This window comes from Glycine soja, chromosome 15, assembly GCF_004193775.1.
Source record: "Glycine soja cultivar W05 chromosome 15, ASM419377v2, whole genome shotgun sequence".
In the NCBI taxonomy this organism is placed as follows: domain Eukaryota; kingdom Viridiplantae; phylum Streptophyta; class Magnoliopsida; order Fabales; family Fabaceae; genus Glycine; species Glycine soja.
Window position 1 is genome coordinate 1,517,595 of NC_041016.1, and position 237,107 is coordinate 1,754,701.

A 237,107-nucleotide genomic window follows, 5' to 3' on the forward strand; every position below is an offset into this window, starting at 1 on the left:
CAAGTTTATTTGAAAATTTCCGGCCTTTCTGTCATGAGGGAAACTAGACTCGAGAGTTTGATGCTTGAGTCAAATTGCCGTTTTGTCCTAAAACCAGTTTAAGTACTATTGTGTATATTGTTGTTGAATACTTGTTCATCTTTTTGTAAGTGTAGCTAAAATTACTTACTATGTATTAATCATGAACAGCTTGAAACTTGAGTACCGAGTTGCTGCTGCAATTAATTATTGTGTTTGGCTTTAAGACAGACATAATCATGATGACTTTTGATTATTATCCCCTTTGAAAGGGGTGATACTTGAATGCATTATTATTTTACTAGAAAAATTATACAGGGCTAAATGCCTAAGATATTTTCAAATGCAAACTTACAATCAAATGATGAATGTTTATTTTATTTTTTAATATGTTTCTTTCTTCTGAAATTGTTGATTTCATGTTTTACCTGCAAGACTGCATCATTTCTTTCATAATAATTGTTGTAATTGCATTAAATTTTACGACAATGTGTTTTTCCTAGTGATGGAATTCGTTGGCAAATATTTATTTAGATTTTCTGCCCAATTTGAAGCCATCAAATTGTTGATTATTTGCTATACATCCTAAGGCGGTGGTAAATAGCAATTTTTGGCTGAGCCATGTGTATTAGTTTTTTGATATTCTGTACTCTGTAAAACATAGTTTGTTTAATTTGGTACCATTTCTAGGGAAATTTTCAGTTACATGAAATCTTTGACTCTGGTTGGATTACATTATTCAGTATGTACTTTTGTTTAGGTGTGCCATGGACTGAAGAAGAACATCGGCTGTTCTTAATTGGTCTCCAGAAGCTGGGCAAAGGAGACTGGCGTGGGATAGCACGTAATTTTGTTGTATCAAGAACCCCTACTCAAGTAGCAAGTCATGCCCAAAAGTATTTTATCCGGCAGAGTCATGCTACCAGGAGAAAGAGACGTTCCAGCCTTTTTGACATGGTTCCAGATATGGTTGGTCTTTATTCATCATATCTAATTGGGCAATCATGCTCACATCCTTATGTCTACATGTTGTCTAGTAATATAAAAAGGGAAATTAGTGTCATCCTTGCTTGTACATGAGCACCAATCTATAAGCAATTTAAAGTTTTTTGTTGTGTAAACGTAATATTATTTTTTTTTCTCGGCTTTTCTCTTTAGCTAACTGTTTTTTCGATCATATGTCAGTCTTCAGATCAACCTTCTGTGCCAGAAGAACAAGTGCTGCTTCCACCTCCCGAGAACTCACAACCTTGCAATGAAAAATCACAGCCCTCATTAAATCTCTCCCTCAAATCAGAATTTGAACCTATGGAGACTACTTCTCAAGAAAATGTGCAACAGACCAATGAACCTATGATGGGATCAAACAGATTGACACCAATGGCTCCTCATGGATGCTTTCCCGCATATTTACCTGTTCCTTTTCCCATGTGGCCATCAACTTGGGTTCACCCCTTTGAAGAAGTTAAGGGAGGAGAGACATGCCACCATCAGATCCACAAGCCAATCCCAGTCATTCCAAAGGAACCTGTTAATGTTGACGAACTTGTGGGAATGTCTCATCTAAGCATTGGGGAAGCACAGGTACGTGATAGAGAGCCTTCCCCTCTTTCCATAAAGTTGTTAGGAGAGCCCTCAAGGCAGTCAGCATTCCATGCAAATGTCCCGGTTGGTAGTTCGGATTTAAACAATGGCAAGGACAACGCAATTCAAGCTGTCTGAGCTTGTAAGGTCTGGTGAAGACAGCAGCAGTAATTAAGCCTTCTTTTGCTCATCTTTTCATTTGTACCATTATATATCATTTTTTTTATTCCTGATCCCTAGCATTTAATCTTCCAATTAGTAGCAAGTTATATGGTGGTATGTAGATCAGGTTAGATCAATTCTTGGAAAATATTTATTCTTTCTAACTGTAAACAAATGAAGCTTAAATAATCAAATAGCACCAAGAGGTTCTGTTCTGTTCCTCTTGGTTTGGCTATTTTTAGAGTCATTTTGGATAATTTTTTTGATAAATACGTACCGCTGTTAAAATTTATTTACACACCTTGATTTTTATTTTATTAACTTTCTCTTTTAAATTCTTTATAAATACTTTGTAAATTTATTTTTTGAAGTCATGAATTAAATATTTATTTTAAATAAGAAGCTCTTTACGGGTTAAAAGTTAATCCAATTTAAGTCATAATAGTTTGTCTCATAATAATTGTTAGATGAGATCATAATTTCGGTCCTATAAGGAGGTTGCAACAGAAACAGAAGTAAGGACACACGACAATTATCTTTCTTGGTCAACTAGAGACAAGTAACTAAAGGAGAAATAACTTGAAGTTGTTATTGTTCGTAATTTTAGATTATCTATTTTTCATTTGTTTAGTGATTTTTAATTTTTTAAATAAAAAAGATGATGATTTTTAACTGTTATTATGTTAACTTAATTATTTTAAAATTTAAAACATAATATATCAAAAGTGATATTAAATCATTTTAAAAGTTAAAAGTTAAAAGTTAATAAAATACTAATATTTTTAATGAAAAAATTATAAAAAAGATCAAAGTGATACATTTTCAAAACATAAAGAAATAAAATAAAATATTTAAAATTTAAAGTATGAAAGTAAAATAACTTTTTGAAACATAATAAACTAAAAATGATATTAAGGCTGGAAATTACTATTTGAGACTTGTCAAAGACCGGACAAAAATTGATGTTGTTTTTTCATAAAAAAGTTAATATATTTTCAATGGTTTGCATTTGATTTAATTAATTTTTACATTTTTAATTAATCAAAATACTATTTATAAACTATAAATATTATAAAATCATTATTTTATTTTCAATATAGTTATAAAATAATTGAATTAATTTATCATTTCAATTTCAAAATTACAAAATATTTAAATTTAGACTAAGTTAATTTTTAAACATAAATTTCTTATACAATTTTATGAACAATAAAAATAAAATAAAAAATATATATGAAAATATTTTTCTAAAAATTAATAATCCTTGTACATCTTTAACAATTTTTTTTATAGCAATACATATATGAATTTCTTATATATTCATATTTCTTTAATTTATTATTATAATAACCTAACAATAACATTTTTTTGCTTATTATATTCTGACTTAGCATATTTATTGAATATTTTATTTTATCTAACAAAAAAATATGAGTAAAATTAATGTCTAAAATTAACTTCGGACAAATATTTTTTAATTCTTATTTATTAACTTTTCTCTTATGTAAATTATTTAAAATTTTCCTTTGCTTGTGTAAATTTAAATATTGTACATATATTGATATCTATGTAAATTTATTAATATAGAAATTAAATATAAAATAAAAATATGAAAATGAATACTTTTATTAGTGAAAGAAAGTAGAGATGTTTTGCAACTCATGGGATGAATGATTTATTTGAAACATATTAACATCTAAATTATTAGGGAGAAAATTAATTTTCTTTGATAAATTGTTATGATAATAATTTTAATATATAATTTTTTTATATGAATGCAATTAATGTCTAAAATAAAAAAATTTAGGCTGATCATTATTTATTTCTTATTCATTATAGTCACTTGTAAATTATTCAAGATTTATTTTTACCTTCATAAATTTAAATTTTCTCTTATATATTGATCTTACATGTAAATTTATTAATATCAAAATATATAAATCATATTATATGTAAAATAAAACCCGTGGGATAAACTTTTTTTTATGAAATAAAATAGAGAAATATTTTATAAAACATAGACTTGATGCATGTATATGAAAATGTAATAAATATCAGACAAAATTTGGCAGCAAAATGAATATGATCACATGTAGAATAACAACATTGCAAATTACATACCTGTAACGTGATGAAGTTGGGCTATCTATATTCATGAAGCAGGGATAGGAATTAGAGACCAACTTTCAATATAGAAGGTTCAACAGTTGTTTGTTAAACATGACAAAAGAAATGAAAAAAAAACAAAAACAAATTGCACGGACCGAAAGTTAAATAGAGGAATGAAGTTTAGGGAAGATCAAAAGTGATGAGAATCATGAAACTGGCCAAATACAGGCTAAAGGCCCAAGTGGAGAAGGACGAAGGCCTAAGTGGAGAAGGACAAAGCCCCCGAGTGGAGAAGGATGAAGGCCCAAGTGGAGAAAGATGAAGGCCCAGAGGCAGAGGCACTATCAAGACAATTAATGTTGCTGAAGGCCCAAACTAATTTGAAGGCCCAAGTTAAATATGTTTTTAGTTATAATTTTTATTTATTGTAGTCTTGGCCCAACCTATTTAGAAGGCCCATGTCTATTTTTATCTTTTAGTTCAGATACACTATAAGTATTGGTTTTTGTTTTGAATAAAAAAAAAACTTTTGGCATTTTGATCAAATTTGGTGAGAGTTTCTCTCCAGGTTCCTGGTTGAACCAATTATCAGACTTATCAAGGTAATCCTTGTGGCGTCTACCCAGACTTATCTTCCTTCACCGGAAGTGGCGTCTACCCTGACTTATCTTCCTTAACCGGAAGTGGCGTCTACCCAGACTTATCTTCCTTCACTGGAAGTGGCGTCTACCCAGACTTATCTTCCTTAACCGGAAGTGGCGTCTACCCAGACTTATCTTCCTTCACCGGAAGTGGCGTCTAACCTGACTTATCTTCCTTAACCGGAAGTGGCGTCTACCCAGACTTATCTTCCGTCACTGGAAGTGGCGTCTACCCTGACTTATCTTCCTTCACTGGAAGTGGCGTCATCCAAACCTTCGTAGCCTGTATCAAACGATCCGCTCCTACTCAGGTTCACATCATCTGGTATCAGAGCTTCGGCTCTTGATACAGGTTCTATCCTATCCTATCCTATTTTTTTTTCTTTGTAATTTGTCTAGGTTCGTGTTTTTGTCCTTGTTCTGTTATTTGCGTTCTTGTTTACATCTTGTTTCGTTTTTGTTTGCGTCTTGTGTTCTGTTATTTGCGTTCTTGTTCTTGTCACATCCTTGTTCTTGTTTCTTGTGTCTTTCACACTGTGTCAAAAAAAAAAATTGCAAAAAAAAAAATTTGAAAAAAAAAAAGTGGGTGTTTGATCTTTGAACACGAAATTGAGGCATTTAGAGGTGTTTTTTTTTTGAAAGAAAATCGTGGAACAAATCCCCTTATCTAGATTCTCCTCTGAATTCTGAGCGTTTTGATATATAGTGGGCCTCAAACAGACAATCGTAGCAAAAGTTATGAGCATTTGAATTTTAGTTGTCATATCTGTTATCTTATCTGTTATCCTATCTGTTATCTTATTTGTTATCATATCTGTTATCCAAATTAAATCTAATTTGTTATCCCAAATCTGATCTATTATCCAAATCAAATCAAATCAAAAAAAATTATCCAAATCAGATTTGTTATCCAAATCTAATCTGTTATCCAAATCAAATCCAATCTGCTATCCAAATCAAGTCCAAGTTGTTATCCCAAATCAAATCTGTTACTCTGATAATTCTATTGTCTTTCCTTTTATTTTATATTACCTTGTGTGTCTAATTTGGTCTATCCAGGAACTTAAGAGGGAGTGAGTGGTAAAAGGCAAGAGTGAAAACATCACACAAAAGCCTATATTGAGAGCATCAAACACGAGTGAACTACCATTAAAGAGAGAAACACGTGAGTAGAGTGTGGTGAGGTCCTGAATTTTTTTTTAATTTACTGCAAAATTCTTTGTTCCTTAATCATGGCAAGAGCTGGTGACAATGGTGGTGTATATCATCAACTGGATGAATCTCAACGCTTATTTCTGGACGCGTGGACTACACAAATGCAACGTTTGTTGACCAAATCTTCCTTGTTTACTCTTAAACCTCTATCCCCTAGAGAAGTGTGTGATGACCAAATCAGAATGAGAGAAAAAAGAGAACAAGAGAAAGAAAATAGTGAGGCTCCACAAAGGAATATGAAAAAGAAGAGTGATACACCCGAGGAAAAGAGTGATACACAAAAGAGAGAGAGTGATAATTCTAATCAGTTAACTATTTATGTTTCTCCTAGTGTTCAACCCTTATTGCAGGAATTTAAAGATGTCTTTTCCAAGGAGATTCCTCATGGACTGCCACCTTCAAGAAGCATAGAACATCAAGTTGATCTCCTTCTAGAAGCTTCATTGCCTAACAGGCCAACTTACAACAGCAAGCCCCAAGAGACTCAGCATAAGGATGCACAGACCAAAGTTGCGTATGTAAAAAAATTGTATGACCAAGTGAAGGTGCAAATTGCAAAGAAGAATGAAAGCTATGCCAAGCAAGCCCACAAGGAAAGGAAGGAAGTGGTACTTGAACACGGTGATGATCCTGAACATTTGAGGACAAATGTTTTCCAAGAAGGAGGGAATGATGAGAATCATGAAACTGGCCAAATACAGGCTAAAGGCCCAAGTGGAGAAGGACGAAGGCCTAAGTGGAGAAGGACAAAGCCCCCGAGTGGAGAAGGATGAAGGCCCAAGTGAAGAAAGATGAAGGCCCAGAGGCAGAGGCACTATCAAGACAATTAATGTTGCTGAAGGCCCAAACTAATTTGAAGGCCCAAGTTAAATATGTTTTTAGTTATAATTTTTATTTATTGTAGTCTTGGCCCAACCTATTTAGAAGGCCCATGTCTATTTTTATCTTTTAGTTCAGATACACTATAAGTATTGGTTTTTGTTTTGAATAAAAAAAAAACTTTTGGCATTTTGATCAAATTTGGTGAGAGTTTCTCTCCAGGTTCCTGGTTGAACCAATTATCAGACTTATCAAGGTAATCCTTGTGGCGTCTATCCTGACTTATCTTCCTTCACCGGAAGTGGCGTCTACCCAGACTTATCTTCCTTCACTGGAAGTGGCGTCTACCCAGACTTATCTTCCTTCACCGGAAGTGGCGTCTACCCTGACTTATCTTCCTTCACTGGAAGTGGCGTCATCCAACCTCTGTAGCCTGTATCAAACGATCCGCCCCGTAAGGTTCACATCAAAAAGTCATCAAACTCCTATTGGGATTGAACTGATAGGTAGCTAGTATCGTCCTGGGAGTAGTATGCAGAAAGAGAAGGAGAAAATGTGTAAGCGAAAAAAATTGGGAATCAATTGGCAATAAGAAAAAGTCTGGAGAAACAAAGAACATGTGAACTCTGAAGAAAAAAATGATAGGTTAAAAGTTAGATGACGTGTGAAGAGAAAAAAAAGAAAAAAATTGTTGCAAAATTAGTAATCCTTTTTAATTTTTAAATATTTTATAAAAGTTAGTAGTTCTTCTATATTTTAGAAAATTAATCTCAAAAAATTTATTATAACAATTCTTATATATATTTACACTAAAGACAATTCTAATCTTTACATTTTAGAAATGTTAATATTTTTTTCGTGTTGTCCTTAATCTTTACCTGATCTAAAAACATAATTATCAATGATCTGAAATAGTTTCCATAATTTATTTGTAGTAAAAATTACTATCTCCCATCCTATATATAAGAACAAATAAAAACATTCTTTTATCCTAAATATTAGAAACATATGAATCATATTCATTGGTTAAAAAAATTATATCAAATTATAAGTAATAATATAATAAAATACAACTACCACTTAAATTATTTAATTCTATGGGTACTTCTGAAACAAAATTTAAAACTATAATATTATTAATTGAAATTAATCAACTTAACTACTTTTCCAACTGTTGTTTTCAATAATTAGTATAGTACGTACTATTAGAAAGTCAATGAATAATATGAAGGGATAAAAAATACTAAAGATATTTTTCGTCGGAAACTTTGAATTTACTTTCCCTAAATCTGCCTTTGTAGTGACAAACGTTGCATTGAATTCAATATTCATCAATGAGTCATCATATGTTGTTCCAGTAGAAAATCTAATCAAAACAAGAAAATTCTAAATATTGTTATGGCTGCATACCAATTGCAATTTGATACGATTCTTTTTGTTTATATCAGTGCAGTTTTTGAAACTAATATGGTATGATCTTTTAACATTGTTGGCATGCTTTCATAATTTTGCTTAAATGAAGACAAAAAAGAAATGTTTGAAACTTTCTCATCCTATCACTTTTTAAACTACTACTATTGTTTTTACTATAAATAAATGAGAAAAATTGACTATACACTTATAAAATAATTTTATACATTCATCTCATCTTATTTCACACACATTTTTATTATATATAATAAATTTATTGATTTTTACAATAATTATCTTAAAAATCATACAAACCATAAATTTACGATTTGGTGTTAGTTTTATACTCACAGTACATCAAACTTTAAATAAATTATGACAACTATTTCAAATCATTGCTGGTGAAGCCCATAATTTTTTTAAAAAATCTCCACTGCATTTTGTGGCAACCAAACTGGAAAAATTCGTACACTCTCCCTGATTTCCTTGCACTTCCTTTTATTTCTTAGTGTTTTAGTGACAATCAAACACAATGTTTAAGTGGGGTTTCACCAAGGGAATACAGGAGGAATGTAGATAAGGCAGATTATTGCTAACAGTGGAGATATGATTTCGAATGTGTACAAGTCTTTATAATCCTCTGATGAGCACAAATTCTCAAAGCTTGATTATCCTAGGGTGCTTCATTTCAATTTATGATAATATTAGAATTTAGCCAAGCACCGGATTATGTATATGCAGACAATATAGGAACATATTGTATGGAACAATCTCGTATTTTATGAAAATGCAAACAACTGCATGCATTTGTTGGTAATAGGTACCTCACTTCTCGACAACAGAGTAGAGTCAGCATTATGCGGTATATATCATATCCTTTATGGAAAGGTTGATATTCACAAGGCCTTACTTTTCTTGATTTGGCCATCTCTTTGCTGGTGGACCAATCATCATTATTTGGTCCTTTCATTTTCCATGTTTGCTACAAGGATCTTGTCTCATGCATTCGGATAAAATTTTGGCGGACAGAGGAAAAGTTTCCTATAGTGGCCATGCTAGCTGCTGCTTTCAATAGTGTGTTCCACACAGTTCCAGTGGATTCTGAAGATGATTAGTAGAATTGATGCTTCCAGACAAGAATAAGTGAATAACCCCTTAAAAGCCACTGAGAAGTGAGAAAGCAACCTCAGCTAACCTAACCTCTCCATGATTGCATCAATTCCCACAGGCTTGGATTATTCTGTCAGCGCATTTCTTGATGAGAGAAAAATGATACAATCAATTGCTATGCTTTTTTCAGGTCCTGTGAGTGTCATTAGCAGCTAATTCTTTGACGTGCAATCCATCTGAGACACTATGTGCTCCAATCACGTCCTTTTCAACGTAATAGGAGATGCAGACAAAGTTTTCTGGTGGTATGAAATTGAACATGAAAGCACTGAAACATTTTAAGGTTCTAACCTTGTGTTATGCTTACTAATTAAAGGTTCTTTCGTTTTGGCGACTATTACCTTGTTTAGTTAACTGTATCTGAAATAATTTTTGAGTAAAATGGCATCTAAAGGCTAATTCAAAGACTAGTTTTGAAGTCATCATATATTTGTCATGTGCAGTACTTAATTTGTAAATTCGTCGGTTCTCATTTCTTTTAGTTATTTATGTTGGTAACAATGAATATGACTCTGCATGGTTGTTGGTTGAAATGGTACATACCCTGAGATGGCTTATACGGGACTACTAGTCTTGCTGATGCAATTTTTTATATGGACCCGCTAGGTTATCAGTTTTTCACATACAGAGATTGATGATTGTCCATGGACATGATGTGTTCTTATCAACATAGGAGATAGTGATAAGAGAAAGGGGGAAAAAAGTGCCGGACTAGAAAAATGATACAGAGACACCAGATTCTGATCCTCTTCCACCCACCTAAAACATTCGACTTTTTGGCTCTTTACAAAGGAGCAGACGTGACCACAATACATACAATACAATACAAATAAAAAAGAGCAAATTAGACTGAGATTCTTTATGATTTCTTGATATTGCATACTTACATCTGTCTTTTTAACCTCTATATTGAAATATGTTATACTTAACTTCAACTTTCTCCTAAAAACACATTACACACTGTAAGGACTAAAGGATTATTATAAACATTTAAAAGACAAGGGTATCACGAGCAATATCAAGAAATGACGGGAAGTGTCCATGTAATTTGTTCTATAAAAACTATATCATTGAAGAAAAGGGAGGTGGTTAAATTGTGGTGTAGATCAAATAAGCACTTGTCTTTTCACTTCACTGTGGCACAGGAATTCGGAATAAAGAGAGAATGGAAAGAGAATCTCTTCTGCAACACTTTTTTCTCCTTTAAGACATTTTGCTTTGCTGAAATTGCAGAGAAAGAAATGAGGAGGACCACTGAGATGACCACTGAGATGCAATGCAAAATTTTTATGTCAATCATTGAAATTTTTCCTTGTTAATTTCCCCCCACTTTTGGTTACAGTGATTCCCCTCTCTGGTATTCTCTGCGCACCATATCTCGCCACAGTGAAATCTGACGTGGTTTTTCTGTTCTGTTGTACAAGTTTGCTAATTCTACTTCAACTAGTCTAAAAAAATGCTAATTATTCAAGAAGAGAGCAACTGGAGTAGTTCAAGTTCTGCATATTATCAGGTTAACACATTCAAATTTTGCTTCTTGCTTCTATTTAAAGGCGTATTTTCTGAAAATCAAACTCAAATAATTTTTCCAAAAGTTAACGTGTGTTGTCCATTGCCCTTCAACCTTTTCCTTTTTCTATGATCCACTAAATAAGGGAAACACTTGTAAATATATGGATAAGTAAGAACAAGCAGCTAGTCTATTTAAACAGAGAATACAAAACAAGTTGATTGAAAAGGTCAGTGAAACTCAAGATTGGCTTCACCGTTGCCATCATTGCATTAGTGTTTCATTCCATTTCCATCTGAATCAATTCACTGATATAGACAATAGAAAATTTTATGTCCTGTAAAAGCAGTGGAAAGTTAAATCGGTTTGTCTTTGTTTACAAAATCAGTTGTTATATAAGATCACCACTTCCTTTCCCTTCCCTCCTTATGCTATACATTCCTTACTTCACTTCATACTCGATCTTCCTTATCCTTCCTGTTTTATATTCTTCAAAGAAACTTGCTCAAAAGACATTTTTTATGATATGACTTTTTTATTTAATAAATAAAGTAATCTACCTTATGCTATAATATGATTTTATTTATATTAGTTAGGTTAGCAGGTATATATTGTAGGTGATTTAAGTAAGTATTTATAATATGATTTTTTTATTTAATAAATAAATATGTAGCATATATTTTAAGAATATAATTGAAATACATTTGTTATCGAAAAAAAATAATTGAAATACATTTAAATTATATTGTTATCTAATTGCCATATAATTGAAAAAAATGGTTACTATTTTCATGTAAAATCAACGTTCTTAAGTAATTTGCATGATGGAAACATCCCAGTTTAGCTGTCCAGAAAAAAAAATCCAAGTTGATAATTGGAAGTCTATAAACTTCATAAAACTATTTATTTAAAATGGACACCGAGTGTTTGGTTCAATAGAATTGATGAATTTTATACACAATTTGAGTTGCTCGTTATAAATTAAAAATATAATTTATATATTGAAATATTTATTTATTATTAATTTTAGTTATATAAAATTGCATATTTATCTTGTGTAATGTATATAATGAATGTCAAGAAGAATCAAACTCATATTTCACTAGAGAATGAGTTTAATTTTAATGTAAAAAAATTGTTGGTGAATAACTTATAAGTAGGTTGATAAGTGCTCATAAATTTTCGGGATCCAACTTACCTAATTTTTTTAATTCAACAAACAAAAAATAACAAAATACTGGTTGAAGAAAAAAAAATGAAGATAGTAATAAATGTTTGACGACTTAATTTGGTTTTGGTTATAATATTTTTTTTTACAGCTAACAAAATTAATTGGGTTATAATATTTTTATTGACATCATAACAACTCCTAACATTAGGTCATCTTTATTGCTTTTATTTCAAATATCGTGTGAGAATTTGGATAAAGATCATATAAATTAAGGATAGATAAATCGTAATGATTCAATAGTGAATTAAAAAAATGTCTTTTTTAAAAGAAAAAAACACAATGGAGAATACGTACAATTACATTATGATATATTAATTTAAATACGGAATCGTTAGATTTGCAGGTGAATATAATCTTACATTTGTCGTGAAGTAAATCTAAACTGTAGAAAGAAAATTTTAAAGTTGTGTTCAATTATTGTTATAGATATACAGTATTTTAGTCTGTATAGTGTATAAGATAAATATTTATATAAATAAATTTATTATAAATAAATATTCTAATATATAAATTATAACAATTAAAATTTGTAATAAAATATTTTTGAATATATAAATTATATTTTATATTTATAATAAACATGGAATTTATATACTAGTATAAGATTATTTTTTATTATTGGCAAAAGAAAGATGAAAGGAGTGGAATGAAAGAGGAGAGTGATTAAGGAAATCAAGTACAAGGATAAAGATAGGAGGAAAACGGTTTGAAATGGTTGAGAAATAATTTTTTTTTAGTAAACTAAATATAAAATTAAAATGAAAATATATTTGAAAGAAATTAAAAAAATTTAAAAATTAAATATTTAATATGTCAGTTTAGGATAAGGCATGTGATTTAATGAAAATGAGAATAACTCTTAATATCATCCAAGAATAACTCCTAAAAACATTCTTATTCAAAATCAATAGCTCATAAAAAATGCTTTCACCCAAAAAAGAGGATTCAAATTTGTAATATAGAAATAAATTTTTTAAAAATAAATCAAACATTTAAGTAATTAATGAAATATCAACAATCACACTAAAAGATAAAGATTGTTAATAAAAAATAAGATATTTTTTTTTAAGTTCGAAGGCAATGACACAAATTCATATATATATATGAAATAAGAAGTTTAAAAAGGTGTTCAGATAGACACCAAAAACCATAAAGAAATTTAAAAGAATACTTAGTAAAATCATTTTAGAGAGATGTGAAGACATTGGTTTATACTGATTCACTCAAATAAAATTATGTTTAGTTTTTCTTTACACAACAATAAAAAATTTCACTAATTAAACTTTTGATTACAAAACAAGTTTTATGTTCAGTCACTCCTCGCTATACAAATATCATGCTAATCACTTTTGACACTTCCTTAGACTTCCCTTGAATTTAAGAATATCCAAGTATTATTTAACATTAAGTCACTCCTAACTCTCTCAAACAAAAGTTTGAAGAAATATAATGATTAAAAAAAAACTCAACTTGAGTGGGTAAACAATAAAGCTCAAATATAAAATAATTTTGCTTAACAAAGAATAAGCAAGGTAAGATCAAATGTATCGTCCAATGATTTTGTAGAGTTTCGCTTCAGAGTTTTTCTTGTTGCTCTTTATGATAATGTTCCTCCCTACTTTTGGGCAGAGACTACTTTTTACAAACTTTAGTGAAGACTCTGTTATGGGATTAACGCTGAGTTTTGAAATGACTGTTGTCTCACATTATGAGGCAAGATGACATGACTCGCTTTGATAGGAGAGGAAATGAATAAAAGTACAGACAACGATATGTGTTTCTTATCCGCCTTGAAAGAATGACAAATGAGGACTACTCTATAAAAATCTTTTATTTTCTTTTTTTTTTTTGTCCTTACCTTCAATTCGAAATGTTAGTAATTCAAATAAAGAGAAGTAAAACTGAATTTTAAAAAAAAATGGTGCACTTCCCTTCATACATGATTGAACGTCACATATAAGAGTATAAGATGAGTATGTAAGTGATTTCTACCAACTAAATGAGACTTATAAAAACACTTAGTGTATAAACACTGATTTTCATAAAGAGTGGACACAATTGATTTTAGAGTGTATTGGACACTTGAAATAGAAAAAATGTTTTCCACTTTAAGCATAGATGTGACTTGTAGATAACAATTAGGTCCTTAGGAAGTTTTTTCCTGTCCAATTAACATTAAATTATCAACCATTTATACTTTTTGTAAATATCAAAATCTAATGTGTGATAGGTCGTCTAATTTAATGGATCATCAAGATCTAACAATTAATAAAGATGTTAGTTTTTAATTTATTAGTTTAAGTATAATTAAATTCTGAATAAATCAAATTTTAGAATATGTTAAACAAAGGAACATCTTATTCTAAGTGTAAGTCATACTTAATTTATTTTACTTAATATTTTTTTATAAACATAGAATTTCATTAATCTAATTATTGGTTCAAAAGTTCGCATTATGTAAATTAAGTATACAAAATTTCATAAAATATGAAAACAATTTATTACTTCACCCATCAATTTTATTTTAATGCATATTGCATATATAAGTAAACTTTTACTATAACATATGAATATTCATTTATCTAAAATTTTATATACATAATTGTCAGGACGTTATCACATGATTCAATAGTTAGATTTATAAATTTTTGATTTTATAAAAGTTATTAAGGAAAATAAATGTAAACAAATTATTCTTGAAATAACTTAATTTCTCTCTTATTATATATTTTTTGAGTTCAATTACTACAATTAGGATATTTGACTTCATGATTGAACCTCGAGTTATTTCCATGAGTTTCAATCTTTTTGTCAATTATGAGATTAATCTTTCATCTGAGACTTAATCACACTTAAAATTCATTATTATTCCTCCCTAAAAATGTATTGTAAGAATCAAACACAATCCTTCTCCCATACTCTATTTGTGTTGTCAAATAAATTACATCCATCAGATTTCTATCTCCTTGTATGATATACGCAACATAAATTTATTAAAAAAAAGTTAGACAAAAATTAATTAGCATAAAATAATTATATTTTATCTATTGTAAAATTAAAAAAAAATTGAAAATAAAATGTTATATAATAATTATTCTTGAGTAAATTTCATATGTAGACCTTTATTAAGTCTGTATTTAATTAGAAAAATACTTTTAATTGAATGGCTAAATTTTAAAAAGGCACAAATATACTTTTAATTTTTATTAGCAAGTTTTGATTTTAGTTCATGTAATTTTTTTTATTTCTTATTTCTCTAAAATTATAAATCATTATTTTTTGTCCTTGTAATATGAGCGAATTCGGTCTTGATACCTGTAAAAAATTTAACTTTGATTTTTATCCCTCAAAATCTAAAATCACTATTTCTGATCCTAAATAATCATTTTAAAGTAAACAAATAATATTTATTTTATGCATGCAGATTTTCTTTTAGAAATATCCCATGCTAACATGATACTTGCATATATTTGTAGGTGTCGCTTTGGATAGTCATATTTGACCTTTGATTATACACATAAGTAAGGACTAAACACTTAACAAATGAGAGTAAGGTTTAATGATTTTAAATTTTTTAGGCATAAAAATCAAAGAAAAAATTATAAGTACTAAAATCAAATTTTTCTCATTTTATAAAGACTTAAAAATATATTTAACCTTTTTAAAAAATATTCAAACTGGTTCTTCGTTGCCAAATTTGAAACTATTCTATCAATTCTTAACCGAATCTTGTAGATTTTAAATTCATTTTATTATTTATGGCTAAATAAACTATGATAAATTCATAACCAATTTATGTAAATCATTGTTTAACATTTTTGTACCAGAAAAATCAATTTATTGTAAAGCAGTTATATCAAAGTTTGAGTTGAATCGACTCATTCATTTTTTTATAAGCACTCAAATTTATTTCTTAAACTATGATTACAATTCTGTACACTGTTATCAATAGTCTATAGTTTTATTAAAACTATCCGGTCTCGATTTTTAGCAACGTGTCCACACATAATTTATTTTATTATTTTATTATTTCTCTCTCTCTCTCTCTAATCCATGAAAAGTATATTATATCATATAAATATCTAAGTTAAATATTGACAAATGTCTTTTCATCGAATCAACAACATTCTCCATCTTTCCTTACTGGCAACTCTCCACGCTATGAACCTTACTCCTTAAAACATATAATTCCTATATAATGAATGAAAGAAATTATAGCAACAAATGGAAATGATTTTCTATTGTAAGATGGTGTAATTTATATGCTTTATGGCCGTAAGCAATCTTTTGGGGTCCCTTTTGAGGATAAATTCTTTGTCTCATGCGATGCCCAATAATATTGTTTTAGGAATTTATTTAGATTAATTTTTCTGTTGCTTCAATCAACTAACTTGAGTTGAGAGCGCAGGACATATGCTAATTTGGTATATGTCTCCTATTAAAAAGGGAAAGAATTTCTCCCTTAACTATTCTTCTTTTCTTTTATGCATCCGTAGAGCATAGAAAGGAATATGTCAATGCATCTTCATCTTCCCTCCATAACCTTTCTTTATCTCATTTTTGGAGAATTTGCATTTGGGTGGTGCCATACAGTGATCACATGATAGTGGATGGTTGAGTATAATGATGAAGTTTACTATATATATTCATATCTTAGGGGGTCTATTAGTTGTTTTTAAATATAAAAAAATTGAATAAACAAGATTGCTTTTATCGTAAGTCATTAAAGTAACTTCTCAAAAAAGTCATGCCATTATTTTCTTATAAAATGCCCTTGATTTGTTAATTTTTTAAAGTTAAATAACAGATATCTTCTTCCATAGAAATATTCTTGTTTAAGTTGAGAATATCCCTGTAAAATTAAATTAAAAATTACAAGTAAGAAAAATTATACGCAAAAAATTGAATTTAAAGTTTTAAAAATAATTAAATATATACAACTTAAATTACTTATTGGCTTAATATCCTTAATTTTATTTAACTAATTATAAGCTAGCGGGAACTTATTAGCTACTTGAAGTTTATAAACTAAATGGTTTAATTAAACATATTTGACAAGATTAATCAATAAGCTAGTTAACTATATAAAAAAAAGTAAACTAATAAATGTTAAATGACACATTGTTTTAAGTTACATACATCTTACGCTATAAGTTATATGATTTAATTAAAAATATTTGACAAAATAAACCAATAAGCTAGTTAACTGTATAAAAAATTAATTGATAAATATTAAATGACCTAAAATAACATTAATTGCTTTAAACTACACAAAACTTACATTGTTTATTAACTTTTATTAGATAATTTTATCTCAAATTTACTGTTGGACTAAATTTTTTTATTGTATAAACTGTATTTACAAAATCTTATATTAATTTGAAATAATTCAACACTTCATTGATATACATTAAAATGGACATAATATAACTTTTAAAGTATTTGGTTTTTTAGTTATATAATTATAATTATTCAATTGTACACAAATAATCAAAGAAATATATAATTATAATTTAGCAGTTAGATATCATTAAAAAAATATTGTATATAAATTTATTGATAATATATGAGCTAGTTTTATTTATAGCTGTATAATTTAATGTTTCCTCTCTATGTATGTATATATTGTTTGATAGTTTGATATCATCTTAAATTGAGTACTAATTTAAAATATTGATGGATTAATTTTTTCATCTCAAATGCTGAATGATACGTGTTTGGATTAATAAATGATTAAATGAGTCGAACTTCTTTTTTTGACAAAAAATGAGTCGAACTTCCTTACCAGTATCTTGTAAATATTCAATCTTCGGTATGCTCTTTTTATGTATAAATAAACAAATCTCAAATGATGCCTCGCAGTGTTCCGTACAAGCACTATATCTGTTGTTAATTGTGCTAATTAAAGTATTGAACCTGTTTTCTGTTTAATTACTTGCGTAAGGTTATATTTTTAGGTACTTTGGTGGAATAATTAGGATGCGTATGATTAAATAACGTAATTAAATATTTTTAGGTACTTTGTATAATTTCATGTTTAATCCATGGGTTTTTCTAAAAGTTTTTGTTTGAATAAGTAAAATATGTATGTAACCCATCAATTTGTGCATATATTTTCCAACAAAATATATTAGCTAATGAAAACTTGCTTAATTATTAGGTTTGGACGTGTATTACATTAGAATAGACTCATGCAGAGTTAATTTAGGTGAGTTTGTTTAAACTTTAAATAAATTTTTTTATATAATTTTTTTTAAAAAAAGTAGAAATGATTTATTTATTAAAATAAACAAAAAAAATTATTTTTTTAAGAAAAAACAATTTAAAGAAATACACTAAAAGAATAAATAGTTACTTTTATTAAAATAAACGTATATTTTAACAAATAATTTTAAATAAAGTGATACTTTATTAGTAAATAATCAATCTTTATGGATTGTTAGTTTAAAAAGTTATATACTAGCAATTAATTAAAAAAAATGATTATAGATAAGTTTTATAAGATAATTATAATTATAATAAAAATCAGCAACTTACACAGATAAATTTTGAGTTTAATTGCAATTCATAACAAGTGTGATTTTTAATATAATTAGAATCAAACTTAAACTTTTTAAAGAAGTTACATTTTGTGATTAATGGAAGGTGTAAAATTTTTTTACCGTATCAATATATACCTATTAATAACATTTTGAGACTCCTTTGGGAAATTATGTATGAAACAAAAGTAATATTACCAACAAATCAAAATTATTGAATTTGTGTTCATTTTAATATTTCTAAATCGAAAACAAATCATACACTAAATATAAAATTTTATTATTAGATGACAGTGTTAGACAATAAGTGCATGCACGTTATTTCTTTTGTAACAAGCGTGGATACAAATCAACCATCCACGAGCATGACACTCCCTCCTCATCCACATAAGACAAGTTTCAGGTGCTATAAAAACCCCTGGCTATCCTCACTTCCATTTCATTCCACTCCCACCTCAACTTTTAACTACAATACAATTATACATTAGTGTGTCCCTCTCTCTCTCTCTCTCTCTCTCTCTCTGTCTGACATATTTTCTTATAATGGACAAAATCCCTTCCCGCAGGCAGGTTGCTGCCATGAAACAGTCCCTCTTTGATCAGGTATGTATGTATGTATGGCATTGTTATCCAAAGAGAATGAATGGCATAAATAATATTATAGTATAGATTACAAAAACACTACATATTCTTTTGTTCCTTTTTAGTTGTTACACTTACACAGGACTGACTATGTTCATTAATTAATTGATTACTGCAGGGATATCTGGATGAGCAGTTTATCCAACTGGAAGAATTGCAGGATGATGCTAATCCTAACTTCGTTGAAGAAATTGTCACTCTTTACTACCGTGATTCCTCCAGGCTTATCTCTAGCTTGGACCACACTCTGTAAGTAACTTCATACTTTGAGTCTTTGAGAATATTTTTATCTTGTCATTCCCATTCCTGATCTCCTCTGTGTGCTTATGGCAGGGAAAGTAACCCACTGGATTTCAACAAGCTGGACACAATTATGCATCAGTTTAAAGGAAGCAGCTCAAGGTAAACAAACCTAATAAGTTCAAGTTGCATTGAGTGAATTATTATTATTATTATATCAGCAGGCACATGCATAGTACTCTGTTGGCTTTATTTGATACAGCACAAACAACAACGAATCCCTAATTATTTGATGAGTTTTCTTTTTGTTATGGTTTGCATTGCAGCATCGGAGCCAAAAAGGTGAAAGCAGAGTGCACTCTGTTCAGGGAATATTGCAGGGCAAGAAATGGAGAAGGGTAAATCCAGCTTTAACTTTATTTTCATTCACCAACAATCACAAGGGAATAACTAACATTTCATTGAATGCCCTTCACCAGGTGTAGAATTTGGAAACATAAAATTCCAGACACCAGATTTGTTAGAGTGTCCTTAGTAGTGATAGTTGTGTTGTTGTGTGTGAACATGCAGATGCAGGAGGAGCTTCCAACAAATGAAGAGAGAATATGCAACACTGAGAAAGAAACTTGAAACATATTTTCAGGTGAGTGGGAATTTCGTATGCATATTTGTTGTCTTCGGGAGTGTGGTAAAAGAACTAAGTGTTCCTTTTTGTTTGTGCAGCTGGCTAGGCAAGTTGGGCCCGTGGAGACAGCATTTAGGCCCAAGTAAAAGAGCTTAGGGATATGCATTTGATGATGGCTAGATGTAATTGGTGAATTTTGTAACTAAGAAAAATACATGTTCACTAGATGATTAGGAAAAGGCAATATCACCCATTTGGGGGTACCATGCCTGTGCTTCCAAATATCAGTTTTGTCTTCAAATGTAACCAAAGGGACCTTGCTCTAAATTAATGTCATTGCAATTTTCTCTCACTCTCCCTTTCTTCTTTGGCCTCAACCATCAAAACTCCATTTTTTTCTTTTTTCTTTTGGGGGGTCTAAGTGTCTAACATATCTGAAAATTGAAAAAGAGAAGGCCTCACCCCTACCCAAGGCAAACAACACAGCTAGGCAAAAGACACAGCACTACCAGAAACACAAACATGCATGCATGTTCGTATGCTAAAACCGTGTCTAAACCAAACTAAATGCATCTTGACAACCTCGTTGAACTCTATGTAGCACTTAAACTCGTCCTTTCTTCATGCCATGCAAGTAATACATGGTACGTTCGGATATTATGTTTTAAATAAAAATATTCTTAGAGTTTTGTTTTTCTTTTTCATTAACTATTATTTTATAAGTAAATAGTTTTTTTAAAAAAATTAATTTTCATAACTATTATTTTAGTTTATAAAAAGTGCTGATTTTTTATTTCAAAAGTATCTTATTATATATATATATATATATATAAAATTCTAAACATGTTTTCATTTTAAAAAATAATTCATTCTTATTAAAAATACTGTTCCTTTACAACTTGTTCATATAATCAAATTGATACTAAATGAGTCTAATACGTGTATACAAGTTATAAATATTCTCATAGTTTAGTTTCATTTTTACGAATAAAAAAAATATAATCAAAATTTTTTATCCATTCAGTGTGACACTACTCATGCACACTGTTAGACTCCCTTGGTCCAATCTAAGGAATTTTATCCGTAAATATGTTATTTCATATTTAATTTTTAAAATTTACATGTATAAAAAAAGAATTATTAAAAATTGTCTTTGTTTTAACACTTGATTGTATTTATAAAATTAATTTCACTTGTCTGATGAGGTGGCATTCTAAGTGTACAATTGCTTGAATTTTTTTTTGATACAATAATTATTTTTTATATATTTTGAGGAAAACTTTATAAAATAAGTTAGTATTTTTTATGCTGAACGAATCTGAATTATTTTCTCGTTTAACAGTTTTCCCAGTATCAAGCCATTTTTTTAATCCATAAGAATAATAAACTAAGTACCAGAAAATTTATAATATTCAGAGTCTACTTTACTAGCTAAGTCACCTCTTTCTCTTCAACACAGAATTGTTGCAAAATAACGAAGACGTTACTCCTATAAAAAAGATGGCATAAAATGAAAACAACCTACTGAAGATGAAGTGAATGTAAGAAATATATCAAGCCCTATTATTCACTGACAGTTGGAAAATACGACTAAAAGTATTTTTATTGGACCGTAAAAGATAAGTTTACTGCACCGTCTATACAGTTGAAGTTTTGAGTTTTCATCACTGATTAGTTCTGCTTCAATGTTAAGAATTGTCCACCACCTATGCTAAACGGCCTTTTACCTTTCTCCTTAGTCATTAAGTTCTAATATTTGTTAAGATTATAAATTTTATTGTAAAATCTGCCTATAAAAATCACACCATGTACAGAGCATTGAGTATAAAAATTCCAATCAGTGGGCGAATTCAAAATCAAATTCTCATTAATGCAGCTATAAGAGTAGACAATAAGATTGATAGACTTTAATATTTACAAGTTATTTTACATTTCAAAAATTCAGATTTTCCTTTCGGTGAAAGAATCACTGTTAATTAGAAAACAAAGGTCAAAAGCTTTCCCAGTACCTTGGGAAGTTGGTTTTGAACTTCAGAAATGGAGACTCCTAGATTACATTGATGCCCTATAAAAAAGTCGAGGAAAAATAAGAAAAAATAAGCAAGCATGAGAGTTATCGGACCAAATGATATTGTACATAATTTCAAAAAAAGGTACCCACCATGTTTGCCGACATTTGACAGCTTCATGGCGAACAGCTCTCTTTGAATCGTCAAGACACTTTGATATTGCTCGTAGAACCTAATATAATCAAATATGAAATAGTAACGAAAATACATTTAACACCCAGGTTTCAAAAAAATGAAAATATAAAAAAAGATATCAACACCACACAATTCTATGAACAAGTAGATTCAAACATTGAACACAACTTGGAATGTGAATCAAGTACAAGAGCATTCTATTCAAGTCATGATAGGAAGATCAATAAGAATATCTATCAAAAGCTGATATTCATCCTTTCAAGCTAAAAGCATGACAAACCTGTGTCCTCATAGGATAGATACGGGCGTGGGGCAACTCAGACAAGGCAACAAGACATTGAATAGCTGTCTCTCGAACAAGCTGCAAAAGTAGGTGAGGAGAAATCAACCATTAACATTATTGTGGACTTTGATTGGTCTTGTTAAAGGAGAAAGAACAGAGGCTTATTGCACTTATTGCAAATAAATGGAGGATATTTGATTTCCTCTAAATCAGTGATTATGTGCCTATAAACTATATTTATTACAATGAATGCAGAATATCAATACTGATTCTCTACATTCCCCCTCAAGCTGGAGCATATGCGTCAAGCTTGTTATAAATATAACCAATTCTTGGGCCCCTTAGAGACTAAGTGAAGATATCTGCCAACTGATCACTATAGTTAACAAATTTTGTTGTAATGTCTCCCGATTCAATCTTTTATCTGATAAAATGGCAATCCACCTCAATATGTTTGGTCCTCTAATGAAAGATTGGATTGGAGGCAATATGTAAAGCTGCTTGATTGTCACATATTAGTGTCATTTGTGTATCCTCTTCAAACTTGAGCTCTCAAAGAAGTTGTTTCAGCCATATGAGCTCACAAGTTACCAAAGCCATGGCCCTGTATTCTGCTTCAGCACTTGATTTGGCTACAACACTTTGCTTCTTACTTTTCCAAGATATCAAGTTTCCTCCAATCAATACACAATATCCTGATGTCTATCACTAGGTGACCCCACTCAATCTGCATCTGAATAGCCAATAATTTGAGAATGTCCCTTATCTTCGTAAATGAGACCTTTTCCAGGAGCACTCTTAGTTTATTTCAGGATTCAACTGACTGCATTCCAACGATCCTGGCAGGGAGAGTTCAGGAACTGACTCACCACGCTCACTGCAAAGGCAATATCAGGAAGAGTGACTGCGAGGTAGTTCAGTTTCCCAACCAATCTTCTATATCTTCCAGGGTCTGAGAATGGTTCCACCTGATCTGGTGACAGTTTTACACTAGGATCCATAGGAGTGTCTACTGGCTTGGAATTTAACAGGCCTGTTTCTTCCAGGATGTCAAGGGCATATTTCCTCTGTGAGATCACCACACCATCCTTGGATTGAGCAACTTTGATACCAAGAAAATACCGAAGCTTACCAAGGTCTTTAGTCTGGAATTGGCGACAGAGGTACTGCTTCAATTTTGTAATGCCATGTTGATCACTACCTGTTATTACAATATCATCTACATAGACAATGAGGTAGATGCATCCCTGAGGTGAGTGGCGGTAGAAGACAGAGTGGTTGGCTTCACTGCGAATCATATCAAATTGCTGCACCTCAGTACGAAAACAGCCAAACCAGGCTCAATGGGACTGTTTAAGTCTGTATAAAGACCTGTGAAGCCAACACACCATGTTCCATTATTCCCCCAGAGCAACAAAACCTGGTGGTTACTCCATATAAACCTTTTTCTCAAGATCGCCATGTAAGAAAGCATTCTTTATGTCAAGTTGAAAGAGAGGCCAATGCCAGATGGCAGCCATAGACAAAAGAAGACGAATAGAAGCCATTTTGGCTATTGGAGAGAAATTATTTGTGTAGTCCTATACCCTTGAGTGTAACCTTTTGCCACCAAATGTGCCTTGAAACGATCAATGGTTCCATCAGGACCACCAAACAACGAATTTCCAAGGCGGAAGAGAGACTAGTTCCCATGTGCCACTACACTGAAGTGCACACATCTCATCAATCATTGCTTGCCGCCACTCCAGGTGAGACAATGCTTCACTTGGAGAATTAGGGATAGATACAAAAGACAAACAAGTATAATGCATGTGGTGGCAGCGGCGGCGATTGCCGAAAAATGAATGAACAGAGTGCCCCGATGAAGGACGCTTAAGGAGGTCGAACCGTATGCAAGTGGTTTGCCAAAAAGAAAAATAAAATTATTACTAGGGACAGTGGGTCCACGAGATAGCACAATTATCGAGGCGCCTCTGTCAGACTCTAGATACCATGTTAAAGTAGAAAGAGGCATATTGAAACTGAAACCGTGTGTCTAAATACAGCACGGTTCTGAGTTTATATAGGCTTATTGCACTTATTACAAATAAATGGAGGATATTTGATTTCCTCTAAATCAGTGATTATGTGCCTATAACCTATATTTATTACAATGAATGCAGAATATCAACACTGATTCTCAACAGGTCTAAAAGACAATAAGATGGAAACAAAGTGGTGAAAGGGGTCTAAAGGTTTCGGCCGGCATTGTTGAGCATAAACTTTGCTAAGTAAAATTAGTGTAAGTAATGTAAGTTTTACTGATGCACCTTGTCTTTGGACTAGGGCAAAACCCAACAATAAATATGTGCCAAGAGTTCAGGCCCCTCCAGCTGGCCCTAATGTAGCTCAAAACTGCAAACATGTTTAGACTATTTAAACTGGAATGTTGTCCCTGTAGTTCAAGTGCTAGCTAGCGGGACAGCAAGCTAAATGGGCAGGGGTTCCAAACTTGCCATCCCCAATACCCCACCCCCTAGTTCAATAAAAGAAAAAACAAAACTGGCAAGTCTAAAAGGCAATAAAAGTAACTTCATAAACAAATTAAGTCATCAAATTTCAGCAGTAAATAACTAGTACAGGGAAATCCTCATACCATCTTATGAGGGTAACCCACAAGCTTAATCAGACAATTGATGATAATGTGTGCATTCTCAACGACAGCTTCTTGTCCTGCATACATGAACATAGTTTACACAAGACAGCATATTTATAGGTCACTCATTCTTCTTGCCAAAAATTACATTATCATCACCACCTTCATCCCCAACACAATTGTGAATAGCATGTCAATGCTTTCTTTGTGAAAACAAGAAGCTATAGAAAGACAAGTGCAAATACCAGACATTACCCCAGAATTTTGCATCAGGTATATAATGACTGATGATCAAGGTCATCATGAAAATATTGATTCACAAGTAATCCTTATAAAGAACCAATTTCTTTCCCACAAAGGAATCATAAAAAGAAACCAAAAAGGAAAACAAACTGAATCACAGTATGAGAACTTGAAATATACACTAAGCCATACACCAATATCTTAACCCTGAACATTCAATTAAAACAACATTAAATAATACTATAAGCATGATAATTACCATTTTTCTCCATCAATATCCCAGATAAGACTAGCAGCAGACCATATAACATATCTTTATCTTGGATTTCTGTCAACATGGACAAGCAATCCAGTAGAACTGGTATAAGCTGCAAAATTTGCCAGGGAACTTAGTTTCGTAAAAGTAGAATAACTGGAATCTGACAAATATAACACATGTAATTACTGGAAAGTTGAAATTTCTCAAACTAACCTTTTTAGCTTCACTCACTATAGCAACCATTGGAGTATCAGACATGATATGTGCAAAAGCTCGATACAAAAAGGATCTGAGATTGTATAAAACAGCAATTTAGACATTTGTAGAGGGAAGGGAAATGGTACAAGACAAAATTCCCAGTCAAAACAGCTCATTGGAAATTCCACAATACTGCAGCTTTGAATGCATATGGGGGACCTTGCACACAATTTTAGTCAACTAGGCATCAAAATAATAAAAATAAGCTACTAACAAATGTCACTGGGAGGAAAAATAGTTTTCTTTACGAGTGTGTTTATGTGTGTGAGAGAGAGAACAATACATCTACCTGGACAATGAGGAGTGAGATTTTGTAATAATCTGCTGCAAGATAGGCATCACAGAAGAGAAAAACCGCTGCTTATATAGAGGTCGTATTGTGGCATGAAATTTTCTGTTCAAACAAACTTCTGAATCACTCATAAGAACATGAAAAGCATCAGTAGCACATTTAATCACTAACAGGTCCTGAATCTGCTCTTCAGTATTTTCAAGTGAATCTTTGATCAAAGGCGAGGCACTTTTTGTGCCTGATATTAAGCACTCCATAAAAATCATAGTGATGTCTTTAATCTTTTCATGACCACGTAGAAGTAAACCTTTTCCCATCCACGAGAGTCCACAAATGGCATTGATTTGAAGCCTTCTATCATTTGCAATGCCCAGGCATATATCAGTAAAAACCATTTCATTCCCATTACTTGTTCCATTACATCTCTGCAACATATCAGTACTAGAAAACGATATTTTTGTATTGAATATAGCATCCAGAGCTTCTTCCAAGGTAAGATCACTAGAGTTCTCTGCAGTGCTTGATGTTGAAACTAATTTGTTAAGTATGGAACCCAAGGCCTGTGCAACTGGAACAACACCTCTGAGGAGGGTTATTATAAATAGATGCACAAGTACTCTTATATTTGGAATGTATGTTTTAGGGCAAACTGCAATAACTACTGATGCAAATAATGAAATTATCCCTTCATCTCTAAGGGAAATGTCATATTTTCCAGGAGTTAGTGGTAATCTTTCAACTTCTTTAAGCTGAAAGTTAGTGTGTGAAGACAGTACACTGTAAGCTTTGCGAATTATAAGGTTTTGGCTCTCCACAGAACAACTCCCTACAGAAAGTCTCATCGCTTTCATCATTGCGTCAAGAAGACCCTGAAGTACAAACAGAAAAAAAAATCACCATTACTACTTGGATTGTCTATTTAGTTGCATGTAAATAATAAAAAGTACAGGATTTTAACTATACTCATAAAATAATTAAGGAATACATGTGGGTCACAGCTATATAAACCTTTCCCTCGAATGGGGTACTCAAATCCATGCAATTTCCAGCTTGACTCCAAATGTCCACAGCAAATTGCATCACAAAGTCCTCTGAACCTCCATTTTCATGGATCCTACACAGATTCAATTATATTGGTAACAATTGATAAGCTGAAAGAGCTATTAGGCTGTCCTTCCTCATTTCTAATACAATATATCAGGTATTTTCATATCTTAATGAAGACAATTCAAATAGTCACAGCATAAGCAAAGTGAATATAAGTCCTGAAGAGCTGAATACCATGGGAGCAACTGGCAAGAATAGCATTCCAAAAGCTGAACAGCAATTTCAGAAGATCTTAAATTTCTATGGACCTAGTTGAAAAAATGCCAGAAAGTTACAATCACATCCAAAAAAGTAAACCCACAATATTACAAGGATAAAAGGTAAGTAAAAATGTTTAAATAGCCAATGACAAAATAAACCTGAGGAGGGAGTATATAGGGAAATAACATTTTATAATGCCTTGAAAGAAGCAGATAGAGGATTGGAGTTATATACATACATAAACCTTAGATAGATTGGCAAATACTGCTCTTCCCAACCCTTGAAGAATTGTTAGCATATTTTTCATTCCCGTCTTGCCTATATTCAACAATGCTTCCACTTTAAGTGAAAAAGACAGAGTAATATCGTCAAGTGACAGAATTTCCACAATTTTTTCTACAACTAAATTCCTGTAGCTCATAGCTTTTTCAGACTCACAAAACTTCTGAAAAAATGAGCCGACATGATGTAATGCTTTCAATGCTGCTTCCCACAATATTGTTTTGTTGAAATCTTCTATGATAATTGACATGAATTTCTTCAAAATATTCTCAAATATTGACTTTTGTATTGGAAAAACATCTGAATGAAACATGGCAAGTATCTGTAAACCCTTCACTGCAAATCAGTACCAAGAACCAAAAAGAAATCAGTAATGTGAAGATATAATAATAAACTCACAAGGTCATGAACTCATGATTCAAATAAGTGGGCGTCAGGGAAAAAAAATACATGGACTAAAAATAATGACTTCAAATTTTAGAGGGATGAAAAACAGAAAAATTGTTTAGAGACAACCGAAATTCATTCATTTTATAGGGACAAAACACATTCAACCCATAAATACATAATATTCAAGATGCATTCTCATAGATAGCCTCTTGGCAGGAGTACCATTGAACAAAAAATGATTAAAATTCAGGAAATAAACCTAAGTATTTTAAAAATGTTATACTCAAATAAAAAGAGCATGCACCTCCAATGTATGTATCTGGATCAAGAGGGCCTCTGTCAGCACTTACTGCCAAGACTGAACCAAAGGCATTAAATAATGGGGTTGAAAAACTATGAAGCATAGTGCAACAAGTCTCATGCTCAAAAACATATTGCAGAGCTGGTTCCTCAGACCCAACAATTAACTCCCTGCATCCTGCAAGTAGTTCAATGCAGAGATAAAGGAATCCAAACTTGAGTCTCTGAGAGGGGGAAATATCACCATTTGGAAACCTAACAGAAAATCCCAAATTATCCATCATTCTGGTGAAAAGACTTTCAAACATGGCATTACAAGAAGAAATGGTAGTCTTGGAAGTAATATACAGAATACGACCAATAGCATGTAGTTTCTTCTTTTCTTGCACAGGAATAGCATCATAAGTCTCATAAGAGGTAATGGTGCTGAAAATAGTGTTGACATCCTCGTCATCAATTATCAAGCTAACCAACAAACTACTATTTTGCGCAATAAGCTGCTGAAGGAGGGACAGAGCTTCTATCACAAATTCATTCTCTGGGAAGCCAATACCATCTACAGGTGCTATAGTAAAAGAAAAATCTGGCTCCCCCAAATAAGTAGATAGGGTGTCTTTTAATGAAGACCAAATAGCCCCGGCATATTTTGCAATTCTCTCTGCCCCATACTTGGAAGAGCACACTCTAAGATATTTTAAGGAATCGATCTGAATGCATAGAAAACCAACACAGAAAATATGAATGATTAAGTTAAAAAATAATAAAGGTGATTACACAGATATTTAGCATCAAAGATATAATGATAATCTATTAATACCAACCTTTGCAGAATGCAGTGAAGAAGAAAGTTTCTCAAGAAGCAGAGGAATGACAAACGGCTCAAAGAGAGGTGTAGAAGAGAATGCAGACTGCAGAAAAGTAAAATAATTAGCTTACATTATAAAACATGGATGAAATAACATATATTCACCAGTTTTTATATGCAATATATACAATAATGTCACAGATTTCAATTGCATCTGAGAAATATCAGAGGTGCTCCTTTGTTTAAGGACAAGGGTAAGCCTGAATTGCATCCTTATGTGTATATGTTTGTGCAATTTTGTATTTCGTTTATTTTATTAGGTAAAGGAAACAGAATAGGAATTCAAGGGATATACCTAAAAAGGACAACAATAAAAACTAGAGTTATTTGACCAAGCCGGGTGATCTAATATATGTCACTCCACAATCTAATGTATAACACCACTAATAAGTTCATGCAGCAATTCAGAGCATTAAAAGCGGTTGAAAGGTATAAGTTGTTACATGCCTTAAACAATAAATATAGTTTTCAAGTAAGGAAAATTCCATAGTTACTGATTTCTGAAATTTCCCAGATTGCACAGTATGAAATATGTAACCTCTATAGAGGGAAAACCTAAATATAAAACCTTGGCTTGAATAATGGATATTAGTGGTACTGGGCATTTCCGATTTCAGTTGATACTTGATGCAGAAAGCATTTATATGCTACCCAATACATTAAGGATTTGCATGGTTCTCCCCCATGGAAAATCAATTTAAAAGAGAAGGAAGGAATGGAAATCTACTGATCTAGATGTAAAAATCAGTCCTTTAAGAAAGCAACATAACTGTATGTGGACTTTGATAATCATTGATAAGTCTTTTAAGGCCACTAACTCTTAATTAGGGATATTTGCCTCCAAAAATTAAATAAAATAAGCATTTAACTTGAAACCCTGGAATTTCAGGTGGTTATCTGCAGAGCCTTGTGAGGTTTTTGCAAAATTGCTATCTATCTTCAAAAAGAAAGCACAAGCAAAGAAAACCATAAACCTGTTCTACTATAACCTTCAATTTTATAATCCTGAATTCTTGGTATAAAATCCAGACATTTTGGAGATTTTTTTTAATTAAAAAATGAAAGAGGCGAGAGGGGAGAATGAAATATGGAGGAACAAATTTAAAAGTTCCAGAGGTTCACAACAAAGAGTAAATGACTAATTGTAAGAAAATGCAGCCAATAAAAGTAAATCACCACATACCATCAGAGAGGTTGACAGGTCATCTCTTTGCACATGAGTATCTCCACTACTTGGCTGGGAAAGGAACAAAGATTACAGATAAATAAAGCAATGTGAGAATAGATATATTAAGATGTTCCACAATCCACATTGATTAGAAATATAGCCAAAAAATTCCTTATTAGACTTGGGCAACCCTTCCCCCTTAAGCTAGCCTTTGAGAGAGAGTTGAGCTAGGTCCATTATTGAATCAAAGCCTATCCAGTTTTAATATTGGACCACCCATAGATATCCAGTCCTAAAAATTTCATGCTTTAGAAGTCTAGTCTTGAACATTAGAGGGACATTAGAGGGGTGTTAAGCTGTCTCACATTGACTAGGGAATAGGGATATGGCCAGAATACTCATGAGACCTGGGAAATTCTCCCCCATAGAGCTAGTTTTTGGGAATGAGTTAAGCCAGTCCATTTCTGACAGGATATTTACACAGAACATGCCCATCTTGTCAGTCTTTCAACACCAATATAATATGAAGTCCAAATAGGTGTGAAACAGGTCTGCATGCACTCATACCTACCAAATTCTTAGTGTCTCACTCATACATGCTTAAGTGTTGTACCGCAAATTAGCAATCGGTATATAGAAACAAAAGATGTTCAATAGAGAAATATATGTGAAAGATTAAGCTTACATGTGTAAAGTGAATGGGAAAGTAAGGTTCTAAAATATCAAAAACATCCTTTGCATAGCTTGCAAGTAGACTAGATGAATCTGGATTTAATTGTGCCAAAGATGCAACAATATGAAAAGCAAGCTTTAAACAATCTGGATCCTTTTCTGCATCTATGGCTTCACAAATTCCATAAATAAGGTCCTCCCCCTGCAAGAGAGTCAAGAAACGAGTTATAGAGATAAAAGTCAGGGGGGGAGGGGACATCAATATCGTAAAAAGAGGTATCAGCAACAAATTTAATTGATAAAATATTTTATATAATTATGAGTAAAAACTGGCTTACATATATTACATCTTTAGGATCATAAAATGTAAGTCAGATCTTGACCATCATATTTTTGTTCCTTTTATTAGTTGGATATCTTATCCTCTGCTCTTGTACTTCATCATTTTATACCCCCCAATGATACACTGCTATTTTCAAATACTGCAGTCACATGCCCACATTTGAGAGCTAAATGCTTCTGTAAATATTTTTTTAAGTTCTCAAGATATTAAAAAAACACAATTTATTTTCCCAAAATAAGCTAATCCAAACACGCTCCACTCACATAAAAGTTAATTAACAGTACAAGAATTCACATTTTTCAAACATATGACTTTATATTCAATCATGAAAAACAGTTATTGTATAACAAAATGGGATTGCAATGAAACAGTTATTGTATAACAAAAGAAGACTAAAGATCTACTAAGCATAGAGAATTCATATGATGTTTAATTATGTATTCATGGTGATAAAATGAGACACCAATCACCACGATAGTTGTTGTATAGACTTGTCCAACTTATATTTGCTTCACAGCTATGATGTCTTCAGCTAAAGCTATACCTGAGAAACTCACTGGTTATATTTTGTATATACAGGGAAGTGGTGGCAGAAGGAAAGGAGACTGGTTGTATCAAAAACATAAATCTAAAGTCTTAACATACATTTGAAGCTGAGAAATAACATTAATATCATCAAACAGAATAATAAATATTCAGGAGTTTCATTTTCTTTTAGTTTTATCCATTGACATTCTTATATAGAAGTTTAGGGAAGTTAGGACTACCAGTGTAGTAACTGCATCAAAGTAGCGTTCTAGCAGGCAATCAAGCAGTTCAAAGCACAGCTGCAGTATTGAAACAAAGAAAGCAAAGGTGAGATGATTAGCATGCGATCAAAAGGGGGAAGAATTACAAAAGAACTCTACAAAAATATTTAACATAACCGGAACAATAAACACTGAGTCAGATTAATTGTTAAGAAAATTGAAGCCAATATATAATATAATAGATCCAGGTGGTTATTTTTATTCTTAACAGGGTTCTTTTTCTTAAATTCTCTTTCTCATGATCAAAATTTAATGTCGTTTCTGATTTTGGAAAATTCTACTTTGTGCAGCAGAAGCTTTAAATGCCATAAAATAATTTACCTTCCTGTCATACTGCCCTAAAGATTGAACTTGCATGTATTGTAAAAAAGACTGAGCAATGGTTGTGGCATCACTATCCGTTACCATACCCACAACACTTTTTCTCCTTATCAGTGCCAAGCAACCGACAAGTGCACCTTGTACTGCTCGCCAATCTGCCTGATTATAAATAACATTATATTGTTCATGCTATTAGAAAATATCGGGACAAAGTTAGCTATGGTTAAAGAGATCATGATCACCAATCAACAGTTATGTAAAGTAAGAATTGCAAAAGGATCCTGTTCAATCAGCAATGCTCAAGGCTCAAGAAGCACAAGAATTTCATAAAATATCAAAAGCCAAAACAAAACTTGAGGCACTTAAGAAAACTATCAGGCTTGATGAAATGCATCACAAACTCTTAATTTTTTTCAAATTAATAAAGGATACAAATACATACAGTCTCAGGATGTTATCTGTGAGGAAGAGTTTTAATAATTTAAAGCTTATAAACAAAGCATCAAATCTCTCAATCTCCACCATGAAATCAGCCCAATCCAATCAAAATTTGGACCATAAATGCTATCCCCGAGATATGAAAATATGAATGGAAAAGGACTTGAAGCAATAAACAGCGGGAATAACAAAGCCATTGACAGATACTAACTAGAACAGAAATTTAGGAATTTTTCAGATCATAAGCTTTAAAAAAAAGTGATGTAGTAAAAGAAACATTCATACTGACCAGTCTGTCCTTGAAGAATCCAACCAAGCTATGTATAGTTGCACTGTTAAGAGGTTTTGATTCAATACGAGTCATTACCTCTGCTAGAAGAAGAATTCCTGGAGAAGATTTTCCAAGAGACATTCGATAATAAAATAGTCCATAGTCGTTTAATGACATACAATTTAAATTACATCCATGATCCATACGTTAGCACGTGCAGAGAGCATGTCTTTGTGCTCGCAAGAGAACACAATATGTGCGTGTTAATATGTACAAAATTTCAGCAGCATAAAATTTAAGGTGGAGAGAAAGAGAATTCAATCGAATATGCGATGGAACTAAAATAGCCTCCTGCCGACATCTAATTCATCACAAATTTAGATTGGTTCACTTCCCTCATTAGTGATTTGCCCGTGACTATAATATATACAGAACTATGCTGCTAGCTTTAAAAAAAAAAAAAAAAAAGCGCACCTCTTGCACGAACAACGTTATCTGTTGTGGTCAAATACATCTCCAACTCTCTAACCTAGATATTGAAACAGGAAAAATAAATTAGGCCAGAAAGAATACATGAAAAAATTCTACTACTTTTTCGTGTTTGAAAAAAAAAACGACGAAGAGAGAAAGCGAAGTGAAAGGTACCAGTGCTTCTAGAGGTAAGGCATCAGTGTTCACGAGAGATGCAACTGCGTTCAAACTTGAAGCCTGTAATGGAAAAGCAACCACGTAGATTGTTAAAATAGGAGAGAAATAGGAATGAATTAGAAGTAGGGAGAAAGGAATGGACCTGCTGAGCGGGAGTAGAAGAAGAGTCGACATAGGACTCAATGTGGCGAGTTAATTGAGTGGTTTCCGCCATCGCAGAGAATTGAGGGTTTTAGAATTGCAGTGAGATAATGTACTGTAGGGTTTAAGAAGGATGTTTCATAGCTGATTGACTACAGATAAGGAAAACCGTTGGATCTGGGCTGTGACATCCGTGTGCTTGCTAATAAAAAAGAATATTTGTAGTTAAATTTGTCCAGGCTAGACTAGAGTCTACAAGTACTCTTTTTATTTAGGTCGGCCTGGAAATTTAACTTGTCTAATATAAAAAAAGTCTCCAAAATTCTATACACAAAATAAATAATTATATTTATATAGCTAAAATTTATAGTAAGTAAATATTTTAAATTTATTATAAATAATTTATATTATGATGAAAAGTTATTTTTATTTATTTGTAACTTATTTTAAAAGAACCATTTAAATTAATTTAAAAATTGAGATGGAAAAAGATATATATATATATATATATATATATATATAGAGAGAGAGAGAGAGAGAGAGAGAAGTTGTCGTTTTTTTGAAGCAGAAAGAAACAGATAAGTTGTTAAACAAATTAAGTATTGTTTTAAAAATTTAAGTAAAATATAAAGATTACAAATTGAAAATATTGAAGAGAATAATATATCTAAAATTATACTAAAGACATGCTAAATTAATTTAAATAAATGTAAAAGTATTTAATTTTATAAAAAAAATATATACATAATTAAATTAAAGGAGTTTAAATTTAAATTTAAAAAAGTAAAAATAATATGTACCATTCTTACAAAACTAAAAAATAGTCACTCCAAATATAATATAGTCTAACTAGTTTTGTGTGTGTGTGTGTGAAATATGAAGTTAAAAGACAAAACAAAGAAAGCTAAGAAGCTAACAAAGAATCTGACAAAAGCAACACTAAACAAAAGTCAAGAGGTGACTTCCACGTTTGCTCCAAATCTCTGGTTTTCATCCCACCTGCCAAGCAATCTGCAACCCCATATAATTTAGAGTAAATTATAATAGCATATTTTATCGGACACCCCTCTTCTTTTTTTCACCTTAAAAAAATTCATTAATTGTTTAACTCACATTTCACATAGATTTCCTCCCTCCTAAAAACCGTTAAAATAGACACATATTAGTTATATGACTTTTAATGAAAATTTATGTTTAAAATGTATTTATCTTCTTCTTCTTAACTCCATAAAAGACATAACATTATTTTCAACTCAAAAATATTTTAATACTATTCCTTTATTTTTTTTCCTCTAATTGGACGTGAACTCAACTTTTTGTTAAACGTGAACTCACCTTGTTGGCACGCATGTGTTAACACCCTTCATTCTTCTTTCTTTTCTTTTTAGTTCAATTTTTTATGTGTGTGTGTTGGGTCGTTTGGTTGCTGCATCTTTGTTGAACATGTTCCTAACCATGCCTATTGATTGAATATGATCATTTGGTTCAAATTTTAATGTTTTCTCTTGCATTTGTGTTTTTAACTCTTTTCTCTGAAATATATTTTTGTGATGGCTAGGTGTTTGATATAATATCTCAATCAAGAGTTGCATGTTCTTCAAGTATTAGCAACAATGAAGTAAGAGTCAAATATTAAAGGAAAAATTGTTATTGTCTTAAGAAATGTCCATTAAGAGGGTCAATTGTTAATTTGTTATTGAGTATTTAACAAAAATGTTAGGACAATTTCGTTTGTTCACATATTTCAACTTACGTTAGTTAACGATGTTAACAAAAAAGGGTAAAAGTAATGTAAAAAATTGAGGGATATCAGGTGCAATTTGAAAAAAATACAGAAGGTGTGAGTATAACAAAAATGTTAAGGCAATTTCGTCTGCTCATGTATTTTAATTGATGTTAGTTAACTATGTTAACAAAAAGAATATAAAATTAATGTAAAAAAATGAAAAAATATCATATATAATTTAAGAAAAAAATACAGGAGGTGTATGTGTAATTTACTCTATAATTTAACTAATTTAATACATAGTGGTGATTTTTCACCACATGTTTAAGTAAAAATACTAGTAGACGTGTTTGTTTTAAAATTGACAAACACCTTGAAGGGCACTAGAAGACTTACAAGTATCATTTTATAGAAATATTTTGATATATAGTTTTTTATAGCATGAAACTCGTTGAAAATGTGTATAATAAAATATAAGATGGTTAATGGGGTAATACTAAGAAAAAGTGTTGCAAATAGAAGAGCCCTTGCATGAGTTGAATGGGCCATAGAATAGCCCATATGACACTGGTTGCAGTCACAGTCCAGATGGTTAGGTTATCCTTTTCTTCGTGGCGGGTGATCGTGGGAGAAAGAACAAAGAAATGGGAAGTTCATTGGTGGAAATCCAAGTTCCCGGGCAGAAGTTTGTGAACGGAGTTCCGTTCCCCGCTGTGGTGTCTCCTCCACCTGCAACTGCAAGTGCGGTTCCTCTTACGGACTCCGTCAAAACCCAGAAAGCTTTCCTTGAATCATTGCTACTCCAATCGGGTGCTGTCCTTTTCAGGGGATTCCCACTCTCCACCGCTTCTCACTTCAACGACGTCGTCGAAGCATTCGGCTACGACGAGCTTCCCTACGTGGGCGGCGCCGCTCCCCGCACCAACGTGGTGGGTCGCGTCTTCACCGCCAATGAGTCCCCACCCGATCAGAAGATCCCTTTCCACCACGAAATGGCTCAGGTTCCTCAATTTCCTTCGAAACTGTTATTCTTCTGCGAAGTGGAACCCAGGAGTGGGGGTGAAACCCCCATTGTTCTTAGCCACGTGGTGTATCAAAGGATGAAGGACAAGTACCCTGAGTTTGTGGAGAGACTAGAGAAGCATGGTTTGCTTTACACCAGGGTTTTAGGGGAAGATGACAACCCTAACTCTCCAATTGGCCGTGGCTGGAAATCTACCTTCTTGACCACTGACAAGACCCTTGCTCAACAAAGGTTTCTACTTTTCTTTTTTCTTTTTTTATTCATTTATACTCTATTCTTTTTTGGTTGTGAAAGTAGTTGATTAGGGAAAGACATGCCCCTTACCATGGAGGAGAAAGTAGTAGGTAGTCGTGAATGTGAATCATCATGGTCCCTGTTGATATTCACACGACACATAATTAAGTGTTATCAATTCTCTCTCTCGCAAACAAGGTCCAACACAATTGGTAGATAATTAGGTTTTTTAAGCAATCGATTCCCTGGCCGTGTATATCGTTATATGGTGAAAACTTTGTTGGAAAAAACAAAACTTCAGAGGAATTTACATATCACCCACCATTATCAAATGAAATCTGAAAATCAAACCCAAATCACACTTAGAATGAGTGAAATACTCTTATTTTAATTATTCATTTACAGACTCTTATTTTTTGGTAGTGAAATGTTTAGATTAGGGAAGGAACACTCACTTGCAAGGTCACAAAAGACTACCAATCACAACATTTTACAGTGAAATATTAGTAGTCACACTGACAGCTGAACTGAAGACTTGACTAGGTGTGTCAACCCATAATTAGTTTTATACTGTGTGTATGTTGTTTGGATGAGCATTAACAAAATTAATTTTGTTTAAAATTAATTTTGAAGTGATGTGATTTATGTTTGAATGCTTTTATTATAAAATTTAATATATATATTTTTTATCCAATGTAAAAGCTACCCAAAATTATTTTAACTTAAATTAATTCTGGATCCAGAATCAAGTTTGGAGAAGACTCCAATGTGATGAAACTAAACATGTGTATCAATAATTAATTTTCTAACTTGAAACTAAACATGCACACACCTTTATTTGATTTATGGAAAAGAAGAATAAAATAAAATATCGGGTATTGGAATGTTTGCATTGCAGGGCGGCTAAACTGGGTATGAAGTTGGAATGGTTGGAAGATGGGGTGAAGACAGTCATGGGTCCAATTCCGGGCGTTAAATATGATGAGAGGAGACAACGAAAGATATGGTTTAACAGCATGGTGGCTGCTTACACTGGTTGGGAAGATGAACGCAACGATCCTGTTAAGGCTGTGACCTTTGGGGATGGTCTACCATTACCCTCTCACATTGTCTATGATTGTCTCCACATTCTGGAGGACGAATCTGTTGCCATTCCTTGGCAAAAAGGAGACATTCTCTTAATTGATAATTGGGCTGTCCTCCATTCCCGAAGATCTTTTGATCCACCTCGCAGGGTCCTAGCTTCCCTTGTCAAGTGAGCCTTGTACCAATTTCAATTACCTTAAATTAGATTATGTTTGTACTATACCAACTTATTAGAAACAATAACTGCTTCAGCAGTAATAGCATAACCATGAATTGTTAATCATTTAGAAACAAGAGATGGAAATAAATAAAGACGTGTCTTATTAGATTTAGTTCTCAATTTAACATCTACTGTATTGTATGTAACTATGTATCCATTCTCTTTTGGCGATCATAATAAACAGGCAAGTCAAATTTGAAATTCTGTTATAATTATCTCGAGACAAAGCAGCATGTCAAATTGGCAGAATGTCCTAGCATGGATCCAAAGCAACACTTTGCGATCAAAGTTACAACCACAAAATGTGGAAATTTCGTCACGCCTTACCATATCTGTCCACCATGAAAGGGTAGAAACATTGCAAGTAATCAAATAGTACAAACGTGCTTACATTAATGCCAAATTACAAATTATGTCGGTACCAATCAGAGAGCAGCGAAATCCTTCTTCAATTCCACCACCACATATTCTAATTTTAAAAAAACTTCTATAAAATAAAATGCAATTGACGCATCGTTTCCATGACAAGTCTAACTTCCTATTTTATTATATATATTGAAAAAAGGGAGGGGTATATAAAAAAGGGATGGGAAAAAGATGATGGAGTATCGGGCGAAAATGATGGTGTTGGTGTGTAAACTATCTTCCCTGAACAAGGCCACTGAATACCTGGCTGTTCCCAGCAAGAGTCGCTTCCCACTCAACAGAAGACAACAGGATTTGTGATAGGAAAATCACAACTTGTTTCATATCAGGGCGTAATACAGGATCCTCATCCACACATTGCTTTGCCAGCATGGCCATCTATGCACGAACAAAAACACAACAAAACACCAAGTACAATGAGTCATTGCAGTAAAAGTGTATAACATGATGCCAAATGTTATTATACCTTCATATGCCACTTGAAAGTTGATGGAGTTGATTTTTTTTTTTAATCATTTCCTTTTCATTAGAATACAAGAAATTATGAAAAAGAAATTTAACATCTCCTTAATTAGGTTCTGAGCTGGACAATCTTCTTGGGTGAAAAGCAAAATACCCTCAAACAAAAAACATTACAGCAGAAAATGGAGAAATCAACGTACCTTATACACACAATCATGGGGATATAGATCCATCATAATAGGATCAACGAGGTTTCTCGTGCTTGACATGCTCACGGTATCAGGTGAGTTCCTAAGAACTGCCAACATCTGCAATTTAACAAATATCAAGCCTTTGCCTCAGAGAAAAGTTTCAATTTGCAACGGTAATCCTCAATAACATTCCATAATAAATGAAACAAGAGATGTAGAGGTGTAATATGTAATACATCAAAAGTCAAAGCAAAGAAATTATTAAATTCTCATCGCATTTGATTTAAGATTTACTTGTAATAAATTTAGTATATAACTTTTATGGATCATTAAATTTAGTATATTAGTCACTTCACGGCGATGATCAGTTAACTACATTTCAATAGATGCAAGCGATCGTTTTTAAACAATCATGTCTCATAAGCATAACTTACAATAGATGCCAATGATCGTTTTTCAGGGCCTTGTGTTTGAATTATGGCCTCCTTCCCCGATATAATCTCAAAAAGAACAACACCAAATGCATAGACATCACTTTTGGTCGTTGCAAGACCATTGCTCAAGTATCTACAAAATATTATAAAAAAAAATCATTCATTTTTCTCTCCTTCCATATAAGAGGAATAATTTTGTACAAGTAGACATACTCTGGAGCAAGATATCCATATGCATTTACAACTTTGGTTGCTGCGATTTCTCCCTCATTTGTTTCACCTACAAGTTTTGCTAACCCAAAATCTGATATCTGGAAAAATAGTGGGAGAGATCTGTCAATCTACAAATCTGGAAAACATCTAGAAATAATTTAATGTTGTCTAAATTTGTTATTACCTTGGCTCTAAAGGAAGCATCAAGGAAAATGTTGCTTGTCTTGATATCTTGATGGACGTAACGAGTTTTTGTATGCTCATGTATGTATTCAAGGCCCCTAGCAGCATCAAGTGCAATCTGGACCCTTGTGATCCAAGAAAGAGGTGAATAACCTATCAACAAGACAAGAAAAAAGGTATTTAATCATATATGCATAAGAAAATGTAGGAAACTTCTCTATCAGTACTTACTTCCACAAAATTTTTTTATCCAAGTGTCTCTATATTAAAAAATAAAAAGCTTTACAGTAAAGTAGCAACTGGCGTGATCTTACCCTTACTTTGAGGATCATGCAAATGGCTGCTGAGTGAACCTCTCTGAGCAAATTCATAAATTAGGAAAAACTCATCATGACTAACCGCATAGCCGATCAATTCTACCTTGACAAAATTAATAAGAAATGGGACTCAAACTCTTGAAATGTTTCAAGGAATTTGTTGTGAAATCCAAGAATGTAATTTATTTCGAACAACAAAGACATACCAGATTAGCATGATGAACCTTGCACAGAACTTTTATCTCTGACATAAATTCTTTAGTTTTAGTAGTTGTCAGTCTTTTAATAGCAACTTCCTAGAAGATTTAAATACATACCAAAATAGTATGAGAATAATACTTATCTCGTAATTTCCTTCTGGTGAAGCACTTGCCTTGTTCTATAACAGAATTAAAAGTATTCGGCCACAAACCTGGTCACGGAGGAGCCCATGGTAAACAGAGCCATATGTTCTGCGCCCAAGTAGATTTGAATCAGAGAAACCATCAGTTGAAGAAAAAGTTTCTTCATATGAAAAAACTACAGGCTTATCCATGTCCAACATGTCAGGCATTAGAGCTGCAATAACAAATAAATTAGGTTATGCATGGCTTCTAATTTTAAATTACAAATCATAGTATTGGTGGAATCAAATCAGCAGCCATCCATCCAATTAACAAATAACACTTCAGTAAAAAAAGTTAACAGCTAAAGGAGAAAGAGAATTTTTTTAACGTGGTGCCATTTTTCAATTGGAGATGCAAGGAAGGGCACAAGTGATTTTAGTCCAAAAATATTGGTGCAGAGAGACGTGTGTATGTTAGTTCAAAGATTTGCATACAAATCTGAGGTCATACTAATACGTCTTCACAAATGATATTCAAAAATTAAACATAAAATATAAAAGTTATTTATAAGTTAGATAATAAAACATCTAGCGTTAGGATCTGCAACATAATAAAACTAAAATGGTAAGATGCAATTCAAGTGCATACATAATGACAGACAAAGAAAAGAATGCAAATCATACAATACTCAAATAGCTGAATACCGACAAGCTTTTTCATACAATACTCAAATATCTGCACTTTTTAAAGAATGCAAATCATACAATACTCAAATGGTAAGCTTTTTCAATACGCTTTAAAAAGTGCAGATATTCCCTTAACAGAAATATAGTGTGCAAATCCGTGCACACTCAATATAATGTACAGAAATATAGAACTAATGCAATATCCATCATTTATTAATTATATACCATGATAAAAACCCAACATTAACATGAGGAGAACCCTTTCTCGAATATCCAATTAATCAAATTTGGAAAGGAATTTTAAAATCAACAAGTTATAAAAATTAATTTGACCATTAATGTGTCACTGAATGCTCTATCCCAACACAGTTACTTACATTGCATACAACTGCTTCCAAGCTGCAGAACCTAGATCCAAAAATTTTGATCTCACCCAAAAATATTAGAAAAAAAAGTTTAATTTTTAATAATGTGGTAGCATTCAGCATGTCTCTCTTTTTTCCCCTTTTTGATATGTTTATTCTTGCTTGTATGGACAATGCATATTCTTGCTCAATACAGTACATGCAGAGATGACTACTTAGGCTGAAATATCATGTGTATACTCAAGAGTTCAATAAGTAGGCTGATTACTTGATGCTTTGGTAACGGTAATTTGGTGACTACTGGATTCACCATAAGTTTGATGTTGGTCCACAGGTTTGCCACATCCACAAAACAAACTTGGATTCCCAAAAACATAGAACTTCTTAGAGATCTTCCCAGCAGAATCTTTTGCATTATTTCTGGCTTCAACCAAACAATTGGGTGATCTCAGGGCCACCCACACAATAATGGTTAATATTATCAGAGCAAGACCAATCCCTAAACCTCCTACGATCCACTCATGGGGTACATGAGCCTTCTGGGTCACATGGTCAGCTGCAGAAAAAACTAGTACAGTACATACTCAGTGAGTGAAATCAAAGAGAAACAAATTACTTTTAGTTCAGCATCTCAATGCGTTGAGTTTAAACAAAAGGGAAATAATTTTCACTCACAAATTTTTTACACCTTGTCGAACAATCTTGTCTGGGAAAAAGAGAGAAAATAAATGTGCATTGGGAAGTATGTTTGTCTTGTTTCATGAATTAAAAAGGAAGGGGGCCTAAGACTTTGTAATTTTTTTAAAAAAAAGGTAAATAAATGCAGAGTTTTCCGAAAATGCTCTTTAATCATTAATTTTCTATACAATATTTTTTGGGTTAAATCATTTTTCCTTTGGAGTTTCAGAGCTCAATGGCACGGGTAGAAAATAATTGAAAGAACAAGATAGTAACATAATACTACATGCTTGTAAACAAAACTTTAACCTCTACCAATTTGTACATACTGATTTTTCCTTTCTGGATGAAAATTAAAATGATTTCTCCTTTTCTTTCATTAAATGCTGATCCATACCTGAAAAATTATCAACAGATGGCGAAGGGATTGGAGCTGATGGAGTATCATTCTTCAAGTGGTAAAGCTCACCGGGAACTGCAATGCAGTTAAATACATTGCAGTCAGGACTCAAAAATTTAGCCAAGTACATTTGCTTAGGTGAGCAAAGGAACGTCTTTCAATTTCAATGCTAATAAAGTACTGCATTCTCTCACTTATTTCCAAATCCCAACTGTTGAACATTAATTACTAGAAGCAGCCCAATTTCCCAAGTCATAAAAATGAAAACAGTATATATATATATATATATATATGCACTTGCATAAAAACAATAGTGTTCATAGAACTAAAGCATCAATAAAACTAAATAGAACCAAACGTCCCTTTCAAACAAATACTACACACATAATGCACCTCACAATAAAAGGAAATTGATTTAGTGCAGTAATATTTCTATGCATTCACACATTATAACAGTTGAATGAAGATCAAACCACTGAGATCTTGAATGTGTGTTTTTAAGCAATTGATGGAGATAAAATATGAGTTGACTGATCCACAATAAAAGTGTTGAAGAGGTTGCAAAAGCTAACCCGAATTCAAAGGTATATAATAGAGAGAACCAACAGTGAGGCTATCAGGATTGTCAATGGCATTCACTGTCTCAATGTTATCCATACTAACCCCAAACCGGCTTGCTAGTGATTCAACACTGTCCCCATCTCTGATGACATAGCTCATTAGATAGTTCCATAGTCCACTGGAACAACTACAGAACAAGCTCAGAGATATGACACCGCCTTCTCTTGCCCAACGCGTCGTCGTGTTTGGCAAGAGAGCAAGCCCATCATAGGCATCCATCACCAAATCATGCTCAAAACCTCCATTGGATTTCACAGTGAGAGTGGTGTTAGACACATACTTCTTCATACCAGCAGCACAAGAACAGTTTTTCCTGATGAATATGTAATCCCAGCCATTGCCTTCAACGGTGATCTCACCGGGCAACACGTCAAACATGCTTTGTATCACAGCCAAGGTTTGGTTTGGTTGAGGCTTAAAAGCCAAGAAAGAAGTGCAAACACGAGTTGTGTCGGTGCAGTTCATGGGTGTGGGATAAGAACTTGTACAATAAAGATGAAGCAGAAAGATGTACAAGTGTGGTAGCAACCTTAAAGGGAGATTTTGTATAAGATTCATTTCTTAACTTCAAACAAGCCAGGATCAGAATGTGTACAGTGAATGAGTCTGTGATAAATACTAAGAAAATTTGAGCTGAGGGTCAGAGAAAATAGTGGAACTTGTTTCAGAGAAAGTGATTTATAATGGAAGAATAAGGACAATAAAGGAGGAACGTTTATGTATCCAAGTTTGAAGGCTAATGGAACATTTAAGTACAGATTCCGTTGTGGAAAATCACTAACATCAAAATAGTACAAACTTGAAAACAAGATAAAAACATTTAATGAAGGGTTGCAGTTCAAACTTAAAGAACCTGTTTTGTTCTTATTCTTCAACAATTTGATGTAATTCAGACAGTGTCAAAAGAAATATCATCAGAAGACATGTGACAATGATGGATGTAATGGGAAATGGGCATGTGCTAAATTTGACGAGCAACCAATGGAAACGTATACTGCATTGTTAAAGGAAGAAGAAAGTAATGAAGAGACGGTAAGCACAACATTTATTTTGAACTGAAAACAATGAAACATAAAAACTTTTGAGAACCTACTATCTCGATAGGGACATTTTGTCGCTGATATTTTCTTGTAACTAAAACACTTATATATAAAAAAATAAGGATATTGTTTTCATATAAAGTTATTGAAAATAAAATGTTGGTTTTGCTTAGTTTTACAATTGCATAAGATTCAAAGCAAGTTGCATGAGTTTCAAAGCAATAGGCAAATCATTAAGTTATTATGTTAGAAACTTTCTAATTACGGCAAAATAGTATTAAAACAATAAAAAATAGTAATACAATAATGTTTTTTTCTTGGACAGAGAGGGAAAACATATTTTTGGGGTCTAAAATGATCAGAGACTTGCGTCGGTAACAAGGTCATAATTGGTTGACTCGCTGCAACCGACACAAAAAGAGAATTTGCTGCTTCAGAGTTATGGTGGACTTTCAGCTTAAGAAGTAGCAATTGGCAAAGTGTGATGATTAGAGTGAAGGATTGGATGTTAAGATGGGAGTATCATAGTGACGGGTGTAGAGAATTGAAATTCTGGGAGTGGGAGGGACATCAAATCGAGTCTGGGACAGGGCTGCACATGGATTGAAGACAAAGTGTTTGCAGCTATAAATGTAATAATTAGTTAAATACTATTGGAGAAATTTAATGGAAGCCTTACAATTTGTAGGATTTTAGAATCCTCAATACCTGGTCCAATAACATTAGAGACTTATGCCATGTCAGCGTTTTTCAGGAAAGTTTTTAAAATTGTAATTAAATCCTGAGAAATTATAACTAAATAACTCTCCTTTTTTATTATTATTATATAGAATTGAAATGCAAGAGTGCAAAAATTGCCAAGCTGTTAGTTACAGTTTTCTGCCATGATCAAGCCAGTTTATGAAATGAATAGCCATTCCTTTTATTTAATTTATTTTTATTAAATCGGTGGACTAGTGTCAACGAAATAGTTGGATATATTTTCCGAAATCCTTGTTATATGCATTAAAAATTAAAATAGAAAAATACTAGTAATTATTTTCTCTCAAGTCACAAGTTAGACACGGCTATAATTCAATTATACTCTTGGTCTTAGGAAATAATAAAAGAGAAATGATACTTATACAATTATTCGTAAAACAAAATATACAAATAAAAAAGAAAAAGAGATTAAAGGGAAAAAATTGAATTTAAATTATAGTAAATAATAGGATTAAGACTTCAAATAATTTTAAAGAATTTGTTTTATAATTTTTTGAATGATACCATCAGACACTCAATTGGAATGTGTTTTCTATTTTTAACCATTTTCTTTTATTATCAAATTTTATTTTATTTTGTTGTCGGATTATTTTAATTAACATTTTATCTTTTTATGATAGGGAATTTGTTTTTATTTATTTATTAAAATTTGAGTTTTTTGCCGACATGACTATTATTGTAAAACTTATAAATATATTATTGTATGAGTATCATTACCCTTAAAAGTTAAAATTATAGCCATTCGTCTACATGCTTGTATTTACAATTATCATGTTTATTCTACATATAACTGAGACATTTGATTACAAAATTAATGAGATAAATTATCCGTTCATCTGCAACCTAACAACTAAATAGGGGGGGGATTATTCATTAGATACGTGGGATATGGAAGACAACAGTGCAACTTCGGTAAAATCAATTGCTAAGTTGAAGATTCGCTTTCCAATCCAAATTCTATTGCGTTGTACCATGTTTTAAAGCAAAACATAAATTGTCCTAATTCACAACATTTTTGCCTACTTTAAGCGAGAATAGATAAAACGATACTGTGTCTAACTTTTGTTCTATCAAAAACTATATTCTCATACTTCACCTTATTTTACACTAGCTTTCACTTAAACTAGGCATGTTTGAAACCTCAATCAACCGAGATCAAGAGTTACCCATCACAACCTGATTAATTGTGCGCGGAACTGTATGTGAACCTGATTAGTTATAGTAGCAATAGTGCAAGGAAAACATAACACGCCAAGGTATTTCAACCAATCCTGCATCCAGATTACAGTGAAACCCCTCAACTAAAAGAACCAGAACTGCATAATGCAATATCCTGACATCATGAGGGAACTAGCATTGATGAATGATCCTGTAAAAGGGTCGTCTCTTTTGAATTGAACATTGTGATTTTTCTGGAGTTCTCAAACTTTCTTGAAAAAAGAAAGTATACTGCTCTGTTTGGGATCGCTTTGAGTTTCCTGCTTTCTTGTTTGCTCCTTTTCCACTTGAACTGGCCGGTCGCTTCGTAGTTGCTGGAGCACTGAATTGCAATGGATAAAGTTAGTCATGATTATCAAGCTTAAACCTCGTAATAGTAACCTTTAGTTTTAAAAAATAGAAATTTGCTTTTAAAAAATAAAACCAGATTAAAAGGGGAGAGTCTATAAAGTTCGGATATCAAAACTCCAAGGAAACATGTTGGTACAGAACAACGTTAAGTACAAATGAAAAATAAGAATCATCAGATGACTGTAAAGTTGTCCAATAGCCATGTTGCCTGCCACCAAATGTACAACCTGGTCCAGAAGATATACATAAAAATGGCATTCAAAACTTCGTACCCCATTGCCCGGAGGCTCTTCGCTATGTGAAGGTATGGGGGAGGGATGTTGTACGCAGCCTTACCCTTGCATATGCAAAGAGGCTGTTTCCGGATTCGAACCCATGACCAATAAGTCACCAAGGCACAACTTTACCGCTGCACCAGGGCTCGCCCTCATACATAAAAATGGCATTCAAATTCACAAAATGCCTGAAATATGCTTGGGCAGACAAAAGAGACCTGAGTGAAGAAAAGGAAAATGAAGACAACACAAACTTGTTGGAGTAACAATTTTAACAAACAAAAAGAAAGAAAATCCCTAGGCTGATCCTTTCATGTAAATGAAGGTTGTTCAAACAAGAATCATATTTTCACAAAGTGCATCTGGTCACTGGCTGACCAGAACATGCAAGTTGCAACACCATACGCAAGTGTCACAGACATACATTATATCTTCCATGAACTTTTGAAAAAGAACCATATAAATTTAACAGCAGAAGATTTAGTAAAAGTTTCCAATAAATAAGTGTGATAAATCCCATAAAAGTGGGCATCAAGCTACCCATGAGTGTAAAGTTCAGTTAACCAAAATCAGTCTAGCCTAATCTATTCATGCCAAGATGGAAGATAATTTTAATGACAAGCAGGCTTTCCAGAAGAATACCAGTATTATAAACCATCATTAGCATCGCACAACATAAACATGAATACAAAGGAGAGCAAGTCAATTGCAAACTCCTCTCCTCCAATGCACAGTGAAACTGGAAAATTCACAAGACTACACTAAAAAATTGAAAAAAGGAAGTGAATAATAAAATGTTTATTTTCAGGCTTTCAGCTAATCATGGACTCATGGTAAATGCATCCAAGTAAGTTCTTCCAAGAGGGGAGAAAAATTTAAGAGTTATTCAGCCAATCATGCTCATGGTAAATAAATCCACATAAATTCGGCAAAGAGGGGAGAAAATTTTAAAAGAGCTATTCTGCCAACAGTGGACATCTGATCATTAACTGGTAAATGCTAAAAGGAAAAGTATAGTGCACGACAGAGCTATTCTGACAGTTGCTGTTTCAATCAAGCAAGAAAAATAGAATTTCAGATTCAGAATTCAATTTCAGTTTGTATTTCTCTCCTTTTCTTAATCTCACAGATTCTAATGGTAAGAATTATTTTTACCAGTAAGTATAGATACCTCAGAGAAAAAGCAGATCCTCTAATGAACTGACCAGTAAAAAAGATCATTTAATTTCCACTCAATTGATTTGCTTGACCAAATTCTTGCCAGAAATCAGACTCCTCTGAGATTACTACATATTTTAAGTCAAGCTTCACTGATGAAAATTATAATTTCTGACGGCCTCCACCCCATTGGCGTTGTCTCGCCCTCCTCTTCCTCCCATCCTTTTTTTCCTTTGCCTTTTCTTTCAGGTCCCTCTCTCCTCTCCGTTTATACATCTTGAAAGTGATCTGCCTATCAGCTGCCATTTTCCTTACCTTCTCCGTGATCTCTGCTGCAAACTGCCTGTTATATAATTTCTTCAGACCATGCATAAGCTTTGCAAAAGTATCTGGATTTGGCATTAAATCCTTATCCATCATGTCTATACAGAATGAACAAGCCTCCTTCACATGTCCTTTTGAAAAGAGTGCATGAATCCAGATTGTCCATGCACTCACATTTAGCTGACATCCTTTAGAAGCTGTGATACAATTCCAAGCATCTTTGGCCATTTCAAGCTTCTCAGCTCTTAAAAGAGAATTCATCAGCTCCTTCAGGGTACCATATTGAGGAGCAGTAAAAAGCCCTCTCCCAACCATCTCTTTGAAATACTCACAAGCTTCAACTAGACAGCCTTGCTCAAGAAACCCATTAATCATGATGACAAAGGTGTCCATGCCCGGACTGAGCCCACTTGATTCCATTTCATTCCAAAGCTGAATACCTTCCTTGACCTCACCCAACTTGCAAGCCAACCTAATGACTGTATTATAGATGCTAAGATCTGGAGCACAACCAATCTTCTGCATCTCATTCACCAGTTCCTTACATTCTTCCAGTTCTTCCTTCTTCTCATGAGCCAACATGATATGCTGATAAATAACCTGATTCGGGAAATGCCCTTGCTGTATCATCTCATCCAAAAGCTCATAACCCCTTTTGATTTTTCCCCACTTGCAAAATCCACTTATCAATGTGGAATACGTGACAACATCTGCCTGACAACCATTTGTCTGCATCTCAACAAATAAACGTGTTGCCTCCTCCAACCTTTCATGTTTACATAGTGACTGGATCAAAACCGTGTAAGATGTAGCATTCGGCTCACACCTCTTCCTCCTCATCTCTTTCAAAAGATCATAAGCATCCCCCATTTTGCCAGCTTGAGCATACCCACCAAGCAAGTTGTTGTAAACCACAATATCCGGCTCAATGCCCATGTCCTTCATCTGAACCAACACATGTTTGGCCTCCATAAGCTTCCCTTCCTTACACCAACCATACAACAATGAAGTAAAATGCTTCACACTCGGTTTCCACCGATACCTCATGTCCTCAAACAGCGAAGCAGCCTCCTTAACACTTCCATTCTTGCACAAAGCATCCAACAAACACCCAAAAACATATTCATCCGGCTCACAGCCGTACTTGGGCATCTCATCCAACACTTCAACCGCCTTGTGAACCATCCTCGCGGAGGCAAACCTCCTCATCAAAATAACAAACACTTGGGGCGTAATCAAGTGAGGATTCTCCTGCCTCATTTCCTCAATCAGTGCCCAAACAGCACCGAACTGCCGCATCCTACTCAAAACCTTAATCATTGCCTTGTACGCGTCGTGATCGAGTCGATGACCGGATTGCTTGGAGGCCCAGGAATAGAATCTATACGCCAAATTCCCGGCATCACCACACCGACTCAACACACGCTCTGTTAATCCAGGCCTCACAACAACTCCAGATTCTCTGAGAGCAAGTTCCAATTTGGGAACCCTAGAATGGTACTTTCTTAATATTCTATATACCTTCTCCACATCAGAAGCAAACTCGTCATGGGTATGGTCGTCTGTGTGATTTATTGAAATCTCTTGGAGACGAATGAGGCCAAATTGGTTTGTTAAGCAGCCATGGTTGTCAAATGTTGAATTGCAATGTGGTGGTGGTGGTAATAGTGAAGAGGTTCGAGAAGAACTTACCTCAGAGGTAGTACAGAAGAAATGGCATACGGTGGTTTCGTGTCTGATTACCAATGATAGAAGGGAGGAAATAGCACGTTTTCTGAAGAAAAGCGCCGAAAATCTATGCATGTTTCTTTCTGCGTATGCTCAATTAAATTTCAAAATCTACTATCAGCATTCACTACAGCACAACCCCTTATTTTGCTGCATTTTCCAGCAACTCTAGGTTAGATGCTGACCTTCCTAAATCACCAAAAATGTCCTGCCATTTGCAACTATTATTGGGGATCAAGACCAACATCGTCAATTTCCCTTTTTTTTCTTACCAATTTGTTTCCTCAAAAACTCATTAAAAACTATAAACGCACACAACATAAATATTTTATTTTCCACACAATTTACTTCGTGGATCAATTAGAAATGAAACTCTAAACCACTTTATTAAAAAACACAAATCCCTATCACTTTACTTCGTGGATCAATTTCCTTTGTGATCTGTAGACAATATTCAGAGATAAAATAATCAAGTTTAAAAACAAAGATTTTTGTAGTGGGTTATTATGTATAATATTTTTTTGTTAAATAGAGAGAAATATTTATAGTATTTGTTTATTTTTAAAAATATCAAATATTTTTTAGGACAAAAATTCAATGGACAATTTATATTTAAAAATTAATGTAATAAAAAGATTAATTTATTTCACTATATCCTCAAATTTGACTAAATTATATATTTCTTGTTAAAAAAATACATTTGTATTGGTCACAATGAAAACTGCAATTTCTTGTTGGTTTTAAAATCAAGTAACACATCTGATAATAAAAAAAAATCGACTAACACAAATTCAAAACTACTTGTTTATTTAAAAAAGAAGTATATTTCATTTATTTGAAGAGAAAAAATTACATAAGATAGTTCGAATAAAAGATTGGCTTGGATTGCATTTACCCTGGCCCTAACAATATTTCATTTTGTGCTTTTTTATTTTCCCATACGAACAAATTTAAAAGACAAACATGTGGAAGTTGCAAAGAAATAGATAAACTTGAACACTAATATGGAGCCCTCTTTTGCGTTATTGAGCAACTAGGGTTCTAGACATTTATCCCTAGCATAATTTTTCTGCACCTCCATAACTTTAGCCTTTTATGCTTCATATGTTATAGTGGTGCATAATGCCTCATCGCAATCATTCCGAAAGACACCATAGGATAGATGCCTTCATATCACAAAATACAAAACATAAAAACCTTACACTCGCTTTTTTTTTTGTTACGAAAACATAATCATAGCCTTTCATTCATGATAGATTGGAAGATAGACGAGGATATCTAATGAAAAAACTTGAGATTTTTGCATGGAAAGTTGTCACTCTAGCTAGTGAGTGAGTAATAACATTGGCTTGTCTCCTCACAAACAAACTGAACTCTATAATTTGGATGGAATACAAGTTTTTACATTGAAAAATAATATCCCTCAAGTCTGATCTGTCGAAAAAAAACGTGTTGAGCTTATCTACAACCACTTTTCACTCGGTTTAAGAGAAAACTTATTGTAAAAATATACGTTCCGTTTGGATAGTCTCATTTTTGTAATCACATCACAAAGTTATTATTAATGATTAAAATAGTTCGTAGAATGGGTCTATATATCTATATCTATTTAGAATTTTGTTAACTTGTACTCATTTTTTTAGAATGAATACTTTAACAACTTACAACCAAATGTATTTTAATAACAATCATAGTTATAAAATAAAGTAATCCGGCAACGACGCATCCGACGGCGAAGACGGCGGATCCGGCAGCCGGGAAGAACATAATCACGCCGAGAAACAGCAGCAGACGGAGCAAGAGCCAGAACACGATGTTCCTCGGAGCACCGAATCATCCGAGAATATTGCCACGATCAATGAAGAATAATCGAGGCAGGTCCCGTTTCGAAATTAAGGGTTTTGTTTTTAGGTCTTTCTGATTGTTGCAGTATTTTTTTTGGCAGTTACGTTTTTTTTTTTACGTTATGTAATCAATTTAATTGGAATGTCATTAAAGATTTTTTTGCCATGAATAATTACTTCAAAAGTAATTTGTAGACTAGTTTCTAGTTAGTTGCTGAAATTTATTGAGAAACCAGAATCACAAAATTGTGTAGGAATGATTTTCAATAAATTTTAATCATTAGTAGAGACTGTGGTGTGAGTTGTTAGAGAATGTTAACTAGCACTTGGGGGATTCCCTGCAAATGGAAAATTTCTGCATTCATGCATTCAGCTTATGGCAACAGTTAAATATAAATCAGACCACTCATAATTTATCTTGATAAATTTAATTCAAAGGTTCAAATTCACGAATGCGTGAATTAAAGAATCCATTTCCCATTCGGCACTCCTCTTGTACTATACTTGGCTCATGTGGTCAATTGTCTGACTAATTGCCTATTATGGATAAAATATTGGAGCATCATGGTTATGTGCGGAGAGAAATCTTGTGTTTTGAGACTCGAGACACTGGAATTCGCCAAACTATGAAATTTGTGTGTACTAATCACCTTGTGCATGAAAAGAGAGTATTGAGTGAATGCTATTGGTTTATGTGACAGAAAGCATTGGATCAAGCAAATGATGCAAAGGTAAAAGGGAACAAGCTTTTTGGAGATGGGAAGTATGAAGAGGTGTTATCGCAATATGAACTTGCTTTACAAGTAGCACCAGACATGCCTTCATCTGTCGAAATACGTTCAATATGCCATTCAAACAGTGGTGGGTGCTTTCTTAAACTGGTATGGTCTTCTTTATCCTGTTGATGAGATTAGCATTTGTCATTACATTCCTGTGGTATGCTCTTCCACACAGTCTACCAGATGAACTATTAATCTCAAAATGATTTTGCTTGATGGCTTATGAATAGTGATCTAGCTTGGTCCTTGACCTTTCTATGTTTTTGCTTTCACTTCAGAGTTCAGATTTATAGGTTGAAATTCAAAGTTGGTTTTGTTTTCTGTTACATGCTGTTCTTGAAGAATAAAAAACTAAAAATTAATTATTCTGTGTTTTGTTTATAAACTATTATTTGCTCAATATAAAGTACTACTAATTTTAAATTAAATAAATGATAGAGAAAGGAGAGGGAAAGTACAACTCGGGGGAGGGTAAGACATCCTAAAAACCATAAAAGTTGAGGTGTAACAAAGACCATGAAAAAGTAAAGCATGCTGCAAAGCTACCTGCATACCAGAAATTGATAGTCCCAAGAAACAGCCATGAGCAGCAGCAGAAGCTTAAACTTAATACTCATGATAAGTTTAAGGGAAATGAGACACCCTTAGAAATGTAAGCATTATGATGACCCAATCATAAGCAATTTCACATGTTTTAAAAACAGTTAAATATTTGTCGATGAGCATCAACCAAGTTTCTTGTAGAGTTCAAATTTAATTTGCCAAAATTTGCATGGGTATGTTATGTGCATATTTATTATTCCCTAATGTAATAAATCCGAGCAAAACCTGATCCTGCTTCAATCAAGAGGGACTCTGTTATAGCAAACTGCTAGAGACAATAAGAATTGAAGCTAGATACTTTATCTTGTATTATTACCATTGTTTCTATTTTTTAATAATGTATGCTGACATCTTGACCATTTTTATCCCATATAAAGCTACTATGGGATTTCGCATTTTTTTATGCTGACATCATTTTTGTGCCCCATTTGTTATGTTTACTTGCTTTTCTTTAACACGTGTTAAGTATGCCACAGGGAAAATATGATAACACAATTAAAGAATGCACAGAAGCATTAGAACTGAATCCTGTTTGCGTTAAAGCTTTGGTAAGAAGAGGAGAAGCTCATGAAAAGCTTGAGCATTTTGAAGAGGCCATTGCTGGTGAGTTCAAATTTTATAATAGGGTGGAGGGTAATTATACCAACCTTCTCTGAGGGTTGCACTTTCACATTTGGCACTGTTCGTCCCTTACCTTATGTCCCTACTTTAGGATTCCTACTATATTGCTATTTGTAATTAACAAAGTAAGGGAGGCGTAATTTCTCAAATAAGAAATGTGTCAAGTGTAATGAGTACTCACCTAAGGGAGCTTCTTGTAATTATCCCTTTATTTTGGTCCTTAATGTACAATTGGACGACTGTGTATTTACCACACTAATAGCTTTCTGATTCTTACAGACTTCCATCTTCATTCATTCGTAAGCCATTCAGCGACTAGAGCCCCTTGCTGCAGAAAAACGAGAAAAGATGAAGGAGGAAATGATTGGTTAGTCTGTTTTTTTATCTTTCTCTTGTATTTTTAATATTTATAAAAAAAGTTGTAGGGTGGTGCATAGGCTTGCTTTCATTGCATTCCCTGTATCATCATCATTATTTCTTCTTCTTCTTCTTCTTTTATTTTGTGACTAGTGATATTGACTATTGAGTATATTTTCTTCTTCTTCTTTTATTTTGTGACTAGTGATATTGACTATTGAGTATATTTTGATGCAGCAAAACTGAAAGAAATGGGCAATTCTGTCCTGGGCCGCTTTGGGATGAGTGTAGACAACTTTAAATCAGTCAAAGATCCAAACACTGGTTCCTTTTCTGTCTCATTCCAATGCTAATTTATGTAGAGCAAAGTCATAGCAGCAGTAAGCAAGAAAGAGGCGGTCTAAAGTGATACAGGAGGTTTGAGACTTCATTGTGCATGCAAGTTATTAGAAAAATTTGAATGTTAGTTATGTATGAGAACTAGGGCATGTAATTTTTTATTTCCTTCAAAAGGACATTTGTTAATTGATTCATCATGTGAAGGGGATTGATAATGAGTTGGTCATTATAACAATCTCTTTTTAACACTATTGTTAAATGAAATTCTAGCTAGGCTCAGTAATAAAGAGTGGGTCCAGGTTATCTAGTGACACCAGTGTGAGATTTAACTTGATAATGGATGAAGCGTTGGAGCATTTATAATTATTTTTGTTTTTCTGTTTGTGTTGTTATCGTATTTGGAATTGGTCTTAGCAAACTAAAGTAGTACAAATTAGAAAAACTAGTGCTTTACACTGGTTATTCACTGAAGTAGAGTAGCAGAGTTGTGAGCTTAAAGTTGCTGTACCTCCCCTCCATTAATTCAGAAGAATCTGATTGTCTAATTTTATGCTGTGGGCCCGGTGAAGGTGTGTTTACTGGTTTAGACTCAAAGCAACCTGTATATTTGTTAGACATATGGATGTACATGTTCAGCTTTAGAAATAGAAAGTGAAAAATAATATGTATGTATTCATCTCAATCATCATTTGTTTTAATTTTTAAAGTTCACTTTTTATTCATTATTTCATGCAATAGGAAGGCTTTTGCTTTGGAAGTGAGGTACAAATATGAGTCCGAAAAATCAAAACCATTATTCCATACCAAGACTAACACCATCAGTTGGCACCAAAAAAAAATTAGCTCCTATTTTTATATATATATATATATATATATATATATATATATATATATAAAATCTGCTAAGCTATTTTTGTGTTTATACAATGCATCTGTATCATATGATGCTTGAATTACAGCGTCTATGCAATTGCTTACTCCCAGAGTATTTTATATCAAATTTTATTTTACTAAACTTCCAAAAGGGTATCAAACTTCAAAGGAAAGCATGATTGTATCTCAAGAGAGTATCTTATTCTTCCTCAGTTTTGATTCTTTGGCCGAAAGCACGACATTTATCGGGTATCATATCACATACTCAATAAAATACTGCAAAGAGCTAAAGATTAAAATAATGTAAGAAATCTGTAATCTTTTTGCATGTCTTTCTTTTTTAAATGGTTCGTAGGCACAAATCTACTTGGCGAATTTCATCAAAATCATAAGAACTATAATTTATATGTGGCTTTGAGGTTTGGTTTCTAAAAGAGGAAAGTTATGTATAATTATCCATTGTTGTACTAATTACAACCTTCGTCTTTCGTCTCTAAATATAAGTTTTTTTAAAAAAATTATTTATTTCTTTTTATAAGATTTTTTATAAATTCTCTTTTACATTAATTGTTTTTTACTAAAATATCCTTAATTAAATAAATGTTATGAATTAAAAAGATAAATATATTCTCTCCCTTATTAGGATTAGATGAGAAAACTAACACGTTATTTAATTAGGTAGAAAGTAATTAAATGGAAAGAAAAAGATGATGAATTTCAATAATTCTAAGGGTGATTTTAAAAAACTAATACAAATTACTAACAAATCTAATGTTAATTAAATAAATCAATTTTCTTAAAGGATATGAATTGATTAAAAGAGTCATATATATAGTTATTTATCCAACAAATAATAATACCTGGAGGAGGGAAAAGAAAATCCAAAGGTTAGGTTTTGATGAGTCTACATATGTTTGGTTTCGATAAATTTGAAAGAAAGGAAAATAATATATTGTGTGCCAAAACAGTAGTGTTCTTGTGCCTTCATTGATCATTGTCGTTGGTGTTATTTGCCTTCCCTTTGCTTTATAAGGAGCCTTTCTTTTTCTTTTAATTGAGACAAACCATTTCGTTTTTCTTTGTCTTAAACCTTGTTTATTTATCCATATTCACTCAACTTCCCTTTTATGACATGTTGATCCCAATTCCCAATCATAGCCTTAACAAAGTTGTCACATCAAACTAAGGCCAGCAACAGTTCCTTACTAACTTAAACCACCAAATTTTAACTATTGGAGGCGACAACAAATCTTATTGATGATATTTGATAGTAAGAGGTTTCTTCTTATCATAATAAAAGTCAATAGCACAAAACTAAAGGTGTTAGCATGGAAAATTGGTGCCTCAAAATTAAGTCGTATTTGTTTGAAAACAAAACCCTCCAATGACACATTAGGATCATTGCCTACAAGAAAAACAAAAAAATTAGAAGCACATATGTAAAGTAATTAAATAAAATATAAAAAGTTCTCTGATTATTTAAGTGGGCTGCAAAACTACTGCTAATTGAAGAAAAGGCACTAAAAAAATCTAAGTTCAAATGAAATAGTACATTAAACAAACATATTTTTGCATAACAGAAATAGAAGACTAAGTGGCTAATCACATATTCTAGAATGTTTTGATTGGAGACAATTTGTAACAATGGAAATTAAATATCATATTTTGTTATGGACAGTTAATGAATATTTGCATGGATATTTTGCTAAATATGATGTAATCAATTCAATATGAGGTGTAGGATAATTGAAACAATAATTTGTGTTGGTCATCTTTTATATCCTTTTTATTAATATTTTTTTATCTTTGCGGATTTTAAAAAAAAAATATTTTTGAAGTTAGAATGTATTAAGCCTTGTTTGTTGTTTGGATTCGTAAAAAAGGATGACATGAAGCAAAATGAAAAAATATTAATACATTTAATATTCTTATTCATTTGACAGTGAAAGAGTTTTCTTTTTCACTTTTAAAAAATGGCTAAAATAGGTTTGTGTTTCATGATATATATATATATATATATATATAATAGTTTTGTATTTGTTTTTTTTAATTTTTTTTCTTTATTTTAACTTCCTTATATTTGAAAAATTCTATCATAGATTCTTGTTGTTAGCTCTGTCAATTTAGTATTAACATGTTAGCATATAACATATATTGACACATGTGCTCCAAGGATAAGTTAGTATTTTTTATTTATTCCTTATAGCTTTAGAATTTTTGTATTTGTTCCCTATAATTTTAACAAATTTTATATTTTCTCTTATGACAAAAAAATTCAAATATCAAGAAACAAAAAAAAATACAAAAATAAAGTATATATTAGAGAGCATGACCATATTTAGCTTTAGAAAATTAGTACAAAACCTCTTCCAAACCCTCCGCTCTTACCACAAATCTCACTTGTTTTTTTCTTTTAAATTTTGATTTCCAGCGTATTGGGTTGAGTTAGAATGATCGGGACGATGCATGAACAAAATTCAAGACATCTCACCATCATCTGATTTCATTTCACTTTAATCCTTATTGAAGTATCTAAACATGCATATTGATAAGGTATTAGAACAAAATCGAGGATACTGTGCTGTGGTGATCCGATACTTATAGGGATTAATTAATTTGACAAATTAGATTGAGTCTAATTCAAATTTAATTTTTTCACGTTTGCACCACTTTTGAACTCGAAAGTATTGGTTAAGTGGAATAAAATAAAATCTCGCGAGTTTTGTATAAAGATTGAGTTTAAATTATTACTCGTATCTTTAAGGAGAGATATATATAAATACCTCTGTACATAATATATGCTCTTGAAGTTTGATGATTTTTCCTGCTTTAAAAAAAAAACTACGAGTTTTGATTTCGCGAGAGGCACAGTAAATTTATGAAGCATTGTATTTTGTTAGAAAAGTGTTATCGATAGTGAGTCGTTATCAATTTCTTGATTTGTTTCTTGATACTTAATTTCTTTTTCATTTTTAGTATTAAATTTCACTACTATTGGGAAGAAATAACTAATAATATCTCTCGCATGCAAAAGGGAAAAAGCATACAGTTGTCTTCCATGAATGTGTTAGCTTGCTTTAGATAATATTAGAAATCATGGAATAACGACCTAATTAACTAGAACTAGAAATAAGCGTGGAGAGAGAAGAACAATGCGTACACAGTATATATGTAGGCGCAAATAATTCTGATCCTCGCAAAGTCGCAGCGTAAAGGAGATCTTTGGGATCTTGAGTCGATTTTATTACATGTAAAAATTATGATGAGAAGATTAATCCAAAGTGACACAATCAAAATCAGGACATGACCATTCTAAGATATTTTTTTCTTTTAATAAAATGTTAAGAATATGTGTGTACATTCAAGAGAGAATCTTTGTTTTCTTGATCTAGAATTGACTTAATTTAGAACAAAACACAATTAGCTAGACATATCATCAAATTCAAAGCAGGCCAACTCTTAAAAAGCAATCATACATGGTAAAAAAAAGTAATTGATTTAGGTCAAGACCAATTTTTGGTCTTCCATTGTGGAAGATCGATCTTTTGGGGACGGAAAGCAATTCAAGCCACGAACCTTGACTCACAAAAGACTCATACATGTACATATATGGAAATATTTTTTTTTTCAACCACAATAATTAATTAGGATTTTTAGTTTCTTGATAAGATCATGAGGAAATCAATTCTTAATTTAGAGTTTAATCATACTTAAAAAAATTTCTCTCACTAAAAATATATTCGACAAGGATCAACTCGAGTTCTTTCCAATAAACTCATATTGTATTGACAATTAACCGAATTACAGCCAATGAGGATATATGAATAATCTTTAACTAGTTCCTAATCAAAATAACTTAGTCATTAAATTGCCTTTGTCTTTTAGTCAGTAATTTCATTTTGAAAAATGTTTCTTGTGCAATCTTAAATTGTGTACAACTTAAAAGAGAAAGAAAAAGACGAAAGATAAACTATTGATGATTTAGTGTGATGTAAAGATATAGATGAAAAAAAAGAATTATTGATTATGTGTTTGAAGTTTTTTGTTGTTAGAATATAATCATTCCTTATTTTTATGTCATCCTATCGTCATTAAATTTATGAATTAAACCTATAATATTTACTAAATATTTCAAAGGGAAGAAAAAAAATTGTTAAAAATATCTATTTCCATTGTTTAAGGTCACATACTCGCATTGTAGTTTTGTTTAGCTCAAGTTTTGACAGAAACAAATAAGTTTACATAATTGTTTTCTCTTTTGTGTACTTAAACAACATATGTACAAATAAGATTATCAAAATAATAAACTCAATATAAAATAAATCCGAATATAAGCAGTTAATAATTTCGAATTTTAACGTGGTCATGCAACGTTAACACGTGTTCTGAAACTACACATGCATTACCATATCCAAGGATGAGAGCACTAGTCGTTTATTGTCCCTGAGAGAGAGCCTCTTTTTCTTCCAAGCAACAAATTAAGACACCATAGTCTAAATGTGGATCCCATTAATTATCATGCACACACACATACACTCTTGGTACTATAGCGGCGCATGAGTCAATTATTCACATAAAAGCAAACAAAAAAGGTCACTACACTAAGAACAATCAAAAAGACAGGGTGATGGGTGCAATCAATGAAAGGAAGAATAAAAACTAGCAATAGTAGTGGGGATCGCAAGTGATCTTATCAATGATGGTAATATAATACTAGATAAAAGGAATGGGTGGGGTGGGGTCTCCCACAAACCCAAAGTTAAATGGTTTCAAGTTGTTGGATTGGAGTAGTCATCTTTGGTGCCAGTGTAAGCTAAGACGATCGATTTTATTGTTAGAAAACGTGCCAGAAAATAACACATTATTATGCTCATCACTCACACAGATGTCATTTTTTACATTTTTTTAATGTTTTTTTTAAAACTTAATTTATTTTATGTAACATATTTGAAAAATCACTAAGAATGAGTCGATTGTGTTTATAAAGTAAAAAATTATATTTAAAATATAATATGTCTATTCTTGCTCAAACATGATTCTTTACTTCTCTAGCTCGTGCTCATGTTCATGCTCACCTAGTAGCAAATTAAAGTGCCAAAGGTAATGAAAGCGAGATTGAAAGCCGCGTTGTGTGGACAACTACAAGACATGAGAGGTCCAAAAGACGGTTTTGATGTATGAGCTAGGTCACTCTCTGCTAGCTTTTCTCACCCTTTTTCTTCAATCAAACACTTCTTGTCAGATTCCTTCCCCTTTTTTTTCTAAATAAAGATGCCATGTTTTCCAAATAAAACCTCAATTCTTCTCAAGATTTTTTAGTCGCTGCAGGTGATCAGTAATAGTGCAACAACATGTGTTACACGCACTGTAAATAAATAATTCAAATTCATCCCTCGATCCATTCATTTCATATATTGTATTGATCCGAATTTAAGTCGATGGATAGTTTTTATTCGGACCAATAATTTAACTTTTTAAGATCAGCTAATTCGAGTTTCTACTTTTCCTTTCTCTTTTGCAGTACACATGGAACTAGAATAGATACCTTGTCTAATGGACACAATTAATGGTTGCCATTCAATTGAATTGACTCCACAGCACTACGGTTTAGGACGAATTTACAACATGTACCATGTGATGCATGCAAATGAAGCATTCTCCTCTTGACACTTATTTTTCTTTTTATGTTGCCTTGAAAGGTTAAGTACGTTGTTGCTGTCCGATGATCACACTTGAGTAGTGGGCCACGGTCACCAATTTATTCTTAATCAATTCAGGAATAATGCATTCTTAACCCATATCTTTGCATGGATCTGGTTCTTTAAATTAATAAAATTAAAGAACTTTCAAGGACGGAAAAAGATCATCTATAAAAAGTACTCGAAAAAGAAACAAGCAAAAAACAAGAGAAAGGATGAAAACGCGACCCTTGCTATCATCTCAAGGAGTTGCTTTTTATAAAAGGACTGAACTCAGCATAACCTTCTTAAGTCTTAACAACGTATCCAGATATGAATAAAAAAATATAAAATCATTTTTACAATGATGCCTTTTGTATACATTAATCCTGTGTGGTTTTCTTCTTCTTCTTTGAAGCGTTCTTCATTTGAATGGCAACCATTAATTGTGTACAACGACGACTCCTGCTTCCAGGGATTGTGACATTTAATCCTGTGGTCCGCGCAACACCAGATTGAGCCGCAATGCGTCATAAAGATTCCAGATTCCCCTTTCACGCCACCTCTCTGTATACATCATCGATCGATGCTTCACTGTGTAAAGTTGGAAAAAGAATTATGAAAGTCTAAATAAATAAATAAATAATATAATAGAAATTAAGTAAAATTGTTTCATTGAAATGAAATATAGAAACATTTAAATTAGAATCAGTTAATAGTTAAACGAAAAATGAAAAAAAGAAATACATTCATAAACTAAATTCTCATCTTACCCCTTATTAAATGCATGTTTTTATCCCTTATTTTTCATAAATATTTTTTATTGCATAATGTATAATGATTATATGCCTTTGACATTCATTTTAATGCATAATCGATTATATATAACTCAAGACATTCCTTTTAAATTGGTGGTATAGGATTATGCCACTTGCAACCTTTTTTTTTTTTACCATGGGCATATAATCATGGTTGTGGGTGTGTATTAGGAAGAGTGATTGTGTTCATGACAATTGTTTTACAAAATTATATGCTTAACATAATCCATAATATGTTATATGAGATATAAGATTGACGAAGGAAGGGATTTATAAATTATAATATTTAACAAATAAAATATGTTTTTTTATGAGGAAACAATAAATATATTATAAAGAGTTTGATTCTTAATTATATAGAAAGAGCTAGAACATTTTGTTTAAAGGGACAATTTATTCTAATGATCTCTATACTTAGACAATACCTTTCATTATATATGATATTACTCCTAAATTATATATATTTTTAATATATAACTTTTTCTAAGAAAAAAAAATCAACTTACACTAGTGTAGCTATAAAAAAAACTTACACCAATGTAAATTATCTCATTATTACATAATTTAATCATTGTTATATTTTTAGGAAGATGTCTTACATGATAATTATACCAATTTTTTATATTATGTAATATATAAAAAAAAGTTGACTTTTTTCTCGCAAATTAGACAAAAATAACGTGATATCAGTTTTGAAAATTACAAGTTAAAATTTTAATAATAAAGATACTAAGCTAGTAATTTAACCTAATTTTAATTTACTTTGTGATACAGTTATAAATGTTCAATTCTTCAACAACAACAAAAAAAAAAAAAGACAAATACTCAAACGCTCTGGCATACACACATATTGAAGTATTGCAAATAATGTTTTTATCTTTTAAAAAGTAAATTTAAAATTAACAATGATAGATCCTGTATTATTGTAATCCTAAATTAAAACGCATAGAGATTAGAGACAGGGAGCAGAGCAGGTAACAATAATATGATGCGTTTCCTAGTGACCAACCGGACCTGACTACAGCAGAAACACAAAACGCGAGGCATACCATCACACTCATTTAATTTAATAATAATACATATAACTATTACCTTAAGCCAAAGGCTAACAAGTGCATTAAGGGTATTAATTAAAGAATACTGATTAATAAGATTCCTTAAATTTTACTTTTCTAGACAAATAATACTTATACAATCACCACTTTAAAATGAAAATATTTTTTAGCAAATAATAGTTTAGACTTAAAATGGTGTGATTATTTTTGTGTTTACACAAACATAAAATAAAACTCATATTGCTGTATAAAATTTCATTATATTTATAGCCACTTCAACAACAATATAATTTTTTTTAATTTTTGAAAAATCTTCATTTTGTGAATTGAGAGAAGATTGTGAGAGTAGTACATTTTTATTTATTTATTTATGTAATAAACAACTTAACAATTGTACCAAAAACAACAACAATTTAATCTTATAATCTATGTATTTTTAGTATTATATACTTTCTCCAATTTTATTTATAAGATTCAAATTAGAAATAATACTTATCTTATTTATTTTTTTATAATAATATTTATCTTTTTTATAAAACTCAATTCATAATAATAATTGTATTAAATATTTCTGGACTAACATATTCCTAATTAAAAGAGAAATTATTATTACCAAATGACAAACAATTATAGTAGAGAAAGAGTCATACTAATGACAATGGTAGTTTAAAAACAAATATAATTTAAGGCATATTTATTGTTATAAATTAGGTTAATTATTTTTCTTCATCTTGATAAATTAGGTAATTGGATCAGACAAGTAAGACGAGAGAAAATATTATTTATCAAAGGCTTCATAATTTTATTAAGGAGACTATAAAAATAAACCTTTTAGTTTGAGAAATTAAAATTAAAATTATTTTTTTGTCTTTTTTATAATAATATTTCAAGTTATTTTTACATTAATTATTTTTTTTATCAAAATACTCTTAATTAATTTTCAATAAATGTTACAAATTAATAAGAAAAATTATTCTCTCTTATAAGATTAGAGAAAGAGTCTAAAACACATTAATTTATTAGATAGAAAATAATTAAGTGAAAAGTATAAAATTACAGAGTTTCAATAATAATTTTAAAAAATAATACAAATTAAAAAAATTAATTTTTAACTAAATTAACTACTTTTCTTAAAAAATTAAATTAGGTAAAATATTCTTATACTCCAAAATCTTATCAATTCTTTTTTTAGAATAAAATATTGTCAATTGTGAAGATTATCAAATCATAATTTTACACATGCAATTAAGTAATAGCATTGGCCCAAGACAGGATGATGGTGGAAGAACGAGGAAAGTGGAATAAAATTTGGCCTAATTATAGGTTATTTTAACTTCAATAGTGGCTAATATATGACCACCTAATTAAAGTACAAACAAGCCAAATAATTGAGGAGGTACAGCATCCTTATCAAATAATGGAACCATTTTGTATTTTTCGTAGCTTAAATTATTGTTTAATCTTCTCTTGTGATATCCATTTGTACTAAAGAAACTTTGTGTTATCTGAAAAATAGTTAGTGAGAATATTATCAAGTGTATTAAGTTCAAAATGATAAAGGATAATTTTAAATTCTCTCACTTGGGGAGAAAAATACAACAATTGTGTTAGCTTTTTATATACTAACTAGTCTAATAAAAACCGTATCCAAAATTTTATGTATTATATATTTAGTTTATTTTTCTATTGGTTTTATTTTATAAAATTAAGTTGGTAATATATATATATATATATATATGAGATATTCGGATTTACGATTTTTTATTTATTCTTTCAACTCTTAAATTCATCTTTCTAAGAATTAAATCAACCTTATAACTTCTTTGATTAAAATGTTATTCATTGTTATACCAAGTAAACTGAATTGCAAAATCTAAAAAAACAGGTATTAATCTATATTTTAAAATCAGATGTATATTTTGAAGACTGGTATACGTTCCTGCTTTCATTATTATTTTCTTAAAACTAGTTTTACATAATTATTTCACACAAATGTTCACACGTTTGATAATTGTACACATCAATTGAATTTAGTTTCAAATTCAGCAATTTTAGTACGTAAAGTTATATAGTTTGTTTTTAGTCAATTTCTGAGACTATTCGTTTGAAATATGTATAACTCTGTTAAAATCCCTAACATTCTTCTATACATAGCTTATGAATGATCAGTTTTCTTTCTTCTTTTTTTTCAATATTTTAGCCCATGAATAAAAGCCGAAGTTCTAACCGTAGGAATGTATTCTCTATCATAAAAGCAGTGTATTTGAATGAATTTTTCTGGTGACCAAGTTGTTTTAGGGCTAGCTAGCTCGTCTAATTAATAATTGGTTGAAATGGATCATTGAACTATTGAATGTACTCAAATTACTGAATATAATTAGACGTGTATAAAAATTAATTAATATAAATTACATATTTTATATTAAAACGTAAGTTTGTTATTGAAGAATATTAGAATTGGTTATATAATTTTAAAACAAGGACTTATAAAATCATCATCATTTTCCAGTCTTAGAAATTGTACAAGATTTGCACCGAAAACATTGTTGTTACATGAAAGTCGCCCACGGAATTAAAATGGGAAGAAGACAAGTATGGTTGGTTCTGGCTGGTACAGTAGTTGTAGAAGCACACACGTGAATTCTTCAATGATTAACGCCTTGACAAATGTCTCAACCTCAACTGGAAAAGGAAAACAACACATCCACGTACACCAACGCGACTCGCCACGTACTTGGATTGAAGAAAAAAAAATGAAAAAATTTAAAATTTGAATTGAGAAAAAATAAGAGGATTTTTTTTTATTTAGTTTAGTTTGGTTTCATAGTTTTTTTTTAATTTATTATCCTAATTTAAATCTATCCACCAAACTTTTATTAAGTTTTATTAACATATTTTAGTTAAAAATTATTATCTTTACTTTTATTTATTATTAACATAAAATAATATTATTAACTTTTTTTATAACATAATAATAATTTGTGTATCACTTAATATTTAATATTATCTTTTTAAAATATTAATATATCTTTTTAACATATGAAAATAAATTATACATCTTAATTATAAAACAAATGAAAAGTAATAAAATATTTAATACTTATTATTAATTATCATAATAAAAATTAATATAATTATAATTAGGTAAAATTGTAAATTTGGTTTCTCAGTTTATCTCCAGTTTTAAATTTGGTCCTTCAATAATTTAATTCATGAATTTGGTCCCTCTATCTTGTAAAATCATGTAATGTTGGTCCCCAGGCCATAATTAGACGTTGACCCGTTAACAAATGATATTGACTGCCACGTGTTATATTTTGATTGAATGTCAACTCCATGAAAGATGTATTGTTGTTTTTGATCCCCAGGCCACAATTGGACGTTGATTGTTAACAAGTGATGTTGACAGTCACGTGTGATGTTTATACTAGATGATGTCACGTGTCATGTTCTGATTGAATGTCAACTCCATACATCTAGTGTTTTACCTGTCATATTGCTATTTCAATTACTTGTAGTATGACTCTGGTGTATCCATTAATTTTTTGAAAAATAAATATCTTAATCTTAATATACAAACACAAATAAGTAAAACTCGGATAAATGTTTAAGGATACATTATAGATTTTTTTAACTTAAATAATTACTTTATGCATAATTAGTAGAAAAGAGAAACTCCGTGCATCTGTTTAATTTTTTTAACATAAAAAAAGAAAAAGGTAATAGAACTACAGAAGTACGTTAATAGCGGTGGAGCACTGGGATGTTTGTAGGATGTAACTTTTATTATGAGTAGTTTCAAAAGTATAGTTAAAGGGGTAAAAAAGATAATTATGTAGAAAGTTATAAAGGTAAAATGGGATAAAAATGTGTATAGCAATACTTGGTATGTTTTTTATATAATAATTATATATTATATATTTTCAAATAAGTAAAATCCATTAAAATATTACTATATTTTTGTTAAAAATTTATTATTGAGTTATACGTAATATTTAAATGTTAGTCGATTTAAGCGTAAACAGGAAATAGAGATAGAAAGAGAGAGAGAGAGAGCGCAAGGACAATACCATATCAGATGAGGCTTGAAGTCAACTACGTCAATATTACAATTTATAACCCAAAACGCTTTAAAAAAAAACAGCTTACAAACTTCTTTCTAAACTGTATTGGGAGACATTAATATTTTATGTATAAAAGGCTTCACGCATTGGCGCATTGCAAAAAATATGTTTTTCCATAATAAAAAAATGAACGATGATGTAATTTGCAAAACATTTGAATAATTTACTAGAAATTATTTGCAGGGTAGGGGAGTGATAATACAACACAGCTTCATTTTCAATCTATATTTTTGACGTAACAGTGTACGGAGGGGATTAGATTACGTTCTACGTTGCCGCTGTACTGCTTGCTAGGACTTCTTATTATTATATCTGTCATATTTACTGTACAGGAATTTGACTAATTTAACTAACTACTTTAGTATGATTTTTTCTTTAAATTATTTTTTTTCATTTTTCATTCACAAAATTAAAATTAAAAATTTTATTTAAAGAATTCAAATTCATTAAACCAATGACTTATTGATTGTTGCTGCTTGCCCGGATTGAATAGCAATGAGGGATTTGTTTCAAGTTATTTATTCGAAGTGAGTTGAAAATGATTCATTTATATTTGTTTTTTATAGAGAGGTTTGTTTTGCTTATACAAATAAATAGATTGTCTTTTTTAACATTTCAAAGATAATTTACTTTACTAATCTAACAAAATAATATTTTTCTTCACAATAAAAATATTTTTTAACTTACTTTAATATCATATTCAAACTCATTTTTTTTTTTTAAAAATTCTGACAAATTTAAAAGCAAATAAAACCTAAATAATTCCTTTATCATTAAACAAAAAGGAAAAAACAGCAAAAGTAGTTCTCCTTTGAGGTGTGAAGTGCAGACTTCAGACAGAGTTTTCTTTCTTTCATTTTTTTACGATGAAAAATTAAAATAAAAACACAAACTCAACTTTTTGTCAGATTTAGAATAGACAAAACAAATCCCAACGCTAATAGACTGAAATCAAACGGTAAGGAGAGCGCGATGTGTAGCACACACGATTGAATAGCGGCACAGGGAATCCCATTTCATTCACACAATTCTCAAATATGGGGATATGTGGACGGAGAGAGAGAGAGGGAGAGTGCAGAACAGAACAGAACAGAGGAGACAAGATCATGGGATCTGCATGTTTTTATTGCAGAAGCCCTGCAAATATGGATCATGCAAATCCTCTCCCTCCAAAATAAAAACAAAAAAGCAACCTTTGCTATCCCATCCATCAATTTCCTCACATCTCAAAAGCATCCACCCCTTTCAAATTTTATTTTAATTTATTTTTACTTTAATCCTCAAATTATGTTTCTAATTTTTTATCTTACAAATCTTATCCAACCCAAAGGAAAATCTTTAATTAACCTATTATGTTTTAAAACGTGGATAATAATTTATTTAATCACAGAATTTGTGTTTGATTTTGACTGGGTGTAAAAATTTCCGAGTTATCAATATTCACGTGTCGCAAGCAGATCAGTCATGCAAAAATTATATTGTTTTCTAATTTTTATCTCACTAATTTTATCCAACCCAATGAAAATCTTTAACTGACCAATTATGTTCTAAAATTAACATTGGCTAACATTCCCATCATTACTAAAAGGGTAGTAAAACTTTGTCCCTTTATGCCACCATGGACTTTGAGTGTGCCAGCGTCCCTCTCTTTGGACCTTCAAGTGCTTAAGTAAACTAATTCGTCTCGACTCAGATCCAAAAGGAAAAAAAATGGCGCAAAATGATCATATTTGATTAGGGAGAAAATCTCAAATTACATTTAGGCTAATGTTAATTAATATATTGATTAATAAACTTAAAATAAAAATATTTTTATTAAAAAATGAAAATTACATTATTTATGAATTTTTTACACTCTTCAATTATTTATATAATAAATATATTTTTTTAATTCCTTAAAAAATACTCTAAAGACACCAATTATCCATACTCATTACCTTTAAGTAAATTTCTAGCACAGGATTAATAAAGGGGAGGGAGTACTTGGGGGTGTGTGCTAATAAGGCAAAGGCAAAGGAATAGGAATAAGAGCTATAAGGGTATAGGGGGGATAGTGTGAGTATCTTTAGGGGAGGTCAGCACTCAGCACAACACAAGCACAAGCTTGTGTTTAAATTGTATAATGCATTGGAAACTTTAAATTTCTTTAAACTATACAGAGAGAGAAGTAACCGAAGGTCGTTCATTCATTCAGCACGAAGCGAGAGAAGCGGAATCCAAAGTAGAGGCAACATAGTCGCGAACGTTGCTCCTCTTCCGCTTCGGCACCATTTTCGTTGGTTTCAGGTCTTTCCTAAAAGCTTCAGGGATTAGGTTACGGGTTTCGTCGATCCTGTTCTCTTTCTGGGCCTGCGACAGCGAGTGGTTCACGACGCGGAGGCTCTGATCGGAGCAAGCAGCAGGGAACACGCTCTGGCCGTCGGAGAAGCTGATCTTCTCGACGGAGATCACGCAGCACTCCTGCCAGCTGAGCTCACCGAGATCCGCAACCACATCCTCCAGCACCACCGCCGCGAACGCCGATACGCTCTCGCTCACCGTTGACCGCGGCAGATCCACCAGTTCCAGCGACTCCACCGCTTGCACCAGCACTTTCTGCGCACTAAATCGACTTAGGTTTTTGCAATTTCTCGAAACGGAAAACCTATTCGAGAACATTCTCTTGTTCTTCGAAGATTCGCCGAGCGAAAAACACAGATCCTAGACTATTACCGCAATCTATATCTTCTAATTTTACTTAATTAGCGTTGAATAAAAAGAAAAAAAACTAAGCGAAAAACAGTGAGAATAGGCGTGAGTGAGAACAAAACCTTAGGAGCGTGGTGGATTTTCTTGAAGCCGTGAATGCGGATGACCTGTGGTAGAAGGAAGAAGGGAAACGAATCGCAAGTGTTAGAGAGAACAATCGGAATTTTTTTAAGAACGAGAACTGAAAATCGTATAGAACGAATCGAATTAAGGAACCTGATTGAGTTGATTTATGGTGAGGTGAAGCGTTTGGCGAGAGTGAACGAGGTGAAGGTAGTCCTCGAGGCACAGCTTTTCGTTCTTTGAAGCGCGTTTCTTCGTGGTGCTTGCTTGCGATTGCGGAATCGCTAGTGATAATTCTTCCGCCATGGTAAGTCAAAACGGAAAGAGCGAGAGAGAAACCGGAATTGCCACCTTTTATACTGTCATTAGGCGCACGTTAGTTCAGTAGTTCGTTAAGGGATCACTCAGCACTACTACGTGCACTTGTTAATCATATTAAAATTTAAATATTAATTAAACGAATACGAGTACATAAAGTATGCACCTCCACAAAATCATTAGAAGTTAAGCTGTTCACTTTATAAAACGGAAATCAAACTGGTGATACGTGTGTATCTTAAAGTTATAACTCATAAGACTCATAACCATGACTAATTTTTAGTTTCATAATAAGTGATAGGTACAGTGATTCATGTGAGGATACACTGTTATACACAAGTGATAGTGGAAAATGAGACTTAGAAGATTGTAAAACTGTATATAGTTTAGGAATAGTGGTGTCCAAATTTGATAATTATGCAGTAGGGTAAGATGCAATCATAGCTATGTCACAGAGTCCTTCCTCAGATTTTACAGCTGCTTTACTTCCTGTTCTAAACAACCTAACGTTATTTTTATGAGACTTGAGGTTGCGTGCATTGTGCTCTAATTCCGTTCCTGTTTTGTGTTCTTGGGTTGGTTGGCCAAGGGGAATCTCTCTGGTTTTTATCACACCTCTGTCTCTTTTTTTTTTAACCTCTCTCCTTAAAAAGAGGAAAGACATAGATAGAGAGAGATAGAGAGAGAAAGAGAGCAGGAGAACCCACTAAGCGTGCAAATAAAAGACTTAAAGCAAAGCTAAGATTACAATCCCATGCTATTATAGCTCCCTCCACCTTTGCTTTGCTTTTCGGGTGTGTTTTTATTTTTTATTTTCTCTTCCTTTCTCTCTTGGTGGGGTTTCCATTGAGCTGTGATAATACTTGTGTGTTCCTCCTTCTGCTACCTCAGTCTATCCAACGTTTTGCAGTGGCCAAAACCTTAAAACCCTTTTATTTTTAAGGTTTCCTCTGTAGGTCCTTCTTGCTGTTCGCTCAGACTCTCGCACTTGTTGCAAGGAAGCCCTTGTTTCTCACAACTACAAGATGTGGTATTTATCGGATTTAAGCTGCGGTTAGACTTGTAAGATTCCCACTTCTCTAACACCATGCCTATATCATTTAATGTCCATTTTTCTTATGTAATGTTTTTTGAAACAAGACCCTTGTTTTCAAACTTTTTATCTCTTACTAACTAGTGTTTTTTTTTTTTTTTTTGCATGAAGCAGTGGGGGATTCTAGAGTTTGTTTATGTTTCTTGCATACATATATTTGGTGAGTGATATTTCAGCAAGGAGGAATCTTCCTTTGGAGCGTGGTGTGAACAGAAGATGGATGAAAGGTCAAGAAACGAGGCATCTCCTCAGCTGTTAGATTTGATCTCAAACGAGAGAGAGTGGCAGATGAACAAGAGAAACGAAGGAAAATCCTCAGAAGAAAGAAAGCTTGAACTGAGGCTTGGTCCACCTGGTGAAGACTGGTCTCTGGGCGGTAAAATGAAGAACACAGAAAGAGAAGAATCTCTTCTCTCTCTTGGTTGCTTCTCTCCTAACAATGGGTTCCAGAGCAAGGCTTCTCCATGGCCAAACTACCACCACCACCACCAGGGTAACAACAACAAAGCCTCTTCTTCATCATTTCTTCAGTGCCCTAAGGTTGTGGTAGAGTTGCAGAATGGTGGTGATGGCAAAGTATTCTCTCCCTCTTCTGCAAATACAGCTGTGTCCCAGCCCAACACCTCTCAGAAAAGGTACTCCAGTTTTTCTTTCTTGTATCCATGTTTTGTTACTTTTCGACAGAGGATATTCATTCCCAGAGTCACGTTGTTTCACTTTTTTTTTTTTAATTTTCTGTTGTGTTTGTGGTCCATGCAAACTAATCTCTACTTGTTACCGTATGATAGATCTAGTGTTTCACAACCCCTTGTTGCACTTGAGTGTAAGAAAAATAACTAAAGAGTTTTCCATTATTAATTATTCACTTGTATGGTTATCCTCTTTTCCAGAGAGAAAGAAAGAAGGAAGGGACAATTTTTAAGCTTTGATATCCCTGTACGCTGTACTGGCCGTTTTTGTTCTGCTATACTTCCTTGCCATGTTCTCTCAGATATGTCCACATCGGTTTTTTGATGCTATCTGTCATTTATTATGTGCCTTCCTTATCTTGAGGTTTGACATTGGCTGGCATGCGAATATCGGACCCTTTCTCTATTTCCCTCTCTCTCTTCTCCCTTTGTCTCTCCGTTTTTAATTTCTTTGGTCCCTCGTGGGGAAAGCCTACTTTTGCTTGATTTAAATTAAAAATAATGTACAAAGACATAAGTAATAGTACTATATATGTGAACTTGATGAGTGATGGCAGGGTTGTGCTAGTGCCCAGTGAGCTCTTTAGCCCCACCTCATCTTTTGTATTTTTAACTTTTAGCCTGGTTCTTACCAGTTTCACTGTTCACTTTCATGCCTAACTTAACATTTTCTCCTTGTGGACCCATTAACAAACAGAACTGCTCCTGCTCCAGTGGTGGGGTGGCCCCCAATTCGTTCCTTCAGGAAGAACCTTGCAAGCAGCAGCAGTGCTTCTAAGCCACCTCCTGAGTCTCAGGCTGAGCAGCACAACAAGGTTGCTGGTAAAAAACCTGTTGACAACTATGCTAATAATAAAGGTTTGTTTGTCAAGATCAACATGGATGGTGTTCCTATAGGGAGAAAAGTGGACCTCAATGCCTATGACAGCTATGAAAATCTCTCTTCCGCCGTGGACGAGCTATTCAGAGGTCTTCTTGCTGGTAATTTTTGTGACACTCTAATTCAATGATGGTTTATTCTATAGTATAAATCATCCTTGCGTGGACCATTTTTTTGTATATTACTTTTGATTGATAGCTACCCAACCTGTAAGCAAAAACTTGAGTTTTTATTTTTTATTTATGACTAGCTATGATGTACTTGGGGGTTGGCTACATTAATTCAACATTTAATGCTTACGGTCAATCTCTTTCACCAAACATGTTTTTTTAATACAATTTGCATTTGGCCCTTTAGACCATTTTGCTTTCAAATTTTGTTTTTCCACGCTTTAGTTCTAGTTCTCTTCGTGATTGTCAAGAAGGAAACTTTGTCTTAACTCACTGCTGTTCAGCTCAAAGAGATTCCTCTGCTGGTGGAGTTCACAACAAGCAGGAGGAAGAGAAAGCAATTACGGGGTTATTGGATGGAAGTGGAGAGTATACTCTTGTTTATGAGGATAATGAAGGAGACAGGATGCTTGTTGGGGATGTGCCATGGCAGTAAGCATCTTATCACTATCAATCTTATGTACTATTATTTTATTTTATTCAATATTATATTATACTATATTGTACCTCACCACTTGATGTGTGAGGACCAATGTCGAATTAACATTTTGATCTCAAAACTGTATTCGATATTAGTTAGATTCCTTGTGCTTAACAATTACTGTATATTTAATATCAAACAACTTTTTTGTTTGCCAATTGTTGTGGATAAATCCGAAGCAGTACATGCCATGGCATGTCTGTTCTTTCACATGATAACACCTGTACGACTGTCCCCTCTCAGAAATACAGATAAACTATAAATAACTCGCGCAATTGGCTTTTCCCTTTGGTATTTTTTAAATGATTTAGTTATTGCTAGAAACTATGATTGACTGCAAAGATAGTTATATCATATGGTTTTTTAATGTCTACATATGCTTGGCAGCATGTTTGTATCAACAGTGAAGAGGCTACGAGTGTTGAAGAGTTCTGAGCTTTCTGCTTTTACCCGTGAGTTGGAATCTTATTTGATTTACTTGAAGAGTTGGAATGTTGTTTCTTCTTCCCTCGTTTTGTTTTAACTTGTGATTGAAAATTGAAGAAATGTTCCTATTTTCAGTTGGGAGTAAGCAAGACAAGATACCCCTTGACTCAGCAATGAAATGAACAGCGGTTTGAGGTTTTGATCACCTGCTGAAAACTTGAAGACTCTTCCTAATTTGACGTTTTGGTTCTATTGTCTGATGAAAAGAACATGGAATGAAGCTAGTTGCGTACATTACAACTAAGTAATGTGATGAATGTGTCTTTTTTTTTTTTTTTTTCTAAATGAAGATTTGAAATGTTTATGGGTTTTGTATAAATAGGGAAGGGAAACTTCACGGATGTGTGTACTTATGATTTACTGTTGAGTAGCCATTAACTTGTTTTGGTTTGTATTTTGAAGTCCCTTTTGTAGGTGGGGTTTTTCAGGGTCTTAATAATTTTCACATCGTCATGGCAAAGAGCGAAATTTGGGACCTGTAAAAATATGGCTTTACTTGCTGGAATATTTTTCTCCCAAAATCTTGTGATTTTAAACTTTTTAACAAGATTTATGATGCAAATCTCTCAACTTAAGAGAACATAGACAGTCATAATGCCACGTGAACGAAGTACTATTTGCTTCTCCTTGCCCACACGTGTCATGGTCCTCGTGGAGTTTAGCCTAGGTTTAACTTGATTTAATACTTGCTAAATTTTATAAACTAATTTCATTGTCTAATGCAATTCAGAGCCAGGCAACTGATAAGCACATTTTGACATTTTGAACAATTGGTCCATTCCTTTTATCATATTTTTAGTTAACACCCCCATTTTAAAAATTATTCAAATATTAAAATTAACCCTATGAAAAAAAAAAAAACAGAAGTCCTATTTCTTGTTCCTGATCCCCTTTACATCCCATGGCCTGAATGTTGTTTTCTTTATTAATGTTAAATACAAATAGACTGGTTGGGTTCAGTTTAATCAAATAAGTTTTCTCAAAGTGAGAAGTTCTTAATAATTCTCGGAAGAAGTGTCATTAACAAATAATTTTATAATTTATAACTTGGAAATTGTCATCCATTTTACGGAATACACGGATTAGTTTAGGGACATTGCACTTTTTATTAATTTTAAAATGATGCTCCCGGAGTTTAAGTAGTAGAATGATGCATTTGGCCATATCAGTTGTTCAAGGAAAATTACGTTGTTTGGCTATAGCAATTACAGTTTATTGTATCTGGTTGTTTAAAAACAAGTTGATTTTTGAAGACTATCAATTTTCTGTAATATAGGTTATTAGCAAGATTAAGTTTCTTATGTATAGATAAGTGCACCTGTTGTATTTGTTTTAGCATCTTGATATAGACCTTATTGTATTAAGGAGGTTTTTGATTTTCTCAAACTGCGAAGTATGCCCCATTTATTATTATATCATTTTGGGTTTAATATAATTTATATTTTTTCGAAGAATGATGCATTTGATTTGTTTACGAATTATATCTATTATGCAGCGTTAGTAGTAAAACTTTCATTCCATCATATGGGTAGGTGGGTATGTTGGGTTCAGATTATTGTTGTTGGATGTATGTGAACAGCTGTATATTTGCATGGATTAATCAAAGACTCACTAGCAAATAGTAATAGCATAAAGAGAGGGTCAAGGAACATTGTATTTATGAGTATGGTTAATAGAAAGGGATTCTAGGGGAGGGAGGAATCGATGGTCGTTGTCATTGGGAGGTGCCTAACTTGGATGGTTGCCAAAAACGAGTTTTACTATGTGATTTGCACCATTTCCTTCGTACCCGAGCAGTTATGCTTATTGCGCATTCCAAAACACTAGAAATTGACTTGCGTGTTGGGCAGGTTTATAAAATTTGAAGACATTATAAATACTTTGAAAAAATATTACGTCAAATTAAATTAAATAATTTTGAAATAGGAAAACCATATAATTTATATGTAATAAAAACATATTTATTTTTTAAAAATTAGGAGACAAAAAATTGTTAGAATATTGTGAATTAGTAGATAGTAACCGCTATTAATGCATATCCTAGAAATTAAATTAGAACCTAGAAATTAATGATAGGTAAGTCGATATTCACAAAAATGAAATATCTAATTTTTTTTTCACGTGATTTATATTTATTATTGCCCTTATAAAATATTAGATTGTGTTATAATATTTAAATTTAATTCTAAATTTACAAATAATTTACCATCAAATAATAATAATAATAATTATAAAATTTTGCCTTTTTTAAAGGAGGAAAGATATGCTAGAGAGACATGTAAAAAAAAATAATTTTCTGACAATTCTGTGAAAATAATTTTACTAAAAAGTATGGTATTAAAAATAACACTTTTTAAAAAAAATGATATTTATCTTAAATATTTATATTGAGAATTAATATAGAAATTAACTATGAGTATAATTATTTGTTTTATAAAATTATTAAAAATAATTATAAGTTTATAGTAAAAGATTCAGTAAACTGATAATTTGAAATTTTAATAAAACATGATAATTAATGATGATACAATTTGTAATCAATACCTAATAATTATAAATTATATTTACTTGGCAATTGTATCCATCTTCTAATTTCGCTCAAAGTGTGAACTGGTCCTGAGTCTTAAATTACCAGAAAATATTCTTCATTTTCTTTGGCTCACTTTCCATGGGAGCCTTGCTACTAACATGTTTCGAGTTTTTAGACACTTGTCTACAAATTCTTTTTGCAACAGGTGCCGCAATGGTGAGGAGTCCATTTTACATGTGCTGCGTGATGGTCACTTTGTTGTTCGTTTATGGAGTTTTTTGAAGCTGGATACCAATGTTGCTTTCTACTCGATCAAGGTGGATCTTCACCATTGGCTCACGGATAACATAAAATTATCAAATGGAGTTCTATTCACTGCAACTTGCTGGACTAAATGGAGCAATGTGAATCATACTCAGAACCTTCATATGGACATTATTAAGGCTTGGAATCACACTCCTCAACACCAGCATGTTCGTTTTGTTCGCTGGGTCCAGCCATAAAATTGAACATCGATGGCAGTTCCTTTGGGAAAGCTGATTTTGGAGGTATTTTTCGAGATCATATGGGCGACTGGGTATTGGGTTTTTCAGGTCATTGCAGCATTTCTACTAGTCTCAAAGCGGAGCTATTTGTGAATTGTGAATTCTCTTGAAATTCATAAAACAATGCCTTTATTTAATTTATTACTAGACTAGATTTTCATGCTGCAGAATTTTCTATTTTTTTATACGTTTATATATTTATTTGCTAGTAGGATCACTTTGCAAAACGTCAAAAAATGGCTATAAATCTGAAGTACATAGCTGAACTCTCTCTCTCTCTCTCTCTAATTTTTTGATCAATTTTTAAAGCCAATAACAACAAGTGTTTAAAACTTTATTTCATCTGTTGAAGTTTTAAAATCTACTACTATTTTAGTCTCTCTTTTTCTTTTTTGCCGAAGATATTTTAGGGGAGTGTATTTAAGTTGGACTTTAAAAGATTTTTTTTATAAAAAAAACATTGACCTATTCAATCAAAATTTTTAAATAATAAAAATAAGTGTTGTGTATTCAATCAAAATTATTAAAAAAATTTAAGAAATTCAATAAAATTTGTTAGTATTCAATTGAATTTTTTTACAATTTTAAAAAAATGTTATGGTATTAAAAAAATATATAAATTTCGATGGATTATTTTTTAACATGAATTTTAATAAATTTTAGAGATTTTTTTATGAAAAAATACACATTAAACAATCTTAATAAAATTCTTAAGATTTCATGAGATTTTCTCTCTTTTCCTGCAAATTGACATGCTTTTCTTTTCCTATTACATATAATCTCTTGTCTCTTTGTTGAAAGAGGTAGATATTCATAATTTTTTTTATTCTTTTGACAAATGGTCAACATGTTCTTATAAATATAAATGAACATGTGATATAGTGAGAAAATTTTCCAATTCTTTGAATTTGGTGAACATCTTGATACGTGTTTATACATATAAATAAACATAAATATATATGATATATTAACATGAGACATATATAGTTTTAATAAATCTAAAAAGTTGATTCATATATACGTGAATAAATATATAAATTAGGTTTGGAACAATTTGTGTGCATAATTTTTGTTTGGCGAGATCGTTATTCTGAGAAGAACTACAAGTATTCATCTATCGACAAACATTGTGGTATATAATTTTTATACAATTAACATAATTGATGATGGAAAGAGAATGAACCTATTATGTTTGTTAATATGTTAGGGGAAATTAATTTGTTAAGTAACAATTTTATGATTTTTGTATAAGATGAATTTTATTTAAAGTGTTAGGTAGACAAATTTCATGAATTTTTATCAATAATTTTAAATATTTTTAAAAAACTCATGAAATTCTTTATAATCTTAAAAATCCATAATGTCATTTGAAATCTTATGAATTCATATTTTTTAAATCAATTAAAATCTAAACTACAAAATCATAATTATAGAAGTCTTTTAAAAAAATATCTTAAAAATCATTATATTCTTACAAAATCTTTTAAAATCCATAAGATTTTTTAATGTTAAAATAAAATATTTTCTTAAAAGCCTAATCCAATACACTCCCTTAATCTATCATTCCACAAGATAAATGTTTATATATATATATATATATATATATATATATATATATATATATATAATAAATATTTTCAAATATATAAATAATATTGTAATTAAATTATAATAAATAAATATCCTGATTTAAATATATAAATAATATTTTTAAATTACCATGTATTACTTAAGTTTTGATTTAATTTAAAATATTTTTTAGGCCTATATAAAAGAGTATAAATTGAAAGAGACGGAAATCAAATATAAAGAAAAAAGAAATATAGGTTGGAACTCGAGAGAATTTTTTTTTTCACTAGTTATAGAGATAATGTAAAATTGAGAATTAATAGAGTACCCCAAAAAAAGAAAGTGGAGAAGGTAAAAACTCCACTCTCAAAAACATATGCATTTAATTATTTTACAATATATAATATGAGTAAGTTGTGATGAAAACTAACTGCTGGTGATATTAAATTAAAGGGAAACATATAAATATGTTTGGAAGACTCGTCCATTATCCTTTACCACCGCTATAATTAGGTTATATATATATATATATATATATATATAATTTTCATAAAATAATAGTAATAAGAAATATTTTAAATTAATGTTTTTTTAGAATTTCTTTAATATGGTATGAATTGGAACAAACATCAATTTGAATGTTTAAATTGTAAAAATCATATAATTATTATAATTTGATGGGTCTTAGGTGTCAATATTATTGAGATGTCAAGATACCTATTGTGATGACTGTGCTCTCTAAGTCTTTATATAAAAAAGTTTAATTTGCTTCTTTGAATTAAGGGTTTCTTTCATAAATAACCTTCTTTTTTGTGAAAATAAAAGAATGCTTCTTATGTGGAGGTTATTTTTGTAATTAAAATCATGTGTTCAGCTTGGAACCAATTCTGTTTTGGCTATGCTATAAAAAAAACACTTTTGTTGTAGTGTGATACACAATAATTTAATTAACGTGGGAAATCTTCAAGGAAAAGGGAAAAAATAACAAACATGAGAGAATATTTTTATTAAATAGAAGAAAACTATAACTCCTCTATAGTTCTAAAGAGAGAATAATTACACACTGTCTCTCCTATAATAGGAAAATACACTTAAAAAAACTCCTAAGTATTTCACTCTATCTCTCACAATGAGATGCTACTATTGAGATGGAATGCAAAAATGATGAAAGGAAGGGGCTATTTATATATAGCCAAAGGATGAACCTTGGTCTTTAAATGCATTGTAGAATTTTTCTACTCCCGGACCAATTCACATTCTGCTATGTAGAAATTTTACGGCCGTGCTTGTTGAAATTTTATGCCACCAAAGAGGCTTTACTTACTTTCACGGTTTCACAGCTCCTAGCATTTTACAGCATTTATCCATTATGCAGTAGTAGTGATCTATTACTAGTACAATAAAAGGAAAGATTTGATCGATCGCCAAGAAAGTTTGAATATGAAGGAAACCTTGGTAATCCTTGAGCTACCGAGATACTATCCATTCTGATCATTATTAGCGAAAATGCTAATTAAAGTTATGAAGATCTCATCATCCGTGTGGAAATTTAAGCGTTCCAAAACTCTAAGCATGCATGTTACAAACAAAAAAAGCACCTAGGATGAAATCATTCTTATCGCAACCAACAGAGTAGGGTTCTAAGGAATGCGATACATTTTCAATTAATTAATCTCTCTCACATGACTCAAATCCTTACATTTTAAGACAAAATAAGCAAGAAATTGGTTAAAACATGTAGGAGCTAGCATCTTACTAGATCCCTTCACAAGAATCACTCAAACAAAGATTCCATAATAAAGAAAGAAATATTTTCTTTATGATCTCTACGGAATTATTTAACAGTCCGCGACAGATAAAAATAAAACCCAAATTTCATAAAAGGTCAAACATATCATGCACCCTGAGAAGGGGCAAAACATGAACAGAAAAATAAAAAAATTATACATCTGATTCCATCCCTAATTAATAGCTAGCTAGCCTCTACCCTATTGAAAAGTGAACTCAGCATAGACTTTAACATCCTTCTAGTTGTATATATGTTATCTATGTAACATGTTTTTTGAAGATAAATAATACATACTAGCCAAGGAAAGAAACAACAACCACATCTAGTTCCTTGATGTTTCCAAAAAGGGGGAACAAAAATAGGTACTAATTAAGTATATAATAGGCTTCATCAATAACTTGCCTGGCTTGAGCCTGTGTGCCGCATGTGTAGACTAGACGACAGTATGAACAAGAGAAATCATGGAGTCATCACCTTCATCTTGTGTTCAGCCATCTCTGCAGTTAGATCCATCCTATTAGGTGGATAGTTTCAGCTAGAACAGGTTCTGAAGCCATGGGATATAGTATATATAGTGAGAATAGGCTGTTAGATCAGTGAGGGAAAAAAAGCCAAGTTAATGGGGTTTGGCAAAATAAGGGTGATGATATATATTGTAGTTGTAGTTGTATATATGAATAATGATAATGGATCACCCATTAGTAACTTTTGTTCTTTGACCCAACCCTTCCTGTATTCTTAGCCAAAGATGTAATCATACAGGTCTGAGTGGGAATCCTTTCATTTTTTTTGGTTTTATTTTTATCCTTTTGGCTTTATATATATATATATATATATATATATATATGTTTTTGCTTTTGTTGTGCTCTATCAGAGTTCAGACAATTATGGTGGCACACTCGAGCAGGATCCTTTAAAGGGTACAGAACATGATCGATCATGCTCTGGACACTGCGCAAAAATATTCAGTTATATATGTTTATTCACGTTCTTTTTATATATATACTGATGATGATTGGCGAAGTTACGGAATTATGATATTATGAAACGTTCACACATGGGAGTCCCATTTTTATTTTTTTTTTAATTTCACGAACATTCTATTAGAGTATATTACACTTCTTAAAATTATTATTGATCCATGTGTATTTTTCCCATTTTCTACAAGTGGGTCAAGGTTGTGAAACTCGTCAACTAGGGTTTGATTTCTTTATGGACAAATAAAAAACAAAGCAGTACTCGAGGAGACGGCAACAATTTGGTTTGGGGCACCTTCGCCAATATATATAAGTAACTCTATTGGCCAATTGGACGCCCTTCGAATTCTTAGTCAAAATATAATGACTATGTCAAGCGGCTATTCTTTTTTATGCATTCTTTTGTCTGTATGATACGAATTTAACAACGAAAAAGAAAAAGAAAATGTATACACCACCGACTCTATCTATTACTATAATTATTATATATTAATATGCTATCTCACATTCGTAAAACTTTACTGATTTTATTTTTGAAAAAAAACGCAAACTAGCATTTTCTTCCTTTTGTAATTTGTACTTTAAGAAACTCGTGTGTGTATTAATATGTATTTGAAAATTTGTTTAGAAAGCACTGAAAGCAGAAAGCATGCAAAGAACATGTAACAAAACAACAGGCCTGCCTAGGCACACACGCATGGGGATTATGGAGTACTGATTATTTAAATTTAGCGGGTTTCAAATGATTAAACTATGAGCTTCAAGAACATATGCTTTAACTTCCGCACAGCAATATAATAAAGTTTTTAAAGCCATCAATTATTTCAATAACATAATTATTGACACCTATCTACATCTTAATGTTAACTTCTATTCCATTGTGAAATTATACATATATGTATATTAAAGGCCAAAATATAAGATGATGTGAATTATTTCAGTGTTATTTGTTTTTCAAAAGGAAATGATTTCATTGTTGTTTCCCATGCAATTTTTGTCGTACTAACCACTACCACTCATCACTACTTGTGTCCATAGCATCTTCGTCTTCTTTAACGCAATTCGTGTCGTACTAACCACTGCCATTCATCACTACTTGTGTCCATGCCACCATCTTTAAGAAACGTATCCATCATAAGTTATCTAAGATGCAAGAAATGAAAGAGCATAACCATTATCGAAATAATGGGATGTTAAACAGAAGCCACGATAAACAAAAGATGTGGGGAATAAAAACAGAGGAAAAAAATAATTAAAGACCAAGTGGTAGTTTTCACTTTCAACGATAGTGGACCACTTTAAGCAAAAACCACCTCACAATCTCTGCAATTGCCTTGAGGAGGATACATCAGAAGTGGTTAATTCCTAATGGCACCTGAAGCCCAAAATGGGACATCTAGTATACCTCAAGAAAAAGCACTGAGAGGTTAAGTTGGTATATCAGATATTTTTTTTGTCCTATGAAATGGCATGGTGTTGCTCTCTAGCAATTAACATTCATATCAACACTGGTCAATATTTTTAATTATAAGCACTTGGAAGAAGTTTTAATTGAAATGTTTGCGTTAATGATTACAAAAACAACATTCTATTATTAAGATTTTATAAAAATATAATCGCCATGGAATCTAAAATTAGTCATTTTTGTCCACAAAATCATAAAAAAAGAAAGAATTAAATAAAAATAACGAGGCAATCTAGTATGTATTAATTAAAACAGATTAATTGAAAATAAAAAATTAAACAAACTCTAGTTTGTTAATCAAGGCAATGGATGACATAATGTGATATGTTTAATTAATAGATAAAGAGGTCTTTTAAATATGTATTCAGAGTTCAATCTTTGAGTCCATGTGTAGAGGTGACAAAATAGGTCATCCTGCCAACCAATATGTTAGTCTAACTTGTTCTAGCTGGTCCATTTTTCTATTGTCTAAATTTACATAAATTTTGTTTATAAGGAAAAAATTATGGACTAAATAGGCTTGATAGATTTCGGGCCTACATGTCATCAGTTTGACCTAGTCTGAAGCCCATCGACCAAGTCAATTTAACTTGATTCTTTTGAGTCTAAAATTTAAGACTCTAACCTAACCTTATCTGTGAGTTATTTGGGTTGGACCAAATATATTGCTTTCTCCACATGTATACGAAGAATATCTACTAAGAAAGATCAAACTCTAAAATGAATTTTAGTATCTCCAATGACTAGGTAATGCTCGGGTAAAAGATACCTGACTTTGTAAAAAAAAATTCAACAAGGATAACGCATTTTATTTTCAGGGAAAGAAAATAATTATAGTATTATTTATGATAAACAAAACAGACACAATAGAAATTAGGTAGTGTTACATGGTTGCTTTGGGGTCTCACAATACCACCTTTTTTCGGTTGTGGAGCAGAGTCACAGCAGAACCGGCAAGTGGAAGCAAACAAACACAAAAATCCATGAGGAAACTTGCGGATATAGCAAGTTTTGGATTAGATTACCCAGATGAGATTCTAACCAATTCTCCAAATCCCAATCAAGAAACTCACTAGTCTCAGATACATGTCATATGTCGTAAAGTCCAGCTAATAAGAAATTAAAGAGCACAGTAAACTTGAAAGAATTGGTCAAGTAAAAGTGTAAAACAAGGTAAGATTTCACATCTCATGAGCTCTTGTTTCAAATGTCTACCCGTCCTCCAATTTCAAGTACAGTATCTAAGTGTTTTTTCGAGTTTGGAACTTTTTCTACCTTAAATTGACTGTTATTTTCTTACACTATTTTTTTTTTTAAAGCATAGTGGAGAGCAGCTACTCCACTTATGTGTAATCTCATTGGTATGAAGTGTACTGTAGGCAACTTGCCACAAAGCAAACAATAAGTTTGGGCCCTTTTCAGTTCTAAACGAGAAGCCACTTCTTGTTTCACTTTCTCGTGATTCGAATCTAACGGAAATATCACCTTTAGTCCCCACTCTTGCTCATCATGCACACACACGCTTGCTTACACCCAAGAATTTACTCTTAAAGTGTGTTTGGTTATATATCAGAGAAGATTGACGCGTGTTTTACTGAAACAAATCATACCACATCATTTTTATGGATTGAACATGGAAATTTGTTAAGAACTAATTAAACTGGGATTACCTAAAACTTCTTAAGAACTAAGTTGTCATTTGAATTTACTTTTTTGATAGGTTAAAATTAATCTATAACTAGACATAAACCCGGCGATGTACGGGTTTATAAATAATTTAAAAAATATTTAAATAAATAATTTGATTGATAAATAAAAATTAAAAATATAATTATTAATGATATTTTTTATCATTGATGGTTAAATGAGTTAAAAAAATTGTATAAATTAAAATAATTTATAGTTATTCATATATTTATAAAAAAATATTTTAAAATTTGAATATGACCACTTAATTAAAGTTGAGTAATGTGAAAGTAAAAATAAGTGTTATGCATAAATATTATAAGAGTAATATAAAAATAAAATAAAATTGACATATTAAAACACATGATCTAATGTTATGATAGCATTAATACTAATTATAAACAAAGTGACTGCTACACACTTTCCTTACACACTAATCAATTATAGTGTGTGTTTGAGTCCAAATTAAATTATAGATAAAGTTACAAAATAATCATAAATTCACCTTTGATATAGCATATATTCCTAAAGTTATAAAATAATCATAAATTCATGTTTGACATAGGGTAGTGGAAGACCAATAGGCCAAACCACTCATGAAGTATCATATGCCAAAATATTAAAATTAGATCATATTAGCAAGCACACCCATGATATTGTATATTCATTTAAAAGTAACATTTATGCAAGTTTTGTGTCATGCTAATCATGGTTAGGTTGTCATGGTAAAATATAATATAATGCACATTACCTTGCAATGAAAATAAGGGATAAAAAATTGACACTTAGCTGCTCACTATAGTTAAATAATATTTAAATAATTTATTTGTATTATTATAAAAAAAAACAATTTAAACTATATCAAATAGCTACAAGATGAGAGGAGATTAATTACTTGAAACAAGTGTCCTATCAAATTATTCTCACAACTACTCTCCCTCTTTATGCTTTTGTCGTTGGCTAACCAAATGGTCAAACATCTCCAAGACCTCTGTCACGTTGGTCAATTATCTTAATATTGTGAAAAAATTGTGATATTCATAACCAATTCCCTGAAGTCTTTTTTTACCCGTAGGTAATGAACAATTAAACATATCTTATTTAAGTTAAAATTTATTCATAAATTGTGAAAAACATTGTTTACCTATAAAATTGAGTTAGAAAAAAACTTCCTTATAAATTGTAGTTGTAAGTATATATTAAGAGCATTCTTTCCTAAGAAAGGAAGACGAGTTAAGTAACCATGATTGATAATGTCCTTAGAAGAGATAAAGTTGTGTTGCTACATTTGGACCTATTATTAGAATTTATGAAACCTCTGTCACATTGGTCAATTATCTTAATATTAAGAATAAATTGTGATATTCATAACAAACTCTTTGAACTCTTGGAGGTGAAATAAAATTTCATGAAGCAACATATATAATAAGCATGTCTATACATTAACAAATATAGAGATAAATAAATTAACAAAAATATATAATGACTTTATTTGTTAAAATTAATGTATTTTAAGTTTCTGGGTGATACACGTTTAAATGTTGATCTGATGCCTTTGAGTTATACCTCTAACTCTTATGCTTATTTTAAAATGTCTACATGTATCCCTAAAGTGAGGCAATGTGATTATTTAAATAAAGGAACATTCTAAAGACACAAATTCATCAACCTTATTAATTAAGTCTAACAAAAGTTCACATTCACTTAAAATTATATAAAACAATAATAGTTCAACTTTCACATAAGTGTGTGTACATGTCTTTGCATTTGGTTTCTGGCTTATAAAATGTTAATATTAAAGAAGAGGACATAAATCAAACACTTATGTCTATTAGATTTGAATTTAAATTCCAATGACTAATTTGAATTTAATACAAAAAATAATTTGCATATGAAAAAATATAAATTGTTTACATATCATCAGTTGGATGCACCTCTCTCCTAATCTCCTTCTTCTTTCCAAGTTATATCTTGCTTTTGTAGTGTCTACCCTGTTTTCATATTTTTACATCTATCTATTGAATATTTTTAGCAGAATTATTTTTTATAACGGGAGAATCTACGCATTGGAAAAATAAATATATGACAAAAGTGAAAATAAAAATCAACAAAACTCAGTATCAAAAGTCTTGCTTGTGTGTAGGACCAAAACTTTGAAATATGCGATTGTGGAGAGACTCTCACTATACAATGCAGTATGCGATTGGGGGAGTGTCCTGCGATTCGGTTTTTCATGTGAAGATGCTTGCACATCCCCAAATTTGTTTGACCGAGTTTTCATCGAGTGTCATGCAATTCAGAGGGTCTGACCGAGGTTTTTATGGAGTGTCTGCGATTGAGAGAGTGTCGTGCGATTTGGTCTTTCATGTGAAGATGCTTGCACATCTCCAAATTCATTTGACCGAGTTTTCATTGAGTGTCGCGCGATTCGTAGGGTCTGACCGAGGTTGCATTAAGTGTCGTGCGATTCGGGGTTTGATGCGAAGAGGCTCGCACAACCCAAAATTCGTCTGATTGAGGTTATCGTTGGTTGCCATATGTGATTGGAGGTCTTGCGATTCGGTCTTTAATGTGAATATGGTTCATGAAATACTATTGTTATAACATAATCATCATAATCGCGAACGTAGAATCTCTAATATTAATGCAAATTTGAAGAAAGCAAAACGTGAATGAATGAAGCGATCGAATTTCAAAAGATTCTTCTGCGCCGAAGATCTGGGAGAGGATGAAGTTGTATGTGAAAAACCTTGAGATGAAGAGCAGGTACGTAGAAGGGAATGCATAAGACTGAGCCATTTGGAGGTGAGTATTACTCAATTGAAATGTATTGTGTATGATTTTGGAAAATTGTGAGTATCACTCAATAGAAGAATGTTTTTCTTCTTTCACATCATCATTTTCGCTGACGTGACACCGTAATATGGAATAATTCAGCTTTTATATATTATAAATGGATTTTTTTTAAAATTAAAGTATATAAATTGATTTTAATTGATTAAAAGATTCATTTTTTTTATTTTCTTCTCTGCTTATTAAAAAATATATTAAAAAATTATCTTTTTAATTTATAGAAAGATTTGAGTCTTGAAGAAGTACAACATCAATTCCTGAAGCATCATTATAGAGTATTCAGTGACAATATATTTAGATACACATCCACCAAGCAATGAGCTTCTATAAGAACTCTCTATACTCAATCCACCATCCATGGCTATCATGTGCTTCTGACTGTCACCGTTGTCTTTTCCCAATTTTTCAGGATACCCAGAGATGGCAGCAGCACGTGTAATATGGCAGACCTACCAGCGAGGTATCATATATCCATCCCCAATAAGTAGAGAGAGTAGTAAGTTTATGCAAGAGCTATTAAAAGGAACTCCAGGTCTTGAACAATATAAATAGTACTTAAAAACTTCATTATGCAAGAGCTATTAAAAGGCCTTGGAGATCCCACGTTTTACTAGTGATAGCTAATTAAGATAGACTATATAAGAGCGAACAACCTTTACGTGAGAGCAAGTGTTCGAAGTTGAGTCTCAGACTCATCTAAATTCTAAGATTTGAAAAACTAAACATAGAGAATGGTGATCAACGAACACGCCTTCAAATTTTTTTAAGTTTGCTTCCAACCAAAGGTCATGATCGATGTAAAAGATTGGTTTACACTACCAGTAATTGTGTGATCAATTCTCTACTACAGAGTAGCCAATCAAAAGCCTAATGGTATACCTTAATGTGAATGGAACTTACAATTTTGGAGGAACAGTCTCGCGGAAGAAACAAACTTCATTAGCCATTTTGCATAGTACTCTTGGAAAAATCAGTCCCAATTATTTCTAAGAAAATCTGGGAGTATTGTTGAAAATAAGATTTCAAGTAAGAAGTTTTCTAAACTCATCTCTTAACTCCAATGGAACTTTGAAGCAATATGAAATCACCTGTTTCCCCACTCTATGATGACAACTTGCGGTCATGTATTTATTATATTACAAAATTGTAGCCTTTGTTTAAGACCATTCACACAATTTAAGGGAATTAAGATAAGAAATACTTACCGTTTCCGCTGGAAACAGAAATAGGAAAATGACCATGCCATTTTGGTAGTGCTTGAACGGCAAATCTTAACTGGAAAATTTTTTTGGAATAATGATATTTGGATTTTGGACACTTTAATTTTTTTTATATAAAAAAATCCCTTATTTTACTTTTTTTTTAAATATTTCCTTCTATTTTTTACATAATAATAATAATAATAATAAAAAATTGTTTATCTTTTTCCTTTTGTTTTTTTTTCTTATCAGACTACTTTTTGGTTTTTTTTATTTTCTTTTCTCCATTTTCATTTTTTTTCCCCTAAATCCTACAAATCATTAGAATTCAAAAGAGCAGATGGCAACATCAAAAAATAATCGGTTGCAGAAGTACAAAAGCAAAAATGTACACCTCTAATTTCAATCTCACAGAACTAAAATCAATAAGAAGGGAAACAGGCAGAAAAGCAATCAGGATTCAGAATTCACCGCATCACCACTGGAGAAGTCTTTATGTACATTGGATAACTAAGGCTCCCTGAAGCCATTGCCATTTACATACAAGGAAATGAAATAGGTAAAACCTGATTCCCTGTTTGTGCGCGTTTGGTTCATTAACAATTGCACATTTTTAGGCAAAACTTCAGTAAAATGTTTAATAAAAAACGCAGAAATTCCTTCACCGAGCTTTAAAATCATGGGTGTCGAATTGTTTACTAGGATTAACTTAAAAATTTAGGTGGGTGTTTGGTTTTATTTCAAATAATTTTAAATTAAAACAACTTTGACTATTTATCTAATTTTTACATCACATTACCAATTTTATATTAAATTTTACTCATCACTTATTTTAATAATAAAAATATCTCAACATAAACGAGATCAGTTCAAAATTAATTTTATTTAAAATTAATTTTATCATATTAATAAAAAAACGGACTTGACCTTGGGCAGCAAATGCAAGTTTACTATTTAGTAATATTATAGTCAAAGAGTGCTTGAATAATTTTTTTTCTAGATTGGTCATGGTACTTCTCGTACAATTTATATAAATCAATTAATAGTTGCCAAGGGAAAAAAATAATTGTTGTTAGTCAAATGAGCAAATTATAGTTGTCAGGCAAAAATAACTTAATTTGATGTCCCAACCATAAAAATGGGTCGAATTGACACCTCAGTTAATTCTTGCCTAACCATATATACAACTATCCCAGTGGCAACACAAAGAAGTTGGTTCCTCAGTTAAAGGGAGGGATGCTTAAGAAAAACCAAATAAATAAGATTATATTCTCAAAAACAGACATGAGAAAAGAAAAGTCTATTAATTAATTACTTCTGAAAACTTTAGCTGTTGTAGTATGAAAAATAGCACGGCATTTTTTATGCAAAACGAAATCATATAATGGGAACCCTAGATTGTTAACAGGACAAGTTCAAATGACTGGATAATTGATTAGTAGGAGACTAATAATTTAATTAATGAAAAGAAAATATACCAGTAAATTTGATATAAAATAATACATTTAAGTTTAACTTTGAAAATATCAGGTGTAAGTGTAACGAAAGATTATATGATGAATTAAGAGCAAGATTTGAATGCTAAAACTGTTTCAAAAGGGTATGGCCAATGCATTCGGCTTTTCGACTTATATATGCATGCAGCACGCCAAATAAAAAACAACTGAGTCTGTGATCGAACATGAATTGTCTACGCAGTACTGCGCTTAAATACACGTAAGGCAAGTTAAATACAATAAATTGTTTGACAAATTTCTCAATTGTCAAAAAGCTTAACCGTTATATCTTGTAATCAATGTTTTTAAATATAATTTATCTTGTAAAATACACTCTCTCCTTTAGAATAGTAAAATCCTATTTAAATAAATACATTTCTCAATAAAAATTACTTTTAACAGTTTAACTGCTTAAATTAAGCTTAACATGTGTACCAGACATACGATTTTTTCTCTCCCTAATTTGTGTCCAACTTCACTCAGCAAGAAAACAAAGCACACTAGTTAATAAAATAAATTTAATCTTTTCTAAAGCAAAAATGTTTTAGATACAGTGTTAAGTATATTTTTTTTGGTTCATAGAAATCGAAGACAGATCCTAAAGATTTAGAATAATTCATACACTCTCTTAAACCAATTGAGTTAAACTCTTTCAATATGATTAAGTATATTATAGTTATTTATTAAAAAAACAATTAAAATTATGCTAAAATAAAAATATTTGTATAATATTTAAAGTTATTAAAATTTAATTGTTTATTTTTTCATTAATAGTATTACTTCATTTTCAAAGTATATGAAGCTTCATTTTAAAACCTGCCATAGATTAAAAAAAATCCCATAAATTACTAGATTGTTTCAGTGCATCTGAGCAATGGACAAGATCGGACTTTAAGTTACGTCTGCCTACCTTTTGGGCCTAATCTGTGTTTTTGGAATTAATTTTTTACCACATTATTTAACTACATAATATATTAAACTTGTTTTAGAAATTAAATTTGAAAGTAAACACTTCCATAATTAAATTTTTGGAAGTGATTTATAAATCATTTTCTATAATTAAAATTTGAAAAACTATTTACTATATTTCTGAATTAAAATTTCAAAAGGTCTTTAAAATGCTTCTCAAATTAATTTTTTATATGTAATGCAAAAAAGAATAGTATAAAATTTAAAAAAAAAAGAGTAAATAGCGTAATTTCTTAACTGAGCCCAACTACAAGGTACCTTCACTTCGACAAAAACCCAACTAACCCGAACTAATAACACATGTTGGGACCGTTAGGACACTGTGGACTGTGGAGTGTGAATAATGAATATAGAGTCAAATAATATTTAAAAGGTCATCTTAATTGGTATTATTACTTAGGGTTAAGAATATGCTGGGCTTTGAAAGGTCTGAGTTTAGTCTACGATCAATATTTGAGGTCTGAATCTGACTTATAATCTATCAAAGACTTTTAATTTTGCTCGGTCTGACTTTTTTAAAAAGCTGGCCTGGCCAGCCCAAGCCTTCTTCACAACAAAGGAAAGTCAATCAAAATAATGAGAAATATAAAAGGACACATGATTCATATCTACATTGTAATTAAAGTCTTTGATTATAGGAATAGAAGTTATGGAACAGTAATGTGTAATCAAATAGTTTAAAAAAAAATTAATTGTATCCAAAAAATAATATTATATATTGGTACCCAAATAATAATATATATATATATATATATATATATATAGGCCGGCCTATCAGGCTTATAAATTTTTTTAATAAGCCTAAGTCTGGTCTATTTAATTTAATAGGCTTTTAAAAAAGTCTGAACCTAATCCTTTAATTAAATAGGCCAGTTCAGGTCAAACTTTATGTAGGTCAGGTCGTAGGTCCAGTAGGCCGGTCTGGCCTATTTCCACCCCTACTAGTACGATAAAATAATTTCGGTATACGCCTGTGCTTGATTAGCTTATTTAAAAAAATGATTATTTTTTACAAAAAAAACGATTATTTTCTTCATAAACTGAACCATATTTGTTGTTGCCCATCTTCTCCGAGCATTAGTTTTAGAGTTTAATGGATATCTGTTAACCAAGTGAAAACCAGTTTTAGCGTGATTTTAATAGTTATTATTAAAGTAACAATCTTATTATACATAAAGTTTTTATTAGATAACAGTCTAAAAATACTTTATACTTTGAATACATATCCTTTTTTTTTCTTTTAGTTTTATTTCCACCTTTGAAATCTATCTTTAAAAGAATCTCAATTAAAACCACACAATAAATATGTATAAATAAAAATCACACAATGATATCAAAACCCCCCAAGATATTATTCAAAATTTCAAATACATAACAGAATAAATTGTAATCAAAATTTGAATAAAAATCCAACAACCCAGATCAAACAAACATGATTAATAACGTGCTATTAATTTTGTTTACCCCAAGAGAGTCAAAACTCAAAAGCTTTGGAAATCCGAAGGAGGAAAAAAAGAATCTAGAATTGATTGCATTGGTGATGAAAATTCCGTTGACAACTCCATTTCTCACTACTTTTAGAAAGGCCGGTTTCACCCAAGTGTAGTTTCAGGTTTTGTGGCAGAAAGAAGAAACTTCAACAGAGAAGGTAAGGATGTATCATGTATGTAAGTTGAATGGTCTGCAGCAAGAAAAGAAAGTTTTTCTGCAATCACTGTTGAAAGATACTGCATGGAACTGAAAGATCTTTTATCCATTCCAAGAAAGAAACTGAGATCACAAACCCATTTTGACCCATTACATGGGACCAAAAAGATGATATAAAAAGTTCCATTTTAATGGCTATGCTGATGTTTAGTAGTACAGCAGAAGAGGTTAACCCAGCGTTGAAGGGTTTGAACCAGAAAACCATCATGGTTTTGTCAGTTGGTATTTTTTATTTGTAGCAGTACACGTTGGTGCAGTAAGAGAGAGGAAAAAAGCTAGAAAACTTTTCAGTGGTAGTAGGAAAATACAAGCAACTGGGAACTTAATTGGCAGTGTCTATTGTTGTAGGTTAATAGTGACCATTATTGGAGTGAGTGACTGGAAGAGATAATTATACGCTCTTTCTTTCTTTTGAATTTATGACTTTGTTAGGCTTTTCCCAGTGATTATTATTATTACTTTTTCGTATACAATTTAACATTTCCTTCTTTGTCTCTAATTCTTGTCTCTCATCTTCATGTGTGTCAGAGGTTTGTCCTAAAAAAATACACATCTCTATCCTCTTTCATTTAATTTTTTTAAAAAGGTTTGATGCTTGTTATTATGATATAGTATTATTAATCTATTCCTCCAAAACTTACTCTCATCACTTCTTTGTTTGCAACCTGTAGCGTACATTCTGCTAGTATATGTTTTGGATGCTTTCTTGCATTGAATTTCACCCTTTTGCACTTCACTATTTTTATCTCAAAATTTCATCAGTTCCGGTTGTCACATTGCATTGAGCACCACTTGTATTCATTCCGTTACTACACTTGTTCACCTACATTACATGCTCCTTCTCTCCACACCCAGAGGGAAATTAACTTGACTTTGTTCACATTTGAGTTGAAATTTGACATTTTTTTTTCCCACTCCAGATCGTTAGTGAGGGAAGCTATGGGCAAAGCTACAAGGTGGTTGAAGGGTTTGTTGGGAAAGAAGAAAGAGAAGGACTACCGTGGCTTTTCGGGCTCATTGGATCTTGACAAGAGGGAAAAAAAACGATCGGAGAAGGATGAAGTGAGTCACATTACTCCAACCAATGTTACCACCTTTGATCGAACTAGGTTCAGATCCTATGCTGCCCCAAAAGAGAAGAACAAGCACTCCATTGATGTGGCTGTTGTGAGATCAAAAAGCTGTGACAGAGGCACCTTACTTATTGGAAGCAGGGAGGGCTGGGCTGCTGTGTTGATTCAATCCTTTTTCAGAGGTTATTTGGTATGTCACCATTTAGTCTCCTAAGGAGGTTCAAATCTAGTAATTGGTTTTAGTACTGCTTTTTTTCCCCTTATATGATGATGATGTCTGTTTTCTCTGTTTACACCAATGCCATTTGCTGAATTGCATTGTTTTGGTACAAGATGTGCTTTGCTTGATTCTTACTCCAAAGCACTTTTTTTTTTACATTATTAATGAAACAGTGCCTTTTTCATTTATGGACCGAACTCAATTCCTTCCTCATTTTCACCTAATGTTTTTAACAACTTAAATTTCTAACTCATTTGTTTAAGGCTAATAATTTCAACACCTACCTCTCCAGTGTTTTAATGTATGATGCAAAATGTTTTGTTATGCTGTAGTTTTTAGTATGTTCTATCAGCAATTCAATTCAATCTTTATTATAATTTGTTGCATTCAGGCGCGAAAGGCTCTTAGAGCACTCAAAGGATTGGTTAAGATACAAGCTCTTGTTAGAGGGTATCTGGTTCGAAAAAGGGTTGCTGCAACTCTTCACAGTGTTCAAGCTATGTTAAGAGCTCAAGCTGTTGCTCGATCTGTGCGAGCTCGTCGTTCCATGGACAAGGAGAATAGATTTCATCCACAAACTCCTTCCAGAAAATATATGGTAGAAACTTGTTCTTCTTCGATCCTTCATATTGCAACTTAACTCCTCCTTCCATCAACATTAGTCATATTTTTTTATGTTAATCTTTTTTCTCTTGTAGCAACGGTTTGATGAAGCAAGAAATTATCAATTACACAATAGAAGAGTACCTATATACTGTAAGGCACCCTTTAATGGATTTGATGAGAGTCAAAAAGTTGTTGAGGTTGACACTCACATGCCACATTCAAGTAGTAGGAGCATTAACACTGCAATGTCAGAATGTGGAGAAGACTTGCACTATCAAGCAATGTCATCCTCTCTTGGTTGTCCAATTCAAGGTCGAATCTCACTTCATGAGAGGCAACACCCTCAAGAGTTTGAATGGCTTTTCAATGTTGATGAAGGTAATAACAAGTTCTCCACAGCACACAACACGCCTCGTTTACCAAAATGCATGCCACCAGGTACTCCAGTGAAGAGTATTTGTGGAAAAACCTTCTTTAGGCCTTGCTCCAATTTCCCTAACTACATGGCCAACACTCACTCTTCTAAGGCCAAACTAAGGTCTCACAGTGCTCCAAAGCAAAGGCCTGAACTCAAGAAAAGGCTTTCAATCAATGAAATGATAGCAGCAAGAAATAGTTTTAGTGGTGTTAGAATGCAGTGGTCGTCATCCAACCCGAAAACTCAAGAAGATTGCTGCTTTTTTGAAAGGGTTATTTAGACATGCAGTGTCAGTTGGAGAATCTAAGATGGAAATGATAATATTGGACAATGAAGTGAAGTGGCTACTTTAAAATTTCTTTTTCTGATGTTCTTAATATAATAGAGTGAGTTTTCTTTCGCACATTTGCAACAAACGATTACTCCTGTTAAAGATCATAGAACCTGATTTAGTTTTATTTTTTCACATACGGAAAAGAGTCTAAAGACTTTGCATACGTATTAGCATCATGACCTGTGATATTTATAAATGGATTTTTTTAAAAATTTTAATCATTTAATTTTCATATTTATTTATTTATTTTTGGTATAAAAAAATGAATTACATCTTATAATAAACATCAACAACCAAGAAGATAAGATGTTAACTTTTTTGTTAAGAGAAATATGTTAACTTATGCGCTTAGAAATAAAGGATAAAAAGTTTTTATAAGAAATTATAATAAAATTGATATTAAGTCAAATTCATGAATTATAGATTACTCAAATTGAATTCGTTTGTTTAATAAATTTAAATCTTAGTAATTCATGAATCAAGTTGAAGAAATTATTTTTCAACTAATATCCTTAAAATATTAGTCAAGATTCTCTCACCAAATATGTTTTTATCTCTGATAAATTAATGAATTTTGTTTTGATCCTTAATAAATTATTAATTTCTTTTCAAAAGAACTATTATTAATGGACAAAATTTATTAGGGATTAAAAAAAATTATTAATTTATCAATTATGAAAGACTAAAAATAAAATTATTATTTTAATAGAAACTCAACAAAAAAATTATATATTTATTAAAAATTAAAAATATATTTCAGTCAAAATAAATATTTAAAAGTTATCAATATAAATAATCTCCACCTTTAAATATATAATTAAGAATTCAGTCTCATGCTCACGCATTTAGAGAAATATCCATTACAAAATATTAATTCCTTAAATAAATTTTAATATCGTGAGATATTAATCTTTAATTCTTAGATAGCAAGATATCCAAGTTAAAAAAAATATATTTAAAAATTAACTTCATGATTCTGAGTTTAGTGAGCATGTGGTGTTGAAGTCAAAAGTCAGTTGTATATTATATTTTGATTAAATGTAAAGGAAATGAGTAAGAAAGAGATTTTTACTTTTTTTTTAGGAGTAGTAAGAAACTTAAAACCTTAAAGCTATGTTTGAGAATTTGCTTGTGGAGGAACCAGCGTATGTTGACGAATGAGTTTTTATCTTTACTTTTTTGTTCATATGTTAGATGTACGTTGGAATACATGTTGTAACATTTCCAGTGTAAAACAAATATGTTCAAAATTTGCTTTAAAACTCATTTTTAGCATATGTTTCAATGTAAATACAGAAGCTACGCTTTATAACTTTTGTCTTGACTCAAACGTGTTTTTTTGTGAGAGGGATGAACATTGGACAATGATTATATTCCATTTGTTTTTATTAATTTTATCAAATAATAAAATAATATAAGATGGATAAATAGCCTATTCCCACTTTTGCATTCAACATTGGGTATTAATGCACTATATAACAAATATAATAAATATATTGATGAATTCGAACATATGGCCTATTAGCTCAGTTGGTTAGAGCGTCGTGCTAATAACGCGAAGGTCGCAGGTTCGAGACCTGCATGGGCCAAAAGGTTAGTGTTTTTCTCGATTTTTTAAGTTTACTTTGAATTTTGCAGAGTTCTTGAGCCTAACACCGGGAGCCAATATACACCTTATTATTAGGCTCCAAAAAGAGCAACAACAAATTCCCAGAAACAATTTTGTATAACACACAATTTTACTATCAGTTAAAATCTATTATTCATTCAATAAATAAAAAAATAAGACTTTAACAATCGGTCAAAAACCTTAGATGAGATACTCTTTTAATCAGTACACAAACTATTAATGCTGTCATTTGATTCCTCTCTTTCTTTGCCTGTGTACCTTGTTATAGTCTTTGTTAAAATTTTCTTGTATTAACACTTAATTTTTTTATTAATTTTAATATTATTCTTTTTTTTACATATATATACAAACTAATTAAGTTAATAGATCAATTATATTAAAAAATAATTAATATTATTATATATAATTAAATTTTTTAATGTATATTTAATACATATAAATTTATTTAATGAATTTTATAATAATTAATGTTAATTTAATAATGTATTTTTTATATAATAAAAATTTATATATGATCAAAATTAATTAATATAAAACTTATGTATGTGTTAATAATTGATTTATTAGTTTATTCGATTAAAATAGCATGCTAATAACAGGAATGTTATACTTATTTCACATATATGTAAAAAATGATAATGTTAAAATTAATAAAAAAAATTCAATGATATATGTGAAATTTGAATAGTGTATGAAGAAAAACACTAAAACTTCAACTTTTTCAAGTTGCGCTATTGGGCTATTCAAGGCGCATGAAATCGCCGCACAAAGAAGATTGGTCATTCAGGGGCGAAATGAAATTCCATGAACATACTTTATTTCACATTCAGTGGTGCACTTCTTTCACTGCCATACTGGAGAATCAGTGAGATCTAAAATAAGTTTGAATAAAATTTCTTTTATTGTTAATGAAAAATTATATACTGAATCATTTTATCAGCATGTGACTTTTTTGTCAACATATAATCCTATATACTTTATAAAAGTTATGAGCAAAGACTACAATCTCCCATCGACGCTGCATGCCCAGTTTTAAAGGTCCACAACTAAATATATATGTGTGAGCAAGTTGAAAACATGTGGGAGGGGATTTTGAAAAAACAATAACATAAGAACTATTTAGTGATATATTTTCTTGATTTAAAGGATGGGAAAGCCCAAACACGAAGCAATTACATGTTACAATGAGTGAAATATTAACAATTAAAAAGTGCAAAATTGCTCTAGTTGCGCTGACATTGGTTAATTTCATTTTGAAAATAAAACATCCACAAAATGGCAACAGTACAGGACTATATCGTAAGTTACCAGAATTAATGCGAGTTTTTTTATTTTTATTTTTAAAAAAAAGTAAAATGAAAGAGAGGGAGAGGGATTAAAAAGACAGAGATGTAGGGAAAATGATTGTTGTGATTTTCAACAAAAGATGAAACACAACTGCCCACTTTCTCAAAATAATATTGCAGGGAAGTCTTTCGGAAGAGTGCATTGATTGCAGCACAACACCGATACACACAATCCCCGCTCTTCAAATATACAAAACCAAAACCACTAAGTTCTAAAATAAGGGCTACAGAAAGACACACATATGCCATTCATGGATGAAGTACGACAGCTCTGTGTTTCTGTATATATAGGGAAACAATCAAACCCTAGAGTGGCTGAGAAGATCAACCTTTACTGGACTTCGGTCCTTGGGCCTCCAGTAAATATATAATGGTCCATCTCAAAAAAGTAAGGCCCATGTTATTCTCGCCCCCATTATTTCTCTTCTTACTCCCCAGTTTTTTTTCTTATTTCTGGAAATTCCTATCCTACTCCTTTCTTTACGTTTCTCTCCCTCTTTTAACCAATTTCTCTTCCTAGTAAAAAAAATGAAACCCATTTTATCTTTCCTTTTCCTCAACCAACGGAGGCACATTATAATATTTATTTAATGAGCTTCATTTTTAATTTAAGTTCACTTCATTTAGTTTATGAACTAATTTCAACAAATCAATTATAAATTAAGTCCTAAATTTATATTTTAGTTGATTCAGTTTATTATCAGTCTTAAGTTCAAATTCCTTTTTTTTTCCAATGCATTTTCAATTTTTTTCATACTTCAATCGGGATCTCATCTTACCGTACTCTTCTTTGCTACATTTGTAACGTGCTCAGTGTAGTGTATCAGATTTTTCACCGAACATGGAAACCTGTCGCAAACAACATTACTCTAAGAAACATCTAAGGTTGTGCCCCCATGATAGGATGGGCATAAAATGTCCAAATAGATGATTTAAATACTAAGTGATTTAGATATTGTCTTTTAAATTATTTAGTTGACTTAATTATATTGAATGTCTATGATAAATGATTAAATTTTGCTATTAAATACCCAAAACAAAATTAGATTATTTAGTAAAAACCTTAAACATATTTAAATCTATTTAGTTTTATTTACTTACAATCATTATATTATATATTAAAGCTCTCATTTGACTATCATCAACCAATGAAGAAATTAAGCATGACAATGAAACCCGTATCCATGGGTATCCGCTCAAATTCATCTCAATTTTAACGAGAAATACCCGAGTTGATCAGGTACAAGTTCAGGTTCGGAGATTACCCGAATTTTTTAATTGGGAATGAGGATGTCACTACCCGTCTCATATCCATTCCCATACTCGCTCCGATGATGAAATTATTAAAATTTTATTAATTACTTGTTAATTTTTTTTTTATAATTTTTACATAATTTAAGATTATTTTCTTAATGATTTTTGTAGACAAATGTACTGCAAATACAAGTAGTTAAAAATAAATTTATAACAATCATTTTTTTAAAATCAGATTTTCAATATAATTCTTTAAAAAAAAATTACAAATCTAACTTAAGAACAAGATAGAGTAAATAGAGTAAAAAATCTTAACCCGTCGGGTAACGGAGACGGGTATGAATATATGTTGGGGAGTTGGACTAGGGAGGCAATACTCGTCTCCACCCCATTGTCATGTCTATAAGAAATATGAATTTTATTTTATTCTCTTTAGTTTTTATCTGTAGATTTCGGAAGTAGGATAGATAGAATAGAGCCCTCTTTTAAGCCTATCAAGTATCACCCCACTCCCTAAAAAAAAAAATTAAGAGAATCTAATGCACCATTAGATGCTTTAGTGAAAACGCTCGCCTAAACAAGTCCTTGATCTCCTCTGGATCGTAATCATCTTTGACCAAGGACCTACACATTTTGCAATTTCACTATCCATTATAAACTTTAATTTTACTCTGCTAATTTATAACGTGATTTCATACGCATCAACTGCTCTGACCACATTGTTGTTGCCTTTCAAGATGAGAATGTCATATTATGTAACTATGATGCCTTGCTGAGTTTGCCCATCATATTTTACATGCAGTTTTCATATTTTCTAGGAGCCAAGACACCGTGAATTGTTTTAACTCCAAATGGGAATGGGAAGGGAAAAATACCATTTGACAGCAATAAGAATTCAGAAAATGGTAACACAGTATTTAACTAATAAAAAGAATGAACTTATTAAAACACCAATACATTATACAAGAAATATAAGCTTTTTGGTTCTTCGTCACACGACTATTTCAGCAATATCCAACTTGAGTACGTTTGGTAGGCATGGAAAAGAAGATGCAAGGATGAATTGAAGAGGTTGATAGAAAAGATCTAGAGCCCCAGCTCAACCAAATAATCTCCCAACCTCTCAACGATCATGTTGCACTGTCCTGGGGTCAGAGGTTCCTCATAGATACCAATTACCAGAGCTTGATTAGTTTTTTTAACAGTGGCCCCACCAGCACCCTGCACAATATAATGTGCAAATTAATGCAACCCAGTAAATTAAATCGCACCGATATACTACCTGTACATGTAACATTAACTAGAAATAACTAATAAAACTCAATTATATCTCTGAAAATGAATTAATTGGAACCATAGACATATAGTAGTCCTTCAAGAGACCCACCACAACCAGTGTTGATACTAACTGATATTAGATCGAACTGGTTGTTGTGTATCAGAAAGGTTGAGTAAAGCATGGTAGAGTGTCCATTACCGGAAGGTTGAATCTTAAGAGCAGTGCTATAATAGACACTTGGGTATTATGAACTAAATATTACGGGACCATAGACACATGTTAGTCCAACATACTATATAATAATTTATTGTTTATCTTAACCTATCCTATGCAAAAGTATAGTGTGTACTATGTATTATAGAATATAAATGGATAGAAAAGAAGAACCTTCTTGCCGCGAATAACAGCTCCAGGTTCACCTTGGATGACCATGTACTTGGTATCACCGAGGTGCAAGCCCGTTGGAGCAAGGCTGCCAGGTTCGTCAAAATCTTTCATGATGGCTACAATTTCTTCACCCTTAAACTGCACCAAAATTATATAATACTCATTTCAAATTTAAATAGGAAGCACAACACAACACTACAGAAAATAACTAATAAACTGACCTGAGGAAATTTGGAGCTTTGTGCCCAGACAGTGCCGTCCTGGCCGATGATGGCGGCTGCCGTGAGGGCATGGCCATCGAAATCGCACATGAGGTGGTCATCCACGTAGCTTTGCCAAGACATCTTGAACTCAACTCAACCTATGCTAATTCTCTGATTGATTGTAATGTATAAATAAATAAAAGAAGAGCAGAGGCAGAGTGAGTTATGTACATATGAATAGAAGAATGATTCATATTATAGACATGGTCGGTGTTCACTGATTTTTTTCCTTATGCATATGATGATGAATGGTATGTTGGAATGTAAGTGGCCTTCACGTCTCCTTCATGATTATGTGCACGCACGCACTAAACACAAGTCACCACCACTTTTGGATTTGCAGGCCATCCTTCTCTTTTTAATCACCCTCGCTCCGTACCTTCGTTAAGATTCATTTACATTGATGGAACAAAACTGGTTTTTTAAGATGAGTTTAATTAATATGTACTCTAAAGTAATTTAAATGCACTTTGGCTTGGTTCTTTTCATAAGAATCAATGTATACTGCCTTTTATATTAATTAAACCTAATTATTTAAAGTAATATATAATTAATTTTAGTAATATATAATATATTTTATTGAATTTAATAATTGTAATGCCGATACATGTATATTAAACATATAACTTCTTAAATGAATCTCATCCCCTTCTTTCTCTCTCTCTATATACTATTTAGTTTTTCATTTTAAAATATATTTTGAAATAAATGTTTTTAAAATAACAAAACAACACTATTTAAAAAGCGTGGGGGAACATAATAATAATAATTTATCTCATAATTTCTATTCTTAATTATTATTTTAATAGATATTTTAAATTTAACTATATATTTCTTTCTTAAAAGATGACAGATACAGCAATTTTCTGAGCACCAACAACAGATAAAGCTATTTTCTTGCAGAAGTAGAAACCAAATCAATTATTCATGAAAAGAATTAATAAAAGAAATACAGAAAATTAATTACTTGGCAAAGGACAAAGGAAGGAAAATGCCGTGAGATCATACACTTATATTTCAAAGGGAATGACTACTCAAAACAAAACTGAAAAGGTTCATCTCAAATCCGCAATAAAAATTCTCCGCGATTTATTTTGGCTTGGTGAGAATGATAAAGCAATTTCATTTTGCATGGAACTTCCTGCTAACGGATTCGTAACTGGGGACATTGAATACTGCAAGGTGAAGACATGGCAATAGCATTATGTATGAGTAACCAAACCAAGTTCTTGCATTAAATTACTACTTATTAATTGATTATTACCATCCCCATAGGATGCCATAGTGAGAGGTGAGGAAATAATCTTCTGAGAAATTTTAGTGATATCATTCAAAGTGATTCCATCTACTGCCTTAAAGAACTGCTCCAGTGGCTTCCTGAAATGGGTCACCTCACAAATTCTCAAATTACAATTTAGGTCCATGATTTAAGTGATGCTTCTTGAATTGAAGTAGCACCAGGAGGATTTAAGGGGAAAAAAATTAAATTGTGATTGATGAATGAGAAAAAAAAAATAGAAAGGCCTCTGATTGATTAAATACCTTTCTCCATAAGTCAATATCTGCCTTCCTATATCCTCTGATGCAATCATCTGCAAAAGCAATTTGTTTTTAAACACATGACAAACTATATGAAATCAATTCCCCTTTCTACACGTGACAAAGCGTGTAGAGAAATCCAAAATAGATAATATAGAAAGAAGCAAAGATGCAAGAGAGACACATTATTTTTAATTCAGGTGGGGAGGGAAGAATAAATGAAAGAAATTCCATATTATTCAAACTACCAGTTTAAGTGGAGAGGGTGAGAGTTAGAGAGAGCATACTCTGGACTCCAAATTCATTAGAACTGCAGACTTCGTGGATACCTTAGCACGGTCAAGCTGTACCTGTGAAACTGCCATTGCAGGAAGCCTATATTTAATTTGGCACATATCAGGATTCACAGCAAGAGACAAAAAGCAATGCAGATTAAACCTTGTCCTGGTGATGCAATTGCAATTAATTCTCTGGCTGCTAAATCCACAGCTTTTGCCACAAAATCAGAGCCCTATATTGACACACAAGAGAAAGCGCTCAAAATTGATACATAAAGCAGTAACTACTAAAGTACATTGTCAAAAATTCCAAAGAGCTTTAAAGGAGGAGGAAAAGAAAGACAGAGTAGTAGATAGGAAAACTAGTTTGTGTAAATTATGACAAATTATATGAACAAGAGATTGAAGGGTCATTGACACCATGCAAAATTCTACAATTAAATTTACAGTTGGATCAATGTTCAAGGCAACCTCAACTCAGAAATACGTTTTAAGTATCTTGTGTTGCGTTAGCAATAGATCATATAAGGAAACTGATTTTTCTAGACACACTAATCCAGCCTTTCAATGAAACAAAAAACTCAAAAAACAGTAAAAAAAAGAGGCATCACATCAATGTTCAGCAGAGATTGCGCCTTACCGTGCTTGCATAGATGCCAAATAACCCTGTATTGTTGAAGAGACTGTTGAATGCAGAAAAAGAATGAATCTGTTGATGTTCATTCAAGACACGAAGAACTGGATTCCATTGCATATAAGCACAAGTCATCAGAGATGATACAATAATATATATGAACAGAAAATAGTGAAATTGACTTCATATAACCAAGAAAAGAGTAAACTCTTCTCAAATGGGAAAAGTTTATAAATACATAAATATAATGGCAAAGGTAAATCAAATCATTGATGCCTAGCAAAAAAGAAGATCAAATCATTGACCAAAGTCAGCTGTAAAGTAGAAGATATAGGTCAAACTTACACAGCCTTGAGTGCATCCCTTTCCCAGGCCCTCCGGCTGAGAATGACCCACCTCCTCCCATAAGCATCTGCACACTCAGAAATACTACTTCTATTCAATTGTTTCTTTCCTCCTTTTCTTGTGCACGAATGCCAACAAAAGAAAAATATGCAAATCCATAGACATGATATCTCTTGAAATCAGAATGGCTCACACAAAGTGAGTACCTGTAGAACAGTCAAAACAATAGCTTCTTTCTCTTTTTTCCAGCCACCAGGCACTTCAAAAGCAATAGCTACATGTGCAACCTGCCCTTGTGACAGTTCTTAGTAGATAAGTAAGTATACACATCATTTGGAAGGGGACAAACAAAAAAGGAGAAATATAAGTAAATGCAAGTAGCCTTTTATCAAATTAATACACACCCCTGGTTCACCTTGACGACGGAAATCTCCACCAACATATTCAGATTTTGGTTCTTCAGGACAGGGAACACTTGGTAGATCAGAGAGAAGTGGTTCAGCGACAGATAAAAGTTCTTCATGCTCAACCCCAGATGCTGCAAGTACCATTCTAGATGCAGTATAATTCTCCTGATTTTCCACATCCAACAACATTCAGATAATCAAATCGATTGTCAGAATTTTTATTTTTTTTGAAAGGTGAAAAACAAACTCTTATTAATATGAGTTCAGTTGCAACTCAAGACAGTTAAACAACTGCTGATTGTCAGAAATTTAGTTTTGAACAATTAATAACAATAGCTTTCATGCATTATCAAAAAGGATAGCAAATCATACAGCAACAAATTCCTCTAAAAGGGAGCTATTTAATGTGTTCAGTGCTGATTCAGAAGCCAAAAGTGGATTAGCCAATGCTCCAGAATAACCAGCAGAGTGAACTGCCTCCAAAAGTAAGCCTTGGGGATTGTTTGATAGTTCTCCAAGTTCTGATTTCACCTTCCGAAGCTGTACCAATAGAGATGGTTTAACAAGATCAGAAAGAACTGCTATATATACGGCAGAAAACATCACTTTAGTGCATATATACCTCTTCATTGACCTCCCAATCTAAGAAGGCCGGGTTCCTTACGCAGTCAACCAGCAACTCAATCATTTGTGGAACATAAGTTTTTAGAGCATCAAAAGTGTAGCCCATTTGCTCCCGAGAGGCCGAGGCTCCTACATTGCCACCAACTGCTTCCACTTCCCTTACAACACGAAAGTGACTTCGGTTTGCCGTGCTCTTGAAAGACATTTTCTCTAACAGGTGTGACGCCCCGCTTGACAATGGCGTCTCATAGAGGGAACCACAGTCAACATATAACCCAATTGAGGCAGCAGGGTTCTGATAGACAACCAACCAAAACACACACCTCATTTATACTATTAATAAAAGTAACAACACCTTGATTAAACATGCCAAGGTAGAGAAAACTATAAGCAAACACATACTGGTGAGGTTTCTGATGCAATTTTTAGACCATTGGGGAGAGTTGTGATCTTGGTCTTGCTTGGTTCAACATAATCTGGCAATGAAGGTGGCAGGGAAACCCCTCTAAGTGGGGTGTCAAGGGGAGGAAGAGGATTTGAAGATTCCCCAGTAAGCCAGTTGAATAAACCTCTGGAGGCTCCCAAGGTTCTCCCATTTCCCTACTCACATGTTTTAATCACACAAACTGAATTTCAACAAATAGAGTCTCGCTAGAAAAGAACCATAAATGCTGATTGAAACACGAAACAAAAAAACTTAACATGCAATGAAATGTGTCATCTATGAACAGCGTAGGAGTCATCAAAACCGGTTACGCTGGATTCACGTGCATCATTAAAAGAAGAAAACAAACATTTCTCACAACGTACAAATAAACCAAAAACAGCCTTCATGTAATAATATGTTTTACCCCACAAAACCAATCAAAACGGAAATTTTGAAAAATAAATAAAAATGGGGTTGGGATCTTGAGAGAAAAGAGAAAGAGAGGCAATATAGGGACCTTGGGAAGGGTGAGACGTGAAGCTACTGCTCTGTACATGAGGAAAAGAATGAAACCCGGAGATACCAAAGGTGGCTGCTATGCTAAAGCTAATGAAGAGAACCCAAAAATAGGCTTTTGATTCATTCAGAAACCTACGCTGAAATTGTTGCAATTATTATAAAAAACTAGTAATGCTAGTGCCCATGCACAAGTTTGTTATAGAAGGTGTAAGTCACTACCCAATCCAACTTCATTTTGGTTTGAATTGGGTCATCAGTTCGGGTTTATTTTGTTTTGGTTAACCTGATTACAACACTCAAATATTGAGTTGATGAATTCCATAATCAATTAACTCAAGCAGCATCTAATATTAAATTTTCCTTTATGCAAATCTATATTAACTTATTTATTCGTAATCACACACACTCAATGTGTTTGTTTCTCGCCCCCATCGCCTTCATTTTAAATTGAATTGAACTAGTTAGTTTCTTTTTCCTTTTTTTTGTGATTGTGATGAAATGCTATAGGTAGGTACTTGTTTCGCATTATATTTTAATTAGTTTCTTTTAACATTTCAAATATAATAATATTTTAATTAGTTGATGTGATTATTCGATTCAAACCATTAATCGGATTGTTTTGATTTGAAATTTTTATATTAAAATAAGGAACCCAAACTTATTACTTTTTCATCAATTTGGGTTTTAAAATAGACTAAAGTCTCGACCCAATTATACTTCTATAGATGAAAAGAAGAGAACGAAATTTAAAAGAAAAGAAATTTGTTTTTTACTGTATAAATTATTGTTTACGAATAATTATTGTGGTTGTCCGGCCATATTCTGTGTATATTATAAATAATTATGTTTTTCCTTAATATTATTAAGTCAATTGTAACCTTCAATTGCATATTGCACCCATAAATAGGTTAGGTCTATTCTCTTGTAAAAAAAAAAAGGTTAAGTCTATTATAGAAATGATTAGTCCTTCCATTCTTTCTTGTTCTCTTTTTCTTATATTCTCTACTCCCATTTTTCATAACATTACATTTTATAATCTTTTTATTGTGTGGTGAGATTAAAATATGAAGAGAAAAAAAATTGCGAGACTCGCACCAAAAAGTATATTTTCCCAAGAATGAAATAGTAAAAAAAAACTATTAGTTTTTATAGAAGCAGAACAAATATTCTTATTTTTTTATTGACTTAAATAACCTTTTGTTCTTTATAAATTATAATTTTTTTTAGCTCATTAATGATTTTTTTAGTGTTTTGAATATTTAATTTTTTTATTGTAATCTTTATTATCAAGTAATAATATTAACCGATGACGTAGTAATGATGTTGATATATCATTAACTTGTTATATCATCAAAGGTAGAGATGATAAGATGGGTCGGATTCATTGACATATGAGATTATACCTGAACTAAAAAATATTGATTCAAGTAGAATCACTCCAATTTTGGCTAGTCTGATGACTCGTCAGGTCAGATTAAACTCAAGAAATATAAGTCTAATTTCTACTTGGGCTATTTTGATATGATATTTGTATAATTTTATTTATTTTCTTTTGAATTTATATAAAGTTAGACTAAAAAAGTAAAATATGTCAATTTGACTCGATCTCACGGGCCACCAAGCCTGGTTGGACCCAAAAAAATAAGATTTGTATAGATTATAAGTTACTCCTAATTCCTATCAATCAAAGGCAATTACTAAACTATCCTTCCTAACCTCTCCTATCTTCATTCTCCTCTCCCTCTTCCATTCATTCTCCCTCTTTTCTTTTTCCCTCTCTTCACTTTTTACACTCATTATATGGTAGACTTTTCTAAGGATTGAAATATGTATTATTAATATGTAGTAGACCTTTTTTGAAATATGTAATAGACATTTAGTTCATGATGAACATTAAAATGTATATTTTATTATTTTTATGGATTTGAACCTCAATATGTAATTGATATTTCTATAAAATTGTATGTAATACATGTCATTTACGTAGACTTTAAAATTATGAAAAAAAATATATAATGAAAATATGATTTCGTTATAAATAATATACAACCGAATCAAATTTCCCTTGTACATTTTTTTCTTAGAAAAATTACTAAAGAGAAGTGTGATTCTATTATACATTGCATATAATCGAATCACACATTCATTGCACATTTTTTTTCAGAAAAAAAATGTACAATAAAAATGTAATTTTGTTATATATTATAATAAAATTATCCTTGTACAAGAAAAAGATATGCAACAAAAATATGATTTTATTATATATTATACGATAAAATTATCCTTGTACAACATGTTTTAACCCCCTTACACAAGACAATCATAATTTCATTTTGTATCTTTTCTTACACCCCAAAAAATATTACAAAATCATAATTCTATTTTACAATACATACAATAAAATGATGATTTCATTTTGCAAAATTTTTGCATCCCCTCTTATGCAAGATAATCACGATTTCATAATGCTTTTAAAGAAGGGGAGTTGCTAGGTGCACCCAGCAATATTGCTGGTGCACCCAGCAATTTTAGTGAATGGCCATTTTACCCTTTAAGTTAAAAATTTAAAAACGCGCTCCTCTTCTCGGAAGACCACTGCTACTTCTTTTCTTCTTCCATTCCTGTTGATCCTCCGTGACACCGCGAGCCAAGCTTTCGTCTTCTTCCGGACACCACGAGCCAAGCTTCTTCTTCTTCTCCGTCTTCTCCGCGAACAGCCTTCGAGGTTAGTCTCCCTAACTCTCCATTGCTTTTACTATCCAGTATTGATTCAGCGTGGAACCTTAGGATAGTAACCTTAGGGTAGTAACCTTAGGGTAGAAGACGAGCGGGGAGAAGACGAGAGTACGCCGGAAAAAATGGCGGAAAAGGATGACGGAGAAGTCTTCCGGAAGACCCGTTAGGGGTTCTTCCGGAAGTTCCGGAAGAACCTTTTCCGGAAAGTTTCCGGAAGAAGTGTTCTTCCGGAAGTAACCAAACGTCTTCCGGAAGAACACTTCTTCCGGAAGACTTCCGGAAAACGTCTTCCGGGAACTTTCCGGAAGAAGTGGTTCTTCCGGAAGAATTCCGGAAGACGCGCACTTCCGGAAGATCTTCCAAAATTCCGGAAGACCTTTCCGGAAGAACCCTTCTTCCGGAATGTTTCCGGAAGAACCACTTCTTCCGGAAGTGGTTTTTTTGTTTTTTTTTTGTGTTTTTTTTTAAAAATTTTTTTAAACAGAAATTGTTTTTTTTTTTAAATGAATTATTTTATTTATTTTGGTTATTTTGTTTTTTAGATTTTATGAAAAATGAAGTTTGGGTTTTTGATGTCATATTTTTTTTATAATTTAAATTGTGTATTTTTACTAAATATTAATTTGTAAATTAATTTTTTTTTATAAAAGTAGTTGTGTTTGTTTTTGTTTATTGTTTTTTTTTTAAATTAGTGTTTTTTCTTTAAAAATAAAGTTGTCTATTTTTATAATTAAAGTTGTGTGTTTTGGAAGTTTTATAAAAATACTAATTTTTTATAATTAATTAGTTTATTTTATTATAAATGAAGTATTTTATTTACTAAAAAAATTGTGGATGTTTACTAAATAATTTTTTTTTTACATTAGTTGTTTAATTTTTTTTAAAAATTAAGTTGTGGATGTTTAGTAATGAATTATTTTTATATTAGTTGTGTTTTGTTTTTATAAATGAAGTTGTTTATTTTTTTTAAAAAAAAATTAACTTGTTGATGTTTACTAAGTAATTTAGTTGTGTTTTTTTTTATAAATGAAGTTGTTTATTTTTTTTTTAAAATTAAGTTGTGGATGTTTAGTAATGAATTATTTTTATATTAGTTGTGTTTTTTTTTTTTATAAATGAAGTTGTTTAATTTTTTTTTAAAAAAATTAAGTTGTGCATGTTTATTAATAATTTTATTTTACATTAGTTGTTTTTTTTTATATAAATGAAGTTGTTTAATTTTTTTTTAAAAAAATTAAGTTGTGCATGTTTATTAATAATTTTATTTTACATTAGTTGTTTTTTTTATATAAATGAAGTTGTTTAATTTTTTTTTTTAAAATTAGGTCGTGTATGTGTGAAAATGATTTGATTTAAGTTAGTCTTATTTGTTTATAAATAAAGTTGATTTTTTATAAAGAAAATTGTGTATATTTTGACCGAAAAAAAAACGTGTTCGACATGATTTATAGATCATGGCTAGAACACGAGGTTTAGGTCGTGCCATAGGTAGATTTGTAGGCAGAGATAGAGCTGCTGACGAGGATGCTGGCGATGTTCCCAAGAGGCGTAGGCCTACTGCCTCAGCCCGTAGGCTACGCGTTCATCAGATGACTACGGAGGGACGTGATATGGCTGAGGACGTCGCTGACATGACTGATGATGTCCCTGAGCAGCCTACGGAGGCACCTGAGATGCGTGCGGACGCACAGGGTGCTGATAGTGGTGAGGGGTCAGATGGTGATGATGCTGCAGAGGGATTCCCTGGTGGTCCACGTGACCCGTCAGTGCTCACATCATTTGCCGAGCATGTTGCACATGCCGTGTGGAGTGGACAAGTATTTTAATTTGTTAATTATTTGTCATTGTTTATTTATTTGTTTATGATTAATTTTTTTTTAATAATTGTATAATTTGTACTTCAAATCAGAAACGTCCTGATTTGAAGTTAGTGTCACATGGGAGGAAGCTGACACTGATTGGGAGGCCAGTGCCTGAGATTGAAGGCCTGGTGGCTGCCACAGGATTAAGTCCACTGATAGATTGTTCAGTTATTACTGGCGATCCTGGACTTATATCCGCATTTGTGGAGAGGTGGCACAGTGAGACTAGCACCTTCCACCTTCCAGTAGGAGAGCTGACGATCACATTGGATGATGTGTCGTCCATTCTACATTTGCCCATCACTGGCGCCTTGCACAGTTTCCACGCTCTTTCTACGGAGGAGGCCAGATTCTTGCTCACGGAGTTGCTGGAAGTGTCTGCGGAGGAGGCCAGAGCCGAGACAGCGCTCACACGTGGAGCATATGTACGATTAGGATGGGTTCGTGACATTTATGAGACCAGATGTCAGGCCCGGCGGTGGATTGTCGCAGCTCGCGCTTATTTGCTGCACCTTGTCGGTTGCACTCTTTTTGCTAATAAGAGTGCAACATACGTGCATGTGGTCCACCTTGACGCTTTCCGGGACCTCGCTCATAGTGGTGGTTACGCTTGGGGGGTTGCCGCGCTGGTTCATATGTACGACCAGTTAGATGAGGCTTGTAGGACCACCACCCGACAGCTTGTGGGGTACTTGACGCTATTTCAGGTAAATTTTGTGTTTATTAATATGTTAGGTTCGATTATGATTTAAACATGTTTTTATGTTATGTTAACCTCAATTATTGTGTAGTGCTGGATCTATGAGCACTTCCCTAGTGTGCATCAGTGCGTGACTGACGACACATACCAGGAGACGTCCCCACGTGCTTCCCGGTGGTTGACGTCGAATTCATGATTATGAATCCCACAGATCAGCAATAATTTTCTTTTCTTCCTTAGTCAATCGCCCAGCGTATGGATGTCCAACTAAGGACTTCGCCAATTCATGATTATGAATCCCACAGATCAACTTCACCATCCAACCTTCCCCTCCACGCACTGGTTTCCCACGAAGCCTGAAGGGACAACCACATTTCCTACTCCCGGTGTCTTTTCTAACGAATTCTTTATTTCTACACTTGTACGTACCACTCCTTTCACACCCAATTAACACAAATGAACTTCTTCCTCTGCTACCGGTCTCTGTGTCAGATCTCATAATCACTGCAACAAATCCATTTTCATGGGCAACTGTTCGAGCCCATTGCAAAACATCATCTCGAGTAGCGAATACCTACAACGCAACCGTAACACATTAATTTTCATACAAACCATCAATTCAACCAATGACTCAAATTATCTATGATTACCTGAGATGTATTAAAAGCATTTGAACAATCGACATGTGGTTCATTCACTCCACATTCTTCTTGATTATCATAATCATAATCCATATGAACTTCTTGTGACATCGCAAAGTCATACCTCCATTGATCTTCGTCCATCTTAAGGACATATGCATCATACACAAGTACATTCAAATTATCATATAACCACATCCAAAAATTTACTACACCTTAAATAACAAACATATTAATAGGACATATGCATCATACACGACTATATTAAAATTATCACTATATTCTAAATTTATAACTACATTATTTACTTAAACTAAACTTATCACTATAATAAACAACTAATAAAACATTTTTGTACCATTATACATTTAAGTTACCTAAATCATTTAATATTATACCATTATACCTAATTAAATTATCCACAACATATATAAAACAGAAATACAAAAAATTATAAAACAGAAATATATATATATATATATATATATCATTATAAAACAAAAAAATTATTAAATGAATTTTATTGTTATAAATTTTAATGTCCACAATATATACCATTATACCTAATTAAACAAATAATCCATTATTAAACAAATATATATATATATAAATTATAAAACATAAATAAAAAAAAATCTAATAATTTAACACTTCCGGAAGACCTTCTTCCGGATGTGTTTTCCGGCAACACTTCATCCGGAAAAGGCGTCAGTGCCTAAAATTTCTTCCGCATACACATTTTTTTTACTACTTTTCTTCCGGAAAAGAAAAAAAATACCCATAAAAGCGTACCTCCGACAAAATAGGAAGAACAGCCACTAACAAAACTTCAAATACCGAACACGGGACCACCGAATCTCTAAATACTTCACGGGACCACCACCAAAATAGCGAAAGCGCAACCGGAAGAACACCAAAATAGCGAAAATGCAACCGGAAGAAACAAAGCAACCGGAAGAAACAAAGCAGAAGAAAGCGAAAGGCAGTAAAAAGAAGCGAAGAAAGCGAAAGCGCAGTAGAAAGAAGCGTTTACGCGTTAATTTAAAGAAAATTACACAAGGGAAAAATCGTCATTACATACGCATTAAATATTATTTAATTTTTTTTTTAAAAAAAGTTCAGTTCCGGAAGAAGGTTCTTCCGAAAACTTCCGGATGAAGGTCTTCCGGACGAAGTTTGTGAGTACTTCCGGAATTCCCAAATTCTTTTTCCGGAAGAAGTCTTTTTCCGGAAACTTTCCGGAAAAACTTGTTCCGAAAAGTTTACGGAAATACTTCTTCCGGAAGAAGAATTATTGAAGGGCAATTTTGCCACTTCACTGTTTGCTGGGTGCACCAGCAATAATGCTGGGTGCACGTAGCAACTCCCTAAAGAAGAGGTAGTTTTGAAACTTTGAGGGATTGTAGGGCCCGTTAAGAAAATCTACTGAGGCCAATAACAACTCCCAATAATGAAAGATGCGCATGAAAGTCTTGAAGAAGGTGAAGCAGAGTGGGGGAGAATCTAAGATGGTCCAAATTGAATTCTTTCAATTAACCCACGTCACTCGAATAAAATTCAATCTTTACATTTGACTCTTAGAACTACTTTTTCTCTTACATGATGTGTATGTAAACGAATATTTCCAATTGGCTGCCGCCTACGCAGTTGACAAAAACTGGGGGAAAATAAATAAGCTTCTTTTTCATGGAAGAGCCATTTAACTTTGGTTGAGAAAAAGAAAAGAAAGAGCCACGACAGCTGCTAACTTTAATTTGTGGTTAAGAAATTAGCAGCCAACACTTCGTTAAGTTTATTACATAAATTATTGATCCATGATCATTGGTGGCCCTTCGTCTCAAATAAAGGTGAAAACTCTCTGGTTGGTGGTTCATGTAAATTGGAGAATAAGTTAACAAATAAGTATAAAGTATTTTCCGGAAAAAGAAAAACCAAATTGGTGGTCCTAAACAAAAAAAAATTACATAGAAATCAAATACTGTACTATGATCTCACTCAGACAATAATTTAGCTCTGGAGACTCGGGTGGTTCTAACGTAATATCCGTCCAGCCCTGCTAGCTAGTTTCAATTTCTTTTGTTCTATTTCTGTCTATAGAAAAGATATCACCCACTTGCTACTTTATATTTTACTGCAAATTAAATACTCTCGTGAATAACTAACTACTATTTAATTCCTTGCGCCATTACCAATGTTTTTATCCTGCAAAACATACATAGTAGTAGTATTTGATATTTGCTAGGATTTCAGGTGTGCAGCTGAAACCTCCGTGTCCCACGAAAACCTTACAAAATTGAATTGTGGTATTACAGTATCCAACAGCACCATGCTGGATTCTGCCACTCCCCATGACAAAATCACCACAGCAGCTTCTGGCTTCGTACTTGAGGATGTTCCTCATCTATCTGCTTACATCCCTCACCTCCAAGTAAGGCCCTTACTCCCCCTCTATTGTTCAGCAATCAAATGAACTCATGTTCTGGTTTAAGTGGATGTTTTATATTACCAGTTTACTTTTTATGTAAGTTCTATGCATTGACAGTGTAAACACTTATATTATCAATCAATCAAAGATCATGCTAGGTATGATTTTTAAGGTAGTCATTATAATAAATTTTATGTGGTCGATCAATAAGATCACTTTGTAAAAATCAACAAATTTATTGTTATATTATTTCTTTGATTTTCAACATGTGATAATTCCTTTTTTAATCATGCAGACATATCCTGACCCGTTGCAAGACAATCCTTCCTATTCTGTTGTTGCGTAAGTCAATCTGTTGGTTTACTCTATGCAGTATAGTCCCTGTTGGAATTGTTCTAGTAATTCAATTGGGAATTAAGTTGGTTAATTTTTGCTTGCACAGGCAATATTACGTGAATGTGGATGATACAATTGCACAACAGGTTAGTAATGTTTCACCTTTTTGTAGATACATAGGTTTCTATTTCTATTTATACCATTCTTGCAGTTTTCAGAATTATTTATACGAATTGGTTTCCTTTCCTTTGTGCAGATAGTTGTACACAAAAATAGTCCAAGAGGGACCCATTTTCGTCGTGCTGGGCCTGCTCAGAAGGTTTTACATTTTTTGTGTCAAAACTAAGACCTTGATTTCACCAATGTAATTTATGGGAAAACAACAGTGATTTGAATGTCTGGCAGGTATATTTTGATTCAGAGGAAGTACACGCTTGTATTGTCACGTGCGGTGGACTTTGTCCTGGTCTAAATACAGTGATAAGAGAAATAGTATGCGGCTTATATCATATGTATGGGGTGCACAAAGTTTTGGGAATACAGGTATCATTTATGTACCAATTAACATCACTTATTATGTATGTGTCTGTAATGTATTTATAACCGTGACATATTAGTAGCTTTATTTGCAATGGGTATTGGATAGTTTATGGTGAGGGTGTATCATTAAAGTGTAAATGGTTAAATGTAGGGAGGATATCCAGGTTTTTATTCTCGAAATACAGTTCCTTTGACACCAAAGGTTGTGAATGATATCCACAAACGTGGTGGAAGCATCCTTGGGACATCATATGGAGGCCATGACACCTCAAAGATTGTTGATAGCATTCAGGACCGGGGAATTAATCAGGTTTATATACTTGGAGGATATGGAACTCAGTATGAAGCAGCTATGATTTTTGAGGTAATTAATAAATAGACTAGGTTTGAGTGCTGATATTCAGTTTGCTATAACTTTGTATTTGTTTTAATGATCTACTGACAAACTAACTTGATGATAACATATGCTCTAAAAGTTTGGTAGATATAATAATTTTCACTATTTAAATTTGTACTCACAAGATTAAGTTATTTATGCAGGAAGTTAGAAGGCGTGGCTTGAAAGTTGCAGTGGTCGGAATTCCAAAAACTATTGACAATGATATCCCAGTAATGATGCTTTAGTTGTAAAATTGTATATGTGGAAATTGCTATACTTTTATGCCATCGTACTCGAAAGGAAAAAAAGAATTTGAGTTTAAAGTGTCACCTATTTAATGTCATTCTGTATTTGATTTAGGTTATTGACAAATCAATTGGTTTCGACACTGCTGTTGAAGAGGCACAACGAGCAATCAATTCTGCTCATGTGGAAGCAGAAAGCGCGGAGAATGGAATTGGTGTTGTAAAATTAATGGGGCGTTACAGTGGTAAGCTTCATTCATTCCTCTGATAATTTACAACTTTAGAGTTCCATACTTTTTCTTTCATGACATCTTCCTCCTTAGAGTTTCCCATAGGAGACCTGTCATATTGAATTGTTCATTATTTATCATTAATCATGACAGTTGTTGCTGAGCAAAACAAGAAGAAATCTTGCTATCTTGAATTAGTTGTTACAGTGACCAAATATTGACATTTCATGCAGGATTTATCGCCATGTATGCAACTCTTGCCAGCCGTGATGTTGATTGTTGCTTGATTCCAGAATCACCCTTTTACCTGGAGGGTCCAGGAGGACTGTTGGAGTTCATTGAGAAAAGACTCAAAGAGCAAGGTCACATGGTTATAGTCATAGCTGAAGGTGCAGGTCAGGAGCTTCTTTCTGGCAACCCCTCCATTGTTAATAAGCCAGATGCTTCTGCAGACAAATTATTTCCAGATGTTGGCCTGTGGTTGTCCCAGAAAATTAAGGTAAAAACTATGCAAGTTTAGCTTATTTAGCGTGTTATTTTTCTTGTATAACCTTAAACTTATTTAAGTGGACAGTTTTGAAGTTGTGATTAAATGTTGAATTCATTGAAAAATTTCAAGGTTGCAGCATAGATAAATGAAGTTATTTCAATTGTAGAAATGTTGCAGGCATAAAGAATCACGATCATAAATGATCTCATTTGCTTAGGCAACATTTGGAATTGTGAATTCTATCGAAATTCATAGAACAATGCCTTTATTTAATTTACTAGATTTTCATGCTGCAGAATTTTCTATTTTTGTTTTTACATTTAAATATTTATTTGCTGTAGGATCACTTTGAAAAACGTCAAAAAATGGCTATAAATCTGAAGTACATAGGTGAGCTCTCTTTTTTAAACTGTATATTTTTATTAAAGAACAAAAAATTGATACCGATAAAAAAAATTGTCTCGCAGATCCTACTTACATGATCCGTGCTATCCCAAGTAATGCATCTGATAATGTATACTGCACCCTCCTTGCCCAAAGTGCTGTTCATGGTGCAATGGCAGGATACACAGGCTTCACCGTGGGCCCAGTTAATGGCAGAAATTGTTACATTCCATTCCATGTAAGTTCTTGCACTCTGGACATATCTATTTGCTATGCAACAATAGTATGTTTCAATTCACGTGTCACAAAAAAATTACTTGGCAGTTTGGTTGTTAGTCCTATCCGAAATTCCCCCTTTATCTTGATTGGACCTGTAAATATTGAACATTTTTTCTGTATTCTTTAATTTTTCATTTTTGTAAAGATGCTATTCTTGCACTATATTACTAGTTCACCCTAAAGAGGAATACTGTTTTTGAACGTGCAGCTGATAAACGAGGGAGAGAAGAGGGTTGTGATAACTGATCGGATGTGGGCAAGGTTGCTATCTTCAACCCATCAGCCTTGCTTCTTGAACCCAAAAGAAATCACAGGAGAAAGAGAGGAAAGAACGGAAAACCAAACCACAGATGGGCAGAACCATTCAGAAATAGCAGACTAAACAGGGCATATACAGAGCACAAATATAACACCAAGTTAAAATGCCTTTAAAATGTGGTGATCAAGTTAAATGATCAAATTTAATTAACGTAAGATCAACTGATTGATCATTGACGTTGGACAAAACCAAATCTAGTACATCTTTTGCAGTATTTAAGCCACAATGAGTAACATCTATATTTACAAACTTTTGAATTACATCTTAAATATCAAAAGTGAGATCTGCTTAATATCACTAGCATCTCTTAATTATTTCTACTGAATACAGCGTTAATAACCTCTTTCAGATCCTTGCAACCTACAACTTTCATCTTTCCTAGACCTTCGGTTTCTAAAAGTTTTTCAGCCTGCTTTGGTACTACACACATTCTGTAACCCAACTTCACCAATGTGTTAACCCTTTTTTCAATTCTAGGAACCTGTATCATAAAATAAACAAACCATCAGGTTAAGGCTACAAAACAATCCATTTAACTTTGACTTAATGAATACAAAAGCAAGAGGTTTTTCTTAAAAAACAACAAAAAGGTGTTTTTTGAATTATCATATTTTTATCAAATGCAAAGTATTAAAGCTTAAGATCCCATGAAACAAATAGATATGATGTCTTAGAATTTACTCTAGGTTGCATGGTTTCAATCAAACCCATTGATCTAATCAACCGAAAGGAGCCAATTCCCATCTAACAAAGGGAGATTGTGGAAAACTCAGAATACAGAATTGCAAGAGCAATGCTCCCAGCCGAAGAAAATTCTTTGGCCCAAGGCTTGAAGACTGAAAGAAACCACATAACCCCTGGCATTGCAAATTCCCCTTTCTAGACAGATCCAATTACATCTGTTTTCCCTCTCCTTTCCTTTTTTTAAATAAGCCAAAATAATTTATAAATAACGATGAAACCTAGACCTAAGCACAAGAAGTGTTGTTTTCTCTCTTCTTACTAGATTTCATTCCTTAGATGCTTCATACAAGTTATTTCCTCCTAATTTAGCTTTCTGCCAGCGAGAGTACACTTGTGGTGCCTTTTTGGGTCAACATTAGCAATTAATAGCAAATTAAATCCATAGCCTTTCACAACCCCGAATACATAGTGTGAAGATGATGCAGTAAAATACTTGAACTAGCCATACCATGTTATAGCTTATCAGAACTATAAACCAACCAGTTAATTTAAGTCTACACTCCACAACAAAGATCAACAATACAATCATTTGCACCATTTTCGTAACTAAGAAATTTGAAAATGCCAATGAAGTCAGAACACATGAAATCTCACAGGCAATTGATCTGAAAATTTCACAAACAAAAGGCTTTCATAGATTTTTTTCTTTTTTAAAGAAAAGAGGAAGGATCAAGGAGAGATGAAGGTTGACATCCCAACTATGTTGGCACCCCAACCCCTAACCTCCCAAAAAGATCCTCCTCCAAATATATTCATTAGAAGCGAAAATGCAAAACAAAAGGCTTTCATAGATTGATGCAGAGCAAATTTGAAATCTTTAAACCCTTCAATATAATAATAAGCAAATCGCTATGCTATTGAAAACTTTTAATTGATTGCCAAACATCTTAGTAATGAGTAGCAAGTAGCAACATTTAACATTAAAAAGAATATGCTTACCATGCGAAGCTCTCCACCAAGGCCAATTTCACCAATGAATGCAGTCCCCTCTGGAATTGGGAACTCCAAGAAACTGGAAACAAGAAAAAAGACGAGATAATGAATAAATGCTACCAAAAAATAATAAATCTAGAATATTGTATTGGAATAAAAGAAAGCATTCATGTTACCAGTCCCAGTTAACTTGTTGAACATTGGTATTATTAAGAATCATTTCTCCAAACAAGAAGCATAAAATGGTTAATAACTTAATCCCCATATTACATTGGGCATTTTCAGACCAACAAGAATGAACATCATTTCATATAAATCAGAACATGAACCTGCTGCAAATTGCAGCTGCTATTGCAAGATCTCCAGCAGTCTCTGTCACTGTCATTCCACTAACAACATTCAAAAACACGGCCTGTTTACAACGGCAAGATGAGGAAATACATATTAGAGATGTACTCATTATAATTTTCATTTGCATTATAATTTCATTTAACATTCATATGTGACAGTTTTAGTTTCTATTGGGCTTTCTGTTATGACTCAGTTATCTACTCATTCAGCAACGAGTTATACGGGATACAGCTATGTTATATAAACTCCAATATTGCTGTACATATAATGGAACTCTGTCAGAATCTCAAATCTCTCTTTTTGTTTGACTCTCTGATCTCTCATTTTGTTTCTCTAATATGGTATCATGAGCTTGTAGTCAACCCAAGCCACGTCTTCTAGACAAGATTCAGTTTTCCATCAGGAAAATCGTGCATCCAACCTTTTTCTCACATCATGATCACCCAGAAGCAATTTTTGAAGACCTCCTTGAGGAATACAAAGCTCTTGCAGCTATTATTAAGTGTAGATCTGAACCTTGTGATATTCTTGAGGTTGAATAAGAATGAAAAGAGCAAGAAAGCTGACCACTCACAGAACCCCCTCAATAAACATCTCTCAGGCACCAACCCTGCAGGAATTACCTGTGCAAACAAAGTCTCTGGATTCGACACTCGGACTTCTGAGTACTTTACTACTTGTTGGCAAGTTTTTACTACTTGTGACAAATTTGGTACACTTGCCAACAAGTTAACAGCACTGTTCTGTTTATTCTCACTTTTTTATTTTCATTATTTATTTTTATTTAGTCGGTTATGCGTAAACATCAATATTTATGTGATGTGTATATGATGAAACAGAACACACAAAACCTGCTCAGAAGCATTTCATAGAGATAGAAGAACAAGTCAAAAGGATATACCATCGTTATTTATAAATCAGCTTACATTATCTTGAAGATGGAGGCCTGTTTGCTTTATAAGTACCTACAGTTCAATAAATAGTGCAACAATCAATGCACAATTTAACAAATTTTATTGTGGCAGATTTTATTTGAAATAAGAGAATCCATATCCCCATCAAGGATTCCTTTCATTCATTCATTTTCTCATTAAGATAAATAAGAAATAAATCACTATATGGGGTGACTATGAAAGCAAGGATAATGTTAAAGAATCATTAAGAATGGCTTACACATTTAATAATATTAGCTTTGTTGGCATTGATCCCATTAGATAGTGAACTCGAAACTGGGCAATGTGTAAGGCAAAGTGCCTGTAAAATAAAATTAAAAATCAATAAAAATAATTTTCTTAAAAGGATATTGGAATATAAATAATAAAGATGAGCACAATACAGAATGATGAAAATTCAGGTGTATTCTTAGATCTATATCATAGATACATGAACACAATGATGTGATCAGAGCTTTTGAGGATTCAACACAATAACTTCCAATAGAAAGTCTCCAGATGATAAGTAAAGATCGTTAGGTTTCATCACCATTCAAAATCTAGAATCTGCTGTTTATCAGCTAATAATGAAGCCAAGCTCATTTTATGCATCACTACTTGCAATTGCTTTAAATATCCACAATTAATGACAAGGGCAATGGTGATGTTTCTCAAGACATAGGTTATACAAGAAAATCCACAATGGACTTAGAGCTTTTGATACAATGATACAAAAAAATTACCTGAATTTCAATTAAAAAAGTTCTTGAACCATCCATTATTACAGCAATAGCAAGCCCAGCTAAAACATTTGAATCGGAGTGTTGTTGAGTGAGAAACATTTCACTGGCATTTGAAACAACCTGGAGTCCTGACTGCGACATCTCAAGAACTGCAAGCTGATCACGTAAATCAAAGACAATGCAGATCAAACATCAATTTTCTCAGATAATCCTAATTATAGAAGGTAAAAGTACAGAACATCAAATACCATTATGAAATATACACGAATAAGGAGCTTCAATATTTAGTTAGAAGGAGCGATAATAAAAAGAAAACATGTTAAATCCTTTAGAGAATATATAGTTTCAGTCCTTCACCCAGCAGTGCATATGTCATACATCCTCATGCCTCAGTACTAAAATGATTTAAACTTGTTGCCAGATATATCAGATTAGGCGCATATATATATATATATATATATACACACACACACACACATAGACACACATTCTCAAAAATTAAAGCATCACAAAAAGATACTAACAGTAACAGAGATAGACCAGAAGAAAAGAGCAAGAAATCAATGCTCGTATACTTTTTATATATAAGAGTACCACAAACACAGTTCTTCTAAAGTATTAATAGAAACAAGATAGCAACAACCAAGGAAGACATAGTGGATCTTAAATGTAATAGGCAATAGTCACAGCATACCTCATCAGTGGATCCAAACCGATTTTTCACAGCTCGAAGCATTCGATATGGAGAGTACTTCTCGCCCTGAGCATTATTTTGAAGTATGAACAATTAGTATGGAGAAAATTGAAATGAAATCTGGTGATTCCAACAACCCAAAAACAAGTACTACGCAGAAAAACAAATGTTACAGATAAAATTACACGTTTAGTTGATATGTAATATTGTAAAAACAATTAGCAATTATTCAGGCAAAAAGGAATAGGAAGAAATGTGTGCTGTGACCATAACAGATTTCAGAAAGGAATAAAAAAACTATTGTCAATGTTAATATTATTCTCTTTTTACTCATGATTAAACATTAACTCTTTAAATAAAAGAAATCTAACAAATAAACTCTTTATATAAACATTGACTAGAGATATGAACAATGTAATCCTTACAAGGCTTGGGAAGCCCTCACCTTACAAGCCACTTTTTTAGGGTCAAGTTATGCCCCAAGCCCAAATTCTAAGATGCAGTGAACAATATATTATCAAGTTTCCTTCATAATTCCCAAGTTAAATGCATTGGATTTGGCTCCTCTCAAGTGAGGGGGTGGCACTTTAGAGGATAAAGTGGAGTCACAAATCACGACTGTTAATTTTCTAATCGACAGTGGCGATTGAAATTAAATACAAGTACATGCATAAAAAACTCTGAAGTTGTTAAAATTTCAATCATTGATTTTCTAATCCATGGTTGTGACAGCACTTCATCTTCTAAAGTGTGTCCCTTCGCATTAGATGAGTCAAATCCAAATACATTAACATTGCTCCCTGAAAATAAGGTACAATTTGAAATGAATGTTCACAACAGCATGATATCAAGAGATCATTCTCCCACCCTTTTAAAAAATTTATTTTGATTTAGCAGAATGCAAATCTAGAAATAAATACTCCTCGGCAAAATGTCCATATTGTGCCATGCCATGATACAATGCTTTACAGACAAGATACTATATTTACTAAAATTCTAAAAAAAAAGGGTAAAAGAAGCCCAAAGAAGATTAAATGCCAAGTAGTTGAAACTTGAAACTAGACAATGGGCACACATCAGCTTTTACCAAGTAACAGCTATCCAAAGAAAGAAGGGTGTAACAAGGTACCAACTTCCATATATAAAACAACATCAACAATATGCTCCAAGACACGAGGTCCTGCTATGTCTCCAGACTTAGTCACATGTCCAATCTGAAATATGAAACAAAAAAAACACTAATGCCAACAATTCGAAGGCCACAATAAGAAACCTGCCCACAGATAAATTACAAATGAAATCCACACAAGCAACAGTAATCATGTGATCTGCCTTTTCAGGGCAATCATATGATAGTGCTTTAATAGATCAATCTGCCATTTAAATATAATTCACAAAATAGATAGAGGTGTGCTCACCAAAAAAACTGAGATGTTAGTTGTTTTTGCAAATCGCATCAAAGCTGCAGTACATTCCTTCACCTGTCACAGACCAATAAAAAGTCATGTATGATGTACCACAGAATCAGTACATGACTACGGCAACTTTTGATAAAGGAGCACACAAAAGAAAGAAGGCATGACAGAAAAAGTACACCATGCATCTTAATGACCAAAAAGTCCTCTATTTGACAATGAATAAATACTATGAAGATGAAGTTAGTATGGAAAAGGGAAGAAGTTAATTAAATACCAAAAAGAAATTCCAAACAACATCACATGACATATCATTTTAATAGAATATAATTGGATGTGCATAGTGCAACATTAAATAATTCTAAGAATCAGAGAAATTGAGAGAAAAACTGATAATCTGAAATTCCATATTAAAGTTCTGATTCTCTAAAACTGAGAACAGTATTTATAGGGTACAACGAATGTGATGCAGTTACTATCTGCCTACAACAGAAAATACAACTGGCAGTAACTAAACCAGCACAGCTGGCAAACAGCTGACAGCTAATACAACTACAATATACTGTACACAGAAGAGAAATAAACCATAAACATATATGTACTCTGTAAAACTTAGTTAAAACATCCAAGAAAAATGTAAAGTCTCTTGAGGGTAACATAGATTCAAAACCTGCATAATCCCTCCAGCACTTCCTATTATAGTTTTCAGGTAAACAGTTTGTATTGAATCAACCACCAGAGCACGAGGGGATAGACCATGAGTCTTCGTCAATATGTCCTAACACCATGGAGAACAAGTAAAACATAGTTATCAGTCTCAGATAGCAAAGTGTAGCAGTCAAACCCAAAAAGGCTTTAGTGGTATAGCACATGATGGGATGATTTCTATGCTGAATTATTTATACATAGATTAAATAATTATATTTGTATTCATATTATATACATATTATATACATATAAATGCTCAATTTTTTTTAAAAAAAGTGAAAATTCACAGCATATTCATAATTAACAATCAAAGGTCATAGCTTTTAAGCAAAACATACAAGTAAATAACAAGTCAAAACAAAATCCAAAAAGACATTATTATTTCAAATACAAGACATCCTAAACATTCAATAATGAGTGTGGGTGTTGCTCAGAGAAAAGAACAGAAGAGGTTGAGGGTTCAAAGTTCAAAACAGAGGTGATTCAGACTTCAGAGCAGAAGAGAAAATAATGGAGGGTGGGTGTCACCAGAAATACTGCATGACGTTGCATGCTGGTCGGAGTCAAACAATGTGGGCGCCGCACAATAAGTAAAAAGCGTGGGAAACTACATCCAATTAGGGGTTTTGAATATTCTAAAAAAGAGGGGGGATAACAGCTTTGCCCCTACCCACCCCACCCCCAACCCCCAAAAAAATCACAAAAAACTTCACTATTTTGAGGGAAAAAAGATGAGTTTTTGATCGCTCTGTCACTGCAGCTACAGCAACCACTATTAAAAAATGCACTGTTATTATCACTTTGGAGCAGCCTATGGCCTCTCTGCATAGATATAGTGCACTATTGATAACTATGAAGTAAAATAAAAGAGGACTATTATTGAGATTTGATCACACATTGTTCCAATATAGCCAATTAAGAATAACGTTAAGCGATGTTGCTTGATAGTGTTGAGACAATAGCTTCACGATCAAAACTAACATATAAAAAATGATAGAAGCAAAACTAATCAGCATAATTCAAGACAATGTACCTCTATATCAGTACTTGAATATAAATAAATATTGGACTTAATCCCAAGGCGATCTGCTCTAATACCAATTTGCTGAAGGCTCTGCCACATAACAGAGAACAAATGGACAATAAATCAAAAAAGTGTCAGAGACCCTAAAGAACACTTGTAAATCAAAAGCAAGAATATGAGGACATTATTTTTAGTTTACGAAATTCTCCTTAGGCCCTTATGCATTAGTCAAGTTCAGAACAGTATTTAGATTTCTAACTTATTCTGTTATAAGGGAGTTATCAGATCAATGTGAAGATGATCAGACAGTATAAAAGAAAGCATCTCCTTTTGGTTATGGAAATAGAGACTACACATGGCACATTTCCATAAATGATAGACCAAAAGAAAATGCTTATTTTTTGAGGGACTAACAATGAGCATTACCCTATTTGCAGGGACTAAAAACATATTTAATCCTTAAAACTATTAAGAGGCTCACTAAAAGCAAACCTCTTCACCAGAGACATATACAACTGGAGGTCCTTCATAGTCACTGCATTCATTTGCTATCATTGCTGCAATCTTCCAATTCAACATCACAAACAAATCAGGCATTAATGACAGTTGACCAGACCATCATAGAAAGTTGGCCATCAAACTTTTATATCCAGTTTTACCATCCAAAATTAATCTGTACCTGCAACAGCAGTGTACTTTTCCCAATACCAGGATCACCACCAACTAAAGTTAAAGAACCTTCAAAACCACAATTGAAGATAAAGTTAGCCATGGATAACCAAATTTAATTTTTGCTGAAGCATCAAGAAAACTTGAATTAAGAAAGATATCATTATCAGACAATCAACTAGAAGCATTTTTATGAAAATTCAATATTCAAGATCATAAGGGAGGGAAACAGAAATAAGGTTTCAATAGTGATTCATTCACCAAGATCAATCACCAAAAGCAGTAACTCTTTTGAACTAATCTGACCCACAAAACAAACAAGCATAGTTAAGGGGAAAAAAATCTCAATGCATGACCCTTCAACAATATTAGTTGTAATTAATTCACACAATCATAGCAGGTGAACTAAAATTGAGAAGTAATTGATATGGTTTTAGCAGCTAATGCATAACTAAATTTTATGATTTGAAGCACACGCATAATGTCAAACAATGCATTGATATCTTTGACCAGGCAAACATGAGAAGCAAAATACAAATCAGTAGTTTCAATAGTTGCAGTCTCACAGGCATATCAATGTCAATAATGAAACTGGACTGAACCTGGTACAAGACCTCCACCAAGCACTGTAGAAACTTCATTTCCAAAAGAACCAGACCTGACATAAAAGCAAACTGCACAGTATAAAATTTGGGAAAAGCATCACAGCACATCTTTTGTAGAAGCCTAGAAGAGAAAGTGCTCTCTCACACACACCAAGGCATGGTATAAAAAAGTCCTCCTAATTAACTCCTTTACGAGGATGACAAATTTTGTTACAAACATAAGATTGAAAAATACAGACAAATCCTCGCATTATTTTTTGACCCTTGCTCCTAACTACTCCCCCAAAATTTAAATCAACCACACCACTCTCTGTTACTTACTCCAGAGAAAAGCCTTACCAGCAATTACAATTTACCACATGATCCAAAACATACAAAACCCAAATGACAAATTTTGACTTTGAAAAAAGTAAAAAGAAAGGAACTTACAAAGGTATTCTCCATTGCTGGTAATTGAATCCACGGTTCACCTCTTCCAATTTGACGGGGCGCAAGTCTTCGGGTCGTTGCGGGAGCCACAAGCCCACTGCATCCTCGGAAACTTCTAACCCACCTCTGGACTTGCTGTCAGTCAATTTGCTCTCATGAAACTCGTTCATTGTGCCAACCATTTCGCATTCGGGGCATTGCCCCCACCATTTTCCTGTTGAGTGGCCGCAACTGCAGCACACCCACTGAGTTTTCACCTTCCCCTTTCCCTTTATCTTCGTCACTACTGCTACACTCTTTGCTGCTCTCCCGCTGCTAGGGTTTTCGTCTCCGTCGCTGTGGTCGTTTAGCTCGCGCTGCGCAATTGGGCGGTCGTAGACGTTTCCGTACATGCTCCAACTGGTGGTGGTGGTGGTGGTGGTGGTTTCCTTTGCTGGTTCGCGGGCCTCGGAGGAATTTGTGGCCGTGGAGGAGTGGCGGGAAAGGAGAGGTGGGAAAATACATTTGGGGTTGCGGAGGTGGAGCTTGTGGGCGATGAAGATCGTTCTAAGGAGCCTCGTCGTCATGGCGTTGGACAGTGAGAAAAGAATCTTGCTTTTGCATAAACCCTCCTCGTTTGTTTATGGGGTTTATGCGAAGCGGGAAGAGGACTTTTATTCGCTCCAAAAAATGTAAGAGGTGTGATTGTCTGAATGGGGTAGGGTAGAAGCGTATAACACCCGCGCCCAAAAAAAGCCTACAACTAAGTGTGGACTTTTTTTTTATTAATCATGTTATTATCGATTTTGTCTATGCATGGACATTTCATATAGTGTGAACACTTTTTGCACTTTTTGATTTTATTTTTTTATATCATTATTTATTATACATTTTTTTCTTTTTTTAGGGTCTATTAGTTCATGTGTACAAAAATTGGATTAAGTCAATTTTTTTACATCATCAAAATATTTCAGCTTATGTTGGGTAAAATTTTGTATCTTTTCTCTTTCAAACTTAAGGATAAAAATATGTCAAATAGCTTATTAGAGCATTTTCTTTTTGAGTGTTGTTTGGTTTATGTACATCGTTTTTATCCAAAATTTAGAATAGGTAGGATAAAAAATTGGTCAAATATCGTATTAATAGTACATGAATTGAAACGCACCGTTTCACTTAAAAAGGGGAAAGAAAAAAAAAAAAGAATTATCCCTCCATAAGTTTATGACTACCCGAGATCCCTCTTCCATTTCCCAAATTTCCTTTTCTTTTTCAATAACCCACCCCATCTCTCAAACCCTATCTCTTCTTTCCAAATTTTTATCTCTCAATCTTTCACTCATCTTCTTCCATTGCTTCAAAAATTATCAAGTTTATTGTATCATTGTGTCATTCCCAAATATAAGAAGGTGATTGGAGAAAAAGAGAACACTACTCATTTCCTTAAATTTTTCTATTTGATCTCTTTAAGGTAAAAATTTATAACCCATTGTGTTAGATGAGTATTTTATAACATTGTTTAGTTATGGGTTGTGTGAAGAGGGTTAGAAACTAAGTGTTAGGGATTATTGTGGTTTCCTCAAAACACTAGGTTTGCTAAAAGTGGGAATTTTGTCTATTCTCTTGTTCTCTTATTTTAAATGCTTAAATCCTGTGAAAGATAGGGTGGTTGATCCTCCCAACAACATTGGAAGACATTGATTGCGTTCTTTTAAGTGAGTAGCTAATCTACTTAACAACATTTTTTAAGTTCTTTTAGGAGAAGTAAGTAAACTTCAAAATATATATATTCTCTTGTGATCTTTGAAATTTTAGGAGTACTTGAGAATAAAAGAAAAATATTTATTTTTTATTGTTTGAAATTTATTTTGAGATTTTGATAAGATATATAAGAATTAGTGTTGAATTATTTGTTCATTTTATTTATTGTAACTTCATGATTGATTGTCGTTTGTTACAACGAAAAGATAATGTAGCTTATAAGTCAATTTCTCATAATATATTTATATTTGTCGTTTGTTACAACGAAGAGATAATACAGTCTATGAGTCAATTTCTCATAATATATTTATATCTTTCGTTTGCTATAACGAAGAGATAATGTAGCCTATGAGTCAATTACTCATAGTATATTCATATTTTCCGTTTGTTGCATGCAACGAAGAGATAATGCAACCTTCGAGCTAAATGTCATAGTTATGTAATTATGGTTCACCACAACGAAGAGATAATGTAGCCTACGTGCACATAGTGGAATGAAAGTTCAATTATAAAGTTATTATTATTGGATAACAATTTTATGAGTAGTTTTGAAAAAAAAAATTAGTATACAATGATTTCTAAAAGCAAGTTGCATTTTATTTATTTAAGGTTATTTAAATTTCTTTGGATGTAAAGACTCGTGTTATGTTGTGCTCCCCTTTTTATTCGTTTTGTATTTTATGCTCTGACTAAGTCTTTGTGACTTATCCCCTTATTTTATTTTCTCAAATACACAAATAGTGGAGTAACTGACTTCTTGGGATTTGTTAACTTACATAGGATTTTAGTAGGCCTCCATTACGTCTGATGGATGTTAAATCATTGAAATGCGATATATATATATATATATGTGTGTGTGTGTGTGTGTGTGTGTGTCTATATATATTATATGTTCTGTTACATGTTATTTAGTGAAGGGTAGACGAGTCAGACTAAGAAAATCATAGTATGTGCGCTGATCATGATCCAAGAATGAGTCATGACATGAATGGTAATTGGAGTCAATAGTTTTCCTAAGGTTTCCATAGTGGCATAATGAGAAAAAAGATCAAATTAATCTTTGTGAATAACTCGATATATTATCTCTTTTAACTCTTTGAGCGAAATGTGACAAAATAAAAAAAGAATTCATGGATTAACTTCATCATCTCATCCTATAGGAATCAGGAGATCATCCCAAGGATATCTTCAATAGACCATTTTTTACTCTTTTAATTTAAACATTCAATTTTTTCAACCCAATGTCTTTTTTTATTCTTTAAATATCTTAAATGCATCTCATCATTATATATTATTTATTTATTTTTATCTCATAAATACATTTTAGTTTTATTTTTTTTACTTTCCAAGTGATAATCTAACCTAGTATTTACTATCTTCAGATATATCATTTTATTTTTATTTTACTTTCGTAGATGAAATTGTTGTTTTCCATCTACGTAAATAAAAACACAACTGGTTGGAATTAAAAAGAAAAATAAATAGCAACGACGACCTCTATTACTAAAATTAAAGTGCTGTGACAAAAACATGCCTTTATTTGTGTTATCTTGCCGTTTCTCATTCTAATTGATAATGGTTTCGCTGTTAACTCCGTGGAACCAGAATCGAATCGAATCTTATCTTAATTTTTATTCCTTTCTTAGCTTCTTTCTCTTCATAATTCCAACTTATTTAATTTCAATTCTGTTTCTCTCTCTGACATGACCCTCCTCCCACGTTGCCATCACCATTACTACACACGACAAGAATCAGTGGCCAACGTTTGTTGGTATAGACTATAAAGACATAATTTTTCAAAGAATTCGTTTATGCCCAATTGTTATTTTGGCCATGAGAGGGACAACCTGACACGCAACCCAAGCTACTTGCCAAAAGACAACGTCAATCCTATTTAAGTAAAGCTCCAAATTCAGATTTTTCTGTACTCCACACCTGAGTTGTTGCCTTCTCATGTTAATTTGTGTTGGGTTGTGAGTATTTATCTTCCTTTACAGCTTATTTTTAATGTCTTGCTTATTCATGTTCCCTTTGAGACATTTAGTTTTGACTTTTGATAGTTATGCATTAGTTTTGCTTATTTATTTATTTTGACTTTAGCTTATGTGTAGAATCAATCAAACTAACCAGCTAGGTACAAGTAGGTCTCGCATGATTTGATTTTCATGTGATTCGTATGAATGAATGGTTTCTGGTAAAATTGTAAGACTTTCTTAATAAATATGTGGACTTTGACTCTCTTTGCTTATTTATGACTTTGTTGTGTTTCTAGGCATAAAACATAAATGAATCTTGTGCTTTTTCCGTGGGTTTGAGATGGATGAGGATGATGATGAAGGAAAACTATGTGATCTTTCTCTCTCTTCAAGGATCAAAGGGAAATTAGATTAATTGTGATGATGATGATCAGAGAGGAAAAGGGTGTGAAGCCTGTTCTACTAAAATTTGGTTTGGCTTTGGCTCTTTCATTTGCTGGATTTATCTACTCACGCCTCAGAACCAGAAGAATCAAGCCCTCCAAGTCACGCAAGGGGTGTTCTTTCGGTTTGTTTTTGCCTCTTAGCAATATTTTATCTCTCCTTTTGCCCCTTTGTTTCCTTGATGGTGAACCTAATGTCTTTTTCATTTTTGGGGGAGGTATAGGGGCAGCATTAAGTACTTGCAACGCCATTTCAGAGGGAAATTTTCTATGTTCTGTAAGTTTCTTTTGTGGCACAAGTATTTTTCTGATTTTTTTAAATCTGTCATTTTAATTAGTATTTAATGTTGATTCATTATTATCAACGTAAAACTTGACTATCTAGGAAGTGTAATTATTTTAGTAATGGAAAAAAAAAGGTGCTAAGAGAGCCTTGTCCCTCTCAAATGGGTCCACCAAGCTTTATTCTATAAGTTGGAATTTATGTAACTTCTAGACATCAAGGGTTTCGGACAAAAAGAAAAGCAAACATCTAGGAAGTGTAATTCTTTTAGTGAATTAGTAGTGTGTTAGATAGTAGGTACCCATAGCCATTAGTTAGTTAGGTTAATGGACTAAACTAGTTTGAATAAGGCTTGTTGTCTATAAATAAGAGGGAGAGGTTGAGAGAGACATCTCTGTCAATTTGAGAAAGGATTCTACAAAAGAGAAATAAGAAATTTGTAATAGGAAAATAAGAAAAATAAACTAAAGTAAGGAGTTCAGAAAATATTTGCTCGGCCAATTGAGTTCAAACATTTAAACCTTCTCTGTTATAGTCGTTGTGTCTAAGATACTTTTGAGTAAACAGATAATTGTATAGCTTTTCTCCTTTTTTTAGAAAAATAAAAACTAAGATAGGGTTATTAAATTCCTTTTAATGCAGGAAGAAACATGCATCAACAAGGTGATAAGTGATAAATCTCCCATTTCTCTCTCTCCTGACAGTACACAAAATGGAGATGAAGATGAGTTCCTCCTACCTGAATTTAATGATCTTGTTAAGGACGTAGACTTTGAAGCCACTGTTGTCAGAAATTCTTTTAAAGAAGATATGGGAGCAGCATGGTTAAAAGTAGGATCTTCTATAGCATATTCTGGTCCCGAGAAGGATGACTATGAGCAAGAGGTACGTCAACTCAGGAACATGATTAGAATGCTTCAAGACAGGGAACAAAGTCTTGAGGTTCAACTGCTTGAGTTCTGTGGTCTTAGAGAGCAAGAAACAGCAGTGATGGAGCTCCAAAATAGATTGAAAGCAAGTACCATGGAGGTAAAGATCTTCAATCTAAAGGTTAAGACCTTACAGTCTGAGAATTGGAGATTAAAGGAACAGGTTGCTGATCATGAAAAAGTGCTGACTGAGCTTGAGAATGCAAAAGCGCAAGTCGAATTGCTCAATAAGAAAATTAGGCATGAAACTGAACAGAATAGGGAGAAGATCATAACTCTTAAACAGAAAGTTTCAAGGTTGCAAGACCAAGAATGCAAAGATGCTGCTTATGATCAAGATATTCAAATAAAGATGCAAAAGCTAAAGTATCTTGAGTCTGAAGCAGAAGAGTTGAGGAAATCTAATTTAAGATTGCAGATAGAAAATTCTGACTTAGCTCGAAGATTGGATTCTACCCAGATCCTTGCAAATGCATTTCTGGAAGACCCAGAGGTAGGAAGATTATAGTCACGTACTCTTTTCCTTTAGTTTAGTCACTGCTTGTTAACAGTAAATTTTTATCTTATGCTTTTGGGGTGCAGGCAGGTGCTGTGAAGCAAGAAAGTGAGTGTCTTAAACAAGAAAATGTGCGCTTGATGAAGGAAATTGAGCAATTTCAGTCTGATCGATGTTCAGATCTTGAAGAATTGGTATATCTGCGGTGGATAAATGCTTGCTTGCGATATGAACTAAGAAATTATCAAGCCCCACCTGGTAAAACAGTTGCAAAGGACTTAAGCAGAAGCTTAAGCCCTATGTCTGAGAAGAAAGCCAAGCAGCTTATACTTGAATATGCAAATGCTAATGGACCAGGGAACATTGTGGACTTTGATATAGACCAATGGTCCTCCTCACAGGCTTCTTCTATCACTGACTTTGGAGAGTGTGATGATTTTTCTTCTGCTGATAATTCATCTGCTGCCAGAACTAACACAAACCCGACCAAACTTTTTGGCAAGCTCAGGCAACTGATACAAGGTAAAGGTAGTAGTCATCACCATAGTCATGCTTCATCACAAGAAAAATCTGGATATCAAGATAGCAATCCTCTTTGTTTGAGCACATCAACCAGAAGTGAGGGTCTTAGGAGTGAGTTTGCAACCCCCATTGCCACCTCTAGAACTTCCCTTGATTTCTCTAGTTTGACGAGTGTGAAGGAAGGTGATAGGAGAAATTCAGATAGTTGTGTCATGGGAAGCTCAAATAAATTCAGTACACGAAAAAAAGGTTCCTTTTCAGATTCCTTAGGCTTGGAGAAAAATAATTTGGAGAAATATGCAGAAGCTTTAAAAGATTCTAGCGTGAGTGCTACACATCAAAGACGTAGAAGATCAGCATCATGTAGTTAGTTTATTGTAACTTATTATCAATATGCAAAGATCTTATCCTTTTGAACTGTGAATATCATGCATTAGAAATATAGGTGGTACAGTAGACAACGTAAATTAGCCGTTAGGTTAGTTCAGACACCATCCATGTATTAAATAAGAATGCATTTTCAGTCATAGGCTTACTTCAAATAAGAATGCATTTTCAATCATTGTCATACTTCAATATTATCTTAGTTCATATTACCACTGTACAACATTTTTTATCTTGGAAAATGATAGTTGTCACAATTTTTTTTCCGCAATTGGTTTACGAAGTGGGACGTGGCATAATGTCAGGCCTTATATGGGCGACATGATTAACCAGCAAACACGTTTTAAGATTTGGTGAATTTGCAATGAGAGAACCATGAGCCACATCATTTTTTATGACTTTCGTAACTCTGTTTTGGTATAATATATCATTGCTCACAAATTGTTAATATTTGCCTAATGTGTGCTTAGTATTGAATAACATCACAACTAATTGTTAGGATCAATAGCCTATATGTTGACGTCAATTCGTAGCTAATCGATGATATCATTGTAATAAGAAAATATTAAAATCTCATTTTAGTGTTTATGTCTATTCTGTTCTTCTGATTTATAATGTTTTATATTCTCTTTTTTAGGTGATTCCGCAGGCATGTGCTTATGAATGTAAAATGGAAAGCATAGCAGCAGCAAGAATTTTATTTCAAATTTGGACTTCGCTGTTCCTTGATTTTCATAATGACCATGACTAAATTTTGGAATAAGGATTAAAAAAACCCAATTAACATAACCGGTGTACTCCGAAACGAGTTAAAATGAAATTTCCTAAGATTTTATTAAACACTACAATACAGCAGGCTTTTACGGACTGTAGAAATAACAAATTTGTGCATAATGCATAGTGGTACACAGTTAGAACGTTTATGGCCTCATGAGCCTTTAAGTGATAAGGGCTATGCCTTGTACAATCAATGCATCGGCTAAAACTTGGTTAGCAGCTTGTGAAGGATGGACACTGTCCCAAAACACATATTGGGTTGCATTAGAACAAGTTCCTAATGATTTTGGATTGCACAATAAAGATGTTGTCTCCACTATCCCAGTACCACAGCAACCTTTCCTTGCCTCCACAAAACATATTGATTGAATATATCACAAGACAGTTTAGAAGAATCAATAGCACCCTTTTACACAAACAGATGAAAGCCATGCCATTGTATTCTAGCCAAAGTATTGCTTACCAAATTTTGAAGGGGACTGAACAAGGTCATAGAGTGGTTTGAAAGTATCAAAGACTACAATCTTAAGACCAGGAAGTTGCTTTTGGAGATTTGCTGCGGCTGATTTGATTTTCTTGTTAAATCCTTGGGTATCATTGTTGATCCTCGAGGCACAACCTTTCTCATGGAAACCAAATAGAGTTCTTGCAGCAGGTAGGCAACCCAGAGGTGGGAATGAAGTCACTCCAATTTTCCTAGCACCCGATCTGGTGAAGTTATATATAGATTACTTCGTGATGCTTATGATCTGTGACTTATTATTCCAATTAACAGACAATAGTTTGTAGAGTAACAATAACAGCATACCTTAACAAAGCTTGAAAATGCACCCACAAGGTATGCAGAATAATGATCAGGAGTGAAGACTTTGTTGATCAAAGGATTGACGTAATAGTTTTGCACAAAGTCACTGCTGCCAGCACTCAATATGTAGAGTGCATTCTTAATAATCAATGCTGCTTGTTTTACTGCCAACTACCTTGGCCAGCTTGCCTTGGTATTCCTTGTAATATTTTAACTGTTGGGACAATGGAATCGCATGCTGCAAAAGAAAAACAAAGTTAAAAAACCATTAATTTTCGCAGATATGTGTGAATTTGTGAGGGGGCGCGCGGATGTACTGTTCATTCCTAACTTACATTCAAAATAGCAGCCTTTTCATCATTACCAGAGGCAGCTGAAGCAAAGTTTCCTCCAATAAGAAGATTCTTCCCTGATGCCTGAGGGCTAAGATATGCAGGTGCAAAACTCTTAAAACCCAGTGTTTCAGCTACAAAAGGAAACATCATTTCAACAAGAATGAAAATTATATATATATGAATATATGTGCACTATTTCTCTCCAAGCTAAATAAGTTCCAAGCTTGATGTTATTTCCTCACCAGTAATATCGGTAGCTAGTTTCCCATTGCAGAACCTCCCAGTGGGTTGATGGTTGCTAAAGTCCCTTCCATAAGGAGGGTAGTTAGCCTTGAAAAGGGTAGGCAGATAATCATTGTTCCCAATATCCACAGCTGAGTCACCAAATGTTATGATTGCTGGCACAAGGGTATTTTGTGCATTGCCCCATGCCAAGAAGACAAATGCTAAGAGCACAAGAAGTGCTTCTGTGCTATTGATAGTCATCTTTGTAGGGCCAATTAACAATAAGCTTGTTGAGGTTTTCTGCTCGTGTATGTATTATATTTATAATTAAGTCGAAGTGTCGAACTAATATGGTAACTGAAATGACCCTTTATCACTGATCTATTGATGAAGGAGGACTGAAGTTTGGCATGGCTATTAAATGAGAACACGTGGAGACCCTTTATCTGAGACCATTCGTTTTAACCTTGCGCGTGATTTTGCTTTCTAATCACACACTCTCGTCTCGTGTCTGTTAACGTTGTTTCTTTTATTTACTTCGGTGGTCGATGAGGAAAGTTGTTGAAAATTTGTGCTAAGGAGGCAGCATAATAATCTTGGTCACGACTCACGAGAGAGCTAGCTGCATGCATTGGAGTTATTTCCCATTGATGAGTAAGCGGTGCCTTTTCATTTTGAAAATAAAAAATCCGGATAATTTAAGTTGGACGTTTTTCATTTCGGATTTAATTTTGATCCACAACCAATATAAATGATTTTATATCACCGTCTAACCATGTTACATATTTCACACCTCTTCTTTCATACTTATAAAGAAGAAGAAAAATATTTTACACCTCTTTTGTACACTATAGATACGTTACATTGTACACTATACATACGTCACAGAGATTTCTCTTTTTTTTTTTTTGATAAATACCTATTTTAATTCTTAAAAATGAAATAGCATAAATTAATCTGAAAAGATAAAATATTCAAATTTAATCACCAAATATAAAAAATATGACAAATTAATCCCTAAATAATTTAATAATAAATTAATCCTTAAATTCTGTAACTTAATTAATATTAAATTGACTTTAAAAAAAATTATTATCAAATTAATATTTAAATATTATAATTTGATGACAAAATGATATCATAAATTTAATAATAGAACTAATTTGTCATATTTTTATGGTATCTTACACTTTCAAACACTTAAATGAGTATTTATCCCTCCTTCAAATCCAGTGTGTAAGCCTTTTACTTTACATGAATAATGGATTTATTCTCTTGTAAATCCACAAGACTATATATAGTAGGACATGTACAACAAATTAGAAAATTAAATATAACAAAAAGGAGGGAAAAAAAAAAAACAAAGTAGAAAGCACATTCTTGATCACTATCTTGCATCTGGGCCACACAAAGCTTCAAGATCAACAACATTGATTTCAATCGAGTTGATGCCTTCTTTTTCACGAGCTGCTTCCATTTCTAAGGACTCTTTGAGTTCGCCGACAATGTAACTCATTGATGGCCTTTGGATAGAAATTGAAGGCACACAAGCTATTGCTGCCTCCAAGGCCTTCCACACAGAGCCAAAGTCAAAATCTCCCCGCAACCTTGGATCAACAATTTGTTGTATATCTCCTTTTGCAAGAAAGTTGTTAACCCATTGCGCAATGTGAGTGTTCTGATGACCTTTTATTATTGCTGGCTGCCCAGTAATTAGCTCCAAAAGCACAATGCCAAAACTATAAACGTCGCTTTTCTCGGTTAGCCTGCTGGATGTGTAGTATCTGTAAAAGGGAACTCATTGGTATCATGACTTTAATAAGCATAAATAGGTTGAAAAAGATATGTTCAACTTAAATCCTCGTAAATAAAAGAAGCAGCCTCATGTTTGCGTGACATAACTTACTCTGGATCAAGATATCCTAATGTGCCAATAACTACAGTCGATACATGACTTTCATTTTCAGCTGAGAAAAGTTTTGAGAAACCAAAATCAGCTACTTTTGCTTGCATTTTCTCATTCAGCAAAATGTTTGCAGTCTTAATGTCTCTATGAATTATTGGCGGCTTGCAGCCATGATGCAAGTACTCGATACCTAAACATATAGGTTCCAGTGCAGTAATTCAGTACCATTTTAGTCACCGAAAAGTGAGGAATAGACTAAGTAATTAATGCAGTCGGTGTCACTGCTAACCTTGAGCAGCATCAACTGCTATCTGAATCCTCTGTCTCCAACTTAATGGTTCTCTCCTTGCATCTATTCAGACACAAAATAGACTATGATTTCTACTTTACTTGAGTATATGTAGTCCTTAATCAAGTAACTGTGCAAGCATGAAATTAATACAGGAGAACAAATTAATACACCTGATAGATACTCTTCCAAGTTCCCATAAGCCATATATTCGTAGATGATGCCTGTGTGTCCAACTTCATTACAGTATCCGACAAAGGAAGCTAAGTTCTTGTGATGCACACGCATTAAGAGTTGAGCCTGCAAATATGCGGAATGTATTTTAGCTAGAACATTTCTTTAAATTCAAAATATATCATCTTAAATTTCTGTAGTGAGAAGCATGCCTCAGTCTGAAACTGTTGTGATCCCTGAGGACATTTTGGCAAGAGCATTTTGACAGCAACCTGTGTGCCATCCTGTAAGGAACCAAGATAAACAATTCCACATCCTCCCTTCCCAATCATTTTGTCGAAGTTATTGGTAATAGTCGATATCTGAGAGTATGTGAACTGTGTATTGTTTGTCTTCAGCACAACCTCTTCATTTAATCTCACAGCTTGCTTTGATGCTAAACAAAGTAATCAAAATTAATGATTTTCAGAAAGTCATGTCCATTCATTATATATTGTAATTTAAATATATGCGACTTTTTTCATTTTATCAATTACACTATTTCTTAATCAATTGAATTGCAAAATGTTAGTTTGGTCTTTGTATAAAAGGCATTCAGTTCATTGCATATTGAAGTCAATGGCTGAGACCCTGAATCTAGTTTCAAAATAAGACAAGTATATCTATTATCAGACCTGGTTTTCTGTTGCATCTCCTTCTCCAAATGATATTCAGTACAATACCCAATACAATGAAAAAGAGTACAACTGAAAGAATGCCTGCAACAAGTGGGGCAATATTCATTTTATCCTCTTCACATGGGCCCTCCTGGCAGAGATCCAGATTTCCATCCACACTATGGTCATATCAATTTTTTAAGAGTTTGAAGAAGGAAAGAAAAATAAAGAAGTTACAACAAAAAGTAGGTACACATCTGTGAAGCTTAGTTCAGTAAGTAACTTATTAACACCATGATTCAAACGAAAACAAACCTCAGCAAAAGTGAACCATTATTTGATCTTTCCTTGAGAAGTGAAGGAATTTGACCTGAGAGTCTATTCCCTGATAAATTGCTGCAAGATATAGCACATATTAGATGGCTTGTATTATTTCCACTGACAAATATCAGATACTGAAATCTCAATAACTTACAGAGCCTTTAAGTGTTGCAGTTGTGAAAAATCAGGTAGAGGTCCTGTTAAGCTATTGTTTGATAAATCCCTGAAAAACAAGGCATTGTTTTTTTGTTAAATTAAGTGAACCTGACACCACACCTATCCAAAACCTTGAGACTCAAGTTTATGGGTCTTCTCCTCACTTATATGGTGATAAACTTTTTTCTTTCTACTCGATGTGGAACTTCACCTCACACTTGTATTCCAACAGGATTGATGTTTTATGTTAAGTATACTCTTTAGGGAAAAAAGTATTCTCTGATTTTTATCCCCTTCTTTTTTGGAAGGATTAGAATTTAGTCATGTTGCCAAATTAATACTCACAAGGATTCTAAGAATTTGAGCTCCAAAAATGATGCAATTATTGTGCCACCTAATCCACTGGAGGCCAGATATCTGCATGCAGTTCAATTATGTCGGTCAAGTGTTGGTCTGCCTTTATTTAATGAATGCAGATTTGAATTTAGGAAAATAAAACTTACAATGCAGTTATTGTGGGTGAATTATATCCATTATTGCTGCAGTTGAGTCCATTCCAAGAGTATTTCGATGGTGCGCAAGGATCTCCTTGCCAGGATTTACCCACCGATGATGCCAACTTGTAATGCGATTTGATGTTGATGATAGCCTTAACTACAATTCTCACAAGCATATAATGTTTATGTCTGTTATTTTCGTTAACCGACTTTTCCAAAACTTTGAACTAATATTCCTTAATACAAGAACCTTTTGGGCATGATGTGCGATCAATGCTCACACATCTAGTAATTAAATTCAACTTTTTTACTTAGAATTACAATGGCAATGATTGTACTCTAGATCATGGTGAGGGCTATGATACCAATGCTATGGATAAATGATAGTAAAAGTTTAAAGGGTTAAGTGAAGGCACATGAATGATTTATACTTTTTTTTTTTTAATTTTCTGTCAGTTATTTAAAGAACAAAAAACAAAAGCAAAATGCAAAGAGTGGGCAAGAAACAACTAACCATCATCTTGGTTTGTAGGAGAATGCAAGAATTCTTTAACAATGTAAATCTCCATTGCATTTAGAATGGGTGGATGGGTGGAATTTGGTTTCTTGTGCATAGAGAACTTGAGCTTACTTCCCCTAATGGACTGATTACCATCTATTGTATTTGACTGCAAATACGTGGGAGTTACATATTCAGCCCATAATTTTCCATTCAATGTAATGTCAAATGCCCTGCTTTCATTTTCATTAAGCACTTCGATTTCAGCAAAGTGCATGTAAACATAAGACTCTGAAGTAGGTTGTCCAGTGTCAAATTCAAATTCCAGGGAATCATTTTCATTTGTCGGCCTCACAGCAGTTTTCATTACTGCCGATGGCAAGTGATATGCAGTATGGTTCAAGGAGTCGACGGTGAAGGAAGTATTGAGTGGTGTAGAATCAGGTAAGTTATACGGATACCACATTCGATCGTAATCATCTTTGTCATACCTACATGTCATCAAACAACATAAAAACCAAAACAAGTGAAGCTAGATTCAATTCTTATCTAGACAAACAGAAGTTAAATCCACATGACTTGTATAGAAATTAAACTTGTTTTAATATCCGTGAAATGGCTTACATATGTAGCAGATTTATAAGTTCAGACAGGCTTTGCTAATAAGTAACTAACTAACCTCACTATTTCATTGGTTGTTGAGCCAATGTCAAAACGTTTATAGAGGGATAAGAGTTTAGAGTTTGTTCTGTAACTGGAATGATCAAAGTGCCTCACCTCCAGTGCTGATATAAAAGGAGTTCCTTTATCAGTGTTCAATAAACAAACATATAATTCATCCAAGGATGGCACATGTAGAATCTCCTTGATTACCACATGAGTGGCATTGTCAAACATCACAGTGTCCCATAAATTAACCCCAATATAGAGATCAAATTGTGGCAGCTTATTTAAGTCATCATAGTTCCCATACATGAACGAAGCTCTTATCAAGTAAATAGTATTTCTGCCTTCTGGATGTCGTAGCGTGTAGCAATTCTTTTTCCCCTCAGGGAAGCTTCTTACATTTGTGAAAGTTCTTTGGGGTGTGTCAGAAATGAACTTGTGGGATATGCTTTTGCTTGTTCCAGTGCCAATGAACTGTGCATCTGAAGTGTAATGAATCTGAGTTTTGTCATCAGTATAGTCAAGGCCTTCTGCTATCCCACAGTCAATGCAAATAGAACCTAGAATCAACACAATCAGAAGAATTTAATAATAATAAAAAATTTGGTACTTTTCTTTAACCTGTTAAAGTTTTTTTTTTTTTTTTTTTTCATTTAGTATTTAAGTACGTATAAATTGTCAGAGAATTTTGATGCAAGCTCAGAGCAGTAGGAGAAAATCCTCACCAGTTACATCATCTAGTTTCCTTCTTCCTTGTTTGTGATGCATAGAGTTCTTCCCTGTGGCCATAACTATGGACTTTCCAGTAAATTCTGAAACGGTATATGCAAGGACACACCACAAGGTGCAGCTCCAAGCCCAATGGCATCTCCATTTTCCATCCATGAAATTTCAGAAAGAGATGACCACTATTTGCTATAGCCTATAAGCAGATATTTTGTGTTAGAAGAAATGGATAGGAATTTACTATAGAAAGTCGTATGGAGTGGTTGGGGAATTTATAATTATACCAGACTGTATAGGAGGAGATTTATGACACAAAGCATATTGATGTTTAAACTTAGAAGTGCATTAAATCCGTGGACCAGATATATTTCAAGATCAATGAGCAAAAGTTTATAGTAACTGGGGGAAAAAAGTCTCAGTAAAATTCTGTATAATCACCAATAAATGAATAATACATGTTTTTACGAGATACCTTGTGCATTGGTGACTATATAGACACCCTATGATTAATACCTGTCATACTGAATTCTTGTTTTAACCAGTGTTTTTGATAAGAATGGAAATTAATGAAATGAGAAAAATGAGTTAAAATTGAGAGTTTCTGCTGACTTCGGTTCCGTTGGTAGTTTTCAGCTTTTATTCAATTGAATGCGATGCAAAATTGCCATTGGATGATACTAGTAAATAGTCAAGAAGGGGTGATGAAGATAGATACTTGATTAATACTCAAGGCAATAAGATCAATGCAGATATATGGCATTATATTTTTGAAGAAAATAAATAACACGACGTATGTATAAAACAAGTTTAATTTTTATAATTTTACATAATTAACCAATTAAAAATTATCTTAAATATAAAATTTCAAAATTATTATTATAAAATTAAACAATCTTTATTGTTGAGGATACCAAATCGCTCTAAGTAGTAATTCTCATAAGTTCGAGTATCGTTTTCACAGGAATTTTATTACACTTTATTGAATACTCTTCAATTTGTAAGTAAGAAATAAATAGTAAAAAGTAGGAATAAATGCAAGAGTAAATTACTAGTAGATCAAACAATTTAAAAAGATAATTAATTAAGATGAAGATGTTAAGACCGGACAAACCTAATTGGCCTACGATGCATGAAATTATGATGTTTTGTTACCAATGCAATTGAACCTGTTCTACCACATCTGTCAGTTTTACTTGCCCCTGATGTCTCGGGATGACCTATTTTAACTACCTATCTCCCAAATATCTTTAAGAAGACTTAATAATTAAAATGCATTAAGGTTGAATTCTAGATGTTTGCTAAATGCTTGAGCATTGGGTCATCATTCTATGCCTAGCAATACTGACCCGATGATTTTTTTCTTTATTTGTTCTATTAGGTGTTACCCTTTCCTAAGGGTATAATCCCTAAAACTGATGCATGCATTGCCTCTTAAACCCTTATTAGGAAATATCCTCTCCCGAGCGAATAAAACCCAAAAAAATGTAAGACGTAAATACAAGATAAAAAGAAAAGAAATTAGAACATAAAACCGGGAAGGAATTCTCTTTGCATTGATAACTCTTGGCTTTTTAGGCCTGTCAGATCCTAACTAGGGATTAGCCACTCATGGCCATTGAGGGTTTTACAATTGAGGGGTAAAAGAAAGAATGGATAGGAAAACAAAGAATATAGAGAGGAAGGGAGAGCTCAGGCTTAGAGGCGAAGTGTGTTATTCCACTGGACTGACTCTCTATTTATAACTGTTGAAATGAGCTTTGGGCTTTCGTAGGCGCGCTTAGTGCGACATTCGCGCTTAGCACGGGCTGAAGGCTTAGCGTGTGTTTCTGTTGGATCGCGTGCTTAACGTGTGCTCCGCACTTAGCGTGAGTAACAGATCCTATGTCTTCACGTGTGCTTTCCTTGCCCGCTTAGCGCGTGACGCGTACTTCCAATTTTCTTCTTTTCTTCCATTTTTCTCTTGCTTTTTGCTTGTTACACCTTCAACTTTTAATTCTACAACCAAAATCTAAATTTTATCAATTCTTTAACTTTTAATTGCAAATAACAGCTAAATAATTATTTTTAAGCCAATATTTACCTGATTTTCTATTATTAATTAGCAGTTATCATTTATCATACTTTATATTTTGTAGGTTAAATTTTACTTTTGATAATCTACCTCTTTTTTTTATTCAGATTGATTCCTTATTTAAAAAAAAAATTAATTTAGTCTTTTTATGTTTTAAAGTGGTTCAAAATATAAAGAGCTAAATTAATTTAAAAAAAATAAAAGACTAAAATATAAAAAAGATAAGATAAAACATCAAAAAGTAAATTTAACCTATTTTATAATTGGATAACAATATAACTTTTTTACATTATCCATATGATCAATGCTAATAATTGACTCCCAACATATTCTCGCTATTGATAGAAAATAATAATTTTTTATGGCTCTATTTTTAAATTAGGAGAGAGTGTTGAAATGAAACCCATTAAAATTTATAATTTTTTTAAAATTTAACCAATAAAAAAATGTTAGAAAAATATTTTTTTATAGAGTGAAAATTTAAGTGACATTAATTTTCTCTCACATTAAAAAATTTAACCAACAAACTCTACTTTTTTTTCTCCCACATTAATTTTCTTTAATTGTTTAAAAAATATGACACGACACCCCCTATACTATATAACTTTCTTATTTGAAAAATATTGCATCATACACTTTAACGAAGGAGGTTGCTGTAAATGTTAAAAAGTATGATAAATTTGTGTAATTTCATAAAACTTCAAAAGCAGTTAGAATAATTTACTCATAATTTTAGAATTTTATTTATCTATCTATTGAATTATAATTATATATTATAATAATTGTATTATCGTATTTTGTCAAAATTTAAAAATAGGAGGTTAATCAAATTATTTATATATTATGTATATTTTGAAAGTATATATAATGTCACTTTTTTTTTTGTAATATACGATCACTTTTGATGTATATGAATGAAATATTAAATATTTTTAAATTAATATAGAATTTAATATATATTACTTTGTGAACTGAAAGTTTAACGGTGAGTTTCAGATAGAACTACCCAATTAATAACTTATATAACAATGTAAAAGTTTATACAAAGTATATCGATCGGTATAATTTAATATTATATATATATATATATATATATATATAAATTTTTAATTACTTATTTAATTGTTATAATTTTTTTACTTATCTATTTTAATCATATACTTAATAAATGGATTTTTTATTCCCTAAAATTTATATTTTAATTTCTAACAGATTTATATTGTTTAATTTTTTTAACTTGAATTTTAATGACAGATAACTTTTAGAAATTAGAATGTAAACTTTAAGAATTAAAAAATCTATTCATTAATTAGAAAATATAAGTTTAAAAATTATAAGAATTAAATAGATAATTAAACCATAAATAAATAAAGATTCAGATATTATTAAAGTAAATTGCTTTCTTTCTTTTCTTTTTACCACTTTCACGTTCCATATGAACCCACATTAAAACCAAGTTTTCACAGTCTATTTTCTCTCAAATTAACCCTTAATCAGCCACTCTTGATTCTCACTTGTTCTTCTCTTTCTTCCTTTTTCTCCTTCGTCCCCTCTCTGCTCTGTTTATTTCTAATAAAAGGAGAAAAAGGGCATTTATTATTTCCACTCCCCTTTATTGTTAATACACTTTCCATTTAATTTTCTTTTCCAAAAGTATCCTACAAAATACACTTCCATTAAGTTTTCTTCTTCTTGAATCACTATTTCGAAACTTTACATCCGAGACTCTCTGTCTCGTTTAGAGTTCAACCTCCCCCTTCCTTTTGTACCAACAATTGCTTATTGTGCCCCAAGTTCTTATTTTTGGAAAACTCTATTTCTAATAACCTTTTCTCTCATGAAAAAAAAAGGCTTATCCACAACGAATGCAACACGCGGTGGCAAAGGGGACAGTGAGGCACAAAATTTTGAATTGCTCTTCACATTTGACTTTCCCTTTTCTCCTTTTTGCACTCATAAAAAGCAAAAGCAAAGTTAGTGCATTTGTTTGACCTTAAGCGCAGGAAACAGGAACAATTTTGGGAAAAAAAATTAAAAGGGGAGTGTAATAGTAATAAGGGGAAGTGGAAATAGAAAATAGCAAAAAAAAAGACCCTCTTTCTATGCACGTCAGTGGTGGGCCAAGCAACAAGGCAGTGAAAGCCGAAAGAGAAAGGCTAACGTGTGGACGTTGGAATCAAAGGCGAAGCTATTTGTTTTGTTTAGTCATCGACTTCTACTGCAAGGCTATAATAGTCATCTTCTAGTCGTCTATAGCTTCTCTTGTTTTCTTTTCTCCATTGCAATCATAATCCAACCAAGTCAATTATAGTCATCGTCCGTTTCTTGTCTGATCAGTACGTTTTCTTTTGTCCATTGCAATCATAATCCAACCAAGTCAATTATAGTCATCGTCCGTTTCTTTTATGGTATCTACCGACACAACATATCACACATTGACCACGTCGCCAAAACACAAATGTGTAGTATAAGTCATAACAGCAACCTGATATATATTTGCCATTTTCTACTTCAAAGGCACAAGGCAGAAGCTGGTGATAAGAAATGCGAATGTCCCGGAGTTTCCTAGTTGCTTTTCTAGGATGTCTACTTCTTGCCGTTCCAATTCAAGCTCAGGATCAATCAGGTTTGATAACAAATTATTATATCATTACCCAATAAAGGTTTAGCTGAAGCCTCAAGACCCATCCATAATGTATGCATTTTATGTTTTAGGATTCGTCAGCATAGCTTGCGGAGCTCCTGCAGGTGTGAACTTTACTGTGCTGGAAACAGGCTTAAACTATACATCAGATGCAAATTTCATAAATACTGGTGTGAAGAGCACAATAGTATCTGAACTCAGAGATCAGTTTCAAAGACACATGTGGAATCTCAGAAGCTTCCCGGAAGGAAAAAGGAACTGCTACAAAATAAACATCACAAGAGGCTCCAAGTATCTGATCAGGGCTTTTTTTTTGTACGGAAATTATGATGGCTTAAATATGTTACCACAGTTTGATCTTCTTCTCGGGGCTAACCGGTGGCGTACAGTGAACATAAAAAATGCATCCGTTAGCCAATCTTTTGAGATCATATATGTACCTTCACTGGATTACGTACATATATGTATGGTTGACACAGGCCTTGGGACACCATTTATATCAGCTATAGAGTTGAGGTCTTTGAGAAATAACATTTATAAAACTGAATTTGGATCATTGGAAACGTACATCCGTCGGGATTTAGGTTCAAACAAAGGCTACAGGTGAAATTGCACAAGTTTTGAATTAAATCTTTTGCATTAAAAGATTCTATTCTATTGGACTTACTTTGATTTTCTCACAGGTACGACGATGATGTTTATGATCGTTACTGGAGCAATGACGATGCAGATACATGGTATGACAATGTAGATAAATGGAAACAGCTAAATTTTCCGATTGATGCTGATTCTTTAGTGCAGAAACATTACCAACCGCCAGCTGTTGTCATGAGCACCGCAGTTACACCAGCAAATGTTAGTGCTCCATTGGTAATAAGCTGGGAGCCATATGATCCAAAAGAGTCATTCTATGTTTACATGCACTTCACAGAGATTCAAGTGTTAGCAAAGAATCAGACGAGACAGTTCAACATCACCCTGAACGGAAACCTATTGTATGGAAATATGTCTCCTAGGTACCACAGTGTCCGAACTATATATACCACTTCAGGCATCAGTGGGAAATTAATTAATTTTTCATTTGTGATGACCGAGACTTCTACCCTACCTCCCATCATCAATGCCATTGAAATTTACAGAGTGAAAGAGTTCCCGCAACAAGACACATACCAAGGAGATGGTATGCCAAGAAAACAAAAAATATGATTTCTAACATCTAAAATCCATTTCTCTGGTTTACACTAATATAGTTAATCTACACTTTTTTACACTAATTTATTTATTTACTTGCATTTCAATAATAGTTGATGCGATTACAACCATCAAGTCTGTTTATGGGGTGACAAGAGATTGGCAAGGTGATCCATGCAGCCCGAAAGACTACTTGTGGGAGGGTCTGAATTGTACGTATCCCGTAATTGACTCCCCAAGAATCATAACTTTGTAAGTCATCTTTTCCAATTTAACATTATAGCTTTAGAAAACTGAGTCTGAAATGATAACATATATAATAACTACTGGTTGTGCAAAACAGGAACTTATCTTCAAGTGGATTGTCAGGAAAAATAGACCCTTCAATTTTAAATCTCACCATGTTGGAGAAATTGTGAGTTTTTTATTTTGTTTCACCTGGTCCAATAATGATGCGACTAGAAAAATCCCTTATTTCAAATATTTTTATTCTTTCTTTTATGTACTTATGTGTCAAGAATAAGATTTAAACATACTTAAAACGGCCAAGTTATTTGCTTTGCAGGGATTTATCAAACAATAGCTTAAACGGTGAAGTTCCTGATTTTCTGTCTCAATTACAATACTTGAAGATCTTGTAAGTTACTGGACTGATACTTGATGTCTGGAACTATTGTGATTCCTCTGCATTTAGAAAATAGAAAAAGGATATTAAAGTTTTCGTCTTTTGGCAGGAACTTGGAGAATAATAACCTCTCCGGTTCAATTCCCTCAACACTTGTTGAAAAATCTAAGGAAGGTTCCCTATCACTAAGGTATGGATCCTATTGAAAATTCTCAAATTCATAATATCGTCATTTTTTAACGCAATGACTACCAATTGGTTATATTTTAGTCTTTTACGTAAATCTCCTTTATCTATATATGTCCAATATTTTGCAGTTATCTCTCTCGATGGCACTAGATATTTTATTTTATTTTATTTTATTTTAATTCAACGGAGGTGACCAAATTATGGATGACTTGTAAGGTTTACTAAGAGTTAAAACATAAATCTTCTTTATATTTTTATGCAAGTGTGGGCCAAAATTCACATCCATCTATGTGAATCTGGTCAATGCAATGAAAAGGAAAAAGAAAAGGGAGAGAGGAAGAGGACAAAAAGAACATGTTACACCCATAGTAGCGTCAGTTCGTGGGGTTGAAAGTTATCCTTCTAGAAGCCAAAAATTATCATGTTGTCATTTAACTGAGAAATTTAAGGATTGAGATAAAAAAATCAAAGACTAAAATTAGTAAATATTTAGTTGGAGGAGTAAAAACAAAAATCTTGAATAATTAAGAGACTAAAAACATATTTTACTTAAAAAATAACAGTTGAATGAAGCATCTATTGGTTCAAGTTAAAAAAGTATTTATTTAAAAAAAATTAATTATAATTTATTTGATTCAAATTTTAAAAATAAATAATTGAATCAAAATAATTAATTTGATTTAAATTGTCGAGTTCATTTGGTCAATGCAATTTGATAAGTCCCTACATATAAAAACTTTTCAATACAAGTGGAGGGGAGAATAAAATTCTCCACACCAAGAATTTGACCGGAGATTTTTTTTCCCCATAAATCATAAGTTGAAAAAAAAATAATTTTTCATGTTTAACATGCATTTTTAAAAAAATAACATTCTTAGGATAAGATGTTTCTTGAGAATATTTTTTTAATTAGTTTCCCACAAATTTTTTTTATGGGAAACATTATATTTTAGAATTTTTCTTTTAAAAACATCATGTTAGTCTTTATAAAATTATATAATGTAAAAAATAATTAAAATAATCAGTAAAAATATACAAACTCTTTGATCTTTAGAAAAATTATCTAAAAAATTTCAATGATTAACTAAACAAATTTTATTCAATCCCATAAAACATGATTCCTGGACAAGAACAAAATTCTCCCCTACCAAATACTCCCTTGCATATACAGACATTTTTTAATCCTCGTTTTCTTTAGGTGATTTTGAAACCTCTTTTTATTTTGCATCGAATAAAATTTTAAACTAATTAGTAATTGAAAATTATACGTATCTTTGCATGAACTTCCCAAAATTTTGTCCCCTTAAATAGCCTATTAATAGTTACTTAAAAAAACTTACAACATTAATTATCGTAAAAGTTTGCTGTCAAATTAATTCTTCATATATATAAGAGAATAATATTACCATGTTCATCTTTATATATGATTTAAGTAGAAAATGTCTAATTGGTTGAACAAAATTAATAAATATTATAAATTCTTGTACTGTCTTTGAGATTAAAAATATATATGATTTAAGTATTGCCAAATTCTAAGATTAGTTATTTATTTATATTACTTTTAGGAGATTTTTTTTAAGATCATATATCATCCTTGAAACATGAGAGATAATCTTGTTATAAAATTATGATCAATATGAACAACAAAACTCTATATCCTATCACGTAACTCATTTTTAAGGAATTTTAAGTAATTTCATTTTTCAAATTATTTTGTCCTGAAATAAGTGAGTTTTAATTATGATATTATAATGGAAGGAGTTATCTATTTTATTTTCTGGAATTTAGATAGAATTTTCATTTATTTTCTTATATTTCAATGTTTTTTAGGTAATAAAGAAGGGAGATTAGAATTCAAATAGATTAATAAAGAAAACCAAAAGAAAAAAGAGAGTAGACTCTTTAAGAGTTTTAAGTTTATTTTTTTCATCTTGTATGGGTTATTTGACACACGCATAAAAGGTGAAAACACATGCTTATGGATATTTTTCTTTTATCTAATTTTGCATTCATTGTATAGGGTTAAATTTCTTGAATTTATACTTTAATTCTTCTCAACTTATTTCCTTAGAGATAACTCTTTCTCTAAGAATAGACTACAAAACAAAAACTTGTTTTGTTCCTTTTTTGGAATTATAAAAGTAGTAACTTTTTTTTTACAGAATAAAAGTAGTAACCCTTATTTAGTTTCCTTTGGATAACCCACAATATAATATTCATTGGATTATTTGGTTGTTTAAAAAATAAGTTTTTTTAATAATTTCTAACATTTTTTAGAAATATTACTTCAAATAATATTTTTTTAAAATGTTAGATTCTAATTTATTTATTTATTTTTTATCTTTAAAATATTTATTAAATTCATTTTCCACGTTTTGAAATAAAATAGGATTTTATTATTATTTTTTACTATACTTTACAAAATTGATGCTATTTATTTTAACTATTATGCTGTTATTAATTAATATAATACAAGTATAATGCTTAATCAAGTATAGGTTACTTTTTTTGCTTATTTTAAATTTAATTAAAAATATTTTAAGATATAATATAAGACTAATAGTAGAATAAATAATACGAAAAAATGTAATAATTAAAATAATTCATAAATAAAAAATTACAGGAATTTAAATTAAATTAATTAAAGGTTAAAATTGCAACACCTGAAATAAAATTAAAATTTATATAAATAGACAATAATCCAATTTGGAAGTATAGACTTGTGGTTGTGGAGGTTGGAAGCAAAGAGCAAAGCTATTTCTTTAGTTTAGTCATTGTCTCATACTTCACAACAGCACAAAGTGTTAGAGTATTTGACCGAGTTAGCGTCTAAAATGGTTTTCGTGTAAGCTAGATAAGGTCAGTGGCACTGCCACCGTGAATCACAATCACAATCTATACTTGTCTACAAGGAGGGCCACACGACTCGGTGGGTTTACTCTCAAATTCATGATATGGTTATTTGTGGTAATGATTATCATTAATTGGTTATATTTAAGGCAGTACTTGGGATGTGATTTCAACTCGATCTTAAAATTTCAGCTTCAGTAGTTTTGCCTAACTTTAACCCCAAAAATTGACACATGAAATAAGAGTTGCTCCCAAGTTATATACGCCAGTCAATTTGTACATGATTGTCGATCTGCCACATCACTAGTGCATGGGGTCTCCAACACTTAACGATAACTTGTGAAAACAGCTCAGGACTTGTATGGAAATAGTTCAACCGTACCCCATTTTTCCTTTTGATTATGGGAACAACTTAAATAAAAATGATTACATGATTAACACTTATTCAATAAGCACTTATTAATTAAACCATTGATACAAACGCATCCTTGGTCCATCTTTTTCTAGATTTCACCTTAAAAGAGAAAATTATTGGGTCAAGCACATTTTATGAAAATCTCTTAAAATAATTTTTATGGTGTCACCTTTGTTTTTCCTTTTCCATAGGGGCAATAGTTGATCCACTGAATCTCTAGGCACAAGCAAAATGAATTGAAGAATCTTTTGATATTATCGATGACTTAAAACATATATATTCTCTTCTGTGATTACTTTCCATGCTAGTGTGGGCCAAAATCCATATCTATGTGAATCTGGTCAATGCAATTTCGAGAAGAAACAAAAGAACATTGTTACGCCCATAGTAGCATCAATTTGTGGGGCGTTGATTCTTCTAGTAGCCGTGGCAATATTGTGGACCCTTAAAAGGAGAAAATCAAAAGGTAATGCTGCGATTTTAAAAGATTCGTATTTTTTTATCAATGATTTGCCAAACAAATTCATTCTTGACCTATTAATTTTCCAATATTGTAGAAAAATCAACAGCTTTGATGGAAGTGAATGATGAAAGTGAGATCTCACGCCTGCGATCCACAAAAAAAGATGATTCATTAGCGCAAGTCAAAAAACAAATATATTCATACTCTGACGTCCTTAAAATCACCAACAATTTCAATACAATTATTGGTAAAGGAGGATTTGGAACAGTTTACCTGGGCTATATCGATGACAGTCCAGTTGCAGTGAAAGTGCTTTCTCCATCGGCTGTACATGGCTTTCAACAATTTCAAGCAGAGGTAATTTTTTAATCGCGCTTTACACTAGCTTTTTTAGATAAGTAACAAATATATATGGTTAAACATGGTTGTGATTTTCATTTCCAGGTTAAACTTCTAATCAGAGTTCATCACAAAAACTTAACATCCCTTATTGGTTATTGCAATGAAGGAACCAATAAGGCTCTCATATATGAGTATATGGCTAATGGGAACTTACAAGAACATCTCTCTGGTTAGTTGTCAAATAAAATTAATTTCTTGTTAAAAATGTCTGCAAATCAATTTCCAAACTAGGTTTGTATTCTGAAACTCTGGATATAGAAGTTTTCATATGATTAACTTCTAGTAAACAAAAACCAACATGTATAGAAAGTTACACAACTTGTTCCTGTAGGTAAACACAGCAAATCAACGTTCTTGAGCTGGGAGGACAGACTTCGTATAGCAGTGGATGCAGCCTTAGGTCAGAAACTAAAATTCAAATTATTTTGACAGTTTTGTTAAGTCCCTTTTTACCCTGTTAATATGTTTACCCGCAAATATAATCTCAGGATTGGAGTATCTGCAAAATGGTTGCAAGCCTCCAATAATCCACAGAGATGTAAAATCTACAAACATCTTGTTGAATGAACACTTCCAAGCAAAATTGTCTGATTTTGGTCTATCCAAAGCTATCCCAACTGATGGGGAATCTCTCGTGTCAACTGTCCTTGCTGGTACTCCTGGTTATCTGGACCCTCAGTAAGCATTTCAATTATTTTCCTATCCATCATTTTCTGCGAAAATATATATAGTGAGAGTTTCTACGTCGATATTTGAGTTATGACCACAAACTCTCAGAAAATAAATTGGGTTACATGTCTTTTCTTGCAGCTGCCACATATCCAGTAGATTAACACAGAAAAGCGATGTTTATAGCTTTGGAGTTGTTCTTTTGGAAATAATCACAAACCAACCAGTAATGGAAAGGAATCAAGAAAAGGGTCACATAAGTAGAAGGGTTAGGTCCTTGATTGAGAAAGGGGATATCAGGGCCATAGTTGACTCAAGGTTAGAAGGAGATTATGACATTAACTCAGCTTGGAAAGCCTTAGAAATAGCAATGGCTTGTGTTTCTAAAAATCCCAACGAAAGGCCAATCATGAGTGAGATTGCTATTGAACTAAAGGAGACATTAGCGATCGAAATAGCTCGAGCAAAACATTGTGATGCCAATCCCAGACATTTAGTTGAAGCGGTTAGCGTGAATGTGGACACCGAATTCATGCCCCTGGCGAGGTAGAAGCTTACCTAAAGAAGAATAAGATAATGTCGTCAAAAATAAGTCATTAAAGTGTGTTGGAGGATGAAGACGAGTTAATGAAATCAAGCCACAAAAGAGATGTGTGTAAAAATAAATAATGAAAGAATGAAAACCTGTGTTATTTAATTTTTCCTTGTATAAGATTTATAGAGTTTTATAAAACATGATAATATAAAATAGTTTTATAATATTATTCGATCTCTAATTAATATTTAAATTATTTTAAAATAATTATTTTAAAAATTAATAAAATTACTTAAATAATGAGTTGTGATTAGATGATTATATAAAAAAATTTATGTTGTCAATTCATGATCATTTTTCTCAAATTTATAAAATAAGTTATTTTTACCTTGAGTTCTTATTTGGTAAAAAACAATTGAGTTTGTATGAAATGAATTAACGTAATTTGATATTTTAAAAAATAAATTATTTATTTATTTATTTTCTTTAAATTAAATTTAGTCTACAATTTGAGAAGTGAGTGCAAATTGTTGTAAGTTCGGATATTGGAGTTTGACTTCACTTCTTGAAGAGAGAAAAAAAGTCTATATTTGGCTTTTTTTATTAAAACTTCCAAATTTCTAAACCTATCTCATGACTGCTTTGGTTTTAACTTAGGGTAAATTAATTTATAGGTTCTTGAAATATTTTACAAATTTTAATTATGCTCTTTAAATATTGATTAATTAGGTTCTTGAACTTAAATTTAATTTCTAATTAAGTCCTTTCACCATCGTTATACAAAATTAAGTTCACAAGCCTTTCTCCTAATCTAATGTTGTCACCTTTTTGGGTATGCACTAAGTATTCTCATTTCTCTAGGTAAGTGTTCTCACCTCTTAGAGCCCAATATTCTTAAATATGAAGGTTTTGAATTCGTATTCCCTATTAAATTTTTCAACCGGTATTCTTACCTCTATAAGTTCACACAACCCTAAGTTATTAGAAATTTGGTGTTTTAATTGATGAGTTATGAGAAAAAGAAGGTTTAATTTAATTTAATTTATAAATAAATTAAGCAGAAAAGAGACTTTATGGGGTTTAAATATAAAAAATTGACATATAAGGACCACATTGTTTAATTTTAAATATCGAAATATTTAATTAGTTTGAAAAAGAATTTGAAGGTCCAAAATTGCACACATTTCATTAATCCAAAATTTAAAAAAATAAAAGTCAAATTAAGTCAGTAATAGTAACAAGCATAAGTCAATAAAATATCATATATACTTAATTTTTATTTAATCTTTATTTTTTTTATTACTTATCTTATCACATATACTTATACTTATTACTATTAGTCTTTAGCTTATTTCTATACAGTCAAGTTTAGTTTATATACGTTTGACTAATCAATGGCGTAGCTTAAGTAACTTATCAGTAAAAAAAATAAAAAATAACTCTCCCTTAATTAATACCTCGTTTTAAATAAATTATATATCTTCATTCAGATATTTGACTTTTTAAGGAGTGATGATCGTAGTGCATAGTACAAACGGTGTAAAAATAAATAATGAAAAATGAAAACCAATGCTAATTATATTTTACCTTTTAAGTTTATTATTATAAGTGTCAACAAATTATATATATATATATATATATTAATTTGTGGTTAGAAGTGGTAATCGTAATCCAAATTAAAGTACAACCATCGAAGAATGAAAACCCATGTTATTTATATTTTACTTTTAATTAATAATTAATGATAAGAATCAATAAATTAAACTTATTATATATGTTAATTTATGATTGAAAATCTCTATACATAATTTTTTTCTCATTAACTTATAAACTATTTTATACAATAATATATTAATTATGATATTTATTAAATATAATATATTTATGAATAGACAATTACAAACGTATTTATAGTGTAAAGTCTTTTATGTATGTTATCATTCAAACTAGAATGTATTATAAGTTTGTTTATTTATTGATTTTTATAATAATTATCATAAAAATACTTAGAAAATACATTTATAATTAGTTGATAATGTAATTATATTAAGATGACAATGCATGCATATTAACTATTTATTTTTTATTTTTTATATTATAAAAAAACATGTTTTAATAGAATATTTTTTTTATATTTAATAATTCGGCTACATATTATATTTGATAAATATAGTCTCTATTGTTATTTAATAGTTAATTTTACCTATAATGCTTAAAATAAATATTTTGTTAAAGTGCCGTTCTACATGTCTTTCGAGAAATTTTTGCTTTGCTAATGAGACTGTTCAATACTTTGATATTTTATTTTCAACATGGAATAAAATTTTCAGAAATTTTAAAATTAGAAATAAATTAAAAGAATCTTAATTTTTAGCATTAATTAGTTGTCCTATTAAATTATCAGTTATAAGAGACTTGTCGAAAGTGATTTAGTTCATGAAATTTAATACAATTTAGCAACACAAAGCGTGCATACTTACAAATAGTAAGCTACTCCTCATTTTCTAGGTTGTATATTTGTACCGTTGAATTTGCAGGGCGAGACAACTTGCGAAGTGAGACTGAGACATGTATAATGGGCGATGGCATGAGGATCGTGAAATCCAATCTTGACATTAGTAGCCTTGTCTCAGCAAATGGGATTATTATAGGGGCTATGTATATTGACCAGGCCAGTCAAGGGTTCATCCAGAAACAACACCAGGATTCCTAAAGCCGAATATTTCAACCATGTATAAAGATTCATATCACATACATAGATATTTTATTGCTGACTTAATATTCGGTTAAGATGAATCTATTGGTATGTTTTTAATTAATTTTTATTTCTGTTTACTAGGGGTGGGTAAGCGGGTCTGTTCGCATAAGTCCGCATTGGCAGCAGACTGGGCCAATCCGTCCCACATTCTTACACGGATCAAATAAATTGATCTGTCCCTGTCTCACGGGTCAAATGGACCGGTTCGCGGACTTAATTTTAAAAGAATTTCAATTTCAATAAAAATACAACACAATCAAATTAAATTCAATAGAAATGTAAATAAAATCTTAACAATTAGTTAATTACATCAATAAAATAAATAATATCTTAACAAAAGAAAATACAAGCAATGAATCTAAAATATAAAACTTAAACATGTCCAACAACAAATGATTTCATATTTGAAACAATAAAATATTAATGCAGACAACCCGTGGATCCCGCGGGTCAAACCCGCATAGTCTAGTGGTTAAATGGGATGACCCAAAAAATATAACATAATTATGAACTGTTTAAAAAAATTGATCCGTTGCCCGTACGGATCGCGGACCCCGTGGATCAGTCCATAGACCATTTACCCACCCCTACTGTTTACATTGATTAACCGATGAATGTATTATTATTTTTGTGATGCATTGAGTGACAAGTGATGAACATGAGAGGAATTTATAATTAAGCCAACTAGTTAAGCGCGTTTCTTTTAAATAGTTATATCTCGTTTTTATTTTGTTCTCTCACTTTCCTATAGTCCTTTTTTTCAGGAAATAACAACTCAATAATTTGATGGGTACTGTTTTTAGTTTTTATTCAAAATTTGATAGAATTTTATAACTTTAGATACCAGGGTTTACTTTTATTTTTAAAACTTGGTAAGCAGCGAATATGACGAAGACAAATATATATTCCTAATTTTTAATGAATGTGATAGGCTTATAGTTCTAATTGGATTGTTTCATATTCCATTCTTACACAAATTAAGAGTATGATCTTAATATCTTATTTTCCTTTATATATGACTCTATATATTCATGTCAAATAAAAGCTAGTTGTTATAATTTATAATCCCATGACATTTTCCACCGCACTGTGGCTAAAGAGCTAGGGAATTAGAAATTGCCTGATTTATTATACTAAATGGCTGATTGCAAATCTTAGGACAGACATACCCTTAAAAATTTGACCTTGTCGAATGTAGTTTATTATATAACAAGGGTATCATTCAATATCCAAAATAACCAGATCGAACGGGAAAAGTAGGTTGGTTAATATACGTGTGCAAATTAATTAATTAATATGAATATTATTTGACCATATTATCAAACAAACATGTGAATTAGTTGAGACGAAATTGGTTTAGTATAATCATTGGCTTGGATCTTTCGGGCCTCATAGAAAAAAGAATACCATTCTTAAGCTTTTTTTTTTTTAATAAATTGGTTCATAGCTGTTTCAAACAAACAAACAAAAACTATTTGACCTCATTTTTGTAAAAATTTTTAAAATGAAATAAAATAATACCACTAAGTACTGCAAAATTATATTGTTGGAAGAAATATAATAAAAGTAAAAAAAAAACGCTTAAATGCATGTTAGCGAACAGTTTCTTTAAATTTATTCATCAGTGCATGTGCATGCATATACTATTAGATCATATAATATTAATTTAATTATTTATTTAGTGTTTATCGTTTTTAAATTTATTTTTTTAGTTTTTATAATTAATAAGATGATTTTTTAGTTTTTAAAGTTTAATAAGTAGATTTTTTAATTCTTAAAATTAACATTTTAATTCTTAGAAGATTTATGCTGTTAAATTTTAAAAAAAATTAAGTGAATTTTTAGTCTCAATGACTTAAAATTTTAATGTTCAAGATTTTTTTAGAATTAAAATGTAAACTTTAGATATTAAAAAATTTTAAGGATTAAAAGGGATAAATTTAAAAAGATTAAATGGATAATTAAACTTAGATTATACGTATGGAGGAAAATAAAATAAAATAAAAAGTGAATTCAAAATAAAATTTGTTATTAACATGTTTTAAATCGAGTTTGAGTTTATCACATTGTTATTTAAGATGTTATTCACATGAACGTGTTTGAAAATCAAGATTCCTTCTTGCTTATAATTTAAATGAAAATTTTAAATTACCTTTTGAAGAACCTTAATTTTTAGATAAACTTTTTGAAGAACCTAGTCGTTGGAAAAAAATTATATTACGTACAGTAGTTTAAAGAGTAGATATCGACAAGGATTTGAAGAGAAATTTTGCTATTCTATAAACTTGGTGTATTTCATAATTGGCTAAAAATATGTTGTTGATACATATTTGAATTTTGTATTTTTTTCCTTTGAAAAAATTTACATTAAATTTTTAATAAAATGATAATTCTATTTTCAGTCTTTAGTACTTTTTTTAATCTCCAATTCATTTGCAAGTTTTGTGTTTATTTTTTGATAATTTTTTTTTCATTTGTTATGAATATTTTTTAAAAGGACTAATAATAAATGAAAAGAATTATAAAAAAACAAAATTTATTTTTTAATTAATCAAGGACTAAAAAAAATATCAATGACCAAAAATAATTTTTTTTATCAAGAAATAAAAAAAATTTAAACAAATATAAAATTTAAATATTTATTAGAATTCACAAATATATTTTAACCTTTGATAATTTTAATTTGATAGACTTAACGAGTAAAATATTAATATATCATTCATTAGTGTTGATCCCGTGTTATAGCAATAAGTATCGACTTGGCCTCACCCTTAAAAAAAAAAAAAGTTTACTTGCCGTAAAAAATAATATTGACTTAGTATGTTGAACCTAAAGTTTATATGCTCTTTTCTTTTCATCATTTAAGTATTCCTAGTTTGGCACTTCAGATTATTACGTCTTTTTATAAATCTCATTAGAACAACCAAAATGCTCGTTTTTCTGCATTACTTAAAGTAATAGTTCTATTTTTATTATTTTCAATGAAAATTTTCGTGTGGGAGGACATCCAAAATGCCTGTCGTAATGTTTGACAGGTACGTAATTTAAGTTCACTTCACAGATGGAATTTTTGGTGCACGCAACTGCATGAGTGACAAGTGATGAACATGACAGGAATTTCAAAGTAAGCTAGCAAGTGGATGTACCTAGTGCCATACTGGCTAGTTGCAAGGAAGAATGAGTAATTAGACTAAAACGGAAAGGAACAAAAACTGGTTAGATTTACCTCCATGTTGAAAATTGACCACGTCGCCAAAACACAAATCTGTAGTATAAGTCATAACAGCAACCTGATATATATTTGTCATATTCTACTTCAAAGGCACAAGGCAGAAGGTGATAAGAAATGGGAATGTCCAGGAGTTTCCTAGTTGCTTTTCTAGGATGTCTACTTCTTGCCGTTCTCATTCAAGCACAGGATCAATCAGGTTTGATAACAAATTAAAACATCAACTTCATTATATCATCATCTAATAAAGGTTTAGCTGAAGCCTCAAGACCCATGCTTAATGTATGCATTTTATGTTTTAGGATTCATCAGCATAGCTTGCGGAGCTCCTGCAGGTGTGAACTTTACTGTGCCGAAAACAGGCTTAAACTATACATCAGATGCAAATTTCATAAATACTGGTGTGAGCAGGACAATAGTACCTGAACTCAGAGATCAGTTTCAAAGATACGTGTGGAATCTCAGAAGCTTCCCGGAAGGAAAAAGGAACTGCTACAAAATAAACATCACAAGAGGCTCCAAGTATCTGATCGGGGCTTCTTTTTTGTACGGAAATTATGATGGCTTAAATATGTTACCACAGTTTGATCTTCTTCTCGGGGCTAACCGGTGGGATACAGTGAAAATAAAAAATGCATCCGTTGGTCGATATTTTGAGATCATATATGTACCTTCACTGGATTACGTACATATCTGTATGGTTGACACAGGCCGTGGGACACCATTTATATCAGCTATAGAGTTGAGGTCTTTGAGAAATGACATTTATGAAACTCGATTTGGATCATTGGAAAAGTACACCCGTCGGGATTTAGGTTCAAACGAAGACTACAGGTGAAATTGCACAAGTTTTGGATTAAATCTTTTGCATTAAAAGATTCTATTCTATTGGACTTACTTTGATTTTCTCACAGGTACCACTATGATGTTTATGATCGTTTCTGGAGCTATGACGACGTAGATACATGGTATGACAATGTAGATAAATGGAAACAGCTAAATTTTCCGATTGATGCTGATTCTTTAGTGCAGAACGAATACCAACCGCCAGCTGTTGTCATGAGCACCGCAGTTACACCAGCAAATGTTAGTGCTCCATTGGTAATAAGCTGGAAGCCATATGATCCAAAAGAGTCATTCTATGTTTACATGCACTTCACAGAGATTCAAGTGTTAGCAAAGAATCAGACGAGAGAGTTCAACATCACCCTGAACGGAAAGCTATGGTATGAAAATGAGTCTCCTAGGTACCACAGTGTCTTTACTAGATATACCCCTAAAGGCATCAGTGGGAAATTAATTAATTTTTCATTTGTGATGACCGAGACTTCTACCCTACCTCCCATCATCAATGCCATTGAAATTTACAGAGTGAAAGAGTTCCCGCAACCAGACACCTACCAAGGAGATGGTATGCCAAGAAAAAAAAATGATTTCTAACATCTAAAATCCATTTCTCTGGTTTACACTAATATAGTTAATCTACACTTTTTTTAAAATAATTTATTTATTTATTTGCATTTAAATTTAAAAAATAGTTGATGCGATCACAACCATCAAGTCTGTTTATGGGGTGACAAGAGATTGGCAAGGTGATCCATGCAGCCCGAAAGACTACTTGTGGGAGGGTCTGAATTGTACGTATCCCGTAGTTGACTCCCCAAGAATCATAACTTTGTAAGTCATCTTTTCCAATTTAACATGATAGCTTTAGAAAACTGAGTCTGAAATGATAACATATATAATAACTACTGGTTGTGCAAAACAGGAATTTATCTTCAAGTGGATTGTCAGGAAAGATAGACCCTTCAATTTTAAATCTCACCATGTTGGAGAAGTTGTGAGTTTTTTATTTTGTTTCACCTGGTCCAATAATGATGAGACTAGAAAAATCCCTTATTTCAAATATTTTTATCCTTTCTTTTATGTACTTATGTGTCAAGAATAAGATTTAAACATACTTAAAACGGCCAAGTTATTTGCTTTGCAGGGATTTATCAAACAATAGCTTAAACGGTGAAGTTCCTGATTTTCTGTCTCAATTACAATACTTGAAGATCTTGTAAGTTACTGGATGCCTGGAACTATGTGATTCCTCTGCATTTAGAAAATAGAAAAAGATATTAAAGTTTTCGTCTTTTTGCAGGAACTTGGAGAATAATAACCTCTCCGGTTCAATTCCCTCAACACTTGTTGAAAAATCTAAGGAAGGTTCCCTATCATTAAGGTATGGATCCTATTGAAAATTCTCAAATTCATAATATAGTCATTTTTTAACGCGTGACTACCAATTAGTTATATTTTAGTCTTTTACGTAAATCTTCTTTATCTATGTCCAATATTTTGCAGTTATCTCTCTCAATGGCACTACATATTTTATTTTATTTTAATTCAACAGACTTGGCACACCAAATTATGGATGACTTGTAAGGTTTACTGAGAGTTAAAACATAAATCTTCTCTATATTTTTATGCAAGTGTGGGCCAAAATTCACATCCCTCTATGTGAATCTGGTCAATGCAATGAAAAGGAAAAAGAAAAGGGAGAGAGGAAGAGGACAAAAAGAACATGTTACACCCATAGTAGCATCAGTTCGTGGGGTTGTACGTTGTCCTTCTAGAAGTAAAAAAAATATCATGTTATCATTTAACTGCTCAGAAATTTAACGATTGAGATAAAAAAAAATCAAATGAAAAAATAATTGAAAAACTAAAATTATATTAGTAAATATTTAGTTGGAGGATTAAAAATAAAAATCTTAAATAGTTAAGAGACTAAAAATATATTTTACTTAAAAAATAACAGTTGATTGAAGCATCATATTGGTTCAAGTTAAATAAATATTTATTTAAAAATAAAATTAATTATAATTTATTTGGTTCAAATTTAAAAAATAACTAATTGAATCAAATTAATTAATTTGATTTAAATTGTCAAATTCATTTAATCAATGCAATTTGATAAACGCCCCTACATATAAAAACTTTTCAATACAAGTGGAGGGGAGAATAAAATTTTCCACTCCGAGAATTTGACAGGAGAAATGTTTTTTATTTTCCATAAATCATAAGTTGAAAAAAATTAATTTTTCATGTTTAACATGCATTTTTTTAAAAAATAACATTCCTAGGATAAGATGTTTCTTGGGATTATTTTTTTAATTAGTTTCCCACAATTTTTTTTTATGGGAGACATTATATTTTTGAGTTTAATTTTTCTTTTAAAAACATCATGTCATTCTTTATAAAATTATATAATGTGAAAAATAATTAAAATAATCAGTAAAAATATACAAAATTATTTGATTTTTAGATAAATTATCTAAAAAATTTCAATGATTAATCAAACAAATTTTATTCAATTCCAAAAAACATGATTCCCGGACAAGAACAAAATTCTCCCCTACCAAATACTTCCTTACATAACACAGATATTTTTTAGTCCACGTTTTCTTTAGGTTATTTTGAACCCTCTTTTTATTTTGCATCGAATAAACTTTTAAAATAATTAGTAATTCAAAATTATACGTATCTTTGCATGAGCTTTCCAAAATTTTGTCCCCTTAAATAGCCTACTAATAATTAATTAAAAAAACTTACAACATTAATTATCGTAAAAGTTTGCTGTCAAATTAATTCTTCATATATATAAAAGAATAATATTATCATATTCATCTTTATATATGATTTAAGTAGCAAATATTTAATTGGTTGAATAAAATGTATAAGTATTGTAAATTCTAGTATTGTCTTTGAGATAAAAAAATATATATGATTTAAGTATTGGCAAATTCTAAGATTATTTATTTATTTATTTATATTATTTTTAGGAGTTTCTTTTTTAAGATCACATATCATCCCTGAGACACGAGAGATAATCTTGTTATAAAATTTTAACAAAACTCTCTATCCTACCAAGTAACTCATTTTTAAGGAATTTTAAGTAATTTCATTTTTCAAGTTATTTTGTCCTCAAATAAGTGAGTTTTAATTATGATATTAGAATGGAAGGAGTTATCTATTTTATTTTCTGAAATATAGATAGAATTTTCATTTATTTTCTTATATTTCAATGTTTTTTAGGTAATAAAGAAGGGAGATTAGAATTCAGATAGATGAATAAAGAAAACCAAAAAAAAAGAATAGAGTCTTTAAGAGTTTGAAGTTTATTTTTTTCATCTTGTATGAGTTATTTGACACACACATAAAAGGTGAAAAACAGATGATTATGGATATTTTTCTTTTATCTAATTTTGCATTCGTTGTATAGGGTTAAATTTCTTGAATTTCTACTTTAATTCTTCTCAACTTATTTCCTTAGAGATAATTCTTTCTCTAAGAATAGACTACAAAACAAAAACTTTTTTTCTTTCTTTGTCGGAATTATAAAAGTAGTAACTTTTTTTTTTACAGAATAAAAGTAGTAACCCTTATTTAGTTTCCTTTGGATAACCCACAATATAACATTCATTGGATTATTTGGTTGTTTAATAAATAAGTTTTTTAAAAATTTCTAACATTTTTTTAGAAATATTACTTCAAATAATATTTTTTTAAATGTTAGATTCAAATTTATTTATTTATTTTTTATCTTTAAAATATTTATTAAATTTCTTTTCCACCTTTTGAAATAAAATAGGATTTTAGTATTATTTTTCACTTATGATGACATTATACTTTACAAAATTGATCCTATTTATTTTAACTATTATACTGTTATTAATTAATATAATAAAAGTATAAGGCTTAATTAAGTATAGGTTACTTTTTTTACTTATTTTAAATTTAATTAAGAATATTTTAAGATATAATATAAGACTAATAGTAGAATACATATGAAAAAGTGTAATAATTAAAACTAAAAATATAATTAAAATAATTCACCCATAAATAAAAAATTGCAGGAATTTAAATTAAATTAATTAAAGACTAAAATTGCAACACCTGAAATAAAATTAAAATTTATATAAATAGACAATAATCCAATTTGGAAGTATAGACTTGTGGTTGTGGACGTTGGAAGCAAAGAGCAAAGCTATTTCTTTAGTTTAGTCATCGTCTTATACTGCAGGGCACAAAGTGTTAAGAGTATTTGACCGAGTTAGCGTATAAAATGGTTTTCGTGGAAGCTAGATAAGGTCACTGGCACTGCCACCGTGAATCACAATCCCACCCAGTCAATAGTCACAAACATATTCTACATTGCCTTCTACTGCACGTACGGGACAATGCAAAGTGTTACCATGTTAAATGGTTTAATTTTGATCGATCCATCCATCACGAAACATAAGGTCACAGTGAGAGGATCCGGAATTAATTGGTTATATTTAAGGCAGTACTTGGGATGTGATTTCAACTCGATCTTAAAATTTCAGCTTCAGTAGTTTTGCCTAACTTTAACCCCAAAAATTGACACATGAAATAAGAGTTGCTCCCAAGTTATATACGCCAGTCAATTTGTATATGATTGTCTGCCACATCACTAGTGCATGGGGTCTCCAACACTCAACGATAACTTATGAAAACACCTCAGGACTTGTATCGAAATAGCCCGACCCCATTTTTCCTTTTGATTATGGGAACAACTTGTATAAAAATGATTACATGATAAACACTTATTCAATAAGCACTTACTAATTAAACTATTGATACAAACGCATCCTTGGTCCATCTTTTTCTAGATTTCACCTTAAAAGAGAAAAATATTGGGTCAAGCACATTTTATGAAAATCTCTTAAAATAATTTTTATGGTGTCACGCACCTTTGTTTTTCCTTTTGCATAGGGGCAATAGTTGATCCACTGAATCTCTAGGCACAAGCAAAATGAATTGAAGAATCTTTTGATATTATCGATGACTTAAAACGTATATGTTCTCTTCTGTGATTACTTTCCATGCTAGTGTGGGCCAAAATCCATATCTATGTGAATCTGGTCAATGCAATTTCGAGAAGAAACAGAAGAACATTGTTACGGCGCCCATAGTAGCATCAATTAGTGGGGTGTTGATTCTTCTTGTAGCCGTGGCAATATTGTGGACCCTTAAAAGGAGAAAATCAAAAGGTAATGCTGCGATTTTAAAAGATTCGTATTTTTTATCAATGATTTGCCAAACAAATTCATTCATGTATATCTTATCAACATTTATTCTAATATATCTTATCAAAATCTCAAAATACAAGCGAAAATAAATATTTTTCCTTTATTCTTAATTACTCCTAAAATTTTAAAGATCATAAAAATATATATATATATATATATATATATATATATATATATATATATATATTTTGAAGTTTACTTGCTTCTCTTAAAAAATTTTTAAAAAAATGTCGCTAAATAAATTAGTTACTCACAAAATAGAATGCAATCAATACCTTCTAATACTGTTGAAAGAATCAATCACCGTTTTGATCTTAAAGAGATCAAATAGAGAATTTAAGAAAATGAATAATGTTCTTTTTTTTTTCTCTAATCACATTCCGGTGTTTGTGAATGACACAAGGATGCAATAAGCTTGATGAATTTTGGAACAATGAAAAAAGATAATTGAAAGATTGAAAGATGAAAATTTGGGAAAAAGAGATAGGGTATGAGAGATGGGAGTGAGTTATTGAAGAAGAAGAAGAAATTTGGAAATAAGAGGGATTCAGTTGGTAGTAAAACTAATGGGGGTTCGGGTGGTTATAAAATTAAGAGAGTGATTATTATTATTTTTTTACATATATTTTTTTTTAAAAATAATTGAAACGGTACTGCGTTTCAGTTGAAAAAAGGTTTTAGTTCATATTCATATTCATATTTTTTAAAAAAAGGTTTTTGGTTTTAGTTCATCAATTAAATATTGACTGATTTTAGTCTTCAACTTTTTTTGGTTTGATTTTTAGTCCTTGTTAAATTTTATTGTTAAATAATGATGTTGCAGTTGATTTGTGACATTTTTTTTTTCAGAAATTTTTAGTTGTTAGAAATTATTTGGTGAAATATTTAAAATGTTAATTAAATATCCCATTTTTTTCCTTTGACTTGGGAAACAAATTAAGTAGAAATGTTAATTTGCATGATAAACACTTGGGTCCTATTTGGAAGAGTTTATAAACAACTAAGGTATGAATCGTATTGAAAAGACTTAAATATAGGGATATGCTAGGTGCACCCAGCAATATTGCTGGTGCACCCAGCAATTCAATGAAAGGTCAATTTTGCCCTTCAGTTAAAAATATAAAAAGCATTTTTTTTCTTCCCGGAAGCATTCTCTCTTTTTCTCACTGTGTCTCTTCCGCAAAAAGCTTCTTCTCTTCTCTCTTCCCCGACAAGCTTCTTCTCCGCGAGCTTCTCCGACAGCCCTCCGCGAGCTTCTCCGACAGCCCTTGGACCCATTTGCTTTCGAGGTAGGTGGCCTTCTTCTTAGCTTTGGTTTTGTTATGCACTACATTAGGGTAGGTTAGTGTAACGTTAGGTTAGAAGACGAAACCTAGGGTAGAAGACGAGAGGGGAGAAGACGAGAGGACGCCGGAAAAAATGGCGGAAATCGCTGACGGAGGAGTCTTCCGGAAGACCCCTTAGGGGTTCTTCCGGAAGTTCCGGAAGAACGTTTTCCGGAAAGTTTCTGGAAGAAGTGTTCTTCCGGAAGTAACCAAACGTCTTCCGGAAGAACACTTCTTCCGGAAGACTTCCGGAAAACGTCTTCCGGGAACTTTCCGGAAGAAGTGGTTCATCCGGAAGAATTCCGGAAGACTCGCACTTCCGGAAGAAGTTTCAAACTTCCGGAAGACCTTTCCGGAAGAACCCTTCTTCCGGAGTGTTTCCGGAAGAACCACTTCTTCCGGAAGTGGTTTTTTTGTTTTTTTTTTGTGTTTTTTTTTAAAATTTTTTTTAAACAGAAATTGTTTTGTTTTTTTTAAATGAATTATTTTATTTATTTTGGTTATTTTGTTTTTTAGATTTTATGAAAAATGAAGTTTGGGTTTTTGATGTCATATTTTTTTTATAATTTAAATTGTGTATTTTTACTAAATATTAATTTGTAAATTAATTTTTTTTTATAAAAGTAGTTGTGTTTGTTTTTGTTTATTGTTTTTTTTTAAATTAGTGTTTTTTCTTTAAAAATGAAGTTGTCTATTTTTATAATTAAAGTTGTGTGTTTTGGAAGTTTTATAAAAATACTAATTTTTTATAATTAATTAGTTTATTTTATTATAAATGAAGTATTTTATTTACTAAAAAAATTGTGGATGTTTACTAAATAATTTTTTTTTTACATTAGTTGTTTAATTTTTTTTAAAAATTAAGTTGTGGATGTTTAGTAATGAATTATTTTTATATTAGTTGTGTTTTTTTTTTTTTATAAATGAAGTTGTTTAATTTTTTAAAAAAAAAATTAAGTTGTGCATGTTTATTAATAATTTTATTTTACATTAGTTGTTTTTTTTTATATAAATGAAGTTGTTTATTTTTTTTTTAAAAAAATTAAGTTGTGCATGTTTATTAATAATTTTATTTTACATTAGTTGTTTTTTTTATATAAATGAAGTTGTTTAATTTTTTTTTTTAAAATTAGGTCGTGTATGTGTGAAAATGATTTGATTTAAGTTAGTCTTATTTGTTTATAAATAAAGTTGATTTTTTATAAAGAAAATTGTGTATATTTTGACCGAAAAAAAAACGTGTTCGACATGATTTACAGATCATGGCCAGAACACGAGGTTTAGGTCGTGCCATAGGTAGATTTGTAGGCAGAGATAGAGCTGCTGGCGAGGATGCTGGCGATGTTCCCGAGAGGCGTAGGCCTACTGCCTCAGCCCGTAGGCTACGCGTTCATCAGATGATTACGGAGGGACGTGATATGGCTGAGGACGTCGCTGACATGACTGATGATGTCCCTGAGCAGCCTACGGAGGCACCTGAGATGCGTGCGGACGCACAGGGTGCTGATAGTGGTGAGGGGTCAGATGGTGATGATGCTGCAGAGGGATTCCCTGGTGGTCCACGTGACCCGTCAGTGCTCACATCATTTGCCGAGCATGTTGCACATGCCGTGTGGAGTGGACAGGTATTTTAATTTGTTAATTATTTGTCATTGTTTATTTATTTATTTATGATTAATTTTTTTTTAATAATTGTATAATTTGTACTTCAAATCAGGAACGTCCTGATTTGAAGTTAGTGTCACATGGGAGGAAGCTGACACTGATTGGGAGGCCAGTGCCTGAGATTGAAGGCCTGGTGGCTGCCACAGGATTAAGTCCACTGATAGATTGTTCAGTTATTACTGGCGATCCTGGACTTATATCCGCATTTGTGGAGAGGTGGCACAGTGAGACTAGCACCTTCCACCTTCCAGTAGGAGAGCTGACGATCACATTGGATGATGTGTCGTCCATTCTACATTTGCCCATCACTGGCGCCTTGCACAGTTTCCACGCTCTTTCTACGGAGGAGGCCAGATTCTTGCTCACAGAGTTGCTGGAAGTGTCTGCGGAGGAGGCCAGAGCCGAGACAGCGCTCACACGTGGAGCATATGTACGATTAGGATGGGTTCGTGACATTTATGAGACCAGATGTCAGGCCCGGCGGTGGATTGTCGCAGCTCGCGCTTATTTGCTGCACCTTGTCGGTTGCACTCTTTTTGCTAATAAGAGTGCAACATACGTGCATGTGGTCCACCTTGACGCTTTCCGGGACCTCGCTCATAGTGGTGGTTACGCTTGGGGGGTTGCCGCGCTGGTTCATATGTACGACCAGTTAGATGAGGCTTGTAGGACCACATGCGTACTGGTTTTTTTATAAGGTTTTTTTATATACATGGCCAACCACATGCGTACTGGTTTCAAAGGATGCTTTAATTTCGACGTGTTGCAGCGTGATCATGTTGTTCATGGCATCCCAAACACTACATAGGTCTCCAACGCTATTTTGTAGTACTCTTTTGAGAGCCCAATGAGCTGATTCAACCCTACATTTAAAATACACAACAAACATGAAAATATACAACAATTAAATACCATTTAATATTAATCGTTACTAACAAATAAAATCAGTTGTTAATACCTGTTTGTTGTTGTGTTGCCTAGGTGCATGACCTTATTCGTCCATGCTGTAATAAATTTTTCCTTGTGGGGGATAATCCATGTGTCGTTAACATAGTCAACGAACATCGGCCAAGGCGAACAAGCAACTTGAAACTTCTGATATGACTCATGGAACTCGTATTCGGACGGACAATCAACCAAAGTACCCCAGTTATCCATTACATAGTCCCACGCATTTTTTTCCCCGATTAAAGATTTGCACTTCGCCTTCACATTCTTATCGATATGAAACCTGCACAACAAATTAGTAGACTCGGGAAACACAGTTTTCACTGCATTCATCAGTGCTAGGTCTCTGTCAGTGACAATAACAAGAGGGAGGCGATCGTGTCTTAAAAATAGGCCTCGAAATCGTTCCAAAGCCCATACAATATTATTAACACGCTCAGCCTCCAGATATGCAAACCCAGCAGAGAATGTCATCGCCGTTGGTGTCACTCCAACAAAGTCAAGTAGTGGGAGTCTGTACCTGTTTGTTTTGTAGGTACTGTCTATAAAAAACACCAGATGACATGCATTGCATAACTTTACTGCATCTGGGTGACACCAAAACAGATCACGCACCACAACTTCATCCTTCAATCTATGCCAATGAATGTATTGATCACGTTCGAGAAGCTTCATCAGATGCTGCATTTCGGTATCAGCTCCTCTTATTGAAGAACGATATGCACTTCTTGCATTGTAAATTTGCTTTATCGTGGTGTAACTGTCGACATTATGTTCCTTCAACGTTAGCAAGATGTTTTTCGGTTTCACCATCGACTTTGTCATATCAGCAATAATTTTCTTTTCTTCCTTAGTCAATCGCCCGGCGTATGGATGTCCAACTAAGGACTTCGCCAATTCATGATTATGAATCCCACAGATCAACTTCACCATCCAACCTTCCCCTCCACGCACTGGTTTCCCACGAAGCCTGAAGGGACAACCACATTTCCTACTCCCGGTGTCTTTTCTAACGAATTCTTTATTTCTACACTTGTACGTACCACTCCTTTCGCACCCAATTAACACAAATGAACTTCTTCCTCTGCTACCGGTCTCTGTGTCAGATCTCATAATCACTGCAACAAATCCATTTTCATGGGCAACTGTTCGAGCCCATTGCAAAACATCATCTCGAGTAGTGAATACCTACAACGCAACCCTAACACATTAATTTTCGTACAAACCATCAATTCAACCAATGACTCAAATTATCTATGATTACCTGAGATGTATTAAAAGCATTTGAACAATCGACATGTCGTTCATTCACTCCACATTCTTCTTGATTATCATAATCATAATCCATATCAACTTCTTGTGACATCGCAAAGTCATACCTCCATTGATCTTCGTCCATCTTAAGGACATATGCATCATACACAAGTACATTCAAATTATCATATAACCACATCCAAAAATTTACTACACCTTAAATAACAAACATATTAATAGGACATATGCATCATACACGACTATATTAAAATTATCACTATATTCTAAATTTATAACTACATTATTTACTTAAACTAAACTTATCACTATAATAAACAACTAATAAAACATTTTTGTACCATTATACATTTAAGTTACCTAAATCATTTAATATTATACCATTATACCTAATTAAATCAATAATCCACAACATATATAAACCAGAAATAAAAAAAAATTATAAAACAGAAATATATATACCATTATAAAACAAAAAAAATTATAATCCACAATATATATCATTATACCTAATTAAACCAATAATTCATTATTAACTAACAGAAATATATATAAAACAGAAATTAAAAAAATTATAAAACAGAAATTAATAAATTAGTAATAATTTAACATTCCGGAAGAAGTTCTTCCGGAAGTTACGAAGGCCAATTCCGGAAGAAGTGCTTCCGGAAACTATTTCCGGAAGACCCTCTTCCGGAATTGGGCTTCTTAACTTCCGGAAGAAGGTCTTCCGGAAGTTACGAAGCCCAATTCCGGAAGAAGTGCTTCCGGAAACTATTTCCGGAAGACCTTCTTCCGGAATTGGGCTTCTTAACTTCCGGAAGAAGGTCTTCCGGAAGTTAAGAAGCCCAATTCCGGAAGAAGTTCTTCCGGAAACTACTTCCGGAAGCACTTCTTCCGGAATTGGGCTTCGTAACTTCCGGAAGACCTTCTTCCGGAAGTTACGAAGCCCAATTCCGGAAGAAGGTCTTCCGGAAATAGTTTCCGGAAGCACTTCTTCCGGAATTGACCTTCGTAACTTCCGGAAGACCTTCATCCGGAAGTGGTCATTCCGGACCTTCCTCCTCCTGTGCCTAAAATTTCTTCCGGATACATTTTTTACTGTTTTTCTTCTCTAAAAGCTAACCGGAAAACGAAATAAACTTGTACCTCCGACAAAATAGGAACAACAGCCACTAATAAAACTTCAAATACGGAACACGGGACCACCAAATCTTCAAATACTTCACTTCACTGGACCACCAACAGACTGCTGAAGGGACCACCACCGAAACAAGAGCAAACGGAAGAAGAAACAAAGTAAACGGAAGAAGAAACAAAGCAAACGGAAGAAGAAAGAAAGAAAGCGCAGTAAAACACAGCCTGAAGACGTTAATTTAAAGAAATTTACACAAGGGCAAAATCGTCATTACGTACGCATTAAAAAAAAAAAAAAACCTCCGGAAGAAGCTTCTTCCGGAAGTCTTCCGGAAGAAGCTTCTTCCGGAAGACACCGGAATTCTTCCGGAAGAAGCTTCTTCCGGAAACATTCCGGATGACGTTCTTCCGGAAATTGTCTGTGAGTTTCTCCGGAAGACACAAATTATTCTTCCGGAAGAAGGTTCTTCCGGAAACTTTCCGGAAAAATTATTTCCGGAAACTTTCCGGAAGAACCTTCTTCCGGAAGAATAATTGCTGAAGGGCAGTTTCGCCACTTCACTGTTTGCTGGGTGCCCCAGCAATAATGCTGGGTGCACGTAGCAACTCCCTTAAATATATTTGTTTGATCCACTGAATATCTTGGCCCAAGCAAAATAAATTGAAGTATCTATTGTATTTATTGATGGCTTATAAGGTTTATAGAGTTAGGACATTAATCTTTGATTTCAATGCTAGTGTGGGCCAAAATCCACATCTATGTGAATCTGGTCAATGCAACAAGACGAAAAAGAAAAAGAAGAGTATTGTTACACCATTAGTAGCATGGGTTAGTGGGGTTTTAATCCTTCTGGTGGTCGTGGCAGTTATATGCTGGACCCTTAATAGGAGAAAATCGAAAGGTGAGGCTACAATCATTCAAGATTAATTCATAATTTTTATTGATAATTTGCCAAACAAATTCAATCGTAACCTGTTAGGTTTGAAAACCATTGCATTTTAACAGCTTTGATGGTAGAAAAGGATCAACATGAGGTGTCACTGCAATACATAGAACAAGATGATTCATTACTGCAATTCAGAAAACAAATATATTCATACTCTGATGTCCTTAAAATCACCAACAATTTCAATACAGTTGTTGGTAAAGGTGGGTTCGGAACAGTATATTTGGGCCATATCAATGACACTCCAGTTGCAGTGAAAATGCTTTCCCGGTCTTCTGCTCATGGTTACCAACAATTCCAAGCTGAAGTAAGTTATTTATGACTTTACACTAGGTTTCTGAGGTGAAGAATAGATATATATACTGGTAAACCTGGTTGTGATTTTGATTTCCAGGTTAAGCTTCTAATGACAGTTCATCATAGAAATCTGACCTCCCTTGCTGGTTATTGTAATGAAGGAACCAATAAGGGGCTCATATATGAGTACATGGCTAATGGAAACTTAAACGAACATCTCTCAGGTTAGTTCCCAAATAAATTTGATTTCTTGTTAAAAGTTTGTGCAAATCAATTTCCAAACTAGGTTTGTATTCTGAAACTGTGGATATGGAAATTTTCTTATCGGACAATTTTAAGAGTCATATGACTGACTTTTAGACAACAAAAAATATCACAGAAAGTTATAGAACTTGATTCTGCAGGTAAACACAGCAAAACAAAATTCTTGACCTGGGAAGACAGACTTCGTATTGCAGTGGATGCAGCCTTAGGTCAGAAAGTAAACTTTAAACTCTGTCTTTCCTTGACTCCTCCTTTCGTCTCTCAATATATTTTTGGCTCAGGATTGGAGTATCTGCACAATGGTTGCAAACCACCTATTATTCACAGAGACATAAAATCTACAAACATCTTGCTGAATGAACACTTCCATGCAAAATTATCTGATTTTGGTCTATCCAAAATTATGCCAACAGACGGGGTAACTCATGTGTCAACTGTTATTGCTGGTACTCCTGGTTATCTGGACCCTGAGTGAGTACTTCAATTATGCTGTCTTATTCCTATTCATCATTTCTATTTAAATGTGTCCATCATACTTTAATGCAATTATATTAATGATTTATTTAAGGCAAATACTAATCAGTATCCTTAGGGCACTAGTTAAGCAATCTAAAATAGAAATATTTTTATTGAAAGACAGTGAATTAATTACGTTGTTTATAATTTTTTTTTACATTCTCTTATGATTTTCAGATTAAATATTTTTTTTAATTTCTTAATTGGTGTCTGGTTAGCAAGATCCTTTATTTAATTCAATAAAATTAATTTTAAGTCATCTAATCTAGTAAATGCATAGACTTCTAACATTAATGCGGATTAAAATCACCTATCCCATACCCCATTCCATGTCTCGTCTAATAAAAATTTGACACGTTCTAAGCCATAGTAACAGATGTTTAACAGTGTAATACTCTCTCCGTCTTCCCTTCTTGATTTTAATCCCAACCACATTCTTTCTCTCAACGCGGCCGTCAGAGACAGCTGAGGCATCTCCATGAAAAACGTTGTAGTATTTGTTAACCCATGCCAGAACGATGAAAACCAACGAAGCATGTCACCTTGTATTTCTCGATCAGATTTAAAGTGTAGTAATCTAAAATTTTGGCACAATCAGCACTGCCGCACCAGCACAAATGTCGCAAAGGAAATTAAAGTGAGCGCAAGATCAGAACCATAGGCACTTAGGCAGCACATAGAGTGACATATCTTCTCACTGTGATTATAATGGCACGAGTTTTCACCGTCAACTAACTGGAGCACAATGGTTATAGAGGTCAGCAGTAATCCGCCCAGCGGTGAGGTGAGGCTGTCACCGTCAATGAGGCACGGGTGGTGTTTGTAATGAAGTGTTGTTAGCAACACCACTACGCTGCCCACCAGCAGGCCCAAGAGGAGCACTACGAGGCCATCCCACCTCCGTAATTATGTTTAATCATGTGGGAACAAGCCAAGTAGCAACATATTCCCTTTGTCCCCTCCACTAATTCTGTTATCCGATTCTATTGTAACCGAAAGATATGCATTCTGTTATTTCTTTTCTTTGTATTTGCTCAGTGGGGCAGCTGGACCTTGTTAGCAGCAGCCCTCTAGGCCTAGGATCCCTATAAATAAGGATTATGCAATGGGAATATGCAGATATATGAGAAATTTTACCTTTCGTTCTTCTGTGCTTCTTTATCTCTTTGCACTTAGTTTAGACTCTTAACTCGGTCTGACCGGTTTCTACCAGAAATTTATTCGTGGGTACACTACCGTGGCCGCCCCTCTGACCATGCTCCTCCGAAAGGACCAATTTTGTTGGCAGCCGGCGTCGCAGCAAGCTTTTGATCAATTAAAACTCCTCATGATGGAAGCTCTCGTGCTTGCTACACCTGACTTCTCACTTTCATTTGCCTTGGAGACCGACGCTTCTGACACGGCCATGAGTTTCATTCTCCTCCAGGATTCGCACTCCATTGCCCATTACAGCAAAGCTTTTTGCCCTCGGCTCCAACGGGCCTCCGCATACGTTCGTGAGCTCCATGCCATCATCTCTGCGGTTCGCAAATGGAGACACTATTTACTAGGCCACCCTTTCGTCATCCTCATAGATCATCAAAGCTTGAAGGATCTAATGTCACAAGTTATCTAGACCCCTGAGCAACAGACGCATCTTTCCAAGTTGCTTGGATACGATTATACCATTAAGTACAAGTCTGGTTCCGGCTACATTGTGGCCGTCGTACTTTCCCGAATTCCAGTGACACCAAACATGCAATTACTTTCCCTGTTGTTTACCGAACTTTGCATTTCTTGAGGAGTTACGCCAATCCCTTCTCAACAAAGCCACTTATGTTGACTTAATGCAGCAAATCAGGCAAAACCTTGTTAGATTTCATCTTAAAACCAATTGGCATTAAGTGAAGTTGTCCAATATAGGTATATAAGTTGTCTTGCCGATGTGGGACTTGGGTATTTCCCAACACACTCCCTCACGCACAACACTTCTTGGACTTGGTGCGTGAACAACAAATGGTGGGTGGTCGCAGCGAAAGCGGAGGCGAGGTCCCAGGAACAGAGTCTGGCTCTGATACCATTTTAGAATTCATCTTAAAATCAATTGACATTAAGTGAAGTTACCCAATAGGTATATAAACTGCCTCACCGATGTGGGACTTGGTTATTTCCCAACACCCAACCTCTTACCCTGATTTTTCCATTCATCGGGACCTCATCTTCCACAAAAGCAAGATTTGGTTTCCCTTTAATGCACGATTCATATCCTTGTTATTGGAGGAATTTTACACAACTCTTCTTGGAGGCCACATGGGCATGGCTAAGACCCTCCACCGCCTTCATCAAAATTTTGACTGGCCACAGATGCACTCAGACGTCCGTCATTATGTCTCTCAGTGCATGGTCTTCCAGCAAATAAAATACAAAATCAAGAAGCCCACTGGACTGCTCCAGCCACTACCCACACCATCATCCATTTGGGAGGACCTGCCTCTTGATTTCATCATCGGATTACCACAGTCCAACGAATTCACTACCATTCTTGTCGTCGTCGACAAATTTTCTAAAGAAGCCTATTTCAGAGCTCTTCCGACGCAATACACGGCTTGCAAAACTACTCTTCTTTTTTTTGGACATGGTCTGCAAACTACATGGGTTCCCTTGTAGCTTAGTATCCTATAGGGACCCCTAGTTCATCAGCTCTTTTTGGCGCAAATTGTGCTAGCTGAGTGGCATGAAGATTTGCTTGAGCAACTCATACCACCCTCAAACCGATGACCAAACAGAAATCCTTAACAGGGTCTTGGAGCAGTACCTCTGTTCATATGTTCATGATCAACCATCACATTGGTTCAAATTCTTATCCCTGGCGGAATGGTCATACAACACTTTAGTCCACTCCAGCATCGATTTTTCTCCTTTCGTGGTCATTTATGGCAAGCCCCCACCATCCATTCCTTAGTATTTGCAAGGTTCTTTGACAATGGAGGCTGCAGATGCCTTGCTATCAACACGGGCTGCGATTCATTTGACTTTACAACAATGATTGCTCAAGCTGCAGGCCGCCATGAAAATTGCAACAGACACTCACCGCTGTGAAGTTCAATTTGTTGTAGGTGACTAGGTGTACGTCAAGCGTTTCCAGTTGAAGAACGTTTGGGCCAAGTTGCTTATCGCCTCACATTGCCTGAGTCTTCCCAGATTCATCTGGTGTTCCATCTCTCTTTATTGAAGCTCCACCAGTGCCCACTTCCTTCTCAACCGGCCCACCTCCCTCCCACAAATTTGGACAATCATCCAGTCATCAAACCACTTTCCATGTTGGACTAGAAGTGGGACACTTCAGCTCCATCCCTAACCAAGCTTGTTTTGTTACAACGGTCAAGATTGGCCCCAGAAGATACCACGTGGGAGAATTGGGACAATTTAAGGGATTCCTATAACCTTGAGGACAAGGTTGTGTTTCAAGAAAGGGGAGATGTTAACAACACCACTATGCTGTCCACGAGTATTAGGTTAAAAGTATGAGGTGAAGTCCCACATCGGACAAAAGTGAAAAAGTTGAGTACCATATAAGTGAAGAGAAGACTCATAAACCTTAGTCTTAAGATTTTGAGTTAAAGTGTGATATGAAGTTTCCTTATGTGATGGCTCGTGCTCTACCTCCACTAATTTTGTTATCCAACGGAAAGATATGCCTGAGGAATTTTACCTTTCGTTCTTCTTTGCTTCTTTATCTTTCTGCACTTAGTTTAGACGCATAACAGGTGCATGGGATGCAGATGTCTCTCGTCGGAGGTTTTAAACGGAGAGGAAGAAAGAGCGTAGATGGAGAACCAAAAAGAAAGAACGGAGGGGTATGACGCTGTTAAACATCCATGGTCAATGACCTGAAATCACTAAATGATGAGGCTAATTCTAACATTAATTTATATTACAATTAATTTTATTATGATGAATAATATTACCTAAGAGATATATAGATCACATCTCTTAAGCCATCAAACATAAAAAAAAAGTCTGATCCGTTAAGAGATAAATCATGTTCTTTAATTTAAAAATAAAATAAAATTACATTATATTTTTTATAGATAATTTTCTTAAAGATAGGTCAAGTTTTTTATTTGCTTCTTTTTTTCAATTTTCTCTATTAATGTTTTATGATTATCATTGTTAAGTTTTGTAAAACATATTTGAATAAAATTTTAATTTTTGTGATGTTCTGTGATTTATTAAAAATTTTAAATTTTATTTTAGTTTAATTATTATTGTATTTTAATCAAAATTTTATTCATCAATTTTCATAATTAATTAAAGTATGAATAATGGGTACGGATATTAAAGTTAGTACCTACAAAGATATGAGTTTGGGTACATGATTTTTTTCTTAACGTGTGGGTATGTGTACGATAGTATCCCATCCATTGCTAATCTATATTCACTCATTAAACTCACATTAGCTTTAAAAGTTATAGGCTTATTAGATCACTTAAAATTAAACCTATTAAATTAAATAGATAATATAATTATATTAAATATAATGTGCTGGTTTAAAATAAGAAATGTGCTAATCACAAATTCTGACAACGTACAGAAGATGAATTGAGTGATGCTTTGTCTTGTAGTTACTGTATATCCAATAGAGTAACAGAGAAGAGTGATGTTTATAGCTTCGGTATTGTTCTTTTGGAGATAATCACAAGGCAACCCGTGATAGCGAGGAGTCAAGAAAATATCCACATAAGTGAATGGGTTAGTTCCTTGATTGCTAAAGAGGATATCAAGGCCATTGTTGACTCAAGGTTAGGAGGAGATTTTGATAGTAATTCAGCTCGGAAAGTCATAAAATTAGCAATGGCTTGTATTTCTCCAAAGCCCAACGAAAGGCCAATGATGAAGATAGTAGTGACTGAACTAATGGAGACTTTATCAACCGAATTAGCTCGAACGAATATGGACATCGAACTCACCATGCCGAGGTAAACGATAAGAAGAATAAATAATGTTGTAATAAACAACTCATGAAAGTGTTCTCAAAGATATTTGTGGCCGGTGGGTTGGCAGTGTGGGGCGCATGCTTTGTGGGAACAAAGATAAATGAAAGTTGCTTCTTTTTTTTTGTCTATATAATTATTTGGTGAGAATGTGAAGGACATATGTAGATTGTTTTGGTGGTGGGAGGTGCTGATGTCGGTGTCGTGGGAAGGATAAGGTTGAATTTAGAATTTGAGATGTGGGAGGAGGTTCGGTGTGCGCCCGCGATTGAAGATGAGGAGTTTCGGTGAGATTCTTTTTTATAATTTTGAATATGCGGTTTTTTTATGGTGGTTTTGTTTGATGAAGTAAAAGAGTGGGGTTGTGATCCTTGTGGAGACCAAAACTTAATGCTAGACACCAAAAATTAAATGAAAAAAAAATAGTTATATAGAAGACTAAAACTAGTAAACATTTAGTTGGAAGATTAAAAACAAAAAATCTTAAATAATTAGGAGACTAAAAATATATTTTACTTAAAAAATAATAGTTGATTGAATCATCATATTGGTTCAAGTTGAAAAAATATTTATTTATTTAAATATAAAATTAATTATAATTTATTTGGTTCAAATTTAAAAAATAACTAATTTAATCAAATTAATTAATTTGATTGAAATTGTCGATTTCATTTGGTCAATGCAATTTGATAAACGCCACTATATACAATAAACTTTTCTATACACGTGGAGGGGAAAATAAAATTCTACACTCAAAGAGAATATGGTGGGAGAAAAGTTTTTTATTTTCCAAAAATCATAAGTTGAAAAAATTAGTTCTTCATGTTAATATGCATTTTAAAAAAATAACATTCGATTATTTTTTGAGAATATTTTTAATTTCCTAAAAAAATATGAGAGAAATTACATTTTTGAGTTTAATTTTTCTTTTAAAAACATCATATTATTCTTTATAAAATTATGTAATGTGATAATAATTAAAATAATCAGTAAAAAATATACATAAATTTTTTATTCATAAAAAATTTATTTAGAAATTTTCAATAACTAACCAAACAAATTTTATTCAATCCCATAAAAGATGATTCGAAGGACAAAATTTTCCCCAGCCAAATAGTCCCTTACATATACAAACATTATTTGATCTTTAGGTGATTTTGAACGCTCTTTTTATTTTGCATCGAATAAATTTTTTAACTAATCAGTAATTTAAAATTATACGTATCTTTGCATTAATTTTCCAAAAATTTGTCCCCTTAAATAGTCTACTAATAGTTAATTAAAAAAACTTACAACTTGAATTATCTTAAAAGTTTGCTGTGAAATTAATTCTTCAAATATATAAAAGAATAATATTACAATATTCATCTTTATATATGTTTTAAGTAGCAAACATCTAGCTCAATTGGTTAAATATAATGCATAAATGTTATAAATTCTTGTATTATCTAGGTCAATTGGTTAAATATAATGCATAAATGTTATAAATTCTTGTATTATCTTCGACTCTCACCAATTAAAAAATATATGATTTAAGTATTGTCAATTTCTAATTAAGATTATTTATTTGTTTATATTATTTTTAGGAGATTTTTTTTTGTATAAGATCACATATCATCCATGAGACATGAGAGGTAATCTTGTTCAAAAACTGAGTATGATTAATAAGAACAACAAAACTCTCTATCCCATCATGTAACTCGTTTTAAAGGAATTTTAAGTAATTTTATTTTTCAAATTATTTTATCCTCAAATAAGTGATTTTTAATTATGATATTAGAATGGAAGGAGTTATCTATTTTATTTTCTGAAATTTAGATAGGATTTTCATTTATTTTCTTATATTTCAATGTTTTTTTAGGTAATAGAGAAGGGAGATTAGCATTCAAATAGATTAATAAAGAAAACCAAAAGAAAAACCTAAAAAAAAAAGAGTCTTCAAGTGTTTTGAGTTTATTTTTTTCTCTTGTGTGAGTTATCTGACACACACAAAAGGTGAAAAACAGATGATTATGGATATTTCTCTTTTTATCTAATTTTGCATTCGTTGTACAGGGTTAAATTCCTTGAATTTCTACTTTCTTCCCAACTTATTTCCTTAGAGATAATTCTTTCTCTAAGAATAGACCATGGAGTGCAACAAACACTTTTTTCTTCCTTCATTGGAATTATAAAAGTAGTAACGTTTTTTTCTACCGAATAAAAGTAATAACCCTTAATTAGTTTCCGTTGGATAACCCACAAAATAGCATTCATCTGATTATTTGATCTTAAATTGATTATATTCGGTAAGTCATTTAGTTAGTTTTTATTTTTCTTACCAGTTGAAAAATTTATTTCATTAATTGTTTGATAAAAGTGTAACCTTTATTTTTTACGGAATAAAAGTAGTAACCCTTAATTAGTTTCCATTGGATAACCCACAAAATAACATTCATATGATTATTTGGTCTTAAATTGATTATATTCAGTAAGCCATTTAGTTAGTTTTTAATTTTCTTACTACTTAAAAAATTTATTTGATTGTTGGAAAAATAAGTTTTTTTAAATAATTTTTAACGTTTTTTAGAAACATTACTTCAAATATTATTTTTTAAAATGCTAGATTCTAATTTTATTTTTATTCATTTTTTATCTTTAAAATATTTATTAAATTTCTTTCCCACTTTTGAAATAAAATAGGATTTTATTATTATTTTTCACTCCTTCACATTATACTTTACAAAATTGATGATACATATTAGATTTATTTTATTTTACTATTAATTTTTGAATAATTTAATATTAGATTATTTATTTTAATTATTATACTATTATTAATTAATATAATAAAATTATAATGCCTACTTAAGTATAGGTTGCTTCTTTTACTTATTTTAAATTTAATTAAAAATATTTAAAGATATAATATAAAACTAATAGTAGAATATATAATACGAAAAAAAATGTAATGATTAAAACTAAGAATATAATTAAAATAATTTGCCTATAAATAAAAAATTACAGGAATTTAAATTAAATTAATTAAAGACTAAAATTGCAACACCTGAAATAAAATTAAAATTTAGATAAATAGACAATAATCCAATTTGGAAGTATAGACTTGTGGTTGTGGACGTTGGAAGCAAAGAGCAAAGCTATTTCTTTAGTTTAGTCATCGTCTTATACTGCAGGGCACAAAGTGTTAAGAGTATTTGACCGAGTTAGCGTATAAAATGGTTTTCGTGGAAGCTAGATAAGGTCACTGGCACTGCCACCGTGAATCACAATCCCACCCAGTCAATAGTCACAAACATATTCTACATTGCCTTCTACTGCACGTACGGGACAATGCAAAGTGTTACCATGTTAAATGGTTTAATTTTGATCGATCCATCCATCACGAAACATAAGGTTTAATAACAAGTTTAGCATAATGTTCGTGTTAAGAGCGATGTTGAACTTTCTTGTGGGCCTTTCTTGTGTAGCTGACCACTAAATGAATACGCGTGCTAAGTCGGTAGTCTTGTGCATTAAACAAACTGTTTAATTTTTTTAACTTTTCTTTAAGGTTTTTTTTTTTTGGTTTTTGTATCAGTTTTCCTTCAAAACATTTGAAATATTCTTCTTTTGACTTACGCTCATACAAAATTGCAAAGATATTAATTTTTTCATTATTTTATTAAAAACAACAGTAAAGTGAAGAAATTATAATCTTTATTATCCAAAATTGACTATCAAATTAACTTCAATTTCCTAGATATCATGTCCTTACAAAATTAATAGAATACGCTCAGTTTTGACTTTTAAAATTTTAAACAATCATTTTTTCTAAAATCTACTAATAAATTAAAATTTTGAAATGTATAGGATTAAAATATTTGACTTTTGGTTCATGTGATTCAAACTAATGTTGATAGATTGACAAGTGCACCAATTCGTCCTAAGAAGTAAAGTTAAAACAGAAATCCAAATGTCGAATTCACGTAGACTTTGTTTGAACTTGAGTAGATAAATATTTTATTAATAAAAGAAGTTAAAGAAAATTATTTTGAAAAGGTTATGAAAAAAACATAAATTTAAATTGACAGAAAATTAAATCAAACAAAAAGGAAATTTAAACAAGAATTTAAATTGATTAATTAAAGACAGAAAAGATGAGAAAATTCAATAGTATTGTAGAAGGAAATTCAGAAGATGAAAATGTTGGAAACTTAGCCTATCATAATTACTCTGATATAATGTTAATGACTTTTCCCTATTTATAATTATTCCAATTTACACCCGCATCTACTAGTATATTCTAACTTTGGTCCCCCACATGAAAAAATTCAATTTATCTATTTTTTCTCCCAAATCTCTTTGTAGAGTTAAAATAATAATTTGCATTAAGAATAAAGATGCATAACTGTTCGTGCTTCTCGACTAGGTCGACAAGTGTACCGATTCACACAAATAGTATATTAAAATGGTAAGACTCAGTATCGTATCCAGAGAAAATTTGTTTCACTCAGAATTATACATTCCGTGTGAGCAAACATTTGTATAAACTGAAAGCAAATAAATATCAAGTTGGGATTTTATTCTAAAATCTATTTAAATACTAACTAAATATTTGAAGTTTGAGAAGTAAAAACAGTCAAGTAAAAAGTGTCGGATCATTCTACTGAATTTTCCTTGATGTTGTTATGTATTTTTCTCTATTTAATGTTTTCATAGTATTATGAAAAATTACTCAAACCAAGATCCCTATAATGAATGAGCCTAACTCTCTTTAACCCACAAATAAAATAACATTTATCTTGATTATTTGATCTTAAATTGATTATATTAGGTAAGTCATTTAGTTAGTTTTTAATTTTCTTACCAGATAAAAATTTGTTTCATTAATTGTTTGATAAAAGTGTAACCTTTATTTTTTACGGAATAAAAGTAGTAACCCTTAATTAGTTTCCATTCGATAACCCACAAAATAACATTCATATGATTATTTGGTCTTAAATTGATTATATTCAGTAAGCCATTTAGTTAGTTTTTAATTTTCTTACTAGTTGAAAAATTTATTTGAATGTTAAAAAAATAAGTTTTTTTAATAGTTTTTAACGTTTTTTAGAAACATTATTTCAAATATTATTTTTAAAAATGTTAGATTCTAAATTTTTGTATTCATTTTTTATCTATTCAGACACAAAATAGACTATGATTTCTACTTTACTTAAGTATATGTAGTCCTTAATCAAGTAATTGTGCAAGCATGAAATTAATACAGGAGAACAAATTGAAAGATATTTTTCCAAGTTCCCATAAGCCATATATTCGTAGATGATGCCTGTGTGTCCAACTTCATTACAGTATCCGACAAAGGAAGCTAAGTTCTTGTGATGCACACGCATTAAGAGTTGAGCCTGCAAATATGTGGAATGTATTTTAGCTAGAACATGTCTTTAAATTCAAAATATATCATCTTAAATTTCTGTAGTGAGAAGCATGCCTCAGTCTGAAACTGTTGTGATCCCTGAGGACATTTTGGCAAGAGCATTTTGACAGCAACCTGTGTGCCATCCTGTAAGGAACCAAGATAAACAATTCCACATCCTCCCTTCCCAATCATTTTGTCGAAGTTATTGGCAATAGTCGATATCTGAGAGTATGTGAACTGTGTATTGTTTGTCTTCAGCACAACCTCTTCATTTAATCTCACAGCTTGCTTTGATGCTAAACAAAGTAATCAAAATTAATGATTTTCAGAAAGTCATGTCCATTCATTATATATTGTAATTTACATATATGCGACTTTTTTCATTTTATCAATTACACAATTTCTTAATCAATTGAATTGCAAAATGTTAGTTTGGTCTTTGTATAAAAGGCATTCAGTTCATTGCATATTGAAGTCAATGGCTGAGACCCTGAATCTAGTTTCAAAATAAGACAAGTATATCTATTATCAGACCTGGTTTTCTGTTGCATCTCCTTCTCCAAATGATATTCAGTACAATAACCAATACAATGAAAAAGACTACAACTGAAAGAATGCCTGCAACAAGTGGGGCAATATTCATTTTATCCTCTTCACATGGGCCCTCCTGGCAGAGATCCAGATTTCCATCCACACTATGGTCATATCAATTTTTTTAAGAGTTTGAAGAAGGAAAGAAAAATAAAGAAGTTACAACAAAAAGTAGGTACACATCTGTGAAGCTTAGTTCAGTAAGTAACTTATTAACACCATGATTCAAACGAAAACAAACCTCAGCAAAAGTGAACCATTATTTGATCTTTCCTTGAGAAGTGAAGGAATTTCACCTGAAAGTCTATTCCCTGATAAATTGCTGCAAGATAGCACATATTAGATGGCTTGTATTATTTCCACTGACAAATATCAGATACTGAAATCTCAATAACTTACAGAGCCTTTAAGTGTTGCAGTTGTGAAAAATCAGGTAGAGGTCCTGTTAAGCTATTGTTTGATAAATCCCTGAAAAACAAGGCATTGTTTTTTTGTTAAATTAAGTGAACCTGACACCACATCTACCCAAAACTTGAGACTCAAGTTTATGGGTTTTCTCCTCACTTATATGGTGATAAACTTTTTTCTTTCTACTTGATGTGGAACTTCACCTCACACTTGTATTCCAACAGGATCTATGTTTTATGTTAAGTATACTCTTTAGGGAAAAAAGTATTCTCTGATTTTTATCCCCTTCTTTTTTGGAAGGATTAGAATTTAGTCATGTTGCCAAATTAATACTCACAAGGATTCTAAGAATTTGAGCTCCAAAAATGATGCAATTATTGTGCCACCTAATCCACTGGAGGCCAGATATCTGCATGCAGTTCAATTATGTCGGTCAAGTGTTGGTCTGCCTTTATTTAATGAATGCAGATTTGAATTTAGGAAAATAAAACTTACAATGCAGTTATTGTGGGTGAATTATATCCATTATTGCTGCAGTTGAGTCCATTCCAAGAGTATTTCGATGGTGCGCAAGGATCTCCTTGCCAGGATTTACCCACCGATGATGCCAACTTGTAATGCGATTTGATGTTGATGATAGCCTTAACTACAATTCTCACAAGCATATAATGTTTATGTCTGTTATTTTCGTTAACCGACTTTTCCAAAACTTTGAACTAATATTCCTTAATACAAGAACCTTTTGGGCATGATGTGCGATCAATGCTCACACATCTAGTAATTAAATTCAACTTTTTTACTTAGAATTACAATGGCAATGATTGTACTCTAGATCATGGTGAGGGCTATGATACCAATGCTATGGATAAATGATAGTAAAAGTTTAAAGGGTTAAGTGAAGGCACATGAATGATTTATACTTTTTTTTTTTTAATTTTCTGTCAGTTATTTAAAGAACAAAAAACAAAAGCAAAATGCAAAGAGTGGGCAAGAAACAACTAACCATCATCTTGGTTTGTAGGAGAATGCAAGAATTCTTTAACAATGTAAATCTCCATTGCATTTAGAATGGGTGGATGGGTGGAATTTGGTTTCTTGTGCATAGAGAACTTGAGCTTACTTCCCCTAATGGACTGATTACCATCTATTGTATTTGACTGCAAATACGTGGGAGTTACATATTCAGCCCATAATTTTCCATTCAATGTAATGTCAAATGCCCTGCTTTCATTTTCATTAAGCACTTCGATTTCAGCAAAGTGCATGTAAACATAAGACTCTGAAGTAGGTTGTCCAGTGTCAAATTCAAATTCCAGGGAATCATTTTCATTTGTCGGCCTCACAGCAGTTTTCATTACTGCCGATGGCAAGTGATATGCAGTATGGTTCAAGGAGTCGACGGTGAAGGAAGTATTGAGTGGTGTAGAATCAGGTAAGTTATACGGATACCACATTCGATCGTAATCATCTTTGTCATACCTACATGTCATCAAACAACATAAAAACCAAAACAAGTGAAGCTAGATTCAATTCTTATCTAGACAAACAGAAGTTAAATCCACATGACTTGTATAGAAATTAAACTTGTTTTAATATCCGTGAAATGGCTTACATATGTAGCAGATTTATAAGTTCAGACAGGCTTTGCTAATAAGTAACTAACTAACCTCACTATTTCATTGGTTGTTGAGCCAATGTCAAAACGTTTATAGAGGGATAAGAGTTTAGAGTTTGTTCTGTAACTGGAATGATCAAAGTGCCTCACCTCCAGTGCTGATATAAAAGGAGTTCCTTTATCAGTGTTCAATAAACAAACATATAATTCATCCAAGGATGGCACATGTAGAATCTCCTTGATTACCACATGAGTGGCATTGTCAAACATCACAGTGTCCCATAAATTAACCCCAATATAGAGATCAAATTGTGGCAGCTTATTCAAGTCATCATAGTTCCCATACATGAACGAAGCTCTTATCAAGTAAATAGTATTTCTGCCTTCTGGATGTCGTAGCGTGTAGCAATTCTTTTTGAGGGAAGCTTCTTACATTTGTGAAAGTTCTTTGGGGTGTGTCAGAAATGAACTTGTGGGATATGCTTTTGCTTGTTCCAGTGCCAATAAACTGTGCATCTGAAGTGTAATGAATCTGAGTTTTGTCATCAGTATAGTCAAGGCCTTCTGCTATCCCACAGTCAATGCAAATAGAACCTAGAATCAACACAATCAGAAGAATTTAATAATAATAAAAAATTTGGTACTTTTCTTTAACCTGTTAAAGTTTTTTTTTTTTTTTTCATTTAGTATTTAAGTACGTATAAATTGCCAGAGAATTTTGATGCAAGCTCAGAGCAGTAGGAGAAAATCCTCACCAGTTACATCATCTAGTTTCCTTCTTCCTTGTTTGTGATGCATAGAGTTCTTCCCTGTGGCCATAACTATGGACTTTCCAGTAAATTCTGAAACGGTATATGCAAGGACACACCACAAGGTGCAGCTCCAAGCCCAATGGCATCTCCATTTTCCATCCATGAAATTTCAGAAAGAGATGACCACTATTTGCTATAGCCTATAAGCAGATATTTTGTGTTAGAAGAAACGGATAGGAATTTACTACAGAAAGTCGTATGGAGTGGTTGGGGAATTTATAATTATACCAGACTGTATAGGAGGATATTTATGACACAAAGCATGTTGATGTTTAAACTCAGAAGTGCATTGAATCCGTGGACCACATATATTTCAAGATCAATGAGCTTAAGTTTATAGTTACTGGGGGAAAAAAGTCTCAGTAAAATTCTGTATAGTCACCAATAAATCAATAATACATGTTTTTACGAGATACCTTGTGCATTGGTGACTATAGACACCCTATGATTAATACATGTCATACTGAGTTCTTGTTTTAACCAGAGTTTTTTATAAGAACGGAAATTAATGAAATGACAAAAATGAGTTAAAATTGAGAGTTTCTGCTGACTTCGGTTCTGTTGGTAGTTTTCAGCTTTTATTCAATTGAATGCGATGCAAAATTGCCATTGGATGATACTAGTAAATAGTCAAGAAGGGGTGATGAAGATAGATACTTGATTAATACTCAAGGCAATAAGATCAATGCAGATATATGACATTATTTTTTTGAAGAAAATAAATAACACGACGTTTGTATAAAACAAGTTTAATTTTTATAATTTTACATAATTAACCAATTAAAAATTATCTTAAATATAAATTTCAAAATTATTATTATAAAATTAACAATCTTTATCATACTTTATATTTTGTTGCTTAAATTTTACTTTTTGATAATCTACCTCTTTTTTTTATTCAGATTGATTATTTTAAAAAAATAATATTTTAGTCTTTTTATGTTTTAAAATGGTTCAAAATATAAAGAACTAAATTAAATTTTTAAAAAATAAAAGACTAAAATATAAAAAAAGATAAGACAAAACATCAAAAGTAAATTTAACCTATTTTATAATTGGATAAAAAAATAACTTTTTTACATTATCCATATGATCGATGCTAATAATTGACTCCCAACATATTCTCGCTATTGATAGAAAATAATAATTTTTTATGGCTCTATTTTTAAATTAGGAGAGAGTGTTGAAATGAAACCCATTAAAATTTATAATTTTTTTTTAAAATTTAACCAATAAAAAAATGTTAGAAAAATATTTTTTTATAGAGTGAAAATTTAAGTGATATTAATTTTCTCCCACATTAAAAAATTTAACCAACAAACTCTACTTTTTTTTTTCTCCCACATTAATTTTCTTTAATTGTTTAAAAAATATGACACAACACCCCGTATACTATATAACTTTCTTATTTGAAAAATATTGCATCATACACTTTAACGAAGGAGGTTGCTGTAAATGTTAAAAAGTATGATAAATTTGTGTAATTTCATAAAACTTCAAAAGCAGTTAGAATAATTTACTCATAAATTTAGAATTTTATTTATCTATCTATTGAATTATAATTATATATTATAATAATTGTATTCTCGTATTTTGTCAAAATTTAAAAAATAGGAAGTTAGTCAAATTATTTATATATTATGTATATTTTGAAAGTATATATAATGTCACTTTTTTTGGTAATATACGATCACTTTTGATGTATATGAATGAAATATTAAATATTTTTAAATTAATATATATTACTTTGTGAACTGAAAGTTTAACGGTGAGTTTCAGATAGAACTACCCATGCCAATTAATAAATTATATAACAATGTAAAAGTTTATACAAAGTATATCGGTATAATTTAATATTATATATATATATATATATATAAAAATTTTAATTACTTATTTAGTTGTTATAATTTTTTTACTTATCTATTTTAATCGTATGGTTAATAAATGAATTTTGTATTCCCTAAAATTTATATTTTAATTTCTAACAGATTTATATTGTTTAATTTTTTTAACTTGAATTTTAATGACAGATAACTTTTAGGAATTAGAAAGTAAGTTTTAAGAATTAAAAAATCTATTCATTAATTAGAAAATATAAGTTTAAAATTATAATAATTAAATACATAATTAAACCATAAATAAATAAAGATTCAGATATTATTAAAGTCTAATAACCTTTTCTCTCATGAAAAAAAAGGCTTACCACAACGAATGCAACACACGGTGGCAAAGGGGACAGTGAGGCACAAAATTTTGAATTGCTCTTCACATTTGACTTTCCCTTTTCTCCTTTTTGCACTCATAAAAAGCAAAAGCAAAGTTAGTGCATTTGTATGACCTTAAGCGCAGGAAACAGGAACAATTTTGGGAAAAAAAATCAAAAGGGGAGTGTAATAGTAATAAGGGGAAGTGGAAATAGAAAATAGCAAAAAAAAAGACCCTCTTTCTATGCACGTCAGTGGTGGGCCAAGCAACAAGGCAGTGAAAGCCCCGAAAGAGAAAGGCTAACGTGTGGACGTTGGAATCAAAGGCGAAACTATTTGTTTTGTTTAGTCATCGACTTCTACTGCAAGGCTATAATAGTCATCTTCTAGTCGTCTATAGCTTCTCTTGTTTTCTTTTCTCCATTGCAATCACAATCTGAGGTTGTGGACGTTCGCTGGAAACAAAGAATCCAAGGTATTGCTTTTGTTTTGTTTTGTCCCTCCGGTCGCCGCAATCACAATCTGAGGAAGTCTATAGTCGTCGTCCGTTTCTTGTATGGAATCTACCGAAACAACATATTCCACATTGACCACGTCGCCAAAACACAAATCTGTAGTATAAGTCATAACAGCAACCTGATATATATTTGCCATATTCTACTTCAAAGGCACAAGGCAGAAGGTGATACGAAATGAGAATGTCGAGGAGTTTCCTAGTTGCTTTTCTAGGATTTCTAGTTCTTGCCGTTCTGATTCAAGCTCAGGATCAATCAGGTTTGATAACAAATTAAAACATCAACTTTATTATATCATCATCTAATAAAGGTTTAGCTGAAGCCTCAAGACCCACGCATAATGTATGCATTTTATGTTTTAGGATTCATCAGCATAGCTTGCGGAGCTCCTGCAGGTGTGAACTTTACTGTGCGGCAAACAGGCTTAAACTATACATCAGATGCAAATTTCATAAATACTGGTGTGAGCAGGACAATAGTACCTGAACTCAGACATGAGTTTCTAAGAAACGTGTGGAATCTCAGAAGCTTCCCGGAAGGAAAAAGGAACTGCTACAAAATAAACATCACAAGAGGCTCCAAGTATCTGATCGGGGCTTCTTTTTTGTACGGAAATTATGATGGCTTAAATATGTTACCAAAGTTTGATCTTCTTCTCGGGGCTAACCGGTGGGATACAGTGGACATAAAAAATGCATCCGTTAGCCGACATTTTGAGATCATATATGTACCTTCACTGGATTACGTACATATCTGTATGGTTGACACAGGCCTTGGGACACCATTTATATCAGCTATAACGTTGAGGTCTTTGAGAAATGACATTTATGAAACTGAATTTGGATCATTGCAAACGTACATCCGTCGGGATTTAGGTTCAAACAAAGGCTACAGGTGAAATTGCACAAGTTTTGAATTAAATCTTTTGCATTAAAAGATTCTATTCTATTGGACTTACTTTGATTTTCTCACAGGTACGACGATGATGTTTATGATCGTTACTGGAGCTATGACGATGCAGATACATGGTATGACAATGTAGATAAATGGAAACAGCTAAATTTTCCGATTGATGCTGATTCTTTAGTGCAGAACCATTACCAACCGCCAGCTGTTGTCATGAGCACCGCAGTTACACCAGCAAATGTTAGTGCTCCATTGGTAATAAGCTGGAAGCCATATGATCCAAAAGAGTCATTCTATGTTTACATGCACTTCACAGAGATTCAAGTGTTAGCAAAGAATCAGACGAGAGAGTTCAACATCACCCTGAACGGAAAGCTATGGTATGAAAATGAGTCTCCTAGGTACCACAGTGTCAATACTATATATAGCACTTCAGGCATCAGTGGGAAATTAATTAATTTTTCATTTGTGATGACCGAGACTTCTACCCTACCTCCCATCATCAATGCCATTGAAATTTACAGAGTGAAAGAGTTCCCGCAACAAGACACATACCAAGGAGATGGTATGCCAAGAAAACAAAAAATATGATTTCTAACATCTAAAATCCATTTCTCTGGTTTACACTAATATAGTTAATCTACACTTTTTTACAACAATTTATTTATTTATTTGCATTTCAATTAAAAAAAATAGTTGATGCGATTACAACCATCAAGTCTGTTTATGGGGTGACAAGAGATTGGCAAGGTGATCCATGCAGCCCGAAAGACTACTTGTGGGAGGGTCTGAATTGTACGTATCCCGTAATTGACTCCCCAAGAATCATAACTTTGTAAGTCATCTGATTGAAATTGCTATAAATCTTTAAAATATTCTTAAATATAATATGTATGAAAATGATATAATATTCTAAAATTATAGTATGTATGAATATGATAGAATTATAAGTGTAAGTATAAGATAGAAGAATTTAGAATTATCATGATATTAATCTATCATAAAAATTTTAGAAAAATCTAAAGTAATGTAAAAACATTTATCACCATTGAAAGGTCGGTAACAGGAACCTATAAATAGACAATTAGTATGTTATAATTGATCATCCAAGAAATCAATGATATAGCTTTTTTTCTAAAATAATTCTCTAAAACTATCAACTATCATCTAATCAACTACCAATACATCTTTTCCAATTTAACATTATAGCTTTAGAAAACTGAGTCTGAAATGATAACATATATAATAACTACTGGTTGTGCAAAACAGGAACTTATCTTCAAGTGGATTGTCAGGAAAGATAGGCCCTTCAATTTTAAATCTCACCATGCTGGAGAAGTTGTGAGTTTTTTATTTTGTTTCACCTGGTCCAATAATGATGAGACTAGAAAAATCCCTTATTTCAAATATTTTTATTCTTTCTTTTATGTACTTAATTATGTGTCAAGAATAAGATTTAAACATACTTAAAACGGCCAAGTTATTTGCTTTGCAGGGATTTATCAAACAATAGCTTAAACGGTGAAGTTCCTGATTTTCTGTCTCAATTACAATACTTGAAGATCTTGTAAGTTACTGGACTGATACTTGATGTCTGGAACTATTGTGATTCCTCTGCATTTAGAAAATAGAAAAGGATATTAAAGTTTTCGTCTTTTGGCAGGAACTTGGAGAATAATAACCTCTCCGGTTCAATTCCCTCAACACTTGTTGAAAAATCTAAGGAAGGTTCCCTATCATTAAGGTATGGATCCTATTGAAAATTCTCAAATTCATAATATAGTCATTTTTTAACGCGTGACTACCAATTAGTTATATTTTAGTCTTTTACGTAAATCTTCTTTATCTATGTCCAATATTTTGCAGTTATCTCTCTCAATGGCACTACATATTTTATTTTATTTTAATTCAACAGACTTGGCACACCAAATTATGGATGACTTGTAAGGTTTACTGAGAGTTAAAACATAAATCTTCTCTATATTTTTATGCAAGTGTGGGCCAAAATTCACATCCATCTATGTGAATCTGGTCAATGCAATGAAAAGGAAAAAGAAAAGGGAGAGAGGAAGAGGACAAAAAGAACATGTTACACCCATAGTAGCATCAGTTCGTGGGGTTGCACGTGATCCTTCTAGAAGTAAAAAATTATCATGTTATCATTTAACTGCTGAGAAATTTAAGGATTGAGATAAAAAATCAAATGAAAAAATAATTGAAAGACTAAAATTAGTAAATATCTAGTTGGAGGATTAAAAATAAAAATCTTAAATAGTTAAGAGACTAAAAATATACTTTACTTAAAAAATAACAGTTGATTGAAGCATCATATTGGTTCAAGTTAAAAAAATATTTATTTAAAAATAAAATTAATTATAATTTATTTGATTCAAATTTAAAAAATAACTAATTGAATCAAATTAATTAATTTGATTTAAATGGTCAACTTCATTTAGTCAATGCAAGTTGATAAACGCCCCTACATATAAAAACTTTTCAATACAAGTGGAGGGGAGAATAAAATTCTCCACTCCGAGAATTTGACAGGAGAAATGTTTTTTATTTTCCATAAATCATAAGTTTTCATGTTTAACATGCATTTTTTAAAAAATAACATTCACAGGATAAGATGTTTCTTTGGAATATTTTTTTAATTAGTTTCCCACAATTTTTTTTTATGGGAGACATTATATTTTTGAGTTTAATTTTTCTTTTAAAAATATCATGTTATTCTTTATAAAATTATATGATGTGAAAAATAATTAAAATAATCAGTAAAAATATATAAAATTATTTGATTTTTAAAAAAATTATCTAAAAAATTTCAATGATTAATCAAACAAATTTTATTCAATCCCATTAAACATGATTCCCGGACAAGAACAAAATTCTCCCCTACCAAATACTTCCTTACATAATACAGACATTTTTTAGTCCTCGTTTTCTTTAGGTGATTTTGAACCCTCTTTTTATTTTGCATTGAATAAAATTTTAAACTAATTATTAATTCAAAATTATATGTATCTTTGCATGAGCTTCCCAAAATTTTGTCCCCTTAAATAGTCTACTGATAATTAATTAAAAAACTTACAACATTAATTATCGTAAAAGTTTGCTGTCAAATTAATTCTTCATATATATAAAAGAATAATATTACCATATTCATCTTTATATATGATTTAAGTAGCAATTGGTTTAACAAAATGTATAAGTATTGTAAATTCTTGTATTGTCTTTGAGATAAAAAAATATATATGATTTAAGTATTGCCAAATTCTAAGATTATTTATTTATTTATTTATATTATTTTTAGGAGTTTCTTTTTTGAGATCACATATCATCCATGAGACACGAGAGATAATCTTGTTATAAAATTTTAACAAAACTCTCTATCCTACCAAGTAACTCATTTTTAAGGAATTTTAAGTAATTTCATTTTTCAAATTATTTTGTCCTCAAATAAGTGAGTTTTAATTATGATATTAGAATGGAAGGAGTTATCTATTTTATTTTCTGAAATTTAGATAGAATTTTCATTTATTTTCTTATATTTCAATGTTTTTTAGGTAATAAAGAAGGGAGATTAGAATTCAGATAGATCAATAAAGAAAACCAAAAGAAAAAAAGAATTGAGTCTTTAAGAGTTTGAAGTTTATTTTTTTCATCTTGTGAGTTATTTGACACACACATAAAAGGTGAAAAACAGATGATTATGGATATTTTTCTTTTATCTAATTTTGCATTCGTTGTATAGGGTTAAATTTCTTGAATTTGTACTTTAATTCTTCTCAACTTATTTCCTTAGAGATAATTCTTTCTCTAAGAATAGACTACAAAACAAAAACTTTTTTTCTTCCTTTGTTGGAATTATAAAAGTAGTAACTTTTTTTTTTTACAGAATAAAAGTAGTAACCCTTGTTTAGTTTCCTTTGGATAACCCACAATATAACATTCATTGGATTATTTGGTTGTTTAATAAATAAGTTTTTAAATAATTTTTAACATTTTTTTAGAAATATTACTTCAAATAATATTTTTTTAAAATGTTAGATTCTAATTTATTTATTTATTTTTTATCTTTAAAATATTTATTAAATTTCTTTTCCACCTTTTGAAATAAAATAGGATTTTAGTATTATTTTTCACTTATGACATTATACTTTACAAAATTGATCCTATTTATTTTAACTATTATACTGTTATTAATTAATATAATAAAAGTATAAGGCTTAATTAAGTATAAGTTACTTTTTTACTTATTTTAAATTTAATTAAGAATATTTTAAGATATAATATAAGACTAATAGTAGAATACATAATACGAAAAAGTGTAATAATTAAAACTAAAAATATAATTAAAATAATTCACCCATAAATAAAAAATTACAGGAATTTAAATTAAATTAATTAAAGACTAAAATTGCAACACCTGAAATAAAATTAAAATTTATATAAATAGACAATAATCCAATTTGGAAGTATAGACTTGTGGCTGTGGACGTTGGAAGCAAAGAGCAAAGCTATTTCTTTAGTTTAGTCATCGTCTTATATTGCAGGGCACAAAGTGTTAAGAGTTATCTCAGGATATTCTAATCACGGCCACGTTACTACAGGAATATCATACTACCCCAACAGGGGGTCATGCTGGAATCACGAAAACATTGGCGAGAATTTCCGAAAACTTCATGTGGACTGGTCTCCGGGAGGATGTCAAGCAATTCGTGGCAAATTGCATTGATTGCCAAGTTACTAAGTACCAGACACAGAGGGTCGCAGGGCTACTATGTCCCCTATCGATGCCCCACCGGCCCTGGGAGGATATTTCATTAGATTTTATTGTTGAATTGTCGGCGTATCATGGAAACACCACAATCCTCGTCGTGGTGGACCGCTTTTCGAAGGGGATCCATTTGGGAATGTTACCAACATCCCACACGGCTCATATGGTGGCATCCTTGTTCATTGACATGGTGGTCAAGATACACGGGGTCCCTCGTAGCCTAGTTTTCGATAGGAACCCCCTCTTCATCAGCAAATTTTGGCAGGAGCTGTTCAAGGCTAGCGGGACTCATTTACGCATGAGCTCTGCTTACCATCCTCAGAGTGATGGTCAAACAGAGGTACTTAACAGGGTAGTGGAGCAGTATCTCAGAGCTTTCGTTCATCGGAGACCGAACAGGTAGGGGAAGCTCCTACCGTGGATTGAGTGGTCCCATAACACCTCTTGGAATGCCGACACCGGGACAACCCCTTATGAGGTCACATTTGGAAGAAAACCATTCAATTTCCCTGAGTATATAACTGGGTCTTCGAATATCGAGGCCGTGGAACACTTATTGACTGATAGAGATGTCACTTTCCAAACAATTCGTAAGAAGCTCCTTAAGGCACAGGAGATCATGAAGAGGCAAGCTGATAGCAAGAGGCGTGATACACAATACCAGATAGGTGACTGGGTCCTTCTTCGCCTTCGTCCCCTCCGACAAACCTCAGCCAAAGGACCACAACCAACTTCCGACAAGCTCGCGAAGCGTTTTTATGGGCCCTTTTAGGTAGAAGACCGCATTGGCACCGTAGCTTATAAGTTGAAGCTACCAGACTCAGCTATGATTCACCCCGTATTTCACTGCTCTAAGCTTAAACCTTTTTGAGGGGATCCAGAACAACACCCAGAACTGAATTTGCCTTCCACTTTTATCAATGATCAACCAGTAGTATATCCCTTGGCTATTTTGGATTTCAGAAAGACTCCGGCAGAAGGAACTTGGGAGGTGCTGGTTCAATGGCAGGGTCTCTCTCCCGATGAGACTTCTTGGGAAGATTGGGACCAGTTACAACAAGACTTCCACCTTGAGGATAAGGTGCGTCTACAAGGGCCGAAGAGTGATACGAATAGAGAAGCTTCAGCTAGGGGTAGTAAGGACATAACAGCAACAGAAGGTGAACTCACAAGCAAAGAGGTGCAAAAGGAAACAACACTCAAAAGAAAGATAAAAAAAGCCCACCTATTTGAAGGATTTCGTCCGAAGGACATCAATTGGAATTGCCAGCTCACGCAATCTTCCACCATCCTCCTGCTGACGCTGCGTATCTGAGGGAAGCAGTCATAACAGAATTAGTTATGTAATATTCCTAGGATTATACCAATTCTAGAAGAAAATTATTCCTTCCTAGGATCTATAAATAATACTATGTAAATAACAGAAGGATGAATAAGAAAAAGCTGGAATTCCTTATCTGAAACTTCTTGCTTCTTTCTCTCTTCTGGAGGAGCTGAACCTCTAAATCAGCTAAGTCCTTAACAGTTTTCGTGGAAGCTAGATAAGGTCACTGGCACTGCCACCGTGAATCACAATCCCACCCAGTCAATAGTCACAAACATATTCTACATTGACTTCTACTGCACGTACGGGACAATGCAAAGTGTTACCATGTTAAATGGTTTTGATCGATCCATCCATCACGAAACATAAGGTCACAGTGAGAGGATCCGGAATTAATTGGTTATATTTAAGGCAGTACTTGGGATGTGATTTCAACTCGATCTTAAAATTTCAGCTTCAGTAGTTCTGCCTAACTTTAACCCCAAAAATTGACACATGAAATAAGAGTTGCTCCCAAGTTATATACGCCAGTCAATTTGTATATGATTGTCTGCCACATCACTAGTGCATGGGGTCTCCAACACTCAACGATAACTTATGAAAACACCTCAGAACTTGTATCGAAATAGCCCGACCCCATTTTTCCTTTTGATTATGGGAACAACCTATATAAAAATGATTACATGATAAACACTTATTCAATAAGCACTTACTAATTAAACTATTGATACAAACGCATCCTTGGTCCATCTTTTTCTAGATTTCACCGTAAAAGAGAAAAATATTGGGTCAACCACATTTTATGAAAATCTCTTAAAATAATTTTTATGGTGTCACGCACCTTTGTTTTTCCTTTTCCATAGGGGCAATAGTTGGTCCACTGAATCTCTAGGCACAAGCAAAATGAATTGAAGAATCTTTTGATATATATTATCGATGACTTAAAACGTATATGTTCTCTTCTGTGATTACTTTCCATGCTAGTGTGGGCCAAAATCCATATCTATGTGAATCTGGTCAATGCAATTTCGAGAAGAAACAGAAGAACATTGTTACGGCGCCCATAGTAGCATCAATTAGTGGGGTGTTGATTCTTCTTGTAGCCGTGGCAATATTGTGGACCCTTAAAAGGAGAAAATCAAAAGGTAATGCTGCGATTTTAAAAGATTCGTATTTTTTATCAATGATTTGCCAAACAAATTCATTCTTGACCTATTAATTTTCCAATATTGTAGAAAAATCAACAGCTTTGATGGAAGTGAATGATGAAAGTGAGATCTCACGCCTGCGATCCACAAAAAAAGATGATTCATTAGCGCAAGTCAAAAAACAAATATATTCATACTCTGACGTCCTTAAAATCACCAACAATTTCAATACAATTATTGGTAAAGGAGGATTTGGAACAGTTTACCTGGGCTATATCGATGACAGTCCAGTTGCAGTGAAAGTGCTTTCTCCATCGTCTGTAAATGGCTTTCGACAATTTCAAGCAGAGGTAATTCTTTAATCGCTTTACACTAGCTTTTTTAGATAAGTAACAAATATATATGGTTAAACATGGTTGTGATTTTTATTTCCAGGTTAAACTTCTAGTCAGAGTTCATCACAAAAACTTAACATCCCTTATTGGTTATTGCAATGAAGGAACCAATAAGGCTCTCATATATGAGTATATGGCTAATGGGAACTTACAAGAACATCTCTCTGGTTAGTTGTCAAATAAAATTAATTTCTTGTTAAAAATGTGTGCAAATCAATTTCCAAACTAGGTTTGTATTCTGAAACTCTGGATATAGAAGTTTTCATATGATTAACTTCTAGTAAACAAAAACCAACATGCATAGAAAGTTACACAACTTGTTCCTGTAGGTAAACACAGCAAATCAACGTTCTTGAGCTGGGAGGACAGACTTCGTATAGCAGTGGATGCAGCCTTAGGTCAGAAACTAAAATTCAAATTATTTTGACAGTTTTGTTAAGTCCCTTTTTACCCTGTTAATATGTTTACCCGCAAATATAATCTCAGGATTGGAGTATCTGCAAAATGGTTGCAAGCCTCCAATAATCCACAGAGATGTAAAATCTACAAACATCTTGTTGAATGAACACTTCCAAGCAAAATTGTCAGATTTTGGTCTATCCAAAGCTATCCCAACTGATGGGGAATCTCACGTGTCAACTGTCGTTGCTGGTACTCCTGGTTATCTGGACCCTCAGTAAGCATTTCAATTATTTTCCTATCCATCATTTTCTGCGAAAATATATATAGTGAGAGTTTCTACGTCGATATTTGAGTTATGACCACAAACTCTCAGAAAATAAATTGGGTTACATGTCTTTTCTTGCAGCTGCCACATATCCAGTAGATTAACACAGAAAAGCGATGTTTTTAGCTTTGGAGTAGTTCTTTTGGAAATAATCACAAACCAACCAGTAATGGAAAGGAATCAAGAAAAGGGTCACATAAGTGAAAGGGTTAGCTCCTTGATTGAGAAAGGAGATATCAGGGCCATAGTTGACTCAAGGTTAGAAGGAGATTATGACATTAACTCAGCTTGGAAAGCCTTAGAAATAGCAATGGCTTGTGTTTCTCTAAATCCCAACGAAAGGCCAATCATGAGTGGGATTGCTATTGAACTAAAGGAGACATTAGCGATCGAAATAGCTCGAGCAAAACATTGTGATGCCAATCCCAGATATTTAGTTGAAGCGGTTAGCGTGAATGTGGACACCGAATTCATGCCCCTGGCGAGGTAGAAGCTTACCTAAAGAAGAATAACATAATATATGTCGTCAAAAATAAGTCATTAAAGTGTGTTGGAGGATGAAGACGAGTTAATGAAATCAAGCCACAAAAGAGATGTGTGTAAAAATAAATAATGAAAGAATGAAAACCTGTGTTATTTAATTTTTCCTTGAATAAGATTTATAGAGTTTTATAAAACATGATAATACAATATAGTTTTATAATTTCATTCAATCTCAAATTAATATTTAAATTATTTTAAAATAATTATTTTAAAAATTAATAAACTTACTTATATAATGAGTTGTGATTGAATGATTATATAAAAAAATTTATATTGTTAATGCATGATCATTTTTTTCAAATTTATAAAATAAGTTATTTTTACCTTGAGTTCTTATTTGGTAAAAAACAATTGAGTTTGTATGAAATGAATTAACGTAATTTGATATTTTAAAAAATAAATTATTATTTTTTTGCTTTAAATTAAATTTAGTCTACAATTTGAGAAGTGAGTGCAAATTGTTGTAAGTTCGGATATTGGAGTTTGACTTCACTTCTTGAAGAGAGAAAAAGTCTATATTTGGCTTTTTTGTACTAAAACTTCCAAATTTCTAAACCTATCTCATGACCGCTTTGGTTTTAACTTAGGGTAAATTAATTTATAGGTTCTTGAAATATTTTACAAATTTTAATTATGTTCTTTAAATATTGATTAATTAGGTTCTTGAACTTAAATTTGTTTTCTAATTAAGTCCTTTCACCATCGTTATACAAAATTAACTTCACAAGCCTTTCTCCTAATATATTGTTGTCACCTTTTTGGGTATGCACTAAGTATTCTCATTTCTCCAGGTAAGTGTTCTCACCTCTTAGAGCCCAATATTCTTAAATCTGAAGGTTTTGAATTCAGTATTCCCTATTAAATTTTTCAACCGGTATTCTTACCTCTATAAGTTCACTCAACCCTAAGTTATTAGAAATTCGGTGTTTTAATTGATGAGTTATGAGAAAAAGAAGGTAGAAAAGAGACTTTATGGGGTTTAAATATAAAAAATTGACATATAAGGACCACATTGTTTAATTTTAAATATATATAGAAATATTTAATTAGTTTGGAAAAGAATTTGAAGGTCCAAAATTACACACAATTCATTAATTCAAAATTAAAAAAAAACAAAAGTGAAATTAAGTCAATAATAGTAATAAGCATAAGTCAATAAAATATCATATATACTTAATTTTTATTACTTATGTTAATTATCACATATACTTATACTTATTACTATTAGTCTTTAGCTTATTTCTATACAGTCAAGTTTAGTTTCTATATGTTTGACTAATCAATGGCGTAGCTTAAGTAACTTATCAGTAAAAAAAATAAAAAATAAACTTATTCCAAAAAAATATATTAATTCCAGGTGTTTAGTTAGAGTGTTTTTTTATTAACTTAAAAGTTTTGATGATCGGATAAACTAATAAAAAATACCATATAACTTTTAATCTATGTTGCATGATATATTTCCTTTTTTTTTAATTTTCAGAAATAATAACTTTAATTTTAGTCTCCCTTAATTAATACCTCATTTTAAATAAATTATATATCTTCATTCAGATATTTGACTTTTTAAGGAGTGATGATCCTAGTGCATAGTACAAACGGTGTAAAAATAAATAATGAAAAATGAAAACCAATGTTAATTATATTTTACTTTTTAAGTTTATTATTATAAGTCTCAACAAATTATATATATATATATATATATATATATATATATATATATATATATATATATTAATTTGTGATTGGAAGTGGTAATCGTAATCCAAATTAAAGTACAACCATCGAAGAATGAAAACCCATGTTATTTATATTTTACTTTTAAGTTAATAATGATAAGAATCAATAAATTAAACTTATTATATATGTTAATTTATGATTGAAACTCTCTATATATAATTTTTTTCTCATTAACTTATAAACTATTTTATACAATAATATATTAATTATGATATTTATTAAATATAATATATTTATGAATAGACAATTACAAACGTATTTATAGTGTAAAGTCTTTTTATGTATGTATGTTATCATTCAAACTAGAATGTATTATAAGTTTGTTTATTTATTTATTTTTATAATAATTATCATAAAAATATTTAGAAAATACATTTATAATTAGTTGATAATGTAATTATATTAAGATGACAATGAATGCATATTAACTATTTATTTTTTATTATTATAAAAACACATGTTTTAATAGAATAACTTTTTATATATATTTAATAATTCGACTACATATTATATTTGATAAATATAGTCTCTATTGTTATTTAATAGTTAATTTTACCTATAATGCTTAAAATAAATATTTTGTTAAAAGTGCCGTTCTACATGTCTTTCGAGAAATTTTTGCTTTGCTAATGTGACTGTTCAATACTTTGATATTTCATTTTCAACATGGAATAAAATTTTCAGAAAATTTTTAATTAGAAATAAATTAAAAGAATCTTAATTGTTAGCATTAGTTGTCCTATTAAATTATCAGTTATAAGAGACTTGTCGAAAGTGATTTAGTTCATATTAAATTATCATGGCCTATTAAATTATCCCTTATCTAATAAAATTTTAGCTTAATTTTATTTATTTTTATTTAAAAAAAACTCATATGAATTATAAATCTATATAAACATATAGATCGACCGATCTGTATTTAAAGAAAATAGGAAAGATATTTTAATTCCTTCATCTATGTTGTTGGGTGTTCTAAAAAATATATTAGGTGTCCAAGCAACTGCCATAGAAGTTCTCTATCCAAGGTGGTTACTGATAAGTAAGAAATCCCACCCATCAGATGCTACCAACCCAAACTCACATTGGGCTACAAAAAGGTGTCCAGCCCATTATGGAAGAAAAGGAAAAGTTTGGTTAAAACTTCCCGCACCTCAATAAATGTCTGACACCATTACGGAAAGAGTTTGGGAATCTGAAAATACGCTTTCCATAAAGAAAGGAGGTGGGGGTAGAAATTGCCGGGTGCAGAAAAAAATGCCCAAAAAGTTTTTGATAGCAACATTTGGACTCACAGAGGCACTTCAAGTGACCCAGCGGTAGCAAAAAGAGAGAAGAAAAAATACACTACCTGAAAAGTAAATAGTTAATGCTTTTTCTAACCCATATGATTTTTTTACAAGTTAATGCCATTTCTATCCCATGCAACGTTGCCTAGAATAAGTTCCATCAATTATCCTTTCAACCAACCTAGTTATTGAAAAAAGCCAACTAGTTAAGCGGGTTTCTTTTAGATAGTTATATCTCGTTTTTATTTTGTTCTCTCACTTTCCTATAGTCCTTTTCTTCAGGAAATAAAAACTCAATGATTTGATGGGTACTGTTTTTAGTTTTTATTCAAAATTTGATAGAATTTTATAACTTTAGATACCAGGGTTTACTTTTATTTTAAGACTTGGTAAGCAGCGAATATGACGAAGACAAATATATATTCCTAATTTTTAATGAATGTCATAGGCTGATAGTTCTAATTGGATAGTTTCATATTCCATCCTTACACAAATTAAGAATATGATCATAATATCTTGTTTTCCTTTATATATGACGCTATATATTCATATCAAATAAAAGCTAGTTGTTATAATCCCATGACATTTTCCACCGCACTGTGGCTAAAGAGCTAGGGAATTAGAAAGTGCCTAATTTATTATACTAAATGGCTGATTGCAAGTCTTAGGACAGACATACCCTTAAAAAATTTGACCTTGTCGCATGTAGTTTATTATATAACAAGGGTAACATTCAATATCCAAAATAACCAGACCGAACGGGAAAAGTAGGTTGGTTAATATACGTGTGCAAATTAATTCATTAATATGAATATTATTTGACCATATTATCAAACAAACATGTGAATCAGTTGAGACGAAATTGGTTTAGTTTAATCATTGGCTTGGATCTTTGGGGCCTCATAGAAAAAAAGAATACCATTCTTAAGCTTTATTTTTAATAAATGGGTTCATAGCTGTTTCAAACAAAACAAAAAAAAACTATTTGACCTAATTTTTGTAAATAAAATAATACCACTAAGTACTGCGAAATTATATTGTTGGAAGAAATATAATAAAAGTAAAAAAAACGCTTAAATGCATGTTTTCGAACAGTTTCTTTAAATTTATTCATGAGTGCATGCATGTATTATTAGATTATAAATTATCGGTTTAATTATTTATTTAGTTTTATAATTTTTAAACTTATTTTTTTAGTCTTTACAAGTTAATTTTTTAGTCTCTCAAATTTAATAAATAGATTTTTTTAATCCCTAAAATTTATCTTTTAATTCTTAAAAGGTTTCTGCGTTAATTTTTTTTAAAAAAAAAAGTTTAGTCCTTAAGTTTAATAAAGTGAAATTTTAGTCTCACAGAGTTAAAATTTTTAAACGATACCATTCAAGAATTAAAATGTAAATTTTAGTAATTAAAAAATTTATTTATTAATTATAGGGACTAAAATGAATAGGTTTACAAATTATAAGAATTAAATGAGTAATTAAACCTAGATTATATGTATAGAGGAAAATAAAATAAAATAAAAAGTGAATTCAAAATAAAATTTGTTAGTAACATGTTTTAAATTGAGTTTGAGTTTATCACATTGTTATTTAAGATATTATTCACATGAAGGTGTTTGAAGAACCTTATTTTTTAGATAAACCTTTTGAAGAACCTAGTCGTTGGAAAAAAATTATATTACAGTAGTTTAAAAAGTAGATATCGACAGGGATTTGAAGAGTTAGTGGGGTTTTCTCAAGATTGTAAAGAGGATATATATCATGTCTTTTACAGTACACTTCCATATAGAAAATTAATGAAACTTTGATCTCTCTCTGAGAATCTATTTCCTTCGATTTCCATGCTTACTGTGTTCATCTCTTTCACTTACCTTCTCTGATAGTAATGAACGAGTTTGACGCTCAATATAGTAATTATGAGATAAGACTAGGAGGTGATTAGGGTGCAAACCGTGCACCGGATACGTTGATGGGCTTCTTCTTTATCTTGAAGTTGATGTTGACTAGATTAATTAGATAGGAATTTAGGTCTATTAGACAAATAGCAGTGCGTGTTGTGGGTTTATAAATAATTAAAAAAATATTTTAAAAAATTATTTATTTTATCAATTAAATTTAAAAATATAATTATCAATAATATTTTATATTATTTTCTGTTAAAAGATATAAAAAATTATTTATAAATTAAGATATTTTTATTTATCAATATATTTATAAAAAAATATTTAAAATTAGAGGTTGATCATTCAACTAAAATTGATTAACGTAAAGATAAAAAAACAGTTATGTATAAATTATATGACTAATATAAAAATAAAGTAAAATTAACTTAATAAAACAGTCAAAAATATATATTTAATGAAGGAAAAATAATAAATCATAATGATAAAACACATAAAAATGATGTGAATAAAATATAAAAAATTATTCATTTAAATAGATTTTTTATATTTATTTTATTTTGTATTGTTGAATTTTATTTTTTTTGATGTGTTGATTTTTAAATTTTTTTTGAAATTGGATAAACTTCATGAAGATATATCTTTTAACTTTTTAGATGCTTGTAGCTTTGAGTTTTTACTTATGATAAATTATTTTTTTATATTTTACTTTAATAAACTTTTTTCTTCTTTTGATGATAAAAATACATTTTTTTGACTTTTTAGATAATTGTAATTTTAAAGTCTGACCTGTGATAATTTATTTATTTACCTTTTTTTCTCAATGAATTTTGTAAGATTTAATAAACTTTTTCGTTATTAAAATGCACCTTTTCACTTACGAGGCATATACCTTTAGATATTGGGATTACTTTCCTATTTTTGAGTAATTTGGGATTAAAATCCTTAAGACTTTGTAAGCAGCGAATATGACGATGACAATATATGTTCCAAAAATCTGTAATGAATGTGAAAGCTCGAATTTAATTTTTTATATATCATTCTTACACAAATGTTTTCTTTTTCCTTATATGACAATATATATATCCATATTAAATAAAAGCTACTTTGTTAAAATCCCATGGCATTTTCCATTGCACTATGTCTTAAGATCAACTAGGAAATTAGAAAGTAACTTATTTTCTAATATTATTACTATATGAAAAATTAAGCCTATACCTTTAAAAGATTTGACATTGTATGTATGAAAAAAAAAAACTAACATGATCACAAGTAGTTAATGACATGTTACTTAAAGGACTTATTTATCTGCACCTTACAATTTCATTTCATGTAGTTTTAAGTATTTTTTTTACAAAATTTTACTATAATGTTAAAGTTACTAGGTGTTTAATTTAATTTTGTGAGTCCTATAATATTACTTAATAAAATACATTATTTATGATATAAATTTGGTTGAGCATCGATACTTGTATAAAAAATTACATATTATTTATTTCAACAGGAAAAAAAAGTTAAACAGTTGCTTAAAGTTTTTTTTTTTAAAAAAAAACTTATATAAGAGCCAGCACTGCATATGCTCTTACAGTGCCCAGGTTAAAGTTTAGGCTCTTATCTTTCATGATTGTACACCTAGCTAGTTTGGCTTACCATTTCAGATTATTATATATACCTATTTTTTATCAGGCCATCATTTTGTTAAAGTGCCGTTCTACATGTCTTTCTAGAAATTTTTGCTTTGCTAATGAGGTTGTTCAATACTTTGATATTTCACTTTCAACATGGAATAAAATTTTCAGAAATTTTTTAATTAGAAATAAATTAAAAGAATCTTAATTGTTAGCATTAGTTGTCCTATTAAATTATCAGTTATAAGAGACTTGTCGAAAGTGATTTAGTTCATGAAATTTAATACAATTTAGCAACACAAAGCGTGCATACTTACAAATAGTAAGCTACTCCTCATTTTCTAGGTTGTATATTTGTACCGTTGAATTTGCAGGGCGAGACAACTTGCAAAGTGAGACTGAGACATGTATAATGGGAAATGGCACGAAGATCGTGATATCCTATCTTGACATTAGTACTTAGTAGCCTTGTCTCAGCAAATGGGATTATTATAGGGGCTATATATATATATATATATATATTGACCAGGCCAGTCAAGGGCTCATCCAGAAACAACACCAGGATTCCGAAAGCCCTGAATATTTCAACCATGTATAAAGATTCCTAAATCCGATGAATGTAGTATTATTTTTGTGATGCATTGAGTGATAAGTGATGAACATGACAGGAATTTATTCTAAGTAATTAGCAAGTGGATGTTCATACTGCTCTAGCAGCAATACAAAAAAAAAAAGCAGTAATTTGTTTGTTATTCCTTTTTCCCATGTGTGAAGACTTAGTGGGGAGAAGTTCTCTATCCAACTTAATCCAACGTGGTTACTGATAAGTAAGAAATCCCACCCATCAGATGTTACCTACCCAAACTAACATTGGGCTACAAAAAGGTGTCCATCCCATTATGGAAGAGAAGGAAAAGTTTGGCTAAATAGTTAATGCTTTTTCTAACCCATATGATTTTTTTACAAGTTAATGCCATTTCTATCCCATGCAACGCTGCCTAGAATAAGTTCCATCAATTATCCTTTCAAGCAACCTAGTTATTGAAAAAAGCCAACTAGTTAAGCGGGTTTCTTTTAGATAGTTATATCTCGTTTTTATTTTGTTCTCTCACTTTCCTATAGTCCTTTTCTTCAGGAAATAAAAACTCAATAATTTGATGGGTACTGTTTTTAGTTTTTATTCAAAATTTGATAGAATTTTATAACTTTAGATACCAGGATTTACTTTTATTTTTAAGACTTGGTAAGCAGCGAATATGACGAAGACAAATATATATTCCTAATTTTTAATGAATGTGATAGGCTGATAGTTCTATTTGGATTGTTTCGTATTCCATCCTTACACATATTAAGATTATGATCTTAAGTGATAGTTCTAATTGGATTGTTTCATATTCCATCCTTACACATATTAAGATTATGATCTTAATATCTTATTTTCCTTTATATATGACACTATATATTCATATCAAATAAAAGCTAGTTGTTATAATCCCATGACATTTTCCACCGCACTGTGGCTAAAGAGCTAGGGAATTAGAAAGTGCCTGATTTATTATACTAAATGGCTGATTGCAAATCTTAGGACAGACATACCCTTAAAAAATTTGACCTTGTCGCATGTAGTGAACTAAGGGTAACATTCAATATCCAAAATAACCAGACTGAACGGGAAAAGTAGGTTGGTTAATATACTTGTGCAAATTAATTCATTAATATGAATATTATTTGACCATATTATCAAACAAACATGTGAATCAATTGAGACGAAATTGGTTTTGGCTTGGATCTTTGGGGCCTCATAGAAAAAAAGAATACCATTCTTAAGCTTTATTTTTAATAAATTGGTTCATAGCTGTTTCAAACAAAAAAAAACTATTTGACCTCATTTTTGTAAAAATCTATAAAATGAAATAAAATAATACCACTAAGTACTGCAAAATTATATTGTTGAAGAAATATAATAAAAGTAAAAAAAAACGCTTAAATGCATGTTAGCGAATAGTTTCTTTAAATTTATTCAGCAGTGCATGCATATATGGATTATCAGTTTAATTATTTATTTAGTCTTTATAGTTTTAAAATTTTTTTTAGTCTTTATAATTAATAAATTGAATTTTTAGGTTCTGAAGTTTAATAAATAAATTTTTTAATTCATAAAATTTACATTTTAATTTTCAAAAGTTTAATAAATAAATTTTTAATTCATAAAAAAAATTAGTCCATAAGTTTAATAAATGAATTTTTAGTCTCATGGAGTTAAATTTTTTTGAACGATAAAGACATTTTAGGAATTAAAATGTAAACTCTAGAAATTTAAAATTCTGCTTATTAGTTATAGGAACTAAAAGAGATAAGTATGAAAATTATAAAGATAAAATGAATAATTAAACCTAGATTATATGTATAGAGGAAAATAACATAAAATAAAAAGTGAATTCAAAATAAGATTGGTTAGATATTTTAAATAGAGTTTGAGTTTATCACATTGTTATTTAAGATGTTATTCACATGAAGGTGTTTAAAAATCAGGATTCTTTCTTGCCTATAATTCAAATGAAATTTTTAAATTACCTTTTGAAGAACCTTATTTTTAGATGAACCTAGAACCTAGTCGTTGGAAAAAAAAATTATATTACAGTAGTTTAAAGAGTAGATGTCGACAAGGATTTGAAGAGAAATTTTGCTATTCTATAAACTTGGTGTATTTAATAATTGGCTAAAAATATGTTGTTTATGCTTAGTACATATTTAAATTTTGTATTTATTTCTTCTAAAAAAAATTAGATTGAGTTTCTAATAAAATAATAATTTTATTTTCAGTCTTTAATATTTTTTTTAATCTCCAATAAATTTACAAGTTTGTATTTATTTTTTGATAATTTTTTTTTCATTTTTTATGAATGTTTTTTAAAAGGACTATAATAACAAAAACATTCAAAACAAATGAAAAAAATTATTAAAGAATAAAAACAAAATTTACTAATTATCAAGGAATAAAAATCATATTAAAGATCAAAAATAGTTTTTTTTTTATCAAAACATAAAAAAGAAAAAAAAGTTATCAAACAAACATAAAATTCAAATATTTATTAGGAATGACAAATATATTTTAACCTTTTATAATTTTAATTTGATAGACTTAACGAGTAAAATATTAATATATCATTCATTAGTATTGATCCAATGTTAGAGCAATAAATATTGACTTGGCCTCACCCTTAAAAAAAAATTAATTGTCGTAAAAAATAATATTGACTTAGTATGTCGAACCTAAAGTTTACATGCTCTTTTCTTTTCATTATTTAAGTATTCCTAGTTTGGCACTTCAGATTATTACGTCTTTTTATCAACTCATTAGAACAACCAAAAAGCTCATTTTTCTGCATTACTTAAAGTAATAGTTCTATTTTTATTATTTTCAATGAAAATTTTCGTGGGAGGACATCCAAAATACCTGTCGTAATGTTTGACAGGTACGTAATTTAAGTTCACTTCAGAGATCGAATTTTTGGTAAGTTGTAATGGAACGTCAAATTGAGAGAATGATTAACATGGGATCTGTCTGACTCTACAAGGTGGATTAATTTGTACAAATAATTTACTAAACCACGAGGTTAAGTTCCCTGTTTTTTCCACCTCGATCCTTCTTCAGCTAGCTTTGTGAACTCAAATATTTTTTTCTCCACACTTTAATACTCAAAATCATTAAGTGTCAGCGTAGGAGTGTATATGACAAGGAGTCAAGGGTTCATCCTTAAAAACTAGCTTGAAAATTATTATATAAGACAATTTGGCCTGCATGTAGTGTTGGATCAGGGCATCAATTAAGGGTTCATCCTAAAAAACTAGTTTGATTTTAAAGGATTATCATCTTTCTAACATATTCAAACATTCACATAACACACATAGACATGTTCTAGTCAAATTAATATCTGTTGACATGCATATACATTGATAAGTTTTGAATTAAATTTGATTTTCATTTAGATTAAAATATGTTTGTAATCTCTAATAAATACTCGAATTTTGAGTTTGTATTTTAATAAAAAAATTCTTTTGTTTTTCTTCATAAAAAACAAAATTTTTATTTTTAATCATTTATATTTTTTTAGTTTATGATAAATTAATGAATTTTATTTTTATTTGATAATAAATTATTAGTTTTTATCCTTTGACATGTGAATGTAGAATTATTTTAATGATGCACGCAACTGCATGAGTGACAAGTGATGAACATGACAGGAATTTCTAAGTAAGCTAGCAAGTGGATGTACCTAGTGCCATACTGGCTAGCTGCAAGGAAGAATGAGTAATTAGACTAAAACGGAAAGGAACAAAAACTGGTTATATTTACCTCCATTTTGAAAATTGACCACGTCGCCAAAACACAAATCTGTAGTATAAGTCATAACAGCAACCTGATATATATTTGTCATATTCTACTTCAAAGGCACAAGGCAGAAGGTGATAAGAAATGAGAATGTCGAGGAGTTTCCTAGTTGCTTTTCTAGGATTTCTAGTTCTTGCCGTTCTGATTCAAGCACAGGATCAATCAGGTTTGATAACAAATTAAAACATCAACTTCATTATATCATCATCTAATAAAGGTTTAGCTGAAGCCTCAAGACCCATGCTTAATGTATGCATTTTATGTTTTAGGATTCATCAGCATAGCTTGCGGAGCTCCTGCAGGTGTGAACTTTACTGAGCCGCAAACAGGCTTAAACTATACATCAGATGCAAATTTCATAAATACTGGTGTGAGCAGGACAATAGTACCTGAACTCAGAGATCGGTATCTAAGACACGTGTGGAATCTCAGAAGCTTCCCGGAAGGAAAAAGGAACTGCTACAAAATAAACATCACAAGAGGCTCCAAGTATCTGATCGGGGCTTCTTTTTTGTACGGAAATTATGATGGCTTAAATATGTTACCACAGTTTGATCTTCTTCTCGGGGCTAACCTGTGGGATACAGTGGACATAAAAAATGCATCCGTTAGCCGATCTTTTGAGATCATATATGTACCTTCACTGGATTACGTACATATCTGTATGGTTGACACAGGCCTTGGGACACCATTTATATCAGCTATAGCGTTGAGGTCTTTGAGAAATGACATTTATGAAACTGAATTTGGATCATTGCAAACGTACATCCGTCGGGATTTAGGTTCAAACGAAGGCTACAGGTGAAATTGCACAAGTTTTGAATTAAATCTTTTGCATTAAAAGATTCTATTCTATTGGACTTACTTTGATTTTCTCACAGGTACGACGATGATGTTTATGATCGTTACTGGGGCTATGACGATGCAGATACATGGTATGACAATGTAGATAAATGGAAACAGCTAAATTTTCCGATTGATGCTGATTCTTTAGTGCAGAACCATTACCAACCGCCAGCTGTTGTCATGAGCACCGCAGTTACACCAGCAAATGTTAGTGCTCCATTGGTAATAAGCTGGATGCCATATGATCCAGAAGAGTCATTCTATGTTTACATGCACTTCACAGAGATTCAAGTGTTAGCAAAGAATCAGACGAGAGAGTTCAACATCACCCTGAACGGAAAGCCATCATCATTTAAAAATGTGTCTCTAATGTACCACAGTGTCCGAACTATATATACCACTTCAGGCATCAGTGGGAAATTAATTAATTTTTCATTTGTGATGACCGAGACTTCTACCCTACCTCCCATCATCAATGCCATTGAAATTTACAGAGTGAAAGAGTTCCCGCAACCAGACACCTACCAAGGAGATGGTATGCCAAGAAAAAAAAAATGATTTCTAACATCTAAAATCCATTTCTCTGGTTTACACTAATATAGTTAATCTACACTTTTTTTACAATAATTTATTTATTTATTTATTTGCGTTTCAATTAAAAAAAAATAGTTGATGCGATTACAACCATCAAGTCTGTTTATGGGGTGACAAGAGATTGGCAAGGTGATCCATGCAGCCCGAAAGACTACTTGTGGGAGGGTCTGAATTGTACGTATCCCGTAGTTGACTCCCCAAGAATCATAACTTTGTAAGTCATCTTTTCCAATTTAACATGATAGCTTTAGAAAACTGAGTCTGAAATGATAACATATATAATAACTACTGGTTGTGCAAAACAGGAACTTATCTTCAAGTGGATTGTCAGGAAAGATAGACCCTTCAATTTTAAATCTCACCATGTTGGAGAAGTTGTGAGTTTTTTTATTTTGTTTCACCTGGTCCAATAACGATGAGACTAGAAAAATCCCTTATTTCGAATATTTTTATTATTTCTGGTATGTACTTATGTGTCAAGAATAACATTTAAACATTCTTAAAACGGCCAAGTTATTTTCTTTGCAGGGATTTATCAAACAATAGCTTAAACGGTGAAGTTCCTGATTTTCTGTCTCAATTACAACACTTGAAGATCTTGTAAGTTACCGGACTGATACTTGATGTCTGGAACTATGTGATTCCTCTGAATTTTGAAAATAGAAATGGATATTAAAGCTTTCCTCTTTTGGCAGGAACTTGGAGAATAATAACCTCTCCGGTTCAATCCCCTCAACACTTGTTGAAAAATCTAAGGAAGGTTCCCTATCACTAAGGTATGGATCCTATTGAAAATTCTCAAATTCATAATATCGTCATTTTTTAAGGCAATGACTACCAATTAGTTATATTTTAGTCTTTTACGTAAATCTTCTTTATCTATGTCCAATTAGTTATTTTAATTCAACGGACATGGTTACACCAAATTATGGATGACTTGTAAGGTTTACTGAGAGTTAAAACATAAATCTTTTGTTTTTCTTATGCAAGTGTGGGCCAAAATCCACATCTATGTGAATCTGGTCAATGCAACGAAAAGGAAAAAGGAAAGGGAGAGGACAAAAAGAACACTGTTACACCCGTAGTAGCATCAGTTGGTGGGGTTGTGATCATTCTGGTGGCCGTGGCAGCAATATTGTGGACCCTTAAAAGTAGAAATTCCAAAGGTGACACCTACAGTGATAAAAATATTTTTATTGATAATTTGCCAAACAAACTCGTAACCTGTTAGTTTTCAAAACTATTGTATATTTGATTTAACAGCTTCAATGGTAGAGAAGGATCAAAGTCCTATCTCACCGCAATACACAGAACAAGATGATTCATTACTGCAATCCAAAAAACAGATATATTCATACTCTGATGTCCTTAACATTACCAACAATTTCAATACAATTGTGGGTAAAGGAGGATCTGGAACAGTTTATCTGGGCTATATCGATGACACTCCAGTTGCAGTGAAAATGCTTTCCCCATCGTCTGTTCATAGTTATCAACAATTTCAAGCAGAGGTAAGTTTTAATCACTTCGAACTAGGTTTTTGAGCTCAGCAACAAATATATAAGGTTAAACGTGGTTGTGATTTTGAGTTCCAGGTTAAACTTCTAATGAGAGTTCATCACTAAAGTTTGATCTCCCTTGTTGGTTATTGTAATGAAGGAAACAATAAGGCTCTCATATATGAGTACATGAATAATGGAAACTTACAAGAACATATCACTGGTTAGTTCCCAAATAAAGTTAATTTCTTGTTAAAATTTCTGGCAACAAATTTTTGAAGTAGTTTGTAAGCTGAAACCCTGGATATGGATATTTCCTTATTGGACAATTGTATGACTGACTTTTAGACAGAAAGTTATAAAACTTGATTCTGCAGAAAGTTATAAAACTTGATTCTGCAGGTAAACGCAGCAAAACAAAATTCTTCACCTGGGAAGACAGACTTCGTATAGCAGTGGATGCAGCATCAGGTTAGAGAGTACATGTATAGTTAGTCTTTTCTGAACTTCTCCTTTCCTCTCTCAATATATATTTTTGGTCTCAGGATTGGAGTACCTGCAAAATGGTTGCAAGCCGCCTATAATCCACAGAGACGTAAAATCTACAAACATCTTGTTGAATGAACACTTCCAAGCGAAATTATCTGATTTTGGTCTATCCAAAATTATCCCAACAGACGGGAGCACTCATGTGTCAACTGTTATTGCTGGTACTCCTGGTTATCTGGACCCTGAGTGAGTACTTCAATTATATTGTCCTATTCCTATCCTTCATTTTCTTAGAAAATATAATGATTCTATGAGTATGTATATGTCTGTAAATTCTGACAAAAGAAATTGAGTTAGATACATTGTCTTGCAGATACTACATAACCAATAGATTAACAGAGAAGAGTGATGTTTATAGCTTTGGTGTTGTTCTTTTGGAGATAATCACGAGTAAACCCGCGATAACAAAGAATCAAGAAAAAGATAAGACTCACATAAGTCAATGGGTTAGCTCCTTGGTTGCAAAAGGTGATATCAAGAGCATTGTTGACTCAAGGTTAGAAGGGGATTTTGATAATAACTCGGTTTGGAAAGCAGTAGAAATAGCAGCAGCATGTGTATCTCCAAATCCCAACAGAAGGCCAATCATAAGTGTAATAGTGACTGAACTGAAGGAGTCTTTAGCAATGGAATTAGCTCGAACTAAATATGGTGGTCCTGATTCAAGAGATTCAGTTAAACCGGTCACCATGAATCTGAATACCGAATTTAGTCCCCAGGCCAGGTAAACGCTTGCCCGAGATATGATAGTAATGTATGATTGAAGACTTGTAATGTCAGAAGGAGATGAAGCCACACAAGTGAAAGTGAAGCCGCACAAGTAGTGAATAGCCGCTTTATGTTGCCCTTATGTTTTCTGTGTGATACTTGTTTAAATGTTAAATTAACTTGTCCTGCATGTAGCTGTGTGCTTAGGCTTGGTGATTGAAATGAAGTGTGTTAATAGAAGAAAAATAAATACTGAGGAATGAATATCGATGTAAAATTATTGATCATTGGTGTTTTTACTTCTTTTTTATGCGCATGAAATTAAATAAAGAAACACAGCAAAGGAAAACTAAACCCTAATACTAGAGATGCCCTTAGGCCAATAGCATCTGCTGACATTAAATTTCAAGAGGACAAGATTATTCCAGCAACGTGCGTGAAATGTGCTTGGGATGTAGCTCCATTCTTTGCCAGTCGGCGCATAATTGGTGTTTTTACTTTGCATTCGTATTTGAATGAATGTAATTTTTGTAACTTTAAATTTGGCCATCATATTTAATTTAATAAACACAATTTTACTAAATTATTTAATTTGTTGACTAAAATTAGATTTTTAATAAACTAATTTGTTGACTATAAAATCTTGAAAGATTATTATTATGAGGCATATACCTTTAGATACTAGGGTTTACGTTTCTATATCTTTGAATAATTTGGGATTAAAATCCTTAAGACTTGGTTAAGCAGCGAATATGATATGACGATGACAATATGTGTTCCAAAATTTTGTAATGAATGTGAAAGCTCTAATTTGATTTTTTATATATCATTCTTACAGGAATGTTTTCTTTTTCCTTTATATGACGACAATATATATCCATATTACATAAAAGCTACGTTACTTTGTTACAATCCCATGACATTTTCCATGGCACTATGTCTTAAGATCAACTAGGAAATTAGAAAGTACCTTATTTTTTAATTTTATTACTAAATGAAAAATTAAGCCCAATTATACCTTCAAAAATTTAGACATTTTGTGTATGAAAAAAAAAATTAACATGGTCGCAGGTAAATTTAGTGAGTCCTACAATATTACTTAAAATACATTATATATAGTGTAAATTTAGTTAAACAACCATACTTGTATAAATAACTACATGTTATTTATTTCAATAGGGAAAAAAAGTTAAACATAATTGCTTAAATTTAAAAAACTTATATAAGAACCTGCACGTACTGCATATGCTCTTACTGTGCCCAGGTTAAATTTTAGGCTCTTATCTTTCATGATTGTTCTCCTAGCTTGGCTTACCATCTCAGATTTTTGCTTTGCTAATGAGACTGTTCAATACTTTGATATTTCATTTTCAATGCTTTGCTAATGAGACTGTTCAATACTTTGATATTTCATTTTCAACGTTGAATAAAATTTTCAGAAATCTTTTAGTTAGAAATAAATTAAAAGAATCTTAATGGTTAACATTAGTTGTCCTATTAAATTATCAGTTATAAGAGACTTGTGGAAAGTGATTTAGTTCATGAAATTTAATACAATTTAGCAACACAAAGCGTGCATACTTAGAAATAGTAAGCTATTCCTCATTTTCTAGGTTGTATATTTGTACCGTTGAATTTGCAGGGCGAGACAACTTGCAAAGTGAGACTGAGACATGTATAATGGGCAATGGCATGAAGATCGTGAAATCACTTGACGTGATAGATTGGGGGCAACAGTTTCCAATGACTTCTTATATATTTACCCAAACCTATTAATTCTTGATCAGTTAACATGATGTAGTAGATCTCACGGTGTTATGTGACAATAATAAAATTTTATTTTCATGGGAATAGTGACAATAAAAACCTATTGCAAGTTTGGCTAAAATAGTTAATGCTTTTTCTAACCCATATGATTTTTTACAAGTTAATGCCATTTCTATCTCATGCAACGTTGCCTAGAATAAGTTCCATCAATTATCCTTTCAAGCAACCTAGTTATTGAAAAATGCCAACTAGTTAAGCGCGTTTCTTTTAGATAGTTATATCTCATTTTTATTTTGTTCTCTCACTTTCCTATAGTCCTTTTCTTCAGGAAATAAAAACTCAATAATTTGATGGGTACTGTTTTTAGTTTTTATTCAAAATTTGATAGAATTTTATAACTTTACCAAGGTTTACTTTTATTTTTAAGACTTGGTAAGCAGCGAATATGACGAAGACAAATATATATTCCTAATTTTTAATGAATGTGATAGGCTGATAGTTCTAATTGGATTGTTTCATATTCCATCCTTACACAAATTAAGAATATGATCTTAATATATTATTTTCCTTTATATATGACACTATATACTCATATCAAATAAAAGCTAGTTGTTATAATCCCATGACATTTTCCACCGCACTGTGGCTACAGAGCTAGGGAATTAGAATTATTTTAATGGTGCACGCAACTGCATGAGTGACAAGTGATGAACATGACAGGAATTTCAAAGTAAGCTAGCAAGTGGATGTACCTAGTGCCATACTGGCTAGTTGCAAGGAAGAATGAGTAATTAGACTAAAACGGAAAGGAACAAAAACTGGTTAGATTTACCTCCATGTTGAAAATTGACCACGTCGCCAAAACACAAATCCTTTTGTAATATATTCGATCTACTTCAAAGGCAGAAGGTGATTAGAAATGGGAATGTCGATGAGTTTCCATGTTGTTTTGCTAGTAAGTCTAGTTCTTGCCGTTCTGATTCAAGCTCAAGACCAATCAGGTTTGATAACATATTCAAACATGAACTTCATTATATCATTAAAAGTGTAGCTGAAGCCTTAATTCCAATGCATTTTTATGGTGTAGGATTCATCAGCATAGATTGCGGAGCTCCTGATGTGAACTATACTGAGTCGACAACAGGAATAAATTACACTTCAGATGCAAATTTCATAAATACGGGCGTGAGTAGGATAATAGCATCTGAACTCAAAAATGGCTATCAGAAACAAGCGTGGTATGTCAAAAGCTTCCCAGAAGGAGTAAGGAACTGCTACAAAATAAACATCACAAGAGGCTCTACTTATTTGATACGGGCAAGTTTTTTGTACGGAAATTATGATGGCCTAAATATGTTACCACAGTTTGATCTTCTTCTTGGGGCTAACCGGTGGGCTACAGTGACAATATACAATGCATCCCTTGACCAATTCAATGAGATCATACATGTTCCTTCACTGGATTCCGTACAACTCTGTCTGGTTAACACAGGCCATGGGACACCATTTATATCAGCTGTAGAATTGAGGACTTTGAAAAATGATACTTATGTCACTCGATTTGGATCGCTGGAAACTTACAACCGGTGGGATTTAGGTTCAAACCAAGCCTACAGGTGAACTAATACTTTTTGGATTAAATCCTTTGCACTAAAAGATTGATTATATTGTTGGACTTAGTTTGATTTTCTCACAGGTACAACTATGATGTATATGATCGTGCCTGGTTTACCTATGGCAACAACAATGATTGGACACAGTTAAATGTTTCTATTTCTGTTGATTCTTTAAGCCAGAGCGATTTCAAACCACCAGCAATTGTCATGAGCACCGCAGTTACACCAGTGAATGCTAGTGCTCCATTGGTAATAAGCTGGGAGCCACAAGATCAAACTGAGTTATACTATGTTTACATGCACTTCACGGAGGTTGAAGTTTTAGAGAAGAATCAGACAAGAGAATTCAACATCAACCAGAATGGAAAGCCATGGTATCAAAATTTGTCTCCACGGTACCAGAAAGCCGACACTATATATAGCGGTATAGGCACCAGTGGGGAAAAAAAATTAAATATTCACTTGAGATGACCGAGAATTCAAACCTACCTCCCATCATCAATGCCATTGAAATTTATAGACTTAAAGACTTCCAGCAATCAGATACGTACCAGGGAGATGGTATGCTAAGAAAAACAATGATTTCTCATATTCAAATCCATTTCTCGATTTTCACTATAATATACGCTTTCTAAACTAATCTTAACAATTTTTTTAATTGCATTAAAAAAACAAGTTGATGTGATTACAACCATCAAGTCGGTTTATAAAGTGACAAGAGATTGGCAAGGTGATCCATGCGGCCCTGTAGCCTACTTGTGGCATGGTCTGAATTGTACTTATGCCGCAAATCAGTCCCCAAGAATCACAACTTTGTAAGTTTCTAAGTGATGCTTCTCAAATTAATATTATAGATTTATAAAACTGGAATGATAACATATATAATGACTATTGGTTGTGCAAAACAGGAATTTATCTTCAAGTGGATTGTTAGGGAAGATAGACCCTTCAATCTCAAAGCTCGCCATGTTGGAGAAGTTGTGAGTTTTTCTTGCTTTCTTTTTCTTCTATTTTTGTTTTCACCTGGCCCTGTAAATGATGAGACCAGAAAACTCTTATTTTAAATCTTTTTATTCTTCCTGATAAGTACTTATGTGTCAAGATGTCTTTTGGTACATGTGACAAGATTCAAACACGATTTAAAATTATTTTTTTTCTGTACACGACTTTAATGTCAATTAATACACCATTAGTGTAAAAAAAATTATACTATCAAGCAATCAGATATCATTATTAAAATGACATTTAAATTAGTTATTGTAAAAGTAAATAGACTTATCATACCTTACTTAACGATTGGATGACTGTGTGAAAATTCTTAAAATGATCGATGTATGTACTATTTACTCCTAACGTAATTAAAAGGGACCATTTATTTGTTTTCCAGGGATTTATCAAACAATAGCTTAAACGGTGAAGTTCCTGATTTTCTGTCTCAATTACAACACTTGAAAATCTTGTAAGTTACTTCGACAATTACTGAAACTAAGTGATTCACATAGTTGTGTGATTCCTCTGTATCGGAAAATAGAAAAGGATACTATATTATAGTTTCTTTGTTTTGACAGGAACTTGGAGAAGAATAACCTCTCCGGTTCAATTCCCTCGACACTTGTTGAAAAATCTAAAGAAGGTTCCCTATCCCTAAGGTATTGATCTTTTTGAAAATTCTCAAACACTTATGGTGATGACTATCAATTTGTTATATTTTAGTCTTTTTCATAAATTTTATCTCTGTCCAATATTTTGCAGCTATCTTTTAATCACACTTGCTATTTCCATTTTGTTTTTAGTTCATACCAGATCATGGATTACACCAATCCTATGTGTAGACCTTTATGCCTATCATGATCCACTCTTAAACCATTATTGGCGTATAGACTATAGTCTAAGAATCATCACTCTAAATCATAATTAAAAAATTAACCAAAAAGGATTATAAAAAATTCAGCAGAGTTTCCCCTAAAAAGACAAAACAAACCCCATATTGAATATCCTATCCTCACATTCCAATCAAGTGAAAATAAACATTTTACTTTATTCTCAAGTACTTCTAAAATTTAAAAGATCGCACAAAAATATATTTTGAAGTTTACTTTCTTCTCCTAAAAGAATTTTAAAACAATGTCACTAAATAGATTAGCTACTCACTCAGAAAGAACACAATTAATGTCTTACAATACCATTGGCAGAATTAACTACCGTATTTTTTCACATGATATAAGCAATTAAAATAAAAAGAACAAAAAATTAAGCAAAATTCTCAAATTTAGTATACCTAGGATATTTTAGGAAACCAAAATAATCCCTAATATTTAGTTTTCTAACTCTTCTCACACAACTCATAACTAAACTATGCTATAAAATACTCATCTAACATAATGAGTTGTAAATTTACATTAAAGAGATCAAATAAAAATTTTAAGAAAATGAGTGATGTTCCATTTTACTCGAATCATCTTTCTGTGCTTGAGAGTGACACCAGAATACAGATAAATTTTGGAACAATGGAGAAAAATGAGTGAAAGATTGAGAGGTGAAAAATTGAAAAGGAGAGAAAGGATTTGAGAGACGGGTGGGTTATTGAAAGGAAAAGGAAATTAGGAGAGGGGGACGGGGGTCTCGGGTTTTATAAAAACTGAGGGGGTTGTTTTATTTTATATTATATATATATATATATATAAATGAAACAGTGCGTTTCAATGCCCATGCCCATCACAAGTAGAACTGAATCCAAAACTCTTTTAAGTTAGTTCTCATGTTAAACAATGATGTCACCTATGCTTTTCCATAGGCAGTTGCTGATCCTCTGAATATATCGGAACAAACAAAATGAATTGAAGTATCTATTGAAATTATGGATGACTTGTAAGATTATTGGAAGTTAAAACATGAATCTTCTATAATTTTTTGCTAGTGTGGGCCAAAATTCATTTCTATGTGAATCTGATCAATGCAACGAGAAGCAAAAGGAAAAGAAAAAGAATAACATTGTTACACCCTTAGTAGCATCAGTTAGTGGGGTTGTGATCCTTCTGGTGGTTATGGCAGCTATATTGTGGACTCTTAAAAGGAGAAAATCGAAAGGTGACACTACAATGACAAAAGATTCTTAATTATTATTGATAATTTGCCAAACAAACTCAATTTGTAGCCTGTTAGTTTTTTAAACAATTGCATGATATTTAACAGCTTCGATGGTAGAGAAGGATCAAAGTCAGATCTCACCGCAATACACAGAACAAGATGATTCATTACTGCAATTCAAAAAACAAATATATTCATTCTCTGATGTCCTTAAAATCACCAACAATTTCAATACAACTCTTGGTAAAGGAGGATTTGGAACAGTTTATCTGGGCCATATCAACGACACTCCAGTTGCAGTGAAAATGCTTTCCCCATCGTCTGTTCATGGTTATCAACAATTTCAAGCAGAGGTAAGTTTTTAATCACTTTACACTAGGTTTATTTATTAGCTCAGCAATAAATATATATGGTTAAACATGGTTATGATTTTGATTTCCAGGTTAAACTTCTAATGAGAGTTCATCACAAAAATTTGACCTCCCTTGTTGGTTATTGTAATGAAGGAACCAGTAAGGGTCTCATATATGAGTACATGGCTAATGGAAACTTACTAGAACATCTCTCTGGTTAGTTCCCAAATAAAATCAACTTCTTCCAAAGATATGTGCAAATAAATTTCTAAACTAGTTTTGTATTCTGAATCCATGGATATGAATATTTCCTTATTGGACAATTGTACGAGTAATATAACTTACTGTTAGTCACGAAAAAACAGTATGTGCAGAAAGTAATGGAACTTGACTCTGCAGGTAAACATGGCAAAACAAAATTCTTCACCTGGGAAGAAAGACTTCGTATAGCAGTGGATGCAGCCCTAGGTCTGAAAATAAACTTCAAATTATGTGTTTTTAACAGTTTTGATAACTCCCCTTTTCCCCTCATGTATTTGCCATAAATCTAATCTCAGGATTGGAGTATCTGCAAAATGGTTGCAAGCCACCTATAATCCACAGAGACGTAAAATCTACAAACATCTTGTTGAATGAACTCTTCCAAGCAAAATTATCTGATTTTGGTCTATCCAAAGTTATCCCAACAGAAGGGGTAACTCACGTGTCAACTGTTGTTGCTGGTACTCCTGGTTATCTGGACCCTGAGTGAGTACTTCAATTATATAGTCCTATTCGTAACCATCATTTTCTCGGAGAAATATAGTGATTCTATGTGGATGTTTATGCCCACAAATTCTGACAGAAAAAAAACTGAGTTGCATTTTTTGTCTTGCAGGTACTTCATAACCAATAGATTAACAGAGAAGAGCGATGTATATAGTTTTGGTGTTGTTCTTTTGGAGATAATCACAAGTCAACCAGTGATAGCGAGGAATCAAGAAAATATTCACATAAGTGAATGGGTTAGCTCCTTGATTATGAAAGGGGATATCAAGGCCATTGTTGACTCAAGGTTAGAAGGAGCTTATGATACCAATTCAGTTTGGAAAGCAGTAGAAATAGCAACAGCTTGTGTGTCTCCAAATCTCAACAAAAGGCCAATCACAAGTGTGATAGTGGTTGAACTGAAGGAATCTTTAGCAATGGAATTAGCTCGAACTAAAAATAGAGGTACCAATACAAGAGATTCAGTTACTTCGGTCACCATGAATCTGAATACCGAATTTATTCCCCAGGCCAGGTAAACGCTTGCCCAAGATAAGATGACTATTGTCTTAGAGTAATGTATGACCGAAGACTGTTTGAAGATGGAAATGAGTAGGGTAGGTAGTTTTCCTCTTGCAATGCCAGAATGAGATCAAGCCACACAAGTGAAAGCACTAGTGAATATATGGTCTTTAATTTGTATGTATGTATGTTTTCTCGGTGATACTTGTTTAAATGTTATATCCGTCCTCCATATGACTCTTTGTTTAGGATCGGTTACTGAAATGGAGTGTGAAAATAGAAGAAATGATAATAATTCCATGTTCACAATTCAACCTTCTACGTCAGGACACAAGCACCTGTGCAACAGAACCTCAATCCAAATATCCTTAAAAAGAAATACTCCTAACTCCATATTCTTCTCCTGTATCGTTGCAGTGATCTCAACGAGATCAAAGCTCATACCTGCCCTATTGCAACCCTGAAACGTACATTCAAATAGAATTGAACAGATACTAGTGGGGTGTTCAAAACAACTGAACCAAACTGAACTGTGTGAGAACTAAGCCGAGCTGTGAAGATAATTCGCCTGAACCGACCTGAACTGGTAAATAGTTCACCCAAACTGAACTGTTTTTTGGTTTTGCAAACTGTTTTCTCATCTCGAACTGAACTGTGTTTTGAATCGAACCAAACTATTTTCAAATTGAACCGACTGTTTTTTCACTGATATTGGAAGTAGTAGAATTTTTTACCCCGTCATAAAAATAGTTTGAGTTTCATTAGTTTGATTGGGTTCAGTTCAGTTTTCAAACAATTCAATTTAAAAAAAAAAAACACAGTAAAGTCCAATTTGTTTATAAAAACAGTTTGATGTTCATAGTTCAGTTCGGTTCTTAATATTAGTCTTTGAATTTTATGATTTATTGGTAGACCACCTATGTTTGGTAGCCTTCAGCATGAGGGGAGGCTTAAAAAGCCTTACCTTTAAATGTGTTATTTCTTCCTTACATGACATCATTTTCTAAGATGTGACATTTTTTTTTACTATAGTTATATATAACTGATGTAAAAAATTTAAATGTCTAAACTTTGTTTGGAGAAAAAAAAACAGTCAATTTTAATTCTAAGACGAAAAATATACGGAAAATTTTACATGAATGAATTTAAAAAAAAATTATATTTGTGAGGACCAACAAAATATTTTTGACTTATAATAATAAAGTCCAAGACAGTTTAACTCTTATTTTTATAATAATAACAACAAATAAAACATAAGACAATTTATCCTTTAATTTTAATAATAACAAATAAAACATAAAAGTTAACAAGACAACCAACGAGTTCACATTAACATCTTTTTCTTTTCTTTTGTTTTTTTGGTATCCACATTAACATTTTTCCAAGACACGCAATCTATTGATTGAAAGATCAAATTCAACGGAGACTATCCAAACAATGCCGAAGACTTTCCACAACGGAGAAAAAAAAAAACAAATCTCTCCCCACTTCTGTCTCAGTTCTCAAACAAGCATTAAAAATTTAGCATTTTTATCCCAACTTTTTCTCCCTCATTTTCTTCTACTTTTTTTCATTATACCAAACAAATGGATAATGTCAAGGATTTAAATCATGAAATCAATACTCTATGGATATTTTACCTAACAAACGTGAGTGTTAATTTAATAATTTCACATATCTTTGCCTAATAATACTAGTTTGCAATTTAAATTGTCCACTATAAGTTTAAAATATAATTTATACATACAAAGATATTTATTTATTATTTATTTTAATTATAATATATCACTTTATGTTAAAAACAGTTATTTGTTGTAAATTTTAATCATATAAAAATAATTGTTTACTTCATATAATATACAACTAAAATACTAGTTTTACAACTTGGGATCGAAAGAAAAAATTAGTGGGAGATATTATATGCTGATGATCGATCAATGGTGAACAAAAAGTGGGAATAATTCTAAAGCATGACAGACGAAAGGCCGAAAGGGTTTCATATTGTACTGCAAAATGCCACATGCAGATACAGTATCAAAGAGGCATGTGCTTAGCCAAGATATTCGAGCCAAATTAAAATAGTCCATGTTCTAGCCACATCATGTTTCGTTGTAGCCGTCGTTATCATAGTCATCATCATTAACAATATCATTAGTTACACTAATATTCAAGAACTTCTATTCAGAACTTTTGAACAAGACACAGAAGTTTTATTTGTATATTGCTTATGACAAACACCTCTTCCAAAAAAGAAGAATATACACGTGCTGAGCAACGAGTTTAGAGTGATTTTCAAGAGCACGCTTTGGGTTGAATCAAGGAGACCGGACCACTGACTCAGTTCACTACTCTTAAGAGAATGTCTCTCACATAGGTTAGCTAATTAACAAAATTCTTATTAAAAAAATAACTCTTGAAGATCGCCAAGAAAAAAACAACTTAAGTACATAGGTTGAATTAAACTATTTTAAAACGAACTTAAAGTGGAAATTAATCACTTTCTAGCCCTTGATCTTAATCATGGGAGTTATAATTGCCAGACCTTTCTGTGAGCTAAAAGGTTATGTAACTCATTCTGCATTACTTTCACTACTTTTTTACTATAACCATCTTCGTTCGTGAAAGTAATAAAATGTAATTGCCGTGGAAGCATCAAAAGCATTAGTGTAACCAAAAGTACCTTATTCACTCACTCGTGCAAGCCCATAATAAAAATAGCAACTAGATCATTAATGAGAATTTTAAACAAGTCTCACTGTAGATATTCTGAGAAGAAAATTACATGAACGACTACTAATGAACAAAATTGCAGTTTTGGCTAGGACATGAGCATATGTTAATCATAGTCATTGGATGGAATAAAATTAGAAGTTATAGGTTCTCAGATCCCTTTTTACATCTTTTCTTTCATGATAATAATCATGTCAAGTTTTCAACCCTTGGAATATTGGATGTGGCTGCTAGGGTTTTGGATGGGGAAATGTGTTTGTATGGGAAAAGAAGGGTTGAAAGAGAAGTCTATGTTAGTGGGAGGACAATTCATTGTGTCAAGCTTATTGCCTAGATTTTCCAGTGCTTTGACTTGTGATCTGAGAAACTTGAGGTAGTTTGCTGCTTCATCAAGCATTGATGCAGTGTCCATCTTGCTTCCACCAGGCACAATCTTCTGCAAAACCCTAATCCTCTCACTTATTCTCTCCCTTCTTTGCCTGGCAGCCACTGTCTGTGGATCAGTTGATATCCTAACATTCTTCCTTTTTGGCTTTTCCACCGCTTCAAGGCCCAAGTTCACTGGCCTAAAAGCTGCAGCCCTATATATCATTTCCTTCATTTGTGCTATGACCTCAGGATCAGGTTCTTCAAAGGAAGGTGTCACAGATGAATTTGGCTGCTGGAAGTTGATATTTGATGAACCAGGATGCTTATGAATCCATCTGGGTCTCTTGGACTTTGGTGAAGTCTCTGAGATAAGCCTGAAACCACCTTCAGTGGCAGAAGAATTCTGAGCAATGCTGAAGCATGAACTACTGCTCCTTTTTGTGCAAATAACTTCAGAATCTATGACTCTTACTTGACTGAGATATTGATCAGAGAAACTTTGAGACACTGATTCATCCAGCTCACTGACTGATGGATACCGCATGTCACTGTTTCTAGCATTAATGGAAGCATTGCTATCAGATTCACCAGAGGAAGCTGCACTGCCATAACTGAAGTTACTCCATAGGTTTCTGCAGTCAGAGAGAATCATCGAAATCCCATCATCTTCGACAGACGCGTCTGTGTTACTATTATTAGTAGCTGAAAGCAAGCAATCAATTGACTGATCAAGAGAGCAGGTAGTAGCCTTGCCGTTTTGTGTGCCATTGATAAGCTGTTGTTGTTGTTGGTGGGCCTTGTTGAGATCTGCTACATAATTCACCGAAAGGGATGGGCATGATTGGGATATTAAAGCCTCTTCCCAACTGGCTCCAGCTGCTCCTGATTTCACAGGCATGGTTGCTGTAATTCTTTGTGGCAGATTTGTGTTTGGCATCATACTCATTATCTCAGACATAGTGGATAACTGAACCATGCCCCTCGCCTTTTCAGAACTGGGATATGCATAGCCTGTTTGATTATTCAGAACACTTGAACTTAGGTGGGGCATGGAATGATGATAGTCTCCTTCAAGGTCTTGAGACTGAGTGCTCCACAAGACCGGTGTGTTAGCAACAAGTTGTGATGAGGCATCCCAACTTAGACCATCCATTGATGATACTACTTTGACAACTATCACTGATGAAGTGAAACTAAAAGAGATCCAATTGAAAGCTGAATGACAAACTGATCCTTCTTAATTACCTATATATCATATTGAAGACTATATTAGATAGCATACATATATAGGCCAAAACATATATATTTCCAACTATATATTTAGTTACAAATCGTATGTGGAACTGGATTGCCTCCAGGTGACTAGAGGAAACCAATAATATATATGTTTAGGTACATATATAGATAATGTGAAGAAGGGCTTACCAACGCTAGATCCAGGTGCTTCCAAAACTAGAACACTAACCCAAGAGCCAACAGGATGAGAAGAATCCTTGCTTGAGTCAGTAACTGAACAGAAGAAGATGCATCTGCAGTTTCGTACAATCTGGTAGTTGCATTAACTGCCTTGTTCAATTGAGTAGGATGGAGATTGAGATAGAGAGAAAGAAAACAACCGAAGCTTATGTCAGATGGGGCAACTGAATTTTATGTACTGTTTCGTTATGAACAGTAACACAATGACTTTAAGTTTAGTTCTGTGCTTGAAAACATTGACCAAATACGTTTAACAAACAGATGAGAGAATAAAAAGTGAGAGAATAAAGGTTGTACCTTCAGATGCCATGGAATACCAGTACTGATGATGCAGTGTGTGTTTGTTTGTTGAATGGAAGCTTATATAGATTGGAAGAACAAAAGGTATAAGCTTTTACAATAAAAAAAAATATTGGAACTTGAACAATTATGTCAGGAAATTGTGCAATAAATAGACATTGATCATGTATTATGTGAGGAAAGAAAAAGGAGAGGGTATTTAATATGCTTTAACAGTTTTTGAGCAGTACAATGGTTTTTGGAAAAGATAAGGCTAATGGGTGTGTAAGACTATATTTTTGCAGACAGGGAGCATGAAAATTTTGAATCTCAGCTGATTGAATATTTTTTTTATCTTTTTGTATTCTTTTTAAGTGGGGAAAGCTCTGACCTCTTTTTGGTTGCTTATGGATATTCCATGCGCACTGTAAAGTTACAGTGAAAGAGAGAGCATCTGTTACAGCATCACTCTCTTTTCAAAGATTTTTGTTAATCATAGTTTTAATCATAGCCTTGTGATGTTTTTCACTTTCTACTAGCGTAATTGTTTAAGTCGGGGTGGTAAATTCTTTGAGGAATCTACTGATTAAATCAGAAGCACAGTACTGATGTAAGATTCAACTTTTTGCAATTTGAAATGCTCTACATCGAAAACTTAGTGAACTGGATGAGTCAAATTTATGAGTTTTGCTTGCATATATTATATAGGACTCCTCTGCATCTATGCTCTGCTTTTTATGTAAATGCTTTACCAGTTGTATTAAGGATAGGAAACCCCAATTTCATCTTCTCTAATCCCTTGACCAAATGTGTATTTTTTTTGTCATACCATAGGTACAAAGTATTCATCAAATCTCTGGTAAAGAATCTAACTGGTGATATTTAGTAAGGTCTCCTTTTTCAAGTCATTTTTTTTATCTACAATATATAACAACAGCTGAAATTTCCTGTAATAGGTGAATTGTGTTATAAAGAAGTGTGATATAAGAGAAACAGTTGTTATGAAGAAAAATATGCAATACACAATTGGGCATGGAAAGGATCTGGCTTACAAATATGTTTGAATAGGATTATTTCTTTTAGGTAATCAACAATAATGTAACACTATTTGGACGTAAAGATCTTAGAATAACTTTTATAATAAGACAAGAGATAGGAAGAGAAAAGGTATGAAATGAAATGAGGGAGTAATACGATATAGAGAGAGAGAGAGAGAGAGAGAGAGAGAGAAAATATTGTTGTTAAAAAGTGAGCGTGAGAAAAATGTATCCAGCATAGTATTATTCTTAAGCATATAATGGAACACGAAACGTGGTGGCAGGGTAGCAAAGACGGTCAAATTAGGAGATAGAGAAAGAGAAAGCAAGTTGGGTATGCCAAATTGTCTGGTCACGTTTTAGTTTATCTTTGAACTTTATTAGGAGTTGAGTTGGTTTGATTGTTCCCACGGAGACAGTGAGAGTGAGGGGTCTGAGTTCTGATGAGGCATATAGCTATAGCCAGCTCCTCACATGCCCCCCATCCACCATTACGGCTCAGTCAATGGGTTCCCTTAGCATCTCTTTCTCTTATCATGTCAACTCCTATGTTTCTCTACTCACCTTCACCATCCAGTAGTACAAAAATGGTAACACACATTTTGTAGGAGAATAAATAAATAAATACAAGTTTAAACTTTAAAATCCATTTGATAGCATATATATAATTTTGTAGATATAGCTATTTAAATAATAAAAATATTGTTCTATTATTCAAAAGAAAAAGTCAAACACTAATAGTAGAAGATTTACAACAACTAGTCATATTTCATCAAATGAGTTATACTTTATTGGTAAATTACAAAAATATTGTTTGTATGCCAATAGGTTATATCAAAATATGTTGTAGGTTAAATTATAAGTTAGACAAATCTAGCATAAAGGGAGTTTAACTCAATGGTTAAAAAAGTAAGTATAAATTATTACAAATAAAAAAAATAGCATAGATCATATAAACTATAACACATTTGAAAAATTAAGGTGTTTGAGAATAGATTTTACAATACAACTAATTCAGTTTGGCGGCAATTTTGTGTCCTTGACTGGAAATATAAGTTATCATTAAAATGTTCAATGACAATTAGATTCGTATTCAATAAAAGTATTATTGATAATTATAACAAGTGTCCTAAAAATACATTTTTTTTAGTTTTGCCTTATAAAGTAACCTTTTATAGGTTAACTTGATATGATAGATTTTATTTGTCATTAGTTCATCATTTTGGCACCCAATATATGTAACTCAGTTGGCAATACAATCCCCAAAATCGGGTAATCAGGCCAAAAGATCAAAGTTTGTGGGATTATCTCATGGTCCCAGGGAAAAGCCAAATGTTTTAATTATAGTAGTTGAACAAAAAAAATAGTTCATCATTTTAGCATCTATTAGTCTCTACCAACGGTCTCACTATATGTTAACTTTAAATGTAATTTTAGACTTTTTATTTTGTTTAATTCAAAATTGTTGTCCCTACCTTTTAAAATAAAGACATTTAAAATATTAGACCAAAATTGTATTTTTTTTTATAAAAAATACGATTAAAATTGTGAATTTTTTAAAATAGAGAAATCAATGTCTCTATTTTAAAATATAAAAACTAAAATCACATATTCATTATTTTTTAAAGTAAAAAGATCAAATATTTATATTTTAAAATGTATGATTAAAATTGGGAATTGAACAAAATAAAAAAATCAAAATTATATTTAAACCTATATATTAGTAATATTGGAGATGTCTTTATCTTCTATAACTTGTTGTAATGTAAGTGCGGTATCTTAATCTTATGATGAGAGTCAAACTGATATTCATTTTAAAATTAATTTCATATTCAAAGAATATTGTAAACGTACCTCACGATCTAGAAAAGCAAAATAAATCTAACTTAATCTACATTCTAGTATGTAGGAAGGTAGATGTGTAGGAATTATTCAAAAAATTGACCCGGTATCTAAAATTTATCTAGAATTGAATATCAAACTAATTTTAACGATTATAACTAGGATCCTGCAATCAAATGTCATTGTCAACTTCTTATCTATTTTTTCATGTTGTCTTGTTTTCTTCTCCCATAATAATAATGTTTCGGTCCTATATGGTGACAATATTGCATCTCGATGATGTCTCTAATTTTTTTCTTCTTCATAGTTAAACTCATATTAAGAAGATAAAATTATAAACTTTGCCATCAATTTAATTTTAAACGTTATTCATGGTAATTTCCTAAGCAATTGAAAATGGAAAAAATGGAAAATGTGTTTGAACTTTGAAGCCTGAATGACTGGATGGAGAAACTTCCATAGCCCGTCCATTGACAATTTGGTGGGCCCCACTTTGGGCCTACACTCAGTTTAAGCATGCTCAGCCCAAGATTATAGGACGTGAGCTGTTGGCTTGTCAGCTCGGCTCAGTTCGGCTCAATAGCTTATAGTCCCCAAGTTAGAATCTTAATTTATAATGTAGGCCCCATGAGCCACAACCTTCAATAATAACAGGTCACACGTGAACTAAACGCTCTTGTTTTGACATGGCAAATTTTCATTGGTTGAAGTTCTGATTAGATAGACATCGTCCACATAGCAAATCAAAAAGGTGAAAAAACAAGGATGTTGTATTATAACTGGGGTGGGGACAAGAACATCTCATCCAACCACCATTCTCATCCTTAACATTATTATTATCCTATCCTATACCATACAGTATATAATTTCAACCTTCTATTGTTTGATGTGGATGTTTTGTTTTGCATATTTCTTCTTCATCTCATATCACATTCCTAAGTTAATTTTCATCAACAAATTTCAAGATAGGAGAGTTATAACATGGATCATGAAGTGAAAGAAACTTTTTACATAGATAAAGTTCAAATAACTACGTACTTACTACAATTATTTATTCATAAAATTCTAACTCCCTTGTTGTTTCGTTCGAAAATAAAATATATATTTTAAAGAAATTTAAAATGACAAAACAGGATGAGTTTTCATTGTAAGAAAGCTGGGAGAATTTATCCATTTATCACCATTTCATACTGGTGTTTTTAACCGTAAAACTGTAAGTTTTATCTCTCAGTATGAGACAACAAAAAAATGGTTAAAAATATGATGAGACCCGCTTTTTTAAGTATCAACAATTACACTACTCACTGGGATTGATGTTACTATTTTAAAAAACGGAGATAAGGATCGAGTACTTAAATTTCTTGAACATGACAGTTATATATCGTATTCAATCTGCAGTCCATATGAACACACTATAATTTTGAGTTATCAACAATACACTTATTTTCTCTTGCATTTACTTTTCACTCAATTTTTCTTTTTCTTTTACTTACCATATTAATTAATGTATTACATTTTATAACTTTTTCACTCTTCCATTCATCCCATGGACACCATTGGGTCGATGCTACTCATTTTCCTATAGTTTCAAAGCTAGTTTTGGCAGACGTACAGTCTTCTCAACCGCTACGTCAGGATGGAAACTTACGACAAACTGCCGGTTATATATGGTTGAGTAAAATTGAAATTAATTAAAGCATTGAATAAAGATGATGAACCCCACAGCCATGACTAGTAAAATACTAGTTTGAAGCCATGACTCAAACATCAATGAGACGTTTACTATTATATACCATAATTATCAACTCTCAAAAACTTCATATGTAGAAAGCAAACAAGTATGGTATTTTATTTTATATGTTTGTTATTGTAATTAAGTATCACCTAATGAGACTTAACCCAAAAATATTCAAATGAAACTAATGTAATCTCTCTCCTGAGCTCCGATTGAGGGATTCTTATTCACAGGGTCTCCCTTTCCATGGTAATGGTCATCCATATATTACTCATTCTCTATTATAGGTGTCTTGTAACAATATTTCTTTAATGATTATTACGACCTTAGAGAGGGTTAAGGAGTGTTATAATGGTAGCAATATTCTTCTGATCGGCCACTAACCAGACCAGGGGTAATCCAAAGTTTCAAATCGTCGGCTTACAACTAGAACAATCAATCTTGAGTGCGTAAGCGACTCAAAGTTTTGAATCAATCAGCGTATGACTGGAACACATAGAGACTCAAAGTCCTGAACTGGTCGATATACAATTAGAATGATACACAACCCTTCAGTTTTGAGCGCATAAACATGAGACTCAGAGTCCTAAGTTAGTCGGTGTCCGACTGGAACAGTACACAGTCCTTCAGTCTCAAGCACATAAATACGAAGAGACTCAAAGTCCCGAGTCAGTAGAGATACGACTGAAACAGTACAATATTGACTTATGTATCTTTAACACTTGTAAATTTGCATTATGTTGTACTTTACAACATTGACTTGGCTCATGGATGACGCTATGGACTACGTGTAGTTCTTTTCCTAATCAAGTTACAGTAAAAAAAAAGATGTGATCGTTTTCTGTAATAGTTGTAAAATTAATTAAACCCGGTCCTTTATTATGCTACAATAATTAACCTTTGCTAATAAACACCCGAGAAAATTGGAAAGGGGGAGGGGGGGACGATGGAGAAGAATTGAAGAAACTGAACACGTCACACATGCAGTGGTCATTATATGGACCATTAGGATAAAGGCTTCTGCCCCAATTCATGTAAACCCATAACCATCCATGGCCCAAGTTATGTTATTAGTCTTAATTATTCCCAAGGCCTTCAATGACTTCAATTCTCGAATAATGTCAACTAAACAGAGGTGGCCCATTGCAAGATCTTCCATATATCTTTGTTTCAGTGAGAAATTATATATTAAGTAGTCTAGAACTATCATGTGTTTGTAATTCTGACTAATCTTAACATATATTCAAGTATTTAATTAAAGAGAAAGAATTAATAAGACTTAATTACATCTTATGTGAAGATTTGTGAAAATCAAAATAATTTCGAATCCTAATAATTTCTCATGCATACTATAAAAAACTAAGTTCTTGGTACAGAAACGAAACAAACATGTCGACCAAAGATCAGATAGGAAAAGGGAAAAGTGATGTGAGTGTGATCACCATCGTTGAATGAAAGGAACGGGTTTGTCACATTCAATGGCCTTAGCTCAACAACCAAATAAAAGAACCTACAATGGGGGGAACTGATGATGTTGACCCCCATGTGCACACGACACCAGGCCCACACAATCATCTGTGTCATTTTCTTTTGTTTTCTCTTTCTAGTTGAAGGAATATTATTCATCATTGTTCATTACCGTTACAGTTATTTTACTTTGTCATTCTTCTCTAGCCAAGTTTTACTACTCCCATACGTACACAAACTACTGCATTCCAAGTATGTATATAAATACAAAACCTGATGCTCACTTCAAGGGTCCAGATGATCATGTTCTTTCCTGGTATATAAAATATGTTCCAACTTGTCACTCCTCGCATCTCAAGGAACCATATATTTCCAATATCAAAGGATTTTTAATCTGGAGCTTCTACAACATAATAGACTAAAGGTATGTTTGGATGTTCATTCAAAATGCGGTGCAGGAATTCCAAGATAATTTTAATGATCTATAAATTCCGTTTTTCAAAAGGAATGATTTGGATACTTCTTAGAAACGGAAGTTAGTCCAAACGTAAGTTTTGACCTGAAATTCAAACACGCAATAAGCATGTAATCATTGGAAATAGAAAATCCCATTAACACCAATGCCATTAAGCCCAAAAAGTAGGACTCTAGATCCTTCCCACATGTAAGTACGATAAGCACCATCCCTCTTACATGTAAGTACGCCATGATTTTTAAAAATCATCAATTTGTCATTTCTAAATTGGTGGATGATGCAATTTATCTTACCTGGTCTTGGTTGAGGGGGTGGGAAAAGGACTTTGCCATCCCGTTTAATCAATGGTCATCTTCTATGTCCTTTGCCTTTTCCTAGTCTGGGAAGGATGGGTGGTTTTTTGTAAGGTCTCTAGTTGGGGAAGCTGTGTAGTTTTGCTTTATATCCTCAGCCTATGGCTGTCTTTTTGTATCTCTGTAGTACCTCTGGTACTATCCTTATTTAATATCTAATATATGATACTTTTGGCCGTTCAAAAAAAAAAAAAAAACAAACCACCCCTACAAAAGGTAGGAACAATTACAAGACCGTTAGATAAAACATGGCATAAAAATGTGTTATACCCCCCACTATCACACCAGGTCACGCATAATAGAGGTTGTGGAGGTTTCTTGAGTCCCTCTCTAATGTTAAGACTTCTCAACATGTTTTCTCTAGTGTGAACATGTGGGCTGTGTGGGTAGATCGTCCAACCATAACAAGTATTCACACCATTTAGGCTTAGCGCTTGAGGAGTTATGAACTAATTAACTAAGTTGAGAGTTAATCAAGGTGTTTGGAACATGGACCAAGATCCTTAGGAACAATCGATACCATTGAATACAATCAAAGAATCATGAAAGCTACAACATAAAAGACCAACTAAGTATGTAACTCTTAAAACTAGAAAAGCCTACGAGCCCAGAAACAAGGACTTTATATCCTTCTTGACATGAGTAGGGTGCAATAAGCATCACTTACTAATAATGTTGTTAGAAATTGTATTATAACCGAGATAAGCACTTCTTTTCATCAATAACATGTCTATTAGTATTTCATGGGCTTTAACATTT

The 237,107-nt window shown here is 32.1% G+C and overlaps 20 protein-coding genes, 2 non-coding genes and 4 pseudogenes across 43 annotated transcripts in view; 14 read left to right on the forward strand and 12 right to left on the reverse strand.

The window, feature by feature from the left end:
• Window positions 1-2,011, forward strand: part of LOC114385677 (transcription factor MYBS3-like) — a 3,180-nt gene extending 1,169 nt beyond the window's left edge. Inside the window, exons 2-3 of the mRNA XM_028345695.1 lie at window positions 779-987; window positions 1,204-2,011. Of these exons, the coding sequence (XP_028201496.1) occupies window positions 779-987; window positions 1,204-1,740 (746 nt within the window). The 3' untranslated portion in view covers window positions 1,741-2,011. The remainder of the gene's footprint in view (window positions 1-778; window positions 988-1,203) is intronic.
• Window positions 2,012-18,841: 16,830 nt separating this feature from the next.
• LOC114385764 (histidine-containing phosphotransfer protein 4-like) lies at window positions 18,842-20,267 on the forward strand. Its single transcript, XM_028345829.1, has 6 exons — window positions 18,842-19,011; window positions 19,169-19,299; window positions 19,384-19,452; window positions 19,617-19,688; window positions 19,861-19,933; window positions 20,014-20,267. Exons 1-6 carry the CDS (start codon window positions 18,952-18,954, stop codon window positions 20,059-20,061), a joined length of 453 nt encoding a protein of 150 aa, XP_028201630.1. The 5' UTR covers window positions 18,842-18,951; the 3' UTR covers window positions 20,062-20,267.
• Window positions 20,268-21,754: 1,487 nt separating this feature from the next.
• LOC114388154 (MMS19 nucleotide excision repair protein homolog) lies at window positions 21,755-34,252 on the reverse strand. 3 transcript variants are annotated; one of them, XM_028348485.1, is made up of 20 exons: window positions 34,047-34,252; window positions 33,902-33,964; window positions 33,731-33,785; window positions 33,275-33,372; window positions 32,548-32,706; window positions 32,185-32,244; window positions 31,088-31,276; window positions 30,418-30,471; window positions 29,191-29,277; window positions 28,374-29,076; window positions 27,636-28,015; window positions 27,371-27,444; window positions 27,098-27,203; window positions 26,087-26,958; window positions 25,753-25,828; window positions 25,540-25,648; window positions 25,038-25,114; window positions 22,400-22,480; window positions 22,077-22,156; window positions 21,755-21,980 (listed from the first exon to the last, which is right to left on the reverse strand). In XM_028348485.1, the coding sequence occupies exons 1-20, from the start codon at window positions 34,116-34,118 to the stop codon at window positions 21,968-21,970; spliced, it is 3,408 nt and encodes a 1,135-aa protein (XP_028204286.1). In that variant the 5' UTR covers window positions 34,119-34,252; the 3' UTR covers window positions 21,755-21,967. The 3 variants fall into 3 exon arrangements, with proteins under 3 accessions (XP_028204286.1, XP_028204288.1, XP_028204289.1); XM_028348487.1 differs by having other exon boundaries at window positions 21,787-21,980; window positions 27,642-28,015; XM_028348488.1 differs by lacking the exons at window positions 33,731-33,785; window positions 33,902-33,964; window positions 34,047-34,252 and having other exon boundaries at window positions 21,787-21,980; window positions 32,548-32,702.
• A 2,121-nt stretch (window positions 34,253-36,373) lies between these two features.
• Window positions 36,374-38,460, forward strand: LOC114388070 (clavaminate synthase-like protein At3g21360). Its single transcript, XM_028348404.1, has 2 exons — window positions 36,374-37,026; window positions 37,928-38,460. Exons 1-2 carry the CDS (start codon window positions 36,416-36,418, stop codon window positions 38,286-38,288), a joined length of 972 nt encoding a protein of 323 aa, XP_028204205.1. The 5' UTR covers window positions 36,374-36,415; the 3' UTR covers window positions 38,289-38,460.
• Window positions 38,461-38,702: 242 nt separating this feature from the next.
• Window positions 38,703-44,710, reverse strand: LOC114388069 (lysM domain receptor-like kinase 3). Of its 3 annotated transcripts, none has more exons than XM_028348403.1 (11): window positions 43,589-44,710; window positions 43,014-43,091; window positions 42,207-42,494; window positions 40,974-41,119; window positions 40,768-40,857; window positions 40,559-40,664; window positions 40,246-40,397; window positions 40,062-40,159; window positions 39,849-39,981; window positions 39,424-39,531; window positions 38,703-39,139 (listed from the first exon to the last, which is right to left on the reverse strand). In XM_028348403.1, exons 1-11 carry the CDS (start codon window positions 44,193-44,195, stop codon window positions 38,975-38,977), a joined length of 1,971 nt encoding a protein of 656 aa, XP_028204204.1. In that variant the 5' UTR covers window positions 44,196-44,710; the 3' UTR covers window positions 38,703-38,974. The 3 variants fall into 3 exon arrangements, with proteins under 3 accessions (XP_028204204.1, XP_028204203.1, XP_028204202.1); XM_028348402.1 differs by having other exon boundaries at window positions 40,565-40,664; window positions 42,207-42,506; XM_028348401.1 differs by having other exon boundaries at window positions 42,207-42,506; window positions 43,589-44,708.
• Window positions 44,711-46,376: 1,666 nt separating this feature from the next.
• Window positions 46,377-50,827, reverse strand: LOC114388478 (putative pentatricopeptide repeat-containing protein At5g65820). 4 transcript variants are annotated; one of them, XM_028348983.1, is made up of 2 exons: window positions 48,455-50,827; window positions 46,377-46,979 (listed from the first exon to the last, which is right to left on the reverse strand). In XM_028348983.1, exon 1 carries the CDS (start codon window positions 50,566-50,568, stop codon window positions 48,604-48,606), a length of 1,965 nt encoding a protein of 654 aa, XP_028204784.1. In that variant the 5' UTR covers window positions 50,569-50,827; the 3' UTR covers window positions 46,377-46,979; window positions 48,455-48,603. The 4 variants fall into 4 exon arrangements, with proteins under 4 accessions (XP_028204784.1, XP_028204785.1, XP_028204786.1 ...); XM_028348984.1 differs by having other exon boundaries at window positions 48,439-50,827; XM_028348985.1 differs by lacking the exon at window positions 46,377-46,979 and adding an exon at window positions 47,086-47,235.
• Window positions 50,828-51,862: 1,035 nt separating this feature from the next.
• On the forward strand, window positions 51,863-55,373 carry LOC114387537 (mitochondrial import receptor subunit TOM34-like). Of its 2 annotated transcripts, XR_003661339.1 has the most exons (5): window positions 51,863-53,218; window positions 53,555-53,768; window positions 54,196-54,322; window positions 54,620-54,707; window positions 54,935-55,373. XR_003661339.1 is itself a non-coding variant. In XM_028347734.1 (4 exons), exons 1-4 carry the CDS (start codon window positions 53,153-53,155, stop codon window positions 54,996-54,998), a joined length of 345 nt encoding a protein of 114 aa, XP_028203535.1. In that variant the 5' UTR covers window positions 52,039-53,152; the 3' UTR covers window positions 54,999-55,373. The 2 variants fall into 2 exon arrangements, 1 of the variants encoding a protein (XP_028203535.1); XM_028347734.1 differs by lacking the exon at window positions 53,555-53,768 and having other exon boundaries at window positions 52,039-53,218.
• Window positions 55,374-69,492: 14,119 nt separating this feature from the next.
• Window positions 69,493-70,828, reverse strand: LOC114387428. The gene is made up of 3 exons (XM_028347616.1): window positions 70,549-70,828; window positions 70,395-70,439; window positions 69,493-70,179 (listed from the first exon to the last, which is right to left on the reverse strand). Exons 1-3 carry the CDS (start codon window positions 70,699-70,701, stop codon window positions 69,775-69,777), a joined length of 603 nt encoding a protein of 200 aa, XP_028203417.1. The 5' UTR covers window positions 70,702-70,828; the 3' UTR covers window positions 69,493-69,774.
• A 418-nt stretch (window positions 70,829-71,246) lies between these two features.
• LOC114387426 (auxin-responsive protein IAA26-like) lies at window positions 71,247-75,019 on the forward strand. 2 transcript variants are annotated; one of them, XM_028347614.1, is made up of 6 exons: window positions 71,247-71,775; window positions 71,921-72,441; window positions 73,193-73,476; window positions 73,830-73,977; window positions 74,414-74,478; window positions 74,588-75,019. In XM_028347614.1, the coding sequence occupies exons 2-6, from the start codon at window positions 72,023-72,025 to the stop codon at window positions 74,632-74,634; spliced, it is 963 nt and encodes a 320-aa protein (XP_028203415.1). In that variant the 5' UTR covers window positions 71,247-71,775; window positions 71,921-72,022; the 3' UTR covers window positions 74,635-75,019. The 2 variants fall into 2 exon arrangements, with proteins under 2 accessions (XP_028203415.1, XP_028203416.1); XM_028347615.1 differs by having other exon boundaries at window positions 71,366-71,775; window positions 71,918-72,441.
• Window positions 75,020-93,968: 18,949 nt separating this feature from the next.
• LOC114387797 (protein IQ-DOMAIN 14-like) lies at window positions 93,969-96,070 on the forward strand. Its single transcript, XM_028348001.1, has 3 exons — window positions 93,969-94,560; window positions 94,982-95,188; window positions 95,289-96,070. The coding sequence occupies exons 1-3, from the start codon at window positions 94,237-94,239 to the stop codon at window positions 95,892-95,894; spliced, it is 1,137 nt and encodes a 378-aa protein (XP_028203802.1). The 5' UTR covers window positions 93,969-94,236; the 3' UTR covers window positions 95,895-96,070.
• A 1,393-nt stretch (window positions 96,071-97,463) lies between these two features.
• TRNAI-AAU lies at window positions 97,464-97,537 on the forward strand. Its single transcript has one exon. It is a non-coding gene; the product is annotated as a tRNA-Ile (tRNA).
• Window positions 97,538-98,965: 1,428 nt separating this feature from the next.
• LOC114388811 lies at window positions 98,966-99,106 on the reverse strand. The gene has a single exon (XR_003661604.1). It is a non-coding gene; the product is annotated as a small nucleolar RNA snoR135 (small nucleolar RNA).
• Window positions 99,107-101,094: 1,988 nt separating this feature from the next.
• Window positions 101,095-102,766, reverse strand: LOC114387690 (profilin-4). The gene is made up of 3 exons (XM_028347896.1): window positions 102,066-102,766; window positions 101,845-101,982; window positions 101,095-101,399 (listed from the first exon to the last, which is right to left on the reverse strand). The coding sequence occupies exons 1-3, from the start codon at window positions 102,186-102,188 to the stop codon at window positions 101,265-101,267; spliced, it is 396 nt and encodes a 131-aa protein (XP_028203697.1). The 5' UTR covers window positions 102,189-102,766; the 3' UTR covers window positions 101,095-101,264.
• Window positions 102,767-102,974: 208 nt separating this feature from the next.
• Window positions 102,975-107,073, reverse strand: LOC114386465 (mitochondrial-processing peptidase subunit alpha-like). The gene is made up of 13 exons (XM_028346476.1): window positions 106,879-107,073; window positions 106,337-106,534; window positions 105,933-106,229; window positions 105,683-105,850; window positions 105,308-105,475; window positions 105,110-105,190; window positions 104,904-104,970; window positions 104,565-104,662; window positions 104,085-104,157; window positions 103,934-104,004; window positions 103,650-103,699; window positions 103,372-103,484; window positions 102,975-103,282 (listed from the first exon to the last, which is right to left on the reverse strand). The coding sequence occupies exons 1-13, from the start codon at window positions 106,915-106,917 to the stop codon at window positions 103,230-103,232; spliced, it is 1,476 nt and encodes a 491-aa protein (XP_028202277.1). The 5' UTR covers window positions 106,918-107,073; the 3' UTR covers window positions 102,975-103,229.
• Window positions 107,074-114,555: 7,482 nt separating this feature from the next.
• On the forward strand, window positions 114,556-118,760 carry LOC114386467 (ATP-dependent 6-phosphofructokinase 3-like). 3 transcript variants are annotated; one of them, XM_028346478.1, is made up of 13 exons: window positions 114,556-114,666; window positions 115,070-115,247; window positions 115,540-115,586; window positions 115,687-115,726; window positions 115,837-115,899; window positions 115,986-116,123; window positions 116,272-116,484; window positions 116,661-116,729; window positions 116,860-116,989; window positions 117,208-117,473; window positions 117,806-117,854; window positions 117,932-118,086; window positions 118,336-118,760. In XM_028346478.1, the coding sequence occupies exons 2-13, from the start codon at window positions 115,146-115,148 to the stop codon at window positions 118,507-118,509; spliced, it is 1,446 nt and encodes a 481-aa protein (XP_028202279.1). In that variant the 5' UTR covers window positions 114,556-114,666; window positions 115,070-115,145; the 3' UTR covers window positions 118,510-118,760. The 3 variants fall into 3 exon arrangements, with proteins under 3 accessions (XP_028202279.1, XP_028202278.1, XP_028202280.1); XM_028346477.1 differs by lacking the exon at window positions 114,556-114,666 and adding an exon at window positions 114,680-114,855; XM_028346479.1 differs by lacking the exon at window positions 114,556-114,666 and adding an exon at window positions 114,718-114,855 and having other exon boundaries at window positions 115,132-115,247.
• LOC114386464 (DNA repair protein RadA-like) lies at window positions 118,551-128,409 on the reverse strand. Of its 2 annotated transcripts, XM_028346474.1 has the most exons (15): window positions 127,694-128,408; window positions 127,262-127,317; window positions 126,670-126,728; window positions 126,483-126,554; window positions 126,000-126,080; window positions 124,929-125,036; window positions 124,262-124,324; window positions 123,977-124,057; window positions 122,844-122,909; window positions 122,150-122,305; window positions 121,648-121,728; window positions 121,401-121,439; window positions 120,453-120,535; window positions 120,130-120,202; window positions 118,551-118,927 (listed from the first exon to the last, which is right to left on the reverse strand). In XM_028346474.1, exons 1-15 carry the CDS (start codon window positions 128,257-128,259, stop codon window positions 118,754-118,756), a joined length of 1,758 nt encoding a protein of 585 aa, XP_028202275.1. In that variant the 5' UTR covers window positions 128,260-128,408; the 3' UTR covers window positions 118,551-118,753. The 2 variants fall into 2 exon arrangements, with proteins under 2 accessions (XP_028202275.1, XP_028202276.1); XM_028346475.1 differs by lacking the exons at window positions 118,551-118,927; window positions 120,130-120,202 and having other exon boundaries at window positions 121,376-121,439; window positions 127,694-128,409.
• A 2,641-nt stretch (window positions 128,410-131,050) lies between these two features.
• Window positions 131,051-134,729, forward strand: LOC114386462 (protein CHUP1, chloroplastic-like). 2 transcript variants are annotated; one of them, XM_028346472.1, is made up of 5 exons: window positions 131,051-131,403; window positions 131,703-131,974; window positions 132,074-132,126; window positions 132,775-133,554; window positions 133,644-134,729. In XM_028346472.1, exons 2-5 carry the CDS (start codon window positions 131,827-131,829, stop codon window positions 134,448-134,450), a joined length of 1,788 nt encoding a protein of 595 aa, XP_028202273.1. In that variant the 5' UTR covers window positions 131,051-131,403; window positions 131,703-131,826; the 3' UTR covers window positions 134,451-134,729. The 2 variants fall into 2 exon arrangements, with proteins under 2 accessions (XP_028202273.1, XP_028202272.1); XM_028346471.1 differs by lacking the exon at window positions 131,051-131,403 and adding an exon at window positions 131,607-131,624.
• Window positions 134,730-135,270: 541 nt separating this feature from the next.
• Window positions 135,271-136,887, reverse strand: LOC114386468 (annotated as a pseudogene).
• An 863-nt stretch (window positions 136,888-137,750) lies between these two features.
• LOC114386454 (putative leucine-rich repeat receptor-like protein kinase At2g19210) lies at window positions 137,751-142,792 on the reverse strand. The gene is made up of 13 exons (XM_028346457.1): window positions 142,495-142,792; window positions 141,783-142,329; window positions 141,119-141,594; window positions 140,611-140,761; window positions 140,453-140,524; window positions 140,106-140,174; window positions 139,946-140,026; window positions 139,649-139,809; window positions 139,187-139,410; window positions 138,974-139,100; window positions 138,801-138,863; window positions 138,512-138,701; window positions 137,751-138,389 (listed from the first exon to the last, which is right to left on the reverse strand). The coding sequence occupies exons 1-13, from the start codon at window positions 142,652-142,654 to the stop codon at window positions 137,993-137,995; spliced, it is 2,718 nt and encodes a 905-aa protein (XP_028202258.1). The 5' UTR covers window positions 142,655-142,792; the 3' UTR covers window positions 137,751-137,992.
• Window positions 142,793-147,057: 4,265 nt separating this feature from the next.
• Window positions 147,058-154,764, forward strand: LOC114386459 (LRR receptor-like serine/threonine-protein kinase IOS1). Its single transcript, XM_028346469.1, has 13 exons — window positions 147,058-147,192; window positions 147,282-147,813; window positions 147,894-148,390; window positions 148,515-148,653; window positions 148,745-148,816; window positions 148,967-149,038; window positions 149,136-149,216; window positions 152,789-152,946; window positions 153,038-153,300; window positions 153,388-153,514; window positions 153,677-153,745; window positions 153,834-154,023; window positions 154,156-154,764. Exons 1-13 carry the CDS (start codon window positions 147,111-147,113, stop codon window positions 154,562-154,564), a joined length of 2,691 nt encoding a protein of 896 aa, XP_028202270.1. The 5' UTR covers window positions 147,058-147,110; the 3' UTR covers window positions 154,565-154,764.
• A 5,770-nt stretch (window positions 154,765-160,534) lies between these two features.
• On the forward strand, window positions 160,535-180,309 carry LOC114386456 (LRR receptor-like serine/threonine-protein kinase IOS1). 9 transcript variants are annotated; one of them, XM_028346460.1, is made up of 13 exons: window positions 160,537-160,735; window positions 160,839-161,370; window positions 161,451-161,947; window positions 162,075-162,213; window positions 162,305-162,376; window positions 162,527-162,598; window positions 162,683-162,763; window positions 173,723-173,886; window positions 173,991-174,238; window positions 174,326-174,452; window positions 174,618-174,701; window positions 174,774-174,963; window positions 179,613-180,309. In XM_028346460.1, the coding sequence occupies exons 1-13, from the start codon at window positions 160,654-160,656 to the stop codon at window positions 179,968-179,970; spliced, it is 2,646 nt and encodes an 881-aa protein (XP_028202261.1). In that variant the 5' UTR covers window positions 160,537-160,653; the 3' UTR covers window positions 179,971-180,309. The 9 variants fall into 9 exon arrangements, with proteins under 9 accessions (XP_028202260.1, XP_028202261.1, XP_028202263.1 ...); XM_028346462.1 differs by having other exon boundaries at window positions 160,538-160,735; window positions 174,633-174,701; XM_028346464.1 differs by lacking the exon at window positions 179,613-180,309 and adding an exon at window positions 178,755-179,017 and having other exon boundaries at window positions 160,539-160,735.
• A 4,784-nt stretch (window positions 180,310-185,093) lies between these two features.
• LOC114386461 lies at window positions 185,094-188,987 on the reverse strand (annotated as a pseudogene).
• Window positions 188,988-191,667: 2,680 nt separating this feature from the next.
• Window positions 191,668-201,519, forward strand: LOC114386458 (LRR receptor-like serine/threonine-protein kinase IOS1). The gene is made up of 13 exons (XM_028346468.1): window positions 191,668-191,786; window positions 191,890-192,421; window positions 192,502-192,998; window positions 193,130-193,268; window positions 193,703-193,774; window positions 193,929-194,000; window positions 194,097-194,177; window positions 199,522-199,682; window positions 199,773-200,035; window positions 200,121-200,247; window positions 200,410-200,478; window positions 200,567-200,756; window positions 200,889-201,519. The coding sequence occupies exons 1-13, from the start codon at window positions 191,705-191,707 to the stop codon at window positions 201,295-201,297; spliced, it is 2,694 nt and encodes an 897-aa protein (XP_028202269.1). The 5' UTR covers window positions 191,668-191,704; the 3' UTR covers window positions 201,298-201,519.
• A 10,797-nt stretch (window positions 201,520-212,316) lies between these two features.
• Window positions 212,317-216,780, forward strand: LOC114386455 (annotated as a pseudogene).
• A 2,223-nt stretch (window positions 216,781-219,003) lies between these two features.
• On the forward strand, window positions 219,004-224,891 carry LOC114386460 (annotated as a pseudogene).
• Window positions 224,892-227,291: 2,400 nt separating this feature from the next.
• LOC114387723 (transcription factor bHLH87-like) lies at window positions 227,292-229,940 on the reverse strand. Its single transcript, XM_028347929.1, has 2 exons — window positions 229,110-229,940; window positions 227,292-228,929 (listed from the first exon to the last, which is right to left on the reverse strand). The coding sequence occupies exon 2, from the start codon at window positions 228,835-228,837 to the stop codon at window positions 227,518-227,520; it is 1,320 nt and encodes a 439-aa protein (XP_028203730.1). The 5' UTR covers window positions 228,838-228,929; window positions 229,110-229,940; the 3' UTR covers window positions 227,292-227,517.
• Window positions 229,941-237,107: the final 7,167 nt, after the last annotated feature.

Excerpts from the sequence above, each read along its gene's own strand:
- LOC114385764 (XM_028345829.1), top strand. The coding sequence starts at position 18,952 with ATGGACAAAATCCCTTCCCGCAGGCAGGTTGCTGCCATGAAACAGTCC. Across the intron at positions 19,300-19,383 it reads TCTAGCTTGGACCACACTCT|GGAAAGTAACCCACTGGATT; the intron begins GTAAGTAACTTC and ends TGCTTATGGCAG. Across the intron at positions 19,689-19,860 it reads AGGGCAAGAAATGGAGAAGG|ATGCAGGAGGAGCTTCCAAC; the intron begins GTAAATCCAGCT and ends GTGAACATGCAG.
- LOC114388154 (XM_028348485.1), bottom strand. The coding sequence starts at position 34,118 with ATGGCGGAAACCACTCAATTAACTCGCCACATTGAGTCCTATGTCGAC. Across the intron at positions 29,278-30,417 it reads ACCTGTCAACCTCTCTGATG|TCTGCATTCTCTTCTACACC; the intron begins GTATGTGGTGAT and ends ACTTTTCTGCAG. Across the intron at positions 27,204-27,370 it reads TCTTGCCAGTTGCTCCCATG|GATCCATGAAAATGGAGGTT; the intron begins GTATTCAGCTCT and ends GAATCTGTGTAG.
- LOC114388070 (XM_028348404.1), top strand. The coding sequence starts at position 36,416 with ATGGGAAGTTCATTGGTGGAAATCCAAGTTCCCGGGCAGAAGTTTGTG. Across the intron at positions 37,027-37,927 it reads AAGACCCTTGCTCAACAAAG|GGCGGCTAAACTGGGTATGA; the intron begins GTTTCTACTTTT and ends TTTGCATTGCAG.
- LOC114388069 (XM_028348401.1), bottom strand. The coding sequence starts at position 44,195 with ATGAATCTTATACAAAATCTCCCTTTAAGGTTGCTACCACACTTGTAC. Across the intron at positions 43,092-43,588 it reads TTATATACCTTTGAATTCGG|TTCCCGGTGAGCTTTACCAC; the intron begins GTTAGCTTTTGC and ends ACTGCATTGCAG. Across the intron at positions 39,982-40,061 it reads TATGGATATCTTGCTCCAGA|ATACTTGAGCAATGGTCTTG; the intron begins GTATGTCTACTT and ends AATATTTTGTAG.
- LOC114388478 (XM_028348983.1), bottom strand. The coding sequence starts at position 50,568 with ATGCATAGATTTTCGGCGCTTTTCTTCAGAAAACGTGCTATTTCCTCC.
- LOC114387537 (XM_028347734.1), top strand. The coding sequence starts at position 53,153 with ATGCCTTCATCTGTCGAAATACGTTCAATATGCCATTCAAACAGTGGT. Across the intron at positions 53,219-54,195 it reads GTGGGTGCTTTCTTAAACTG|GGAAAATATGATAACACAAT; the intron begins GTATGGTCTTCT and ends AGTATGCCACAG. Across the intron at positions 54,708-54,934 it reads GATGAAGGAGGAAATGATTG|CAAAACTGAAAGAAATGGGC; the intron begins GTTAGTCTGTTT and ends ATTTTGATGCAG.
- LOC114387428 (XM_028347616.1), bottom strand. The coding sequence starts at position 70,701 with ATGGCGGAAGAATTATCACTAGCGATTCCGCAATCGCAAGCAAGCACC. Across the intron at positions 70,440-70,548 it reads CCATAAATCAACTCAATCAG|GTCATCCGCATTCACGGCTT; the intron begins GTTCCTTAATTC and ends CTTCTACCACAG. Across the intron at positions 70,180-70,394 it reads AAATCCACCACGCTCCTAAG|AAAGTGCTGGTGCAAGCGGT; the intron begins GTTTTGTTCTCA and ends TTTAGTGCGCAG.
- LOC114387426 (XM_028347614.1), top strand. The coding sequence starts at position 72,023 with ATGGATGAAAGGTCAAGAAACGAGGCATCTCCTCAGCTGTTAGATTTG. Across the intron at positions 72,442-73,192 it reads CCCAACACCTCTCAGAAAAG|AACTGCTCCTGCTCCAGTGG; the intron begins GTACTCCAGTTT and ends ATTAACAAACAG. Across the intron at positions 73,978-74,413 it reads GTTGGGGATGTGCCATGGCA|CATGTTTGTATCAACAGTGA; the intron begins GTAAGCATCTTA and ends TATGCTTGGCAG.
- LOC114387797 (XM_028348001.1), top strand. The coding sequence starts at position 94,237 with ATGGGCAAAGCTACAAGGTGGTTGAAGGGTTTGTTGGGAAAGAAGAAA. Across the intron at positions 94,561-94,981 it reads CCTTTTTCAGAGGTTATTTG|GCGCGAAAGGCTCTTAGAGC; the intron begins GTATGTCACCAT and ends TGTTGCATTCAG. Across the intron at positions 95,189-95,288 it reads CTCCTTCCAGAAAATATATG|CAACGGTTTGATGAAGCAAG; the intron begins GTAGAAACTTGT and ends TTTCTCTTGTAG.
- LOC114387690 (XM_028347896.1), bottom strand. The coding sequence starts at position 102,188 with ATGTCTTGGCAAAGCTACGTGGATGACCACCTCATGTGCGATTTCGAT. Across the intron at positions 101,983-102,065 it reads AAAGCTCCAAATTTCCTCAG|TTTAAGGGTGAAGAAATTGT; the intron begins GTCAGTTTATTA and ends ATTTTGGTGCAG. Across the intron at positions 101,400-101,844 it reads CTGTTATTCGCGGCAAGAAG|GGTGCTGGTGGGGCCACTGT; the intron begins GTTCTTCTTTTC and ends TATATTGTGCAG.
- LOC114386465 (XM_028346476.1), bottom strand. The coding sequence starts at position 106,917 with ATGTACAGAGCAGTAGCTTCACGTCTCACCCTTCCCAAG. Across the intron at positions 105,191-105,307 it reads GTCGTCAAGGTGAACCAGGG|GTTGCACATGTAGCTATTGC; the intron begins GTGTGTATTAAT and ends TCACAAGGGCAG. Across the intron at positions 104,005-104,084 it reads AATTGCATCACCAGGACAAG|TTTCACAGGTACAGCTTGAC; the intron begins GTTTAATCTGCA and ends CTGCAATGGCAG.
- LOC114386467 (XM_028346478.1), top strand. The coding sequence starts at position 115,146 with ATGCTGGATTCTGCCACTCCCCATGACAAAATCACCACAGCAGCTTCT. Across the intron at positions 116,990-117,207 it reads ATTAATGGGGCGTTACAGTG|GATTTATCGCCATGTATGCA; the intron begins GTAAGCTTCATT and ends CATTTCATGCAG. Across the intron at positions 118,087-118,335 it reads ATTGTTACATTCCATTCCAT|CTGATAAACGAGGGAGAGAA; the intron begins GTAAGTTCTTGC and ends TTGAACGTGCAG.
- LOC114386464 (XM_028346474.1), bottom strand. The coding sequence starts at position 128,259 with ATGACGACGAGGCTCCTTAGAACGATCTTCATCGCCCACAAGCTCCAC. Across the intron at positions 124,058-124,261 it reads CTAACATCTCAGTTTTTTTG|ATTGGACATGTGACTAAGTC; the intron begins GTGAGCACACCT and ends TTCATATTTCAG. Across the intron at positions 121,729-122,149 it reads CTTTTTTAATTGAAATTCAG|GCACTTTGCCTTACACATTG; the intron begins GTAATTTTTTTG and ends TTTATTTTACAG.
- LOC114386462 (XM_028346472.1), top strand. The coding sequence starts at position 131,827 with ATGATGATGATCAGAGAGGAAAAGGGTGTGAAGCCTGTTCTACTAAAA. Across the intron at positions 132,127-132,774 it reads AGGGAAATTTTCTATGTTCT|GAAGAAACATGCATCAACAA; the intron begins GTAAGTTTCTTT and ends CTTTTAATGCAG. Across the intron at positions 133,555-133,643 it reads CATTTCTGGAAGACCCAGAG|GCAGGTGCTGTGAAGCAAGA; the intron begins GTAGGAAGATTA and ends TTTGGGGTGCAG.
- LOC114386454 (XM_028346457.1), bottom strand. The coding sequence starts at position 142,654 with ATGGATGGAAAATGGAGATGCCATTGGGCTTGGAGCTGCACCTTGTGG. Across the intron at positions 141,595-141,782 it reads ACAACCAATGAAATAGTGAG|GTATGACAAAGATGATTACG; the intron begins GTTAGTTAGTTA and ends GATGACATGTAG. Across the intron at positions 140,762-141,118 it reads TCCTACAAACCAAGATGATG|TTAAGGCTATCATCAACATC; the intron begins GTTAGTTGTTTC and ends TGAGAATTGTAG.
- LOC114386459 (XM_028346469.1), top strand. The coding sequence starts at position 147,111 with ATGCGAATGTCCCGGAGTTTCCTAGTTGCTTTTCTAGGATGTCTACTT. Across the intron at positions 147,814-147,893 it reads GGTTCAAACAAAGGCTACAG|GTACGACGATGATGTTTATG; the intron begins GTGAAATTGCAC and ends ATTTTCTCACAG. Across the intron at positions 149,039-149,135 it reads TTACAATACTTGAAGATCTT|GAACTTGGAGAATAATAACC; the intron begins GTAAGTTACTGG and ends GTCTTTTGGCAG.
- LOC114386456 (XM_028346459.1), top strand. The coding sequence starts at position 160,654 with ATGGGAATGTCCAGGAGTTTCCTAGTTGCTTTTCTAGGATGTCTACTT. Across the intron at positions 162,377-162,526 it reads CTCACCATGTTGGAGAAGTT|GGATTTATCAAACAATAGCT; the intron begins GTGAGTTTTTTA and ends TTTGCTTTGCAG. Across the intron at positions 174,453-174,632 it reads CTTAAACGAACATCTCTCAG|GTAAACACAGCAAAACAAAA; the intron begins GTTAGTTCCCAA and ends TTGATTCTGCAG.
- LOC114386458 (XM_028346468.1), top strand. The coding sequence starts at position 191,705 with ATGAGAATGTCGAGGAGTTTCCTAGTTGCTTTTCTAGGATTTCTAGTT. Across the intron at positions 200,036-200,120 it reads TTCGACAATTTCAAGCAGAG|GTTAAACTTCTAGTCAGAGT; the intron begins GTAATTCTTTAA and ends TTTTATTTCCAG. Across the intron at positions 200,479-200,566 it reads AGCAGTGGATGCAGCCTTAG|GATTGGAGTATCTGCAAAAT; the intron begins GTCAGAAACTAA and ends ATATAATCTCAG.
- LOC114387723 (XM_028347929.1), bottom strand. The coding sequence starts at position 228,837 with ATGGATGGTCTAAGTTGGGATGCCTCATCACAACTTGTTGCTAACACA.